We start from the raw sequence: 288,358 nt of genomic DNA on the forward strand, positions 1-288,358 counted from the left end.
TGAACCTGACCCCCACCTACAAGGTGGCCCAGGTACACAACCTTACTCTGCCTTATCTGGCACTTTGTGGCCTTGATAGCTAGGCCTGCCTTTTGCAGGGCCTCTAAAACCTTCTTCAGGTGGATCAGGTGATCCTCCCAGGTGGAGCTGAAGACAGCAATATCATCAAGATAAGCTGCACAAAAGTCATCCGACCCAGAAAGGACTTGGTTCACCAACCTTTGGAAAGTGGCAGGTGCATTCTTCAAGCCAAAGGGCATCACCACAAATTGATAATGACCTCCAGGGGTTGAGAAAGCTGTTTTGGCCTTGGACTCCTCGGCTAACCTGATTTGTCAATAGCCAGCTGTCAAATCAAATGTGCTCAGAAACTTGGCAGAAGCCAATCTATCAATGAGCTCACCTGCTCTTGGAATGGGGTGAGCATCTGTCATAGTGACAGCATTGAGACCTCTATAGTCCACACAGAACCTCATCTCTCTTTTACCATCTTGGGTGTGAGGTTTTGGTACAAGGACTACTGGGCTGGCCCAGGGGCTCTCTGATAGCTCAATTACTCCACGCTCAAGCATTTTCTGCACCTCAGTCTTTATACAGTCCCTGACATGGTCAGGTTGCCTGTAGATCTTACTCTTCACAGGCAGACTGTCACCAGTGTCCACCTCATGGGCGCACCAGTTAGTCTGACTAGGTGTTAATGAAAACATATGTCTATGGGCCTGTAGAACTTGTCTGCAGTCCCATTGCTGCTGGTCAGTGAGGCTGCCTGCCAAGGCTACTCCATCCACTGAACCATCATCAGGGTTTTGGGACAACAGGTCTGGGAGAGGGTCACTCTCTTCCTCCTGTTCCCCATCTGTAGCCATGAGCAAGCTCATGTCTGCCCTGTCCACATATGCTTTCAATCTGTTCACATGGAACACCCTGTGGGGGCTCCTAGGGGTGCCAAGGTCCACCAAGTAGGTGACCTCTCCCTTTTTCTCAATTATGGTGTGGGGTCCAGACCATTTGTCTTGGAGGGCTGCTGGGGCCACTGGCTCCTACACTCACACCTTCTGTCCTGGCTGGTACTCAGTCAGCACAGCCTTTTGGTCATGCCAAGCTTTTTGAAGTTCTTGGCTGGCCTCAAGGTCTTTGGAAGCCTTCTCCATGTATTCAGCCATCCTGGAGCGGAGACCAAGTACATAGTCCACTATGTAAAGTTTAGGCTTTTTGAGAGGTAACTCCCATCCTTCCTTCACAAGACACAGGGGACCCCTTACAGGATGTCCAAACAAAAGCTCAAAAGGGCTGTAGCCAACCCACTTTTGTGGGACCTCTCTGTAAGCAAACAGAAGGCAGGGTAAAAGGATGTACCATCTTCGCCTAAGCTTTTCAGGTAACCCTTTTATCATCCCTTTTAGGGTCTTGTTGAATCTTTCAACAAGCCCATTGCACTGTGGATGGTAGGGTGTAGTGAACTTATAGTTAACACCACAGTCTTTCCACATTGCTTTTAGATATCCAGACATGAAGTTGGTACCTCTGTCTGAAAGTACCTCCTTTGGAAAGCCCACTCTGGAGAAAACTCCAGGTAGGGCCCTTGCCACAACAGGAGCTGTTGTGGTCCTCAGGGGAATAGCTTCTGGATACCTGGTGGTATGATCCACTACCACCAGTATACATCTGTGCCCAGATGCTGTTTGGGGGTCCATTGGGCCAACAATGTCTATCCCCACTCTCTCAAAGGGTACCCCCACCACAGGTAGTGGTATGAGGGGGGCTCTGTGGTGCCACCTGATTTGCCACTGGCTTGGCAGGTAACACAGAAGCGACAAAACTCCTTGGTATCTTCTGATATGTGAGGCCAGTGAAAGTGAGAGACAAGCCTGTCCCAAGTCTTGTTCTGGCCTAAGTGTCCTGCTAGAGGAATATCATGGGCCAAGGGTAGAAGGAAGCCCCTAAATTGCAGAGGTATGACCAACCTCCTGGAAGCACCAGGCTTGGGGTCTCTAGCCTCTGAATAAAGGAGCCCATCATCCCAATACACTTTATTGGTACCTTGAGCATTCCCAGCAGCCTCAGCAGCAGCCTGCTGTCTGAGGGGTTCAAGAGAAGGACAACTTACCTGAGCCTGTCCCAGATCTGCCCTTGAGGGTCCCCCTGTCCCCAGAAACTCAACCTGATCAGGTTCAAGCTCTTCCAGGACAGTCTCCTCTTGGATCACAGAACCATCCTCCTGAGAGGGCTGATCCCCAACCTGGTGCAAGGGGGAAGGCAATGCCTTAACCTTCTTGCTCTTTCTCTTGGGTTGTGTCTGGTCTATAGTTTCAAGATCCAGCACAGGTTCAGGTAAGCACTTTTTGGCCTGTGACCTGGTCACAGCAAGGACATGCGCTGAAATACCTAGCATCTCTGCATGAGTCCTATACTCCACTTCTGACCATACTGAGTCCTCTAGATCATTGCCCAAAATACATACAACTGGGAGGTCTGCACTTACCACAACTCTTTTGAGGCCAGTTGCCCCTCCCCAGGAGAAATTACCTGCCACACTATGGGGAGTAGTGACATTGCTAGCATTGGTCACTAGGTAATTATCACCCAGTACAATTTGTCCAGGGTCCACAACGTTAGGTGTCACCATAGTGACACTGGCACATGTGTCCCTGTAGGCCTGAGCCACTTTACCATTAATCAAAGGCGTCTGCCTGTACTTGCCCAAAGTATTGGGACTCACAGTAGTGGACATAGATATGTCCACATCACAGATCAAGACTGCCTGAGTTGGAATCCTGACTAAGCCAGACTCCATCTCAGTACCCATGGTTAACCCCACTATAGCTTTAGTTTGGGGGCTGCCACTGCTGACTGTACTAGGGGGTGCAGTTGCCTTAGGGGCTGCAGTGACAGGGGCTGTACCTTTCTTAGTGCACTCACTACACCAGTGAGAAACTGACTTACAGTAATTACACCAAGGTTTCTTTGGGCCATCATTCTTCTTCTTTTTCTTTCCAGTTTGGGACCCCCCTCATTAGAAGTATTTTGGGGGCCTGAAGAAGACTTCTGGTCTTTTTGTTTTTGATCTCCACCCTTCTGGTCTGCCTTTTTCTGATCACCTCCATGGTTCTGGGGTTTCTGCTTAACCATAGGTCTGACCCATTTGTCTGCCTTCTTTCCCAATTCTTGGGGAGAGGTCAGATCTGAGTCAATCAGGTGTTGGTGCAACAACTGGTTCTGACAGTTATTAAGGATTTGTTCTCTCATGATCAAATTATACAATCCTGTACAGTCCTTAACTTTACTACCTAGCAACCAACCTTCCAGAGCCTTAGTGGCACAATCAACAAAATCAGTCCAGTCCTGAGTATGAGCTTTTTGGGTATCTCTGAACAACAACCTGTATTGCTCAGAGGTTAGGCCAAACCCATCAATAAGAGCACTCTTCAGGACAGTGTAGTTTTTAGCATCCTCGGGGCTAACTGTGAGGAGTTTGTCTCTTCCTTTCTCTGAGAAGGAGAGCCACAAGATTGCTTCCCACTGATCTTGAGGAACCTGCTGTACCATGCAGGCTCTCTCCAGAGCAGTCACCATTTGTGGATGTCATCCCCATCTTTGTAGGGGGGCACAATCTTACTCAGGTTTCTATGATCATAGGACCTGTCTTTATCCTTAGGGATACTGCTGCCACCAGTGGAATCTAATCCACTTAATCTTTGTTCCCTTGCTAAAGCAAGTTTAGCTTGGGCCAGGGCTGTTTCCTCTTTCTCTATCCGAAGTTGGACAGCTCTCATCCTAGCCTCATGCTCTTTTCTCTGACGGGAAGTCATTCCCCTTTGAGAACCCCGTGAGGCATTAGAGAGGATAGACTCCCTGGAAGGAGATTTGTCCCTTCTATTGCCTGGGTTAAGTCTACTATTAGGCCTGGGAAGGTGAACCCCTTCTCCATTCCCATGTAAATTTAGGTTAGCCTGGCTAAGTCTCCTGACCTGAACCTGGCCATCCCCCTGATCATCTGACTCATCCCCATCTACCTCCTCAACTTCTGGGGTGATGGTTTCATCATCTATGGGGGCTACTTCTCCTGTAGTACCTGAGGGGCCTGCAGAAGCCTTCTCAAGATCAGCTATCTCTAGGATATGTATCAGGATTGGGATGGTAGGGTTATGACCCTTTTTCAAATTCTTTGAGGCACATAAGGCACTCAATTCTCTGAAGCTGAGTTTTTCATAGCTGGAGGGTGCCTTGTGAGGGTCTCTTTCCACAGGTAGACAACTGAGTGGTTCACCTGTGCCAGGCATGACTAGTGAGGTGTGGGTGTGTGCACCTACCGACACTATGTGTTTACCTACTTGAACCTCTCTAGGAGTTGTAGTCAGGGTGTGCTAAGCCCTTTGGTCTACAACTACTAAGTTCAGTAGAACTTAAGTATTTAAAGCATTGTTTATATGTACCTAAGTTACTTGATGTGATCTTTCAAATGATATTGTCAAAGATTACAATTGGTAAAACAACAGCAAGCTCAAATCCCAACCGCTGCACACCAATGTGTGAAGTTGGCCTGGTATATGATGGTCACTATTCTAGTGAGCACCTTGCACCAGTCCAAACGACCCTTATGGTGATTGGTTGTAAGTCAACCTTATAGACCAGCTATCCTAATGGTAGCATGGACAAAAGCAGCCTTAGGCTAAACTCAAGAGGGCATGTGAAGCCAGCTGTTTTACCATATGCAATCCTTTTAATACAAAATGAAAGGACACCACACAAGTTATATATTATAAAATGTATGTATTTATTACTAGAATAATCCCCTGTACTCCTTATGAGGACAGAAGGACAAGCGTTAAACAAAGAACTTCATATAACATACAAAAGTTGCACGAATATGGATAGGCCCGGGTGGCCCCTAAAACCATATACTAAAATAGTGGTATAAGAACCACGTCACGAACAATGGTAAGGCCTAGGGCCTTGAGAATCGCTGGGGCTACACTGGACTAACAGCAGTTAGGACATAGGAGGCCCACAGGATGCGTGTGCAGTGTCTATAGGCACCCGCGTGCACCAATAGAAGTCAATGGTGCGTAAAAATTACAAAGTTACAGTTTTGGAAGTCTTCCAACTGGACTAGAACTTAACCACTTAAAACTAGGACACTAGAAGTGTAAACCACTACAGGAGCACCAGAGTACTCTTGTTACCTCACCCAAAGGAAGCAGGTGCATAGGTGTCAAAGTGCGTCGGGGTTCGTCGTGGAGTTCTATGGAGCCTGGAGGAAAAGATGCTGCAGGCGCCCAGGAGAGAAGAGTTCGGTTGGATCCAAGGGTGGATCGAAGATGTAGACTACCTGAAAGCAGAGGGGACAGAGTCTGGGTCACTAGCCAGTGACCAGGAAGGAACCAGGCGATGTCGGGTTGCGATCATGAAGCTTGCCTCCGCTGCCACGTGGACCAGGAAGGATCGAAGACAACCAGGAAGTGGACACGGACTGTCCCACAAAGGTTCTCGCTGTCGGCGGTGTCAGTTCTGGAATCAGAGTCAACCGCCCTTGGCAAATGCAACCCACGCAGGAATCAAAGATGGCTTCTGGATCAGACCGGCAAGGTCTGATGGGCTGCTCCTTTTCAGGGGAGCAAGGGCCAGTCTGGAGAAACCAGACCAGCAGTGAAAATTTGTAGGTTCATCATCACAGAGGCCACTAGCAAACGGGCAAGTGACCGGACAGACGCGTCAAGCAGGAAAATTCAAAAGGGCCCCACGCAGCACTCGGTGAGTGTGGAGAGGTGATCTTTGGTGCAAAAGCTGCTCGGGGCTGGGGCTCCTCAATCCCCAATGCACAGCTTCAAGGGTGCCTCGGGAGCTGCACAGGAAGCACTTCGCTGGCTATCCAAGATGGCCGGTCCCACGTCTCTCGTCGCCTCCACGGGTCTCAACTTTGCTGGGACTGTGGATCAGGCTGTTGGAAGTCTGGAAGTCTGGTTCTTGTTGGTCTCTGTCGTTCGAGCTCCGGCGGGAGCAATGACGAAAAAAACCTTTGAGCGTTGGTGGTGCCTGCTTGTGCAAGGTGGTCACTCCTTGACCACAAGGGAGATTCTTCAGTCTTCTACGTCGTGTAGGATGTCAAAGGGTCCAGAGTTGTGTTTCAAAGTTTCAGCCAGGATGATCTAAAGTCTATGGGCACAGCTCCTACCTTTATTCCAAATCAAGGGGCTGGATCACCTGCTAGGTCCCTCCTATGGGTGGGACCCAGGAAGGGGGTGGTTCCCTTTGTCCAGTTTCGTGCCAGAGCTGGGGCTGGAGTGCACCTGCACCGGTTTGAATTGGGCTATGCATGGGACACCTTGTGTGCCCCAGGCAGTGTCTAGTTTCGTTCAGCCTTCCCTGCCCCAAACCACTCCTGTCTGGGTGGTGCTAGCACCTCCCTGTGACAGGAAACCTTTTGTCCAGACCTCCCCTGCCAGAGTTTCGGTCAGCAGCAGGAGGCCAGACTTGTGTGTGTGGCAACAGCATCCATTTTGTGATGCTGAGGCTCTGGTTAGTTTTAACCGCGTTTAAGGAAAGCAACATGTCTTCTCCCTTTAGAAGGGTGGAATGCTACCCCCGTCGCCAGGACTGGCGAAGGGGTAGTATTCCAAAGCGTATGACACCTTACACGACATGTTTTGATAAAGCCAAACCAAAGATAACATTCAACCGAGAGGTTCATAATGCACTTATGAGTATATGGTATGGCAATATCCCAGAACAGCTATAAGGACATGGTTCTGAAAGCTGCAGACAGGCTCAGCTCATGCTAGAGCACCATCTCACATAAAACCAAGCACTCCGCCTCCAGGATTGTTAAGGTCTGCCATAAGAGTGACTTATAGGTGCATATGTGTCCAGATATAGGTTTAGACATAGGTATACTATATCTAAGCAAGGGGTGATTACACGACCTTGCCCCAGCTGAGTGATCAGCCAGTTGTGTCAGTTTGGATGGCCAGCCAGGGGTGGCAAAAGATCTGCTGCAGCCCCTGGTAGGCCTTGGATACACCTATGCCCTGGGTACCTATAGTACTCTGTACAGGGGCTCATAAGGTGACCCAATCCCAATTGGTGATGTACCTAAAGTACATGGTTGTGAATTTAGAGAGAGAAAAGCAGGGCTGTGGGTCTGATTAGCAGGCCCACAGCCACATTAAGTCGAAAACCAGTGAAGCAAAAAGCAAAAAGTGGGGAGACCATAGGAAAGCAGACCCTACTCTCCTACAGTATTGGAATTGATATAGCGTTTACTGTGAGACAACAATAGATACTCTGTTATGAATTATTTTTATTTATTTATTTATTTTATTTATTGGTTTTTGTAAAGCGCGTAGTAACTCCGAAGAGCATCCCTGCGCTGATCTGCTTCTCCAGAGGTTTTAGCCACTAGTAGGGTTAGATTTGAGGGCAAAGGAAGGTCTTCAAGGTCTTTCTGAACTGGAGATAGTTACAATTTGTCATGCTGTTTATCACAGTTGTCATGTAGTCTGTAAACAATATATGCAATTAGTAAAATTTGTTATAAATGGATGTTACAAAAGTATCACGTAATTTGATTCATATAGATGCTACGGAATGTCATGTAAACTTCCATGGGCACTGTCAAGCAGTTTCCTGAGAAGGTAAAAGATCTGTCATTCATGCGCTTAGTTCAGTGATATTTCATGCTCTGCCCTAGTGGTTTGCAAGTTCTCCTGCAGTTTGGTCTTTAAAGGGGCATGTATGAGATCTATCATGTAATAAAGATTCAAGAATTCATCAGAGCATTATTGAAGAGCTTCCTTACATTTCAGCAATGACAACATTTCCTTGAAATGACGGGCCAATATTTGATGTCATCCGTCTGGTTCTGCTGTTGCCAGCCCCAGTGATTCCAACTATTCCTCTGTGCCAGACATAACTCATGGAGCGACTCTTTATGGGAGTATGAGCTTCATAATTCTTTGTAACATCTTCCGAGTGGGTTTGATAATATTAGAGGGCTGAAGCATGTGTACTATATAGGTCTCACCAGTACCTGTAGAAATGCTCTTTTGTTCCCATCCTCCTAGAGTGGTATCAAGTAGGTCATGTGTAGCCATTTTTCTGATCTACAGTAGGGAAAGCCAAATCTTCACCATTCTCCTGAACTGCAAGTGATTGTCAATGGCTCTTGCTGGAAGTGAGTTCCAAATTGATGTTGCTTGCATGGAGAAAGACGTACTACCTGTAGGCTGCTTCTTAACCGCATCGCTGCAGCGGCTTTTCCCGCTGTGTGCGGCTATTTTCAAAAAGCTGCGTTACATGACGAGCTCATCAGCATACCAGCGCCGTAGCTGATGACGAGCTGAGCTCGTCATCAGCAGCGAAGCGGCTTTAGGGCGCCATGATTATCTGTGGTGTCATTATGGATCCCAGTTCCACTTCTGAGAGTATCTCTTAAGCTTTTGTTAGAAATTGTGTTATTAAAATAGTGAGTAAATGTATTTCAGTTGATTAAAACCATATATATTAATACTACCAGGTCAATACTTTGGCAGTAATACTTTTATAAAAAATATAGCTTGTGAATCCTATTAAAAAATACATAGCTAAGTTTCATAGTATAAAAGCTGTTCTTAGTAGGCAGAAAATTCATAATTCTTCTTTTGCATTATATGATAAAAAATACCGCTTTTTTCAGTTAAGACTAACTGATCACCGCATTTAATTAAAAAACAATTAGTCCAGCATAAGTTGTAGCACGAAGCGTCCATTGGGTCATGTGTAAACAGTGCATAAAACCATAATTATTAAGGGAGTAAAAGCAATGTAAAACAGATATAAAATTACAGACTTCTGCATACAGGATAGCAAATGAGAAAATCCCTCGAATAAGTTCATTACTGTGCAAGCAGCCTAAACTTGAGGACTTCTATAAGGATTAATTATAAGCCATACGTGATTATTTTTAGTATTTTTTTTTTATTCGTGGCAAAGGAAATGTCTGTTTTTTTAAAACGTTATTATGTTCTTGAACAAGCATATGATGCATGCTGCTTCCATAGACCCTCGACTCCTTCCATTGGCAGACTGGCATTCAAAGCATTAGTCCAGGTGTTATTCTTTTTGGGTTGAGGACTTCAGTGTTCTACTTTCTGCCATTCTTAGTGTGTGCGCACATTTAAAAAAAAGAAAAAGCTGCCTTCTTTTGCAGTTGTTGTTCAATTAGACAAAATTGTAGCGTAATCTGTTTTGGGGATGAATTTTGGGGCAAGTTAAATAGGAAGGAGTAAATTTTACTGTGTTGTTTAAAGAATAATTTTTTTTATCTCAGTGCCATATGCAATAGTGGGAATTGGCTTAGCTTTAATGACTTTTAAAGTCGACATCAGTGACGGATTCTTAGTCGATTACAGTAGTGATTGAAAAATACATTTTAGGGACGTGATGTTTCGTTTTAGAGCATTAAGGGCCATATGTATCATAGTTCCGTTTTGCGATTCCTAAATAGCGATTTTTAAGGAATCGCTATTTAGGAATCGCAAAATGGTATGTATGAAGAAAATCGCTTTTAATTAGCGATTCCTTAATCTTCCTTAATTGTGAATTCGCATTTTGCGAATTCGCAATTAAGGAATAATTTCCAATGCATTCCTATGGGCCAGGAGGCCCATAGGAATGATTTCCAAATAATTCTCAAATTGCGAATTCGCAATTTGCTCATCGCAATTTGAGAATTATTGCAAGGGTGCAGGGGTGTCTCAAGGACACCCTGCTGCACCCCTGTAAATTACATGTGTGTGCATATGGCGCACATACATGCCCTATGGGCATGCATGTGCGTCACATGCCACATTCAAAAATACAAATTAGTGTATTTTGAACAGAAATCGCAATTTGCCACCAACTGGAAGTTGGTGGTAAATTGCGATTCCTTAAGCTGAATTCGCAACAGTAAAATGCTTCATACATAGCATTTAAGGAATCGCAAAATTGCGATTCCTTAAATGCTATGGCAAATTAAGGAATCGCAAGTATTTGCGATCCCTTAAGATGCGATTGTTTGATACATTTCAAATCATGCTAATTAGCCTTTTGCGATTCGCAAAGGCCGAAATTCCCCGAATTTCGGCCTTTGCGAATCGCAAAAGGCTAATTAACAATCAAAAAAGGCTTGATACATATGGCCCTAAGATGTTGCCGATGCTCTCCTTGGTCATCTAACCAGACCCCGAGGTACTGAATTTAATGCTTTTGGCTAGGCATCATTTCTCCAGGTACCCCCCTCCGTGGTTTTTCTTTTTCCTGCCAATGATAACTGTGTTCTTTGAAGTTTACAGTAATTTACTTATACTTTACGGTAGTGTGAGAGTATCTATTAATCTCTGTAGGCCAACTCCAGTTCAATTTAGTTGAGTTATTAGATGAGGAGCGTAAGTACCCACCTCAAGTAATAATCACAATCCTTGTTAAGGTGAATCACTAGAGTCACTATATTAACCTGAGCTCAACCGCCTGGCAGCTATAGCACAGGGCAGACAGGCTCAACTAAGAGCAATGCGTAAGTATTTTTGCAGCTCTAAATCAGTAATAAAGTTGAAATGCAAAACAATAAAAATCCCAAAACGAATTAGAAAAATAGGGTATCATTAAATAAACAAAACAAGTCCTAAATGACAAAATTCTAATAAGGGGAATCGGAAATATGAATTTCTAAAATACAAATAGTGCCACGAAGCACAAAGTGCCAATTCTTCCTTAGTTCAAATCAGTCCAAAATAAGTTCTATCTCCACTGCTTTAACTCAATTGACAAAATAATGTATCCTTGAACCACTCTCCATTCGTTCCGCGTGCAGAACGAATGGAGAGTGGTTCAAGGCAGATACGCGTAAATGAACCTGGATACTGATCGACTACATTCCGAAAACTGATAGTGAGACTTTACTACTTAGTCAGAATTATCAAATTATTACTTGACTGAAGAGATTACCGATGACCCGTGCTACGGGATACATTATTTTGTCAATTGAGTTAAAGCAGTGGAGATAGAACTTATTTTGGACTAATTTTAACTAAGGAAGAATTGGATTTTTACGTGCCCTAAAGAAGTCTATTGTCAAAGACTGACAGGACGAAACACGTGTTGGCTGTTGTTGGAAAAAGGAAGAAAGAATAAAGAAAAGACTTTGAAGACAGAGACTTTATTGAAATTGAACTTTCATTGATATCTTGAGTGCTTGGAGGATTATTAGAATTAGCAGAGAGTGATGCGCCGCAGGCATGTTTACAGCCCCCAGAAAGGAGGCTGGCCTGTTACAGGGGCCCCACCGAGCTGCACCCTGACAGGTAGAAAGGAGGAGCAGCAAACGCTCTGTATGCCTGGCCCCCTGGCAGGATATGACGTCGTTAAGATTCTCGAGCGTTGAGTGGGCACAAATGCGCAAGTATAGTTCAGTGAGGACATGACAACCACATATTAACTGCGACACTTTCCAAGCTGTAATTGGTGTTATAGAGATAACAGGGGAAGATGGAGAAACACGTTTTAAGTGAGCATTTGAAGTGTACGGCTTGGCTTGCGCAGTGGAAGAAGAAAGGGTTGTTTGAGGCAAGCAGTACTTAATTTGTGCCTGCGGATGAGGGTGGTGGTAAATAGGAACTCATTTTTGAGGTCCGGGACTTATTTTTCTTTTTTTCAGATCATTTTCTCACGGTTTTCTACACTACAAGTCCCAGCATGCTTAGCAATGCTGCCTCAAAAACCAGGGCTTGCTGACCGCGACCCTCACGATGGGTGATCAGCTGCCTGTTTATGTGGTGCTTCTTTACAACCACAAGTGTATCTTCTCATCCAAGTTAAGAAACTATGGCCCATGGTTGTCACCAGTCCCTAGACTGCTTCTCCCTCCCCATAAACCCACTCACTCCTGCCTTTACTTAGTACTTAGGTAACACTAGCCGGAGGTTGCAGAGCTATACATAAAATGCACAGAGAGGGGCGAGCATTAGGGGAGCAGGGATGTCTGCCCAGGGGTCCAGGGAATAAGCAAGGAAAATGCTCCCTTTGACTGCAGTTGGGGCAGTAACTAAAGCATTGCCCAGGTTCATTGGGCGCCGGTGCCACTGCACCCGCTGCACCAAATGCTAGCCACGCTCCTGGAGCCGAGGGATATTCAATTCTTTCTTTGGGGATGTCGAGTGCAGCAGGGACGTTAAAGGAGGCGTGTCTGTAACAACACCAGAGGATATACGTTTACTAACATAATCTGCCCATACATTTTTAGGGCACAGCATCATCAAATAAAGTAAGACGCCGCGGCAGCGCCAGGAGCTCTTTAATATCACCGAGTGTGCCCCCGTGAAGGTGCCAGCTGTAAAGGGCTCGGGTTGTGCCAGACCGGAGCCCACTGCGGGGGTCGCACCGCGGTCCACGCACCCCCTGCTAGGACTGTCAGCGGCCAGAAGCCGTCACTCAGATTTAGGTGCCGGGCGCACCTGGGCGGGCAATTCTCAGGTGCTGAAGAGGTGTGAAGGGGCCATCAAAGCGCCTTCTCAGCTAACTGGGTGCAGGGGATAATTGGGCGACCCCAGACCAGCTAAACCGGGTTCCGGTTGGATTGACCCTTCTCCCCCCCCCCCCCCCCCCCCCTCCCCCTTGAGGCGAGAGATAGGGGTGGGCGGGAAGCGGACAACCCCCCCCTTTATCGACTCTTAGAAGAGGCCCCCGACATTCATCCTCGTGTCCGCTTAGCTGTCATTGCCCAAGTGCCCCTCATCCTCTACGAATATAAACCTAGTTTAGGGAAAATGTGTGCTATGAACCATTCATCCTACGTGCTGTGATGTCGAGGCTGGTAGGGAGACAAAATATCGAAATTTAAATATCTATATACAATAATATCGGTGTTTTAATTTCGATGGTATAGAATATCGATGTCCAGAATATCATCAGACAGAATATCGTTTTTATGGTATGTATGTTACTAATATCGAAATTTAATAATATCGAAATTATGTTTAGTGTTTTGTATTTTATTATGTTGTTTATATGTTTGTTAAATATGTTATTAAATGTATGTTTGAAAATTAGTAATTTTGTTTACATTTTGCGTTTTAGTATCAGAGCGGGTTGTGGGTTTATAGGGGAATAGGGTGGGAAGTAATTTAATAATAATTATTTAATTAATAAATATTTTATAATATTTTTAAATAATAATTAATTGGTAATTAATTAATAATAATTATTTAATTAAAATAATTAGAGTTAATGTGCTAATATAATTTATTTTTGTTATTGTTAATTAATAATTAATTGGTAATTAATTTATATTAATTAGTTAATTACATTAATTAGAGTTAATGTGCAAATAAATAGAATTAATTGTTATTGGTAATTAATAATTAATTGGTAATTAATTAATACTAATTAGTTAAGTACAATAATTAGAGTTAATGTGCTAATATATGTAATTTTTTAAAATTGTTAATTAATAATTAATTAGTAATTAAATAATATTAATTATTTAATTAAATTAATTAGTAATTTTTATTCCTACGCTATCCAACGCTTTCCCTACTGTTGCACCCTCTGGAGTATGAATAGTAATTTTTACCCCTACGCTATCCAACCTTTTCCCAACTGTTGCACCCTCTGGAGTAGGAATAGTAATTTTTACCCCTACGCTATCCAACGCTTTCCCTACTGTTGCAACCTCTGGAGCGGGAATAGTAATTTTTACCCCTACGCTATCCAACGCTTTCCCTACTTTTGCACCCACTAGAGTGGGAATAGTCATTTTTACCCCTACGCTATCCAACCTTTTCCCTACTGTTGCACCCTCTGGAGTAGGAATAGTAATTTAAACCCCTACGCTATCCAACGCTTTCCCTACTGTTGCACCTTCTGGTGTGGGAATAGTAATTTTTACCCCTACGCTATCCAATGCTTTCCCTACTGTTGCACCCTCTGGAGTGGGAATAGTAATTTAAACCCCTACGCTATCCAACGCTTTCCCTACTGTTGCACCCTCTGGAGTGGGAATAGTAATTTTTACTCCTACGCTATCCAACCTTTTCCCTACTGTTGCACCCTCTGGAGTAGGAATAGTAATTTTTACTCCTGCGCTATCCAACGCTTTCCCTACTGTTGCACCCTCTGGTGTGGGAATAGTAATTTTTACCCCTACGCTATCCAACGCTTTCCCTACTGTTCCACCCTCTGGAGTGGGAATAGTAATTTTTACCCTTACGCTATCCAACCTTTCCCCTACTGTTGCACCCTCTTGAGTATGAATAGTAATTTTTACCCCTACGCTATCCAACCTTTTCCCTACTGTTGCACCCTCTGGAGTAGGAATAGTAATTTTTACCCCTACGCTATCCAACGCTTTCCCTACTGTTGCACCCTCTGGTGTGGGAATAGTAATTTTTACCCCTCCGCTATCCAACGCTTACCCTACAGTTGCACCCTCTGGAGTGGGAATACTAATTTTTACCCCTACGCTATCCAACGCTTTCCCTACTGTTGCACCCTCTGGAGTGGGAATAGTAATTCTTACCCCTACGCTATCCAACCTTTTCCCTACTGTTGCACCCTCTGGAGTAGGAATAGTAATTTTTACCCCTACGCTATCCAACGCTTTCCCTACTGTTGCACCCTCTGGAGTGGGAATAGTAATGTAAACCCCTACGCTATCCAACGCTTTTACTACTGTTGCAATATGTGTAGCAAGTATATATATTAATTTAGATGTACACTTTTTAATTTATTTTAAATGTATATGTATTAGTTATTAATTTTTAAATAGGTTTTAAAGTTTTAATGTAATAATAGTAAAATGATATGTATTTTTAAATTATTTTTACATTATTATTAATACATTTAATAAAACGATATATTTAATTTCGATATTTTTGTACTACGATATTTATTTTCCGATATTTTTGTACTTACCTTTACGTAGATATAACTCCGATATTTTTGCTGTCGATATTTTTGTGTCGATATTTTGGTATGTAGATATTCTGTCGATAATATGTCAGACATTCGTCGAGGCTGTAGAGGGGCGAAGAGATCCGTGGATCCAGGAGAGCTGATGTGCTGCGAAGAGAAGGGGGGCAGGGTGGAGGGGCGGTCAGAAAGAAACGCTGGGGATGTGAAGTGACGCTGGAATGTGAAGAAAATGTAGGGCTAAGAATAAGTGCTAGGGATGTGGGGTGACGATGGGTCTGTGGAAAAATACTGGGCTGTGGAAATGCTGGGGGCTGTGAAGAGATGCTGGAGGCTGTGAAGAGATGCTGGGGGCTGTGAAGGGATGCTGGGGCTGTGGAGGGATGCTGGGGCTGTTCGGAGCCGTTTCATTGCCTATTTTTTAAACTTTTTAGACGGTGGGTGAACCACCGACAGAACCTTTCTAAAATAAGCTTGACTCACTCAAATATGTCTTGTCAAAAACACTTGGGGGTTGTTTGATGAGATTATAAGAAGGAATGATTGAAGAGACGCAGTGAACAGTAGACTGATGCACAGTGAAAGGGCTTGATCGCAAGGATATACAGGTCTTTGTTGTGATTATTGCTCTTACTCTGATCAAATGAGACGGGCCTCAATATCAAGGCTGACGGGGGACGAGCCGCTTTGTGTGCAATTTATTTTTTTACTGTCACAGGTGCTACGTGCAGAAAAGTGGAACAATTGCTAATACAAGAACAAGATTAAAATAGTTTCTCGTAAAACAAATAATAGTTTAATGACGGACATTTCAGACCTAACGCTTTCACCCTGTTCAGTATAACCGTTCATGTCCAATACATTATTGGAATACATAACTTTACTTTGCAATTGCTGCCAGGCTTTTCTAAAAAGCTCAATAAATTGCGTCACGCATATCCGTTGGCTTTTACATGGTCAGAGAATTTGACATCGGGTGACCTAAGAATCCCATTTTCGGAAAAGTTATTTTCCGGAAACGACTTATAAACTCATCTAAACTAGAATATAAATAGGTGAGACAAGGTTTAACAGTCATATTCGCGTACTTGATATCATTTCCTCCTTTATGTACCTGACAAATGGCTCTGTGTGTGTGGCTGTGTGTGTGGGGGGGGGGGCTCTGTGTGTGTGTGTGGTGGGCTCTGTGCGTGTGTGTGGTGGGCTCTGTGTGTGTGTGTGTGGTGGGCTCTGTGTGTGTGGTGGGATCTGTGTGTATGTGTGTGGTGGGCTTTGTGTGTGTGTGTGGTGGGCTCTGTGTGTGTGTGTGTGGTGGGCTCTCTGTGTGTGTGTGGTGGGATGTGTGTGTGTGTGGGTTGTGGGCTCTGTGTGTGTGTGTGTGTGGTGGGCTCTGTGTGTGTGGTGGGCTCTGTGTGTGTGTGTGTGTGTGTGTGGTGGGCTCTGTGTGTGTGGCTCTCTGTGGGTGTGTGGGTGCAAATACAATAAGTCTTGCATTTGCGAGAGATTAAGCTATTGACATTGTAAATGATAATGCCATTTATTTATCTGTTTTCAAAACCAACACATAAATAAAAATGTTGTCATTTACAATGCCAATAGCTCTAACTTTGGCAAAGCCGAGACCGTTGCATTGTAAATGCTTGTTTATTTTTATTTCCCTACGATCCCCCTTGCAAATCCCCCCCACGTGACTCCTCGCGGCCGCCCCCCCCCCCCCCCCCCCCCCCCCCCCCACCACTGAGCTGTGCTGCCCGCTACTGGGAACAGCCAACCTTGTTACAGAGAAAATAGCTTTAAAGTGCGAGTCACTGAAAGAACATGTTTCACATTAAACCTTTACATGTCCTACTTTTAAATAAAAGGCACCTAGCCTTAGAGTAACAAAGCCTACAATGGGGCAACTTATAAACATTTAAATTAAGGTTTTAGGCCTGTTAAAAGGAGTTCATTTTGACAGGTAGAATTTGTAGTTACTTGTATAACTAGGTTACTGTGGCAAGACTACAGTCATGTTTGCATTGTCACTGCAGTGGATGGTACAATGGGTGCTGCAGTCAAATTGTGACATTTAACTGACATGCCCTCAATTCACCATGGTACCATGTAATAAGATCCTATAGGTAAGTTAAATATGGCAATTAGGAGTATACCCGTTTTACCACTTTGACAGGAGCACACACACTTAACCTCTGGAAAGCAGGGATAAAGTGCACAAAGTTCTATGGCCAGTTAAAAATAGGGTTCAGCAAAACAAAAAAGGCAATACAAAATCTGGGTGGCCCAGCAAAAAGGGCACATTTCCAAGAAACTCTGCCACCCCAGCTAAAAGCTAGGGTAGACTATTCAATATTTTGATAGACTTCCCTGCGTAGGTGTTAGAACATAGGGAATGTGCCTCTTCTGCAGGGGCAGCTGTCTGTTCTATGCCCCTCTGAATCTATCTGTACCTCTTTATCACCATCTTCCTGATCCACTGAACTAGCCCATGAAGAACCCTTCTCCTCATCTGCCAACCCAATATGTGAGGCACCTAACCGTAGGTTGCTGACAGAGGCATCTCAGTATGCAGATGGTACACTCAACACGGTGATGTGCTCAATTCTGCTCCTTAAGTCAGACTTCTGGCCCCAAATCTGGAAATCGTCTCCTCACAAGGAGAACATCGAACAGCCACTGTAAATGTCAGGAGCTAGGCCCTAGGTCATCCCCTGTCAAGTACAGGTTGAAGTCTGGGGTCTTGGGCAGGCCTCAACTCCAGCCCTGGGGGAGTTAAGGAATCCCCCACTCACTCCCAACGTCTCCCTGGCCTATGAGTTTCCTCTGAGTGCAGGGGTCCACACCCTGTGGCGATAAACACCATCCTCCCACACCTTGCCACCTCCGGGGGAGTATAGGATATTGACACGGATCTCTCAGTTCAGGGTCTGTTCCCTGAGACTAAACTAGGGCCTGGCAGTCAAAGACTTTCACTGGGAAGAACCTCTCAAGAGTGACATGCTGTGTCATGTAGGAGTCTGTCTGAAGCATATCTCCTGTCCTTTGTTATTGTGACAGTACAGATAGCCCCTTTTGGTCAGATGTGGCCTCATGAGGGTCAATTTTGAGGCGCTCTTCTCTTAGAGTATGTAACCTCTGACCTACAGGTCCTTCTACTGTGGATTGGCCTTCACCTCCTACCGCTTCCTCTCCATTTCGGCCTCTGTACTCTTTGTCTGGAGATAGTACCCCAGGAATCTGAGAGGATGGGACACCCAGCACCACTGCCCCACCCACCTCCTCTCTCACTAGTAGAAGTTTATTGCCAAGGATGTGGTCAATGGGCATCTGAGGACTGACAATGGCCCTCCTCTGGGCCACTTCTCCCTATCCCATTCCAGGGATGCCAAACGGTGCAAAAAGCTGTGCCAAGGGGCCTGGGTTACCCTACATATCTTTCCTGGCAGATACTACTCTGATAAAAACGGCCTTTAAACCAAGATAATCTGGGTGGCACATTTATCCCTCAGAGCAGCAACAGGGACCCTATTCACTGTTACCTAGTGAAAGTGATGACTCTTACTCATAATACGACACACCACCACCGTCGCAGAAGGTGGTCAGTCAGTGTGTCGTATTATCCGGTCTGAGCTTACAGAACCCAATGGGGTGTGAATATTAAGCAGTGATATTTATATATGGACTCCTGGTATTTCTCTACAACAATATAGGATCAGTACGAGTGTTTCAAGAATTTCAGTGAAAACTGATCCTTTTTACACTTGACATTGCTGTAAAGAAATACATTACCTCTGATGAGGTCCTCTGGGAGGACGAAAAACATTGATCGGGCTGTTTCTTTGATGTATTGAAGAATATTCAAGAGAATTGTTTTTGAGACTTGATACCACGGCTCCCATAATATTTTGATATTGGAGAAGAGTACATTGATATTGACACACACAACACACACACACACCCCTCCCCCCTGGCGTTAACACTAAAGTCAACACTAAGGGGAGCGCTGTCTTTAGTGACTGTAGTGTTTACTAAGTATTGGCGAATTTTGCGGATTTGCGTTCAGCAAATTCGCGTGAAATTGCAAAAAAAATCTGGAAGTTCGCGAACAAATTCGCGGATTTGCAGTTTGCACAAATAGACTGTACTTTCTGTACTTTTACTTGCTAATCAGTAAGTGCTACCTCTTGGGTAAATGTACAGTGCTTTTCCTACACTGCAGCTGTGTAAAGGGCCAGAAGAGTTGTCTCCAGTGACCATGTGTGTGTTACTATGGCATCGCGCCGAAGGGCGCAGGGGTCCCTTGATTGAGATGTCCCTCATAGTGGGTAAATGGCGGGAAGACGGTGCGCACAGCTAGTGTGTGGGCGGGGCCAAACGGGCGGGGCTTCTCTGCGAGTTCACGTGCTTCTTGTGTGTATAAAAGGTCAGAGACCGATCAGAGCAGCAGATGAGTAGAAAGAAGGTCCCGGTCACAGGAACTGCACGGGGATTGCACTCGTGAAAGTCAAGGATGCAGAGGCCTCCATCAGGCATCACAGCTACTTTTCAATGGTAGATACGGGGAGAAATCACACCTGCCCAGCGTCGGGGTCCCTTAAGTGCGCTGTCCATCATAGTGGATCAGGGCGGGAAAATGGTGCACACCACTAGTGTGTGGGAGGGGCCAAATAGTGGGGCTTACATGCAAGTTCACATGCCTCTTGTGTGTATAAAAGGTCAGTGAACGATCAGAGCAGAAGATGAGGAGAAAGAATCTCCTGGTCATGGGAACTGCACGGGGATTGCACTCGTGAAAGTCAAGGATGCAGAGGCCTCCATCAAGCATCACAGCAGATACTGCATCAACGGCAGATACTGGGAGAAAGCACAACTGCCCAGCGCCGGGGTCCCTTGCGTGAGCTGTCCATCATAGTGGGTCAGGGCGGGAAAACAGCGCACACCGGTAGTGTGTGCGGCGGGGCCAAAGACCGGGGCTTCTATGCGAGTTCACATGCCTCTCGCGAGCGGATTTTCGGATTTTTCGGCAATTTCGCGAGATTCACCGATTGCGAAATTGTCGAAAATCCGCAAATTCCGCGAGTGCAATGGATTTTTCGCCCATACAGTCAACACTGATGAGAGTGCAAATTGTACCATGATACAGAGGAGCAAACTTACCTGGGTTATGATCTAGTGTCTGGCCCTTTTCCCTGCCAGACGGATTTTAATGCCCTCCTCTACCATTTATCACACGTTCCTAATGTTCCTTTTTGTAAATTTTGCATTCCAGCCCATTGATTACACATCATCCCGCCTGAGCCAGAGAGTACAACTCAAGCCGGAGAATAATGCCCCAGCTGTAGAGTACGGCCCCAGCCTGAGAGTAAGGCTCGGGTGTGGAGAGTTCGGCCCAATTGCAGAGATTCCAGCCCAGCTGCAAAGTAAAGATACGACTCATAAATGACCTCTTTGAATACCAAAAGACGTAAATGATTTCTGTGATACTGAAAGTCGTAATGTTAGACTTTTGTCTCAGATTACCTTTGTGAATCGGCCCCAAGACGTCCTGTATGTAACACAACACACCAGGACCAGTGAAGGTTGCCTCCTGGCTTGGGCCAGTCACTATTTCAACAGGAGTTATGAACAGAGCCCCTCCCCTTTCCTCAATGCAACTGTATTGTGTATCCTGTGGATGCGGAGCCCAGCCTTTAGCCAGGGCTGGTGTTAGCCAGGCCTTATCCTGAGTACTCCGCCACCCTGGAGTCCAGGGACCGGTCATAGACCTGGTCTTGTATTGATTCCTAAATGTGAGATGTCTTGAAGGGCAGCCTGTCAGTCTGTGCTCTATCACTTCTGAAGTCATGAGTAATGTAAAGGAGGAAGTAAAGGTTGAATGTTCTTGTTGTTTATAGTGCATTTAAGACATTGTTGCATTTGGCATCATCAGCCCCTTCAAAATAAATGTCTACATTTCTTTTGTTTTTGGTATTGTAGACCTCCTATGCCTTTATGGTTTAAATCTCTTTATTGATTTCAAACATTGAAAGGGAGACAGAACCTCCTGCTCCTGAAAGACAGTGCTTTGCAGACATGACTAGTCAGCTAAGGTAACATTACTTGAGTAAATGCCAGGAGCGGGTCTACAGGAGGAGATTCCTAAACAAAGGAAGGCGGGGCATATTATCAAGGGGGTTTATCTCCGCTTTTTTGGCTTTAAAAGCCAGGAAAGCGGAGATAAAATTATCTCCCTATTACCAAGCTGTCGCTAACACCAGTTAGCGACAGCTAGTAGGAGATAGCGACCATCTTGGGCCCCACTTTGCATGTCAGTGATATTTATCACTAATGAGATGCAAAGTGGGCGTGCCAAGATGTTAGAGACTGAAAACAGTCTCTAACATCGCTATCTCCTATTATCAACTTTTGGAGATATTCGCGCTAAGCGGGAATATCTCCAAAAGCTAACACCTGCCCTGAGCAGTTCTTAGCCATGTTATCCAATGGGAGGTGGATAACATGGCTAAGAGCATTTGCTCGATAATGCATGAATATCGCTGACTTTTCAGCGATATTCATGCATTTCGGCCGTTTTTTATCGCATTTGCGATAAACCTTGTTAATAGCAAGGTTTATCTGCGATAAAAATCGCCGATGTGCGGCGATAATTTTTGTCTCTAAACAAGTTAGAGACAAAAATTATCGCTAGTTGTTGGTAATATGCCCCGGAGTTCCCGAAACAAACCCCCCCCCCCCCTCCACCCCCTCCCTCCCTCTGTCCACAAACCAATGAAAGTAATAAGGAAAAGAAATGGGGAAGAGTGCCAGCCCAGTGTCGTTCAGTGTGGTCGCCGTGGGTTGCGCTTCTCAGGGATCTGCGTGTCTGCCAGTCGTAGGAGCCTTAGATATCGGGGACAGGACAATTCCCTGAATTCCACAGTGAGCAAGGTCAAGAATGGGCACCATAGCTCTGGAAATTCGTCCACCTTACCTGCTACAGTCAGGGAAAGTTTCTCCATGCCCAGTACCATCTAGAGCCTCTGAAGCCATCCTGAGTGTAGGGGGTGGGGCCTGTGGGGAGCGCCAGTGTGCGAGTATGTTTTGCGTGGCTGCTCCCAGGGCAATGGCGATGAGGCGGCCTCTCCTGGATTTCAGAGGGTACATCAGTGGGTTGGGCAGCCCCAGGAGTATTTAAGCTGGAAAGCGTGGGAGTTGTGTGTCGAGATGAGAGTCTATGTCATCTAAAATTGTGGCCCAGTATGGTTGGATGCGGTCGCAGCTCCAAAGCAGGTGCTCTAGGGTACCCAACTTCAAAAGTTGGGTTCCCTTGATCTGGCCTCCAGCAAGCGGTCGATTCGCCTCCCGGAGAAACGCGTTTCCAACCTATAAACAGGAGACGTTGTTCCCTCCACCTACTGCCTCCTTCGGGAGCCCTTAGAGAGGAACGGGCACTCTTTACCCTGTCCTTTCTTCCCGTGAAACCACCTCCCGGACCTAAAGATGGCGTCCACTTCCTAAATTGCAGATGCACTGTACTGAATAAACAGGAGAGAATCTCCACAGCACTAATTCTCCGGGAGCCCCAGAGAGGAATGGGCATCCTTCTCCCTCGTGCTTTCCCCTATTCCAACCCAGGAGGTTACCCATAGTGCAACCCTAGTAAGAGTTTCATCAGACCTCATGAATCGGGAAATGAAACACTACCTGATATCCCCCAGCCGCTTCTCGTTCTGGTAACTACCAAAAAATCTTATCAGTCTCTCAGATCCCCTAGCGAGCAGGGTACCGTCGCTCAACGACCCCTTTTATCTTCCTAAGGAAATTTCCTATCGCCTGTGGCCCACATCTTGCCTCTTGCCCTAACTTCCCTCCGCCCTGATGAAGGTGTAGCCCGACTGCGGCCATACACCGAAATGCGCGTCGGCGCTTGTTCCATCTCTGGAACCTACAAAAAAACCTCTTTGTGACTGTATACCATTCTGTCCCTTGTCCATCTTACACTTCTGTGGCAACTGTGTGAAGTGAAGTATGATTGTTTATGAATGTTTGTGTGAGTGTTGGTGAGATTTACCACGAGAATATGGGCCCTGTCTAGAATTTATGCTATTCTATTCAAAAAATCTTTTCATTGTGTATTTATAACCTTAAATTGTCTAATGAAAATGAAAGAAAATAATGAACTGTCATAATGTATAATAAAATGTATTTTGATAAAACTCTCTTTGCAATGTGTCTGTGAAATATCTTCGTGGGTTCAGAGTGATATGTAACTTTTGGACCTATTCTAGGCCATCTGTATTATCCCCCAGGCAGGTCCTCTCTGCTTTGATACTCTAGGGTACCCAACACCCCACACCCCCTCCAACATCGGTCGCTAATGTGAGAGTGGAAGTGATGGCGACGTTCCGGTGTGTAATACCAATAAGTGGCAACTTTAGTCAATGACTCCATAAGCCCCGAGTGGTACGCTGATTGCCGGGCCCTGTAATGTATGCCCCTCCATTCTTTGTGGGACAGGGTCCTACCTAGCTCTTATTCCCATTGAACCCTCCCAGCGTTATACGTGTGGGTGGAACCCTCTAAAAGGTGCTTATACAAATCAGAGATCAGTATTTTATCCAAGGATCGGCTATTCAGCCACTTCTCGTAGGGGGTTAAGAGGCGCTGTGCTCCGGGTTTAATTTGTGGCTGGAGTGCCCAGTGCCTGAGCTGTAAGTATTGCAATCTGGCCTTCTCTGGAATACCATAATCTACTCTAAGTTGTGGGAACGGTATGATACCTTTCAGATCAAATAGGTTTCCCAAGGACCGGCACGGGGAGGGACGCCAATCCGTAAAGGCTCCGGGGTCCAGTCCTGGTGTGAATTCAGGATTATTAAAAAGTGGGGTCAGTGGGGAAGGAAATTACTTCAGCTAATGTGCGGTAGCGGTTCGGGCCCAAACCTCTAAAATTGTACCTGTAATATAGGATGCGTAGAGTTTGGGTGGCCTGTGCTTCTTCCGAAGGAAGGGGATACCCTGCAAGGGCATGCCTGCGACTGCCTGGTCCTGGACCAGCCAGTGTTTTTCGGACTCCAGGCGCTGCCACTCCACTAAGTAGCGGAGCTGCGCCGCGTAAAAATAAAGCTGCAGTTCTGGGATGCCAACCCCTCCCTGCTCCGCGGGGAGAACCGCTACGCTCGCCTGAACCGTGGTTTGCGCCCTTGCCAGATGAAGTGCGACAGCTCCGACTGGGTCTGCTGGATCCAACCTACTGGGGGGCGTAGGGAAAGAGTCTGGAAGAGGTAGAGGACCTGGGGGAGAACGGTCATTTTGACAGCTGCTATCCTACCCAGCCACAAAAAGGGGTAATGTTTCAACCTTCCCAGTTCTCTGCGAATTAAAGTGCGAAGCCTGTCGTAGTTGGCTGCAATGGTAGCTGGTATGGTGGGGCCACTGGATAGGGTGTCCTTCTTGCAAATGGGATAACATCTGTGCAGACAGGGAGATGTTAAGGGCAATAGATTTGTCTGTGTTAATCTTGAACCCTGAAGCCTATGCAAAGGAATGTATTTCCACAAAGAGAGCCTGCATAGACTGAGTTGGATCAGTGATGGTGAGCAAGATGTCGTCCGCGTACAAGCTAATCTTATGGACGTCTCCCCCAAATGTAATCCCTGTGATGAGGGGGTGATTCCTAACCCTCCGTGCAAGTGGCTCCATATAGAGCACAAAAAGAATAGGGGAGAGAGGGCACCTCTGCCGGGTGCCCCTACCTATATGAAAACAAGCGGACGTCTGGCCGTTAACCCGCACCGTGGCTTCGGGTGATCGGTAGCAGTTGAGGATGCGGGTGCACAGGACTTCTCCCAGACCGAACCCATGCAGAACCTGCTCTAAGTAGGGCCAATGGACCCTATCAAAGGCCATTTCAGCCTCTATGGCCAATAGCATACATTCCTCCCGTAGGTGGGACGCCGTTTCTATGTGATGTAAGACTCGCTTGGTGTTATCGCTAGTTTGACGCTGGGAAATAAAGCCCGCTTGGTCCAGCTCCACCAATTGGAGCACATAGGGGTGCTAGCCTTGTAGCGAGGATGCTCGTATATAGCTTGAAGTCAATGTTTAGGAGAGAGATCGGTCAGTACGCACAGCAATTGGTAGTATCCTTCCCGGGTTTTGGGACGACTACAATCAAAGCCTCCAACATTTCCTCCGGGATCGCGCTGGGTTGGGCAAATGTGTTAAATAAGTCACGTAACAGGGGGGCCACTTGGATACAAAAGGTTTTATAGAAGGCCGCGGAATAGCCATACGGGCCAGGTGACTTCCCAAGCGGGAGGTGCGAAATGGCCGCAATGACCTCCTCTAGCCCGATGTCCCTATCCAGGCTGGTAGCCTGGTCAGGGCTCAGAGACGGAAGCTGCGCAGTTTCCAGATAGTCGAGGCTATGCTGTACATTGAGGGAGTCATCCGAGTATAGGTGGCATAAAAGTCCCAAAAGGATTCTGCTATGGCTACATCGTCGGAGGTGAGGTCGCCGTCACCTGACTGGATAGCCTGCACTCCCTGCCTCTGTCTCACTTCCCACAGTTTATGAGCCAAGAGGCGGTCACACCTGTCCCTCTCGTGTAGTAGGAGTGGTGAAGGCAAAGGGCCACGTATTCAGCCTTGTCTTGGTCCAGCGCCGCAAGCTGCTTTAGTTCCATACAGAGTTGGAGCCGGGCCCTGGCAGCGCCAGTGCCTTGGTGCATTTGCTCCAACTCCGCAACTCGTTGGGTCAATTCGGCCCGTTTCTGGCCACGTTCTTTGTTGATAACAGAGTAAATGTCTATAAATTCTCCTCTCAAGACAGCTCTAAGAGCCGTCCACTGCATTGCTAAGGAAGTGTCCGGGGTAGCGTTAAGAGTCAAGTAGTTTGAGATGGCCGTCGTGATGCAGTCAGTGATGGAGGTCTGGTGCAAAAGGAAGTCACAGAGTCGCCAGTGTCTCCATGGTACCTGTGTACAGGGAAGTTGGAAGGAGGCCATGACGGGGGAGTGGTCAGATAAAGATGCAGTGAGGATGTCAGCATTGTAGCTAATGTCAGTAGTGGGGTGGTGCACAAGAAGTAATAAAGCCTGGTATATGTCTTGTGGACTCCCGAATAATAGGTGAACGTCCGGGTCTGTTGTGGAAGTGTCGCCATAAGTCAATGAGGCCCAGGTCTCGGAGTCGAGCTATACCTGACCGTGAGAGGGCCCCTACCTGGCTAGTGCGTTGGCAAGATCGGTCAGTGAGTTTATGAAAGACAAGTTTCAAGTCTCTCCCCAGTAGAAGGTGCCGCTCAGAGTTCGCCATGGCTTCAGTGAGAGCAGTGTGTAAAAACGTGTCCTGGCCGTCATTGGGAGCGTATACCGAGCCAATAATGAGAGACATCCCTGTTACCTGGAATCGGTATGTGAGTAGGCAGCCTCTGATCTCAGCCTCTTTCTGGAGCACCTTCCCCTGGAGTGAGCGGGAAACTAGTATAGCTACCCCAGCCGATTTAGTAGAGTGTGAGGAAAACATCTGTGTGGGGAAGGCCCGGGACTTCATCCTATGCTGGTCCTTGTACAGCAAGTGAGTCAACTGTAGCAGACAGATGTCGACTGTTGAGTGCTCTAAATAGTTAAGGACAGCCCGTCTTTTGATGGGGTTATTCAGGCCCCGAACATTCAGGGTCAAGACCTTACATGGACCGTGTGGCATTTAGGGCACTAGGTGAAGTGTTTCGATATAATCGCCGTGTAGGCTGTGTGTGGAAATAGTAGGGGAAGAGGGCGGCAGTGTCGGTCCCAGAGGTGGTGTGCCCCGTTAAGAGGAGGGAAAATGTGGACAAGGGGATCCCACCCAAGTAGATGAAAAAAGGGAAAGGGAAAAAGGAAACCTAAAAGTCTATAACTAAAAAGTCCTCAGAAACAGGGGTGGTTGTCATTGAGCCAAAAGGAGTGTCCGAGCCCCCCGCTGTTCCCAGCGGGAAACGATGGGGCCGTTAGTGCGATCAACAGATCAGTGGCGTTCATTTGACAGTAGGGTTCTCTCCAGTTAGGGCCATAGTGGCTGCGAACAGGGCATCTTGCTGACTCCTGACAATCTCCGACCTCGGCGGCCGCTGCATGCGTCGCCGCCTGCCCTGTCGCTGCCATCCCGACGGGGAGACCTCAGGCTTCGAGGTAGAGCTGCGGTCGTCGTCATCTTCAGGAGGTTCCGTCAGTCCCAATAGGCGGCAGGCTTCCATGAGAGAGCGGAGCTGGTGGAGTTTCCCATCATGCCAGAAAATAAGGCGAAAGGGGTGGCCCCAAGAGTATGAGACCCCTTGTTGTCGATGATGATCTGTGACTGGTCGGAATTGGCGGCATCTTCTCAGAGTGACCAAGTCTTATTACAACACCGGGGAGTGACCTTGATATGAGATGGGATGGAGAGATCGTGCCTTGGTGAGTATGGCGTCTTCAGTACAATGTCTGAGGTCTGCGCCTCACCGAGGATGAACAGAAAGAGGCCTTGGGTGAACACAGATATATCGTGCGTGTCCTCGGAGAGTTTGACTCCTCTTATACTGATGTTATGCCATCGAGAGCGGTTCTCCAGGTCTTCCATCTGAAGCTGGAGATCGACATTTTGATCCTGGAGCCTGATCATCTCTTGTTGCAACGTGGTTTGATCGGAGACCGTAGCGTCGAGCCTCTCCTCCATGGAAGCCACCCGCTCCCCAACTCCGTCGACGTCTCGTCGTGGCTCCTTAACCTCTGCAGCAAATTCTATTTTGACCGACTGAATATCCTGAGGGTGAGGAACAAGGATTCGAGAAAGGCTTTCATGATAGGCTCGTCTCCTGTGACTGTGGGGCCTCGTCTCGCCTCAGCCTCCGGGGCGGCAGCCGCCATGTTGGGGGTTGGAGAGTGAGCAGCCGAAAATGTCTTTGGGGCCCTTTGTCTTAGTGGTCCTAGCTTTGGACACACTACCAGGCCTCCAGAGGCAGCGATGGCGTAGGGCCGGGAGGTTGGGCATGCGCTCCCGGGAAGTGGGTCACCCCCCCGAGCAGGTTACACTACCCTCAGGGTCTCTGGAGTCTCTGGAGTCTCAGGGCCCCCTTCTTTCAGTCCAGCGCAGTATCCCATGTGGCAAGTCCTGCTCTAGGTGCAGCCCCGCCGGGTAGTGTTGGGTGCAGCAATCTGGTGGCAGTTATAGTCTCCCCGGCAAAAGCCGCTCCTGGTGTCTCTCTCTGCCCTGGTGTCTCTCTCTGCTGCCTTTAAAGGCGCAGCTACTCACCCCCAGATGCAGGGCTGCACAATCATCAGCGGGTCTGGGTCTGGGCTTCAGGGCCGGCATGGCGGCCGGAGGTGCCTCCTTACCCCAACTCTTGACTGCTCCATGCAAGTGTCCTTGTGTGGCGGTGCTCAGGGGTCTCTTCCTGCTCCGGGGCCCCTCAGCGGCCTCCTGTGCGCGTCGGGGGGTAGTGCAGGTGATGCTGTTCTCCCTAGGCCCGATCTGGGCCTCGAGGTTGGCGCAGCCTCCAAGCATGCCGCGGAAATGCCTCAGTTGAGTGGTGCTGGGGGGTCTCCTCCCCCTCTTCGCGGCCCTCCCAGGAAGCGGGCCCGCGGTGCACCAGGCCACAAGTTGGGGCCCACCACGGGCAGCGGCACTGCACGAAGCCGGGCGGCCGCCCGAACCCCACGCGAGTCCCAGAGGCAGGGCATGGGCCGTGACTCGAGCCGGCCGGGTTCCTCACAGCAGGGCCAAAGCGTTGTTGCAGGGCAATCCAGGGGGAGGTCTCACCTCAGTCCCGGATGGAGGGACAGGCCCGCATCACCTCACGGTGCCCCTCTGCCGTCTCAGCTGCAGCGGGGGTCTTCCGGCCACCGGCCACGATTGTCCCGGGTGCCCCACCAGGAGCGCTGTCTCCCTTGGGTTGCTATGGAGGTGATGGTCGGAAACCACGGTGTTGATAGCGGGCCTCGGCGGGATCTGACAAAGACTGCCCCTGTTGTTAGGCCTCTGCCGTGCCAGGAATGTCGCCGCTGGGCTTGCTTTCACTGTCGGGCACAGCGTCACAGGCTCACTGCCACAGCTCTCGTCAGCAGAGCAGGACAGCACGGAGTTCCGCCAACAATGTCAGTAGTGTCGATACCTCCTGGGTGCTATCAGAAGCTTTTTATGGTGGACTGCGGGCAGGAGCTCGGGAGAAGATGTCCTACCTCACCACCATCTTGGCCACGCCCACCCCTTCTATGCCTTTAGACATATTTTTGCTTTTCTTTCTTGTAAACTTTTATCTAATTGCAAATTATACTTTTATTGGAAGGGGGGACCAGTCCCCTCCATGTGGTAAGACTGTCAGCATACCCAGAGGTATTTCCGGGGCATACGGATGTACCATTCCTGCTCGCTTTTGACTCCTATTCCAGCACAACCGCAGCGTTTTTCCTCGAGCGTCAGTTGTCCCACATCAAGGTGTTGTTGCAGGATGATATAGGACAATACGTGTCTCTGTATCCCTGTCCCTCGGTGCAGGTCAGGGCCCCTAAACACTCTAGCTACGTGTTGTGTAAGGATCTGCAGCTGCGCCGCCAAATAATATAATTCGAAGTCCGGCACCGCCATTCCCCCTTCCGGTTTCGGCTGACGCAGCGTGTCCAACGCCACCCTTCTCCTTCCGCTCCCCCATAGGAACCCGATAGTAAGGGTCCGTAGGTCTTTAAAGAACCGAGGCGGGATCCACAATGGCAACGTCCTGAAATAATACAGAAGGCGCGGCAGGGCCACCATCTTGAGTAATGCCACTCTGCCAACCACCGACAGCGGGAGTGTGGCCCAAAATGCCACCGAGCCCCTCAGGGCTCTAATGCAGCGTCCAATGTTGCCCTCCAATAAGTCTTCAGCCCTATGATAAATCCTCACTCCCAGGTAGGTAAAGCAGGAGCCTTCCCAAACCACATCCACAGGCAGCGGCGGCTGGGGTGCATCCGCCCTCAGTGGGAAAACACATGTTTTACGCCAGTTTACTCCGAGGCCCGACAGAGCCCCAAAGGTCAAGCATTGCCACCGCCTTCCTCAACGCACCAGCCGTGTCCTCCAGGAACAACAAGAGATCATCCGCATACAGCGAGATACAATGGTGCTCACCTCGACAGACAACCCCTTTATATGCCGCTCCCGTCCTAGCGTGAATCGCCACGGGTTCGATCGCCAGCGCGAACAACAGAGGGGATAAGGAACACCCCTGTCTTGTACCCCGCTGAACCGGGTACGCAGTTGATATCACTGAACCCAGTCGCACCCTGGCGGTGGCTGAGGAGTACAACACTTTCGTCCAGCGCCGGAACCCGTTTCCCATGCCAAACTTCTCTAGCACTTTCCAAGCTATCAAATGCCTTTTCTATATCAATAGACAGGACTGCCGGCCATTCATCTGGTTCCAGTTCGCTCCCCAAGACACGTACCAAACGGCGGATATTAACCGAAGTGTTCCGGGTGGGGATAAAACCAGCCTGGTCCTCGTGAATCAATGTCGTCATATATGGTAGCAATCTGGTGGCCAGGATACGGCTCAAGATTTTATAATCCACCGTCAACATAGATAACGGCCTGTACGAAGTCACATTCGTGCTGTTTCTCCCCGGCTTCAGCAAGGGTACCACCAAAGCCTCCCGCATAGAGCCGGGTAGGCAGCCTCGGTTTAGTGCTTCATTATAAACTACCAGCAACCGGGGTGCCAGGGTATCAATGTATTCAGCATAAAATTCCACTGGGAAGCCATCCACCCACAAAAGTCTTTTTCCTCGCCATCTTTATAATTGCTCCCCTAACCTCAGCCAGCGTGATCACAAATTTGTTTCATGTATGGTAAGAAACTCATGTAGTCCTGTTAACCTTTTCAGAAGGGAGCAACAGTGTATTTTCTGCCTCGCCATGAACAGCAAAAGTCTGAATGATGAAATCCCTCGGTGCAAGGTGTAATTCTTAGGTCAGTCTCATGCAAAATCAGATACTCCCTTACAATGGATTTATTGACATTCGGTCATACATGGGATCTGATCTACCATTTCACCATTGAGACTATGTAACATATCAAATCAAATCAAGAATATTTATTGAGCGCCCAAATCACCCGAAAGTCTCATGGCGCTGGCGGATGACTCGGAATTGTCAGCATGTACAGGTAAGAAACTAATAGTCGAGCAGCCATGTTTTTAATTCCTGGCGAAAGTGGTTATGGTCAGAGGTGAACCGCATGTATAAAGGCAGTTTGTTCCAGAGGGTTTTTGCGAGAGTTGAAAAAGCCCGACCCCTGTTTTTGACAGTGCGAACTCTGAAAGGAGTGAGAAGGGATTTATACCTGGATCTTATGGGCCTGTTTGGCTGGTACGAGCTGAGTTTTTAAGTCCAGTAGCTGGGACATCTACCATACATGTTTTTATTTGATAGGCATAAGGTCTTAAAGCAGGTTCTCTTCTTCACTGGCAACCAGTGAAGATGTCTTAGGCTGGGCGCTGAGGGTGATCCAGATGGAAGATTTAGCACCAGCCTGGCTGCTGAGTTTTGCATGACCTCAAACCTGAAGCATGGAGAGGAGATCTGCATTTATTGCTGTCAGCAGAGCATTGCCGTAATTCATACGACTGATAATCAATCCCTTACTAATGGTTTTCTGGCTTCTAGCGGGATCCACTTAAACACTTTGCGCTGATTGCACATAATGCCAAAACAGTAGCCAATTATGTGGTTAACCTGTTTTTTTTAATTGATAATTGATTATCAATTTGGATTCCTAGATTCCTCACTGTCTGCTTTGGGGCTAGGCAGGAGCCAAGGTTTTGGGGCCACCAGTCATCAGGTCAGTGCTCATTGGCCTTACCAAAGAGTACTATCTCAGTTTTGCTTCCGTTTAATTGTTGGTTGGTGTTCATCCACCTATTCATATGGGTCATACAATTCTTAAAACGTGATTTTGTGTCCATAGGGTCAGGACCAAGGGTGATCAGAATCTGCATGTCATTGGCATATGACACTACGTCAAAGCCGTACGATCTGATCACCGTAGCCAGTGGGGTCATATAAAGATTAAACAACGCAGGGCTCAGAATTGAGCCCTGTGGCACTCCCATCTTGACAGGCCTAATGCATGAAACCGAATCGCCTATCTGTACCGCAGTAACTCGATCCATTAGATAACTTTTAAGCCATTTAAGGGCCTTCCCCCTGACACCAATTTCCCAGAGCCGTTGTTCAAGAATGCTATGGGATATGGTGTCAAAAGCAGCTGATAGATCTAGCAGGACAATAATAGATGAATGCCCTCAATCCAATGCTAATCTGATGTTGTCTGTAACTTCTACCAGCGCTGTTTCAGTACTATGGGCGACCCTGAAACCTGATTGTGAAGGATCGAGTAATCCATGACTCTCGAGATGGTCTACATATAGAACACCCTGCTATGGAGTCTCATACACCACACAAAGCAGTGCTTATGATAAGCCTTTTGCGACTTGCCATGGGTCTCTTCTTCATTACCACAAATGTTTTTGTTGATACAATGAGGTGGTACCATCCATAAGAAAACATTTAACTGTGTTAGTCTACTGTTTTAGACGCCGCTTTACTAATATAATTGATGACTTTGGGCCATCCCACATTTAACCGCTACCCACTCCAAGATGGCCACCACTGAAGGTTGATACTTCTGCTAAACCAGCACCTGAGGGGCTCACTCCTATGAGTTCCAGCATACCCCTTCTCTTTTCTTTTATCCTCACTAGCCATTGGCCCAATAGCACTCTCCAAGCATGCTAATCTATTGGCAGTGGACCACTTAGTCGGCTGCGTTACTTATTAAATGTGACTGTTAGACTTGGCACCATTGGCGTGGGTCTCCCTCCCATTTTTGCTGTTGCCTCATGTGTTTTTGCTGGTGTTAGCTGCTCAGAGCACTGTGCCAATGCCAACCAGTGCCACAGTGCAAGTGCTCCCTATAAAAAAGTATATATGTTGATTGGTTTCCATGATTGGCTTATTTGGTTTACTGTCAGACCCCAGTAAAGTGCACCAAGAGTGTCAGGGCTTGTGAATCCAAATGCTGCTAGTGGGATTGCAGCACTGGTTGTGCCACCCACAGAAGCAGCCTGGTAAAATGTGTCTAAGGTCTGCCATTGCAGAACCTGCGTGCAGTCTGGTATTGTCATGCTGGCTGGGCAAGTGCACCCACTTGCCAGCCCATAAACCTTCCCTTAACTTCATATTAGTCACCCCTATGGTAGGCCCAAGGGCAGGGTGAATTGTAAGCATAAGGTAGGACAAGAACTGATGTGTGTGGCATGTCCTAATAATGAATTACAGCCATTTTCGTTTTTCACTATTGTAAGGCTACCTGTTCTCATAGGCCAGAATGGGCTGTTGGAATTGTTACATCATAAATTCCTAACAGACTCAGGGAACATGGTAGAAAGTCAAGTTTAGTATGCCTGAACACAGAATAATAAAATACACCTTTTAGTAACATTTATTTTAATATCCTGTGTTTGCAAATACTACTTTTAGAAAGTTAGTAATAGCTTGCCTAACCATTTCAGCCCGCTTCTGCTAGGATGTGTATCTGCTGCCTGGTTTCTGAGAGTGACAGGGCTGGGGAATTCCAGGAGACAGGCTGGGGCTGCCAGGTGGTGAATAGAGAGATTACACCAGGATAGGTGGGAGGAGTGCCCCTGGGCTCTGAATAGGGCTGTGCTCTGCCACCACAATGCTGGCTCCACCACCTGCGGAGCGTCAGATGTCTCTGCCCTGCACCTTGTACAGAGAGAGGGGAGATTGTTAACAGAGTGCTCCTGGACTGTACTTGTCATCCACAATGCTGGCTCCCCCTCCTGGGGAGTGTCTGATGCCCCTGCCCCGCACACTGAAAGAAGAAGCCAGAGTCTGCAAAACAAAGTGCTCAAGGACTGGACTGGATTAGGCAAAGGCCTCCCTGGCCTGAAAGAACAAAGGATTTTGGGTATAAAGATAGGAGACCTGCTCCTAAGAAATCAGATCCTGTTTACGCCAAGAAGAACGTCTGCCCGACGAGAAGGACCTGGAAAAGCTGCATGGAGGAGTACTGTCTCTGACCTGGGAGACTGGCCTGTGGTGGGTGCCTTGCTGCAAGAAGGAGAGGAAAAGACTGAAGTGACTTGTTCTCCTTGTGCTTTTTGAAACAATCTCCAAGGGCTTGGAACTGAGCTTGCCCCCTGAACAGAGTCCGGGGATTATTGAACTCTCTCCTGCCTTCCCTGATGAGCTGCTGAACTTTTGCTCAACCTTCTGTGCCGCTGGAGCAGCGATCCCAAGTGCGCCTCACCCCCGTCTGTTGTGCAGCTTGTGCCTGGCCGCCCGCCACGGGTGACTCCGCTCTGCCCTGAGCCGTGTTCGCCCATCCTGCTTGAGCCACCCGCACCCTGCCTCCTCCTCCCCTTCGAGCAGCACTGCTCACTTTGCCGCCCCCGCCGCTGAAAGCCCAGCCGAAGTACAGTGCGATGCGAAGTACAGCCCGTACGCACGAAGCGTACCGGCCGCCCCGCACCCCGCTCCTTATTGTTGTGACCGCGCCGCACCCAGAAGCCTGCCCGTACGTCTCGTACTGGCCGCCTTGTGCTGCCCGGCCCGCATCCCCCCAGCAGCCCTGAACGGAAGGCACAGCTCGTACGCAACAGCCCAAAGTGAACGCACCGCACTAGATACCGTCCGCCTGGATGAAAGCCGCTCATCGCTCTTCGCCTTGGACCAACGACGCCAACGAGCCGGAGCTCGCACCGTCCCCGGCCAACAACAATGCTTCCCTCACCTTCACTTACGCCGCACTGTGCGCGACAAACTCTTCACCTAAGGTACTGTGATCTATGCGAACCCCATCCCCGTACGCCCCGGACAGAATCGTCCGCTGCGCACGTTTGACTCTCTTGGTTCATTTTTCATTGCCGACGCACCAAACTGAGAGAACGAGTCGCACAGGATTAAAAAAGTACGCTTGTGACCAGAAATCTTCATTTATAACAGTATTGTAGTCATTGTATGTCGTTATGGTGGTCTTGTGCTAAATCCTTTATAAAAGCAACCTATTTTTGATAGAAGACTTGTGTGGTGTCCCTGGTGTGGTGTTGTCACTGATCTACTGTGTATACTTACAACTGCTTAACCTGCATTGCCTCTGAGATAAGACTTGTCGGCTTGCGCCACACTACCTAGAGGGTGAGCAGGGGTTATTTTAGAGGGTGATCCCCTTATCCTGACTAGAGGAGAGGGTCCCTGCTTGTCACAAGTCCTTACCTGTGCCAACCAGAGAGCCCCAAATCTAACAGTGACCTCCCATATTTACAACATGAACACAGATGCCAATATGCCTGGATTCCACCATGAGAGATGGCTAGCACTTATGTGCACCTGTCTTGCTCCCCGTCACTATATATGCATGAGCACCACACGTTTCTCTTACTGTCAACTTCCAGTAAGAAAACCTTCAACTGTCTTAGTTTACTGCGAGATGGCTAGCACTTATGTGCACCTGTCTTGCTCCCCGTCACTATATATGCATGAGCACCACACGTTTCTCTTACTGTCAACTTCCAGTAAGAAAACCTTCAACTGTCTTAGTTTACTGCTTAGATGCCACCTTCTAAAAACTATGGTTGACTTTGGTTAGGCCAGCATTTGAGCATTACACACTCTGAGAAGGCCGCCATTGCAGGATGATACCTCTGTTACACCATTAAAGAAATGGGGTAACCCAAAACGGTACTGGACCTGGGTAACGTATTAGTATAAACAGACAGTGGTCCAAGACCTATTATTTTAAACATGGAAAAATCACAGTTAAATAAATCAGGGGGCGTGTGTTATTTTAACCGCCCGGATCAATTGATGAAGAGAGATAGAGAATAGGCAACAGCGACAGACTCAAAAATGTATGCACAATATTTTAATCTACTGTCAGGGATTTGGAATGGAAACACAAATTACAATATTTCAATCTATTGTCAAAGTAGAATTCACAATGTTATGTACTTTTTACTTTTTTATGCATTGTCCCGTATTCAGAACGTGCAGTAGAACAAGAAAGGGGTGTCAAAAGCAAGTGAGCGTGATAAAGTGAACGGAAAAGAATCACACAGATTTAAGAAAAAATATTCCAGGCAATTCACAAGAAACACCAGCCGGAGAAGGCCGGTACCATATAACCTGGCCACTTCAATTAATAAACATAGATTTCTTAATTTTTACTAGACAACAGATGGCAAAATATGTCTGCACTATATCCGCAAGGGGAATGCAGTTAGTGGTCCAGGTTGGTTGAATGAAATGTCGACGTTTCGACTCGACTAGCGGCCATGCGGTCGTTTTACTCCTGGGCCATGCGAGTCTTCTTCAGGACAGGTGGGGACGGGACAATAGGGATCCCTTTTGGTGACCCTATGAGAATTATAAAAAACCCATTAGGGTTTTGGGCTGTTGCCTAGTAGCTTAAAAACAAGGGCATAATTCCAAAGACGCTTACCCTTCTAGGAGATAATGGTCATGGTTCCCACTCCACATATACTCAGTCCTTAAGTTTCCAGGGCAGTTGTCCAAATGGTCTGGAAAATCAAAGTGGAGCCTATTTATAAAACCATGTACTGACCTAGTTTTCAATATAGGCGGAAGATATTGTTGGATAAATTACCTCTGTGTTCTTGTTAGGATTTTCTATCCGAAGGGTGAACATGTGTCACTACTGCCCAGATGCATCAACCTTTTTAGGAAGTGCAAACGGTGCGATTCGCATAAATCGGCCTTTTGCACTTCCTAAATTGGTTACTGGGATGCATCAAGCATTTTTTGGAAATCGCTTTTTTTTGCGAGTTCCAAAAAATGCGATTGCTTTTAAGGAATCGCAAATTTGCGATTCCTTAAAAGCAATGCATCATCCTCAAAACATTTGCGATTTTACAAATTGCAAATGCAAATTACCACGAAGTTGAACTTCGTGGTAATTTGCAAAAATGTTTAAAAACGCATAAAAATGCATTTTTTAAACGTGTACGTTACAGGCACACATGTCCTTAGGACATGTGTGTATGTAACTCACATGTAAAAGTGCATTTCATGGGTGCAGGGGGGGGTCCTTTGGACCCCCCTCTCCACCCTTGAAAGGCTTTGATGCATTCCGATTTGAAATTGCGAATTCGCAATTTCCATTCATTCCTATGGGCATTTCAGCCCATAGGAATGAATGGGAATATCGGATTCGCAATTTGGAACTCGCAATTTTATTGGAATTCGGTAAAAATTGCGATTTTTACCGAATCTCAATAAAATAGCGAAATTAATGATGCATTGCCATTTGCGAATCCTTAATTGCGATTCCTTATTTTTCGCAATTAAGGAATCGCAAATGACAACGTTGATGCATCTAGGGGTACATGTCTGGATTACCAGTCCCAATCCTAGGTATTGGGTGTTCTCAAAATCAGGCACCTCCTCAAGAGTTAATCAATAAGCCTGCAACATATAGAACCAAGTAGTGAAAGGGGCATCCGAAAATAATGGCAGGTATGCAGACAAACATGAGACCAAAAGATGTCAATTTACCTGAATGACTGTGTCTCAGATAGAAGGGTCGGAGGTATTTTGTTAGCAGAATCAGAGCCTCCGAAGGGGCTGAGTCCCGGAAGGTCGGGTCAATTAATCCTATGTAGTTACGGGCCTCTGAAAAGAGAACTCCGTGTTAGTTTGCGCCTCTACATGTGATCAGAAAACATGACGCATAGGGCACGAGCACCTAGACAGGCTTACCCCAGTTAGGTCCGCGATCGTCTAAGGAGGAAGCGCGTCTCTCAAGGACCTCAACGGCAATGCTCGGCGAGTGAGCCAGAGCGTTGCCTGGCAACCTCGTTAAGTATAGTCCGATTGTCTCGTTGAAGATTGAAATAAAGGGCGGACTCCCCCGTTTCATGTGGAGGCTCTGTGTTTTTTGCTCATAGACCCCGAATTCAATATTGGGAAGCGTGTAAAAGCATTTCACCGTTCTTGCGTGAATTGTGATGACAATTTGGCACATTATTTAGACGTCGTTATAAAAATGGCAAGGGCATGAAAATCGATTTAAAATACGCATATTCCCCGATTGATTCCTTGATTGCCCCATAGGATGTGTTTTTGACCCTCTAACAATACATGATTGACTCTGCTTAAGTAGAGAAGGGCGGCCATCTTAGGTTGGGACAGCAGACGACTAAGCCGAAAGCCCAATAGAGTATACAAAATATTAAAACCTTATTCACATAGGCAGTACTCATGTGGTCTTGCATCATATTTACAACATAGAATGAGCAGACAGGCAATGACTAAGTGTTGCATACAACCGAACAATATGGTACATATTTACAAAGTGAGATAGATAAAACAAAACATGATTACAGTATTTCATTTACAGTCAATTGTTCAGTATGACAGGGGGACCAACATCAGAGAATAGCAACCTGTCTATTGATCTCCTCCAGCTCGTTCAGCCCCTTATGTGCCGTGTTTAGAAGGTAAATCCACCGGCACTCTCTTCTACTCAGAATGCTCTGCAGTTCACCGCCTCGTGGGTTTACATGTACCTTTTCCACAACCCACCACCTGATACTGTCCGGTTGGTGTTGGAATGTCGTGAAATGTTCTACCAGTGGAGCTCCCACTGTTTTACATCGTATCCGACTCACATGTTGGAGAATCCTACACTTGACTCGCTGTATAGTCTGTCCCACATACATAAACCCACAAGGGCACAGAATCGCATAAATTACCCCTGTGGTATTGCAGTTGCTATGTGTCTGCAGTGTGTGTGTCTGATCATTATGCGAGAAGGTCGTGCATTCGATGGTCAAAGGGCAAGCTTTACAATTCCCACATTTTTTGTGTCCCAGTACTGGTGGTAATCCCCAAAGTGTAGTTTGTGATGGGGTTGATGTCAAAGGGAGGAGTGATTTAACTAGGTGGTCCCTGATACTCTTCCCTTTTCTGAAGGCATGTAAGGGTGTTGGAAGACCTCCTACCTCATCTTGCACTAAGTCATTGCCTGTCTGCTCATTCTATGTTGTAAATATGATGCAAGACCACATGAGTACTGCCTATGTGAATAAGGTTTTAATATTTTGTATACTCTATTGGGCTTTCGGCTTAGTCGTCTGCCGTCCCAACCTAAGATGGCCGCCCTTCTCTACTTAAGCAGAGTCAATCATGTATTGTTAGAGGGTCAAAAACACATCCTATGGGGCAATCAAGGAATCAATCGGGGAATATGCGTACTTTAAATCGATTTTCATGCCCTTGCCATTTTTATAACGACGTCTAAATAATGTGCCAAATTGTCATCACAATTAACGCAAGAACGGTGAAATGCTTTTACACGCTTCCCAATATTGAATTCGGGGTCTATGAGCAAAAAACACAGAGCCTCCACATGAAACGGGGGAGTCCGCCCTTTATTTCAATCTTCAACGAGACAATCGGACTATACTTAACGAGGTTGCCAGGCAACGCTCTGGCTCACTCGCCGAGCATTGCCGTCGAGGTCCTTGAGAGACGCGCTTCCTCCTTAGACGATCGCGGACCTAACTGGGGTAAGCCTGTCTAGGTGCTCGTGCCCTATGCATCATGTTTTCTGATCACATGTAGAGGCGCAAACTAACACGGAGTTCTCTTTTCAGAGGCCCGTAACTACATAGGATTAATTGACCCGACCTTCCGGGACTCAGCCCCTTCGGAGGCTCTGATTCTGCTAACAAAATACCTCCGACCCATCTATCCTAAATCAGAGGGTGGGGTTAACTTCCCTGATTTCCCAGCCTATCACAAGGCATTCCAATTGAGACAAGCCTCTTTTTGGCTCCAAGATCCTGATACCCCATGTCCATTATGGGCCAAACTCGAACGCCTTCTTCTATCTCCCTTCTCTTTTTCCGAATACCTTTCCTTCTCTCGCAAACCCGCATCTGTTTCCACTCCGATTCATAAGTTTACCACAAAAATACTCCTCTCTTCCTCTCATCCACCCCCCACCACTATTGCCGATTTCCTATCCTCCCCCATCTGGCATAACACTTCCTTGCTCATCCGAGACAGACCCTTTTTCTGGAAATCTTGGCATACTCGAGGTCTGCAATGGATTTCCCAACTTTTCTCTAACTCCTCTTTTTTACCTTTTCATGAACTTCGCATCCTTTATGACTTACCAGCCTCCTCTGCACGTCAATATCAATCCCTTAAAAACACGGTTTTATTGAAATACGGTCTCCTCACTCAACCCAACCCTTCTTCTCCCCCATCCACCCTCACCTCCTCACTCCACTCCTTCTTACGCACTGCACCAAGAGCTACCGCTATTTATAAATACCTTCACATCAGTGAGACTCCAAGACCTAAATCCAAAGTTGAGGAGTCCTGGGAGCATGATTTGTCTGTCTTTTGGTCAGTTCCCTTCTGGGACAAAATCTGGACCAAACTCCGCAAATCCTCAAGGGCAGCAACACTCACTCAGACTTTATTTTTTATTTATAACAGACTCCTCTTCACACCTTTTGACCTGCACAAACGCTTTCCTAATACTCCTCACACATGCTGGTCTTGCTCATCTCCACAAGCTGATTTACTCCACATGTTATTTTTATGTACTCACGTTCGTAGTTTTTGGTTGCAGGTTTGGGCTCAAATTAATGTGATTTTCAACACTTCTATCCCTTTCTCCCACACACATATTTTTATGGGTAGCCTTTCCCCTTGCTGGAATGATGTTGACTTGAAACCCCAAATTGTTGACCTTTTACTTGCTGCTGCTTTCCAACAATTAACAGTTAACTGGAAGGATTTCTCCAAAATTTCTTTCAAAGCATGGTGGTTTAATGTATGTCATAACCACAGGCTCGATACCACTCATGTTTTCCCGGCATGTCTGGCCGTCAAACGCATGGACTTATGGACTCCAGTTACACTTTATTTGGACTCTTGCAGTAAACGTTTGTATCATCCTCTACCTCCACAACAAGAGGTTCCCAAACCCCCTTAATCGCCCGATACATTCCATTTCTCCTTCAATATATTATTTTCTCAAATTTTCTCAATGTTTTTATGATTGCCATATTTTATGTTCATGTATTTTTCCTATATCTCTTCTTCATTTTTCAATTTGCACCCAGATTTCTTTTTTATTGCTTAAGAATCTTTAACTTTGTATCCCATTGTACTTTGTTTTGACACCTGATTTTCTCTTTTTATTACTACCAAATAAAATTCTTTTGAACTTAAAAAACATTAATTTTAGCTGCAACTTATGGTTGGACCAGAGCCCTAACATTTTCTTTCATATTAATTGCTGTGAAATGCCCTGCTCAGCCCTACTCATCATACAAACAATGCAATGCCCAAATAGGCTAATCTAACCACCATGTACCCTGACTAATACCTGCTTCTAAAACAAAATCAGAGAGAGTGTTTGGTGTTTATAAATGTGGTTTGCAATGTCTCTTATGTATTGACGCCACCTGGGTTCTTTGTTTCAAGCTCATTAGTTTACAAGAATTGGTGATACTGTTTTGTTCAAATAAAACACAATTGAAATAAAAGACGTTGCAGAAATGGGAAGTGTAATAATCTTGAGGACTTTGGATATATTGAAGAAGTATTTTTTCTATGTTTATTGAATTTTTAGCAGAAAAGGGAAGGATTCCCTTGACCCAATTTTTTAAGTACACCAATTACAGATATCAAACATTGAATATTATATCCAATACTTAGTCACAGTTTTTTTTATTAAAACATACATTTTTATGTTCAGAATCCATTATGCAGAATATAAAATCACATGAAAACTGACAAATGATACACATGAAAATAATTCCTTACTCCATGTTAAAAAACACACATAACATATATTTCACCAAAATTGGTAAATGGACAGTTTACAATTATGACCAGCATAAAAGAGACAGACAAATGTAAGATCCAACCCTTGTCAGTTACAACTGCACATTCAATTGGACTCAATGACACAAAGTTACTAAATTGATGAATTCAATATTATGCCTGTTTGTGCCAGTCCTTGAATTGTGCTTTATAAACAGCGTCGACGTGGTTCGATGGCTCCAATCACCATCTTCATCAAGACAACATATTTTCTGTCTCTGTAGTTATAAGAATTGTATTTCCTTTGCCCCTAATTGAAACAAATATTTATAATCAGTGATCTCAGCTATATACATATTCTTTTTCAGAGCAATTTAACAACTTGATCACATACCCCGTGTACCACTTCCATTGAACAGCTTTACAATTCCAGAAAACTTTCTGGGACATCCTAAAACATTGAAACAAAGCAATGGGGGATGATCCTTCACATCTCCCCTCAACTCTTGCATGATTGTTCTTCATCCCCATACCGAAAAAACGGCCCATTATAGGCTTACTTGCTCGCATGTTAATGGGTCCATAGTCCAGATGATTATACATATTCCTATAGCACCCTCACCTCAAAGAATATTGACCCAGATACAGTGAGCCACTTGATAAGTTCACTCTCTTGAGGTGTTTTTATATGGCTCAGTGTCTTCATTTGATTCTAAGACAAACCACCTATGTTGCCCCCTACAGATTCGATTACATAATCTCACCTTGTTTTATTGCAGTTTCTACAGTGTCTTATTGACTTGGATTCTTTGGTTGCACTTGCTCTCCTGTTCGCCAGGTCCTGAAGGCTACTTGAATTCATTTGTAGCTGTACCTCTCCACGGGTCTAAGAAAAATGAGTGGACCCACGTTACTCAATTATCCACCTATTCATACCTCTTAGTAAAACCCTGTTATCATCTCTAATTGACTGCCCTTTACCTTTTGATCCTGTCTGCTTGTGTCCTGCATGAATGAGTTTAGGGTCTGGCTGACAGTGTTGCACAGTAGCTACAGAATGGGCTGTATTTCCTCTTGCGGTTCACTCTTAAAGGAAACCAAAAACATAAAGAGTGTTTCGACCAGCTATTCGGTTATCCTAAAACTGGACTAGTTGACAATAAGCCCCCCCCCCCCCCCTTATTCATGGTATAACAGCATGTGGCGCCTTACCTTTAAAATAGTCCCCCACTTGCTTAATGTTGTGGGGTTCGGACGTAAATATTTTTCAGCTACCCTGTTCCGGGTCCTTTAGTTCACAGCAAAAAGTCAAGAGCGCAGTGCCATTACAAAGTTGCCCAGGGAATTAAGCTTATTAGCCTCTCCCCTCTACACTGAATCAAGATGCAGCTTCCTCCTGTGATCAAGGCTGATTCTGACAACTGAAGAGCTTCATGGCAGAAGCGCTGTAATTAAGTGATTTTTGGCAAACCAATGTTGTGAACAGCCTTTCTGTTATATAAGGAAGAAAGCCAGAATTTGAAAAAAGGTTTCTGTCGATGCCCCATTCGGTTTGGAGTACGGCCAGCTACAACCAAAACTGTGTGCATTTTGATAAATTTTCTTGCTTACTTAAACAGCCGTTAAGTCAAACCTCCTCATCTGTTGGTCTATTGTGTCAATATCATTCACATTCTCTTCTGCCTTCCACAGCATTCCTCATGGGCCAAATCAGCCTTAGGCTAACTTCACTGTGAGTGATGGCATTCTGCTTTTTCACAAGGAGCACATCCACAAACAAAGTATTTTTCTTTAGTTCCAGGGACTACTATGGGAATGTGGGCTTTTTGAGTACCTGCCATCTCCTCCCACAGTAAAGGCTTACAAAAACCGTGAAAAAAACACAAGCGTGGACAAAGCCTAAAAGCTAGCAGCCAACACCCGGCTTAATAGCTTTGTCAATGCTTGTTTGAAATGCCAAAAATGCTTTTTTAAATTGGGTGCTCAATGGCTTGTGCTTTGGGGACTCACCTTCCAAATATGTTATCAGCGGGGGGGATCTTCATTCTGATGAGCCTTGCTAAAAACGGGTAGTTTGCAGGAATCAGGGACTCAAGAAGAGCCAAGACCGAGGTTCCCCTTTCGACATCCCAGCGAGTATATGAAGAAATCAACTGAAAACCCACAACAAAGAATTCAGCAAGTGAATACTCTCTGGCCTTTAAAATATCTGGAAATGCTACCTTGTTTTCTATACAGTACTTACAGTGCTTAATACCACATTTTGGCTGTTTCTGTGTGATGTAAGTAGTATGTCTTACTGATAACCAATTGACTGGAAATAAAACCATCAAGTTCAAAAGGATAAAAGCTGAGTTGAATTCAAGCTCTCCATGGGCATGGTTGCATAGAAATGCCAGCAAAGAACTTGAGAAGAGGGATCTGGTGGAATATGGTGTGGGTGGAATGTGATACTCACAAGCAATCTTATGAAGAGGCTGTGTATTGGAATTCCTTTAGCTGTTTAGATACAAAAGAAAGAAGACATGTCATACTCAATCAATAAAATACTGAGCAACACTTGCCAAAGGAAGACATATGGCTGACACACACACTTACGGTGATGGGTGGTATTTCAATGAGACACTAGAGGTCATGAGGATGCTTTAATGTCCCTGCAGATACTGGCAAAGGCACCCCCACAACTAAGGGTGCTGCTAGGGGTTTAAAGTGCCTCAATGGTCTGTGCTACAATGCCCCACCTCCCTTCCCTAGAGATTGCTGTCAAGAAATGACAGCTGCAGGAGGAGCTACCTAAGCTTTCATGCACTGGTCCTGCTGCAGCTGTCATTGAGTGACAGAAGACTTCAGTGGGACAAGAGAGGATGCAACAGGAGCTGTGGACATGACCTACATTTTGAAGTGACCATGGTAAAGGGGAGTCATTCTGCGACAGCGGATATCCCAGAAGAACGAGGATACCCGAACATGTTCTTGCATATCCATTTTCTAATAATGTTAATCACCTGGGAGGCAGGCAATAATGAGTACATAATTGCCTGTTCTGTTCTGCTCAGGACCTTTTAAAAGAGTGACCAAGAAATATAATATGATACCATCTGCCCAGGTTACTTACACTTTATCGACATATTCATTGGAAAGTTGAGAGCGGAGTGCTAATTGGAGCTCTGGAAATGTTGTCCTCAATTACAGGTTCTCACCACCAGATGCAAATCTTCTTCCTGACCATGGAGTCAGTCAAAATAATTATTTTCACTTACGCTCAGTGAGTAGGCCTCCCTACGTATCAGGTCCATAAGTCAAGTGAGGGCCAATAACTAGTATTTTAATCTGGATCTGAAGTCCGAAATAATGAACCAGAAACTTTGCAGAGACAAATATCATAACTAAAAGTAACTCCATAGAGAAATAAAATCCATCCATGTTGCGGCTGACTAAAGTAAAAGCGTATAAAGAGGTACCATACCCAGAAAGCCCAGAAAGGTTAGAAGAGGAGAAAAGAGGTCTGAGTAGCCTCACAGAGTGTGGAAACCCTAGACAGTTAGCACATTGCATTTAAGGGATGAGGGTAATAACCAGTCGAAGAGCTGAAACCAACAGAAAGTAACTTTATGGCTGGCAAACTACAATTAGGCATATAGAGAACCAGGCAGAGGACCATCAAGGCCTGTTCTATGCCATCACATTACCCAGAATAATGGGTTGATCACTTTGAGAGGATGTACAACTTTGCATATATTGAATAGCCCCTTAATGAGATAGAACCCGGCCTGGGTGATACATCAAGAGCTTTCTCTTTGGAGAAAGTATGCCTGGGCATCGGGAGATTGTCCTGGATTAAGGTGCCTGGATCCCTCCAGATCTTTTCCGGTACAACTAAGACGCCTGGGCCCCAGTTTTGACCAAGGTGTTAAATGCAGCAGCAAGTAAAGGGATGCTGCCTTCTTGGCCAACTGCCATCATTATACCGATTTTCAAGAAGGGGGATAAGGATAACCCCTACTGCTATCACTCCATATTCCTCATTGACTCCACAGTTAAGGGCCTGGGTCAGGTTTTACTGACTAGGCTTTCTGCTGGGGCCGACACAAACAGAATAATCTCTGAGGAGCAGTTTGGTTTAAGTATGGGAAACTCAACCACTGCTCAATGTCTAAACCTCTATTTAATAATGTCCAAATACATGGTAGCTCAACCTGGCGCAGTTTTTTAGGCTTCATGGACCTTACGTCCAACTTTGACCGGGTTAACCCGCAAGAAATTGTGAAATCTACTTAGTTTTTTGGGAGTCAAGCCCACTATCGGAACTTTACTAATGAACCCTCATGCCTACACTACAGCAGCAGTCAGATATTCACATAGAGTGGGCCTCACAGAGTATGTGAACTGCAGTAGGGGCGTCCACCAAGGTTGAATTCTTGCCCTTTTTTTATTTACTATCTATATTAACGGTTTTGAAGCCTCCCTGTCCTCATTACAGCCTAATTGCCCGCCAGTGGGCAGGAAAGCAGTCAGTTCTTTTATGCGCTGACAATGCGGTGCTGAAGGCCCTCACACCAATGGGCCTCCAAGTTTTTATCAATGGGTTTGTTTCTTTTATGGATGGGCTGGACCTGTAGGCCAACTTCACAAAATCGTACATTTTGGAAGTTGGCTCTCTGGCAACTCGATTTAAAACCTTTAAGACAGGTGTTCACTTTTTACGAAGGTCACTTCTTTTCCTTACCTGGGAATTTTATTTGACGCAAAACTCTACTGGAAACAACTGATGGAGGGAAAGTAGTGTGACATGTACAAAGCTATGGGAGCTATTGCCAACTATGTCCACAGATTAGGTTCTTGGTCGGCTGACGTGATTTTAAAGTTATACCAGTCTATATGTGTCTTCAAAGTCTTGCACGGTAACGAGGTTTGGGGGTGTACAGTGGCCAACAAGTTACAGGTCGCTCAAAATAAGTTTTTGAGACAGATTTTGAAGTTCCCACTCATTTACCGTATATGAAAAACTAGCAGTTAATTAATTAGCGGATTTGGTGGCAGTGAAGCCCTTGTTGTATTGGGTGAAGATATGGTCTAGCAGTACTCAAAAAATCATAAAACGTTTACTAGAACTACAGGTCTAGTAACTTTAGTAATCTACTCAACCTAACTGTAATGTACTTGACCTGGGAACTGATCTCAAATTGTGCGATCCTGGGCAAATATTTTGTCTTAAGGAGACACCTTTTCCGTTATCATCACATAAGAGAACACCTTCAAATATGCAAGTTCACTTTTTCTGATGCACAAAAAAACCTTTTATTTACTAGACTAAATGTTTTCTCCATGTACAACAAGAATAAATCCCATATATAGGGGGATCTATTATCTATTACAAGTTATCTATTACAAGGTCCAGTCTTTTAGCAATCTTATGCTGGGCAAGGTCGTATTACAACCATTATATTACAGCGAGTTCATATAGGGACCCAGAGCAACATCCTTTAGCGGATTAACACTGTTTGTGAACAGACCATAGGTTGTGTATACTGTACAGTTCTCTGTAAAAAAAAAACGTAGCGCTATCAATTTCAAGCTTTATTCGACTATTAAAAACAATCACAAAAGCGTACAATAAAACACAATACAAACATTATAATAAAACAATAGCTCAGAAATGAAGAATTTAGGAAGATTTAAAACACCAAACTTTTCCTATGAGAAATGGCTTTAAGTAAAAAAGTAGCAGTAAAAAAACAGGTGTCTGCAGAGTCAAGTGCAAATAATAATTCCATGGCTTGGGTAATAGTATACACTGATAATCTTAAAAACATAGGTCTGAGATAGAGACGGCGAAGATGCATATAGAGTGGACAAATAAGCATAAAGTGCCGAGTACTTTGCCTAGTCTGACCATCGCAAGGACAGGGGGAATGGCTAGGAACTTTCATCTCAGGGAAGGCAACTAAATTATGTACTATACCAAGTCTGAGACGTGTCAGAACAAACTGATGAGACTGCTTGGTTATAAATTTTAAGTACATAGGCATGCCCTTTCCTTCAAATTTAGTGGTGTGATAAAATACATAGGTAGATATGGTAGAACACTTTACCCTGCGCATATCAGACTTAGTTTGGATGAAAACATCTTTAAGTTCCTTTTTCGATACAGTAACGGCACAATAGGGGTCTTTAATGATGTCAAAATTAAATACCTTGTCATAAGTATAAGAGACATAGCTTAGCCAGGGAATCCTAAGGACTTTGTCCAACTTCAAACAATCAGTGATAATCTTCCTAGAAAAAGTAGTCTCTTCTTTAGCCCATATTGACCTCCATACCATGAGGGGTCTTAAACCCATAAGATCAGTCAGATAGTTTAAACAGACTTCGCTATGGCACAGTACAGTAGGAGCCGAGGGAGGTAGGCAAAGCAATCTTCTAAGGAACCCATTCTCGGTATTTTGCAGTGTCCTATGCTGACTGTAGCCCCATATACCGGAACCGTACAGAGCAATAGACGCACATCTATGCCTGTAAATGTCTACCATATCAGGTATACGGCGGCTTCCTAGCTTTGCAGCGAATCGAAAAATACCAGATGAGCTTTTGGCCATTCTACCATTAACATTTGAGATCTCCTGGGACCATGTCCCCTTGTTGTTAAAGGTGACACCGAGGTAGCAGAACCTATCCACTACCTCAATAGTATGATTGTTAAAGTGGAACGGCATAACAGATTTCATCCGTTTACCACAGGCCATAATAAAAGTCTTGGTGTTATTTATTTTCAATTTCCTCGCATTAATAAAATCATAAAAAGTGTTCATAAGTTTCTGTAGCCCATTTGGAGTACGCAAAAGGAGCACCGTATCGTCGGCATAAAGCAGAACTGGTACGGGAAGTCCACCGACTTGAGGGGAATCCGCCTGGACCTTTTTGAGTTCAGATTCGATGGAATTGATAAAGAGGGAAAATAACAGGGGGGCCAGTACACAGCCCTGCCTTATGCCTGACTTAACCCTGATTTTCTTGGTACATTCACCCGACGGACCAAAACGTATCTGGGCCGACAGCTTATTATAGAGACGGGCCAGAAAGTGAATGATTGCCTGGGGGGCGCCCATGGCCAATAAAGTGCACCACAAGAGTTCATGGTCCACAAGGTCAAAGGCGCTCGAAAGATCGGCAAAACAGAGAAATAGGGACCCTTGTTTCGCTCTCGTATATTTCCCTATAAGGAGATCAAGGTTAAGGCACTGCTCCGTAGTCCCTAAGCCTTTGCGAAAACCAAATTGGGATTCAGCCATGATATTATTTTCTTCAACCCACTCCTCGAGCCTTATAAGGAGAACCCTGCTCATAATCTTCAGGGAGGAATCAAGAAGGGAGATAGGGCGATAGTTCTTAGCCTCGCCTCTATCTCCCTTCTTGTAAATAGGTAGAATTAGGGATTCACTCCAAGTAGGAGGGGTGTTCTCCAGGACTGATGCATTAAACACCTGGGTCAGGAGTGGGCACCAGAGACTGGGGTTAGATTTGTACAGATCTACCGGTACCCCATCGGGTCCCGGTGCCTTTCCACCTTTACTCTGGCTTAGGGAGATAACCACCTCTGGTAGGGTAATATCAAAAGGTATCCTAGTCTCAGACATCGGGATAGTAGGACCGTTAGAGTCTCCCCCGGGTGGGTTAAAAATGCCAGAAAAATGGGAGACCCAATTGGCTTCGCTAACCTGCGCTGATAGTTTGGGGAACTCTTCATTGGCAAGGAAAGGACTATTAACCGTAGACCAGAACAGCCTACTGTCCCGTAGTACCGAAGCTTGGTTCAGGGCATCCCAGGCAAGTTCCCTGAGTTCCTGCTTCCTACGTACAAGATTGCTTTTATAGGTAAGCCTAAGTATTTTGACGGCCTCCCTGTCTCTCGGGTGTTTTGTTAAGGCCAGCTTGAGTTCCCGCAGGGATTGAGTACATAGGCTATCAAACCAGCCCACATTTTGGTTCCTAATTCGGGCTTTAGTAATGGTAAGGCACCTTTTTACAGCATCACCGAGTGCCACAAAATTAGTTATAATACACCCGTTAGGGGCCTCAGGATTAAGGCAACTATAAATTTCAGCAAACCCCTCTTTAATAATTCTAGCTTGCAGTTTATCGGAGTTGTCCAATTTCCACTTTATACGGAAACCATTCTGTCTGCATGGGGTAGCATCTTCTAATACCAAATAATCATTCCTAGCACTAGGCCCCCATGCAGAAATAAGCATGGTGATTGCTTGGTGATCACTACCTCCCAGATCAGTAACGACGGGGACTGTACAGTGAGGAGTGAAATGCGTAGAAACCAGTATGTGATCAATGGCAGAGGACGAATTGGGTCCTACATAAGTTGGAACAGGCATACCATCCACATCTAAGGCCGGGGAGTGGATCATAAGATCCAGGTTCAGCACAAGGGAATTAAAGGAGTCACCATGGGGGGAGTGTACAAAATGTGCTCTGTTTTCCCCGTTGTCTCCATCAAAACCACAGATTCTAGAAAAGGAATGTGGGCAAGTACGAAGGTTAAAATCCCCACCTCAGATGATCTCAATTGGCTTACTAACATCACTTCATAAGTTCTTCAAAAAAGGACCCAGCTCCTCTGCCACCGAGGTATCTGAGGCATTAAACAAGTTGTTATAGTGGTTGACCACCACTAGGACATGGCCCTTAGGATGTTCTAGTATTAAAATTTGGGAGTGGTGTCCCACAGGGAGGTAGGAAATCAAACATAGTGGGGCTATAATATTGTTCTACAATTTGCACACAATCAAATCTCCTTAGGCCTTAAAGACGGGTCCCCCAAGAAGCAGTTAATATGGGCCTTTAGTGAGGCACTATACTCCATAACATGAGTTTTCATATATCAAGTAAAGACGAAGTAACAAGGTGCATCATGAGGATAGAAATCCCTCCCGAGCATGCTGTATTAAGCCTGCCATAAAAATCACCAAACCCTCATTCTGCTCATCTGATCCCATCCCTCCCACTTTTATAAACAACAAGAAAATTCTCTATAAGTGTTGGACTTGGCCATTTTTGCAGGGTCATCCCTGACCTTTTTGCCTTCCTCCTCTATTTTTTTCTGACCTGTTGTTGGCTGTTTTTTTGACTCTGGGCACTTTACCACTGCCTATCAGTGCTAAAGTGCATATGCTCTCCCTATTGTAAATTGGTGTATGGATTAGTGATTCCATGATTGGCTGATTTGGTTTACTTGTCAGACCCTAGTACAGTGCACTGAGTGTGCCCAGGGCTTGTAAACCAAATGCTGTACGTGGGCTTGCAGCACTAATTGTGCCACCCACAGATGGAGCCTGTAAAAGTGTGTCTCAGGTCTGCCATTGCAGAGCCTGTGTGCAGTCTGCTACTGCCATGTTGACTGGGCAAGTGCACCCACTTGCCAGTCCCTAAACCTTCCCTTTTCTTCATATCAGACACCCTAATGGTAGGCCCCAGGGCAGGGTGCATTGTAAGTATAAGGTAGGACAAGCCCTGTTGTGTGTGGCATGTCCTAATAGTGAATTACAGCCATTTTCGTTTTTCACTATTGCAAGGATACCTGTTCTCCATGTGCCAGAATGGGCAGTTAGATTAAACATCTTATAATTCTAACTGACTCAGAGAACATGGTAGAAATTCAAGTTTAGTACGCCTGAACTCAGAATGATAAAATACATATTTTAGTGAAGTTGGTTTTAACATTCTGTGTTTGAAAATACCACTTTTAGAAAGTAGGTATTTTATTGTCTAACTACCCAAGCCTGCCTCTACTAGGTTGTGTATTCCTTGTCTGGAGTTTGAGTGACAGGGCTGGGGGATTCCAGGAGACAGGATGAGTCAGCCCAGTGGTGAATATAGAGATCTGCATCTAGATGGGTGGGAGGAGTTGCACTTGGGACCTGAAAAGGGCTGTGCCTGCCTTCTACAATGCCGGCTCCACCTCCTGTGGTGCGCCTGATGTCTCTGCCCTGCACTGTGAAAGGAGAGAAGGAGTCATGTCAACAGAGTGCTCCAGGGCTGTGCCTTTCCTCCACAATGCTGGCTCCACCTCCTGTGGGGCGTCTGATGTTTCTGCCCGCACTGTGAAAGGAGAGAAGTAATCATGTCAACAGAGTGCTCCAGGGCTGTTCCTTTCCTCCACAATGCTGGCTCCACCTCCTTTGGGGCGTCTGATGTTTCTGCCCTGCACTGTGAAAGGAAAGAAGGAGTCATGTAAACAGAGTGCTCCAGAACTGGGTTGGACTAGGCAAAGCCCCCTCTGCCCTCAGAGGACAAAGAATTTTGGGGTATAAATATTGGGACCCTGATCCCAAGAAATTAGATCACTTTTGGACAACAAGAAGAAACCTTTGCTGAGGAGAGGAACCTGATGAAACTGAGGAGAGACTATCCCTAAGCTGAAGTGCTGCTTGGGGTACTGGCCTACAGTGGTTGCCTGACTGCCAAAGAAAGGAGAGAGGAACTTTTTCAAATTTTATTTTCAAAAAAGTTTTTTCCAATTAAACAACTATATTGGTGCATACACAGCTACACATTTCAATGTACAGGCATACCTGCGTAAATGCTGCCACGCCCACAGCGAGGCACAAAGTACTTAACATTACAGACTGTAGGCATATGTAACAGTATCACATTTGTGGTTCCTCAATCACACACACGCACAAAGTCTATGTGCCATCAAAACATACTCAGCACTACAAGCTCGTAAGTTGGTCTAGTGTATAGAGCTATACCGCCACATTGTGAGCTAGGGTCTAATAAAAAAAGTAACCATCACCAAGGAGTTGTGTACTTCAGGCTAGATGAAGTAATCTGCAGTGTATCCTGAAGCATGTTAAGACCAGATCGTGATCAATACCCAATTCCCTTGTACCTCATACCTCTGGAGAGCAGTCGGTGGTCCACCCCTCTATGCCACTATCTCTCAGGCGCTTGAGGCATGTCTGCAGTGTCAGAGTCGCCCCCGTCCACAAGGTAGCATTGTAATGGGGTATAATAGCAAGAGGAGCATAGAGGGATAACGGGTAGTGTTAGGGAAAGCCCTCCACTCAATGAGATTCAATCCAAAAAATCCCTGTACCCAGGACTCAAGTTAGCAATCATCTAGCGGGCATGAGAACCTTCTCCACTGGAATCTTCTAACGTAAGATTCGGGATATACCTTATCTAGATTCTATATTTAGGTATCCATTGTCTCTAATGCCCCACTGTCCCAGGCAAACAACTTGTTTGTGAGCACTAACAATTGTTTGGGGGGTTCACTATATATTCAACTCGGCGCAACCTATGATGTCAGCCCTGAATAAGGCCATACATACATCCACACAAACACAATTGAAACAGAGAAAATGTGTGGCGGAGAGGAAGGCACCTCACGGGCGAACACCCTCGGGGAAAATTTGGTCAGATATTTACCAAATACTCAGCCCCTTTCTCATCATAGGTGGCCATTCCTTATCCAGAATTTGTGAAAAAAGAAGATAAAGAGTAAAAGTTTAAAGAAACAGGTGCAAAGCAAGGAGCTTAGAGCATAGCTCCTATACGTGACAAAAACAGTACAGAGTGAAGGTGAAGTAAAATCAACAGGCAGACCCACTAAACTACTTTATTATTAAATGAGGTATGCGCTGTTGAGTTAAAAAGGCTGGTAGCTTATTGTCGCATACCACAACCTGCAACCGACATGTTTCACTGCCCAATACAATTTACAGCAGATTCATCAGGGTTTAGCACTCTGTTGCAGCACCCACTTCAGACATCTTTGAAACAGGAAGCCTAGATCAGCTATGCTCACTCGTACCAGCTGATCAGGTAATTCTCCGCCTTTGCTGTCGGTTGTAGCATCAACCGTACAGCCTTGGTTAAGGGACCGTAAATCATCCCAGGAACGCTGCCGGGTGGGTGCTCGCGCGAGCACCCACCCGGCAGCGTTCCTGGGATGCTTTACGGTCCCTTAACCAAGGCTGTACGGTTGATGTTTCAAAGAGCTACCAGCCTTTTTAACTCAACAGCGCATACCTCATTTAATAATAAAGTAGTTTAGTGGGTCTGCCTGTTGATTTTACATCACCTTCACTCTGTACTGTTTTTGTCACGTATAGGAGCTATGCTCTAAGCTCCTTGCTTTGCACCTGTTTCTTTAAACTTTTACTCTTTATCTTCTTTTTTCACAAATTCTGGATAAGGAATGGCCACCTATGATGAGAAAGGGGCTGAGTATTTGGTAAATATCTGACCAAATTTTCCCCGAGGGTGTTCGCCCGTGAGGTGCCTTCCTCTCCGCCACACATTTTCTCTGTTTCAATTGTGTTTGTGTGGATGTATGTATGGCCTTATTCAGGGCTGACATCATAGGTTGCGCCGAGTTGAATATATAGTGAACCCCCCAAAACAATTGTTAGTGCTCACAAACAAGTTGTTTGTCTGGGACAGTGGGGCATTAGAGACAATAGATACCTAAATATAGAATCTAGATAAGGTATATCCCGAATCTTACGTTAGAAGATTCCAATGGAGAAGGTTCTCATGCCCGCTAGATGATTGCTAACTTGAGTCCTGGGTACAGGGATATTTTGGATTGAAAAGCATTGTAATGGGGCTCAGATGTCAGCCGGCCTGAAGGAGACCGGAAGTAGCTCAGAATATGTGGCGATCTGTTCCTGGCAATACGTGAGGTCATGTAGCCAATCCTTAAATTTGGGGGCTCTCCCTCTTTCCCACCTACAAGCAACTCTCCTTTTGGCCACTAAGAAGGCTAGTGCAACAAATTTACGATTTGTCGCTGGTATCGGCTCCACATACCCTAAAAGGGCCAGTACCGGAGTGGGCACAACTTCAGTGTGAAGCATCTTTGATACCGCAGCAAACACCTGACCCCAGTATGCCTGCACAGTTTCACAGTCCCATGCCAGGTGTAAGAAGTCAGCCTTTGGAGCATGACATCTGTCACAGCTGTCAGTGTCACGTAAGTTAAACCTATGCATTCGGACCGGGGTGTAACACAGTCTGTGTATGAATTTGTAGTGAATCATCCTGAATCTGCTGCTCGAGGAAACTCGCTCGGTTTGCTGTAAGCGGAATTCCCACTGCCTGTCTGTGAGAACTATGCCCAGCTCCTGGTCCCATTTGGCCCGGGACGCAAGTGGCGGCACCTCCCTCAACGCATGCACAGTCTTATAGATCTTTGATGCTAGTTTTTTGGGTTGGTCATCCTGAAGAATACGATGTAGTGGCTCAAGCACTGGAGGCTAATCAGGAAAGCCAGGTGTGATTGCCTTCATCCCTTGCCGCAGTCGGATGTAAAGAAATGTATCAAGGGGGGACGGGGCGTGCCTGAGCATAGATGGTCCAAAGTACAAAATAGTCCCTCATGGTACAAGTCGCCCCAGGTTACAAAATTCAGGCGCTTAGTTAATTTGTGAAAAACTGCCTCTTGCAGCAAGGGCATGTCTGGATGGTAAGTGAGCGGTAGCGATCGCGAATACAGCATAGCAGCATTCAGCATAGTTCCTAACCGGGCCCATACATTGACAGTGCTCGTCCGATCCCGGCCCTGGACCGGTGCATATATGACCCCCTCTATAGGGACTGGGTGAGCCAGCCAGTGCTCCGCAGCCACTTGGGCCATATAACGAGGCTGGTAGATCCAGTAATAGGCATAGTGTGCCTGAGCAGCATAGTAGCATAGTTCCAAGTCAGGAACACCGAATCCTCCGCGGTTGTATGGCCTAGTGAGAATATTCCACTGTAGCCGGGGTGACTTGCCACCCCACACCAGTCGGGTAAGCTCCGAACGAAGCTGGTGGAAGAAATATCTTCCAGGATAAAATGGAACATTCAGAAAAAGATAGAGCAATTGCGGCAAAATCACCATTTTTATTAAAGACGCTCTTCCTGCCATCGATAGTGGCAGTGCTACCCACCGCGTAATGTTGCCGGTAATACGGGACATGGTCGTGCCGTAATTAATGCGCAGTAGCTCCTCCCTGTCTCTCGCCACACGAATCCCCAAGTATTTGAAATCCTCTTCACACCAAGCAATAGGGTAGTCCAAAGCAAATTGAACTGTGGACGGCGTGAGGGGGAACAGGCACGATTTGCCCCAATTAATCTGGACGCCAGAGAGTTCACCAAATCTAATAAACTCCCTAAGAACCGGGTTGAGGTTATTGCTAGGATGACGTATATATAAGGTGATATCATCTGCGTACATTGATATCAAAATCTCTTGCTGATTGCACTGCAACGCCTTCTCCTTATGATGTTGCTGCAGATTCGCCGCCAAGGGCTCAGTGGCAATCGCGAACAACAGGGGTGACAAGGAGCAGCCCTGTCTCGTAGCCCTCGTGATAGGAAATTCTTGAGATAAACGTCAATTAAAAGTCACCCTGGCCACCGGTGACTCATACAGTAGTCTGATCCATGATATAAAGATGGTCGGGAAACCCATCCGGTCTAGCACTTGGAACACATAATTCCATTCCAGGGAATCAAAGGCTTTGGTAGCGTCTAAAAAAATCGCGCCCATGGGTAAGTCCTCATGGACATTATTCAGGATGGTAAAGAAAGTGCGCAAGTTGTGTGACGTCGCTCTGCCAGGGACGAAGCCTGACTGATCGGGCAGGATCGGATTAGGGAGCAGGAGCATGATACGCGTTGCAATAAGTTTAGCAAGCACCTTCACATCGCAATTTAGGAGCGACAAGGGCCTGTAGGAATCACAGCTACTCGCCGGTTTCCCGGGTTTGAGGAGTGACGTGATAAGTGCGGCCCGCATAGATGGCGGGAGATGTCCCACTTCAAGTGCATCCTCATACACTTCCCGCAATATCGGGGCCATGAAGTCAATATAGGTTTCATAGAACTCTACTGGGATCCCATCTAGCCCTGCAGCCTTGCCAGATCATAAATGCATTATTGCGTCACGCACTTCTTCAATTTCAAACGGGGCACTCAAAAATTTTCACTGTGCATCGCTCAGCCATCCCAGCGATACATCATGCAAATATTCATGCAATTGAAGTCTACCAACTCTCGTGGTGGTGTACAGAGTGGTGTAGTGTGCGACAAATGCATTAAGGATCTGTGTCGTGTCTCTATATAGCATTCCATCCGTCCCTTCAATTTCCAGCACAATATTCGGCTGCCGTGTCATCCTGATTGATGCCACCAGCGCTTTCCCTGGTCTCTCGCTTTCGCCATATCGGCGAGCTGTCCAGTGCCTACCCCGGAATTTGGATTCCCTACTAGCCTCCTCTGAATATTCCGTGAGTTTCTCCCGGATTTGGGATAAGGTCGCATTGTCTGGACAGTCCGCTAAAGACCTGTCAAGCGCTTTAACACCTTGGGTGCTTGAGATATTTTCCTCCTGTGCTGCATTCCCTGATTTCCCATTGTTCATGACGAGCTCAGCTCGTCATGAGCACAGCTCAACCGTGCCTCATGACGAGCTGAGCTCGTCATGAGCTTCGAAGGGGTTAAGTTCAGTTTCAAGGCTGGTCAATTTGGTTATTATACTTTTGAGGACCCCCGACCCTTTCGCTATACATATCCCTCTTAATGTGACCTTGAAGGTGTCCCATATAGTTTCCACGTCCCTAACTGAGTCCTTGTTGAGCTCAAAAAAGTCTAGCGCTTCCACTCTTAGTTCTTCTTGAAACTGGGCGTCGAGCAGCATAGTGGGCTGTAGTCGCCAGGCCATCCTCGGCGGCCCGAGGCCCTCAGCCTGCAAGGTGATCCTGACTGGCGAGTGGTCAGAGTAAGTCCTGGGTAGGTGCTGCGCTCCTATAAGCGCAGGGCAGAGTTGCGGGGAGATAAGTATATAATCTATCCTAGCCCAGGACCGCGCTTGTGCCGTGAAGTGCGTGCCCTCTCGTGTGTCGGGGTGAAGGTGTCGCCATGTGTCAATCAGATTGAATTCTTGGATCAAGGTGTGCAGCTCCGACCTCGCTTTGGTGTAGTGGTAGGGGGCAGGGTGTGACCTGTTGATGGAAGGTTCATGTGCAATATTAAAGTCTCCTCCCCAGATAATGTGATCAGGGTCTGTGCCCGTAACAGTGGCCCAGAAGGTCAGTAAAGAATTGAGGATCGTCAGTGTTGGGTCCGTATGTGTATATTAGCGTGATCGCCGTATGTCCCAGCCTCCCCCAGATTATACTGTATCGCCCCTGAGTGTCTTGCTTGCCACCAACCAGTGTAAATGGTGTTCCCTTCCTCACTAGAATCGCCGTTCCCCTGGCATACGTTGAGTAAGAAGAAAAGGCTGTATGAGCCAACCATCTAGAGGCAAACGTTGGAGCAGTAAGGGGCTTAAAGTGCATTTCTTGTATGAAGGCAATGTGTATTGCGTGTCGATCCAAGTAAGACAAAACCTGACGCCGCTTCCGCGGATCCCCCAGCCACGCACATTCCAAGTGATAATAATACAAAAAATGGAAGGTGCACTCAATGAGAGTCCAAAGGAAAGAAAGTATATTATAAATCTTCTTCTTTATTAGTAGTTTTTTTTCCACATACAGGCACAGCCAACGCGTTTCGTTCCTTTAACCATATGGAACTTCGTCAGGGCGAATTGATATAGTATTGAAATCGGGATCTATACAAACACGACTCGTGGATTGCAAAATAGGGACCTCCAATAGTTCAAAGGCATGTAACCATTTATATAGAGAAGGTGCACTCCACTGGATAACCTGTAGAGCGTCCAGTGATGATTCTTATACTATGCCTCTTAGTCTTCAGGGTTCCGGCGATCTAGGTGGGAAACTGGTTCAAAGTGGGGTGGGTGTCCACATCGCGGAGACGGCGTTGATCCTCCTCTTGGCACAGAGTGGGGTCGGAGACAGATCGAAGGCGGCCTGACCGCACAACTAGTGGGAGAGAGGGGAGGCGGTGGCGTCAGTTGCTTCAGTGACGTTGATGTCTTCACAGCAGAGCTCCGGGGCGGCCTGATTCTTGGGCTGATGGGCTGATGGCCATATGGCGCGAAGGGGCATGGGGACTCAGGCCCGTGGGTATGGTTGTACTTTCTGAGAAGACACCCCGGGCCGTGGCCTTGGGAGAGCCATTGGCGGTTTCCCGCCTGTAGAAAAAGGGTAGGGCTATGACCTTTTTCAAGAACCCGGGACGCCGCCACGAGACGCTTCTGTAATCTTGAGCACCCAACTGCAGGTGCACTGTTGTCATTACTGCGAACACCGAGTTGTATTATGGACCGGTGACCCTTCCGTTTTGTACTGATACCGACACTGGAGCCTGGCACTAGGGGGAATTACAGGAAATCGTCTTGGCAGCTATTAGATTGCCTGTGGACACCCACCCCACTTTGAACCAGTTTCCCACCTAGATCGCCGGAACCCTGAAGACTAAGAGGCATAGTATAAGAATCATCACTGGACGCTCTACAGGTTATCCAGTGGAGTGCACCTTCTCTATATAAATGGTTACATGCCTTTGAACTATTGGAGGTCCCTATTTTGCAATCCACGAGTCGTGTTTGTATAGATCCCGATTTCAATACTATATCAATTCGCCCTGACGAAGTTCCATATGGTTAAAGGAACGAAACGCGTTGGCTGTGCCTGTATGTGGAAAAAAAACTACTAATAAAGAAGAAGATTTATAATATACTTTCTTTCCTTTGGACTCTCATTGAGTGCACCTTCCATTTTTTGTATTTGGATCCCTTGACCTTAACACCGACTGGTAGCAGGTGTAGGAAGAAGTTTTGCACCGACCCAAAATCTTAGAAACTTGGAACTTGTAGTGCTTGACCTGGTCTGCTGCCTTGACCCTTTCTGGTTATTCCAAGTGATAATGTTCAATTTGGTGTCTGTCATTTAAAACGAGTCGTATATCGATAACAATGCTCTCGCGTCTGAGTAAGTCCGAGGAACCACCTGCAGTCATCACAATATGCATCATGTACAAGCAGTGTCACATAGAATATATCCCATCTCAACTTCAATAATACACACTTATTGTAGAAATATCTAGTTCTCAGTAATGTATGCCTAAAATGCACCACATAACCAGCCCCGCCCTCCCCAACCAACCCCAAACAGGCCCATAGTATCTCTTCCAAACTTCTAACTATCAGACTTGTCATATGATTATCAAACAACCCATTCCCCACAATCCCACCCACCTCCCACTGAAGCAACCCCAACTTGCCAGCATCATCAGCCCTCCCGCCTCCCTTCCTCCTCAACAGGTGAAACAGTAGTCCCCAAACAATATAGACCAGTAGTGGGGAATACCCATGGGGGTCAGCACCAGAGAGCCACAACATCACTTCCCTCTCCTCGAGCCTCCGGACCTGTTCCACCCTTAGGCTCCCAACGAGGGAGGGGAGTGGGACCTGGAATACGTTACCACTGGACGTTTAGCAGGCTCTTCTCAATTTGTATCTGGACCCCCGTCTCGATCCCAGTTCAGACCAAGAGGCCATCTACCCTTAGGCTGCACCAATTCCCAATATATCAAAGTAACCAGAAGGAACCCCAGTTATTGTCCATCATCTCTGTCTGAAGATCTGTCTCGCTGCTCTGCCTCTTGGTGACGTCCACCCCGGTGTGTTTTCTTTACTGAACAAAGGTAGTCCTCCACGTGTTGCGGATTCGTAAAGAAATGTTGCTTTCCTTGGTATGTCACGCGTAATCTAGCTGGGTAGAGCAGAGCATAATCAATCTGTTCCGCACTGAGTTTTTTCTTAACTTCAAGAAACTTGCGCCGTTCCTCCTGTACAATTGGCGTGAAGTCCGGGTATATGGAGAATGATACTCCCTTGTAGGACAACTGCTGCTTGGCACGTGCTACTCGGAGAGCGACATCCCGATCTCGGTAGTTCAAAAGGCATGCAATGATGGGCCTTGGGGGTGTCCCCGGCTTTGGTCACTGCCCCAGGGAGCGGTGTGCCCTCTCAACAATAAGATGTGTAGAAAAAGCTTCAGTACCAATGGAGTCCTTGAGCAGATTTTCAATATAGTCCTCCATGCGACCAGTGTCCGTAGATTCTGGAATGCCCCGTCACGCGGATGTTGTTGCGCCGACCGCGGGCTTCCAAATCCTCATTCTTTGCGGCAATAACGCGCAGCAATTTGTCTATTCTCGCCAACTGTGCCGCGTGAGTGGCGGTAGTGTCATCATTGTCAGAGATCCTCCGCTCAGTCTCTTTTAACCTTTCCTCGTGTTGGTCAAATTTTTGCACCAGTGCGTCCATCCTGGATGACATTCGATCCACTTTATCGACTACTGTCGCAAAGCCTTGCCGCATTTCCTGCAGTATTTGTCTCATATCCAGGTCAGAGGATGTCCCGCCATTGCTCGAGCTTGCAGTCGTCTCTACGGTCGGGGCAGTAGGACTCTGTTTGGGCCCTTTCTTCGCAGCCGAGTCGAAGTTGAGTTTGGGTTGACGTGTATCAGGCTTCCCCATGATGACCATGCGTTAATTGCGCTGCCGCGAAGTGGCTATCTCAGAATGCGGCACACGATCTTGCTTCCCGACACCGGAGCAGTCAGGACTCTCACCAGCACAGGTTGATAGTGCCACCGATTTACACCACTCCAAGGTGAAGGGGAGGGGCCTGGTATCAGAGGTCCGAGTGAGACAAGCAGCTCAGGACACAGCTTCTGCCTACCTTCAGATTTCAGGAGCAAGTCAAATCGGCATGTGATGGTGCTATCTCATCCTATCTGCTCATTCAGGGGCATATGCAGCACGTGCAGTGCCCCAACGGACCATCTTAGTCCCTGACAATTCACAGAGCTCTCCAAACGGTAGCAGCCCACAAGCAGCAGCCCTGGCCGAGCGTCGGAACTGTCCCGTGTTTTTTTTGCGGTCTATGTTGCCCCGCGCTGCCTGCCACCCGCGAGACTGGCGATCACAGTGCCCTGTGCAATCCGGAGCGCAGTTCCCCGTCGCTCTTGTAGTTCCCCCCAGCGGTGCGACGTCCCAGGCTTGCTGTTAGTGCAAAGTGCTCAGCCGATCTTGCCCCTACCGCGTTACCTCTCATCCACAGCGCGGCGGTCACAAACACGGACGGTAACCGGCCTGGAGCATGCGGTCAGTTCTGGCGGGTTCCGCCGGTTTTGCACACTGCCGGGCTTACCGCCGCCGTCTACAATCAGCGTGGGACACTAGTGCAGGCGTGCTCCAGAGTCCGCAGGGATTGCCAAGCGATCGCTTTTATTGCGCTGTATTAGCAGCATGCGAGTGTGGGGGAGGCCGCTTAGCCACAGATCAAGTCCTAGCGCTCCCGTCCCAGAACACAGCATGAAGCACTTCGGCTAGATATCTCCGACAATAGAAGGCAGTCAGTTATCGCTTGTATCTTGCCCGGCCCTGTTACGTTGGCGCCGAGCACTCTCACCGTCTGGGCTCACATTCGCTGTTTACTGCCGTGGAGATCTCCGGTCATGTGGCCTGTTCCCCTCGTGGTAGGCCTCGGTATTTCCTGCCGCGCTATGCCGGACCTCGCGATTCACACAGTTCCAGCGCTACCCTTGGGCAAAACTTCAGCTGTGCATTTCTGGGGAACGCGGCGGTCGATCTTCCTCAAAGTTTCACCGAGTGTGGAGAATGCCGTCCACCGCAAAACGGTGTCGTTGTTAGCGTCTTATTGTCCAGTTTACAAGGATAACTGCCGGATCGATATTCCAGGCAGCAGGAGCCTCACCAGATGGAGGCCATACTGCTTGCGCGCCCTCTAGCGCCCCCAAAGGAGAGAGGAACTTTGTGTGTACTTTAATCAACTTGTGTAAGGCTCTCCAAGGGTTTGCAAAAGAGCTTGCCTTCTGCTGAAGTCTCAGGGACAGCTGACTTCACCCACCAGCTCCTCAAGAGTTCTCCTGAAGTGCCTGCAGTTGTGTTGGACTTTTAGGGACTTGCGTGTCGCAAGGAGCTGGTAGCACGGCTCAAGATCGAGAAGCGTGTAGCAGAGCTGCCTCTTCACAACACGAAGTGCCTCACATCGCCAGAGGAGAGGATCGATGTTGCAGCAGATGCCGCCGCCTCACCGGGAAGCGTGTCGCAGGAGTAGAGGATCGACGTTGCATCAGTTGCTGCCGCATCTCCACGAAGCATGTCGCAGGGCCTGTCGCGGCTCATCGCCCGAGAAGAGGATCGACATTGCAGCAGATGCCGCCGCATCACAGGGAAGCGTGTCGCATCAAGTAGAAAGCACCATCTTTATTTCTTTGCACCGGATCTTAGCCGCATTTCCATCGTTGCAACACTTTCGTTGCCCTTTGTGTCGAATCTTAAGGTACAGACTCAAAGTGTCGCATTTTAAGAACTAAAGAGAACTAAGCTAAAACTACCATCTTAATTATAGGATTGTGAATTTTTGTTGGTAGTGGTCTTGTGATAATCCTATATAAAGAATACTTATTTTTGATATAAAACCTGTGTGGTGTCCATCTGTAGTGTTGTCACTTGATTACTGTATGTGTTCACAAATGCTTTACACATTGCCTCTAAGATAAGCCTGTCTGCTCGTGCCAAGCTACCAATAGGGTGAGCAGGGGTTATTTTAGGAGTATACCCCCCTTACCCAGACTAGAGGAAAGGGGCCCTATTTGTCACAAGTACCTACCTGGGCCAACTACAGACCCCCAAATCTAACAATAAGAAAGGACATTTTGAGACACACAGCTACAGGGTTTGTTTACTAATTACCTTGTCTCTTACTTATGCCAGAGAAGCCATATGATCCTCAGTTACATCTCTTCCTTCTTAGAATGAGTCAGGAGTCGAAAAAATCATTTGGGGTAAAAAGCAAAAAATCTCCTGCGAGTTAGGGGCTTAGATACTCTTTCACTTTTTTTAACTTTGTTATTTATTTCCTCAAGAAAGATGTATGTGCCCGTTACCCTGCTCAAGGACACTACATAATAATTGAAACAGTGAGATTATTTTTGTCCATTGAAACATCCCAAATAACGAAGATGGTTGAGAATAGTTGAAGAAGATTCATAAATGTGATCAGCATGGATTTGTTTTTTTATGGTGATTTGTGTAAATGTGGTTTCTTAGATTCTTCATGGCTTTTTAATGGCTGGCATAAGCGTTTACATAAACAAGGGACAAATTAATAGGCCTGAGTGACAAAAAATTCCACAGCGCTCCATGGAGGTCCACAAGCAGCAGAGTGAGATAAGTCACGCTGCTGATTTTTACCGCAAGAAGAAAAACAGCGTGAACAGCACCACAAGCAGCGCAAGAGGAGCAAGCTTCTTTCTGCCAATTGAAAACATGTTTAACTTGAATGGCAGCTTCCTCAATGCAAGTGGCCGGTTTTTCAACGTGAGCAGTAACGATCTGCTGTGACCACCAATGTTGAGGATTCTTGCCAGGAGATAGTCTAGCCTTGGTGAGCCGGGAGAGAGGAAATACTCCACTCCATGCCACTTTGCAGAGTTTTTCGGATCTCCATGCTCTGTGTGGGGCGCAGAGTGGGAAATACTCTGCAAACTCCGGAAGTGCAGCAGAGTTTACTGCCCAGCTAATAAACAGAATTATTTTCTTCATGTTGCTTCTCTTGCACATGTCTGAGCCAAGCAAATTCATGGACAAAGACCAGTGTGTCCCTGTGTTTCAAATTTTTGAATGTGATTTGAGAAACATGTTCAATCCAAATCTTAAATTCTGCATAAAAAACCTTGCTGAGTGTGAGTTTTCAAGAGTGTTGCATTGTGTTGCAATTTGCCCCACACCTACTTAGTTTTAAAACTCTATCTTGAAGGATTATGCCAGTCATGTAGCCAAGAATATATGATAGCTCTCATAAAAGGCAAGAGTATTGATTTTCTTTATTTAATTTATGTTCCAAGGGCACCTTAAAATGCATAACAAACAAAACAATTTACAATGTTTACCTTCAGTTAAGTGTGGGTAAGAACATTAACATTACACATATTTTTTGTGTTGAAAATTTGTATTGCGTTTCATAATATAATACAAAATAATAAGGCATCAATAAGTGGTTAATAAATACAATACTAATAAAAGATATCAATGGAGGTATAACATTTGCTGTTGAATAATACAAATAAATATGGAATACATAAATAGGTATATAATAAATGTTTATTTAAATAAATATGTAAAGAAAGGAAATGGTGAGGGATCCTCCATAAATGTTGTCAGTGATATCAGTCACAGAGGTCAAAATCGAAAGATGGCATTTAGGCTGGAACCTGAAAGTTGAAAGGTACAAGGTCAGATTGGTCAAGTAGGCAATTGCCCATCCTCTAGCAAGCATTGTGGAGGCACCATGAGCTCATAAAGTATCTTTTGCCTTGTTTTAAATGTTGGCTTGCAAAGAATTTGAATAACTTTAAGCAAGGTAAAGGGGAAGTTAGCTGGGAAGAGATGATGCCTCTTTAAACACTACAAGAGGTAAGACAGTTCATAAAAATGTGCTACCATACAATATTGTACTCCAGTAGCGGCCTCATCTCTTCTCCAGTGTAACAACCTCTCCCACGCAGGAGCTACTCCACAGAATTCTAGTACTCTTTGAAGTCACTAAACAGCCAGTAGGTGTTTTGTACTCATACAGATTATTTATAACAATGTGACCGCGACCTGATAAACACCAGTCTTGGACTCTAGGGGGCAGATAATGTTACTTACCCATCGGGCCCCCCTTGCATCTGAACTAGATGTGCAGAATTATTTTGCTCTTCTGTGGCAATCCCAAAGCATCCATATAGGGATGACAGCCAAGCTCTTGGGGGCTCTATTCTCACATGATGCACGTAATGAATTCATATAAACAAAGTCTTTCTCTTTAAAAAGGTTTTGCACCCAATCTTAATCAACATAAAAGTGTTTCTTTAATGATGAGGACTGCTTTGAATGACCCTACCCCAGAAACTCTCCTTCTACAGCACCATTGGGATGTGAGCCTCAGTCTCTCCATGTCGTATGTTGATTAAACTTTTTCCCAAGACCCTTGAAAACCTATGTATTTACTTCTTTTTCTACACACCCAACTGTAATGTAATATAAAACAGTAATCAAATGTCTTCCATCAGAAGTGGTTCTGGAATTCTAAGACTATGAAGGGCCGATTGTATTCTTGAATATCTAGGACAAGAATATTGTGGCACAGTAAATCAGTGGATAAAATATAGAGGGACAAAATATGGAATGGTAAATGCACAGAGGGATATATACATTTGCCATTCTTAACGCCACATAAATGAAGATATGTGTGTATGTTTTTTTTGGTACACAGATGTGGAATTAGGTACAGAAAATCTATACAAATACCTTTTGACATTTTGTCTCTCGATTTTTTGTCAAAGATATTAGTGCCTCACAATATTCATGTTCAGAGACACATTTGGAAGGCCAAATTAAAGAACACAGTGAAAATGATGCAACATAATGTAGTGCATTCTGTGATAACACTATTTTGCTGTTTCATCACACATTAATGCTGTTCTCACAAGACGTTCTGCCTCTCTAGTACCAATATAACACTTGGGTGAAACAATCAGGTGAGTAGTTAACGTTTGCCAGTGCGCAGCACCATGTGTGATTTTTGATCCTTCTAAACCAGCCAAACATTTATTTGTGGAAAACTGCAAAATGTGTATCATAGGATGGATTATTTGGCAAGTAAAGCAAACCCATAATTGGATGGAAGAAGCCCCTGGATACCCTCATGGGTGACAAGCACTGCTTTACAAATCCACCTTACATTTACATTACATTCCAGAGACCCCATTGATTAGTGACGGTTAGTTGTGTGATTCTTTCAATTAGATAGTACTCACACTCTCTCTCACATTGACAGAAAAAAGCATCAAAATCTTACCTCGCCCTCTGTAGATAGTATGAACTCGCACAACCTGAGAGTGCTGTTCATCATTTTGATCATGTTCTCAAGCTGATAGATAGAGAGAATGGAAACAAGAAGGCTATTTAGACTTGTAAAACTGTTGATATATTTCTCTCTAAAATGGCAAAACCGGTTGATCCTAGGTAATACGATAGGATAGTATTTATAAAGCGCACTTATACCAGCTGGTGTCAAGGCGCTAAGTGAACAGGGAGAAGTGACAGCACCAACAACCTGCTAGGAGGCAAATAACCAGGGGCCAGATGTACGACCTGGGCATTTAGTGACTTGCAAATCAAGCTCAATTGCGAGTTGCAATTTGCAAGTCACTAAATGCCATGTACAACAGTGTCAGAGACACTGTTTGCAATTCCCAATGGAGTTGCACAATACATGCCTCATCAGTATTCATGAGGCACTCGCAGTTTGCGACCCCAGTAGGAATGGCTGGCCTTCACAGGCTCAGCAGACCTCCATGTCTGGGACTGCTTTTCAATAAAGCGTTTTTTTTTTTTTAAATGCAGCCCGTTTTCCTTAAAGGAAAACTGGATGTGTTTACAAATTAAGGTTTTTGTTTTCCCCTGCATTTGCAAAGTGGAAGGGGTCCCCTGGGGACACCTTCTCATTTGAGAGTGGATTATCACCCTCTTGAAGAGGGCAGTAAATTGTGAGTGTTTTGTGACTGCAATTGCAGTCGCAAAACATCCTTACAAAGGGTAGCAATTCGCAGTTAGGAAGGGACACCCTCGGAATGCCCCATCCTAATTGTGAGTTGCAAATCCTATTTAGCGAATTGCAAATAAATTGCTACTTGCTAAATAGGGTTTGTACATGGCCCTATTAGTTTTTGCATGCGCAAACGGGTCGCTAACCCGTTTGCGCATGCAAAAATGGGTCATGCATCTGGTCCCAGGTCTTCAAGAGGTTCCTAAAGACCGGAAGGGAGTCTGCCTTGGATATCAGAAGGGGCAAAGATTTCCAGAGTTTTACGGCTGCCACAGAAACGGAGCGGCCGCCCCACTTGCACCTGCGAAATCTGGGAGTGACCAATTTTTTAAGAGAAGATTTTTTTATTCTTTGCTCAAAGCCAATGCCAGCCGTATCCTTTGCCTAGTTTAGAAGTGAGGCAAAATTTGATCCTAGAGTGAAATGGAATTTTTGAGCCCTTAAGTTATTGCTTGTCCACAAGAAGGATCAACCCCTGTGTATTTTGTTCTCATCTCTCGCAGAAGAGGTTAGTCTAGTAGTCAGGACGATTGTTTTAATTAATCCCGGTTACCAGCAGGAGATAGATTCCACCTCTGTCTGTTTACTCTGTGCACTAAAACCATCTTTGAAATTAAGAAATCAGCTCTAGCTTTCTAAGGGTACCAGTGGATGAGAGACGGATTGAGTTGCTACACCATTCACTCCTTGCTAGTTTCGTAAAGAATTCCTTTGTTTGTGGGAATGGAGTGCATTTTCCACAGGCAGTTATTCCTGTGATATCTTGCAGATTTACTTTGATTTGTGAAGATAGAATGGAAGAAACAGAGCCCGAGAGAGGAGGCACATAAACATGATGTTATGGTATTTTAAAGAAGACTCACATGTTTCTCAGCTGCTAAGGTGGGGATGTTGAAGGCATCCCTGTGTTCCGGTGGTGTTACTTCTTCAAGTAGTTTATATGGATACTGAAAATATAATAAAAAAGATCAGCATTACGAAGACCATTGTCAACAAATGTGGACTGTCATGAGTTTGCAGAGATGGAAGTCATGAAACGCTGCACACCTCAAGCAACTAAAAATGGAAAAAGTAACAGCATACTATGCTTGCTACCTATTTTGGCATTTCACATCCATAGCACCTTGTGTTCATCACCTTTTAAAGTAGAAGATATGTGTGAGTGAAATATTTCTATTTGTGAGTAATAGATCAAAGATGCAGAAACAGTGAATAATGGTGAGCTGGCAGTGTACAAGTGTACTGCTACCAGAAGTGCTCACTCTGCTCTTTACTCAAGAAATCTTGTATGACTCCTAAACAATACATTTTCTACCTTATTGATGAATACCATCCTGGCTCCAAAGGGCTCACCTACCATTGACATATCACTCTCCTTCACTACATTGTAAAGAGCATCAGGAAAGAAATTACTGGGGGGAGTGGCCAAGCACCCTAGGATTGTGGCCACATTTTAAGCAAGCTAATGTCAGCTCTGAGAATCGTGCTGAATCCGACCCTTAGGCTACCTTTTTTCGGTTGCAAGCACCTGAACAATGGCCCTTATATTCACCCCTTTGGCCCACCCAAGCCCATCCAGGGAGCCCGGTATGAGAGAGATAATTTTGGTGATCGACAACATGGGTGTGCGTATGACCTGCCGAGAGACGGCCTGCCGGTGGCAAACTCCACCTGGAGCTATGAACCCACTGTGGCAAACCCCCCTTTGCATCGATTCCTGGGATGAGCGAGGGAGAAAAGACAGCTGATTAGCCGGGGTGTGGGACAAAGCTGTTTTCACTTCCAAGCGGTAGCCCGTAATAGCGGAACGGGTACCTTAGAGTGGAGGAGATGGGCTGGGCGCTACAAGTAGCCAGGACTGCAACTGCATCCTGGAAGAGCCGACTATGGGGCAACCTTTTCTCTGATGCAAAAATCCATGAGGCGGCCTCCACGCTTTTCCCTTTCAGCTTACCCAATCCGGGGACAAGAGAAACGCATTAGGCAAACAACGCCCTGCCGTGAGACTGGCATGACGCTAACGGACACAACCTGGAGCTGCAATCCCACAGCAGCGACCCACGTTTACCTCAGCATTCACTCTTGGGGCACAGCGAGTCAGATGAGATAGTCACATGGAGAAGAGAGGTAGGGACCCCCTTTCACCTTTAGGCAGCCACATGGGCTTGTGACAGCCCAGACAAATTGGCGGACAAGGGTAGATAAGACAGACTGAGCAGCATGAGAATCCAGGACTACGATTACAGCCTGGGTGGGTGGAAACCCACACATGACGTCTCGCCCCAAAGGTAGGAGATGGGCACACAGCTTCCCCCTCAGGAGGTGACCCCCCAGGAGCCCAGAGATCCTGGGAGACTACTACAGCAAACACTGGGCTTGGACAGTCAAACAAGTACAGCAATACTCCACCTCACTGTGGTGTCTCAAGAGGATAGAGGGCGTGGCCCCTGTCCTGGACCCTCAAGACATGACATCACAGACAAGCATAGGCAGATGTTCCCTGTATCAGGTGTAGGGGGTGACCCTCCTCTGCCCTTATAGCTGGTGGGCCTGCCAGAGGGCATATAAAACCAACCCCCAGAGAAATTCCTCATGGAATACTTCAGACCCTGGATCCTGGATTGTGAGTTTTCCCCCTACTTTGTTCTGGAAAGGGCACACAGGGTGGTTGCCCTAAGGCCTCCGCCGGGGGGGACCCACTAGAGCCATTGTCATCAGAGTACAGAACTTTGTGAACTGATAATATATCCTGTGGCATGTACGCCAACATCTAGACATCCATTGCACCAACTCCAGGGTTATGCTCTTCCCCGATTACACAACTAAAGTGCAGCTCCTTTGTAAATCTTTCTTAGAGATCAAGTAGAAAGTCAGGGCTGTGGACATTCAATATATGCTGATATAACCTGCCAAATTGAAATTAATGTCTCAGTGGATAACCATTTTCTTTGAGAGCCGGAAGAGGCCTGGGACTGAGCAGTGGAGAGGAAATAACTGCCCATATAAACAAAGGAGCCAATGACATCTCGGGAGACTTTAGGGGGTCAACCATACCACACTAAGAAGAAGTGTAGCAGACTGCTAGGAGGGCAACTCTGGTCACAACTAGAGGACAGACGTAGGGCATCCTTCTCAGACAGGAGAATTTTGGTACCCTTCCTTCCTTTCCTCCATGTATAGCTACAAATGTTGTCTCATTCACTTATGGAGAAGAGACACATTGCCTCCAGATAGACGGGCTTGCGTCGAGCGAAGCTACACAAAACTATGGTGATTACTTTCTGCCAACTTCATCCCTCCTACCCCTTCACACCCCACCGCTGTTACCTTTGCCAGCCGCACCTGAAGTTGGGTAATATAGGGCTGATTTCGGTTGCAACACTATGCCTCACGCAAGACAAATTACACGGCCACAGACCCGAGTCAAACGGGCTCAACGACTCGCCAAGACCTCTGACAACAAAACGATCCACTAAAAGCTGTTGTCTTGCAATGTCAGTGGGTTGCTGGATAAAATAAAATGCACAACAATTCTCAATAGGTCCACAAGCTGACCCTGGTGGTTCTATTGTTGTAAGAGACATATTTGCTTGGGAGTAGGGGTTCCTTTTTGGGACAGCATGGCTTTAACTGCGTATATCATGCAGGGTTTACTAGGTGCTCAACAAGAGTTACCTTTCTCCTGATGGTCATGCATGCTATCTGAGGCACCATGGATAGATATGTGGTGGTTACTCAATTCATGAATGGCATCCTATGGATGGTAGTGTCTGTGTATATTTCACCGAACCTGCAGGCGACCACGATGAAAGATCTGATGACAGTTATCACCACAGTCTCGGAGTTGAACCTTATCGTAGCGGGCCACTTCAATAATGTCATGCACCTACAACTTGATGTAAAAAGAGAGGCTCAACCCTTGTGCCATGGGTGGAGTACCTGATGCTTTGCAATCCATGGAAAGCAAATAACTAGTCAGTATGTATTATTTTCACTGCTGGACTCCGAATTCACAGAAGGGTACCATTGGACCACTCACCGATTTAACTAATTGGGGATGCCTAGATCTAATACGCACTGAAGCCTTCAGGTTGGGTGACTGAAGTATGTTAGATTTTTGGAACACATGAAGGAAAATATATAACTCTACCTCAGAACAAACTCCACAACAGATGTCTCCCCAATCACATTGTGGGAGGGAAGGAAAACGGTTCTTCAGGGGGACACAATAGCAGACCCTGCATGGGCAGCAGTGTCCGATTCTCAAAAACAGCGAGAATATGCGAACATTGCTACACAGGTATGCAACTAACTCTGGCAGACAGGTTTGTCCCATGGACACTGGGCCCGACGGTGAGGTGACCCACGATGCTGAGGCAATTGGCAATGACTGCACACATTACTATGAGAAACTTTACCAATCAAACACGTCGGGCAAGTGGAGCAACAACCCCCCATAGCTGCGGACCTGATCATGCTGCAGGACTTGGATGCACCTCTGTCGAAGGAGGAATTATTGTCAGCCTTGCAGGAGATGCATTCTGGGAAGGTGCCCGGTTCAAGTGTATTACCTATGCAATTCTTAGAAACGTTTGCACCAACACTACTCTCTCACTTCTTTACAATGGTCGAAGCTGCAGGTACAGCCATGATACTTCCCTATGATATCTAGGGGACCTCAGTTGTAGTTCTCCCCAAACCATATTGGCCACCTACAGACTGTGCATTTTACAGCCTGATTCCCCTAAGTAATATTTAAGCCAAAATAGTTGCAAAGGCCGTAGCACCAGGGTACTGAAACAGGTGAGATTCCTAGTGATGCAACTGGACTTACAGAAGGCCTTCAACTCAGTTGAATGACCTTTCCTCCACGCCATCCTTGAAAAGATTAATTTTGGCCCTAAAGTCCTTCAGTCTGTAAAGATGTTATACACAGTGCCATGTGATAGGGTCAGAGTGAACACTATTTACTCACAACAGTTCAAGCTAGGCAGAGGCCACTGGCAGGGCCGCCTGCTGTCTACTCTCCTATTCCCTCTTGTGATTGAAACACTGGCCAAATAGATCGGGGGATGCGCAGGTGTGGGGCTTGAGGTGGGGTGTATAATTAGGGGACTGCATCTCTTTGTATGTGGTATGATGTCCTCCTTTATATTCAGCACCTAAACCAACTGATCCTACAGCTGATGTGCAGTCTAGAAATCTACAAAGAAGAAACAGGCCTGAGGGTGAACTGGGGGAAATCAGTCATAATCCCTGTGGTGGCCATTCCTCCAGAGTTACTTACAGGTGATCTGGAGCATTTAAATATTTGGTGTTTTACCTGTCAGCCTGAGGGTGGTCTTCCCCAATCTTTTTGCCTCCACATTTGGCTGAATCTTTTGTTGGTCCTAAGACTCTGAGCGCTTTACCACTCTGAATCAGTGCTAAAGAGCATGTGCTTCTTCCTTAAACATGTGTGTAATTGGTGTATACTTAATTGACCTGTTTATTTAACTAGTAAGTCCCTTGTAAGGTGGTATATCATATACCCAGGGCCTGGAAATGTAATGCTACTAGTGGACTGCAGCTCTGATCGTGCCACCAACAGAAGAAGCCTTTCAAACCTCTCTCAGGCCTGCAACTGCAGTGCCTGTATTTGCAGTTTAATGCCACTTTGATTTGGCATTTAGAACTACTTACTAAGCTTTAAACTCCCCCTTTATTACTTATAAGTCACCCCTAAGGTAGGCCATATATGGCCCTAAGGGCACAGCGTATGTAAGTAAAACGTAGGACATGTACTTTTCTGTTTTGCGTGTTCTGGTAGTGACAAACAGCATATTTCACTTTTCACTACAATGAGGCTTATTCGTGTTTCGTATGTTTGGAATGGTAGATAAATCCTACTTACTGGTGAAGTTGAATTTAACATTGCTATTTTAGAAATGCCACTATAAGAAAGTATGCAAAAGAAACAATTACTGGACAGAATGCTGGACAATGCAAACATTCACCCCCGGTCACAAGGATCTGGGTTTAATCCATCGTTCTTTTGCTTACCACACCACCCCAGTTTGGACCCAGCCATATGCAAATCAGTCTTGACCCTGTTCCCTATGGGAGCAGTTCAGCCTGAACTGCCAAGCCAGGTTCAAGACTGATTTGCATATAGCTGGGTCTGAACTGAAGTGGCGAAGTGAGCTAAAGAATGATGATGCATTCAACCCAATCTGTGACAGGGGTTGAGTGTCTGAAAAGTGTCAGCGCTCCGCACATCATTTCCATGTGTTTGCTTTGTTCACTATAAGAAAGTAGACATTTATCTGCACATACTGCGTTGTGTGCCTGACAGCCCATCCCCAATAATTGGAGTAAGTGACAGCTACACTTTTTGCATTCCCTCTTGACAGCCACAACCCAGAAAAGATAGGTGTGTCTGAGTAGCCATCAACATGCATTTGCATTCTGAGGGCCTTACCTGGGCAAAGGGCAACAGAGGGTCTAACACTTTACTTGAATAGGCAGTGGCCTGTCCTCACACAAAGGACTGATTATCCCCTATAGATAGCCTGGGGGACAGGACTGGGCTGAAAGAGGAAGCTGTGCACTTCAGAGAGCTGCTTTGAATTCACCAACCAGCATTAAAGGCACTTTTGGCTATAAGTACTGGGTCTCTGACCAACCCGCCCCACTCAAAATCAGGCACTTCTGGATCTTGAACTGAATCTATGTCAGAAGGACTGCTGTTCTGCTTAGATGACTTATCTTTGGCTTGCAGGCTTGGAAGGCCTGCTTTTCTCTGGTGGTTCTCTGCTGTCTGCTTTTTTCTGACTGTGCTGAAGGAGAGCTGGGCTCTGCCTTTCCTCCAAGTGATCTCCAAGGGCTTGTTGGCTGGCGTCCTATTGCTTGAGACTGAGGGACATCAAAGTCTCTATCCCTGCTCCAGTGCCTGAACTCACTGGAAGTGGCCCAGACACTTGCAGCATGGAATTTGATGAATTTTATGTCTGTGTTTAACAGAACTGACGCATCAATCAGTTGCAGGAGTAAAATGGGCACAGCGCATCAGAACTAGCGCTTTGCCCTCTGAGATCGATACATTAGACTGCGTATCGCCTCGGCGGCAGCTTGGTAAGATCGATGCATCCCCTCAACTGTGTCGCAGAATCCGATGCGGCACATCACTCGACACATCTACCACCCGTTTTCAGAACTGACGCATCGCCTTCACTACGTGGAGCAGATCAACACATCTCACTGTTTGCGACCAGGAAAGTACTTTTTTCACTTCGTCCTGCGTGGGTCCTGTAACTGGCCTGCGCTTCCACGCGTTTGGCCTGAACGTTGACCCGATACAGCGCAAACTAAAGTAACCTTTTTAGAGCTGCTTGCTTCTAGGTGCTTTAATGCATTTATTCATTTAAAAATGTTATATATCTCAACTTCTATACCTTGGATTTTTGTCATTTTAGGCTTCTTTTGGTTATAATATAATTGTCTATTTTTTTCTAAACCTGTCTAGAGTCTTGTTGTGGTGTATTCATTGTGTTACTGTGCATGTGTGTGTGTGTTGCACACATACTTTGCACATTGTCTCTTTGGATACCCCTGACTGTTCTGTGCCAAGCTGCGCACAGGTTATCTTTTAGTGTGTATCTTGCTTATCCTGACCAGGATTATGGCTTCTGCTTGGACAGGGTGCGTACCTTTGCCAACCAGAAAGCCAGTTTCAAACACTGGGGCATGTGCATATCAAGAGACCCAGAGGAACGCTGGGGCAGGAATATAACCCCTTTGACATGCAAAATTAAGATACATATGGCAAGATGGAACTCTCTCCCCCTGATCATGATGGGGTCTATAGCCCTCTTCAAAATTGTGGCCTGGTCACAGCTATTGTATGTTTTGCAACACTACCCCCACAAAATCCCTAGCCTTTGGTTTACAACCCTACAGGCCACCTTCAATAGCTACAAGTAGCGAGGATTGTTGCTGTGAATCTACCATAAGAACTGCATACAATCCCATTATGATGGTGGACTAGGGGCAGTAGATATCAGACTGTATTACTTTACTGGGCTCCCCAGCTGGTTGTGGTGATTGATTGGATATTTGGTGCACGGGGACCCACTACGAGACGCACATGGACTTTACCAGGCAAGCCCTAGGGTTTTGGCTGTATGGAGAGTCCCTCCTACCCACTCCCCCGGCCATTCCAGCCATTCCAGTGATTAGCTGGAAAGAGGCATTGCAATGAATATGATAGTGGAGAGTGCCCACAAGGAAGAAGCCATTGTGGAAGGGTACATGGCTATGGAAAACAGTAGGGCTCAAGTGCACTGAAATAAATTGGAGATCTCAAAATTGGGAGACGTCTGGCAGACACACCATATGATGTTCTCTGACCATCTCAAAGCTGAATGCCATTTACACAGAACTTATTCCCGGGTTTGGACAGGTAAGGGGACAAAAACTGATGGTTGGGATCGGTTGTTTTTTGGCTAAACATCACATAGCCGGCCATTGAGGATCCAGGGGGCCCTCCCAATCTCAAAGTGGCTAAGAGGGATTGATTTCTTCTTTTCAGCTGAAGAAGTAGTGAATAGGTCCAGAGGGGGACCACAAAAGTATGATAACATCTGGGGACAGTAAAAATCGCATCACAAAATACCCAGAGCGGCCCACCCATAGGAAGTAGTTGGGGGAAAAGCACACAGTTGACCGGGGCACAGACCCATCTATAGTGCACCGGACTGGTTGCAGTGGACTTGACTGTGGTCTACTTCATGGTATTTTGGAACTAAATGGGATATTAAGAAAGGGGAGAAATCAGGTGGATGGCGAAGCAGTGTCACAGTATTGTGAACTTAAAATTGTTGAAAACTAAGTAAAATTATTTTTTTAAAGAAATAAATTACTATCCAGCTACAGGAAATACAACAAGAAGTATCTCTTGTGCAATAGCTGCTCTTGAATCAGGGTGAAAGGCAGCAATGAATCTCCATCAATCTGTTCACATCACAGTCAAAGCTGCGGACCCTGCAGATGTGCCAGCTGAATTTCTTCACAACTTTTGGTATTATTGACCCAAGTCCTACAAACTAACATGGGATTTTCAGGAGGGAAGAAATCCCTCAATATGGTGAGCTGTATGTCTGCCAGGTTAGTAGAGTACATGCCACCACTGCCCTGTCCAAACAGAGTACACTATTTGATGGTCTGGCCCATCCATCAACACTACAATATTTATGAAGTTCAGATTATAGAAATATCTATGCATACATACATGCAATATCAGTGTAGAGAGTTAGGTTACCTAGCAAGAGGTGGGACTGTTGTTGTGACTGATGTATTCTAAGAGAATCATATTACATGTTTCTAGATTGCCAACTATTGTTTAAGGTAGGCACCTCACTTCGGCCTTTTTAGGCGCTGTTGCATTTCTCTAAACTCTTCATCTAGTATGAGCCTTTCATTGTCTTGCTTTATTAGCCACTGATCATCTACATTATCCCTTTCATACCCCTCAGCCAATGCACAGAGACCTTCACAGTTATTTGCTTGCATAATTTAACAAGCATTTGCAATATATTAGGTCTCAGATTTTCGATATTTAGAGCAATTGACGTACATGACAATGCCTTTTACCTATATGTTTTGGTTTGGAGTGAAGTGGATGTATGTGGTGTAGAGTGGAAATATGTGGGCTGTATTGGACATTGTTAGTTTTGAAATTGTGTTGTGTATTGGTGAAAGGGAATGTTGTGGCATGTGAATAGATAGGGATGAGAGCTGCACAGAATATATAGAAAAGAAGATCGAGAGGAATAGGTAGTTTGTGCAGGAAGTGGTGATTGATATTGAGATAGGGGAGCAAAAAGAAGGGGAGAGCAGACCACAGAGGCATACAGTGGGAGCACATGTGTAAGCAGAAGACACCCAAAGAAGAGGAGGAGAGCGTGGGTTTGAGGGATTAAAATTTTGAAAAGGCACGAGAAAGAAACTGTGCTTCAAGACCTGAAGTGAACCATATGAGAGAGGCGGTAAGAGTGTGTGAGGGAGCGAGAGAGAGGGGTGGGAGAGAATACAAGTGAGAGAGAGAGAGAGAGAGAAAAAGGCATGAGTGGAAGGGGCACCCATGGGGGAGAAGCGAGAGGTGGACCAGTGCGGAGCGTGAGGAGGAACAGGAAGGTATCGTGTGTGAGCAGGCAGTATAGAGAGGAGACAGGGAATGTGAGGGAGGGATGAGAGGGCAGTGGTATTGCAAGATGAGAGCGGGTACTGTGAGTGTGAGGGAGAGATGAGAGGGGCTGTGGGCATGTGGAAGAGAGATGACAGGTTTGGTGGTAGTGCAAGTGTTGGATTGGAATTGTTTGTTGTGGAATTGTGTGGCGCAGTGTGAAGTTGTGTAGTGGAAATATGTGGCATGGTGTGCTGTGGAATTATGCGGATAGAATTTAAGAGTGACAAAGGTTTCAGCAAATGGGAAGCCCATGGGCAGGCTGAAGCCCATGTAGTAGATGCAGTATTTCTTGGTTTGAGACAGCTCATGTGCGCTGTCCAGAGCCAAGACCTAAAAACATGACTTAATCTAACTGTGTAATTTACCATCAGAGAGATACCTGAATAGCGGTGCAAGGCTTTGCCTGTACCAATGCATATATGTTCTCTTCGCATTCTCAGAGTGAGGCATAGAGCAAGATAGAATGACCAAGCAGACACTGTGGTTTATGAGTCAGTGGGAGCAGTATGCCTGACAACAAAAATGGCTGCGTGTGTTTTGGCCACGGTATAGGGGTAGTGGACAAATTTGTAGATGCAGACATAAATGAGCAATATGTCATCCTGCCCTTGGGGTATGCACACAAAGTAGCACACATGTGTACAAAAATGTAATCCTAGGAAAATCACATGTACATGCAAATATGGTGTAATTCTATATCATAAAAGAAACAAATGTAACAGGTTTCTTCAAATTAGATGGGTGTAAAATGACTCCGATGGTTCCCAAAATGTTCATAGTGTAGTACCTTACAATCTGCCACTGTTTTCGATCACATACCAACCTTTTGACCCACAGTTACGTTCTGAGAAAAGTAGGCGATGGTCTAGTTTTATTGAAGAGGTGGCGCACGGATTGAGAAGTTGCTTCAGTGCGGCCCACACTGCAGTGAAAGGCCCCTCCTGCAGAGAGCCCAAGTGGGCAGTGGCAAGGGACAATTAAGCATTTTCATTTTCAAATCCACTGCAGTGTGAGAGGGTGCCTAGCCCCAGGAGTTAGAATCAGAGAGCAATAAATAAGACTAGCCACAAAAACAATTGTGCGCCACCCCCTGCCAGGGCAAGTTATGCACATGAAAAAGACCAATAGGGACCCATCTCAGCACCTGTTTTTTAGTACTGCTGGTGCACCGTCAAGACCCAGCCCACTTAAAGCCCTGGGACTATGTGATATTTATTCATGCCTGGGTTTTTAAAAATAGTTTTTTCAAGACATGTGGCAGTGCTATGAAACTATGGTCACAAAAGTTATAAATGAAAAAGTAAATGATTATTATTATTACGGTATTCACACTGTTAAACATGAACATGTGCGCAGAGTCAGAAAAATGAGACCAGAAAGAAAGTACACGATTAATCTGAATGTTTCTGCAGGGTGAGGACGAAACATGCAGAGAAGACTACAGCCCTCTGCATCATTTACCCCAAGGATCCTCATATGATCTGCAGCCCCTCTTAGTCCTATCTAAGATCTCACTGCAGGCTTGCTTCTAATGAGATCTGATTGAGCACTCCTATTTGATTTTGACAACTTGGAAGCAGTGTTTTAGCCAACACAGCATTGGGTATTGTCAGAAGTATGCTATCCCTACAGAAATCAGCTTTTAAAACGACAGGCTGCGTGCTGTTGCAATTCCAATTTTGTCGTCAAACCGCTTAGATCAATAAAACAGCGGTTATGAAGGGGCACATGATGAACAATTGAAACGCCACAAATGTAAAAAAGAAAAAATCTGAGTCAGTAATTTGTCGGGATAAAAGCACAAGTCAATTATAAAGAAAAAGCATTTTCAAGATCCACAAGATAGAAGCGTCTGCACTCACTGTGTACAAAAGTATTATGCAATGAAAAAATGAGTCCAGACATGAGTATCTAAAATGGCAGCTGTTAAAGACCTCTGACCTCCAGGTCAGGGATACTGATCTCCCCTAGCGCAGCTACGTCTGTTGCCTTTTTCCCCTCTGTGCCTTTCTGTGCCATTTTTCTCTCTGTACCTTTATTGCGCCTCGTTTTGTCTTTTTTCTCTCTGTGCCTTTATTGTGTGCGTTTTCTATTTCTTCTCTTTGTGCCTTGTTTGCTCTTTTTCCCTCCTTGTGCCTTTATTGTGTCTTTTTTCCCTTTCTGTGCCTTATTTTCAAAGCCCGGTTTTCTGCTTCGCTACCTTTCCCACCCTTGCTGCTTCCGCCGCCCCTCCCTCCTACATCGTTCCACTCTCACCTCCCAGCTGCTCTCCCTCCCAACCCCTACTTAATGGTGGCTGCTGTGCACCCGCACAGCAGGCACGCAGCAGGAAAGCTGTTGGGGCGCAATGGCACACCAAAGGCAAGTCTGTCTGTGACTGGGCCGCGACCAGCACCAGGGACCCTGGTCCACTGACCCCTGCTGCTACAACTCAGCAACCCTCCATGTACTCAATCCTCGACCCCAGAAGAAAGAACAATTGCCAGCTGTCAATGGCGAACACCACCCAAGGCCAGATCTCCTGCCGACACTGCTGCTGCACCTTCACCTACCACTAGACCACTACTGCTCCCGCCAACCAACCGGACGCCAGCGCACCCATCCCCCTGAGCTGCATCCTCCTCAACATACGCTCCCTGCACAGTCATGCAGTAGAAATCTGGAACCTCCTCAACACCATCTCGCCCGAAGTCACCTTCCTCACAAAGACCTGGACCAACACCAGCTTTGCACCCGAAATCTCAAACGCCATCCCTAGCGGGTACAAGACCTGGAAGATTGACAGCCCCAACCACTTGGAGGTGGACTCACTGTCGTACACAAAAACTCCCTCCAACTAACTACAGCCAGCACGGCTGACTCCTCATCCCCCATGAAACACCTTCTTTTCCAGATCCAGATCAACACCAGAATGACTCTATGGACACATTTGCCTACAGACTTCCTGGACCACGTGCCACGTTCAGCACTGCCCTCGTGAACTCATCGTGCCCCTCGCATCCACGGATTGTATACTTCTCAGAGACCTGAACCTCCACCTCAACAACCTCAGCGACCCCCAACGCCACCGCCCTCCTGGACAACCTCACCAACATCGGCAGGTCCCACCCTCAAACCCATCTTCACAAAAGGAAACAACATTCGCTTCAGCCACATAACGCAACCCCCTGGACAGACCACCACTGTATCCACTTTTCCTTCTAGAAATCCACCGCACACAAGTCTACTCCATGCCCCCGTGCAGGAACTGGAGCAAGATCACCAAAGAGTACTTCAACTCTGCCCTCAACTGCACTCCTTCTCCCAACACAACCGATGCCAACTTGGCAAGCAATAAACTCCGCAGATGGATCACCGACTGCGCAAACACACTTGTCCCCCTCCAAAACTCAGATGGGCAAAGCACCACGAAAGCACCTGGTTTACCACCGACCTCTGAGAATCCAAGCATACGTGCCAACGACTCAAGAAAGCCTGGAGGAACAGCAAAACCCCTGAAGCATGCACCGCATACAAGACAGCCATGACAGAACACAGAAGAATTTAATTCAGCATAGATCCTCTCCAACTCCAGCAACTCTTCATCATCAATCAGGAGTTTACAAAATTTCCCAGCAAATCCTACGTCCCCCCTCCCAAGGCCTCTGCACCAAACTCAGCTCCTACTTCCATCACAAGATCAGAACTCTCTCCGACAACTTCAACGAGCGGAACCTAGGTACCACTACTACACCTACAATCAGCAATGCCAACCAGCCTACCATCACCGCATGGAGCCCTGTCACCACAGAAGACACAGCTAAAACTATGAGAAGCATACACTCAGGAGCCTCCACTGATCCCTGCCCGACGTACATCTTCCACAGAGCCGCCTCCCCTATAGCACCCTCAAAACAAGCATGGGTCCTGGTGACTGGAAAAGCACAGATGTCAAGACCCTCCTCAAGAAGCCCTCCGCAGAGCTGACAACCTCCAGAACTATAGATCCATCGTTCTCCTCCCCTTCTCAGCCAAAGTCACCGAGAAGATCGTCAACAACCAGCTCACAAACATTATAGAATCCAACTTGATCCTCTACACTTCCCAATTTGTATTACGTAGTAACCTTAGCACTGAGACTGCCCTTATAGCCGCCACGGGAAACATCTGCACCCTCCTCGACCAGGGACACATGACTGCCCTCAACCTAGTAGACCTATCAGCAGCCTTCGACACCGTCTCCCACTGTGCATTAACCACCAGTCTCTGCGATGCCAGAATTCAGGGGACTGGATCTGTTCCTTTCTCACCTCTCTCCTCCCCTTCGCAGCCAAAGTCAAACCGAAGATCGTCAACAACCAGCTCACAAACTTTATAGAATCCAACTCGATCCTCTACACTTCCAATCTGTATTCCGTAGCAACCTCAGCACTGAGACTGCCCTTATAGCCGCCACGGGAAACATCCTCACCCTCCTCGACCAAGGACACGTGGCTGCCCTCATCCCACTAGACCTATCAGCAGCCTTCAACACCATCTCCCACCGTGTACTAACTGCCAGACTCTGCGACGCCGGCATTCAGGGGAAAGGATCTGTTCCTTTCTCACCGGCCAAACTCAAATAATAAGACTACCGCCCTTCCTCTCTGAACCAACAGAGATCAGCTGCGGAGTACCCCAAGGATCCTCTATCAGCCCCACGCTCCTCAACATCTGCATGGCCCTTCTTGCCACCATTGTCAGAAAACACAGACTCAGGATAGTATTCCACGCTTCCGACACCCATCTCATCATCTCATTCACCGATGAACCAGACATCACCAGACACAGCTTAGAGGAAGGAATGGAAGATGTCGCATCCTGGATGAGCAGCAGCTACCTGAAGCTCAACTCAGAGAAAACGGAAGTCCTCATCCTTGGATACACCCCCTCCCCATAGGACAACACCCAGTGGTCCACCGTCCTCAGCAACCCTCTGACACCCATGGACCAAGCTAGCAACGTCAGCATTACACTCAACTCCTCCCTCACCCTACACCGACAGATCAACGCCATATCCTGCGCATCCTCCACAGGACCTTCAAATGGACCCCCTGAATTCAGAAAGACCATCGCCCACACACTTATAACCAGCAGACTGGACTACGGGAATGCCCTCTATGCCGGAATCAACAAATGTCTACTCCTCAAACTCCAGACAATCTAGAACGCTGCAGCCAGACTTGTCCTAGGCATCCCACATCAAGATCACATTACCCAGCACCCACAAGAGCTCCACTGGCTCTCTGTTGAAAAGAGAGTGACCTTCAAGCTCCTCACTCACGCCTACAAATCCCTCCATAACACCGAACCCCAATACCATAAAAAAATAATCTCCTTCTACGCACACAAGAGAAGCCTCCTCGCCACCGACCTTGCCTTGGCCAAAATCCTACGCATCCACAGAACAGGAGGGAGAGCCTTCTACGCACCCAAGAAATCCCACACATCCACTGAGCGGGAGGGAGAGCCTTCTCCTGCAAAACAGCCAAGACGTGGAACAATCTCCCCCTCAGCCTCAGACGAACTTCCACACTGCAAGCATTCAGGAAGAGCCTCAAGACCTGGCACTTCAGATGAGATGAAGCTCCTTTAACACCCCCTCCCTCCAACCCTATCAGTGCCTTGAGACCCTCACAGGTGAGTAGGGCGCTTCACAAACCCCTGATTGATTGATTGATTGATTGATTAAAAGACTTAAGTAAATTGGTTAGTGCTCTTGGGAGGGTTCAACACAGGATGAGGCATGAAGAGTTCATGCAATGAATGAATGGAGTTTTAAAACTGAACAGTGACGATTGTAGCAGGAAATAGGAACCCTAAGGGCAGGTGGAAGCCCATACAGTAGATACAGCAGTGTTGGGTTGAGACAGCGCATGCGTGCCGTCTAGAGCCGAGACCTAAAAAACAACCACTATTGTAAGTTAAGAGCTTTGCCAGAAATTGGATCTTTGAATTGTCTGAAAAAGTAAAATCATCCCTCTAGTGCTGACTTCATGCAGCTTCTGGGTAGTGCTAAACTTCAAACTAAAACCCACACTTTGGATATTAATACATCACACTTAATGACAATTGTAAAATTACCCAGCTAGTTTTTTACATTAAAAGGCTGGTAGCTCATAGGTTTCCTGCCTTAACAAACAATGGGGCATATTAGCAAGAACCTCATTAAAATGATCGCTGTTTTAGCAGCAGGAAACTGCAGCTAAAACAGCGATAGTGGGCTTGATAATATGCATTACAGAATTCCAATAGAAGCCAAGGTTAGATATGCAGGACATCTAACCTGGGCCTTGTTTGGAATTCTATAATGCATATTAGCAAGCCCATTATCGCCATTTTAGCAGCAGTTTCCTGCTCCTAAAACAGCGATAATGATAACGAGGTTCTTGCTAATATGCCCCAATGTTTTTTCATTGCCATGGCACATTTGTTGGAGTGCATCTTCCACTTGTCCAGGTATGTAATGTACTGTGAAAGAAGTGAGGGATGTGTAATGGCTGTTGGTTATAATAAAGTTTAAACACAACTCTTTTTCTGTGCTAGACAGAGGTAAGATAGACCATTCACTCAAAGGCTGAATTATGGAGTCAAATTCCTTTTCAGTAGCACTAGCTCCTGCACATGTCTGCTCAAAAGGTACTTGTCCCCTGCCACGGGTATCTTGGTTAAAATTTTGAAATTAAATATTAAATTAAAAGAAATACATGAAGAAAAGTGAGAAACAGATATTTCAAATTTAAATGCCTTATAAGAAATTGATGTTAGAGGATCTGACTCTTGCTGTAAGGTACACGAACCGCAAATCCTATGCCTAACGATATCGCTATCCTCATCAATTGTCCATTACTCTTATGCAATGTAACCCAAACACAAAAACCCTAACACTAGCAGCATAATTTACACCTACATTACTTAAACCTCTACCTAGTTCAATCCTGCAAAGTATCCTTAACCTTAAGAAAATAATTTACCCATACCCTGTATCAAACCCATACTTCATCTCTAGCCATAAAGGTATCCCTAAGACTAACATTAAACAACAACTGTTCCATATTTTGCACAATATACACAACCTGGAGTCTATCACTACACCTAACTTTAATGTGTCCCATTACTCCTACTGTAACTCTTATTCACACACACACACAATCTGGTATAAACACTACAGTCAACACTAAGGGGAGCACAAATTGTACCATGATACAGAGGAGCAAACTTTTCTGGGTCATGATGCAGTGTCTGGCCATACCCTTTTCCCTGCCAGACTGTTTTAAATGACCTCCTCTACAATTTATCACATGTTCCTAATGTTCCTTTTTGTAAATTTTGCATTCCAGCCCATTTATTACACTTCATCAGGCCTGAGCTGGAAAGAACGACTGAAGATGGAGAGTAATGCCCCAGCTGGAGAGTACGGCCCCAGCCGGAGAGTAAGGCCTGGGTGTGGAGAGTTTGGCACAGGGGCGGAGATTCCGGCCCGACAGCAAATGTATAGATACGACTCATAAATGATCTCTTTGAATACCAAAAGTCGTAAATGACTTCTGTGAATTCCAAAAGTCGTAAAGTTGGACTTTTGTCTCAGATTGCCTTTGATATTCGGCCCCAGGATATCTTGAATGTAGCACAACACACCAGGGCCAGTGAAGGTTGCCTCCTGGCTTAGGCCAGTCACTATTTCAACTGGAGATATAAACAGAGCCCCTCCCCTTTCCTCAATGTAACTGTATTGTGTATCCTGTGGATACAGAGCCCAGCCTTTGGCCAGGCCTGGTGTTTGATCCTGAGTATTCCGCCACCTCTGAGTGCAGGGACCGGTCTTAGACCCGGTCTTGTATTGATTCCTAAATGCCAGTCGCCTTGGAGGGCAACCTTTCCCTCTGTGCTCTATCACTTCTGAAGTCATGAGTAATGCAAAGGAGGAAGTAAAGGTTGAATGTTCTTGTTCTTTATAGTGAATTTAAGACATTGTTGCATTTGGTATCATAAGCCCCTTCAAAAAAAATGTTTACATTTCTTTTGTTTTAGGTATTGTAGACCACCTACGCCTTTAGACATATTTTTGCTTTTCTTTCAAGTAAACTGTTATCTAATTGCAAATTACACTTTTATAACTGTGAATACCCACTGCTGAGGAAAGTTGGAAATATGAGACAAAAAGAGATGCATGGTTCTTACCAGGTCAATAGCAAAAAGATAGCCTTTGTACTCTTCAATCACCCGACGGCTTTCGAATGGATGAGTCTTGGCACATGTTTGAAATCCAATTATTATATCCTGCAAAGAGTGAAAGACAACTCACAGCATTATGGAAACATTAACCAAACACAGGCATTTAGGAATAGAGATTCCATATTAGAAAGAAATGGTAATGATACGGTTCTTGATTGGACCTTCAGTGTTTACAACTGGCAATGGCAAATGGTTCTCCACCAGTAAAGCAAATATATTCCGTTTCCATAAAGCATGATTTAAGGATACCCCCTATACAACTATGCTGGAGTGTCCTTACCATGCTACTGAAGAAACATCTATGGACAATAAGATGAGAGTTCAGTCACTATTTGTGTTCTGTAACTTGGTTCTTTCTGTATTTCACCTAAAGAAACTGCAAGGACTTTTTAGTACACAAGCATATGGGAAGAAGGAGTGCAATTTCTTTAGAAGGAATGCTTATCCTCTCTTCCTCAAGGGTACTGTGCAGGGATTACACCAGATTCTGCTCTGTCCTTCATTCCTTGAGAAATCGCCCCCCTCTAACAACAGGTAGAAACAGACAGCTCAGTTATCTATTTAGGCCTCTCTGAAAGCTTCACAAAGCTTTAGATCTTCATCCCATTTATCTGCTACATTGATTAAGCTTGATTTATATAATTAATTCACTTGTGTCCATCAAGACGGATCACCTAAAGAGGCAAAAATAATCCCAGATGAAATGCAGCAGTAGTAACCTGAACAAAGGCGCTACACTTCTAGTTTCAGCTAGCTTAGTCTTCATCCACTCTGCGGAGGGTTTCCACTCTTATATGATTTGGCTATCCATGGGGTAGATATCACACTTTTGGGTGACAGGATGTGCTGAGTGAGGAAGGTGTCTCCTGTCATCATTAATTTACCATCAAGCTCCTTTAATGAAGTTACAATCCAGAACAATGAAACCCAGATGCTCTTCAGTCCCGTAAGACTCCATATGTTTGTTCTGGTCATATAGGGTCAAATTTTACCTAAGAGGAATAGAAATACACTTGATACTTACTGCATGGTGAGGAGTTGCAATAAACTTAGTAGAATTGAACATCTTTCGAAGGTAACGTAAGATCAGAACAGTATCATCGCATGCGGCGAGGCACTTCCCGAGGCACCGGAAAATAAAACCCTAATATGGGAGTAAATTAAAGACAGTTTGAGTTAAGAATGAAAAGAAACTCCTGCCCACTCTATGAGAGTAATACTTATAGAGGAGTATTCATCTTTGATTCACTCTACACATGTCTTCAACTCACACTATGAAACAGCTCTTAATTAGTTGAGTGAAATGTTTGTTATGTTATGTCATGTTATATCTTATGGACATTGTAGAGATTTGAATATGGCCATGAATATGACTCAAAACAATGAAGAGGGAGGACTGGGACCAGTAAAGGTCCAGTACCTAGGCTCCGAAACTGCTAATCCAAAAAGCAGTGAAAGTACTGTTCCTTTCAGAAAGCAAAGAAGAAAGAAAGGCTGACAAAGAAGGGAGAATCCCTTTGATTATATCTTGGTGCCATCACACATCCATGACGATGTACTGTATCATCATAGGACGTGCTCCTCATAGGGCTGGTGCTGCAGTGCCCCATGAAGGGTCGCTTTAGCAAAGACCTTTTTAGTTTTGCTATCTGATGACAGGTACCAGTGTGATGTCATTTTGAATGTGTGGGATGGAGTGAATGGGTATAGTGAAATGAAGGGGGACTAAAACTGTCTAAGAGATACCACACAGGACTTTAGTGTGATGCTTCCCCCGGCAAGATTAAAATACGTAATTTGGTAGGGGCTACTACAGGGACGTGATGTATCCAAGTAGCCTAAATCTGTAAGTGTGGTCAGGTCAATAGGTTTCGCGCATGATGGCCCAAAAAGGATCCAAAGTGCTTCTTCAGAAACTAAGAAGGGGGATAACCCTACCCCACACCTAAGACGTAATATGCAGTGTAGGTATTGCCCTAGAAGAAAACTTCTCATTCAAAATTTTTTAAATTGATCATCCAACCTAGAAACTAAATGATAAAATAAAGAAGACACACTGTAAACAAATTTGTTTCATGTATGGCAAGTAACTCATGTAGTCCTGTTAAACTTTTCAGAAGGGAGCAATGGTGTATTTTCTGCCTCACCATGAACAGCAAAGGTCTGAATGATGAAATTCCTCGGTGCAAGGTGTAATTCCCAGGTCAGTCTCCTGCTAAATCAGATACTCCCTTACAATGGATTTATTGACATTCGGTCATACAGGGGATCTGATCTACCATTTCACCATTGAGACCATGTAACATACCTGCTTTAGAGTCTCATATACCACAAAAAGCAATGCTTATGATAAGCCTATTGCGACTTGCCATGGGTATCTTCTTCATTACTACAAATGTTTCTGTTGAAACAATGAGGTGGTACCCTCCATAAGAAAACATTTAACTGTGTTAGTCTACTGTTTTAGCCGCTTTACTAATATAATTGATGACTTTGGGCCAAGCCCACATTTAACCGCACCACACACTCCAGGATGGCCACCACTGAAGGATGATACTTCTGCTACACCAGCACATGAGGGTCTCACTCCTATGACTTCCAGCACACCCCTTCTCTTCTCTCTTATCCTCATTAGCCATTTGCCCAACAGTGCTCTCCAAGCATGCAAATCCATTGGCAGTAGACCACTTAGCCACCCGTGTTACTTATTAAATGTGACCGCCCATATTTACATGAACATAGACGCCAATATGCCTAGAATAGTCCATGAGGGATGGCTAGCACTTATGTGCACCTGACTTGCTTCCCGTCGCTATATATGTGTGAGCACTTAGTTGCCCCATACATTTCTCTTACCATCACCTTCCATTAAGAAAACCTTCAACTGTCTTAGTTTACTGCTTAGATGCCACCTTTCAAAAACCATGGTTGACTTTGGGTTGGCCAGTATTTCAGCACTACACACTCTGAGATGGCCGCCAATGAGGGATGATACCTCTGTTACACCAGCACGTGAGGGGCTTGCTCCTATTGGCTCAAGGTTACCCCTCCTCTCCTCATTGGCAATTTGGTCATCCCTTCTTCAAGCAAATGCACACACCACACCTGTAAAAATCACTCCAATTACCTGCACCTTAAAGCAGAGGAGAATAGACTCTTGTGCTCTCCGTGCAGAAACCATGTGAGTATGGTTGCTTCTCTAAAATACTGCCTATCATTTCTCTTTCCACAGTTAGCACTTGAGTGCTACTCTCTGCTTTTGCACTATGGGGCATAATACATTGAATCAAAGTGTAAGACCCTGCACTCACACCTGAGGACAACCAGTCACTCATGAAGTGATGTGTAACACCAACAGAGATTGGTGTTATGTTGTCTGTTCCACGTATGTACACTTGCTTTATCTGTTATATTGTAAGTACAAGTGTGTTTTTCACATTTTTCACATTGTAATGACTGATCAGCACCAATATTACCATGAACATTTGTACCTTTGGAGACAATGTGATGCAGTGAGCTGGAAAAGCTATTCCAGGGAATCATTGGACCATATACACAAAACATTTGCTAACTGTGTGTTTTTTTATATTCTCATTTATTTTCTAGATTGGATGATCAATTTTTAACTTGTTGAACCGGGTATTTTCTTCTGAGAAAATACCTATACTGGATGTCACGTCTTAGGTGTGGGAAAGGGTTATCCACCCGTTTTTTAGGTACTGAAGAAGCATTGTGGATCCTTTTTAGGCCATTAGGCGTGAAACATACCGACCTGCCCACACTTTAGGCTACTTGGGTACATCACCCAACTAAATTATGTTTTTTAATCCTTGCAAGGGACCCATCATATTAAAGTCCAGTTTGGTATCTCTTAGATAGTTTTAGTCTCCTTTCCCTTCACTATATACTTTCACTCCAACCCTCACATTCAAAATGCCCTCACACAGACACTTTTCATCAGACAGAAAAAATAAAAAGATCTCTGCTAAAGCGACTCTTCGTGGGGCCCATGGAGCATTGCAGTGCTGGCCTTACAAGGAGCACGCCCACTATGAAGCATGACATCCTCATTGATGTGTGAGGGCATCAAGAAATAATCCTTAGGGTTCCCCCTTCTTGTCTGCCTTTCTTTCATCCTTGCTTTTCAATAGGAACAGTACCTCCACTGATTTTTGCATGAATATGACCTTACATCCACTGAATGGGGAGTGGCTCTAACATGAAGAATACCTATTGGCTAAAGAAGATCCATTAGGGCAATGAGTATAGTCCTGGTATGTAGTGTCTCCTAACGAGTCAGGTGGAGAGGAATTACCTCATGGTGTTTATCTCTATCTGACTCTAAAAAGGTTGGCTTTTCCAGGGAGTTGGAGAACCATACCTGATTTTCCTGACTGACTAATTCCAGTGCTGTGCACCCATAGTATACAAATGTAGTTTACCAATCACAGTGCGATTGGAATACAAAGTTCTATCCTTCTCTGACTTTGTGTTAAACTGCCTTTCCAAAAGACCCTTGAGAGCACTAACCTCCTCATTCTCATGATGGGCAAAACTGTCAATCTGTGCGGTGAGTTCTTCCATAAAAAATGCATGACATTTTCTGTATGGTGCTTGCTTCAGGATAGTCCCCAGGAACTAAAAAGAAAACAGTGAGAGACTTTAATGCAATAGTATAAACATAAATGCACTATCCACAGCTGATGTTTGCAGTGGCTTTGAGAAGATATGGGTAAACAAACTTCAGCTGACAACAACCTCAGTAATGATGAAATAATATGTGGACAGAAGAACCAGAGAACACATAGAGCAGCACGTAAATAGTGTGGTATGAAATCAGTGGTCAGAAGAAACAGGAGGCCTTTACAGTGGCTGTGATTTACACAGAAACATACGCACCAAAAGCATGCTGCCTGCAAATTATTGTGAAAAGAGTTACAGTGCAGCCATCCAGACAGAAAACACATTTTTGCAGTTATATCATATACTTTGGAGCAGAATGCAAACCTCTTGGGGCTGATTTACAAGCCCCTTGAGCCACTTTTAACATGGGAAAAGTGGGAAAAGTGACGCAAAAGTGGCGGACGAGGTTGTAAATCTGCTCCATATACTCTTAGATCACCAGAGTTAGGGCTGAATTTTGTGTTAATAAGGGTGAAGACTGAACACAAGGAAAAGAAAATTACATCCCAGGAGCACAATAAAAGCAAAGTGAAGTGTGATGGCATGGCAAAGAATACACTGTTACAAAGGAACCAAGTAGGAGTGTGATAACCAAGGGTTGAATAGAGGCAGGTATAACCTGACCATCACAAGGTTAAACTAGAACAGTGACAGAGTGACAATTCAGATGAATATGGGGGGCACTGATCACATGCCAAACTGATTGCAGAATATAAACATTCTGATGATGTGAAAAGCAGTTGGCAGACCAGGAAGAGTGATATTGTGACAATCCAGGGAAAGAAGAATGTTGTGCTAGTGTGACTATCCTGGCGACAAAAAGAGTCAGAGGACCTGATTTCCTGCACAGGGCTACATTTCTAACCCTGTGTAAAAACAGTCAGACTGATTTAATGCAATAATCACTGCAGTGTCTGTAATTTATGTGGGTAAAACATGGAGATAAAATCTGATACATGCAGGACTACCTGCAGTAAGCTTGTAATTCCAAGGTTCTGAAAGTGAATATGGCCAATGAGGTTTTAAATGCTTCTGGTAAATATTGCATTCTAGGAAAATGTTGTATACCGAGTACGGCTTCTCCCTCTCTGTGTCCATTCACAATCAAGGTCATAAAAAGGTTTTATAATCCAGAGAAACAATAGGCATATGGTGAAAATATTGCAACCACATAGTAGAACAGCACGATGATGGGGTGAATGTATTATCTGCATTAATTCACTCTTATGAGTGGATATGGAAGACAATGCGTTAAAAGCCACGTGTGACATTCATTAGCAATTAATCCTTACTGAAACAAGCGCGCATTTCCACTGTTCCAAGTCAAAGTTTCTTTCAGTTGCAGCTGAAATAGCAGTTGGGAAAAAAGAAATATATGTAAGTAAAAGTGAACAGCAGACAACATTTCACATGCCATGGGCTTAGATACCAAGCACTAGCCAATGTAGAGTCACACAATTCAAAGTGTGCAAAATCTGGTTGTTGGCTCAGCCTGCCCTGGGAATTGAATTCAATGTCATCAGTTGTTCGTGTGCCCTTGATGTTACTCTTACATCCTTATATCTGGTTGTAATTTTAGGTCTATATATTTTGGTTTCCTTTCTTATATAACTGAAAGGCCGCCACACCACTTGATCTATTTATTGCAGAGCTTTAGCCTTTAAGCATTTGGCTGTCAGATGCAGCCTTGATCATATAGGGGGAAGGCCATCGTGGTTCAGAGATAAAAAGTGCATTCCTGCTCTAAAATTGCATACATATAGAAAAATACTCCTTTATTATATCCAAGATCAAAATGATTATAACATTTCATAATTCATCTAAGTGAAATTATAATTTGTAATGAAATCTTCCTTAAAAATGCATTAAAACACTTCTGCATGATTTCTGGTATACACAGGCTGAAATATAAGTCTTCTAGTCAAGAAATAAGGATGTCTAATCTAACAGAAATATGTATCAATGTATTTATTAACAACATAATATCGCCAACCCTTTTAAATGTTCCTCACTGTGAAATTCTCACATAGTAGGATTCAATTATGCAATATTTAAAACATTCCTTTTAGCTGCAACATATGGTTGGACCAGAGACCTAACATTTTCTTTCATATTAATTGCTGTGAAATGCCCTGCTCAGCCCTACTCATCATACAAACAATGCAATGCCCAAATAGGCTAATCTAACCACCATGTACCCTGACTAATACCTGCTTCTAATACAAAAGCAGAGAGAGTGTTTGGTGTTTATAAATGTGGTTTGCAAAGTCTCCCATGCATTGACACCACCTGGGTTCTTTGTTTCAAGCTCAGTAGTTTACAAGAATTGGTATTACTGTGTTGTTCAAATGAGACACAATTGAAATAAAAGACGTTGCCGAAATGGGAAGTGTAATAATCATGAGGACTTTAGATAGATTGAAGAAGTATTTTTTCTGTGTTTACGGAATTTTTAGCACATATAGACTGAATCAAGATTCAGCTTCCTCATGTGATCAAGGCTGCGTCTGACAATGGAAGAGCTTCGTGGCAAAAGCGCTGTAATTAAGTGATTTTTGGCAAACCAATGTTGTTAACAGCCTTTCTGTTATCTAAGGAAGAAACACAGAACTTGAAAGAGGTTTCTGTTCATGCCCCATTCGGTTTGGAGTACGGCCAGCTACAAACAAAACTGTGTGCATTTTGATGAATTTTCTTGCTTACTTACACAGGCTTTAAGTCAGACCTCCTCATCTGTTGGTCTGTTGTGTCATATCATTCACATTTTCTTCTGCCCTCCACAGCATTCATCATGGGTCAAATCAGCCTTAAGCTAACTTCACTGTGAGTGATGGCATTCTGCTTTTTCACAAGGAGCACATCCACAAACAAAGTATGTTTCTTTAGTTCCAGGGCCTACTAAGGGAATGTGGGCTTTTTGAATACCTGGCATCTTTTCCCACAGTAAAGGTTTACAAAAACTGTGAAAAAAAACAAGCGTGGACAAAGCCTAAAAACTAGCAGCCAACACCAGGCATAATAGCTTTGTCAATGCTTGTTTGAAATGCCATTAGAGCAAGATGGAATCTGCCTGAGCTCACGCTGCCTGGCCGCTCACGCCGGAAGCGTAATCACTCAACTAGCTGTCCTGCGCCTGTCATCGGGATGCTGATTCATTTTTCACGCCAGCTCCACAGCGCAACAGGAAACTCGAGGCAGCTTTTCTTGGGAGGGGGCTTCTCTGCAGAGGTGACTGGAAGCCCCAAGCCCACACACGGTGCCCGCATCACACAGAGGACTCAAGGGGCTGTCCTGCTTCGAACACGGTCCTTTTTAAAATCTGCCGCGGCAGCAGCATATCTTTACTCCGCATCGCGCACAGCTTTTAACGGAGGGAAAGACAGCGGATTTATGGCCCTTTGGATCTGCTCCGTGGAAGGACCTCCTGAACTTGGTTGGGTCATCATGAGCGCCTGAGGGGCTCGCAGAGGTGCCAAAATGAAAACACCAACTGCCCAGGACGCTATCGGTCGTGCTGCTTCTACTGCCATTGAAGGAGCACCTAAAACAAAACCTGAGGTCAGTGGGGATAAGAAAGCGGGGGGGGGGGGTACCGCAGGGCAAACCAGGCTCCTCCCAGAGACATAAAAATCACTGAGGCTCTGCATCCCCCCCGCAAAAATATTCCTGGGAGGCAAAAAAACCCTGCCAAATACCAACAACAAAACCCCCCTCTTCACCATTAGTAACCCACCAGCCGGAATTGTAACCACTAGTGTTCTACAAGCAGGGAACGTTGTTAAAATTGACTGTCAGCCCACCACTCCGGAAACCAGCTTGGCAGTATTAACTGAGTCCGTGAAAGGCCAAAACGGGACCCCCCAAGCCCTAATACATCCAGGAGATGATACCCCGGTCTCTTTAAACCAGCCTACCCCACAATCTCTAGCCATCGAGAACACACCTGAGGAGAATAGAGAAGAGAACAGCCCTGAAGTACTTGAAGTACTTGAAGTACTTGAAAGACCATTAAATTCCTGCGAATTTGGCGATGTAGGGACCAACAAAGTCATTCAAAGCCTGGTGGTGCCTTCCGGTTCCCAAATACCCTGGACTCCTGAAGCAGGAGCTGAAGACTTTTACTCAGTGTCAGACAGTACCCCAACCTCTTCTATAGAGGATGGCTCCGAGGAAGACAGCGAAAGGGACAGTGAGGTCTCAAACAAAGACACAGGCACAGTCCAGCGTCCCAAAAAACCCATTAACAAGAATAAGCGCCGCAGTCAGCTTAAATGGGACTATTCAGATTCTCAAGTGTCCTACCCCCTGGATGAAGAAGATTCAAGTTCTACTCAGTGGGGAAACACAAAGAACCTGCAAACAGACCCCTCCGAACCTTCTTTAGCAGCCATTCTGGCCTCCATTAAGGACTTTCAGGAAGAAGTGCGGGCAGATAATCGCGTTGCTAAGAATACCGCTAAAAAGTTGCAGGGCGGGCTAAGGCGATTGAATAAGACCTGCTCCGATATCAGCGAACGGGTCGCCATGGTGGAAGCCCGAACGGAACACCTGGAAACAGAGGCCCTAACCACTAAACAACAGGGGGAGTCCAATACAACCTGCATGATCGATTTAATGACAAAGATGGAGGACCAGGAAAATCGCCAGCGTCGAAACAACCTACGCTTACTTGGTATTCCCGAAGGGAAGGAGGGGGAAGATCCAAGACGTTTCATCGTCAAGTTACTTCAAGAATCCTTCCCTGAAGAATCCGGTTGGGACTGGGACCGTGAGGTACAGAGGGCGCACCGTTTCCCCTTTCATCTAAAACGACAACATAATTCAGCTGGAGGACACCCGAGGGTGTTCCTGGTCTATTTCGGAAACTTTCTTCTTAGAGAGATGATCTACGATAAAACCCGTTTCAACTCTAAAAAAGGGGCTAATGGGATAAACTTTTTCGCAAAGCCAGACTTTTGCCATCAGACAGTCGAGCGTAGATGGCGCCTAAGACAATTAATCCTGCCTTTTCAACAACAAGGGGCAGACGTGTTTCTCATGAATCCCGCCAGACTAAAGGTTATACGCAATGGAACAACCAAAATCTTTTTATCTGAAATAAAAGCCGGGGAATACCTAGAAGAATTGAAGTCCAAGAAAAACAACGGATGAATCAAACTATAGCTCTAGCTCTAGATCTAGCTCTATCTTCACCCAACGCTATCCGCCCGACCAGAATCTTGGCAAGGCACCTATTATAAGTCATCACTGACTGTGGTCTATTGACTAATGTCTATTGACTATTGACTATTGATCATGTCTGGTCCTCCTGCCACATATAGTGATGCCTTCACACCTTAAGCCCATAAGCTATAATCTTATCTTTTTCTTTAGTTTCTTTTTCCTATATTTGTCAATCCACACATAGCAACTGTATAAGGATTCCTGACATCTGACCCTCAAGAGGAGACAGCTTTTGTTTTTTTTGTTTTTTTTCTGTCTTTCCGGCGTGGCTAGCGGCTGGGGCTCATGTAGATTACCATCATTCAGGGTTTACCTGATTGCTCAGAAAAGGGGGGGAGGGGGGGGAAGAGGGAGGTACCCGCACTTGCACTTTTATTGGAAGAATGGGAACTATACTTTGTTTAGTTTAATTCACTACTCAATTATTGAAGACACACACAAGCAGACTGTATACTTCATGGCACCGAACGACGAACAACACTCTTTTCTTAAATGGCTAACCTTGATACTCTAAGAATCATTAGCTTAAACATCTGTGGGCTAAATGACCGTTCCAAAAAACAAAGTGTCTCGCAGGGCCTCAGAACCTTGAGGGGAGACATCTATTGTTTGCAGAAAACACATGTCGAAGGCTCACAGAAATACCTGCTTGACTCTCTAGGATTCAAAATCCTGGGGGCTACCTCTCAAGGATCAAAAACCAGGGGGGGGTGGGAATCCTTGCTGAAAAAAGACTTCTTCTGAACACTCCCAGGTCCAAAGCAGACCCTCTCGGCAGGTGGGTCATAACGGAATGTCTTCTTCCTGGTAGTCCCTCTTTTACACTCTGTTCTATTTATGGTAGTAATACGGATGACCCAGGGGTCCTCAACTTAGTGTCAGGGGAATTAGCACATTGGCCTATCCCAATAATTCTCTGTGGCGACCTCAACCTACACTTACCCAGTGATTGGGCTACCGATAGTACCTGGAAGTATAAGGGCAGAAAACCACTCGTCTTTCAGGCCCTGACCAATCTGGTAGAGACGCATGGCCTGAAAGACGCTTGGGCCAGCTTGAAACCCTCCAACCCCTGCTATACTTTCTACTCTGCCCCTCACCACACTCTTGTCAGGCTAGATTATTTCTTCGTTTCATCCTGTCTTATTAACAACAGTACTATTGAGATAGTCCCGCGTTTTATGTCCGATCACAACCCCCTTATTCTCAACATCAAGGGGTTGTCAAAACCTAGAACTCCCACCACTTGGAGCTTTGAGAAAGCCCTACTGCAATATTTAACATATCAGACACATATGCAGGGATGGATACAGGATTTTCTAGAAATAAATATGGGGACAGCACCCCTGACCATAGTTTGGGACACACTTAAAGCAGGCATCAGGGGCGAAACTCTTGGTTTTTCAGTGGGTAAAAACAAAAAGGAGAGACTTGCTACCTCTGATCTTCAGGAGAAGCTTAAGAATGCCGAAACTAAATTAACACAAGCCATTCAAGCAGGGTTAAATACCGAGGCTATCCAAGACGAGGTTGTTTTGATCAGAGCTAAAATTGGAGCAATTTTCTCTGAAAAAATCGCTGCAAAGTGGGCCGCTACACGACAAGAAAATTACGAATGCAGCGACAGTATAGGGCACCACTTGGCGGTCAAGACCCGACTACAGGTGTCGAACAGCGAAATACACACCATTAAACTCCAATCAGGAGAGGAGACCAAAGATTTTAACTTAATACGCAAGGGCTTTCAGGACTTTTACGCTAAACTGTACACTGAGGAGAATAAAGATTCGATTGACATAATTGAGAACGATATCTCCAGTTACTTGAATATAGATTAATCTTGAAACACTTTCTACAAATTCTGCCGACATATTTGAACTTATTCCTACTTGGGAAGAGATACAGAAATCTCTTAAGTCCCTCCCCGATTGTAAAGCTGCAGGTCTGGACGGGATCCCCATGGAATTTTATAAAGTCTTTGCGCCCCTAATTCAGAAAATATTAACTGATCTGATAACATCTATTTTCAGTGGGGCCTCTCCTCCTCCAGATTCCTGGTCTAACGCTAGGATAGCTATTTTTCCCAAAAAAGAAAATCTCCACTCGAGATGAGCTCATACAGGCCAATAACACTCATCAACTGCGACTCTAAGATTTATTCCAAAGTACTGGCAAACCGAATTTCTTCTGTGGTGGAATCCCTGGTATCAGAGTGGCAACATGGGTTTATCCCAAAAAAGGGCACCCCAGAACACGTTAGGCGAGCCATTACTCTATTTGACGCCGCACAGGCAGCAGGAGACCCGATGTCATTAACACTACTTGACGCCGAGAAGGCCTTTGATCGGGTTTCCTGGAGATACTTGTGGGCAGTCATGAAGAGGATGGGCTTTGGGCCGAAGTTCATACAGGCCGTGAAAGCGCTCTACCTTAACCCCTCAGCCTGTGTTTCCATAAACGGTCAACTAACCGAGCAACTGAAGATATCCCGAGGCACCAGACAGGGTTGCCCCTGCTCCCCTCTGCTGTTTGTCCTGTACCTGGACCCTTTTATTAAACAAATTGAAAACAATCACAACATTCCACCGACACGTTTCCAAGGCTTCAATACAAAATTTTTAGCATACGCAGACGACTTGGCCATTACATCACCAGACCCTCTAAAAGCTATAACGGAATTAGAACATGAGGCAGAAAAATTTGGAAAGATCTCTGGCTACACTCTTAATAAAAATAAAACTCAGATAATCACTAACAGCAAAATCTCCTGGACCGATCAGAGGGTGGTAGGCAAAGCCAAATATTTAGGAGTATGCCTTTCTTCTAATCTGGACGAAGTTGTTTCCAATAATCTGCTCCCGCTCGCAGTACAAACCAAGAAAGCACTGAAACAAATAAATAACCTTCACCTCACTTTAGTTGGTAGATGCAACGTCGTAAAAATGACCTATTTTCCCAAACTTTTATATTTTTTCCGGACCATACCTTTAGAATTTAGTAAAGCCAACCTCAGGAAATTCCAACAAATCTACACACAGTTTATTTGGGCATATTCACAACCTAGGAGGGCATTCAGACAACTATGCCTGCCTAAAGACCGAGGCGGCTGGTCCTTCCCCAACATCATTTTGTACTACTGGGCCACGGTCATGCAATATAGTACCGAGCTAACTAAAGAACGTCCTGATGTGTTTCCTACAATGTTGCCCTCTCCCTTTCAACTATTGGTGGGGGAACACCACTGGGGGTGTCTGCTACGAGAAACTACCTTTGGATACTTTAAACGGGTTAGATTTAAGACCCTGCTCAACTCATTTAAAGTATTTCAAAGCATTCGTAGATACCTTGGTATAGGCAGATACAATCACTATTCTCCTATTTTAAATAATAGTAATCTCCCTGACATCTTTGGAAGGGCCTACTTATCTGACTGGTACAGGGCTGGTATTAGAAAATTAGGTGACTTAATTACCAACGAGGGAGTTATCCCCTTTCCTGACCTTATTGATAAATTCAGCCTCAAGAAAGAGGACGCTTTTAAATATATGTCTATCTACGACTTTCTCTCTAGAAAGGTAGGGGGAACCTCAGGTTTTATGGAGGTAGAAGTCCTTAATGTCTTACGGAAACCTCTGACTCCCCGAATTGGCCTCCTATACTGCATCCTAAATAGACAGACTCCTGACGATTTGCAAAGTATTGCAGGCAAATGGTCTACCAAACTTGATTCTCCTAGAAATGTTTTCTTTAACTCACTTACCCTTTCACAAAATATTTTACTGTCTGCTAAATTACAAGCTCAGCACTTTAAAACAATTTTTTTTAATATATCACTCCTAGCAAAATAGCAAAATGGGGGACCGGCCAAGGTACTCTCTGTCCCAGATGCGCTGAATTCGGGGCCAACTCCATACATATATTTGCTTCTTGCACCAAGCTCGCGCCTACTTTAAATCGAATACAGGGGTTTCTAAGAGGAGTCACCTCCCAGCCAATAACTATGAACCATACTACCATCATGCTTGGGACACAAACAGAAGCCCCACATCTGAAAAGGGAGGGCCTAACATTTATAGCAATGGCCGTCTGGAGGATCTGTGTTGCTACAGCCTGGTTAGACCCAGAACCCCCTTCTTTTTCTCAATGGCTTGCCAGATTTATGGCAACATACCACTTGGAAATAGCTGTATATGCAAAAAAAGGACGTAAGGGCCGGAGAAAGGGCACCGAGGTGTGGGAAAATCTAACTAACTGGTTGACTCTGCCCGATTAGCTCGTGTATTTCTGTTCCTTTTTAGGTCTCGCTCGAGACCTATTGTGATTAAGTCGGCTCTCAAGGGACGTAGACAGGGGCACGCGCGGCGATTTCACAGCGTGGACGCGCATGCCCCGCCCCCCGGAGCCGTGCACATCTCCAGAAGCCGATTGCCAGGGTCAGCCATGCCTCTCCAGTCACACACGCACACACACTGCATACACGCACGCGCACACACACACACACTGCATACACACACGCTGACACACAGGTGCCATGCCCCCCACGCCCCACTTACCGCCTCAGCCGCCTCTCCTGACTTCTGCTGCCATCCACTTTGTGAGAGTGGGCTTCTCCAAAAGACGGAAGTCCCGCCCCACGACTGCCGTGAGCGTGCACATCCCGAGACCGGAAGTTCGGGAGAGTGCACGCTCACGGCTTGTTATTAAATACTTTTTTGTAAATGATTTAGTAAACGTAAGGGTGGCCACGAGATCTTCGCATGAAGGTCTGGAATAATTGTGTGTGAATGTCTACATTTCATCTGCGATTTTGAATATCCTACAGTGTAAATAAACATCCTTGTTTTGCATTAGTGCGGAGAAATAATGCTGTTGCTTGTGAGAGAATGATACTCGGGGACGTTTCTTAACCTCCATTCACCCTTGACATTGCCAGTATTCTCCGCGTTCATCACTTCTGTTCGCCTTACCTGACCCAACCCTATTGGTAGAATAAAAGGTAGGCCCTTCCAGGTGCAGGTATTAAGAGTGTTGTTGTAAACAGCTTTTTTTTCATGGACTGCGGCGGGCATATGAGGTGCGGGCTTCAGAGTAAATGGAACAGCTGTGCGTTCGACGTGTCTGCGGTCCTGAATGCAAGCAGCCATTCATGAAGCTGGTGGAAGGGCTCCGTGACCGAGTGCCCTATCGAATGCTCTAGCCCTCCACATCTGCGCAGCACTAGAGTGACATACGCCAAAGCCATGGCATGTGGCAGCCCAGGGAAAGTGCATTCCGGCTGGATTAGCCGTCAGCTGGCTCGTAATTGTGGAACACCTTTTTTATGGGCGGTGATGTCAGCAAAGCAAAGCTGCCGGTCTTGCTGACCTAGGAGGAAGCGACCTGTCGGTGTGCGTGCCCTGCGCCGAGGTCTTTGTTCGCACTTACCCCATGCTCTTTAAGATCCCGTCAGCACCTCGTGTGGTAATTAGTTCAGACATCACTAATGCCGAAAATACAGCACGTTGGTCATGCTTCTTCTAAGACGTGGATTACTCTGCAGTGACGATGAACGTGCGCCGTGCGCCCGACACTCTCAACGGCTGCAATAACCTTCTAGGAGTATGTTTAAACGCATCACACACACACAAATCGAAAAATTACCAGGGAGCGGTACAAGAACATATCCGAGACATCACATAACACATGGTATGGGGTCGTTTTCATAGGAATCGATTATTTTAAGTGTAAGCAATCGAGTTATATTTAAAGGAACGAAAGAATAAGGGAAGCCGATTGTAAATTAGCACTTGTTTTGCTTGTGTGAAGAAATGGTTATTGAGTGGGGGGAGAGAGCTTGCGGCCCTGGGAGGACCTGTGCCAGCTCAGCAGCTGTTGTGTGTATTTCAAGCGGCGAACATTCTGATCTAAGAGCCGTTTGTACCATTTTCTTTTACAAAGAACCCGGAAGTACCTTCTTCAAAGTCTGGATGATAAAGAAAATGGTCTTCTCAGTGTAAACTTTTGCATAACTGTTCTGAGTAAAATAATCAGTTAAAGTATGCTGTGTGATCCTGGCTGGCTCTTAGTGCGACCACATCAACTACCAAACAATATGTGCCAACTGGCGCAGAGGCCCGGGCTTCTGCGCCCCATAAACTATGTGGTATCCTTCTGTTTGCCTCGTAGTTTTACTTTTTCAGCTTGACACATGTACAAAAAGATGTTCAACAAGCATTGGAAATGCAATAGGTCTCGCATTAGAAAAGTTGGAGCTATTGGTCTTGTAAATTACAAATATTTTATTTATTTGTTGGTTTTGAAAATAGAGAAATTGATAGCTTTGTCATTTACAATGCCAATAGTTATAACTTTCGCGAATGTGACACCTATAGCATTTGGAATGCAACATGTTTTGTATTTACGTGACTTAGATGGCAGCTCTGGTCGTTAGGCCACATCTCTAGTGAGCAGTAGAGTGCAGCAGGGGAGAGAAGCACAGCAATGCAATAGGTCTCGCATTAGGAAAGTTTGAGCTATTGGTATTGTAAAGGACACATTTTTAGGTCTCGCAGAGAGACCTATAGCCGTCCATCCACAAAGCTGACTTTTTATGATGAGGATTCTCAACAGTTCACGTGAAATCACGTGACCACAAGCTTCTTCGTGCATTACCTTGCATTTCCCCTCAGGCTTCCCCCTGCCAGCAGCATTTGCCACATCAAAGGCTTCAGCTGCCCCGCCCCCCGTCGTCACTTATTCACAGCCGCGCCTCGCATTTCCCCACAGGCTTCCCCCTGCCAGCAGCATTTGCCACATCAAAGGCTTCAGCTGCCCCACCCCGCCGTCACTTATTCACGGCTGCAGGCCGTGCCTTGTTGTCTGTAGACAGCCGCGCGACTGGTAAGTTTCGATTTCGCTTTTTCGCTACTTCCTTGATCCTGAGCAGTCATTCGTTCTCTCTGCTGCATGCTATCACAACAAGCTGACGGACTCGCTTTATCTGCTTATTTACTAGAATATATATTATTTTAAGAACTCACTCTCTGACTGGTAAACAGTGTCTTTCTACAAGACCGTGCTGTCTCTGCAAAACATGGCTCTTTCTGCTGTACACAGGGCCCAGTCTGGCCTGATGCAGTATTGTTGAACGGCGGAATACACCAAGTTTCTGCATTGCACATCAGATGCTGTCTCGGTTCAACATTATGGGTGTAGAAATTTGATTGGGTTACTCGTCGTTATCTTGTTGAAAGTTTCCGATTTATTTTTTCCGAATGCCGTCTCAAGTTTGTAGATGTAGATAAGCATTGCTATTTGTGTGTGTTTGACATTCCCTCCAGAGGATCTGTGCCACCGCAGGAGGCAAGCCCGTCACTGCACATGGCTTACAGTGTAGTATTTTATAGAGAAAGAAATATTGAAGTAATAGCGACGTTTCAAACAACTTTTCTGTTATTAACATACTTGAGGTGCCACAGCACAAAGCAGCCCATCTGTTTGAGTTCTTAAATGGTCTGCTTTGAAGTATGGGTGAGAGCTCATATCTCTGCCTTAAATATTTTTGTTGCACCTTAACGTGCACGTTAATGCAGATTTTTTTTGTCTTGAAACTTGTAGTAAGTGATGTAATTTGAACTATACTCATACCGCCAGCAGTTTTTTTTTGAAGATTCTTGGCATCTCATGATTTTGATAGAAGCACTCGGGCGTCTTTTACCTTCGTCTGTCAAGTTCTAAATGCACCAGTAAGCAACCTAACCTGTTTATCAAGGTGTTCTTCTCTTGCAACCCATCCTTCAACCTTATAGTATTTGTGAAAAAGCTAACACCTGTTAGTATTTGCCTGGCGTCGACTACCTGGTGCACAGTTGGTTCCTGCAGCAGCAGTGTTAACCTGCTATGTTACCTCTTAGGTAAAGTATGATAAATAATATGTCACCAAGGTGGCTGGACGAGTAAATCCCCTGCTGTTGACATCTGGTGTAATTTGCACATTAGTTTGAATCCCTACATAGGCAAATAGTAATCCCCGCTCTGTAGAGAGTTTAGAAATAACAAAAGTAGTGTGGAACAAAATTCTAGCCTAAAACATCGTCCATTGTAATAGGTACTCCATGTGTGCCACGCTTATCTGCGGGACGCCTCTGAGTAAATAAAAAATCAAAATAAAGATAAAAGTAGGTTGTTTCATTGTGTTTTTGTTCCAATAATGTCATATTGGTGTATTTCTCAAGTAAAGTATGGCTGTTATTTTCCAAAGCAGAACACTGAGCACCTGCTAAGGGAGCCTTTGTGGGCCTAGAAAAACAGTGGGATGAGTTGAATGAGAAGCCGAGCCCAGCCGTGACCCGATTATCTGCTGTTGTCAGCCTCACGGCCCTTCAATTTTGAAATGTTTATGAAGGCGCGTTTAGCAACAGGAAATACCCGCGTGCCACAAGGACACAGACCAAAGCGCCATGAAATGGAGCTGTGCTCCTGCTATCCGCCTTCTATCGCATTGTTGCTGGTAAATGTTGTTTGAACCCTGTTAAGCTCACTGAGCAATTTTCTAAGCCCTTCCCATCTTTCTGGCGAAGGCCTAGCCAGGCATGGGTGTCAGGGGCTGAGAGGTGACCGAGCCGAGGGTCTGGAATGGCTCATGGCGCACGGGAGTGCACATCAAGGCGCTAAGCAAGCTCCCGAGCAGTTGGAACATTATCATACCAAGGTTGTGTTAATATCTTTGAAGTCCAGAACTTCAGGTTGGGGGCTAGGGGGGATGGGTGGGGAACCGTCTTCTCTAGCAGGGCAGAATCTTGCTCCCTATCCCCAAACTCGCCTCGAGCACCCGAACAATGGGACAGTCTCGTTTCCACCATTTGCTTACATCCCAAACACCCAGCTCCTCCATCGCTGCTTCCTCTGAGCCTCTTCCCACTGCAAACAAAACAAGCATTGGCATAGCCCACCAGGTCTCGCTTTTGGGACCTTCTAAGTATTTTCTGATGGAGAGAGAGTCATTTTTTTAGACCCCCCCTCTATTCTTTCTCACCCTCTCTCTCTCTTGCTCCTTCTCCCACTCCCATTCCCTCTTCCCGCCCCTCCTTCCCTCACTCTTTCGCTCTCTTCCTTCTCTCTCTTTCTTTCTCCCCCTCTCTCCTCCCTCCCTCCCCTCTCTATCTCTTTCTCTCCCTCCTTCTTACCTCCCCTCTCTCCACCCTCTCTTGCCTCTTCCTTCTCTCTCTCTTGCTCCCTCTCCCCTTCCCTCTTCCCTCCCTCCATCTCTTGGCCCTTCTTTCTCTCTCTCCGCTTCCCTCCCTCTCCTCTCTCTCCCTCTCCCCTTCCTTCTTTCTCTCACCCTCTTGCCTCCCATCCCTACCTCACTCTCCCTCCCCCTTCCTTCTCTTTCTCTCTCCCTCACCCTTCTCCCTTTCCTTCTCTCTGTCTCTCGTATATTCAGTGCTTTTCAGGTACATTTGCAAAATATACTTTTGCGACCTCTGTCACATGAAACCAGGGTGATTCTTCTCTTGTAGTTGCATACTTGATCTAACATGGTTGTTTTCTGTAGTGAGAAGATAAGAGCGCACGTTCCCCGAATGCCTGAGCTGGGTTCCGGGTATTCCCGGCTGTGATTGGTTGTAAGGTGGAACACAAACAGAGGCAGAAGTTACACAGTGATGTTTCCCATATGCCGTTAAATGAGAAGGGGATGTTGATGAATAAACACGTTAAAAATCTGCCCCACTCCACGCAAATATTCGACAAACACATCGTTTAAATACATAGGGTAAACTTGGGGAGATACTAAAAAAATACACTATTAGGTAGAACTGAGGCGCACGCACCACGCTTCAGTGATCAATGCTTTTCACCTTACTCCTTCTAAGGATAAAGAGGTAAGGAGGACATAAGAAAGGTTACTCAATAGGGGAGAAATTAAGACTGCAATTAACACTTTAGAAGCTAGCGGCATAACGAGAGAGCCTTGTTTTAAGGCATGCGTTGTGCCCTGGACTCTCCCTCCCAACAAATCGACTCCCAGCCTCACTTTCTCTCTCTTCTCTGTCTCCCCTTGCCCTGACACACTCTGCACCCTCACACACTCTGCACCCTCACACACACTGCACCCTCACACACACTCTGCACACTCGCACACACTCTGCACCCTGAAACACACTCTGCACCCTCACACTCTGCACCCTCACACACTCTGCAATGGAACATACACTCCAAATAATACCACTCAGTGCCACATAATTACACGCGGCACAATTACACTCTACTGAATACAACATAACCTCCCCATAATACCACTCAGTGCCACATAATTATATGCAACATAATTACACTGCACTCAATGCTAACAAACAATCCAAATACCACTCCGTGCCAGATAATTACACGCCACAAAATTACACTCTACTGAATACAACATACACTCCCCATATTACCACTCAGTGCCACATAATTACACGCCACATAATTACACTATTCTCAATGCAACGTAAATGCACTCCACATAATACCACTCAGTGCCATATAGTTACACATCTCATACTTACACTCTACTCAATGCAACATAAATACACTTTATCTATCGCCCTCACTCTATCTATCTATCGATCGCCCTCACTCTATCTATCTATCTATCTATCTATCTATCTATCTATCTATCTATCTATCTATCTATCTATCTATCTATCTATCTATCTATCTATCTATCTATCTATCTATCTATCTATCTATCTATCTATCTATCTATCCATATATCTATCAGTCGCCCTCACTCTATCTATCACCGTAACTAGTGTATTGGACTGCCTGATAAGCTACTCACCATATCATTTCCCAGGAATCTTAATTTATTTAATAGGCTGCAGGCAGAACGGGATGTGCATGAATCAATTAATTACTAAAGAACATGGCAGCATTCATCTCTGGTTAAACTTTTGGCGGAGCAGGATATAATCTACTTCGCTGTTGTTACCTCTTTACCACGTTGCCATTCTCTGAGAACTTGTAATCTTTGTGATTTACATAACTATCTGCAGGCAGGACGAACGTACATTAGGCATTTATTAATTATACAAATAAACATTGCAGTCAATCGTATCTGGTAACACTTCTGGCCGAGCGGGTAATACTAACGGCTACTAAAGTAAGAGCAAAGGACTACGCGCCTTAGCCACTGATTACGACCCTGTCCTTCGGCGGCATCTAACGCGGCTTTCACTCGGAAAGTAAAATCAAAGTTTCCTCCAAGCTGTGCTGCCATCAGGAAACCGTGCACACTTGGCAAGGAGCCAGGACTGGGACCAGGTAGGACTGATTCTTTATACTATCACACCCAGCTTGTGCTGTTCTTTTTTAATTGGGGGGGGGCAATGGGCTTGTTTGTGGTTATTTAGACTTAAAAATGTATTCATAATGTCACAGTCGCGTTGTCATGCTGCGTGCATGCGAAGTCCTGCAAGCCGCATCCAGATCTATCTATCTATCTATCTATCTATCTATCTATCTATCTATCTATCTATCTATCTATCTATCTATCTATCTATCTATCTATCTATCTATCTATCTATCTATCTATCTATCTATCTATCTATCTATCGCCCTCACTCTATCTATCTATCTGTCTATCTATCGCCCTCTATCTATCTATCTATCTCTATCAATCTATCTATCTATCTATCTATCTATCTATCTATCTATCTATCTATCTATCTATCTATCTATCTATCTATCTATCTATCTATCTATCGCCCTCTCTCTATCTATCTATCTATCTATCTATCTATCTATCTATCTATCTATCTATCTATCTATCTATCTATCTATCTATCTATCTATCTATCTATCTATCTATCTATCTATCTATCTATCACACTCACTCTATCTATCTATCGCACTCACTCTATCTATCTATCGCACTCACTCTATCTATCTATCGCACTCACTCTATCTATCTATCGCACTCACTCTATCTATCTATCTATCTATCTATCTATCTATCTATCTATCTATCTATCTATCTATCTATCTATCTATCTATCTATCTATCGCCCTCTATCTATCTATCTATCTATCTATCTATCTATCTATCTATCTATCTATCTATCTATCTATCTATCTATCTATCTATCTATCTATCTATCTATCTATCTATCTATCTATCTATCTATCTATCTGTCTATCTATCTATCTATCTATCTATCTATCTATCTATCTATCTATCTATCTGTCTATCTATCTATCTATCTATCTATCTATCTATCTATCTATCTATCTATCTATCTATCTATCTATCTATCTATCGCCCTCACTCTATCTATCTATCTATCTGTCTATCTATCGCCCTCTATCTATCTATCTATCTATCTATCTATCTATCTATCTATCTATCTATCTATCTATCTATCTATCTATCTATCTATCTATCTATCTATCTATCTATCTATCTATCTATCTATCTATCGCCCTCACTCTATCTATCTATCTATCTGTCTATCTATCGCCCTCACTCTATCTATCTATCTATCTATCTATCTATCTATCTATCTATCTATCTATCTATCTATCTATCTATCTATCTATCTATCTATCTATCGCCCTCTCCCTATCTATCTATCTATCTATCTATCTATCTATCTATCTATCTATCTATCTATCTATCTATCTATCTATCTATCTATCTATCTATCTATCTATCTATCTATCTATCTATCTATCTATCTATCTATCTATCCATATATCTATCAGTCGCCCTCACTCTATCTATCACCGTAACTAGTGTATTGGACTGCCTGATAAGCTACTCACCATATCATTTCCCAGGAATCTTAATTTATTTAATAGGCTGCAGGCAGAACGGGATGTGCATGAATCAATTAATTACTAAAGAACATGGCAGCATTCATCTCTGGTTAAACTTTTGGCGGAGCAGGATATAATCTACTTCGCTGTTGTTACCTCTTTACCACGTTGCCATTCTCTGAGAACTTGTAATCTTTGTGATTTACATAACTATCTGCAGGCAGGACGAACGTACATTAGGCATTTATTAATTATACAAATAAACATGGCAGTCAATCGTATCTGTTAACACTTCTGGCCGAGCGGGTAATACTAACGGCTACTAAAGTAAGAGCAAAGGACTACGCGCCTTAGCCACTGATTACGACCCTGTCCTTCGGCGGCATCTAACGCGGCTTTCACTCGGAAAGTAAAATCAAAGTTTCCTCCAAGCTGTGCTGCCATCAGGAAACCGTGCACACTTGGCAAGGAGCCAGGACTGGGACCAGGTAGGACTGATTCTTTATACTATCACACCCAGCTTGTGCTGTTCTTTTTTAATTGGGGGGGGGGGGCAATGGGCTTGTTTGTGGTTATTTAGACTTAAAAATGTATTCATAATGTCACAGTCGCGTTGTCATGCTGCGTGCATGCGAAGTCCTGCAAGCCGCATCCAGATCTATCTATCTATCTATCTATCTATCTATCTATCTATCTATCTATCTATCTATCTATCTATCTATCTATCTATCTATCTATCTATCTATCTATCTATCTATCTATCTATCTATCGCCCTCACTCTATCTATCTATCTGTCTATCTATCGCCCTCTATCTATCTATCTATCTCTATCAATCTATCTATCTATCTATCTATCTATCTATCTATCTATCTATCTATCTATCTATCTATCTATCTATCTATCTATCTATCTATCTATCTAGCTATCTATCTATCTATCTATCTATCTATCTATCGCCCTCTCTCTATCTATCTATCTATCTATCTATCTATCTATCTATCTATCTATCTATCTATCTATCTATCTATCTATCTATCTATCTATCTATCTATCTATCTATCTATCTATCTATCTATCTATCTATCACACTCACTCTATCTATCTATCGCACTCACTCTATCTATCTATCGCACTCACTCTATCTATCTATCGCACTCACTCTATCTATCTATCGCACTCACTCTATCTATCTATCTATCTATCTATCTATCTATCTATCTATCTATCTATCTATCTATCTATCTATCGCCCTCTATCTATCTATCTATCTATCTATCTATCTATCTATCTATCTATCTATCTATCTATCTATCTATCTATCTATCTATCTATCTATCTATCTATCGCCCTCTCTCTATCTATCTATCTATCTATCTATCTATCTATCTATCTATCTATCTATCTATCTATCTATCTATCTATCTATCTATCACACTCACTCTATCTATCTATCGCACTCACTCTATCTATCTATCGCACTCACTCTATCTATCTATCGCACTCACTCTATCTATCTATCGCACTCACTCTATCTATCTATCGCACTCACTCTATCTATCTATCGCACTCACTCTATCTATCTATCTATCTATCTATCTATCTATCTATCTATCTATCTATCTATCTATCTATCTATCTATCTATCTATCTATCTATCTATCTATCGCCCTCTATCTATCTATCTATCTATCTATCTATCTATCTATCTATCTATCTATCTATCTATCTATCTATCTATCTATCTATCTATCTATCTATCGCCCTCTATCTATCTATCTATCTATCTATCTATCTATCTATCTATCTATCTATCTATCTATCTATCTATCTATCTATCTATCTATCTATCTATCTATCTATCTATCTATCTGTCTGTCTATCTATCTATCTATCTATCTATCTATCTATCTATCTATCTATCTATCTATCTATCTATCTATCTATCTATCTATCTATCTATCTATCTATCGCCCTCACTCTATCTATCTATCTATCTGTCTATCTATCGCCCTCTATCTATCTATCTATCTATCTATCTATCTATCTATCTATCTATCTATCTATCTATCTATCTATCTATCTATCTATCTATCTATCTATCTATCTATCTATCTATCTATCTATCTATCTATCTATCTATCTATCGCCCTCACTCTATCTATCTATCTATCTGTCTATCTATCGCCCTCACTCTATCTATCTATCTATCTATCTATCTATCTATCTATCTATCTATCTATCTATCTATCTATCTATCTATCTATCTATCACACTCACTCTATCTATCTATCGCACTCACTCTATCTATCTATCGCATCACCACAGCAACACTCAGCACCACCACAGCATCAATCAGGGGCACCACAACATCACTATACGCTACCAAAGCATCACTGAACGCCACAGCATCACTTGTCGCCACAGCATCACTTGTCGCCACCACATCATTCAGCGCCACCACAGCATCAATCTGTGCAACCATTCAACAACAACTGGTTCAAATATGTTCTCTCAATGTTTCAAGCTTCATTACAAATGTCACAAAAATTAAAAGCCATTGTTATGTGTAATATCAATACATCTAAGTCACGTAAATACAACACATATTGCATTACAAATGCTATAGGTGTCACATTTGCGAAAATTGAAACTATTGGCATTGTAAATGACCATGCTATTAATTTCGCTATTTTGAAAACCAACACATAAATAAAAAAATTGTCATTTACAATACCAATAGCTCAAACCTTCCTAATGCGAGACCTATTGCATTGCAAATGCTTGTTTATACTATTCGGTGCCAGTCCTCCCAGACAGTTTTTTCTGCATCTTTCTATGTCTGCTTCTTTCTATTCCCTCTTTCTTTTTCTTTTCTAGTTTTTTTTTTCTTTTTTTTCTTTCTTCTTCTTTTTCCTCTGGTGTATATTGTGCCCATTATTCCAATTCCCGCTGTAACCTTTTTCTTCTCTGTCATAGGAGGGTGGGGGGAGGGGCGGGGGGGGCCATAGACCCTCAATGTTAATTTGTATGTATACTTACTTTGCAATTTGAAAAAAAAAAAAAAAAATGAAATGCCATTAATGCTTGTTTAAATTGGGTGCTGAATGGCTGGTGCTTTGGGGACTCACCTTCCAAATATGTTATCAGCGGGGGGATCTTCATTCTGATGAGCCTCGCTAAAAACGGGTAGTTTGCAGGAATCAGGCGCTCAAGAAGGGCCAAGACAGCGGTTCCCTTTTCGACATCCCAGCGAGGATGTGATGAAATGACCTGAAAACCCACAACAAAGAATTCAGCAAGTGAATACTCACTGGCCTTTAAAGAATCTGGAAATGCTACCTTGTTTTATGTACAGTACGTAATACCACATTTTGGCTGTTTCTGTCTGATGTAAGTAGCATGTCTTACTGATAACCAATTGACTGGAAATAAAACCATCACGTTCAAAAGGATAAAAGTTGAGTTGAATGCAAGCTCTCCATGGGCAGGTTGCATAGAAATTCCAGCAAAAAACTTGAGGAGAGGGATCTGGTGGAATATGGTGGGGGTGGAATGTGATACTCACAAGCAATCTTATGAAGAGGCTGTGTATTGGAATTCCTTTAGCTGTTTAGATACAAAAGAAAGAAGACATGTCATACTCAGTCCATAAAATACTGAGCAACACTTGCCAAAGGAAGAAATATGGCTGACACACACACTTAAGACACACAGTAGTATCTTCAAAGTAGAGGATGGGTGGTATTTCAATGAGGCACTAGAGGTCACGAGGATGCTTTAATGTCCCTGCAGATACTGACATAGACACCCCCACCACAAAGGGTGCTGCTAGTGGTATACAGTACCGTAATGGTCTGTGCTACAATCCTCCACCTCCCTACCCCAGCGATTGCTGTCAAGGAATGACAGCTGCAGAAAGTGCTACCTAAGCTGTCATGCACTGGTCCTGCTAAGCTGTCATTGAGTGACAGAAGACTACAGTGGGACAAGAGAGGGTGCAACAGGAGCTGTCGACATGCCCTACATCTTGAATGGACAATGGTAAAGGGGAGTCATTCTGCGACAGTGGATATTTTCCAGAAGAAAGAGGACACCAGAACATGTTCTTGCATATCCATGTTCTTATAATGTTAACCACCTGGGGGGCAGTACATAATTGCCTGTTCTGTTCTGCTCAGGACCTTTTACATGAGTAACAAAGAAATAGACTATGATACCATCTGCCCAGGTTACTTGCACTTTATCAACATATTCATTGGAAAGTTGAGTGGGGAGTGCTAATTGGAGCTCTGGAAATGTTGTCCTCAATTACAGGTTCTCACCACCAGATGCAAATCCACTTCCTGACCTTGGAGTCAGTCCAAATAATTATTTTCACTTACCCTCATTGAGTAGGCCTACCTGCCTATCAGGTCCATATGTCAAGTTAGAGCCAATAACTAGCAATTTAGTCTGGATCTGAAGTCCAAAATAATGAACCAGAAACATTGCAGAGACAAATATCATAACTAAAAGTAACTTCATAGAGAAATAAAATACATCCATGTTGTGACTGACTAAAGTAAAAGCATATAAATAGGTATCATACCCAGACAGGTCTGATCACCGTACCAGAGATAGGTAACTCCATGGAGAGCAAGAATACTCCAAGGTTTGAAGAGGAACATTAGAGGCCTGAGTAGCCTCACAGAGTGTGGAAACCTGAGACAGTTAGCACATTACATTTAAGGGGTGAGGGTAATAATCAGATGAAGAGCTGAAAGCAACAGAAAGTAACTTTATGGCTGGCAAACTACAATAAGTATATAGAGAACAAGGCGGCGGACCCTCCCATATCACCGGGCACATTATCTTTAAGCGACCAGGGGAGGTATCTATGCTGGTCACAGATAGAAGCCATGGCTTTTAATTGTACCCTATTTAGAACTTGACTCCAGGAGATACTAACCTGCTTAGACCCCATAGCCTCTGGTTAAGAGACTCCAAGCTCATTTATTAACATCGCCCAGTCAGTCGCTGACTTGTTTATGGTGCCCATATCCGGCACTGCCCCAGAACACCCGAAATGGTTTGATGCTGAGTGTTCATGGGCCCTTGGCCTCCTGAAGGAAGCTCTTAAGCAGTCCTCCACGACATAGTGTATGGGTGGCAAATTGCTGTAATAATTGCAAGGAGGCATTGAAAGAGCGGAGGCGTCTAATACAGAAACATGTATGGGATAAATTAGCCTAATCGACTGAGCTGGGTGAAAGTAAACTCTTTTGGCCGATCATAAATAGGCCCTGTTTTGCGGAGCCATCAAAGCCTGTGCTATGCCATCACATTACCTCAGAATAATGGGTTGATCACTTTGAAAGGGTGTACTTCTTTGGATATGTTGAATAGCCCCTTAATGAGATAGAACCCGGCCCGGGTGACACATCAAGTGCTTTCTCTTTGGAGACAGTATGCCTGGGCATCGAGGGATTGTCCTGGATAAAGGTTCCTGGACGCGATTTGATCCCTCCAGATCTTTTCCGGGAGAACATAGACGTGTGGGCCTCAGTTTTGACCAGGGTGTTAAATGCAGCAGCAAGTAAAGGGATGCCGCCTTCTTAGCCAACTGCCACCATTATACCGCTTTTGAAGAGGGGGGATAAGGATAACCCCTACTGCTATAACCCCATTTTCCTCATTCACTTCAAAATTAAGGGCCTGGGTCGGGTTTTACTGACTAGGCTTTCTGCTTGGGCCTACACAAACAGAATAATCTCTCAGGTGCAGTATGGTATAAGTTCGGGAAACTCAACCACTGCTCAATGTCTTAACCTCTATTTAATAGTGTCCAAATACATGGTAGCTCAACCTGGTGCAGTTTTTTAGTCTTCATGGACCTTACGTCCACCTTTGACCGGGTCAACCACAAGAAATTGTGGAATCTATTTAGTTCCTTGGGAGTCGAGCCCACTATCAGAACTTTACTAATGAACCTTCATGCCCACACTACAGCAGCAGTCAGATATTCACAGGGAGCGGGCCTCTTAGAGTATGTTAACTGCAGTAGGGGGGTCCACCAAGGTTGAATACTTGCCCCTCTTTTATTTATTATCTATATTAATCGTTTATAAGCCTCCCTGTCCTCATTACAGCCTAATTGCCCGCCAGTGGGCAGGAAAGCAGTTAGTTCTTTTATGCGCTGACAATGCGGTGCTGAAGACCCGCACACCAATGGGCCTCCAAGTCTTTATCAATGGGTTTGTTTCTTTTATGCATGGGCTGGACCTGTAGGCCAACTTCAAAAAATCGTACATTTTGGATGTTGGCTCTCTGGCAACTCGATCTAAAACTTTTAAGGCAGGTGTTCACACCTCAACGAAGGTCCCATCTTTCATTACCTGGGAATTTTGTTGGACGCAAAACTCAACTGGAAACAACTGATGGAGGGAAAGTTGTGCGACAGCACAAAGCTTTGGGAGCTATTGCCAACTATGTCCACAGATTGGGTTCTTGGTCCCCTAGTGTGATCTTAAAGGTATAGCAGTCTATATGTGTCTTCAAGGTGTTGTATGGTAGCGAGGTTTGGGGGTGTACAGCGGCCAGCAAGTTAGAGGTCGTTAAAAATACGTTTTTGAGACAAATTTTGAAGGTCCCACAAGGCACCCACTTGTTTACCATACATGAAAAACTAGGAGTTAATTACATTGCGGATTTGGTGGCAGTGAAGCCTTTGATGTGTTGGGTAAAGATATGGTCTAATAGGGCTCGAAAAATCATAAAAATGTTACTAGAACTACAGGTCAAATAACTTTATTAATCTACTCAACCTAACTGTAATGTACTTGACCTGGGAACTGGTCTCAAATTGTGTGATCCTGGGCATATATTTTGTCTTAAGGAGCCGCCTTTTCCGTTATTATCACATAAGAGAGCACCTTCAAATATTCAAGTTCACTTTTTCTGAGGTTCTAAAAAACGTTTTATTTACTAAACAAAATGTTTTCTCCATGTATAACAAGAATTAAGGCCATTAATAGGGTGCACATGATTCCTGGCTTGCCTCTTAGTTCACTAAAATCATTTTCATCTGGGCAGGAGCAGTAATAATTCTCAGTTCATGTTTAAAAACTCACTTTTCACAACTAGTGAAATATATTTTTCAAGCAACATCTAGGGTTGAGGCCGAGTTTAACCCCTTGATTATTTTATACTGTTTGTCACTAGATCATACACTTGAAATCCCCTTGTTACAGTATGTAAAAAAGTCCTTTGTGGACCTTGGCAGGGGGGATATTTTTCTGAAATGTGACGCAGTGTGGCCTCAGGACCTGAAAATAGTCAAGGAGCTTTTTTTAAACACACCGCTGCTCATCGCGAAAATACTGAGCTTATGCAACCAACCGTGAGAGGACCTGTTTTGATAAGTCAGTGCAGGACAGGGAGAACTATCTATTTACCCTCATGAACCCCTTAGATAGATTTTTAGTAACCGTTTAAGATTCAATCTGCTACACCATCTACTGGTGTCCCCGTCTGGTTATTTACCTGCAAACGTGAGAGGGTCCTGTGGCTGCAACAACAGGTCTCCACAGGACACCTTACACTTTGTCTTCTTATGTAAATATTTTCCCCACCCCAGGTGATTGATTCTTAGGCTCCTTTTAAAAGCCATGAAATTTAGACAAGCCTGGGTTGTAGTAATGTATTTGCAGCTTTTGCCTAACAACCATACCCTTTATGTTGCCACGAATTTCCCGAGGGCTGCTTTTAGATCAAGAAGCTCAAGATGCGACTGACGTCAGCTTGGAACATGCAAATTTGCACACTATCTATTTTAATGTAATGAAGTTCTTCTTATAGTTATATTTTATATTTTTTTTAAATCTTTTATGGATGTTACTACTTCCGAATAAAGATATATTATTATATAGAAAGCAGCAACATTAACACAAATACATATATAACTAAAAGGAGAGCAAAAATACGGAATAGACATTATGGTAGTAGAGGTGGGGGCTAGGAGAGAAATTAATCAATTGTCTTGTTACTATTTGATGATTGTAACCTTGAAATTTACACATGCCTATTGTCTTTCTGTTTTGTGTATTAAAACCAGTAAAAATATGATTTTTTTTTAAAAGGAGAGCAAAAACTGTTATTGAAAGAATGACACCCACATACCATAGTAAATTAACCAAAACTCCTGAGCTAATGGACTGGTTCTCCACCTCATGCCAGATCATTACTAAATATGAGGGAATCTGGGGAGAGGAGGAGGAAGCATTAACCACGTCCAATGATAGATCCAACGGTATCAATGAGTAGGATGGTTAAGACTCACCACATTCCTCAAAGTTGATGCTTGCTTTCTTATCTACAACAAGTAGCATCTGGCACAGTGCTGGCACAGATGAAGTATAGTCCTCTTCCAGCATGTAGAGCAAAATATCTTTCCAAAATTCCTGCAAGAAAGAGTGGTGAATGTGTTATTTGTATCATTAGCATTTAACCCCTTCCATGGTGATGACGGCCCCCAGCCGTCATGCGCTATGGTGCTCGTGTGCTGATGACGGTAGGGGGCCGTCATAAACCCACCCATTCGCGATTCTGCCGCACAGGCGCAGAATCGCGGCCGCATGGAAGGGGTGATAAGGCTTTATTCCCACAGATAAACAATCATGGCATTTTATTTAGTTCATGGGGCATTTTGCAAGCTCCCCTCTCTAAGAGATGGGGCTACATTTGATTCATCCACTTTCTGATGGGGTCCAAGGCAGATGCCTAGTATTACACTGATGTAGCACTAACCCAGTTTAATGCTACAATTTGGGATTCTGCATCGAATCAGAATGAACCCATTATGTGCAGAGAATGTGTGAAACATGTTACTTTCCAAACACCCTACAAGTGAGCTGAAGTTTGCAAATTAGCTCATTATCTGTTGGAATCGTCATAGAACTATATTTATGAATGTGCCAGAATACGCAAATCAATGGCTGGAAATAAACAACCCTGTTGATATGAAATAGTGGTGCCTGATGTATCATGGGGCAGGTAGCAAATAGGAGATACAAATTGAGTAGCAATGTTGTGCAATATGACTGATGTACCAATAAGTCTCATTTCAGTCTATTTAGAAGAAGTTGCAAACCCTGCTGCCTCATTCAAATGAATGAGGTAGGATTCAATTGGTGATCTTGTACAAATGCTCCAAACCCTGGGAAGTACTGCATGGGACAGCTGACCACCATTCCTCCATCAGAGGACACAACCTTTACATTGTGTCTCAAGCCACTGTGTGCTTTAACAATGTGATCCAACTCACTAAAGCATCTTTACTAAGCATGGGAGGAAAATCCGTTCCGCTCGCGGATTTTGCGGATTTTCGGTAAATTCGCAATCCGCGAGATTCGCGAATTTCCCGCAAAATCCGCGAACGGAACGGATTGGGTCAAAAGTTCAAGCTGACTTTTGTAACTCTTTTAGAATGGCGCCGGCAAGCTGCCAGAGCCATTCTAAAATAGTTACAAAAGTCAGCTTCAACAGGAAGCTCTAATAGATAAAGTAAAGTAGGTGCTGCTCAAATTCAGTTACACAATCATTATTCACCCCAAACTTGGGGTGATTAATGATTGTGTAACTTAATTTGACCTTCAACTCGAGCACCTGCTTTACTTTATCTTTTAGTGCTTCCTGTTGAAGCTATTTGTAGCTATTTTAGAATGGCGCTGGCAGCTTGCCGGCGCCATTCTAAGTGGGGCTGAGGGCAGAAGGGCACAAAAGTGGGACAGAGGGCAGAAGGGGACACAAAATGAGTGGGGAAGAGGGCAGAAGGGCACAGAAACGAGTGGTACAGAGGGCAGATGGGCATAAAAAACAAGAGGGTGGCAGTGATTAACCAGGCAAAAAAAAAAACGCGAACACGCAAAGTGCCCCACAAACACCCTCGAACACGCAAAGCGCCCCGCGAACACGCAAAAATAAAAAAATCCGCAAATTCGCACAAATTCGCGAGTTTTGCAGATTGCGAATTTGCAAATCCGCAAATTCGCGGATTGCAAATTTGCAAAATTCGCCTATGCTTAGTCTTTATAAAGTATTCCTTTACCACACAGGTAGTTATGATGACTTGCCTAAAGGAAAGCGTTGTTGGACTAATTTTGGACTTTAAGGCCAACACTTTCCCTACTGTTGCACGTACTGGAGTTGGAATAGTACATTTTACTATTCCAAAGTCCAGTGCTTTCCCTAAGACAATTCATTGTAACGACTTCTGTGGTAAAGGAATGCGTTTCAAACATGCAATCGTGGTTCAGAACACGTTGTTAAGGCAGGTGTGATAAATGCCTGCATAGTTCTAACATACAACCCTGCAGCAGAGGGAGCTTTACAAAAATGTGCTTGTTGTGAGACGGAGGATAATGAAGATCACCTGGAATTTTGGAGTCTTTGGATATTCTGGAAATTATATTTTCTACACACCTAGGTAAATGGCCCACCTTGTTTCACATCCTCCGCGCTTACCTCATCAGTATTTCTATGGCGTAATGCAATTGTATTGAGGAGCTGAGAGATTTGGATAAGGATGGTCTCTTCCTCAACATCAGATTCATCTTCCATGTGACTAGCGAACTGTGGAAATGTGGAAAAGCGAGCAAAGTAAAATAAGATGGATTTTCACATCATTTTAATTGCGTTTTCTCTCCCTATGGAGGGACAAGAGATTTGAGAGTTAAAACATCACAACTTTCTAATCAAGGTGGTCAAGCACAAAGAGAACCTATTGACAAATCCAAATGTGAAAGCAAAACCACTAGCCTCAAACATGTAAATAGAAATGTACGAATGCGGTTATGCTCTCATGCTCCGCTCTGTTGAGTATAAAAGTACCCAGTCATTAGGCATGGGAGGGTATAGCATTCATATACTGTCAAAATACCGGTGAACTCACTTATAATATATAAGGTTCTGATAAATGGAACACTACACCTGAGACATTGCGCCTCTGGCACCACAAGGTAGCTCACCACACAGATTTGCCCTTCCCCTATGACTTGATGAGGAAGTATGTGATACCTTATGGGACTTATTACACTCAATAAAGACTAAAGAATACCAGGAACTACGTTTATGGGAGGCAGTTTTTATATGAAATACTGATTTGAAGTATGTTCGTGGTACTTTGCGCTGGATTTGGTGGTTTGCCCTGTTAGGCATTTAAACTGTAAAGTGGGGTATGCAACAGAAAATAACATAGTAGATAATGCACTATCAGTGAAAAGCCTAGCTTATCAGTGCAGTAGCTGAATGCCCATGTGCCTTTCCGAATAACCCCAAAAATTGCCCAGTTAGCCCCGGCAAAGTCTAAGGGGCAGTTGGCTCTCATAGGCTGGATTGTATGGTTGGCCTCTGTACTGCCTGTAAGCACTCCTGTTGAGCTAGTCCCATTCCCAAAGTGTCTGAGCATATTATTTCTTTGCACTCAAGCCAGTCAACATGCGCATCAGGTTAACTAAGATGGGATCTAGGTGTTCAAGCATCATTCTTACAGTGCGATGCAACACAAGGACAGGCATCTGAATTGTCCCCGGCATCAGACCTTGTTAGAATAAAATTGTATTTGCTGTTTTGATTATGCACTTATTCATGTAAACATTTGCATTCTCTGCACCATTTTATCTTTGGCCACCATTTGTGATCATGACCGAAACTGACTCTTGCCTTTCCGAAAAATGGCTTTTCATAGTTTTTTTTTTTTAAGGTTGGGCCTTGCTTAACTGTCTGTCAACATGAGCTTTATCCGACAGATGTCATAAAAGCAATTCACATAAAAACGATTTTCCAAGTTATAAAAAAAAAATACAATATATTGAAAATTTGAATAAAAAGGGAGAATCAAACACATTAAAAGAGCATATACTATATGTTAATAGACAAAATTTATGCTACTAACTGATAGATAATTTTAAAAAGTTTCCAAGCATTAATATAGCATATTATTATTATCGGTAGGAGACTTCATTTACAGAGGTACTAAAGGAGCCTAGATCTAATTGTCCACATCCATCTCAAAAACGTTGCCACTGATACTGCGCACAGGATTGATGGATTAGAACACAATATTCTCATTGCTACACTCAACAAGTGAGTACCCATGTTCCTACAAATGGGTGTCAGCCAGGCTTTGCGGGGAGCAGCGTACGCCGGACAGACAAACAGCACATGCGCGTATAATTCTTCAGTGTCAGTGCAGTTTAGACATTTGTCATCGGCCGCAGTGGACCAGGCAGCTGTAAAGGACTTCAAAGGTAAGCAGCCTGCTCTAAACTGAAAACACAGTTTGAGATCTAGCAGCTTAGTAATTACGTCACAGTAGTCCTCAATACATGGATTTGGTTTAATTTGTTAGAACTTCCCTGTTAGAGAGGTGGCATAGCTCATTCTATTTGCTTCTTGAACCATCGGTTCCCAATACCTTTGCTTAATTAAATGTTTTGGTGGGAACTCAGTAGCACTAGGATCATCCCACAGTGATGGCATACCCATGCTAATTAGTAATGATCTGATGTTGCGTAGCCAGCCAATCTTGTGGAAGTGATCTGCCTCCATTATATCTTTAAGACCGTCTGCAAAGATGGCCAATTCTGGGGTACATATACTGTAACAACAAGAGAGGAAGGGCTTAAGACAACACTCCTATGCCCCTGGACAAATCTGTAAAAACAACTAAGGAGTGCAAAGCACAGTGTTCAAACTCAACTAATATGCTAGAAAACACCATATGTCTTGAAAAAAATGTGATGTGTCAGAATTAACAAAACAATACATACATATGTGTCTCACAGGAGTGGCAATCACCTAACCAGTTGGGTTGTGACTACAACTGGGTGCCTGTATCCCACTTTGTAAAATAGGACAGGGATCTCCCTGTTGTAGAAGGACCCTCACTCACCACTAGCTGGTGACATGCTTCATCACGGGGTCCCCGCTGGGGTGATCTAGTACCTCCCCAGCGTGCTACAACGCCTGTTTACAGCGGAGCAGGATGTGGTGGATGCAGAAGTGCCCAAATCAAAGTGTGGTGATAATAGGTGCAATTTTTAAAAAAAATACTAGGTTGTAGTCTTTATACCTATTTTAATAATGACCAACCTGTATTTATTAAAAACAAGTGAGCGGACGGTTAGGTTCTGTGTTACGAAACCAAAGTCCTTAATGATTAAACAAAAATGATGGTCAACATGTTTCTGCTGTTAGACTGCGATTTGCTCAGCATTTGTCAGGACCTAAAATTAGACCCCCAGTGGTATGCGCGCGCTAAGGCGCACCCTACTGTGAGGCTCAAAGTGTGAAAAAAATATATATAACATATAACTATCACGGGCAGTCTCCGTGATGTGGGTCAGGGCAAAAATGTGCGGCCTGGCCAAAAAACGCCATTGGGGCAGTATTAAATCCCCCTTAGGTGAAGACAGCGCGGGTACTCTTCCGGGTGAGACAGCAGCCCTGAGTGTAGGTTCGAGGTGGGGAGCCGCGAGTAAAGCAACATTTACCGCGCCATCGGACTCATTGTCCTTTTTTCTTTTTTGGCAGAAATTTCACTTGAACCACCCTCTTTTGATGTTCGCTATCCCGTCCTGACCACAAGCAATTCTATCAATGCAAAAAAAAAGGGCAAGTAATCCTATATAAAACAACATAAGAATCTACAAAAGGTAAGGGACCGTCTGGTGGTTTACAATTAAGTACTGCTGGGGGCACAGTACCTTAAGTTGTTTGGGAGCAACAAGTTGATTGAATATTTGAAGGTAGCCCAGCCCGGCCTCCTTCCGGCTAAAACCTGCAGCGATGGAGGCCTCTGGGGCTTAGCAGCAGGTGGGTCAACGCCAATAGTGTAATGCCAGCCGCAGGGCGCTCTAGGGATTGTAGGGCCCTTTCTTCGTTAATGCTTGCCGTCCCGGGTGCAAAGGCAGCTGTCTGACAAACAGAGTCTCATCACAACCTTCCCTTGGTTATGTCCTGTGAAGTGAGAAGTTCCAGGGCCAAAGAGCCTGGCAAAGTGCTGGAGGACCAAGAGAGTGGGCCCAGCCCAGCCCAGCCTCCAGACTCTGACGGGTGTGCCCACACACGTTCCGTGCCGTGGGATACCCAGACCGTTCTTAAGCGCCTCCTGGCGCAATCACGGGCGTCGGCAGCTCCTGGCACTATGGACCCTGGGCTTGGAGTCCCCCAACTGTGAAGGCTGGTGGACTGGTTTCAATGGGTTCAATGGGTTCCCACGCCGCCGGAGCCCCCGAGCATTCTTAAGAAGCTCCTGGCACAATCGCGGGTGTCGGCATCTCCAGGCGCTATGGACCCTGGGGCTTAGAGTCCTCCATCTGTGAAGGCTGGCTGGCTTCAACGGGCTTCCTTTCTTAATTAATGAATGGACTGTTCATATTAGTGAATACCTTTCTTGTTAGATAGAGGCCCTCTCCCACTAGTCTGGTGATGGGGCAGACTAGAACAGCCTTGAACTTTTGAAAATGTGTAATGATAAGTGTGCTGAGATCATGTTCTTTGTACTCCATTGCTTAAGCAGTAGCTGCTTGGAAAATTCCACTGTGGGCGTGTTTAGTCCAGCTATGAAATGTACCTGATGTGTCTTTATGCTTATTGATGTTAGTCCCTCTGCAGCACTCCTAAGTGACTGGGCAGATTGGGCTTTGCTCTAATTGTACTTTAATAAATGATTATTAGTTTGTATTCTGTACTGTCTGACCAACTCTTTAATTGGTAGAAGGCAGAGAGGTGTCGTGAGTGACCTGGGTGACCTGAATCGGGTTATTTCCTTCAACCTCTGGCCTGTGGTAAAAAACAATGGACAGTGTCTGGCTTATCTGTTAGTTGTGCTTATTTTGAATTTAAGAGTAAGACTATGTGTGGACTGGATACACACTAGATTATGGCTTGACCCCAAGAAGATGTATACCATATGTCATCAGTGGTACCTAATCCCCACACATATTATCGGGCATTGACTTGAGCTATGTGTCTTAGTACAACTAGTCCTTAACATGGGTGCATTGGCCAAGCTTGAGGACGTCCTACCTGGTTCACAGTAATCAAGAAGGACATGGTACGTTTGCTGATATGGAGTGATTGGGGAGAGCATAAGCAACTGTGGCCTTCTCTCACAGGGACACTGACAAAGCCAAGTATGCTGCAGCCTTCAGGCACCATGCCACCTCCCATTGCCCATGCTTCCACACCATCACCTGCAGCCCCACAAACACTGGTGAAGGGCACTGATCCAAAATCTCATTCCTGTCCCCTAGTCAGATGACAGGTGTTTTCTCCAGCGACTAGAGATAGGATCAAAGTGTAAGCGTCCATAGGACTTGAGAAGGTCCAAGAAAAGAGAAGAGGCAAAAGACGTGCCCAATACAAAATCACACATTGGATCTGTGGAGGAAGAGGAGGGCAAAGAAGTAGAATGAGAATAACTAAAGGATATTATTGGACCCTTTTCTGATGTGCGTTGGTCACAACATTGAACAATTTTGCACACCACAAGAGCTTGATGAAAGCCATCGAAGGATCAGAAGGGCCACAGTCCTACTCAAACCAGCTGCAATGACTGTTATTTGGGGACACTGACTCCACTTGTGTTTGACATCAAAACTCTGACCCCACAATAGTAAGGGTACACTGTGTTAAACGTTTCGCAATAATTGAAAAACCAAGGATAGGGTATACTTTGGCTGTCCGGTTTTAGTTTTAAACCTATAATAACTGATAAAACCCCACCAAAAGGGGAATAGCCCTCACCAGTGTAAACTTATAAACACTGAAAAACACCTGCGTACCACTAATTAAATGCCATTCAAAGAAAGGAAAAGGAGAGTGAAAGAGTCATTTTTTCATGAGGGGCCTATACAATATAACTTTGTTATATAAGGGGGCAGCAAGAAAGACTGGGCTAACATTATTCTGCTTGAGTTTTGTTGTTGAGGGATGTCACTGAAATAATGTTTTTTCTTCCTTTTGCTTTTTACAGTTTTGTGGTCTTTGGTCTAAAGATGCAGAGTTTAGAAGCATGTTTTAGGTTGTGTTTAATTATTTTATAAACTGTAGAGAATCAGGAAATTTCAAAATCATATTTGATATTTTGGCTGTGTTTGATTCTTTCATTGATAGGCAAAATGGCTGGTTTCATACAAATCTGTCCCAAAATGTGCCTTCACATTTACTCACAGAGAATGGGTAAAAGCCCTTGATAGATCAGCCCCAAGTTTCTAGTGAGTCAGTATTGATAGAAGGTGAATTGACAACACCACAGGCTTTAAACATTCAATGCAATGTATAGTGACAAGTATATGTGAAAAAAGTGCTATCGCCAAGCATCTGGGATAGTGGTGAAAACATGACAGGATGAAACATGGATCGCAGTGTCACTCGGCATGCTGCTGCAAAATGTTTCTTTCTAAATTCAACAAAGATTGGAGTGATTTTGATTGTGCTTGCAGTGATTCAGCTACGTATATGAAAAAGCTGTGTAATGACCATTTAAAATTGATACCTGTAAGAGATCCTTTCCACTTGTTAGATGGTATGCTAAAAGCATCTTTACAATCTTCAGAGTTAATGAAGAATGCTATTGACTTTTTAGTCCATCCTAGTGCACTGTTTTGTTATGTGAGGGGACTAAAACACAAATATTTCCCATTTTGTGCTTTGTGTGGCATCAAAGAAAAAGTCATCGCAACTGTGTCACTTAGCTGATGGTTCTTGGTCCAAGGGGCTGTGAAATGCTATAGTCCCCATGTGGAAACCGTTTACAACATTTTTGCTGAATGAAGATGCCAAAGGCAAGAAATGTGAGGATACTCGTTCGCAAATTACTAGTGATGTGAAAAGAAGTACACTCTACTAAAGTCTTAGATTTTTACAGGAAAACATAACTGCAGTAGTGGACATAAAAAAAAACCTGAAAAGTCTGAAAACACCCTGGTCTGCCAAGTGTTCTGCATAATTGGTGTAAATGTGAAACATCATCTTGAGAGTTGGCTGGGTGACACCTTACATTGACTTTGGCACTGCAACATGTTCCATGTTAGAGTGCTTGCCATATGGTAAACAAAGCAATGTTGAAGAGCAATTCAGGAACGTTTATTTTAAAATGTACGAGAAACGATTAAGGGCTAGCAACGATCCATAGAAATGTCAGTGTAGGTATGGAAAGCTATGTCAGTGGCCAGCTTTAGCAAATTGTGCACTGGCTGTCTTGTCATCGCCCATTTCCAGTGTCAATGTTGAGAGGGCCTTTTCACAGAAAAAAGGGACATGGGAAATAAAATGCGAGCGCACATGACCAAAGACTCATTGAAGAAGTATTGTATGGTGTACTACAATACATTTGATTTGCAAAAATGTATTTGGACCTCATATACACTGTACATACACTGCCTATATACTATGCATTATCAGTGCAGAAAGCAAGCAATAATAAAAGCAAAATGTTCCATACACACCAGAAAAACACTGATTCTGTTGCTTTTCATGGCTCGAAAAAGTATAACCCCCGACACCATTGTTTAGGTCTCGATGAGTCAGCGCGCATGCGCTGTCCGGAGAGACATATAGTAGCGGCTTTGGAAAGTGCTCCCAAAGTGGCCACCAGCTTGCTAGAATGCGCACAAGCACGCGCCCTGCTGCGCGCGCATCCCTTGCGCGTTTTAGTGCGTCATCGCAATCAATTTCACTTTCACACCGATCGTGATCGCGATGACCCACTTTAGATTGCTGTGCTTCATGTTTAGACGTCATTTGCACGTACAATGCTTTTTCGGGCACCACTCACATGCTTAATAAAAAATGTCCTTTTGATGTTTAGCATGCGCACGGGCACTCCCCCACCCCTCCCACTTGTTTAGTTCTTGCCGCGTGCGCGCACCACTGGCGTGCTGCTGAAGCTTGTATTTTTTTCTGTTTCTTTCACTATTATACTTTCAATGTTCATCTATAATGAAACCAAGTCAGATACATGTGGCGTCTCTGTTTCTTCCAGCATGCAGCTGTATGCTCTCTGTTATGTGCCGGGCAGATTCTAAAGCAAATGGTCGAATACAAATGCATGGTTTTGTTTAGTTCCGGTTGTTTCTAGTTTTCTTACTTTCTTTGGCGAGAAGGCCCTGTGGGAGTCCATGCTAAGTCTGAAGCACAAGGAAGCTGTGATGGAGGTTAGGCTCCACCTAGTGGAGGCAGCGAGCAGAGAGAACCTGACTATTAAATCGAGCATTGATATATTTGGATTATTCAACTCTGCATTTGACTGGGTAAACGTGGTCACTCGTCGCTTAACGTATGTTTTGTAAAAGACTGGCAATAGATATTTACTGTAGTTGTGCAGGATGTGTGACTGTAGATTCGTAATGTGTTTGCCTGGCTTGTCAGCCCTGGAAGTAATTAAATATTGCATTCCACAGAGCTTCCAACCAAGCCCAAGCAAATCAGTACAGGGGTACCAGTCCGTCAAAGCGCGTCTTGGCGCCTTTCTAGGATTTTGAAGTGCTTTATAGGTGCAACACCGACTTCTGATCTACAAAAGTTTAACAGATAAACCATATTGTTTTCCGTAACCCCATAGTCTCTTATTTTCCCGTTATTGTTAAAAGTGAACACAAGCATTGTTGAAGCAGTGTAGCTCACAAGCCACTGTTGTTCCTCACTAGTAGTCCATGTTGTTTAGCATACTCGCTGCTCCAGGCAAAGAAGCATTTCGTAGCAGGAAAGCCGTCTATTTTAGTGGCCTTTCCTTGCTTTATTGCGCCACCTAGTGCTAATACCCTGACGTTGCTGCCTCATTTCGCCTTATGCGAGTCATGGTCCTGCTGCATGGAACTTTATGTAATATTGAAACCGCACTATCTGCCCATTTATCATGAACAACTGATGAAAAGTGAGGGCACACATCTTCTTTTACATGGAAGTGCGAGACAGTTGTTTCGGAGCCGGACCGGTGCTGCTACCCTGCTGCAGGACTCCATAAATCATAATAATTCCGACACATTTGCCCAGTCCTATCTCGTCAACAGCCTGTCACTTACCAGTCCTGGTGTAGCCACAGATGGCTCTAGGCTGCTAGCGTTCTGTGAGGAACTCTGCAGCCCACCTTTGCCAATTCGAATGATTCTTTCCACCATTATGCTCCATTCTGCTCAATAAATTAACACATTTACTCCCTTTGGAAACCCTTTTATCAGTAGTTCTTAAACATCCCAATCGGAAAGGATGGTTTAGGAGCTCATTGCGAGTGGCCTGCTGGGGATGTGATAATTATGGCTTCCTTTTACATCTGACACCACGGGGATCGGAAATTAAAAGGTGCCATCCTTTTTGCCTGTTACAAGTGGTGCCCTTTAAAAGAGGGCATAACAGGGATTGGTGCTTTGCACAGCAGAATTCACATTTTCCGCTACTTACCGGGTGTTTTGCTGGGGAAAATTGTGGAGATATGAGATTTTCTAGGAAAGCTGTAATTTTGATCATTGTATAAACCGTTGAGAAGGGATTTTAAAACAAGCATTGGCAATACCAATAGGAGTTTACTTTGGGACCTTATAAGTGTTTAGCCATGCAACACTTGCTGTTGCACCAGGATATTGTGCTGGATAACTAAACACTTATAAGGTCCCACAGGCTAGATCTATTGGCTATGCCAATGCTTGTTTTTTAAAGGTATTGAAATCACTTGAAAATATTGAAAAAACCCACCAGAATGGACCACAAATAGAAACTGAAAACAAGAAAGCCTAGGTATACTGAAAGGATGATTGTCCAAGTGAAGCTACAAGTAAATATACTGGAGTGCACTTGAGTGGCTTGGTTCACGTCATAGGCACCCTGAAAGAACAAGACATAAAGAAAAGGCATATACAGTGTTGACACTGGCAGTCAGCAGCTGAATTTCAGGTTCAAATGTAAGCAGCCAGATGGAGCAAGGGAGGTTGAGGGAGGGTAAAAGACGCACTGGAATGCAAGTGGGGAACATCAGGCTCAAATGGAGAACATGGAATGTTAAAGTGGGCCTATGCGAACTAAATAGAGGTACATAAGGTCTATATTCCACCACCAGGGGCAAATATGCGACACTGCAGATCTGTATTACATGGCAAACAAGCTACATTGGGGCACAAGGGGGCTAAAAGGTCCACTTATTTCTTTTGGGCTGACTACGGTCGCTGTTCCCCTAACACATTCACCGACCCAAATATGTACATCTGCCACTTACCTGTTCTTCAATGATGAGACTGTTTTTCCTAAGCACATATTCCATGAAAGCTCTTCCGTTCATATTATAATAACCTTTGGTTGTTAAATTGGATATTAAACTTAAAGTAGCAAGAATAACCTGTGATTAAGCAGAAAATGGTAAGCATGGTTAGTGAGAAACCCTTTTGATGTATAAATAAAACCAAATCCCACATTCTGGTGAGGGAGCAGCACGGGAGTGTGAGGAAACCATACAATCGCTCCTTCCTTTTTGTTCATAGAGGAAATAGAAATACACTTGTATGTGTGAAAAGCTAGTACCTGGATTTACAGGTACATGCATCAAAGGATTTTGCGATCGCAAACGGTGCGAATCGCAAAAATCGGCCGTTTGCGATTGCAAAATCCTCTTTTGGAATGCATGAAGGTTCAAGGCCCTTGCAATTTAAGAATTCGCAAATATTTGCGAATTTTCAAATTGCGATTGCATTTAAGGAATCGCATTTTGCGATTCCTTAAATGCAATGCAAGAAACATTTAAAAATTGCGATTTCGCAATTAAGGAGAGCAAATTACCATGAGGTTGGACCTCATGGTAATTTGCGAAAAATCTTAAAAATGCAATTTTGTGCATTTTTCTGACTGTCATGTTGTGCACACACATGCCCTTAGGGCATGTGTGTGCACAACATATGTGCATAGATTGATTTCAGGGCTGCAACAGGGTGTCCTTTGGACACCCCTGCACCCTTGAAATCGCAATCTCAATTTGCGATTAGCTAATTGCGATTCGCAAATTGAGATTGTCTTCCCATTCATTCCTATGGGCCTTTTGGCCCATAGGAATCCATGGGAAGGGATTCCTTAATTGCGTTTCGCAAAGTGTGAATAGCAATTAAGGAATTATAAGGAATCGCTAAATAAATTGTGATTTTTTAATGCATTGCCGTTTGCGATTCCTTAATTGCGATTCCTTAATTTTCGCAATTAAGGAATCGCAAACGGCCGCAATGATGCATGTACCTGATAGCCTTTTAAAAAATATTGGAAAAGGGTTATTAAGACACTCTGAGAATAAAACTTGAATCAATTTAATTAACTGTTTTGACAGAATGTCTGACCGAAGCGTGATTGAGGGAATATTCAAACATTCCAGGTGGTGTACGCCTTCTATAGGTGATTGGAACTTGGTAAAAGATTGAAAGATACATTGCAAAAGATGTCTAGGTAGGTTACAACTAGCAAAGAAGCTCTCAGGACCTTGTATTGATTACAAAAATGCAAATGAGAAATCAGTAGGCTGTGGATTCCAATAATGTGGAAATGAAAAAAACCTAGAGTAGTCTGTGGGAAGAAGGATGGCCACTGCCTAACTCAACCTGCAGAATTTAGCAGACCTACACCAACCCAACACGGCCAGCAGATAACAAATGGGTTAAAGTACTCAGAGTCCATTGTCCCACACCTTGCTATTTGGTTGATCCATGTCCCTTTCAAGAAATCATTTTTGGCTCAAGACAGTTAATAGTCACAGTCTCCTCTAGTAGCCGTGCTAAAATTCACATCCCTAACATGGCTCTGTACGCTGCATATTTGCACAGGCTGGACCCAATGGCTTCAACCTCCAAAGAATAGGTCCATGTTTTATTTCTTTGATTCTTATATTCCTGGTAGAGTTCTGCGTCTGATGTTTCTGGTTTAGTCTACCAAGAATCTATGGTTTATATCATGCCCTGAGGTTAAAAAATGGTCAACCCAATAAACCTCTCAAAGAGAATACACTAGAGACCCAGTCATGGAAATACAAGTTTTTTGTTGGTTATCCAAAGAAAATGACTTAGTTGATTTTCCTTCATGCCTATATCCTGTGCTTGCTTACATGCTGAACACGGGGATGCTGATGCTGAAGTTGCCTGCTTTCTCAATTGCACTGACATTGGGCACATTGTGGACATACATGGAGTCTACAGAGTTACATATATTCCAATTTCTACACACAATACATCTTTTATATCACAATCAGACTTTTCAAATGTGCACATTGAATATTATCCTGTATTATTGAACCATGTTTGGTGGGAATTAGCTGAAACATAGCCCAGATATAATTCTTGGAAGAGACATTTGTCTCATCAATAAAATATCTTACACCCTGGTTGTTGAAGATTGGAGAGATATTAATACACGAAGCTTCAAAACCCCCGTCATTATCATCAACACTCTCTTCAGTGAGGGGAATTATAGATAAACTCTATGTGAAATACAGACCAAACATGTGGACAGTGCACAAGAATTGTTTCTTAACACACACTTATTCAACAATTAGGGAACAGGGACTTTCTATGGGATTGGGTCTGAAAATGAGTTGACACAGAGAAGGACAGGAAAACTTGGATATGTCCATTTGAACAGGGAAACAGTAGAACACAAGACACTGAGGAGACACTCATGGATGGAGGTTGCATGACCCAACACCTCCACGGAAGACCAGCCTTAGAAAAAGACAACAGACTGTGGTATACGCACCACTGCAATGAGTCCACGTAAGTAGAGAATAATGGACTATTCAAAACGTGCATAACTTAAATTAGAGTGCGTTGCTAATTATGAAACTGCTTGAGCACAGAATGCTGAACACATAATAACTTGATGGTACCTTGTGATTGTCATCCTCAAGCACGTGACGGACAGCATCCAGATAAGAGGCATCTTCTGAATCTATGAAATGAAGCCATACATCAAATGTTCATAACACATAGATATTGTCTTTGTCTAGTAAGATCAGGAATAATAGATAAGTAGATGAAGCTTCCACTATTACCTATGCCTACCAACCTGAGGGTCCTGTCAAGTGTTGGTGTGTGTGTCTGTGACTGTGAGCCTCATGGGCCTATCAATGTCTTCCTGTTCTACTGTGCATGTCTGTGTCATCATGTACCACTGAGTGGGTCTGTGTCTTCCTGCCCATATTTTATGACCCTTTTTGTTCCTGACCGAAGTCTATGTCAGGATTTCTTTCCACAGTGTCCCTGTCCCACTATTGGCTCACAGTGGGAACAATTTATCAAAAAGACAGATGTGGCAATGTTTGACCACTACTTCATTTCTTCACCACGACTCATGTTAACTATGGGAGGATTTTTTCTTAAATTACAGTGCTCTACCAGGAACTGTTGGCAGTCCATGTAGCTGAGGAATATAAATTTGAGGTGATTTGCTCATAGCTGCACCATGTTGGTTAAGTAAGAGGGTAAGTTGGAATTATAACTTAGGGCTCCACAGTCCATGAAAAGCATTTAAGTCCTTTAACTATCTCCCATGTCTATCGAAATCACATGCTGCCACCCACCCACTGACAGGCTTACCAGTTTCAGCAAGAAGCTTGCAGAGCAGCTTTATTGTTGTGGCACGGGACTCTGCCCCATATGGATCAAGCTCCTTTCAAAATATGTAAGGACCTCACTAGAGCTAGAATGGGCTGCAAGAGTAAAGTGAAGAGAAAAATAGACATACATGAAAAATTACATACAATAAAATCAGGCACGGTGGAACTAAACGCAGGGGAGCAGGTCATCAAGGCCAAATGTAAGGAAATTGTTCAACGCATATCCAGGAGGTACAATATCAATGGTTTACAACATTTAATGATGATCGATGGAGCGCATTGTACTCATGTGACTACTATAGCTGTATATAGTAAATTGGACAACGTGTTCCAATAGAAAGCTAACAAATGCACTGGGAAGGGAGATAATTACTGAAGCAACAGTAGATTTTAAGAAGATTAAGTGATGTGCAGAGCAGTGGACAGCAGAGCAGTGGACAGAAATTAATGTTTCGAGGACCTGATCACTGGTAAAGACCGTCATATACTTGCAGTATCACAAATATATACATATATACATTCATGACCAACTCACCCAGTGACAGGATAATGGCCGTGGACACCTTGACTGACTCTTCCCTTTCATCTGAAACTCCACAGTAGGGTGCGCAGATCTGTCAATAACAAAGCCATATTAAACAATAATGGAAGCTAGGCTATTTGAAAGCCAATCCTATACATCTGGAAATCAAATTCCATTCAGTGGGGAACTGACGGCATAAGAGTTTATCAGGATTTGTGGGCCATGATCCATACAATGCTGCAGCAAAATCAATTATGTGGAAAACAGCATATTCAGGGAGCCCGATATTGGTGGAATTGCAAATTCTCAGTTGCCATTCTAAGATTAACGCCTAAGTTTCCTATGGTTTCTGCATGGTTTGGAGACTGAAGTCTCACGACATTGCAACCGGCAGTCGTACTGAATGCTATTTAACACAGTTGGCACTAGTGACAGCGTCTGCTGTTCAAGAAAATCAAGACAGAGGCTGTTGTTGCACTTCAACTTTGTTTATCTTCAGGGACTGTAAGTGCATTCCCCTTTGCATCTCACAGTGTCTGGCTAGCAAGGTGGGTTGCATGCTTTTCAGAGCGGACCTCTTTTGTGCACTTTTCCTCCCTTTTGCGTCCCCCAGTTTCTGGTCAGCAAAGTAGGGAGCGAGTGTTTCTGTGGGTGCCTGCATTAGGGTCTTTTTCTGTTCTCACCGCCACTCGCTGATTCTGCCGTACCGCTAGCAGTAATTTCTTTTTTTTGTTCTTTGCTGGCATTCAGTTCTCGCAGATTGGTCCCCATCAGAGCTGCATGTCTTTTTTGTTCCTGTTCATTGCAAATTCCGCACACCAGCATTGCTATTTAGAATTTCATGCCATGGCCGTCAAGTTGTGTACTTCCTTTTTTAGGTCTTGTGACGTAAGCAGCGCATGCGCTGCTCTCGTCTTACGAATCTTCTTGGAATTGATGCAATTCCAAAAGCCTCGTCCTACCTCCACCTTCAGCTTAGATTCGTGTGCGGCATTTGGCGTCACAAATTATGCTGATAGCAGTGCAATGATTGCATGCAAGGCATGTAAATCGCTGCTTGTTGCCATCCTGTCTCCTTTTAGCCATGCCCAGCGGGATTGGATCCCTTACCCGCGGCGGGACACAGTAGGTATATTATCAGCTTGCCGCACTTTTTTTGTAAGCTTGTTTATTCTCTGCTGCCATGACGGTAAGCGTATGCCTCTCCTAATTATTTATTTTGTTCATTGCCGCACTTTTTTTTGTAAGCTTGTTTAATGTAGTAGCTATTAAGTGACACATACTTTTGTAGAAGGGAATACTGAAAATTACTTTAAGGGTGATTTGTTCTCAATTATGTTTGGCCATTTAAAAATGAATAAAACACGTTTTCCTCTCCTGTTTTAACAAACTGTTTGAAATAGGGATCCTGACATTTCACATCAAACCTTTAATTACTCATTTCCTGCAGGCTGCTCTCTAGCAAATCCCAGGCATTACACTGCTTCTATCCAAGCAGCATGGCATCCATGCTTGCCTTACTTGATCGGCATTACAAGCTTGAACGTTACCATTCTAGTCTTTTGTGCCCAGTCCATGGCCCATCTTGCCTCCGGGAAAGGAAGCTTACTGGGCCATGGCCGAGGCGGGTAGCGAGGCCTCAGGTGGAGAGAAGGAGGGTGGCAGAGCCCGCAAGGTCTGCAGGGTCGCAGCGGCTGGAGCGACGTGCATCTGGCAGCCTATCTTCTGAGCCTAGACCTGGGGTGATACTTTGGACCCAAGGGTCCCTGTGCGACAGCGCGAGTATGAGTGGGTGTATACCCGGCAAGCACTTTCATGTTTCTTAGGTCTATGACTGAGTAGTTTGTGTAGTTGTGGTGTTTTCATTGCACTACGATACTTTAACCAAGCTGCTAAGTCGCTCTTTCAACCCGTAAATGTTTAAATCTTGAGTGTAGAAATATTTTGTTAAATGCTCTTATTTAAAAAGCCACTTCTGGCTGAACGTGCCACACCTGAACGGGTCATTTAAGGAGTTGTGACACTGGTCTTCGACTCCAGCCACTCTGATGACCGGTTGGTGTCATAATTACGGCTGAGCAGCCGCACGGAAGATGACTATGTTGGTCTGTTAGTAGGGAAGAGCATGATAATGGGAGACAACCATTACAACGCGGTCTTTACACCGCGATTTGTTTACAACGCGGTCATTACAACGCAAGTCGTTACAACGACTTGCGCTGGATGGCGCTATGTAGTAAGGAATAATATGATTTACTATTCCAATACCTTCCCTACTGTTACGTAGCTGGAGTTGGAATAGTAAATCATACTATTCCTAAGTCCATTGCCTCTTGCGCAAGTCGTTGTAACAACTTGCATTGTAATGACCGCGTTGTAAACGTATCGCGGTGTAAAGACCTCGTTGTAAGGTCATACATTCCATGATAACAGCAGGTATGTTTTGACATGAGCACAGCATCTTTGTAAGTCATCTTTGAACATGTGTGAAACCTAAAGCAGCATCTCGTAGGTGATTGGATGAAACCGAAACAGTAATGGATAGAGCGACTCCACTGAACAGTGGCATTTCCTTCTAGAGACAATTGGTAAAACCCTATGATACTCGTGGTTCGAGGGTCCATGCAGAGAACTTGATTCTAGGAGTTTGATATCTTGGGATGTTGACAACTTGGCTTGTGGGTATGCTGCTTGCAGGTTAAAGTCCGAGACGGGGACAAGGATTATGACACACCATATGAGATATAGAGAATGACAAGACAGGTACATGCTTTGAAAGTTGGTATGTCTGGAATGCATGAAGATGCTCTTTAAGCCTGAAGGATATTTCACAAAAGCCTTGGCTGTTCGTCTGAAAAGGCGAGACCTGTGACTTCAGATGTTAGAAGCAAACCCCAGCTCAGATGCGTTCTACCCCGATTGAAGCCTGACACCATGCGGGTATGGTGTGCGAAAAGGTGGGTTATGAAGAATGACAGGGCAGTGTATGAGGGTTATATGTATTGTTATGGGTGGAGGTGAGAGACTAGGGCATGAGGACTTTGACATGGCGTAAGGGAGATGGCTTGATGCATGATGACAATGCTAGTAGCGGAACACCTGCACATTGAGGCTTGGTACCGCGAAGACACAGGGTGACACATGAAAATACTGAACAACTTTAAGTGGGTGGTAAGCATGACACTAGTAGGAAGGGGTTAGGAACATCGCATACGTTGAAGTGAGGCAGAAATGACACTACAATTAAGTGGTGTTTAAACTTTTGGCATCTGTAAACAGACACCGACTGAATCACTACTAGAAGCTGGAGCCCCTGCCTGAGCACAATTGCTGCGATCCAAACATCTAAACAATGCAGGAAAATAAAGAAACAAGTGTACCTCAAACAAAATACACAACATATGCAATTCTTTCACTAACAAATAAAAAACTATGAAAAAGTTGACATTTTAATTGGAAGGTTGGAACTTTTCAAAATGTGTTTTATTCCTCGGATTCAAAACAATATGCTAGACTGTTGCAAATCACTTTCTTTTTTTTCTTACTGCTTGCTTTTTTCGTGTCTATCAGTGCTCCAGTTGAGGGCACCATTTGTCCAACTGGATTCTAGTTGCTGTTCTTGTGCTGCTCCCACGCATCGTGCTAACAGTACCAACTTAATTTTTAGACTCCCAGTTGCAAATTCCTACTAATTTATAGAACTTTAATACATTTTCGATGTTTAGCTAGGTTTGCTTAATTAATTTGCTAATATTTGATTTGATTTTCTATTGTGGGCAGCCTGAAAGGTGTTGCGGAATCCATGTTAAGAACCACTGCACTAGATGGTAGAATCTATAATACCAGGCTGGAGGCATGGCTTTGAAGAGCAATTCCCATGTAACATGAGCCAGGTTGCCACCCCGTCGATAGTTACTCCGCAGACCGAGATCATATAATTAATTCATAGACGTGAAGACCTAGAAAATAGGTCCAGACAGGCAATCTAAGAGGCTGTAATATGGAAAAGGAAAGGGAGAAGAAGGAGAATATGTGGTAGAGTGCTTGAACAGCTCTTTAGACTTCCCTATAGGGATTGAAAGAGCCCATAAATGGGGAGGGAGAGAGTTCTATGACAAAGCTAGACCTCAGGACATTGTGGCAAATATCTCCTTGTGTTTGCCAAGATCTCTGCATACCATCTGAATAAATTAATTCTTGCAGAGAGGAGCCAGCAGAAGACCATTCAAAGAGGAACCTGTAAAGAGATGGTTTTCCAAGACTTGATACACGACTCTCGGAACAAGTAGACTGTTTATGGGATAGCATGGTTTTGTCTAAATATAAATAAATCTGAAAATCTTGCACTGATGCCTGCACAAACAGAAGTGAAGGGATTTAAAAAATAACTTCTATTACACTTAATATTAAGGACATTGCATCACCCCATCACTGTCAAAGATGGTCCCTGATAATCGGTCAGCATTAGTAAAAGATATTAAGCAGGATCTGAGTAAATGTAATATGCTCCCAGTCTCTTGGAAAGTAGCAGCAATAAAAAAAAAAAAGCATTGAAAATGCATAGATCTCGCTTTTGATTAAGTTAAAACCATTTGCTTTGCTAATGCTATTGTATAGCAAAGCGAATGGCTTTAACTTGATAAAAGACGAGACCGATTGCTTTTTCAATGCTTGTTCTTAGGTCTTTCTTCTGTGTAGACCGAGGTCTTGAATGCTCCAAGTTTGGTTTGTAAAGATATTCCAGAAAAATTATGCATTTGGATTGTTTGAACTTATTTGTAGGGTAGTTTCTGTACATATTGACTTTACGAACCCCAGCTGGATAAATAATGAATTTACTTTGATCGATGACATTAATCAGATGCATATGATATATACTATTTATCATTATATATATAAGTATATATTATATAGTAAAGTCTAGATGGACAATTGACCCTCAGAGATAATCATTGTTAGTGATTATATCTTTGTTTGTAAACCATTGTTATTGGGCAAATCTTTTCTTTTTCATGTCTCCATCCTTGGTGTACCTCCCTGTGTCCCTTCCCTTGTCAGGCCACTCTGTTCCTCTGCTACCTATTATCAGAGCCAGAGTTGCTGAGAGGTAGACTTCTGGGTGGTTCCTGCTGATGACCTCTCAACGCTGAAAGATCTGAAAGAGGTATTTGCATTGTCTTCTTTCTTTGCATCCTTGAAGCAAATTGGTTCATGTAGGCTCTTTATGGATGATAATTTAATATTTTATACAAGGGAGTTCCCAAATGTTCCCCTCTAAAAATACTCTTACTATAAATTGGATTAATGCAGGACCCTCTTTGTTAGGAAATGTCAGTTGTCTCCTGCTGAAATACTTTGTATGTCCTCATGTATATACTTACCAGGTGATGCAGAGCCGTAAGCACGGTTGGCACAGTTTCATTCAGTGCTCTGCAACTCTTGGTAACAGCTGCCTTCATACATAACTCAAGAGTCTGCAAGGAGATAAGACAATTGAGATGAGGCCAAAGGGCAAAATTGAGGACATGGTGAGGGTCAGTGATAAATGACAAACGTCAAAGTATAAATTCTGTATGAATGCTAGAGTGAGTTTGTGTGTGAACAAGCTCTCTTAAATTCTAAATACACATGACCACAAGTATTTTTTGAAAGGTGACCATTAATATGTCTAATTGTTTCTTCATTGATGGCTCTGTTTTTTTGACTCACAGTGCCTCACACAGGAGTACCCTTTTATAATTAATGCCTGTCAGCAATCAAGATCTCTAAAGTCCATAGGGATTTCTGTAGTGGTTACCTAATGGAGTCAGATTTTGGATTATAGTCCTTCAAGGAACCACAAGAGGACATATGCAGCATTTAACTGGTCTAACTGTAACAAATGATGGATGGAATGCTGAATGATTCAAACATTCTCCCCTAGTCAAGAGATATGGTTTAAATCCATCATTCTTTTGCCCACTATGCACCAGAGTTTGGACCCAGCCTTATGCAAATCAGTCTTGACACTGTGCCTCATGGGAATAGTCCAGAATGAACTGCCAAGCCAGGTCTTCCTGGACAGGAAACAAGCATCCTGGGACCGGTTTTATTTCACCCTTCATCAGCCAGGCTAGCTTGAATCCAGTGGCACAGTGAGCAAGGGACCCACGTCTGGCGCATACCCCTCCCACTTAGGGCGATAAGTGTAACTGCAACAAATGATGGACGGAATTCTGAATGATTCAAACATTCTCCCCCAGTCAAGAGATCTGGGTTTCCTTTGCATATGTCACCCCAAGTTGGAAGGGTATGCCCAGACGTTGGTCCCATACTCACTACACCACTGGATTCAAGCTAGCTTAGCTGATGAAGTGTGATGCTTGTTTCCGGTCCAGGGATGACCTGGCTTGGCAGTTTGGGCTGGATGGTTCTCACAAGGAACAGGGTCAGGACTGATTTGCATATGGCTGTGTCGCAACCGGGGTGGTGTGGTGAGCAAAAGAATGATAGATTTAACCCAAATCCTTGTGACTGGGGGTGAATGTTTGCATTGTCCAGCATTTCGTCCATCAATTGTTCCTTTACATATGTCGCCCTAAGTGGGTGGGTCCCATGCTCATTACACCACTAGATTCAAGCTAGCCTGGCTGATGCAGGGTGATGCCCTGAAACCAGTCCCAGGATGCTTGTTTCCAGTCCATGGAGGACCTGGCATGGCAGTTTGGGCTGGAAGGTTCCCACAAGGAACTGGGTCAAGACTGATTTGCATATGGATGGGTCCAAACTGGAGTGGTGTGTTAGCAAAAGAATGATGCATTTGACACAGATCGTTGTCACTGGGTGTAAATGTTTACATTGTCCAGCATTCTATCCATCAATTGTTCCTTTTGCATATGTCGTCCTAAGTAGTACGGGTATGCCCAGATGTGGGTCCCGTGTGCACTACACCACTGGATTCAAACCAGCCTGGAGGATGAAGGGTGATGCCCTGAAACCGGTCCCAGGATGCTTGTTTCTGGTCCAGAGAAGACCTGGCTTGGCAGTTCGTGTTGGACTCTTCCCTCAAGGAACAGGCTCAAGACTGATTTGCATATGGCTGGGTCCAAACTGGGGTGGTGTGGTGAGCAAAAGAATGATGGATTTAACTCAGATCTTTGTGACTTGGGGTTAATGTTTGCATTGTCCAGCATTCCGTCCATCAATTGCTCCTTTGCATATGTCACCCCAAGTGGGAAGGGTATGCCCAGACGTGGGTCTGGTGCTCACTACACCACTGGATTCAAGCTAGCCTGGCTGATGAAGGGTGATGTCCTGAAACGGGTCCCAGGATGCTTGTTTCCAGTACAGGGAGGATAGGCTTTGCAGTTCGGGCTGGATGGTTCCCATAAGGAACAGGGTAAAGACTGATTGCTTATGGCTGGGTCCACACTGGGGTGGTGTGGTGAGCAATAGAATGATGTATTTAACCCAGATCCCTGTATCTGGGGTTGAAGGGTTGCATTGCCCGGTAGCCTGCCCATCAATTGTTCCTTTACAAATGTCGCCCTAAGTGGGAAGGGTATGCCCAAACGTGGATGCCGGGCTCACTTCACCACTGGATTCAAGCTAGCCTGGCTGATGAAGGGTGATGCCCTGAAACCGGTCCTAGGATGCTTGCTTCCGATCCAGGGATGACCTGGCTTGGCAGCTCAGGCTGGACTGTTCCCACAAGGAACAGGTCTAAGACTGACTTGCATATGGCTGGGTCCAAACTGTGGTGGTGTGGTGAGCAAAAGAATGATGGATTTAACCAAGGTCCTTGTGACTGTGGGTGAATGTTTGGATTGTCCAGCATTCTGTCCATCAATTGTTTCTTTTGCATTTAACTGGGGCATGCGCATGTAGCTTAGAATCAATTCTTGTCATTGTGGGCCTTGTATTCCTAACTACAGTTGCGGAAGGCCCTTGTTTTGGTTGTCCTAGTTATCTTGGTGATTCTAGTTCTCTCTTGTCTAGATCCTCTTGGCCATTTAAGTTCCTCCCTCCGATCATGGTCTTCTTGTTCCTCATCCTCCTGCTGGTCTTGATGGTACTAACCAGTTTTGTTGCTCTCCCTTTCCTTTTTCAAATCCTTATTCTGCATTTGCTACACCCATCCCTAGTCCTCCTAATGCTTGTTCTCATGATTCTCTTGTTGCTTGTATCCTAGTCCTCCTGGTCATGGTCCACTGATTCTCTTGGTGGACCTGGTAATCCTAGTGCTCCTAGTCTTCTCGGCTGCCCTGGTCCCTCTGCTCCTCCTGGTCATTCTCCTCTTCCTGGTCTTCAACCAGCAGGATTTCCTCTTCATGCTCCTGGTTTACCAGCTCTTCCTTTTCCTAGTTCTCCTAATTTCATGTTGGTTTTCAAGCTATCCTTTTTTCTAGATCTCGTCCTCCTGATCATCTTCTTAATCTTCTTTACCCTGTCCCACCTCGTAGTTTTCCTCAAACTCATACTTCTGGTCTTCATCCACATATTATAGGTCCTCATCTTCTGGGTATTGATAATTGGTCATAAGTGGCCCTCATCCTCCTGAGACCCTTGTCCTGTTGGTAAATATTATCTTTATCATGGTGCTTCTTGCTGTGTCCCTCCTTGTTGTTCTTCTGGTGATCTTGCCCTGGTGTTCTTGGAACTTTTCATCCTTCTGTTCCCAGTCCTGCTGGTCCTCATGATCTTGCTTGTCCTTGTGGTCATGGTCCAGCTAGTCTTGGTCATTCTCTTCCTGGTCCTCTGGATCCTCTAGTGCCATTCCTCCTAGCGGTCCTGAGGTTGACCCTCATGGTGGCCATGGTGGTGACTGCTGTTCTGTACCTCCTGGCCTCCTCTTTCTCCTTGTCTTCCTAATTCTCCTCCACTTTCTGGTCCTGCTCCTCCTGGTTTTCCTCCGTATTCTCCTAGTCCTCTTGGAAGTCCTTTTCCTAGTCCTCCTGGTCTTGGTCCTCTTGGTTTCCCTAGTACTTGGACAAGGAATTGGCTCCCTGTTGGTCAAGTGACCCAAATCCTTCTGGCGGTCCTGGAGTTCATAAACTTCTTAGTGGTCCTGGACCCCCTTCAACTCCTCTAGTCATCCTCATGGCCATCTTCCTTCTCCTCATCCTGTGTGTGGTCTTTGTAGTGGTCTAAGTCCTCCTTGTGGATCTGGCCGTCTTCTTCCTTCTTGTTCTTGTGTCCTAGTCCTCCTGATGGCCCACGTTTTCCACTTGCCCATCATTCTCCTCCTCTTTGGCCTCCTGGTTCTGGTATTCCTCATTCTACTTCTCCTCCTGGTTTTACTGATCCTCCCCTTTGTCTTGGGCATGCTGGTCCTCATGTCCTTGCGGTCTCAGTCATTCTGGCCGACTTGGTCTTTGGTGCCTGATCCTCCAGGTCTTTTTCATGGTCCTACTGATATTGCTTTCTCTTCCTTCTTTTGGACATCCAGTTCCTAATCCTACTGGTGGACCTGGTCATTTGCCTCCTCCTCCATTCAGTTGTACTGGCCCTTTTTCTGGTCCTTTGTGAGATTCTTGTACCCTTGTCCTCCTCGTCTGTGTAACCTCTTCACCCCCTAGTTCTCCCTCTTCATCCCACAGGTCCTCCGGGTATCTGCCTGATCTGCAAGTGTTTCACCAATATATCCTCATCCAAAGTCAACCAGATACAGCCTCCAGTCAGAAGACACACTGAGATTGAGAATGTTTAGATGGACACTATTGAAAGGAAATTAGCCCCTTGTTTGCATTAAGACAGTAAAATACAGTCATAATTTGGATGTTCCTCTAAACCCTGGATCTAGGTGCCACTACACCTGTTTCAGTATTAGCATTAGTGGATAAGGGATTTCTCAATGTCCCTCTTGCAGCCCTGCACATTGTGAACCAAGGGAGTGCAGAAGTGCCTAATAGGGGAAGGGGTTGCTTAGAAGAGACACCAAGGTGACTTAGAGGCAGTAGCTGCAGCACATAAGATGGGTGACTGAAAGCAGTTTTAGGAACACATTTAGGGTCACAGATGTTAATGTGGAGAATTATCACCTGCAGTGAAGGCTCAGAAGACTCATCAGGGGAACAGCCTCAAATGTGCATGGCCAGTAGGGCTTACACCAAAATGTTACAAAAGGGGGTGGTAATAGACGGAGCATCGGAACCAATCAAACACTCACACCCAGTCAAAAGATCTGGGTTTAATCCATCACGGTTCTTTAGCCCACTCTGCCACCCCAGTTCAGACATGGCTATATGCAAATGAGTCTGACCCTGTGCCTCATGGGAACAGTCCAGCCCGAACTGCCAAAATGTTGTCATTTGTATTTGGTTTGTAGCTGGCTTTCAAATTTTTATTCTAAGTGGAGGCTGTCAAAAGAAGGCTCATAAGGGAATCGTAACACCCTGTCCTTTGAACTGTAAGAGCTCAGACCAGGCAGAAACTGACTCACTTAGGACCTCAACATTAATCTTCTAGTCTCAAGGCTCATAAAAGAATATTTCTGTGCAAATGAAAATTGGCAGATTCAAGAAGTAATGATTCCTATAGCGATTCCACCAAGGTCTGTCTCTCTTTCTTTTCCAGCAAATACAATTCGCACCCCAGTAACTGTAGACTATTTAAGTTCACATCGCAACCACAAATAGTATTCAATAATGCAAACACATTATTGATTTCCAACATGGTACATTTCAAGGGCTCCTCTTAAGACTGCTTTGTTTTGCCTGTTTGGTCACCAGGAGTGTAATGCAAAGTCATTGTGATCTTTAGTGAAGGTCATTTATACATTTACTTGGACTGTCTAACTTTTATTTCAAAGGGTGTATGCAGCCCCTCAGACGATACAATGGTACACTGTTTGTTCTAAGAGGACTTCTTCTTCAACCAACTTTATTTCGTTTCAAGAAACCATAAAAGTGCACAGGACAAAAGCAATATAAATACATAAAAGCACAATAGATACAAATCACAGGTCATAGCAGTGTAATATATAAAACAATTACGTTAATAATACATTGATTGTGAAATTTCTAAAACAATACTAAGACGAAAACCGAAGGGACAAAAACCTCAGAAAAAAGTTCTAGGAAGTGGGCTCAAAAGGGGTCGCCTATATTACCTGTGTTATTTATATTATTGTCTAGTATGGGCAGATCAAAAATATTCACTAAAATAGGTGGGATACTAATGAGCCCTGCAATGATTTAAATAATATAATTTTCAAGCAATAAACATAAATGGATGTCATTATACTGATACATTTCATCTAGCTGCTCGTCCTAATATAATGATAGGAGACTTATATTCGATTTTGCGATACAATTATACAAGTACATAAGGGAATCCATCAAGGTAAAAAAAAGTATATGAATAGATTTATACGGCATACAATACAAGTGATATTGTCCCCTATTGTACCACTTTATGAACCTCTCATATGAAACATTGATATTTTATAACGTATTAATTGTGAATTTAGAAGTTGTAAAAGAAAAAAGCTGCCCTGACCCAATCAAAGGAATCAATTAAAAGAAGCGGATTTAAAAATTTGTGACAGAGCTGTTCAAACATAGGACATATCATCACAATGTGCAAAATATCACTTTTAAAAGACAAATTAGAGGAACAAAATGGAGAATCGGTATACTTAAACCATTTTTCCTCTGGATTTAACAACTGATGAAACAGACCTAGCCTAAAAAAGTTAAAAGACAGTACTTATGAACAGGCATCCCATAGAATAAGTATGACTCTATCCCTTGTACTGTCTTAAACATGATACATTTTTTAAATAATGGTTTGGCCAGTTATAGAGCTTCTCTCTCAGCAGCCTGGAACTAACTGTCTGTTGGACTCCTTCCTGCGGTCATGTGCATTCTTGTCAGCAAGCGAGTGAGGCTGCGGTGTTGGAGAGTGGAACGGCCGTTTGGAAGTGGCATTGCGGGATTTGCCTCATTGTAGCCGTAGCCGTACCCGTAACTCCTCTGCCACTCCTCTGAGGGCTGTGTTGGGTGCTCCCTCTGCTGGTGCTGCTCCTTCAAGAACCAGGCGCGGTCTGCCACGGTCGCTCACGGCCTTTTGCAGCCTCTTGCAGCAGCAATTGCAGTTGCAGCTGAAGTAATACAAGCCAGGAGCGCTTGTGCCGGCAAAGAACACGGAGCACCATTGTCATCTGGAGGTGAGGAGAGGAGAGGGGAGAGCTAAGCTGAGGGGAGAGCCGTGGTCAAGTACTTACTTTCACTTAGTTGCGGCCCCCTCTCTACTCCCATTTGACTTCCACTTGACCCTCTTGACTCTGCCCAGCCCCTCTTCAAACCCTGATGGCCATAAGGCCCTATTGCTCTGTCTCGTCCTGCTGCCTCAACTCTTCACCAATTCCTGCCTGGGGGCCCGTGCAGAGGAGTAAACGGTAGTCAGGTGGACTAAGTCCCCCGAAATCCAGAGATGCAGCATCAGCCGCAGTCGAGCGGCCATCAGGCTAATTAGACGGGTCGCGGGACCAGCAACTTGGGAAGCCAAGCACAAGCGCAGCCACCTTTAGTAGGTGGCTGCTAAGGGAGTGACCCGGACTCAGCAGTAGCGGGCTGACCAGGACCGGGTGCAGCTTGCAAGCGAGCTACATTGTCCCCACTTGTTGGCCCCGATTGCCTCCCACTTCTCCTCCTGCATTCAGGAGCAGCATCGCAGAAACAGAAAGGAGAGCAGATTAAAAGCAGAGAATAAAACTAGGGCAAAGCGGTGTGCAAAGAACACCAGAGACGGTGGCTCTGTGGGGTTAGGGAGTTCTTTCTTGTCCTGTCGCTGGGGGTTGAGAGACTCGGGCCCCCGGCTTCTTATTGCACCTAGTCCAAGAGGGGTTCCAGTAGGTGTTTCTCAGTGCATTTAGGGGTGGCTGACCAGCAGTCCTCTGCTCCCAGCATCTATTCCTCCTTGCTGGTGAAACTGTCTGGTACACAAAGATGCAACTAGAGCCAACAAGCAGATCCACCGGAAGTGAAACTGTGAGAAGGTGGCCCGGCATATGCTGTCCACTATTCTAGTGGGCACCTTGCACCAGTCCAAACGACCCTTATTGATGGTAGGTTTAAGGAAAACCTATATAGAAAGCTATCCTAGTGGTAGCTGTGGAGAGCAACCTTCAGGTTAAGTCTTGAAGAAATGTAAAGCAGCTTGTTTTGCCAGTCTATAATCTCATGAATGACCCATTGAAAGGAGAACCACGCTAGGTATATATATAACATATATGTATTTATTCTAAGCACATCCCTCTAGTCTCTTTATGAAGCTAGAGGCGAAAGTACATTTGGTAAACTTATTTAGCACACAGTTAATTAGCACATTATATGATTAGCCCTAGGGGCGTAACAAACCATATACTAAGAAAGTAGTATAAGAAATACAATAGACATAGAGACAAGGCCTAGGGCCTGTAAAACCGCTGGGGCAACCAGGAACCACCCAAGGAAGTGACAGAGATGACCCACGGGGGACACGTGCAGTGTCTAAACACAGCCGAGAATCACCATTGACTTCTATGGAGAAAGTTGAGGTTAGAATTTTAAAGATTAGGGACACTTAGAAGTGGACTTGTAGCAAACCCATTTAGAACTAGGCAGTTCTAGAGTCAATACCCACGGGAGCACCGAAGTACTCGAGTTACCTCACCCGTGGAAGCCAGGTGCATAGGTGTCTTTTCGTGTCGGGTTTCATCGTCCTTTTCTATGGTGAGCTGCGGAAAAGAGCTGCAGCGACCAAGTAGAAAGTGTCCGGACGGATCCAAGGGTGGATCAGAGAGATGAAGAACCTGAAAGCAGAGGGGACAGAGTCTGGGTTACTAGCCAGTGACCAGGAAGGTGATGAGCAGATGCCCACCGATGTCGGGTGATTTCAGGTGCAGAAGGTGAAGCTTGACTCTTCAGCCATGAGGACCAGGAGGCCTCAACAACAATCAGGAGCTGTATTTGAGCTGTGCCATGAGGGATGTCGAGTGCTGTGGTGTCGGTATCTGGATTGCACCCAACAAGCCTTGGCAACAGAAACCCACACAGAAAGCAAATAAATTGGCTTCGGTGCAGACCAGAAAGGTCTGAGGGACTCACACTTTGGAGGGGAGTTAGGACACATCTGGAGCAGTCAGGGAAGCCCAAGAAACAAAAGAGTTACCTTCGTGAGGACCCATCTTTCGACGGCCCAGGGATCGCAAAGGGGCCTCGAGCAGAAATGTTTGAAGCGGGCTCACAGAACACTAATGGAGTGTAGGCCCACAATCTTCAGTGCAAATGGTGCTCGGGGCTTGGACTATAATTAGCCCAATGCACAACTTCGGGAAAGCTTGGTAAGCAAATGTGCACGGTGTCCAGGAGTTCCGGTTCCACGTCACTTGTGAGGGCTGCGGGTCTCAGCTTTGCTGGAATCTCATGTCGGCCTCAGAGAAGTCTGGAAGTCTGTGTCCTGTGTTGCAAATCTGTCGGGATCCGGCGGGAGCCTTGGAAATGCAGACTGGCAAGATGCTTCTTTGGTGCCGGTTTGATCAGGGGAGTCACTCCTTGACCCCAAGGGAGATCCTTCCGTCTTCTAGTCAAAATAGAATGTCAAAGTTCCAGGATATATGCTGTAGAGTTTCGTCCAGGTGGAATCCAAAGTATTAAGGACTGGGTTCCTATACTTATTCTAAGTTTAGTGGTTGGACATACTCTAGGGTCCCAACTACTGGAGGACCCAGGGAGGGGGTGGTTACACCCCTTTCCCCTTCTCCAGTTTTGCACCAGAGCAGTGGCTGAGTGCCCCTGCAACCGGTTTGAACTGGGTTATGCACAGGGACACCAAGTTTGTCCGCAGCACTGTCTGAAAAGCATTCTATAAATGCACCCACCCAGCCCCAATAGACTAAAGCCTGCCTGGGAGGTGGTTATACCTCCCTGTGACAGAAAACCTATTGCCCAGGCCTTCACTGCCGGAGTTTGGTCCAGCAGCAGGAGGTCAGACCCGTGTCTGTGGCTGCAGCATCCATTTTGTGATGCTGGGGTTCTTTTAAACTATTACCGGTTAGGTAAGTGTGTACATGTCTTCTACCTCTAGAAGGGTGGAATTCTACCCCCGCCGCCCGGATTGGTGGGGGGTAGGATTCTAAAGTGTTTGACACCAAACACATGTTTCCATACAGCCATTCCAAAGTTAGCATTTACCGCAAGGTTATAATGCATTTAAGAGTATATGGTCTGGCTGCATCACAGAACAGCATCAGAGAATAGATTTCGAAAGCTGCATAGTGCTTCCGCTCATACTTGGGCGCCCTCTCACACAAAACCAAGCACTCTGCCTTCAGGATTGATAAGGCCTGCCAAGGAGTGACTTATAGGTTTATAGGTGGCAGTGATTAAAGGTAGATATAGTTATGCTATATCTTAGTAAGGGGTGCAAGCACCACTTTACCCAGGCTGAAGTAGCAGACCTGTGGTTTCATTTTGGAAGGCTTCCCAGGGATGGCATAATACATGCTTCAGCCCCTGGTAGGCCTCTGGTGAACATATGCCCTTGGTACCTAAAGTAACATACACTAGGGACTCACAAGGGTACAGCAACACCATCACGCTATCAAGAAATTGCAAGGCTCTGGAACATAAAACTTACGATTTGGAAGGCCGCTCTCGGAGGAGCAACATTCGAGCTATGAATCTGCTGGAGGGGGCGGAAGGGGCCGACCTAATCAAATATATCACTAACTGGATAGCGACATTCACACCCGCCAAAGATTTGACCCCCTACTTCTCCGCTGAAAGAGCGCACAGAGTCCCAACCTGCTGTTCTAGGCCAGGCCTGCCGCCTCGGCCGTTCCTGATGAAACTCCTACATTATCAGGACAGGGACACTATTCTCCATGCAGCTAGGGAACATGAAAGGCTACAAATAGAGGATAAGCAGGTGATGCTTTTCCCGAGCTGTGCACCAACAGAGGGCCACCTTCCAGGCGATTAAGCGCACCTTGTGCCAAAAGAACATACAATATGCCCTTCTGTTCCCTGCCAAGCTCAAAATTATCTATGACAGCACCACGCACTTCTTCACGGACCTGAAAGACGCAGATACCTGAATAGAACAGCACACCTCACGTCCTATGAATACCGCAGACACACAACACGGGCGACCAGAGCTGCAGCGACCAAGTAGAAAGTGTCCGGACGGATCCAAGGGTGGATCAGAGAGATGAAGAACCTGAAAGCAGAGGGGAGAGAGTCTGGGTTACTAGCCAGTGACCAGGAAGGTGATGAGCAGATGCCCACCGATGTCGGGTGATTTCAGGTGCAGAAGGTGAAGCTTGACTCTTCAGCCATGAGGACCAGGAGGCCTCAACAACAATCAGGAGCTGTATTTGAGCTGTGCCATGAGGGATGTCGTGTGCTGTGGTGTCGGTATCTGGATTGCACCCAACAAGCCTTGGCAACAGAAACCCACACAGAAAGCAAATAAATTGGCTTCGGTGCAGACCAGAAAGGTCTGAGGGACTCACACTTTGGAGGGGAGTTAGGACACATCTGGAGCAGTCAGGGAAGCCCAAGAAACAAAAGAGTTACCTTCGTGAGGACCCATCTTTCGACGGCCCAGGGATCGCAAAGGGGCCTCGAGCACAAATGTTTGAAGCGGGCTCACAGAACACTAATGGAGTGTAGGCCCACAATCTTCAGTGCAAATGGTGCTCGGGGCTTGGACTATAATTAGCCCAATGCACAACTTCGGGAAAGCTTGGTAAGTTGATGCACTAGCAAATGTGCACGGTGTCCAGGAGTTCCGGTTCCACGTCACTTGTGAGGGCTGCGGGTCTCAGCTTTGCTGGAATCTCATGTCGGCCTCAGAGAAGTCTGGAAGTCTGTGTCCTGTGTTGCAAATCTGTCGGGATCCGGCGGGAGCCTTGGAAATGCAGACTGGCAAGATACTTCTTTGGTGCCGGTTTGATCAGGGGAGTCACTCCTTGACCCCAAGGGAGATCCTTCCGTCTTCTAGTCAAAATAGAATGTCAAAGTTCCAGGATATATGCTGTAGAGTTTCGTCCAGGTGGAATCCAAAGTATTAAGGACTGGGTTCCTATACTTATTCTAAGTTTAGTGGTTGGACATACTCTAGGGTCCCAACTACTGGAGGACCCAGGGAGGGGGTGGTTACACCCCTTTCCCCTTCTCCAGTTTTGCACCAGAGCAGTGGCTGAGTGCCCCTGCAACCGGTTTGAACTGGGTTATGCACAGGGACACCAAGTTTGTCCGCAGCACTGTCTGAAAAGCATTCTATAAATGCACCCACCCAGCCCCAATAGACTAAAGCCTGCCTGGGAGGTGGTTATACCTCCCTGTGACAGAAAACCTATTGCCCAGGCCTTCACTGCCGGAGTTTGGTCCAGCAGCAGGAGGTCAGACCCGTGTCTGTGGCTGCAGCATCCATTTTGTGATGCTGGGGTTCTTTTAAACTATTACCGGTTAGGTAAGTGTGTACATGTCTTCTACCTCTAGAAGGGTGGAATTCTACCCCCGCCGCCCGGATTGGTGGGGGGTAGGATTCTAAAGTGTTTGACACCAAACACATGTTTCCATACAGCCATTCCAAAGTTAGCATTTACCGCAAGGTTATAATGCACTTAAGAGTATATGGTCTGGCTGCATCACAGAACAGCATCAGAGAATAGATTTCGAAAGCTGCATAGTGTTTCCGCTCATACTTGGGCGCCCTCTCACACAAAACCAAGCACTCTGCCTTCAGGATTGATAAGGCCTGCCAAGGAGTGACTTATAGGTTTATAGGTGGCAGTGATTAAAGGTAGATATAGTTATGCTATATCTTAGTAAGGGGTGCAAGCACCACTTTACCCAGGCTGAAGTAGCAGACCTGTGGTTTCATTTTGGAAGGCTTCCCAGGGATGGCATAATACATGCTTCAGCCCCTGGTAGGCCTCTGGTGAACATATGCCCTTGGTACCTAAAGTAACATACACTAGGGACTCACAAGGGTACAGCAACACCATCACGCTATCAAGGAATTGCAAGGCTCTGGAACATAAAACTTACGATTTGGAAGGCCGCTCTCGGAGGAGCAACATTCGAGCTATGAATCTGCTGGAGGGGGCGGAAGGGGCCGACCTAATCAAATATATCACTAACTGGATAGCGACATTCACACCCGCCAAAGATTTGACCCCCTACTTCTCCGCTGAAAGAGCGCACAGAGTCCCAACCTGCTGTTCTAGGCCAGGCCTGCCGCCTCGGCCGTTCCTGATGAAACTACTACATTATCAGGACAGGGACACTATTCTCCATGCAGCTAGGGAACATGAAAGGCTACAAATAGAGGATAAGCAGGTGATGCTTTTCCCGAGCTGTGCACCAACAGAGGGCCACCTTCCAGGCGATTAAGCGCACCTTGTGCCAAAAGAACATACAATATGCCCTTCTGTTCCCTGCCAAGCTCAAAATTATCTATGACAGCACCACGCACTTCTTCACGGACCTGAAAGACGCAGACACCTGAATAGAACAGCACACCTCACGTCCTATGAATACCGCAGACACACAACACGGGCGACCAGCAGGGCGGTCGGGGTGGCGGCTCCGAAGAGTCACCCTCACGCAGCTCTGTGCACGGTCCAGCTAGACTGGGACCATCTCCCCGGACCTCTCACAAATCATTGCTGAGTGCAGGAAGGCGTTGCAGGCGGTAGCCGCCCTGGACCCCACAGAGAGAGGATCGGACGTGGAGGGAGGCCCTTGAGGCCCTCGCCTGTTCAGCTCTGACGATGAGGGCAGTGACGCATCTGCGTCCCGAGAAGGCTCAATGATGCCTCCAATAGTGACTCCTCAAACAGCTGACACATTGATATACCAGTCTAGTGGGGGCCCAGGACACACAGTGAGAGTTGCATGGCCCGGAACTGAACCGCGCGCAGGCGCAATGCCATCCAGTCACCAGGATGTAGTGCGGCGACCGTCAGGACTTATTACAATGATTATAACACAAAGAGTCACTCCAATCCAGTGAAAACAATCAACACTCACTGTGATGCGAGGGGGCACATTCCTGCAGTCTTTTATGAATATGCGGCCGCACCGGCAGAAGTCAGGGAGAGGAACCGCCACTACCCCACAACAATGAACTAAAGTCTACCTATGATGACCAGTTTGAACGTATTGCCTCGAGCAGTAGGCCCCCCAAGTTGGGACTGTTCCCCAGAGTTGCAGTTTGTCCCCCTTTCTTTCCTAAATTTCTCAGATATCCTTAAGCAGGTGAGATGTGAAGAGACTGGACAATACAGAGTTCTCAGAGACGATGAGCGGTGGGGGGCGGGTGGGGTGGGTAGGGGGAAGGGGACAGTACAGTTAGAGAAGAACGCGGATTGTTCGTGTGACACGACACATAAAACACCAAACACAGACATAAAATTTGTCACACTGAACGTCAGGAGTATGCATACAGCTACGAAACGTTACTCTGTCTACGCCTATGTTAAGAGGCAACAGGCCCAAGTGGCCCTCCTACAGGAGACACATCTGACAGAACAAGAAGTAGGCCGCCTGCACAAAAAATGTCGGGGCATAGTCTTGTGCCACGGTGCACTCCGCCTTCACCAGAGGTAAAGTTATATGGATAAGACCAGGGGTGCCCTTTAACGAACAAACTCGAAACATAGATAGGGAAGGGCGATATGTAATCATGACAGGGCTATTAGAGGGTCAAGCTATACTCATAGGACGCATATACGCCACCAATGTGGAACAAGACCAGTATTGGGACAAACTTACAAACGTGCTAGCTCACCAAACAGCCATCCCATGGCTCCTGGGGGGAGACTACAACTGTGTACTAGATTTACACCTAGATATGTCACATCCCCCACCACTATACTCGCCTGCGCATAAACAAACTGACCGCTTCCGTAGATGGGTAGAGCACTGGGCACTAGTGGATGCCTGGAGGGCGCGGTACCCAGACAACAGGCTGTACTCCTTTCACTCCATCCCTCACAACTTGCGAGTTAGACTTAATAGGTTCCTGTGCTCCACAGACCTCTTACCCAAGATGCAATACGCTGACTATATGGGAAGGATAGTGTCGGACCTTGATGCACACATAGTGACCCTTAGATGGAGACCACCCCACCCCCCAGTCCCAACATGGAAACTGCCCCAAGACTGTCTCACTGATCAGGCCTTTCACCACATCCATGGGGAATATATCCAGGAACATTTTGTACGGAACGCTGGCTCGACCTCTCCAGAGCAAAAGAGTGGGATGCATATAAGGTCAGCGCCAGAGGACAATGTATCCAACAGGTGGTGGGGGTACGGAGAACACTAGAACAGACACTAAACGGAGCTGAGAAAACATTGGCAGACATGTCCCGAGACACGGACCAGGGGAGGGCCACACACGCGCAGCATTCAGCGGCAAAACTCTTACCCGCAGAGGCGCTACGAGACCTATGCAAATACAACTTCGGCGCTTATGCAACCAGGGCACACAGGGAGGGCAATAGAACGGGAGTGTTACTGGCATGGGTAGTCAAACAGGACACGGCGTCACATCCCATCACAGAGCTCACAGACAGAAATGGGCACCTAAAACACTCCAAATCGACATCTTGCACATATTTCAGGACTATTGTACAGAAGTATACCGTGCCCCAACACCGGAGACACCAAGTGAGCTGGCACAATTTTTGGACCCATCGCCTATGCCCACAATCTCCCTCGCAGAAAGGAATGATTTAGACAGCAAAATTACACCCTCCGACATAAAGCATGAAATCGGGCCGTTAGCAAAGAAAAAAGCGCCAGGTATGGACGGATTCCCACTAGAGTACTACAGTACGTTCGCTGCCCAGATAGTGCCCCACCTAGCATCCACATACAACGACGCCCTAACCAGAGGAATATTACCGGAGTCGTTCCGCGAATCGGTGTTGGTGACATTTCCGAAACCCCATAGAGGCCCAACATTCCCGGCCTCTTACAGGCCGATAACACTTCTGAACACATACTGCAAGATCCTGGGAAAGCTGTTGGCCAATCGCTACAGTCAAATTCTCCCAGCTTTGGTACATCCTGACCAATGCGGCTTCGTGCCACGATGTAATACTTCGCATAATTTACGTAGACTATTTCATATACAGGACAGGGTAAACAACAGATTCCCACTTGCGGCGTACCTGATCCTCGATTTAGAAAAGGCATTTAACACTCTGACATGGCCCCATCTGTTTGAAGTCCTTCGGAAAATAAATATTGGCCCCACACTGATGGCATACACAAGCTCCTATACAGAGGCGTCACCTCTAGGGTGAGAGTCGGCAAACTTATCTCAGCCCCATTCCTGGTGGAGTGGGGGACTAGACAGGGGTGCCCCCTCTCCCCCCTCCTTTTTGCACTGGCAGTGGAACCCCTGGCCATACGATTACAATGAGAGGGGGAAGCATGGGGTATCCCGATAGCGGAAACACTACACTGCGTATCGCTATACACAGATGATCTACTGATATACGTTCGGGACGTAACAGGCAGCTTCACCTCAATATGGGCAGCTTTACAGGAATTTGGAGAGACATCCGGTCTCAAAGTCAACTGGGGAAAATCGACGATTGGCGCCACAGAACATAGAGATATTTTTATTTTATTTTATGGAATTTGTAAAGCGCGCAGCTACCCCCGAAGGGGTGTCCCGGCGCTAAAATCCAGGGGTTACTGAGTGGAAAAGGGAAGAGAAAAAAAAAAATGTGATGCAAGGGAATCTAAAGTCCGGAGAAGAGCCAGGTTTTGAGTTTGGCTCGGAAGATGGTTTCAGAGGGGCAGAACCTCAGCTCAAGTGGAAGGGAGTTCCAAAGTCTGGCAGCAATGACACCGAAACCTCTGCCTCCGGTTCTGGAAAGTCTGAAACGGGGCGAGATCAGGAGGCGGAGGTCATTGGACCTCAAGGATCTGGTGGAGCAGGATATCGAAACCCGATTTTTCAGGTAAGTAGGGCCGAAGTTGTTGACGGCTCGATAGGTAAGGGTGAGAACCTTAAACTGGATGCGGCTAGCCACAGGGAGCCAGTGGAGTTGCCTTCGATATGCAGAGACAGATTGACGGTAAGGGATGTTACCGATCAGTCTGGCTGCAGCATTCTGGACAATCTGCAGTCGACCAATCAGGTACTGCGGAGCCCCTGCATAGAGGCTATTAGCATAGTCCAGGTGGGACGTAATGAGGGCCTGGGTGACTGTGCGGCGGGAATCCGTGGGAAGGTACGGGAGGATCTTTTTTATCATCCGTAGTTTCATGAAGCAGGCGGAGGTGACCTTATTGATCTGGGTTTTACATGACAAGGAGTCATCAAATTGGAAGCCCAGATTCCGCGCCGAGCGAACCGGGGTTGGGGCAGGATCGAGAGCTGTCGGCCACCACCAAGAAGAGGGAATAGAGGTTTTCTGATTGAAAAACAGGACCTCCGTTTTATCTGCATTCAATCTCAAGTGGTTCGTAGTCATCCAGCCGCTGATGTTATTCAGGCATTGGCGAAAGTTGAGGAATGCGGAGTCCGAGTGGTCCCGGAAAGAAAACACCAACTGTGTGTCGTCGGCGTAGGATACCACCCTGACTCCGTAGGACTCAACGACGTCAGCCAGGGGGGCCAGATAGACGTTGAAGAATAGGGGGCTAAGGGCGGAGCCCTGTGGCACCCCACATGACAGAGGTTTTTCCTCTGACTTGAAGGGGCGTAGCAGTACTCTTTGGCTTCTGGATGAGAGAAAGGACTCGATCCAGCCGAGGGCAGAGCCACCGATGCCTATCTGCCTGAGGCGGTCCAGATAGGCACACAGACATTGAAGTGGAGCGAATCGACCCAAGATATCTGGGAGTATGCCTATATCACTACTACCCCTGGCACCAATTGGGCGGGAAGCTATAGCTAAAATGATTATGGTTCCCAGAATGCTATATTACTTCACAAATCTTCCAGTGATCCCATCTCGTTCCTTCCATGATGCGAGTGCACATAATGTCGAAAGGGCGACTGCTATACTCCCCACTGCTTCCCTTGGTGGGCCTCCCCCGAAAGGAAGACTACTACACCGCGAGAGCCCTGCAGGTATGGACTGATCACTATGTGACTGAAGTAGAAGCTCTGTTCCACGAAGGGCAACTAAAAACATATGAGCAAATGGTTGAATGGTACGACCTCCTGCAGGGGCAATTCTTAACACATAGGCAACTCTTGGATAGTGGTCGCCAATGCTGGGAACTACGAGATGGGGAACCCCCAACACACCTGGTACTGCACACGATATTATGAATGAGGGCAGGCAGACACCTGGTAACATGGCACTACAAAGCGATCCGGGAATTGACCAATGTCTCCCTGGACGGATTGAGACATTCGTGGGAGGACGATGTGGGTCGAGCCCTCCACAACAAAGAATGGCCCCTGGCCTTGGAATACCCTAAAAAGGTTTACAGGAATGCACGTTTCAAAAACATACAGTTTAATATCCTGCACCGTGCATACCTCACACCAGATAAACTACATCGGTACTATCCGGACACAAAATTCAAATGCCCCCGATGTCAGACACTAGAGGCGAACTTCAGACACATGTTCTGGGACTGCCCATCCATACAATGCTATTGGGACAAAATACATTGCACACTACAAACAATAGTCAACCTGCCACACATTACCACATAGGAGGCGTGTGCCTTAGGAATTTACCGGAAAAAAAAGTCTGATAAGCTGCAGTGGCGATTCGCATCCCTAGCTATCCTCCTAGCAAAAAGAAACATAGCCATGCACTGGAGAGCCCCTACAGGACCCCCAGAAGCAGCTTGGGTGGGAGCGGTGAGCAAATGGGGGGCAGCGGAGAAAGAGACCCTGAGAGAGGAAGAGATGAAAGGCACACGTAAACACCCAATCTCTATGGAGTGGGCGCAACTATTAATACAATTTAAACAAGAGACATCAGTAGAGGAGGCACCGGAGCTGACACAACCCCCGCCCGCAACGCTTTCCAACACCCCAGGTCACAGGTCTCAATGCCAGCCGAGTGAAGCCCCCGGTGAGAGGATAGAATAGGACAGGCAGTCAATACTACTGAGACTATCGTCTGCCCCTATGACAGATCACTCATTCCCCATCCCGGGTCGCACTCTCCCCACACCCCAGGCCAGTACCAGGCTCACATACCACCCGCCACGGCCACCTGTCCTCACCCGCCCCTTGTACTCCCCCTACCCTCTCTTTTGTGAGATGTTTCTTCCCACACTTTCCAGTTAAGTTCCAGGCGGCGATTCGGAAGCTGACCTATTCACAGAGTACTACTGATTGAACACGTAGTAAAGGGTGATCATACACAGGTAGAGGGGAGGAAGTTACACCAGTCCTCACCATTATACAACACAGGGACTGGAATCAATACTGCACAGCATCATGTAACGAGACGATTTATGAACAGATAATTGAGAGATGATGTGTAACCATATTTGGAGGAATGGAACCTGAATGATAATGATGTGCTATAACTGTAGATGATGTGTAATCAATAACTTATGTGATGATTGACCTGTGACCTGTCTGACGTCCCACATGGGAATCTGTAAAGTAAAACCCTAATAAAAAGATTTAAACAAAAGTCATTCAGGGGTGTCACAATGGAACTATACCCCTTTACAAATATCTTGTAGTACCCAGTCAGGCCCAAGAAAGCTCTGACCTGAATCTGGGTAGTTGGAGCAACCCATTCCATGATGGTTTGGATTTTGCTCTGCAATGGTTGAACCTGGCCTCCACCTACAAGGTGGCCCAAGCAAGTACACAACCTGACTCTACCCTATCTGGCACTTAGTAGCCTTGATAGTTAGGCCTGCCTTTTGCAGGGACTCGAAAACATTTCACAGGTGGACCAGGTGATCCTCTCAGGTGGAGCTAAAGACAGCAATATCATCTAGATATCCTGCACTATAGTCTTCCAGGCCTGTTAGGACTTTATTCACCAACCTTTGAAAAGTAGCAGGTGCATTCTTCGGACCTAAGGGCATTACCACAAATTGATAGTGCCCACAGGGGTTGAGAATGCTGTCTTTGGCTTCGCATCATCAGCTGATCTGATCTGCCAGTAGCCTGCTGTGAGATCAAATGTGCTCAGAAATTTGGCTGAGGCCAACATATCTATAAACTCATCTGCTTTTGGGATTGGATGGGTTTCAGTCCTGGTGACTGCATTGAGATCCCTGTAGTCAACACACAACCTCATCTCTCTCTTACCAACCTGGGTGTGAGGTTTAGGTACCAAGTCTACTGACTAGCCCAAGGGCTATGTGCGGGTTCAATAACTCCCAAATTCAACATTTTCTGAACTTCAGTCCTGATGCAGTCCCTGAAATGATCAGGTTGCCTGTAAATCTTATTTTTAACAGGCAGACTGTCCTCAGTGTCCATTTCATGAGTGCACTAGGTGGTCTGACTTGGAGTCAGAGAAAACATATGTCTGAACTGATTGAGAACTTGTCTGCAATCAGTTTGCTGCTGGTCAGTGAGGCTGCCTGCCAAGGTAACACCATCAACTGACCCATCATCAGGGTTCTGGGAGAGCAGGTCTGGGAGAGCGTCACTCTCTTCCTCCTGTGCCTTATCAGTAGCCATGATTCTGACCCATTTGTCTGCCGCCTTTCCCAATTATTGGGGAGAAGTCAGATCAGAGTTTACCAGGTGCTGGTGCAACAGCTGATATTGACAGTTATTAAGGATCTGCTCCCTCATGATCAAGTTATACAATCCTGTATAATCACACACTTTACTGCCCAGTAACCAGTCCTCCAGAGCCTTAGTAGCACAATCAACAAAGTCATCCCAGTCCTGTGTCTGTGTCTTCTGGGTATCTCTGAATTATATTCTATACTGCTCAGTGGTTAAGCCAAACCCATCTATTAGAGCACTCTTCAAGACTTTGTAATCATCAGCATCCTCTTCTCCTACGGCGAGGAGCTTGTCTCCACCTTTGTCTGCAAAGGAGAGCCACACAATTGCTGCCCACTGCTCCTGGGGGACCTTCTGTACTTTGCAGGCCCTTTCCAGTGCAGTTATCCATTTGTGGATGTCATTCCCACTCTGGTAGGGAGGGAGAATCTATTTAAGTGTCTATGTTCATAGGACCTTTCCCTACCACTAGGGAAGTTGCTGCCACCCTGGGACTCTAGTCCCATTTTTTTCTAGCTTTTTCAAGCTCCAGGGACTCCCTTTCTGAGGCTACCTTTTGTCTCCTTATTCTCAGATGCCTCAGCTGTCTCTCTCTTCTCCTGGGAGGTGTCCCTCCTATAGGAAGAGACAGAAGTCCCTACAGATGTGTCAGAATGGTCAGATTCCACTGAAAGTGACCTGGGTCTTCTAGGCACACCCTCAACTCTTCCAGGGGGACAAAGAGAGGGCCACTTTGGTATTCTTCATCTCCAGTTGGAGATGGATTGTCCAGGTCTAGGTCATGTTTACCTGCCTGGTCAGCATCAGAGTCTAGGTCCTGTCGGTTTGTCCCACTGGGCCCTTCTTCCTCTGCTGTCCCCATCCCACTGCCTACCCTTTCAGGCTCTGAGGCCTGTCTAAAGTCATCAAGCAGCAATGCCTCAATGAGGTGTTGGGTGTTGGGATTTTGTCCTGGCTTCAATTTCCTCATAGCACACAGAGCCCTTAACTCTTGAATAGGGAATGTGTCATATTTGGATGTCTAGACTTGACTGACATCTGGCAGAGACCCACTAGGTCCTGTCCTTGAAGTCATGACTAGTGAGGTGTGGTGTATGCACTACCTACTCTAGTTGTTTACCTACTAAACCTCTCTTGAGTTGTAGAAAGGGTGTACTTAAGCCCTTGACACACAACCCTAAATTCAGTAGAACTTACTGTATTTAAACTTGCATTATATGTACCTCTGGTAGCTTTAGTGGTTTTCAAATTATTATGATTTTCTGGTAAAACAATGGCAAGCTGGAATCCCACACGCTGCACATCAATGTGAGAAGTTGGCCTGGCATATGTGGTCCACTATTCTATTGGGCACCTTGCACGAGTCCAAACGACCCTTATTGATGGTAGATTTAAAGACAACCTATATAGAAAGCTATCTTAGTGGTAGCTGTGGGGAGCAGCCTTCAGACTAAGTCATGAAGGAATGTAAAGCAGCTTGTTTTACCAGTCTATAATCTCATGAATGACAAAATGAAAGGAGAACCAGACTAGGCATATGTTTATAAAATATATGCATTTATTCTAAACACATCCCTCTAGTCTCCTTATGAGGCTAGAGGCAAAAGTACATTCAGTAAATTTATTTAGCACAGAGTAAATTAGCACAATATATGATTAGCCCTAGGGGGCATAACAAACCATATACTAAGAAAGTGGTATAAGAACCACGATAGACATAGGGACAAGGCCTCAGGCCTGTAGAACCAGTGGGGAAACCAGGAACCACAAAAGGTATTGACACAGGAGAGAATCACCATTGATTTCTATGGGGAAAGTTGCAATTAGAATTTTAAAGATTAGGGACACTTAGAAGTGGATTTGGAGCAAACCCCTTTAGAACTAGACAGTTCTAGAGTCAATACGCATGGGAGCACCAGAGTACTCGAGTTATCTCACCCAGGGAAGCCGGGTGCATAGGTGTCTTTTCGTGGCGGTTTTCGTCGTCGTTTTCTATGGCGAGCTACGGAAAAGGGCTGCAGGCAACCAAGTAGAGAGTGTCCGAACGGATCCGAGGGTGGATTGGAGATCTGAAGAACCTGAAAGCAGAGGAGACAGAGTCTGGGTCACTAGCCAGGGACCAGAAAGGCGATGAGCAGATGCCCACTGATGTTGGGTGATTTCAGGTACAGAAGGTGAAGCTTGACTCTTCAGCCACGAGGACCAGGAGGCGTCGACAACAGCCAGGAGCTGGATCGGAGCTGTCCCACGAAGGATGTCAAGTACTGCGGCGTCGGTATCCGGATTGGACCCAACAAGCCTTGGCAACAGCATCCCACGCAGAAAGCAAAGATTGGCTTCGGTGCAGAACAGCAAGGTCTGAGGGACTCACTCTTTGGAGGGGAGTCAGGGCACATCTAGAGCAGTCAGAGAAGCCCAAGAAACAAAAGAGATACCTTCGTGGGGAACCACCAGTTGATTGACCAGGGATCGCGAAGGGGCCCCGAGCAGAAATGCTAGAAGCGGCCTCACGGAACACTCGTGGAGTGTAGGCACACAAGCTTTGGTGCGGATGGTGCTCGGGGCTTGGACTATAATTTGCCCAATGGGCAACTTCGGGAAAGCTCGAGAATTCGATGCATTAGCAAATGTGCATGGTGTCCAGGAGTTCCGGTTCCACGTCACTCGTGAGGGCTGCGGGTCTCAGCTTTGTTGGGATCTCGTGTCGGCTTTGGAGAAGTTTGCAAGTCCATGTCTTGTGTCTCAAATCCATCGGGATCCAGCGGGAGCCTTGGAAATGCAGACTGGCAAGATGCTTCTTTGGTGCCTGATTGAACAGGGGAGTCACTCCTTGACCCCAAGGGAGAACCTTCAGTCTTCTATTCGAAATAGAATGTCGAAGTTCCAGGATATATGTTGAAGAATTTCGTCCAGATATAATCTAAAGTCTTAAGGACTGGTTTCCTAATCTCATACTATGTTTAGGGGTTGGACTTACTCTAGGGTCCCACCCATGGGAGGACCAAGGGAGGGGGTGGTAACACCCCTTTCCCTTTGTCTAGTTGCGCACCAGAGCAGGGGGTGAGTGCCCCTGCGACCGGTTTGAACTGGGGTATGCACAGGGACACCAAGTGAGCCCCCAGCACTGTCTGAAAAGCATTCTATGAATGCACCCATCCAGCCCCAATACACTGCAGCCAGTCTGGAAGGTGGTTACACCTCCCTGTGAGAGGAAACCTATTGTCTAGGCCTCCCCTGCCGGAGTTTCATCCAGCAGAAGGAGGTCAGACCCGTGTCTGTGGCTGCAGCATCAGTTTTGTGATGCTGGGGCTTTTTTAAACTATTACCGGTTAGGTAAGTGTGTACATGTCTTCTCCCTCTAGAAGGGTGGAATTCTACCCCCGCCGCCAGGACCGGTGGGGGGGGGGGATAGGATTCCAAAGTGTTTGACACATGTTTCCATGCAGCCATTCCAAAGTTAGCATTTACAGCAAGGATATAATGCACTTAAGAGTTTATGGTCATGCTGCATCACAGACCAGCCTCAGAGAATAGATTCAGAAAGCTGCAGAGCAGTTCAGTTCATGATTGGGCACCCTTTCACACAAAACCGAGCACTCTGCCTTCAGGATTGAGAAGGCCTGCCATAGGAGTGGCTTATAGGTTTATATGTGTCAGTGATTGAAGGTAGATATAGGTAACCTATATCCTAGTAAGGGGTGCAAGCACCACCTTACCCAGGATGCAGTAGCAGACCTGTGGTGCCATTTTGGAAGACTTCCCAGGGGTGGCATGGTACATGCTTCAGCCCCTGGTAGGCCTCTGGGGTACCTATGCCCTAGGTACCTAAGTACCACATACTAGGGACTCACAGGGGTAACCAAGTAACCAATCTGGAGCATACCTAAAGTACATGCAATCAAGTTAGAGAGGAAGCAGCTGGGCTGGGGTCCTGAATAGCAGGGCCCCAGCTAGACTTAAGTTGAAAAACAGTGAAACACCAGCAAAAAGTGCCATAGTAAGCAGATCCTACTCTCCTACAGAAACGAGTAAGCATAACCGGATTAAGACAAATACGAAAACTCAACAGGAGCTCAAGGAAGGTAACAACCTTAAATAAATATGTGATCTGGCAAGGTCAGGGACCAGGCGACAAACCAGGAGCCCACAAAAAAGGAACTAAAGCAAAACAAAACACTAGGGAAGCGTGCACCTAGTCCAAGAGGGGTTCCAGTAGGTGTTTCTCAGTGCATTTAGGGGTGGCTGACCAGCAGTCCTCTGCTCCCAGCATCTATTCCTCCTTGCTGGTGAAACTGTCTGGTACACAAAGATGCAACTAGAGCCAACAAGCAGATCCACCGGAAGTGAAACTGTGAGAAGGTGGCCCGGCATATGCTGTCCACTATTCTAGTGGGCACCTTGCACCAGTCCAAACGACCCTTATTGATGGTAGGTTTAAGGAAAACCTATATAGAAAGCTATCCTAGTGGTAGCTGTGGAGAGCAACCTTCAGGTTAAGTCTTGAAGAAATGTAAAGCAGCTTGTTTTGCCAGTCTATAATCTCATGAATGACCCATTGAAAGGAGAACCACGCTAGGTATATATATAACATATATGTATTTATTCTAAGCACATCCCTCTAGTCTCTTTATGAAGCTAGAGGCGAAAGTACATTTGGTAAACTTATTTAGCACACAGTTAATTAGCACATTATATGATTAGCCCTAGGGGCGTAACAAACCATATACTAAGAAAGTAGTATAAGAAATACAATAGACATAGAGACAAGGCCTAGGGCCTGTAAAACCGCTGGGGCAACCAGGAACCACCCAAGGAAGTGACAGAGATGACCCACGGGGGACACGTGCAGTGTCTAAACACAGCCGAGAATCACCATTGACTTCTATGGAGAAAGTTGAGGTTAGAATTTTAAAGATTAGGGACACTTAGAAGTGGACTTGTAGCAAACCCATTTAGAACTAGGCAGTTCTAGAGTCAATACCCACGGGAGCACCGAAGTACTCGAGTTACCTCACCCGTGGAAGCCAGGTGCATAGGTGTCTTTTCGTGTCGGGTTTCATCGTCCTTTTCTATGGTGAGCTGCGGAAAAGAGCTGCAGCGACCAAGTAGAAAGTGTCCGAATGGATCCAAGGGTGGATCAGAGAGATGAAGAACCTGAAAGCAGAGGGGACAGAGTCTGGGTTACTAGCCAGTGACCAGGAAGGTGATGAGCAGATGCCCACCGATGTCGGGTGATTTCAGGTGCAGAAGGTGAAGCTTGACTCTTCAGCCATGAGGACCAGGAGGCCTCAACAACAATCAGGAGCTGTATTTGAGCTGTGCCATGAGGGATGTCGAGTGCTGTGGTGTCGGTATCTGGATTGCACCCAACAAGCCTTGGCAACAGAAACCCACACAGAAAGCAAATAAATTGGCTTCGGTGCAGACCAGAAAGGTCTGAGGGACTCACACTTTGGAGGGGAGTTAGGACACATCTGGAGCAGTCAGGGTAGCCCAAGAAACAAAAGAGTTACCTTCGTGAGGACCCATCTTTCGACGGCCCAGGGATCGCAAAGGGGCCTCGAGCAGAAATGTTTGAAGCGGGCTCACAGAACACTAATGGAGTGTAGGCCCACAATCTTCAGTGCAAATGGTGCTCGGGGCTTGGACTATAATTAGCCCAATGCACAACTTCGGGAAAGCTTGGTAAGTTGATGCACTAGCAAATGTGCACGGTGTCCAGGAGTTCCGGTTCCACGTCACTTGTGAGGGCTGCGGGTCTCAGCTTTGCTGGAATCTCATGTCGGCCTCAGAGAAGTCTGGAAGTCTGTGTCCTGTGTTGCAAATCTGTCGGGATCCGGCGGGAGCCTTGGAAATGCAGACTGGCAAGATGCTTCTTTGGTGCCGGTTTGATCAGGGGAGTCACTCCTTGACCCCAAGGGAGATCCTTCCGTCTTCTAGTCAAAATAGAATGTCAAAGTTCCAGGATATATGCTGTAGAGTTTCGTCCAGGTGGAATCCAAAGTATTAAGGACTGGGTTCCTATACTTATTCTAAGTTTAGTGGTTGGACATACTCTAGGGTCCCAACTACTGGAGGACCCAGGGAGGGGGTGGTTACACCCCTTTCCCCTTCTCCAGTTTTGCACCAGAGCAGTGGCTGAGTGCCCCTGCAACCGGTTTGAACTGGGTTATGCACAGGGACACCAAGTTTGTCCGCAGCACTGTCTGAAAAGCATTCTATAAATGCACCCACCCAGCCCCAATAGACTAAAGCCTGCCTGGGAGGTGGTTATACCTCCCTGTGACAGAAAACCTATTGCCCAGGCCTTCACTGCCGGAGTTTGGTCCAGCAGCAGGAGGTCAGACCCGTGTCTGTGGCTGCAGCATCCATTTTGTGATGCTGGGGTTCTTTTAAACTATTACCGGTTAGGTAAGTGTGTACATGTCTTCTACCTCTAGAAGGGTGGAATTCTACCCCCGCCGCCAGGATTGGTGGGGGGTAGGATTCTAAAGTGTTTGACACCAAACACATGTTTCCATACAGCCATTCCAAAGTTAGCATTTACCGCAAGGTTATAATGCACTTAAGAGTATATGGTCTGGCTGCATCACAGAACAGCATCAGAGAATAGATTTCGAAAGCTGCATAGTGTTTCCGCTCATACTTGGGCGCCCTCTCACACAAAACCAAGCACTCTGCCTTCAGGATTGATAAGGCCTGCCAAGGAGTGACTTATAGGTTTATAGGTGGCAGTGATTAAAGGTAGATATAGTTATGCTATATCTTAGTAAGGGGTGCAAGCACCACTTTACCCAGGCTGAAGTAGCAGACCTGTGGTTTCATTTTGGAAGGCTTCCCAGGGATGGCATAATACATGCTTCAGCCCCTGGTAGGCCTCTGGTGAACATATGCCCTTGGTACCTAAAGTAACATACACTAGGGACTCACAAGGGTACAGCAACACCATCACGCTATCAAGGAATTGCAAGGCTCTGGAACATAAAACTTACGATTTGGAAGGCCGCTCTCGGAGGAGCAACATTCGAGCTATGAATCTGCTGGAGGGGGCGGAAGGGGCCGACCTAATCAAATATATCACTAACTGGATAGCGACATTCACACCCGCCAAAGATTTGACCCCCTACTTCTCCGCTGAAAGAGCGCACAGAGTCCCAACCTGCTGTTCTAGGCCAGGCCTGCCGCCTCGGCCGTTCCTGATGAAACTACTACATTATCAGGACAGGGACACTATTCTCCATGCAGCTAGGGAACATGAAAGGCTACAAATAGAGGATAAGCAGGTGATGCTTTTCCCGAGCTGTGCACCAACAGAGGGCCACCTTCCAGGCGATTAAGCGCACCTTGTGCCAAAAGAACATACAATATGCCCTTCTGTTCCCTGCCAAGCTCAAAATTATCTATGACAGCACCACGCACTTCTTCACGGACCTGAAAGACGCAGACACCTGAATAGAACAGCACACCTCACGTCCTATGAATACCGCAGACACACAACACGGGCGACCAGCAGGGCGGTCGGGGTGGCGGCTCCGAAGAGTCACCCTCACGCAGCTCAGTGCACGGTCCAGCTAGACTGGGACCATCTCCCCGGACCTCTCACAAATCATTGCTGAGTGCAGGAAGGCGTTGCAGGCGGTAGCCGCCCTGGACCCCACAGAGAGAGGATCGGACGTGGAGGGAGGCCCTTGAGGCCCTCGCCTGTTCAGCTCTGACGATGAGGGCAGTGACGCATCTGCGTCCCGAGAAGGCTCAATGATGCCTCCAATAGTGACTCCTCAAACAGCTGACACATTGATATACCAGTCTAGTGGGGGCCCAGGACACACAGTGAGAGTTGCATGGCCCGGAACTGAACCGCGCGCAGGCGCAATGCCATCCAGTCACCAGGATGTAGTGCGGCGACCGTCAGGACTTATTACAATGATTATAACACAAAGAGTCACTCCAATCCAGTGAAAACAATCAACACTCACTGTGATGCGAGGGGGCACATTCCTGCAGTCTTTTATGAATATGCGGCCGCACCGGCAGAAGTCAGGGAGAGGAACCGCCACTACCCCACAACAATGAACTAAAGTCTACCTATGATGACCAGTTTGAACGTATTGCCTCGAGCAGTAGGCCCCCCAAGTTGGGACTGTTCCCCAGAGTTGCAGTTTGTCCCCCTTTCTTTCCTAAATTTCTCAGATATCCTTAAGCAGGTGAGATGTGAAGAGACTGGACAATACAGAGTTCTCAGAGACGATGAGCGGTGGGGGGCGGGTGGGGTGGGTAGGGGGAAGGGGACAGTACAGTTAGAGAAGAACGCGGATTGTTCGTGTGACACGACACATAAAACACCAAACACAGACATAAAATTTGTCACACTGAACGTCAGGAGTATGCATACAGCTACGAAACGTTACTCTGTCTACGCCTATGTTAAGAGGCAACAGGCCCAAGTGGCCCTCCTACAGGAGACACATCTGACAGAACAAGAAGTAGGCCGCCTGCACAAAAAATGGCGGGGCATAGTCTTGTGCCACGGTGCACTCCGCCTTCACCAGAGGTAAAGTTATATGGATAAGACCAGGGGTGCCCTTTAACGAACAAACTCGAAACATAGATAGGGAAGGGCGATATGTAATCATGACAGGGCTATTAGAGGGTCAAGCTATACTCATAGGACGCATATACGCCACCAATGTGGAACAAGACCAGTATTGGGACAAACTTACAAACGTGCTAGCTCACCAAACAGCCATCCCATGGCTCCTGGGGGGAGACTACAACTGTGTACTAGATTTACACCTAGATATGTCACATCCCCCACCACTATACTCGCCTGCGCATAAACAAACTGACCGCTTCCGTAGATGGGTAGAGCACTGGGCACTAGTGGATGCCTGGAGGGCGCGGTACCCAGACAACAGGCTGTACTCCTTTCACTCCATCCCTCACAACTTGCGAGTTAGACTTAATAGGTTTCTGTGCTCCACAGACCTCTTACCCAAGATGCAATACGCTGACTATATGGGAAGGATAGTGTCGGACCTTGATGCACACATAGTGACCCTTAGATGGAGACCACCCCACCCCCCAGTCCCAACATGGAAACTGCCCCAAGACTGTCTCACTGATCAGGCCTTTCACCACATCCATGGGGAATATATCCAGGAACATTTTGTACGGAACGCTGGCTCGACCTCTCCAGAGCAAAAGAGTGGGATGCATATAAGGTCAGCGCCAGAGGACAATGTATCCAACAGGTGGTGGGGGTACGGAGAACACTAGAACAGACACTAAACGGAGCTGAGAAAACATTGGCAGACATGTCCCGAGACACGGACCAGGGGAGGGCCACACACGCGCAGCTCTCAGCGGCAAAACTCTTACCCGCAGAGGCGCTACGAGACCTATGCAAATACAACTTCGGCGCTTATGCAACCAGGGCACACAGGGAGGGCAATAGAACGGGAGTGTTACTGGCATGGGTAGTCAAACAGGACACGGCGTCACATCCCATCACAGAGCTCACAGACAGAAATGGGCACCTAAAACACTCCAAATCGACATCTTGCACATATTTCAGGACTATTGTACAGAAGTATACCGTGCCCCAACACCGGAGACACCAAGTGAGCTGGCACAATTTTTGGACCCATCGCCTATGCCCACAATCTCCCTCGCAGAAAGGAATGATTTAGACAGCAAAATTACACCCTCCGACATAAAGCATGAAATCGGGCCGTTAGCAAAGAAAAAAGCGCCAGGTATGGACGGATTCCCACTAGAGTACTACAGTACGTTCGCTGCCCAGATAGTGCCCCACCTAGCATCCACATACAACGACGCCCTAACCAGAGGAATATTACCGGAGTCGTTCCGCAAATCGGTGTTGGTGACATTTCCGAAACCCCATAGAGGCCCAACATTCCCGGCCTCTTACAGGCCGATAACACTTCTGAACACATACTGCAAGATCCTGGGAAAGCTGTTGGCCAATCGCTACAGTCAAATTCTCCCAGCTTTGGTACATCCTGACCAATGCGGCTTCGTGCCACGATGTAATACTTCGCATAATTTACGTAGACTATTTCATATACAGGACAGGGTAAACAACAGATTCCCACTTGCGGCGTACCTGATCCTCGATTTAGAAAAGGCATTTAACACTCTGACATGGCCCCATCTGTTTGAAGTCCTTCGGAAAATAAATATTGGCCCCACACTGATGGCATACACAAGCTCCTATACAGAGGCGTCACCTCTAGGGTGAGAGTCGGCAAACTTATCTCAGCCCCATTCCTGGTGGAGTGGGGGACTAGACAGGGGTGCCCCCTCTCCCCCCTCCTTTTTGCACTGGCAGTGGAACCCCTGGCCATACGATTACAATGAGAGGGGGAAGCATGGGGTATCCCGATAGCGGAAACACTACACTGCGTATCGCTATACACAGATGATCTACTGATATACGTTCGGGACGTAACAGGCAGCTTCACCTCAATATGGGCAGCTTTACAGGAATTTGGAGAGACATCCGGTCTCAAAGTCAACTGGGGAAAATCGACGATTGGCGCCACAGAACATAGAGATAGGCACACAGACATTGAAGTGGAGCGAATCGACCCAAGATATCTGGGAGTATGCCTATATCACTACTACCCCTGGCACCAATTGGGCGGGGAGCTATAGCTAAAATGATTATGGTTCCCAGAATGCTATATTACTTCACAAATCTTCCAGTGATCCCATCTCGTTCCTTCCATGATGCGAGTGCACATAATGTCGAAAGGGCGACTGCTATACTCCCCACTGCTTCCCTTGGTGGGCCTCCCCCGAAAGGAAGACTACTACACCGCGAGAGCCCTGCAGGTATGGACTGATCACTATGTGACTGAAGTAGAAGCTCTGTTCCACGAAGGGCAACTAAAAACATATGAGCAAATGGTTGAATGGTACGACCTCCTGCAGGGGCAATTCTTAACACATAGGCAACTCTTGGATAGTGGTCGCCAATGCTGGGAACTACGAGATGGGGAACCCCCAACACACCTGGTACTGCACACGATATTATGAATGAGGGCAGGCAGACACCTGGTAACATGGCACTACAAAGCGATCCGGGAATTGACCAATGTCTCCCTGGACGGATTGAGACATTCGTGGGAGGACGATGTGGGTCGAGCCCTCCACAACAAAGAATGGCCCCTGGCCTTGGAATACCCTAAAAAGGTTTACAGGAATGCACGTTTCAAAAACATACAGTTTAATATCCTGCACCGTGCATACCTCACACCAGATAAACTACATCGGTACTATCCGGACACAAAATTCAAATGCCCCCGATGTCAGACACTAGAGGCGAACTTCAGACACATGTTCTGGGACTGCCCATCCATACAATGCTATTGGGACAAAATACATTGCACACTACAAACAATAGTCAACCTGCCACACATTACCACATAGGAGGCGTGTGCCTTAGGAATTTACCGGAAAAAAAAGTCTGATAAGCTGCAGTGGCGATTCGCATCCCTAGCTATCCTCCTAGCAAAAAGAAACATAGCCATGCACTGGAGAGCCCCTACAGGACCCCCAGAAGCAGCTTGGGTGGGAGCGGTGAGCAAATGGGGGGCAGCGGAGAAAGAGACCCTGAGAGAGGAAGAGATGAAAGGCACACGTAAACACCCAATCTCTACGGAGTGGGCGCAACTATTAATACAATTTAAACAAGAGACATCAGTAGAGGAGGCACCGGAGCTGACACAACCCCCGCCCGCAACGCTTTCCAACACCCCAGGTCACAGGTCTCAATGCCAGCCGAGTGAAGCCCCCGGTGAGAGGATAGAATAGGACAGGCAGTCAATACTACTGAGACTATCGTCTGCCCCTATGACAGATCACTCATTCCCCATCCCGGGTCGCACTCTCCCCACACCCCAGGCCAGTACCAGGCTCACATACCACCCGCCACGGCCACCTGTCCTCACCCGCCCCTTGTACTCCCCCTACCCTCTCTTTTGTGAGACGTTTCTTCCCACACTTTCCAGTTAAGTTCCAGGCGGCGATTCGGAAGCTGACCTATTCACAGAGTACTACTGATTGAACACGTAGTAAAGGGTGATCATACACAGGTAGAGGGGAGGAAGTTACACCAGTCCTCACCATTATACAACACAGGGACTGGAATCAATACTGCACAGCATCATGTAACGAGACGATTTATGAACAGATAATTGAGAGATGATGTGTAACCATATTTGGAGGAATGGAACCTGAATGATAATGATGTGCTATAACTGTAGATGATGTGTAATCAATAACTTATGTGATGATTGACCTGTGACCTGTCTGACGTCCCACATGGGAATCTGTAAAGTAAAACCCTAATAAAAAGATTTAAACAAAAGTCATTCAGGGGTGTCACAATGGAACTATACCCCTTTACAAATCTCTTGTAGTACCCAGTCAGGCCCAAGAAAGCTCTGACCTGAATCTGGGTAGTTGGAGCAACCCATTCCATGATGGTTTGGATTTTGCTCTGCAATGGTTGAACCTGGCCTCCACCTACAAGGTGGCCCAAGCAAGTACACAACCTGACTCTACCCTATCTGGCACTTAGTAGCCTTGATAGTTAGGCCTGCCTTTTGCAGGGACTCGAAAACATTTCACAGGTGGACCAGGTGATCCTCTCAGGTGGAGCTAAAGACAGCAATATCATCTAGATATCCTGCACTATAGTCTTCTAGGCCTGTTAGGACTTTATTCACCAACCTTTGAAAAGTAGCAGGTGCATTCTTCGGACCTAAGGGCATTACCACAAATTGATAGTGCCCACAGGGGTTGAGAATGCTGTCTTTGGCTTCGCATCATCAGCTGATCTGATCTGCCAGTAGCCTGCTGTGAGATCAAATGTGCTCAGAAATTTGGCTGAGGCCAACATATCTATAAACTCATCTGCTTTTGGGATTGGATGGGTTTCAGTCCTGGTGACTGCATTGAGATCCCTGTAGTCAACACACAACCTCATCTCTCTCTTACCAACCTGGGTGTGAGGTTTAGGTACCAAGTCTACTGACTAGCCCAAGGGCTATGTGCGGGTTCAATAACTCCCAAATTCAACATTTTCTGAACTTCAGTCCTGATGCAGTCCCTGAAATGATCAGGTTGCCTGTAAATCTTATTTTTAACAGGCAGACTGTCCTCAGTGTCCATTTCATGAGTGCACTAGGTGGTCTGACTTGGAGTCAGAGAAAACATATGTCTGAACTGATTGAGAACTTGTCTGCAATCAGTTTGCTGCTGGTCAGTGAGGCTGCCTGCCAAGGTAACACCATCAACTGACCCATCATCAGGGTTCTGGGAGAGCAGGTCTGGGAGAGCGTCACTCTCTTCCTCCTGTGCCTTATCAGTAGCCATGATTCTGACCCATTTGTCTGCCGCCTTTCCCAATTATTGGGGAGAAGTCAGATCAGAGTTTACCAGGTGCTGGTGCAACAGCTGATATTGACAGTTATTAAGGATCTGCTCCCTCATGATCAAGTTATACAATCCTGTATAATCACACACTTTACTGCCCAGTAACCAGTCCTCCAGAGCCTTAGTAGCACAATCAACAAAGTCATCCCAGTCCTGTGTCTGTGTCTTCTGGGTATCTCTGAATTATATTCTATACTGCTCAGTGGTTAAGCCAAACCCATCTATTAAAGCACTCTTCAAGACTTTGTAATCATCAGCATCCTCTTCTCCTACGGCGAGGAGCTTGTCTCCACCTTTGTCTGCAAAGGAGAGCCACACAATTGCTGCCCACTGCTCCTGGGGGACCTTCTGTACTTTGCAGGCCCTTTCCAGTGCAGTTATCCATTTGTGGATGTCATTCCCACTCTGGTAGGGAGGGAGAATCTATTTAAGTGTCTATGTTCATAGGACCTTTCCCTACCACTAGGGAAGTTGCTGCCACCCTGGGACTCTAGTCCCATTTTTTTATAGCTTTTTCAAGCTCCAGGGACTCCCTTTCTGAGGCTACCTTTTGTCTCCTTATTCTCAGATGCCTCAGCTGTCTCTCTCTTCTCCTGGGAGGTGTCCCTCCTATAGGAAGAGACAGAAGTCCCTACAGATGTGTCAGAATGGTCAGATTCCACTGAAAGTGACCTGGGTCTTCTAGGCACACCCTCAACTCTTCCAGGGGGACAAAGAGAGGGCCACTTTGGTATTCTTCATCTCCAGTTGGAGATGGATTGTCCAGGTCTAGGTCATGTTTACCTGCCTGGTCAGCATCAGAGTCTAGGTCCTGTCGGTTTGTCCCACTGGGCCCTTCTTCCTCTGCTGTCCCCATCCCACTGCCTACCCTTTCAGGCTCTGAGGCCTGTCTAAAGTCATCAAGCAGCAATGCCTCAATGAGGTGTTGGGTGTTGGGATTTTGTCCTGGCTTCAATTTCCTCATAGCACACAGAGCCCTTAACTCTTGAATAGGGAATGTGTCATATTTGGATGTCTAGACTTGACTGACATCTGGCAGAGACCCACTAGGTCCTGTCCTTGAAGTCATGACTAGTGAGGTGTGGTGTATGCACTACCTACTCTAGTTGTTTACCTACTAAACCTCTCTTGAGTTGTAGAAAGGGTGTACTTAAGCCCTTGACACACAACCCTAAATTCAAAGAACTTACTGTATTTAAACTTGCATTATATGTACCTCTGGTAGCTTTAGTGGTTTTCAAATTATTATGATTTTCTGGTAAAACAATGGCAAGCTGGAATCCCACACGCTGCACATCAATGTGAGAAGTTGGCCTGGCATATGCGGTCCACTATTCTATTGGGCACCTTGCACGAGTCCAAACGACCCTTATTGATGGTATATTTAAAGACAACCTATATAGAAAGCTATCTTAGTGGTAGCTGTGGGGAGCAGCCTTCAGACTAAGTCATGAAGGAATGTAAAGCAGCTTGTTTTACCAGTCTATAATCTCATGAATGACAAAATGAAAGGAGAACCAGACTAGGCATATGTTTATAAAATATATGCATTTATTCTAAACACATCCCTCTAGTCTCCTTATGAGGCTAGAGGCAAAAGTACATTCAGTAAATTTATTTAGCACAGAGTAAATTAGCACAATATATGATTAGCCCTAGGGGGCATAACAAACCATATACTAAGAAAGTGGTATAAGAACCACGATAGACATAGGGACAAGGCCTCAGGCCTGTAGAACCAGTGGGGAAACCAGGAACCACAAAAGGTATTGACACAGGAGAGAATCACCATTGATTTCTATGGGGAAAGTTGCAATTAGAATTTTAAAGATTAGGGACACTTAGAAGTGGATTTGGAGCAAACCCCTTTAGAACTAGACAGTTCTAGAGTCAATACGCATGGGAGCACCAGAGTACTCGAGTTATCTCACCCAGGGAAGCCGGGTGCATAGGTGTCTTTTCGTGGCGGTTTTCGTCGTCGTTTTCTATGGCGAGCTACGGAAAAGGGCTGCAGGCAACCAAGTAGAGAGTGTCCCAACGGATCCGAGGGTGGATTGGAGATCTGAAGAACCTGAAAGCAGAGGAGACAGAGTCTGGGTCACTAGCCAGTGACCAGAAAGGCGATGAGCAGATGCCCACTGATGTTGGGTGATTTCAGGTACAGAAGGTGAAGCTTGACTCTTCAGCCACGAGGACCAGGAGGCGTCGACAACAGCCAGGAGCTGGATCGGAGCTGTCCCACGAAGGATGTCAAGTACTGCGGCGTCGGTATCCGGATTGGACCCAACAAGCCTTGGCAACAGCATCCCACGCAGAAAGCAAAGATTGGCTTCGGTGCAGAACAGCAAGGTCTGAGGGACTCACTCTTTGGAGGGGAGTCAGGGCACATCTAGAGCAGTCAGAGAAGCCCAAGAAACAAAAGAGATACCTTCGTGGGGAACCACCAGTTGATTGACCAGGGATCGCGAAGGGGCCCCGAGCAGAAATGCTAGAAGCGGCCTCACGGAACACTCGTGGAGTGTAGGCACACAAGCTTTGGTGCGGATGGTGCTCGGGGCTTGGACTATAATTTGCCCAATGGGCAACTTCGGGAAAGCTCGAGAATTCGATGCATTAGCAAATGTGCATGGTGTCCAGGAGTTCCGGTTCCACGTCACTCGTGAGGGCTGCGGGTCTCAGCTTTGTTGGGATCTCGTGTCGGCTTTGGAGAAGTTTGCAAGTCCATGTCTTGTGTCTCAAATCCATCGGGATCCAGCGGGAGCCTTGGAAATGCAGACTGGCAAGATGCTTCTTTGGTGCCTGATTGAACAGGGGAGTCACTCCTTGACCCCAAGGGAGAACCTTCAGTCTTCTATTCGAAATAGAATGTCGAAGTTCCAGGATATATGTTGAAGAATTTCGTCCAGATATAATCTAAAGTCTTAAGGACTGGTTTCCTAATCTCATACTATGTTTAGGGGTTGGACTTACTCTAGGGTCCCACCCATGGGAGGACCAAGGGAGGGGGTGGTAACACCCCTTTCCCTTTGTCTAGTTGCGCACCAGAGCAGGGGGTGAGTGCCCCTGCGACCGGTTTGAACTGGGGTATGCACAGGGACACCAAGTGAGCCCCCAGCACTGTCTGAAAAGCATTCTATGAATGCACCCATCCAGCCCCAATACACTGCAGCCAGTCTGGAAGGCGGTTACATCTCCCTGTGAGAGGAAACCTATTGTCTAGGCCTCCCCTGCCGGAGTTTCATCCAGCAGAAGGAGGTCAGACCCGTGTCTGTGGCTGCAGCATCAGTTTTGTGATGCTGGGGCTTTTTTAAACTATTACCGGTTAGGTAAGTGTGTACATGTCTTCTCCCTCTAGAAGGGTGGAATTCTACCCCCGCCGCCAGGACCGGTGGGGGGGGGGGGGGGGGGATAGGATTCCAATGTGTTTGACACATGTTTCCATGCAGCCATTCCAAAGTTAGCATTTACAGCAAGGATATAATGCACTTAAGAGTTTATGGTCATGCTGCATCACAGACCAGCCTCAGAGAATAGATTCAGAAAGCTGCAGAGCAGTTCAGTTCATGATTGGGCACCCTTTCACACAAAACCGAGCACTCTGCCTTCAGGATTGAGAAGGCCTGCCATAGGAGTGGCTTATAGGTTTATATGTGTCAGTGATTGAAGGTAGATATAGGTAACCTATATCCTAGTAAGGGGTGCAAGCACCACCTTACCCAGGATGCAGTAGCAGACCTGTGGTGCCATTTTGGAAGACTTCCCAGGGGTGGCATGGTACATGCTTCAGCCCCTGGTAGGCCTCTGGGGTACCTATGCCCTAGGTACCTAAGTACCACATACTAGGGACTCACAGGGGTAACCAAGTAACCAATCTGGAGCATACCTAAAGTACATGCAATCAAGTTAGAGAGGAAGCAGCTGGGCTGGGGTCCTGAATAGCAGGGCCCCAGCTAGACTTAAGTTGAAAAACAGTGAAACACCAGCAAAAAGTGCCATAGTGAGCAGATCCTACTCTCCTACAGAAACGAGTAAACATAACCGGGTTAAGGCAAATATGAAAACTCAACAGGAACTCAAGGAAGGTAACAACCTTAAATAAATATGTGATCTGGCAAGGTCAGGGACCAGGCGACAAACCAGGAGCCCACAAAAAAGGAACTAAAGCAAAACAAAACACTAGGGAAGCGTGCACCTAGTCCAAGAGGGGTTCCAGTAGGTGTTTCTCAGTGCATTTAGGGGTGGCTGACCAGCAGTCCTCTGCTCCCAGCATCTATTCCTCCTTGCTGGTGAAACTGTCTGGTACACAAAGATGCAACTAGAGCCAACAAGCAGATCCACCGGAAGTGAAACTGTGAGAAGGTGGCCCGGCATATGCTGTCCACTATTCTAGTGGGCACCTTGCACCAGTCCAAACGACCCTTATTGATGGTAGGTTTAAGGAAAACCTATATAGAAAGCTATCCTAGTGGTAGCTGTGGAGAGCAACCTTCAGGTTAAGTCTTGAAGAAATGTAAAGCAGCTTGTTTTGCCAGTCTATAATCTCATGAATGACCCATTGAAAGGAGAACCACGCTAGGTATATATATAACATATATGTATTTATTCTAAGCACATCCCTCTAGTCTCTTTATGAAGCTAGAGGCGAAAGTACATTTGGTAAACTTATTTAGCACACAGTTAATTAGCACATTATATGATTAGCCCTAGGGGCGTAACAAACCATATACTAAGAAAGTAGTATAAGAAATACAATAGACATAGAGACAAGGCCTAGGGCCTGTAAAACCGCTGGGGCAACCAGGAACCACCCAAGGAAGTGACAGAGATGACCCACGGGGGACACGTGCAGTGTCTAAACACAGCCGAGAATCACCATTGACTTCTATGGAGAAAGTTGAGGTTAGAATTTTAAAGATTAGGGACACTTAGAAGTGGACTTGTAGCAAACCCATTTAGAACTAGGCAGTTCTAGAGTCAATACCCACGGGAGCACCGAAGTACTCGAGTTACCTCACCCGTGGAAGCCAGGTGCATAGGTGTCTTTTCGTGTCGGGTTTCATCGTCCTTTTCTATGGTGCGCTGCGGAAAAGAGCTGCAGCGACCAAGTAGAAAGTGTCCGAATGGATCCAAGGGTGGATCAGAGAGATGAAGAACCTGAAAGCAGAGGGGACAGAGTCTGGGTTACTAGCCAGTGACCAGGAAGGTGATGAGCAGATGCCCACCGATGTCGGGTGATTTCAGGTGCAGAAGGTGAAGCTTGACTCTTCAGCCATGAGGACCAGGAGGCCTCAACAACAATCAGGAGCTGTATTTGAGCTGTGCCATGAGGGATGTCGAGTGCTGTGGTGTCGGTATCTGGATTGCACCCAACAAGCCTTGGCAACAGAAACCCACACAGAAAGCAAATAAATTGGCTTCGGTGCAGACCAGAAAGGTCTGAGGGACTCACACTTTGGAGGGGAGTTAGGACACATCTGGAGCAGTCAGGGAAGCCCAAGAAACAAAAGAGTTACCTTCGTGAGGACCCATCTTTCGACGGCCCAGGGATCGCAAAGGGGCCTCGAGCAGAAATGTTTGAAGCGGGCTCACAGAACACTAATGGAGTGTAGGCCCACAATCTTCAGTGCAAATGGTGCTCGGGGCTTGGACTATAATTAGCCCAATGCACAACTTCGGGAAAGCTTGGTAAGTTGATGCACTAGCAAATGTGCACGGTGTCCAGGAGTTCCGGTTCCACGTCACTTGTGAGGGCTGCGGGTCTCAGCTTTGCTGGAATCTCATGTCGGCCTCAGAGAAGTCTGGAAGTCTGTGTCCTGTGTTGCAAATCTGTCGGGATCCGGCGGGAGCCTTGGAAATGCAGACTGGCAAGATGCTTCTTTGGTGCCGGTTTGATCAGGGGAGTCACTCCTTGACCCCAAGGGAGATCCTTCCGTCTTCTAGTCAAAATAGAATGTCAAAGTTCCAGGATATATGCTGTAGAGTTTCGTCCAGGTGGAATCCAAAGTATTAAGGACTGGGTTCCTATACTTATTCTAAGTTTAGTGGTTGGACATACTCTAGGGTCCCAACTACTGGAGGACCCAGGGAGGGGGTGGTTACACCCCTTTCCCCTTCTCCAGTTTTGCACCAGAGCAGTGGCTGAGTGCCCCTGCAACCGGTTTGAACTGGGTTATGCACAGGGACACCAAGTTTGTCCGCAGCACTGTCTGAAAAGCATTCTATAAATGCACCCACCCAGCCCCAATAGACTAAAGCCTGCCTGGGAGGTGGTTATACCTCCCTGTGACAGAAAACCTATTGCCCAGGCCTTCACTGCCGGAGTTTGGTCCAGCAGCAGGAGGTCAGACCCGTGTCTGTGGCTGCAGCATCCATTTTGTGATGCTGGGGTTACCGGTTAGGTAAGTGTGTACATGTCTTCTACCTCTAGAAGGGTGGAATTCTACCCCCGCCGCCCGGATTGGTGGGGGGTAGGATTCTAAAGTGTTTGACACCAAACACATGTTTCCATACAGCCATTCCAAAGTTAGCATTTACCGCAAGGTTATAATGCACTTAAAAGTATATGGTCTGGCTGCATCACAGAACAGCATCAGAGAATAGATTTCGAAAGCTGCATAGTGTTTCCGCTCATACTTGGGCGCCCTCTCACACAAAACCAAGCACTCTGCCTTCAGGATTGATAAGGCCTGCCAAGGAGTGACTTATAGGTTTATAGGTGGCAGTGATTAAAGGTAGATATAGTTATGCTATATCTTAGTAAGGGGTGCAAGCACCACTTTACCCAGGCTGAAGTAGCAGACCTGTGGTTTCATTTTGGAAGGCTTCCCAGGGATGGCATAATACATGCTTCAGCCCCTGGTAGGCCTCTGGTGAACATATGCCCTTGGTACCTAAAGTAACATACACTAGGGACTCACAAGGGTACAGCAACACCATCACGCTATCAAGAAATTGCAAGGCTCTGGAACATAAAACTTACGATTTGGAAGGCCGCTCTCGGAGGAGCAACATTCGAGCTATGAATCTGCTGGAGGGGGCGGAAGGGGCCGACCTAATCAAATATATCACTAACTGGATAGCGACATTCACACCCGCCAAAGATTTGACCCCCTACTTCTCCGCTGAAAGAGCGCACAGAGTCCCAACCTGCTGTTCTAGGCCAGGCCTGCCGCCTCGGCCGTTCCTGATGAAACTACTACATTATCAGGACAGGGACACTATTCTCAATGCAGCTAGGGAACATGAAAGGCTACAAATAGAGGATAAGCAGGTGATGCTTTTCCCGAGCTGTGCACCAACAGAGGGCCACCTTCCAGGCGATTAAGCGCACCTTGTGCCAAAAGAACATACAATATGCCCTTCTGTTCCCTGCCAAGCTCAAAATTATCTATGACAGCACCACGCACTTCTTCACGGACCTGAAAGACGCAGACACCTGAATAGAACAGCACACCTCACGTCCTATGAATACCGCAGACACACAACACGGGCGACCAGCAGGGCGGTCGGGGTGGCGGCTCCGAAGAGTCACCCTCACGCAGCTCTGTGCACGGTCCAGCTAGACTGGGACCATCTCCCCGGACCTCTCACAAATCATTGCTGAGTGCAGGAAGGCGTTGCAGGCGGTAGCCGCCCTGGACCCCACAGAGAGAGGATCGGACGTGGAGGGAGGCCCTTGAGGCCCTCGCCTGTTCAGCTCTGACGATGAGGGCAGTGACGCATCTGCGTCCCGAGAAGGCTCAATGATGCCTCCAATAGTGACTCCTCAAACAGCTGACACATTGATATACCAGTCTAGTGGGGGCCCAGGACACACAGTGAGAGTTGCATGGCCCGGAACTGAACCGCGCGCAGGCGCAATGCCATCCAGTCACCAGGATGTAGTGCGGCGACCGTCAGGACTTATTACAATGATTATAACACAAAGAGTCACTCCAATCCAGTGAAAACAATCAACACTCACTGTGATGCGAGGGGGCACATTCCTGCAGTCTTTTATGAATATGCGGCCGCACCGGCAGAAGTCAGGGAGAGGAACCGCCACTACCCCACAACAATGAACTAAAGTCTACCTATGATGACCAGTTTGAACGTATTGCCTCGAGCAGTAGGCCCCCCAAGTTGGGACTGTTCCCCAGAGTTGCAGTTTGTCCCCCTTTCTTTCCTAAATTTCTCAGATATCCTTAAGCAGGTGAGATGTGAAGAGACTGGACAATACAGAGTTCTCAGAGACGATGAGCGGTGGGGGGCGGGTGGGGTGGGTAGGGGGAAGGGGACAGTACAGTTAGAGAAGAACGCGGATTGTTCGTGTGACACGACACATAAAACACCAAACACAGACATAAAATTTGTCACACTGAACGTCAGGAGTATGCATACAGCTACGAAACGTTACTCTGTCTACGCCTATGTTAAGAGGCAACAGGCCCAAGTGGCCCTCCTACAGGAGACACATCTGACAGAACAAGAAGTAGGCCGCCTGCACAAAAAATAGCGGGGCATAGTCTTGTGCCACGGTGCACTCCGCCTTCACCAGAGGTAAAGTTATATGGATAAGACCAGGGGTGCCCTTTAACGAACAAACTCGAAACATAGATAGGGAAGGGCGATATGTAATCATGACAGGGCTATTAGAGGGTCAAGCTATACTCATAGGATGCATATACGCCACCAATGTGGAACAAGACCAGTATTGGGACAAACTTACAAACGTGCTAGCTCACCAAACCGCCATCCCATGGCTCCTGGGGGGAGACTACAACTGCGTACTAGATTTACACCTAGATATGTCACATCCCCCACCACTATACTCGCCTGCGCATAAACAAACTGACCGCTTCCGTAGATGGGTAGAGCACTGGGCACTAGTGGATGCCTGGAGGGCGCGGTACCCAGACAACAGGCTGTACTCCTTTCACTCCATCCCTCACAACTTGCGAGTTAGACTTAATAGGTTCCTGTGCTCCACAGACCTCTTACCCAAGATGCAATACGCTGACTATATGGGAAGGATAGTGTCGGACCTTGATCCACACATAGTGACCCTTAGATGGAGACCACCCCACCCCCCAGTCCCAACATGGAAACTGCCCCAAGACTGTCTCACTGATCAGGCCTTTCACCACATCCATGGGGAATATATCCAGGAACATTTTGTACGGAACGCTGGCTCGACCTCTCCAGAGCAAAAGAGTGGGATGCATATAAGGTCAGCGCCAGAGGACAATGTATCCAACAGGTGGTGGGGGTACGGAGAACACTAGAACAGACACTAAACGGAGCTGAGAAAACATTGGCAGACATGTCCCGAGACACGGACCAGGGGAGGGCCACACACGCGCATTTCTCAGCGGCAAAACTCTTACCCGCAGAGGCGCTACGAGACCTATGCAAATACAACTTCGGCGCTTATGCAACCAGGGCACACAGGGAGGGCAATAGAACGGGAGTGTTACTGGCATGGGTAGTCAAACAGGACACGGCGTCACATCCCATCACAGAGCTCACAGACAGAAATGGGCACCTAAAACACTCCAAATCGACATCTTGCACATATTTCAGGACTATTGTACAGAAGTATACCGTGCCCCAACACCGGAGACACCAAGTGAGCTGGCACAATTTTTGGACCCATCGCCTATGCCCACAATCTCCCTCGCAGAAAGGAATGATTTAGACAGCAAAATTACACCCTCCGACATAAAGCATGAAATCGGGCCGTTAGCAAAGAAAAAAGCGCCAGGTATGGACGGATTCCCACTAGAGTACTACAGTACGTTCGCTACCCAGATAGTGCCCCACCTAGCATCCACATACAACGACGCCCTAACCAGAGGAATATTACCGGAGTCGTTCCGCGAATCGGTGTTGGTGACATTTCCGAAACCCCATAGAGGCCCAACATTCCCGGCCTCTTACAGGCCGATAACACTTCTGAAAACATACTGCAAGATCCTGGGAAAGCTGTTGGCCAATCGCTACAGTCAAATTCTCCCAGCTTTGGTACATCCTGACCAATGCGGCTTCGTGCCACGATGTAATACTTCGCATAATTTACGTAGACTATTTCATATACAGGACAGGGTAAACAACAGATTCCCACTTGCGGCGTACCTGATCCTCGATTTAGAAAAGGCATTTAACACTCTGACATGGCCCCATCTGTTTGAAGTCCTTCGGAAAATAAATATTGGCCCCACACTGATGGCATGCACAAGCTCCTATACAGAGGCGTCACCTCTAGGGTGAGAGTCGGCAAACTTATCTCAGCCCCATTCCTGGTGGAGTGGGGGACTAGACAGGGGTGCCCCCTCTCCCCCCTCCTTTTTGCACTGGCAGTGGAACCCCTGGCCATACGATTACAATGAGAGGGGGAAGCATGGGGTATCCCGATAGCGGAAACACTACACTGCGTATCGCTATACACAGATGATCTACTGATAAACGTTCGGGACGTAACAGGCAGCTTCACCTCAATATGGGCAGCTTTACAGGAATTTGGAGAGACATCCGGTCTCAAAGTCAACTGGGGAAAATCGACGATTGGCGCCACAGAACATAGAGATAGGCACACAGACATTGAAGTGGAGCGAATCGACCCAAGATATCTGGGAGTATGCCTATATCACTACTACCCCTGGCACCAATTGGGCGGGAAGCTATAGCTAAAATGATTATGGTTCCCAGAATGCTATATTACTTCACAAATCTTCCAGTGATCCCATCTCGTTCCTTCCATGATGCGAGTGCACATAATGTCGAAAGGGCGACTGCTATACTCCCCACTGCTTCCCTTGGTGGGCCTCCCCCGAAAGGAAGACTACTACACCGCGAGAGCCCTGCAGGTATGGACTGATCACTATGTGACTGAAGTAGAAGCTCTGTTCCACGAAGGGCAACTAAAAACATATGAGCAAATGGTTGAATGGTACGACCTCCTGCAGGGGCAATTCTTAACACATAGGCAACTCTTGGATAGTGGTCGCCAATGCTGGGAACTACGAGATGGGGAACCCCCAACACACCTGGTACTGCACACGATATTATGAATTAGGGCAGGCAGACACCTGGTAACATGGCACTACAAAGCGATCCGGGAATTGACCAATGTCTCCCTGGACGGATTGAGACATTCGTGGGAGGACGATGTGGGTCGAGCCCTCCACAACAAAGAATGGTCCCTGGCCTTGGAATACCCTAAAAAGGTTTACAGGAATGCACGTTTCAAAAACATACAGTTTAATATCCTGCACCGTGCATACCTCACACCAGATAAACTACATCGGTACTATCCGGACACAAAATTCAAATGCCCCCGATGTCAGACACTAGAGGCGAACTTCAGACACATGTTCTGGGACTGCCCATCCATACAATGCTATTGGGACAAAATACATTGCACACTACAAACAATAGTCAACCTGCCACACATTACCACATAGGAGGCGTGTGCCTTAGGAATTTACCGGAAAAAAAAGTCTGATAAGCTGCATTGGCGATTCGCATCCCTAGCTATCCTCCTAGCAAAAAGAAACATAGCCATGCACTGGAGAGCCCCTACAGGACCCCCAGAAGCAGCTTGGGTGGGAGCGGTGAGCAAATGGGGGGCAGCGGAGAAAGAGACCCTGAGAGAGGAAGAGATGAAAGGCACACGTAAACACCCAATCTCTATGGAGTGGGCGCAACTATTAATACAATTTAAACAAGAGACATCAGTAGAGGAGGCACCGGAGCTGACACAACCCCCGCCCGCAACGCTTTCCAACACCCCAGGTCACAGGTCTCAATGCCAGCCGAGTGAAGCCCCCGGTGAGAGGATAGAATAGGACAGGCAGTCAATACTACTGAGACTATCGTCTGCCCCTATGACAGATCACTCATTCCCCATCCCGGGTCGCACTCTCCCCACACCCCAGGCCAGTACCAGGCTCACATACCACCCGCCACGGCCACCTGTCCTCACCCGCCCCTTGTACTCCCCCTACCCTCTCTTTTGTGAGACGTTTCTTCCCACACTTTCCAGTTAAGTTCCAGGCGGCGATTCGGAAGCTGACCTATTCACAGAGTACTACTGATTGAACACGTAGTAAAGGGTGATCATACACAGGTAGAGGGGAGGAAGTTACACCAGTCCTCACCATTATACAACACAGGGACTGGAATCAATACTGCACAGCATCATGTAACGAGACGATTTATTAACAGATAATTGAGAGATGATGTGTAACCATATTTGGAGGAATGGAACCTGAATGATAATGATGTGCTATAACTGTAGATGATGTGTAATCAATAACTTATGTGATGATTGACCTGTGACCTGTCTGAATCCCACATGGGAATCTGTAAAGTAAAACCCTAATAAAAAGATTTAAACAAAAGTCATTCAGGGGTGTCACAATGGAACTATACCCCTTTACAAATCTCTTGTAGTACCCAGTCAGGCCCAAGAAAGCTCTGACCTGAGTCTGGGTAGTTGGAGCAACCCATTCCATGATGGTTTGGATTTTGCTCTGCAATGGTTGAACCTGGCCTCCACCTACAAGGTGGCCCAAGCAAGTACACAACCTGACTCTACCCTATCTGGCACTTAGTAGCCTTGATAGTTAGGCCTGCCTTTTGCAGGGACTCGAAAACATTTCACAGGTGGACCAGGTGATCCTCTCAGGTGGAGCTAAAGACAGCAATATCATCTAGATATCCTGCACTATAGTCTTCCAGGCCTGTTAGGACTTTATTCACCAACCTTTGAAAAGTAGCAGGTGCATTCTTCGGACCTAAGGGCATTACCACAAATTGATAGTGCCCACAGGGGTTGAGAATGCTGTCTTTGGCTTCGCATCATCAGCTGATCTGATCTGCCAGTAGCCTGCTGTGAGATCAAATGTGCTCAGAAATTTGGCTGAGGCCAACATATCTATAAACTCATCTGCTTTTGGGATTGGATGGGTTTCAGTCCTGGTGACTGCATTGAGATCCCTGTAGTCAACACACAACCTCATCTCTCTCTTTCCAACCTGGGTGTGAGGTTTAGGTACCAAGTCTACTGACTAGCCCAAGGGCTATGTGCGGGTTCAATAACTCCCAAATTCAACATTTTCTGAACTTCAGTCCTGATGCAGTCCCTGAAATGATCAGGTTGCCTGTAAATCTTATTTTTAACAGGCAGACTGTCCTCAGTGTCCATTTCATGAGTGCACTAGGTGGTCTGACTTGGAGTCAGAGAAAACATATGTCTGAACTGATTGAGAACTTGTCTGCAATCAGTTTGCTGCTGGTCAGTGAGGCTGCCTGCCAAGGTAACACCATCAACTGACCCATCATCAGGGTTCTGGGAGAGCAGGTCTGGGAGAGCGTCACTCTCTTCCTCCTGTGCCTTATCAGTAGCCATGATTCTGACCCATTTGTCTGCCGCCTTTCCCAATTATTGGGGAGAAGTCAGATCAGAGTTTACCAGGTGCTGGTGCAACAGCTGATATTGACAGTTATTAAGGATCTGCTCCCTCATGATCAAGTTATACAATCCTGTATAATCACACACTTTACTGCCCAGTAACCAGTCCTCCAGAGCCTTAGTAGCACAATCAACAAAGTCATCCCAGTCCTGTGTCTGTGTCTTCTGGGTATCTCTGAATTATATTCTATACTGCTCAGTGGTTAAGCCAAACCCATCTATTAGAGCACTCTTCAAGACTTTGTAATCATCAGCATCCTCTTCTCCTACGGCGAGGAGCTTGTCTCCACCTTTGTCTGCAAAGGAGAGCCACACAATTGCTGCCCACTGCTCCTGGGGGACCTTCTGTACTTTGCAGGCCCTTTCCAGTGCAGTTATCCATTTGTGGATGTCATTCCCACTCTGGTAGGGAGGGAGAATCTATTTAAGTGTCTATGTTCATAGGACCTTTCCCTACCACTAGGGAAGTTGCTGCCACCCTGGGACTCTAGTCCCATTTTTTTATAGCTTTTTCAAGCTCCAGGGACTCCCTTTCTGAGGCTACCTTTTGTCTCCTTATTCTCAGATGCCTCAGCTGTCTCTCTCTTCTCCTGGGAGGTGTCCCTCCTATAAGAAGAGACAGAAGTCCCTACAGATGTGTCAGAATGGTCAGATTCCACTGAAAGTGACCTGGGTCTTCTAGGCACACTCTCAACTCTTCCAGGGGGACAAAGAGAGGGCCACTTTGGTATTCTTCATCTCCAGTTGGAGATGGATTGTCCAGGTCTAGGTCATGTTTACCTGCCTGGTCAGCATCAGAGTCTAGGTCCTGTCGGTTTGTCCCACTGGGCCCTTCTTCCTCTGCTGTCCCCGTCCCACTGCCTACCCTTTCAGGCTCTGAGGCCTGTCTAAAGTCATCAAGCAGCAATGCCTCAATGAGGTGTTGGGTGTTGGGATTTTGTCCTGGCTTCAATTTCCTCATAGCACACAGAGCCCTTAACTCTTGAATAGGGAATGTGTCATATTTGGATGTCTAGACTTGACTGACATCTGGCAGAGACCCACTAGGTCCTGTCCTTGAAGTCATGACTAGTGAGGTGTGGTGTATGCACTACCTACTCTAGTTGTTTACCTACTAAACCTCTCTTGAGTTGTAGAAAGGGTGTACTTAAGCCCTTGACACACAACCCTAAGTTCAGTAGAACTTACTGTATTTAAACTTGCATTATATGTACCTCTGGTAGCTTTAGTGGTTTTCAAATTATTATGATTTTCTGGTAAAACAATGGCAAGCTGGAATCCCACACGCTGCACATCAATGTGAGAAGTTGGCCTGGCATATGCGGTCCACTATTCTATTGGGCACCTTGCACGAGTCCAAACGACCCTTATTGATGGTAGATTTAAAGACAACCTATATAGAAGGCTATCTTAGTGGTAGCTGTGGGGAGCAGCCTTCAGACTAAGTCATGAAGGAATGTAAAGCAGCTTGTTTTACCAGTCTATAATCTCATGAATGACAAAATGAAAGGAGAACCAGACTAGGCATATATTTATAAAATATATGCATTTATTCTAAACACATCCCTCTAGTCTCCTTATGAGGCTAGAGGCAAAAGTACATTCAGTAAATTTATTTAGCACAGAGTAAATTAGCACAATATATGATTAGCCCTAGGGGGCATAACAAACCATATACTAAGAAAGTGGTATAAGAACCACAATAGACATAGGGACAAGGCCTCAGGCCTGTAGAACCAGTGGGGAAACCAGGAACCACAAAAGGTATTGACACAGGAGAGAATCACCATTGATTTCTATGGGGAAAGTTGCAATTAGAATTTTAAAGATTAGGGACACTTAGAAGTGGATTTGGAGCAAACCCCTTTAGAACTAGACAGTTCTAGAGTCAATACGCATGGGAGCACCAGAGTACTCGAGTTATCTCACCCAGGGAAGCCGGGTGCATAGGTGTCTTTTCGTGGCGGTTTTCGTCGTCGTTTTCTATGGCGAGCTATGGAAAAGGGCTGCAGGCAACCAAGTAGAGAGTGTCCGAACGGATCCGAGGGTGGATTGGAGATCTGAAGAACCTGAAAGCAGAGGAGACAGAGTCTGGGTCACTAGCCAGTGACCAGAAAGGCGATGAGCAGATGCCCACTGATGTTGGGTGATTTCAGGTACAGAAGGTGAAGCTTGACTCTTCAGCCACGAGGACCAGGAGGCGTCAACAACAGCCAGGAGCTGGATCGGAGCTGTCCCACGAAGGATGTCAAGTACTGCGGCGTCGGTATCCGGATTGGACCCAACAAGCCTTGGCAACAGCATCCCACGCAGAAAGCAAAGATTGGCTTCGGTGCAGAACAGCAAGGTCTGAGGGACTCACTCTTTGGAGGGGAGTCAGGGCACATCTAGAGCAGTCAGAGAAGCCCAAGAAACAAAAGAGATACCTTCGTGGGGAACCACCAGTCGATGGACCAGGGATCGCGAAGGGGCCCCGAGCAGAAATGCTAGAAGCGGCCTCACGGAACACTCGTGGAGTGTAGGCACACAAGCTTTGGTGCGGATGGTGCTCGGGGCTTGGACTATAATTTGCCCAATGGGCAACTTTGGGAAAGCTCGAGAATTCGATGCATTAGCAAATGTGCATGGTGTCCAGGAGTTCCGGTTCCACGTCACTCGTGAGGGCTGCGGGTCTCAGCTTTGTTGGGATCTCGTGTCGGCTTTGGAGAAGTTTGCAAGTCCATGTCTTGTGTCTCAAATCCATCGGGATCCAGCGGGAGCCTTGGAAATGCAGACTGGCAAGATGCTTCTTTGGTGCCTGATTGAACAGGGGAGTCACTCCTTGACCCCAAGGGAGAACCTTCAGTCTTCTATTCGAAATAGAATGTCGAAGTTCCAGGATATATGTTGAAGAATTTCGTCCAGATATAATCTAAAGTCTTAAGGACTGGTTTCCTAATCTCATACTATGTTTAGGGGTTGGACTTACTCTAGGGTCCCACCCATGGGAGGACCAAGGGAGGGGGTGGTAACACCCCTTTCCCTTTGTATAGTTGCGCACCAGAGCAGGGGGTGAGTGCCCCTGCGACCGGTTTGAACTGGGGTATGCACAGGGACACCAAGTGAGCCCCCAGCACTGTCTGAAAAGCATTCTATGAATGCACCCATCCAGCCCCAATACACTGCAGCCAGTCTGGAAGGTGGTTACACCTCCCTGTGAGAGGAAACCTATTGTCTAGGCCTCCCCTGCCGGAGTTTCATCCAGCAGAAGGAGGTCAGACCCGTGTCTGTGGCTGCAGCATCAGTTTTGTGATGCTGGGGCTTTTTTAAACTATTACCGGTTAGGTAAGTGTGTACATGTCTTCTCCCTCTAGAAGGGTGGAATTCTACCCCCGCCGCCAGGACCGGTGGGGGGGGGGGGATAGGATTCCAAAGTGTTTGACACATGTTTCCATGCAGCCATTCCAAAGTTAGCATTTACAGCAAGGATATAATGCACTTAAGAGTTTATGGTCATGCTGCATCACAGACCAGCCTCAGAGAATAGATTCAGAAAGCTGCAGAGCAGTTCAGTTCATGATTGGGCACCCTTTCACACAAAACCGAGCACTCTGCCTTCAGGATTGAGAAGGCCTGCCATAGGAGTGGCTTATAGGTTTATATGTGTCAGTGATTGAAGGTAGATATAGGTAACCTATATCCTAGTAAGGGGTGCAAGCACCACCTTACCCAGGATGCAGTAGCAGACCTGTGGTGCCATTTTGGAAGACTTCCCAGGGGTGGCATGGTACATGCTTCAGCCCCTGGTAGGCCTCTGGGGTACCTATGCCCTAGGTACCTAAGTACCACATACTAGGGACTCACAGGGGTAACCAAGTAACCAATCTGGAGCATACCTAAAGTACATGCAATCAAGTTAGAGAGGAAGCAGCTGGGCTGGGGTCCTGAATAGCAGGGCCCCAGCTAGACTTAAGTTGAAAAACAGTGAAACACCAGCAAAAAGTGCCATAGTAAGCAGATCCTACTCTCCTACAGAAACGAGTAAGCATAACCGGATTAAGACAAATACGAAAACTCAACAGGAGCTCAAGGAAGGTAACAACCTTAAATAAATATGTGATCTGGCAAGGCCAGGAAGGATCAGGTGACAAACCAGAAGCCCACAAAAAAGGAACTAAAGCAAAACAAAACACTAGGGAAGCGTCCAAAACAACCGGCGCTAGTACTACATGAAGGAGTCCATTGATCTCACCAATCGCCACTATGTTTGGAAGATCAACTAAGAGCACTCAGGCAATATGAAACACCTCATATTTCAATTGCTCAAGGACCCAGGTTCAGTAATCTTTGTAGCAACAGGAGATACTCCAGGTTTGGTGACTCCCCTGGCTCGTACAAAGATTTTACAGCGGCTGGTTACCCAAGCAGCCTAGAATCTTTCCAATACTCCAATAGGATCAACAATGTCACTACAAACTGCTAGCTCAGCTCAGGTTTCCTGTGAGATAAGTCTCCAAGCGGACAGTCAGAGCAGGGCACTCCCTGATAGTGGTACTGTCTTGCAACATATATCTACAACAACAGCAATTGTACATATAGATTCTACAGAAAATAACAACATGGGGAGCCATTTGCTGCCACTCAGTCCAATTATAACAAGAGTTAACATCTCAACAACAACAGCTCTTGTACACACAGACAGTAAAGAAAACAATATAAGGGGAACCCATGTGCAGCCACTTAGGCTAATAAAAACTGAAGGAGACAATATCCCAGTAAGTCAAGTCACTAAACAAGAGAAGCAAGGACAAGACATGCCACCTGGGGCACTCTCTAGGACTCAAGACCAAGGTCACATATTTATCTCTCAAACGTCTCATTTGAGTAATGAGGACTAGATCTTTTATGGCTAAACCTACATATCCCAGAAATTGACGAGGGTTTACTTGCACACTAATACGTTCATACAAAACCCGCAAGATGGTTTGCCTGAGGTGTGGCGAAGAGAGGACATGGAAGAACTCCTACATAGCAATAACAATGGGCCAGTTCAACAAACAATGTTGCCTCAAAAATGCGCTATTAAGTCTTGCCCGCCCCCAGACCTCACTGTAATTGCCAGTTTAGGTACAAATTGTCCACTCAGACCTAAGGAAAATGCCAGACAAATTCCCCTAACAGACAGCGGGGCAAGGACCACAACACAGATTCCAATGGAACTCATACCCCAGTTGCTGCAAGCATTGCAAGCATCAACAGAAACTCTGATTATGCAGTCAGACAAGCTTGACATTCAAATAGACCTAATGAACTTTATTGCATCTTACATTGCAGGTATAAAGTCAAAACTGGATAACTTAACTAAACTAATAATGAGAGTACAATCCATTGACTCCACCCAGCCCACTTCATGTGCATGCGGCCCAATACTAGATAAGCTAAGCTTTCTACCAACTTTAATGGAACAGATTATTTGTCTTAACAAACACATGGTTCACTTTAAGCCCCAGCCGGAGAGTATCATTACAGATCATACCGATTCAACTTCAAACAAGCAGCCTCAGTAAGTAAGGCCAGTCTCCGCACTTGGAATTAATAGCACAACCCAGTCTTCTACCGCAGAAACGGGTGAATAAGCAAATGCTGAGCAATTAACAAAACCATTGCTATATCCAGGTCAACCAAACGCACTGTTGCAATCCAGAAGGCAAAGAAAGAGAGTAAGGAAGGCAAGAAATAGAATAAAGGAACATCCTACTGAAAGCTTCACCAAACTATACCCAATCTTTACTACATCATGTCAAACTAAAAACGTAAAAGAAAGTCTATCGTCATCAACACTTGCAAATCCCCGCTAATCCAAACCAACTCAATTAAAGAGACCGCAGGAATGAATACAGAAGGCTCTGGGTCTCTTAAAAACAAAACCACTGATACCACTGTCTCGGTTTATGCTGTAATCCACAGGAGGAAATGGAAATACACAAGTCAGTTGACAGAGTTGGTTTGTGTGCACAAGAACTCAAGAGGTGAACAGACAGAGAAGGATCCAAAAAAAAAGGAAAAAAAGCTCCTTTAAACTCGCATCTATGATCAACCGCACACTCACTGCATCCAGTTCGGAATCTTAAGCCCAGAATAACAGTAGGTACTAAACCTGTCAACTATTCAAACAAGTCTTTAGACATAATAGAATACTCACTCAATTCTGACGTACACTGGGCTCCCAGCAGCAGGAAATAAATAATAGTACAGACCCACCAGAGGTTTCCAGAATCATTGCCGTAAGCCAAGAAACGATAAAGGGAACCCAGCTATCATAAGTACCACTACAATATCATATTGCAAGCCAGATAAACCCTGTATCAAAGGAGAGTACACTTAGGGAAAGCTTAAGGGACATAACTAATCTCATCAGCACAACTCAGCAGATAATATGGACTCCAGAATATAATTCATAGGCAGCCATGATATCTTGAACAGAAGTAATATACTAAGAATCATGGCTGTAATCCCGGACCTAAAACTGATACATACAACCAAAATTCTGGCAGTCCAGTCCCTTACAGCAGACCAAAAAGACTCTAAGAAACAAACATTAACTACATGGCAATCAGCAGAAATTGCTCAGCTAATAATAAACAGCTCCCAACAATTTGCGGACTGCGGTATAAAACTATCTATACAAACAAGACCTTGCTACCCCTCTCCACTGATTGATAATCACTTACATCAAACTAAACAAGATCTCAACAATCTTCTGGTTGCTAAACAAGTTTATTCCATACTGCAGAGCGCTAAGGGAAGCAGCAGTTCACATGCGACATTGGACAGAATAGCCATAGATCGTCACCCAGTAAACAACTGAAGCTTAAATGAATGGCACTGGCTTCCGGGTACACTAGCCCCCCAGTAACAGAGAACGACAAAGAACAAACAAAACTAGAAATCCTTACGAGGGCGAAATTCACAATCTATCCTGGAATATAGCTGGAGCAAATAAGTTTCTTGAAGAAGGTCTTCCACTACAAGAGTGGGTCTTCTGTGACATAATTTTTTGTTGTTGTTGTTTTAAAAAAAAAAACTTTATTGTGCAAAACAACATCATTACAGATATGGGCCTACAACCACAGGGGCCGGCCGCTAGTGTATGCAAATGAATTACTTGACATCACAAAGCAGCGACTGATCCCCAGCGGTCCAGCAGAATTACAGGATACATTTTCGGCAACTTAGGAGATAGGCAGGATATAAATATTTTACATTTTTAGAAAAGAAACAAAGAGAAAAACAAGGAAACAAAACTCAAGGCGAGAAACGTTGTAGACGGTGTCGAGCTTCGATGGGGGAGACCGGCCATACCGGATAGAGAATCAGGAGGACAATAGAGATGACCAGGGGGGGAGGCAGTGGGGAAGTCAGGACAATCAGCAAAAGAAGTACAGTATTCTAGGAACCTCAGGGTCAGGGGGACAGAGAAATGTCCGGAGTGTCTTCAAAGGGGGGCGTACAGATGTTGCCTCGGTAGGTGTTCCATTGGCCCCAAATTTTACTCCACGCCCTAGGCTTACCCCTAGCCAAATATACCGTCTTCTCTCTAAACATGCACCAGTCCATATTCTCCTTCCATACTGACATGGTGGGAGGCCGTTGGGAACCCCAAAGCTGCGCAATATCCCTCTTTGCAATCATGTTCCCAAGTGCCGCCCACCGGGCCTGGGCAACGTCGTAATCATTCGGCTCCCACACATTCAACAAACATCTACGAGCCTCAGGCAGCAGAGCGACCCCAGTGACACACTTCATTACCGCATGCACACGGTGCCAATACGCCGCGACCTCACGGCACTCCCAAAGGATATGAAGGAAGGTAGCACTCATTCCACATCCGCGCTTACACAACCCATCCGAGGAAAAACCCATAGCAACCAAACGTGGACCCGTTACATACACACGGTGAAGAATTTTGAGCTGGACGAGACGGAGACGGGCAGGAATGGCGACCTCTTTCGGGGAGGACAGTGCGGACTGCCAGTCTTCGTCATCCAACTCCAACCCGTCTCCGGTCCAGGCCTCTCTAAGGCGCACAAGGAGATCCGCCCGATTGTTGATTAATTTCCTATAAATCAAGGAAATCCTACTATCGGGCAGATGACCATCAAGTATACGGTCCTCGAGTGGGGAAGATTCAGGGACAGTGGTACCGGCCGTGAAGACCGACAGCAAAGCGTGGTGAACCTGTGCATATCTGAAGAACTTCCTCTCACTCAACTCATACTCACTCTGAAGCGCCGCAAAGGATTTGACTGCACCTTTCACCCAGAGATCACCCACTCTGCTAATGCCAATCGTATCCCAGTTCTCAAAACCTTTAGTTGTCCAGAGGCATCCCAATCTTTCCAAAGCAAACAAAGGGGTCGCTCGTGTCAATCGGTCATTCCATCCCATGGCCACATTGGCATCTTTCCACACACGCACTGCAATCTTAGTGGGTCCCGTTAGGTTCCTCCCCGCCGTCCGAGAGTAGAGCGCTCTGTTGAAGTTGCCACCAGGCAACTGATATTTATCCATCTCGAAAGCCGGATTTGGACCGGGTGCATACATGGCATGGTTGATGGCGGACAACTGGGAGGCCCAGTAATACCTCCTGATGTCCGGGAGTGCAATGCCCCCGTCAAAACAGGGGAGAGTTAGTTTTGCGAGAGCGATGCGTGCGCGACCGTCCCAAACAAGCCTCCTCTGTAAACCCTCCCCCTCCCGAAAGTAGGCCGCCGGAATGATATCATAGGAGTTCTGAAGTGCGTAGAGAAATCGGGGCAGGGACATCATTTTAAAGAGTGCCGCTCGACCAAGTGGCGACAACAGCAATCTACGCCACCTAGCCACGTCCAACTTCAATCGTCGGAGAGGAGGAAGGAGATTATGCTCGTAGCGGACAGCCGGGTCCAACGATACGTAAACCCCCAAGTACTTGAAACCGAGTTGTGAAATTTGAATGGGAAACCTATTCGGCAAGGGGGGGAGGCCGCCGGAGATGACGTACACACACGATTTAGACCAATTAATGATCAAACCGGAGTTTTTACCGAAAGAAGTGAGGACGTCAAAGAGGACATTAAGGGATTTACGAGGGGAGGTGAGGTACAAGAGAATATCGTCGGCGTACAACGAAACCCGGTCTTCAAAATCGGGGGCCCACTGAATGCCCTTAATCGACGGTTCCCATCGGAGCCAGGCTGCATGCGGTTCTGGAGCAAGAGCAAAGAGCAGGGGGGACAGCGGACACCCCTGCCTAGTACCCCTCCCGAGAGCATAGGACTGGGACACCCTACCATTGACAACAACCTGAGCCAGCGGATCCGTATATAAAAGTCTCACCCAACTGATAAATCCCACACCGAAACCGAACTTCACCAGAGTGGCCCAAAGATATGGCCATTCTATCGTATCAAAGGCCATCGTGGCGTCCAAGGAAGCCAAGATGGCCATCTCGGACAGAAACTCCGCCCTAGCGAGAACGCCATGTAAGCGCCGCAAATTGAGAGCTGTGTTCCGGTGCGGAATGAAACCAAATTGATCCGGATGGATCAGGTCACAAATGACAGTGAGGAGACGATTAGCAAGGACCTTGGCGAGAATCTTCGGCTCAGCGTTCAGTAGGGAAATAGGCCTATATGAGGCACAACGATCACGAGGCTTGCCCTCCTTAGGAATCACAACTATAGTAGCCAGACGCTGGTCACAAGGGAGGGAGCCAAGATCACGCGACTCCATAAACATATCACGAAGATAAGGTGCAACTTTATCTGGGCGCAATTTGTACAATTCAATAGGCAAACCATTTGGGCCCATAGCTTTGCCAGAACGGAGGGAACGGATCGCGGTCGCAATCTCGTCAACCGACAACGATGCCTCCATGCACTCTCGATCCTCTTCAGACAGACAGGACAGCGTGATGTCCCTCAGCAATAAACGAGAGTCGTCCTCATCTCTATCGGAAACCGGTGAGTAGACCACATGAAATTAGTCAGCAAAACACTCCACAATCTCGCCAGGGTCAGTCACATTCACACCGTCGGAATTCTGAATCACAGGGACCACACGATTCGCTCTCTCCTTCTTATCAAGCCAGGCAATCAATTTACCCGCCTTATCCCCAACATCATACAGTCTACCTTGCTGTTCCCTGTACATTGTCTTGGCAGCATCCGTAACAAGGGATTTATAGTCAAACTGTTTCAAGCTAAGGGCGTGGAGTCTATCCTGGGTGACACCTAAGTCTAGATCAGCCTCCAACTCCAGTATTTCGGCCTCCAGACTCACGACCTCCACATTCTTAGCTCTCTTGGTCTCGGCTATTAAAGATAGGGCCTGTCCACGAACTACAGTTTTGAAGGACTCCCACAGGGACACTGAGGACAAAACAGACCCCTCATTCTCCAGGAAGTAGTGGTCGAGCGACTTTATGAGGCTGTTACGGGTCTTGGGGTTGCGCAAATGCCAAGGATAGATAGGGGCAATCCGCCCGAGGCGTGCAACCCCGTGTCGAAAATAAGCCACACAGGAGAGTGATCCGAAATGCCCCGGGCCAAATGTTTAACCTCCCCAACGTGGGAGGACTGGACAGCGGGCATGAGGAAGTAGTCAAGCCTGGAGAGACTCCCATGAGCCCCGGAATGAAAGGTGTATTGACATTGTGTCTGATGCATTAACCTCCAGCAATCCACCAGACAAAAGGTGTCCAAGAACCCACCAAGCCATAATTGGGAAGCGGGAAGGGCCCTGGGGGGGTGGCGGTCCAACTCGCCGGATAGCACAGAATTAAAGTCCCCACCCAGTAGGAGAAGACTATCAGGGAGCTCCAGCATCATACGACCAACATCTGAGAAAGTGGAGGTCTGGAGGCCTGGGGGAACATATATCGTGACTGAAGAAAGAGTCTTACCCTCCCACCTACCGGTTAGAGCGGCGTAACACCCTCTATCGTCAAGGATGACCTTATCAATCTCTAGAGGGAGGGAAGACCGAACCAGAATACCAACCCCTCTGGAACCAGTGGTGAACCCGGAGTGTGCAACCAATCGGTAACCCCACCTTTTCGTAGCATGACAAACATTGCCAACCAAATGCGTCTCCTGCAGGAGCACCACATCAGGAGACAAACAACGCAAAAATTGCAGTACAACACCCCGTTTTATACGATCCCCCAAACCGTTGACGTTCCAAGATATCAACCTCAGCCCACTACCCCCCATCCCCACAAGTGTTGCATGAATCTCCCCACAAAGAGCAGGACACCTGAAGCAGAGAAAGAACCAATATGCCGCCTTGAGAAAGGAAAACACAAACACCCCCTCCCACCCCCAACCAAAAGCTGTTACAACTCCCCCCTCCCTGCACCCCTGCAGTAGACTAAAAAGCCACCCCAAAATGCAGTGTGGACTACTATAAGGCAAAATATACAAAAGAAATAGCACCCAACTGAGCAATGTCTGATGTTCGGAGGTCAGGGACCAAAAAGTCACTTCTGCGTAGGCTCACCACCCTCTGCACCGCCAGGGTGCTCCGTCCGATCGCCTCGGCCAGGCAGGGAATCCAACCAGTCACTCACATTGTCCGGTCGATCGAAACAGAAGGTCCATTCCTCATATTCCACTCGAAGCCTGGTAGGGAAAAGCATCGCATACTTCAATACCAGGTCCCGGAGACGTCGCTTAACCCCCTGAAAGCCCATCCTTTGTCTCTGGACAAGTTGAGTGAAGTCCGGGAAAAAATTGACAGAGGAGTTTTCAAATTTCACCGGGCTGTGCACTCTCGATGCCTGCAAGATCGCATCACGGTCTCTGAAATGAAAAAGTTTTGCGATGATAGGCCTCGGAGGAGCGCCCGGCTTGGGCTTACCGCCAGGAACTCGATGTGCACGCTCCACAGTGAAAAACTTGCTCAGTCCAGAAGGGGCAAGATGGGTGAGGATTAGATCTTCCACCAGGAGGTCAACCGAGTGAGTCTCGGGATTTTCTGGAACACCTATGACGCGAATGTTGTTGCGTCTTGCCCTGTTCCCGAAATCCTCCAGCCGATCGGACATCAGGTCAAAAGCCGATTTCAATTTGCCAAGTTCGGTTTGGAGTTCCGACACATCGGCCGTGAGGCTGGAAGTCTTCAAATCCAACGACTTCACTTTCTCGTTAGTCTTGGACAGGTCGGCCCTGATTAGGGCGACATCAATGGAGACCGTGTCAATTTTACGAGCCAGAGCCTCATATTGCTGGCCGATGGTCTCCTTCATGCCGGTGATGGCGCCCATAATGTCCTGCAGGGACAAGTCAATAGGAGCAGAAGGCTCTTCTCTGGCGTCCTCCGGGGTACGTCTGGAGAGCCCAGGGGATCCTTTGACTTGAGTGTACCGGTCCATAACGTTTGTCTCGACCGGTCCCCCACGAAGAGGCGTCTTGGTCTTCCGCTTCTCTGCTTCACCCCTGCCCGCCATGCTGGAAGATGCCTCCCCAGAGGCGCCCGCGAGACCTGGTGAAAATGGCCGCCAGCAGGCCGGGCACCAACGGACCACAAAAACTGGCTCGCACGGCCAAGAGAAAGTCACGACTTGACCCAAAAGGCTATAATGAGGAAGCAGCGCTGACACTAAATGGAGGCTGGATTGGTCCCCAGCCTAGCGAAACGGTCTCCCAATCAGACCATGCCAGGATCCGGAAACAAAACCGAAAGTGGAGGTACGGCCACCAAGGAGGCCCCTCTGCTGATGTTGTTCAACTTCGTCCCAGATCCACAAGACGCCAAGTCCCCGGCACGGCCTCCAGGTGGGCCGCAAAAGTTCAAAGTGCCGTAATTTCGGTTACCCAGGTCCGATTTGAATTCTGGAAAGAGTTATGGACTCAGTCGAGGTTCATCTTCGAGAGTCCGTCCAAGAAATCAGGATATCATCAGGATAAATTGCGAGGAGTGGCGAGGGTCCGGGGAGCCCTGTGCTCACGCGACCATCTTGGATGCGCGCTAAGCTCCTCCTCTCCTTCTGTGACATAATTAACCTTACAGGAGACATGGGCATTGGAAGATCTTCCTATAGTTGGATTTGCTCATTACACAGTGGTGGCAGAAAAATGCAAACAACATGGCTGGACAATGGGGTCCTGGCAGTTTGCATTAGCTCTAAACTTTACCTCTGAATAGCTGAATTCTCCAGGTTAGAGTATTCAACATATTAAACTTACATACCATTGCTTGGGAAAATGAAATCAGTAATATTGATCAACTACTACACGCAGCCAAACCCCCCCCCCCAAAAAGAACAACAACGCACTTTTACTTAAAAGCATCTCAGAATAACATTGGGCTGAACCAGCATGGGATATAGTTCTAACTGGGGATTTTAACTAAACTTGTTCCACACACCTGAAGAAGATGAAATTCTGGGATCTGACAATATTTTTTGGAGTGTACTGCAACAGCTCTCAAATAGGCCAACTCAACAGGACAAAATCAGCCGACAGCTGGTAAAAGCTCTAGAATACCAGGGAATGTGTGTGATTAATGGACGATCGGAAGAAGACACCCCACCCAAATACACATACCACGGCCGGATGTATGACGTTACAACGCATACTTTTACAACGCATACCATTACAACGCGGTATTTACAACGAATACCGTTACAACGCATAGCGCTTAGAGGTGCTGGATAGTGGTAAGTATAATTTTATATTCCAACTCCAGTCCCCGTGGACACTAGGGAAGGTGTTGGATATAAAATTAAACTTATTCCCTATCCTAGAGCGCCCCCCAGGGCAATGCGTTGTAATGGTATGCGTTGTAATGGCTGCGTTGTAGTGGTAGTGCGTTGTAAAAATTGCGTTGTAACCATTGTATACCACCACGGCCCAATGTCACAGCCGACACTTGATTACACGATCATAACGCTACCATTAACGCCACTCCTTGCTCATTATTATATTGAATACACCACACTGAGCGACCATTCAATTCAGCACATTGTTTTGAACTTGAACTTGACACGATTTCAAGCCTCTACATCTCAGTAAGGCAACTTGCACACAATAAAACTAAAATGCCTCACCTTGTCAAGTGGAAACAATCAGCTGCAATTTACAACAACAAAAGTGCAACTCGGTTAGTCTACTCAAGTAACTGTAAGGATTAAACCTCGTCACAAGATACCATTCTTCAACCCACATAAAGGATTAACAAGTGAGGTACAACAATTAAGAAGAGACTTAAATAAAACACTAAGGAAGCTACAAACAAAAAACAGTAATGCCCTGCATGGGAAGCATTATGAGAGCAGAGAAAACATTATTAAAAAAGCTATGGGGGAACAAAAGATCAAAAGCGGATAACTTCTGGGTAAAACTATTACACAACACAAGAAATCATAACTCAAACAAATGTTGGCAAACAGTAAACGAATTGAATCGGCCAAGGTTCACTCTGACATTAAATATGCAGGAACGGGAATGGACAAACAATATAAATTAGAAATTTGGAATACAGCACCATATTTCCCAACAGACACAGACAGTGCAGGTTCACCTAAGTCATCCACAGCAACCAGGTGCTGACGACCAACCCGCCCTTGCATATGCGACAAACCAGATCTTTGGCCAAATACCAGAATCTAATACAAACAACTCCCCTTACACAGCAGATGCAATAAAAAGTATTAAAAAAACAAAGCAAAAGAGATGAAGCAATGGGGCACAATGGTGTCCCGCAAGCCTTTGTTAAACATGACCCAGCTTTCTGGAGTTCTACACTAGAAAACCTTTTTTTTAAGCTGAGCTCCTAAAGAACAAGTTACTTACCTTCGGTAACGCTTTTTCTGGTAGATACTATATCTGCCTGTGGATTCCTCACCTTGTGAATATCCCCCTTGCGTCAGCAACGTTCGGAAATTTTCTTCGTAGCACGCCGTCGTGGGCGACGTCACAGGAGCACGGCATCGCGCGCGACTCCGTCTGACGTCACCGACCCCATATTAGGCCCACGCCGGCGTGATGACGTCAGTTCCGCCCTTTTTTCCGTGCCTTCGAGGCACACGGACGGACCAACGATAGCAAATATGCAAATATACAATGTACACAGTACAAATAGAACCAAATCAAAACAACAGTATTATAATCATATATACAGAAAGACCAGGTATAGCAGAGTAGACAACGGGGAGGCGGGTGGGTCAGTGAGGAATCCACAGGCAGATATAGTATCTACCAGAAAAAGCGTTACCGAAGGTAAGTAACTTGTTCTTCTGATAGATACATCTGCCGTGTGGATTCCTCACCTTGTGAATAGATTCCCACAGCAGTCCCCACTCCCGGAGGAGGGTGTCCACTCTGCTACACCAGGAAGTCTTGGAGGACAGAACGCGCGAAGTGGCCATCCCTCCTCACCTCGGTATCTAAGCAGTAATGCTTCGCGAAAGTGTGGAGGGAGGCCCAAGTTGCGGCCCTGCAAATATCCTCAACAGGCACACCCCTAGACAAAGCAGATGTTGCAGACTTTGCTCTAGTTGAATGAGCTCTAATACCCTCAGGAGGGTCCTTACCCGCAAGGGAGTAGCAGATCTTGATGCACAGGATTATCCACCTGGAAAGAGTGCGCTTGTGCACCGCTCTGCCCTTCTTGCAGCCAGCAAAGCCAACAAACAGCTGGTCGTCCACCCGGAAGTCCTTAGTCCTGTCCAGATAGAAAGACACCGCCCTCTTAGGGTCCAGGCGATGCAGCCTCTCTTCCTCCTTAGACGGGTGAGGGGGAGGATAGAAGGTAGGAAGGGTAATGGACTGCCCAAGATGGAAAGGAGTCACCACCTTAGGCAGAAAAGCAGCCCTGGTCCTAAGAACCATCCTTTCTGCATGAATGGTCAGGAACGGGGGTTTGGAACTTAGAGCTTGAAGCTCACTTACCCTCCTTGCCGAGGTGATTGCAACGAGGAAAATAGTTTTAAAAGAGAGAAGCCTCAATGGACACTTGTGCAAGGGTTCGAAGGGAGAACCCATTAAAAAGGTCAGCACAAGATTCAAATCCCAATGAGGTACAATAAAAGGGGTAGGAGGAAACATATTCATGAGACCCCTCAAAAATCTCAAAACCACCGGAGACTTAAAGAGAGAAGGCTGATCCGGCAAACATAGAAACGCCGATAAGGCCGAAAGATAACCCTTGACCGTGGCCACAGCCAAACCTTGCTGTGCCAGATAAAGGGCAAATTGCAAAATATTAGACAAATGAGCCTTCAAAGGGTCAATATCCCTCTCCCTGCACCAAGAAACAAATTTTGTCCACCTATAGGAGTAAATGGACTTAGTGGAGTCACGCCTGGCAGAGAGAATGACATCCACCACCTCGTGAGGGAGAGAAAAAGAACTCAAGTTGCCCCGTTCAATCTCCAGGCACGAAGGTGTAATGTCTGGAGGTGGGGGTGTAGAACCTGCCCCTCCAACTGAGAGAGGAGGTCTGCCCTGTGAGGGAGACGGAGCGGCGGGTGAGAGGATAGGTGGAGTAGGTCCGAATACCACACCCTTCTTGGCCAATCCGGAGCAACCAATATGACTTGGGCCCGGTTTTGACAAATCTTCCTCAGAACCCGAGGAATCAAAGGTATGGGGGGAAACGCGTAAAGGAGTCGATCTCCCCAACTCAACTGAAACGCGTCCCCCAATGCTCCTTGCATCGGATACTGGAGACTGCAGAATGAAGGGCAGTGAGCATTCTCGCGAGTGGCAAATAGGTCCACCCGAGGAGTCCCCCACATCCGAAAGATGTCGTGAACAACCTCCGGGTGAAGCCTCCACTCGTGGTCGGCAGAGAACTGCCGACTGATACTGTCTGCACGCACGTTCAGAACCCCGGCCAGATGATTTGCCACCAGACAAATCTGATGGTCCTGAACCCAGGACCAGAGACGCAGAGCCTCTCTGCAGAGACACTGCGACCCTACTCCTCCCTGCTTGTTGATGTACCACATCGCAGTCGTGTTGTCCGTTAGGACCTGGACCGAACGACCGCGAAGGGAAGGGAAGAAGGCCTTGAGCGCCAAACGTATCGCCCTCAATTCCAGAAGGTTGATGTGAAACAACCTTTCTTCCGGAGACCAAAGACCCTTGACCTCCAGGTCTCCCAGATGAGCACCCCACCCGAGAGTGGATGCATCCGATATCACTGTGGCCACTGATGAAGGTAGCTGAAAAGGCTTTCCTTGTGACAGATTGCCTTCCACGCCCCACCAAGACAGATCCGCTGCAGCTTCCTTGGAGATCCTCACTGACTCCCTGAGATCTCCGTTGTGCTGATACCACTGCCTGCGGAGGCACCACTGGAGCGCCCTCATGTGCCAGCGTGCATGACTGACCAACAGAATGCAAGAAGCCATCAGACCGAGCAGGCGAAGGACCTTCAGGACTGGAACAACCGCTCCATTGAAGAATAAAGGAATCATTTCCTGAATGTCGCGAATCCTTTGAGGTGGAGGGAATGCACGACATACAGAAGTGTCCAGTACCGCACCTATGAACAGGTTGCGCTGGGAGGGCACCAGGTGAGATTTGGGTACGTTTATCGAAAAACCCAACCTGTGCAACAACTGAGTTGACTCCTGCAGATGATGGAGCACCATCTCCGGCGACTCTGCTTTGATCAGCCAGTCGTCTAGATAAGGGAATACAGGAATCCCTGACCTTCTGAGATGCGCCGCCACCACCGCCATCACCTTGGTGAAACTCGAGGCGCAGTAGTAAGTCCAAACGGGAGGACCGCAAACTGGTAGTGCTGCGATCCCACCGTAAAAAGGAGATACTTCCTGTGCGACTTCAGGATTGGGATGTGAAAATACGCATCCTGCAAGTCGATCGACACCATCCAGTCTTCTTCCATCAGCGCCAGAAGAACCTGAGCAAGGGTGAGCATTTTGAACTTCTCCTGTTTGAGATAGAGGTTCAAAACCCTGAGATCCAGGATCGGCCGAAGTCTGCCATCCTTCTTGGGAATCAAGAAATACCGGGAGTAGCACCCTTGACCCCTCTCCTGCTCTGGAACCACCTCTATCGCACCCTTTCGAAACAGTGCCAGGACTTCCTCCTGCAGGAGAAGCAGGTGGTCCTCCGAGCAATAACCTTGGCAAGGAGGGTAATTGGGAGGGAACTCCTGAAAAGGAAGTGCATACCCATTCTCTACGAGATTGAGAACCCAAAGATCTGATGTAACCGATTCCCAATCTCGTAGAAAGTGAGTAAGCCGACCCCCTACTGGCCCTACATGATCCAGAATGGTGGATCTAGGGCTGCTTTGCTGATGCGGGTGGGGGTTGGGCATTATTGGAGGAAGTGGAGGAAGAGGAGACTTGACGTCCAAGTCCACGACCCCTCTGTCTACCTCTATAGGACTTATATAGAGGGTTCTGCTGCTGCTGCTGTTGTTGGCCCTGCTTGAAGGGACGAAAAGAAGATTTACCAAATCCCTTGAACTTCCTAGCCGTAGACCCTCTCATCTGCAGACCCAACGATCTCGCAGTGGCACGGCTGTCTTTAAACCTTTCCAAGGCCACATCAGCCTTCTTACCAAAAAGGCCAGTTCCTTCAAAGGGTAAGTCCAGCAAAGTAGATTGTACATCCGCTGAGAAATCAGATGACTTTAACCATGCGGCTCTCCTGGTTGCAATGGATGAGCCCATAATTCTGGCAACAGAATCCACAGTGTCCATGCCGCTTTGAATGACCATGCGGGCCGCAGCCTGAGTGTCAGAGATCACTTCATTAAAGTTTTTCTTATCCTCCTCAGGAAGTTTTGAAGACAACTGCTTCACTGAGTCCATCAGCGCGTGCACATATCTACCTAAAAGGCAAGTAGCATTTGATGACTTTAGAGCCATGCTCCCAGAAGAGAAAGTCTTCTTCGCAGCCTGATCCAATTTCTTAGACTCTTTGTCAGCTGGCACTTGAGGGAAAGAGCCTGCAGCCCTATTAGAGCAAGCCGCCTGAACCACAAGACTTTCCGGAGATGGATGAGTAGAAAGAAAGGCAGGGTCATCAGGAGCCACCCTATAGCGCCTTGCAATAACCCTTGAAACTGCAGGAGCAGACAACGGCCTCTTCCAAATTTCCTTAATTGGATCCGACAAGGCATCAGTAAACGGCAGAGTTGGCTCCACAATCGAAGACGGAGAATGCAGGACTTCTGTGAGAATGTTGGGCTTGTACTCCACTGTGGCCAGCAAGGGATTTTATTTGTATGAAGTTGCAGCACTAGTTAGGACCTGATGAAAGGCAATCAAAGTACCTAAATCTGAGTTTAATCAGCGGCTGTTCAATAAAGTTAAAAGTTTCTAACACTGAGAAACAAAAGATGTTACCACACTAACATCATGGGTACAGTAAATGAATAATAAAACATGAAACCAGGATAATTTGTTTGTCTGAAAGGTTATTATTTTGAATTCAAGACAAAGAGTAGTTCTGTACAAAAAATGAACTGTAAAATTAGGCAGGGTACATACAAAGATATACAATGGATATTTAAGGTATTGGTTATTTTTCCTATACTATATCCAAGAAAACAGTCCAGACTGCTAAACAAAGGTGATAACTAGATTTCCACTATTAATCAGGAGAAAATCAAATGTCGATACAAATCAAACTGTGCAGAATTGGACTAGGTAGGTCGACGTTTCGGTCTTATCTTGATCATTTACAAGACCATCATCAGGACGGAGTAGTACTATATACAATGGTTGACCCTCTGCAAGAGAAACAACATAGTATTACGGTGTATTCTGTGACTAATAAATACCTGGTTGATTAACTAAAAACTATTCTTGTTACATCTTTATTCAACAATTATAAACACATTACAAAAATGTAAAACAGTCGGTGTGGCGACTGAAGTAATCTAGACACATTTGAGAATCCTAGGATCCCAGATAGTTAATCAAAATGGTTCCTAAGTGCTAAGGAGCATATATTGGTTTACACTCACTTTTTAGTTCCAAGTCACGACAATTTTAGGCTTTAGTGACGGCATCCGCTAGTTTCTTTTGGAAGCGGGCAGTGTGCACACTCAATTTTGAGTGTCAAGCACTATTGGAAGAGAAAATGATACTTATAGTGTTTTTCCTTTATTTATAGTCTAATACAAATACATTGACATTTAGTTTTTCAAAGGTTTACCTTGTGCATACAGCAGTATTGCAGTGAACAGGTTCTGGTAATTTGTTCAATTCGCGATACTGTTCCAGACGTTCAAAGTTATCTAAATAGGAAGTAATGTATCCATGTTTTAGGGGACAGATTTAATCATTGTTTTCCAAAATGGTTACCAAGTTCCAGGTACTTTCTAAAAAGTATGAGGCGTCTTGCTCAAGATACCATGTATTCGGTATCAGTAGTGCTAAGTCTTATATTTAGACAACATGTTAACTATCTTGCATTTTTACTTAGACAACATGTTAACTATTTTGCATTTTTAGGCATGTAGATAGGCTGAGTAGTAGGAGTTAACGTCCCAGGCATGTATAATTAGTGAAGTGGAAAACGCAACTTGAAGTGCATCTTTTATGAGGTATTTTAGCATTAAATGGCTAAGGCACGTTTTTTAAGGGGTTAACCAACTTGCACAGCAGTATTATACCAGAGTTGTTGGTTGGACGCCTAACGTATATGCAAACCAAAATGCTTGTTTAACATAAGTTAAGACCACAAAGGGTCTGTATTTAGCACGCATTTCAAAAATTCAGAACACGCAGGGGCTTGCAAAAAGTGCTCGTTTTACAAAGGTTAAGACCACCAAGGGTCTGCATTTGGCACGTATTACATGTATTAGAGCGCAGGTCTAGGATTCTCAAATGTGTCTAGATTACTTCAGTCGCCACACCGACTGTTTTACATTTTTGTAATGTGTTTATAATTGTTGAATAAAGATGTAACAAGAATAGTTTTTAGTTAATCAACCAGGTATTTATTAGTCACAGAATACACCGTAATACTATGTTGTTTCTCTTGCAGAGGGTCAACCATTGTATATAGTACTACTCCGTCCTGATGATGGTCTTGTAAATGATCAAGATAAGACCGAAACGTCGACCTACCTAGTCCAATTCTGCACAGTTTGATTTGTATCGACATTTGATTTTCTCCTGATTAATAGTGGAAATCTAGTTATCACCTTTGTTTAGCAGTCTGGACTGTTTTCTTGGATATAGTATAGGAAAAATAACCAATACCTTAAATATCCATTGTATATCTTTGTATGTACCCTGCCTAATTTTACAGTTCATTTTTTGTACAGAACTACTCTTTGTCTTGAATTCAAAATAATAACCTTTCAGACAAACAAATTATCCTGGTTTCATGTTTTATTATTCATTTACTGTACCCATGATGTTAGTGTGGTAACATCTTTTGTTTCTCAGTGTTAGAAACTTTTAACTTTATTGAACAGCCGCTGATTAAACTCAGATTTAGGTACTTTGATTGCCTTTCATCAGGTCCTAACTAGTGCTGCAACTTCATACAAATAAAATCCCTTGCTGGCCATCTCATATTATACTAAACTCTGCCCGAGCCCGCAAGGGTATATTGGGTTACTCACCTTTCTAAACACTGTACTCCACTGTGGGCAGCTTTAAGCTAAGAAGGTCAGCAGCCTTCCTAATAACCACGTGATAAGGAGCCACGTCCCTTGACGGCGCATCAGAAGTCGAAGGCAGACCCCACTCGGGAGAGAGTTCCAGACCACTAGCATCCCGAAGCTCATCGAAGTCATCATCATGATCAGGAAGCTCGCCTTCTTCCACATCTGAACTCTCATCATCCTTTTGCTCGAGAAGACGCTGAGCCCTTCGCCTCGACCACTCCATTCGAATCGAAGTCGACGGATCCGGTAACGACTCCGACGGAGCCGGTTCCGACGTCGATCGAGGAACCGGAGCAGGAGGACGAGAGTCATGAACAGGTGTGGTACCTCGATCTCGACTGCGAGGTCGATCCGGAGTCGGCGAAGCCGCATGCGGAGTCGAAGACCTCGGTGGAGCCGTACCGAGCCAAGGTGAAAGAGGCGCCGGCATGAAAGGCATAAATGGAGCAGGGGCATATGACTGAGGAATACCCAGACTGTACGATAACGGACCCATGGGGCCACCAGGCGCTCCAGCGGGGTACATTGCCCTAGAATAAACTCCAAACATCGCATTGAGAAAATGCGAGGGATCCTGCCCAGGACCAGGAAAGGAAGGGTACGGACCTACCGGATGTTGCAATGGAGGCCGACCCGACACATCCTCACCCTGTCCTTCTGGATTCACAGGAGTCTCCGCCGAAACCGGTTCTTGAGTCACCTCCTTCTCTTCATGCTCCGAGGAAACCGGCTCCGGGTCCGGCTCCGGCGCCGGAGAACCAACTCTTGACAAAGCAGGTGAAGGAGAGACAAAGTCCTTACGATGTTTGTGAGACCTTTTCTTCGAGTCAGAGGAATCCTTCCCCGAATGATGTCTCGAACTGTGCTTCCTCCTCTTATGCTTTCTCCTCGAAGAGCTCGAAGCATGTCCGGAAGCCGACTTAGATCTAGACCTAGATCTTTCTCTGGACTTTGACTTCGCTTTAGACCTCGAGTTCTCTCCAGACCTCGAACCCGCTCTGGACCTCGACGCCGATCCCGACCTCGACCGAGACCTTTGCTTCGACTTCGATCTCCGTGACGTAGATCTCGAAAGTCGCCCAGAGTCTTTTTTCACCTTCGCCAAAAGCAACTTTGCTTCACGCTCCCGAAGCGCCTTTGGATTCATCTTAAAACAGGAATCGCAGTTCTTGACGTCGTGACTCGAACCAAGACACCACAAACAATCCTTATGTGGGTCGGTGATAGACATCATGCGGGCACAAGACCAACATGGCTTAAAGCCTGTTTTCCTTGACGACATCTCCGGAGAAGAACAAGGTCGTAAGAGAGAAACAGTGACAATTATCAACCAGAAAGATACTAGGTATCGCTGAAGATCCCGAAAACCGTTAGCGTCGGAGACGCGGAAAAAAGGGAACTGACGTCATCACGCCGGCGTGGGCCTAATATGGGGTCGGTGACGTCAGACGGAGTCGCGCGCGATGCCGTGCTCCTGTGACGTCGCCCACGACGGCGTGCTACGAAGAAAATTTCCGAACGTTGCTGACGCAAGGGGGATATTCACAAGGTGAGGAATCCACACGGCAGATGTATCTATCAGAACCAAATTCCAGAGAGCTGGCAAGAATCTATTTCTACACCAATCTACAAAGAAGGAGAAAGAAAAAACCCATCCAACTATAGGCTAATAGTACTGTTGGATGTCGAATCAAATTAACTTGCCTCCCTGATCCTGGGTTATCTGGTTAATTGGTCTAACAAACTCAATCTGATTCCTGCAAATCAACCGGGCTTTAGAGAAGGGATAGGAACTATATCTAACATTTTATCCATCTCCCTAATTGCAGAGAAATGCAAGACAAAACAAACAGAATCTGCATCTCGTTTTTATTGATCTAAAAGCTGCATTTGATAGCGTGGACCACAATCTTCTGTGGACTAAACTGCGAGCATGGAACATTCCAGAAAGAATTCTAAATGGACTAAATGTTATTTTATACTGATACATGGGTAAGAGTATAACTCGGCGACAGTTCAAGAGTCTCAATAAAAATATATATGAAGAAAGGCCTGAAGCAGGGATATGTGCTGGCCCCACATCTATTTAATCTTTTCATATCTGATCTGTCAGTAAACCTTAATGCAATTAACTCTCATTCCCAATATCTTGGCACCTTAGCCCTATCACACCTTGCTCACTCTGATGATATTGTGTTAATCAGCTTAACCAAGATAGGCCTAACCAGAATATTAACTGAACTTGCACAATCTCTAACAGCAAACAAGTTAGAACCCAACACAACAAAAACAAAAACCATGCTTATTAGTCATTGGGCAGCCTGCCCGTATAACATCTGTCTGGAAGAAAAATCCTTAGAAAATGTATCTAGCTACAAATATCTAGGATTTTACATTGGCAATAAACTGACTCATTGCGAACAGAAGAATTATATGGCTCAACGGGAAAGTGCACTAACTTTTGCTTATAATTCACTGCCAAAAAAACTGGAGGGCCAATCATTCAGACCACTGATTTCAGTAATGGCAGCCAAAACACTCCCAACTTTAATGTATGCCAGTGCCGCCCTTTACGGAAAAGACTCAAATTTTCTGAATAACTTAATAACTATTATTTTTAAAAAGGTCTTCCAACTCCCTTAAACCGCTTCGCCAGCTCAAATGCGCCTACAATTTGGCCTAATTAATGAAACACTGGGCCGACTTTACTCATCAATAAAAGTTTGGTATCGGATAGAACAATATGTGGAGAACGCTAGCCTTAATGAGGCATTGTGGCAAGAACTCGAGAATGGGAATAAATCACCATACACTGTTTTTTTGCACAACGCACTTAAATCCTAAGGCACTTTGGACCTTTGGAATAAAAATCTTTCCTTTTTAACAATTGAGTTAGCACCAAACAAAGCCGCAAAACTCCATTCTCTATGATTGAACAAAAGTACTTTTAGTCAAAGATCTCATCCCCTGACAGTACTCAACAACTATAAAGTCCTCAAACCAGTGGCCTATTTAGACCTAACTTTTTCAGTCCACAAAAAAAGGCTGATGGCACTATGGTTTGGAAATTATCCCTCACTATCATGCGCTCCCAGGTGGAAAAACATTGGCTTAAAAATGTGTTGCTTGTGTGGTAATCACCAGGAAGATCTTACACACCTGATATGTACCTGTCAGAAACTTCATCCAGCATGTGTCACTTTACTAAAGGAAGCCTTCTGGATTGGAGGAATATGATCCTGCAGGGCCGCTGTTATTAAAGGGCTTGATCCATCTGACCCTCAGATGAACTGAAAACTGGTTAAGTTTCTTCATATACATGATCAGGCTCTGATGTCTAAGCCACCATGTGAGGGTTCATCCACTGAAGAAACAATGCCTACAGCAACCGGTCCACCGGATTGACCTGCAAAGGCCTAATACTGATATAATAGACCTAGGGCCCCAACATTTAATTTATAAATGACTCCTATCATAAATGAAACTAATCCTTTTGTCACCCATTATTTGATGGTTTTCCATGTCAGTCCCAAACAAATCAATAGTCTTACATAATTTAGATACCATTTTAGAGAGTTTCAGGGAACACTCATAATTGAGGATTTTTGTTTTATGACTGTGTGATATTATAATGTGACATATTGGGTTGATGAAATAATTTCAATGTATGTTTTTAATCAAAGTTGATACATGTAGAAAACATTGGTATGGTTTTAATTAACTAAACAATAAAGAGATTACATGCATCTCGCTCAGCAGCCATTCTTACATTAAAAGCTTCCTTTAACCAGGTCGTGTCTTGTTTGGTAATGTTGGATGGATTAGAAAATAACCCTGGTCTTTCTAAGTTCATAAAATTATCTCTAATGTAAACCAGCCATGGTATATTGCATATATTGCCTAATTTCATGCAATTAAGTATGATTAATCTGTTCAGGCTTAGAACTTCTTTTAACCAAACGCTACACCAGAGCTGTTAGAGCTGAGACCTAATATAATTCATAATGGAACTGATACTTAATTCCTCATGTATAATTTCAGTGGAGATATATTGTCCCAATGCCAAAAGTCCTTTGAGATTGTTATTCTCTGCTATCATTAGTTTTTTTATATTCGATTACCCCATATTTCACTGCCATAGGTTGCAATTGGTATGCATTTGCCTTTGTATATATCCAGCATAATTTTCAGAGGTTTGTGGCACAAACAGGAGGAGATTTCATTAACACCTGCACAGGCTCTCATAAAGAAACATACGTTCTTTTTAACTAATGGTTGCAGGCTAATATGATACTTAAATACAGAAAGTTATCCACCTTACTTAAATATGGCCATGGGGCAAAAAGTGGCACTTTTTATGTACTTTAGTGTCAGGTTCATAACATGTGATTTAATAAAATTGGTCGCAGATCCAAGCTATTCATAAAATCAACAACAAGGGTTATATGCTGCTGTAATGATCTTGCTGTATGCGCAATTAAAACAGCATAATTTCAAGAGCTCACCGAGGCTTCAGTAAGCCTCCCAACTGCTCAGGACCTATCTCAGGGCTCTAGTGTCTGAAGATTTGCTGTTTTGTTGTGATTAACGCACCAATATGGAGCGTCCGTATGCTTGATTTCACTTCCATAACCACATTTTACTTACTCAGTAGCACAACAACAGGTAGAGAAAAATACTGCAATTCTGATTTTTATTTACATTTCAACACCACTGTTTGGTTCATATTTATTTTTTATTTATCCCAATTTCATATGTAACAAATACAAAATGTAAGTTTTGCTTCTCAGGCTGCCTTCACGTATTGTGTACAAATCAAAATGTATTTAGTTCAGTATTTAGACTGAATGCTGAAAAACTATATTCCCCCTAATCCCTTAATCTCGCCAAACAATACACCACCTCAATTCTTAAGAAACTACCATGCTTGACTGTGTCAAATAGTGGGGTACTAGAGTCTGAATTGTATAGTATTTCTATTTCTCTCGGGTACCTAAGGGGCAAGCTTGGAATCATGCATTTTTCCTACATCTCAAAATCACTGATATCCGCAACATTGGTACTGTCAAGTGTGGAATACCAATGTGATGGCCTAATGGTCACATGATGGAGGCCTGAACCATCTCGGACTGTGGTGTAACTGACTCACCAATAGAACCCTTTAGTTCTGTATTCAGCCCTCATTTCTCAATAATGTATTGTTTCATTGCAGCTAATCACTCACTATGGGACACAGTGTTCATTATGAGTGGATCACTTGGGATTTGTTGAAGTGACAAGCATGGACAGCAAATAGAGGTCAGACTCACCGTGAGCAAACGAAATGCCATATCAGCAGGCAGTTGGGGCTGGATCCTTTTAACCTCATTGACTAACCATGGAAGCTCCTTATCTAGTTGCTCCTCTGGCAGGACGGAGGCCAAATGTCCCAAAGTGGTGATGACCTGTCCCCAGACCTGTTAAGATAAATCACAGCAGGTTTTCAGTTCCACACACTAGACATTAACTACTAAGAAAACATGAGCCACAGGTGGAAGGTGGGGGTTCCCTGGAGAGGCAGCTGCACTAGACATCTGTTACCTAGGAGGTGATTCTGCCATGCAAAGGCAGTGGTTTGTTTTTACTGGCAGCATAATCTACAAGAAAAAACTGAAATGTTATCCAAGAATTTGTTTCCACAAATATTTCAAATAAATTATAGTCCCAAGTTGTTATATTTATCATAATTAATGAATGTAATATCAGAGTAATTGCCTCCTATTTCTTTGTAAAAATTGCATATATCCTTTTGTTCGTCACCATACCTTCCTATGCTGCACCCCTCACAACCCTCTCTTGTTTTACTTGGATGAGGGTCCCTACCCACCCTCTCTGTTTTCTCCCCCTCATCCATTCTTTAAATGTATGAATTTCCCCTGCCACCCCACCACATCTCTCAGCTGTTTTTAACAATTTCTACTCCCCTACTTAAGTCATCTCTTCCCCGAAGCTCCTCTTTACAACTCCTGCCATTAACCCTCACTACCACTTTTCAGCTGTGCCATCATTTTATCCCAATGTCCTCTCTGACTCCTCTTCATGTACAGGCTGTGGTAGACATAAAAAAAGAGACTACTGTAACACTGATTTGATTAAATTGCCATAGAATCTCTCTATGTCACTTTCGTTTTTCAAAAATGCTTACTGGACTTAAAAGTGTTGCTTAATACTTTAGTATTATAACATGGTTTAGCTTTGATTTTGTTTGATATAGATGACCTGATGTTCTTTTGATACTTGGTCTGGTACAATAAAGGTTTTTACACATTTTAGTCATCTACAATACTGGAGATCACAAATGTGGGTCAAGAGAATGAATTTCCTTTTTTTGTACATATGCAAAGTAGAGGGAGGGGCAGTCAATGTGCATGCATCAGTCATCTCACAAAACGTAACAGCTCTCAACCTTCATCCACTGCGCTCTGTTCTTTTACCACTTTCCCAACTTACCTCCTGGAGATTGGGGATGGTTTCTAGAAGAAATGCCTTACAGGTTGAGTAGGCTTCAAAGAAAAGTGTGACTACAGGAGTGTCTACACTGGCAGCAAATTGGCCTGATAACATCTCAATGACTTGCAGAAAAACAGAAAATCACAGTTAAAACTCAAAGGCTTAATTTCCCACCTTGCCTGGTAGTGCATAGGACATACTGAGCAAAAACAGTGCAATGTGTCTGCTAATATTAAACGATTATTCACAGGTAATAGTCTCAATACACATAGCTTTTTTTCTGACTCTCATGGGTCATGTAATGGTTTCCATTTCGCTTCTGCATCCTATTGCACTTTTGTAGCATTCTAGACAATACATGGTAATAATTCTACATTAATGCAACTCATTGTTTTGAACTCAAAGAAAATGAAAGGCCGAATTTGTGTCACCAGGTTGCTTTCCACTTAAAATTTGTAACAAAGCAATTCCATTTTGCACAGTTTTGTTGTTTTTGAAATAAGAGTGGATAAATCAGATTTGCACAAGTTCATAGTGTATGAAGATATTGGCCCTCTGGGCAAAATAATAAAAAGTGCATGTAAAAATATAAAAGATGGTGCATCAAAACATTCCTTATTAGTAGTAATTTTGTGAATCATTTTATGTGGTTAACAAAGAAGTGCTGTTTCGGATATCACCAGTGTAAAAATGTGGTATAATGGTTATGCACTATTTTACTGCTCAGGCAGGAAGAAACTGGACTGATTTAATATCACACATCTGAAAACACACTAATTCCCTCAATTTCCTATTTTAAACTTAGCAAACAGTGTGAAATCACATTTCTCCTTTTTCTGTCCTATTATTGCACATGTTTAGTTGGGTGCAGATCTTGCTTCCTGCATTCTTTATGTTCAAGTGGGAAAAAAGGTTAACATATGTGTACTCCCTGATTTGCACCAGTCCAAAACTTTACTTAATATGGTGTCGAGTTTGCCATTGTGCGAGCAGTAGGTTGCAACTAGATGTCTGTGCCATTGAAATGAACAATGACCTCTTGAAATTTATGTACAATTTCTACAGGTTTTAATGCTCCTCTTTCCATGGATGTGATTTCACAACATAAGGCCTGTTTTTTTTTAGTGTTATATAGAGCATACTAGACCCGAAGATATCAGGTATCAGTGCGCTGTACATGAGCACCCGTTTCATTACACAAGGACATATTCATTTTGTTAGGCACGGGGAGATTAAGTGATTTGCCCACAATCACAGGATGTTCAACTTCGTTGCCGAGACTTAAACCCTGTTCCCCAGCTTCAAGATCATCTGATCTAGCCATAAGGCTACATCCTCTACAGAAGGGTATCCCATCAAAAGCATGATGGGATAGCTCCTTCCGTCTTATTACACATACAATATGTTATAAAGAACTTATAATAGATCAGATGATGGAACAGACATCACGTTTGTGATGGAGCAACATGTCCCTCAAAACTCTAAATCAGACCCTTAGATTTTTGGTACGGAAATTATTAGGGTGTCTCTCAGAGGTGTAAACTTCAGACAAGAGATGTGTTCCAGTCATGACATAGCAAACTTGACACAGCAGCTCAGCATGCCAGTTCAATTGGCAGATGTACTAGAAAGTAGGGGAGTTACACTTTATGCAGACCAATGTTGCAGTTGAATTCTGATTTGGGCAACAAATGAGAGTTCAATTCAGATAAAAAAAGGATGAATATGGACTAGTATTTGCTGCAACAAACAGAAAGTGCATCTCTTTGCATGCAGGGTGTTCTCAGGTAATGTTACAAAAGAGAACTTAATAAAGGTGTACTCTCCCCACACTCCCCAAGCATCAAACAGAGCCCCACCGTTACACCATTGCAAGTACACACCAAGGCTAAACCAAAATTTCTGGTTGACTGTGGAAGCAGTCTTCATTACAGGACAGAACGTTCTGAGAATCAGACCTAGGCATGGTTCCATTTCTGGTTCTAAAAGAGAAAATAGAGAAAACATCATTAATCAAAAGAAAGATGAATACAAACTTGAAATGAAGAGTGTGCTGTAAAGCTTATGTTTTTTTATGATACATATTGTAAAATAACTTGATGTATTGCTTTCTAAATTTTCTACTCAGCAGAACATAAAACTTCAAACCCCCCAGGTATATGGGAACCAGATTTCACCAGCTTTGATACAGAGAAATGAGTACCTTTCTTTTCTGACAAAATGACTGCAACTCTTCCTTAACATGACTCACACAAGTAAGACTTTACTACAATTTTTGCATCTTGGTGTAGTTGACACTTTTCTGCATGTACAGCAAAGTTTATACTAACAGTTCTGGAGAAAGCAAGTAGGGAGTCTAGCCAAGGGAGCCTCTGTTGCCTAAGCCAAGCCAAAACAATGTTCCCACAATGCATCTTTTCACAACGCACGTTACGCAATCAACCTTTATCAGTAGGCAGAAAAGAAAGTTGCACATTGTTTTTTCCCTGGATTCACTTGCACCTTTTTATGACGGTGATTAAGGAGTTTAGAATTATAGCAGAGTTGCTGCATTTTCTTGTACAAATAAAGGCTTAATAGTTAAGTAGCTGGTTGGTGTAGAGCAGTTTTACTTTTTTTTTTTTTGTGAAAACCTTTATTTGGAAAATTGAGGAGATACATGCGCAAGCCCACAACCATCATGGCCGGCCGCAAAGACAGTCATTAAAAACAGGAGAATCGTAGGCAATAGGCCAATATACAAACAGGATATTTCAAAGTACACTATAAGGACTGCGGGGTGCGCGATATAGAATATGAGGTTTTCGTTTTTAAGTTTAGAAGAAGAGAGGGGGCTGCAACAACAAGGACTGCACACCTTCCATAAAGGACAAAGAAGAAACAGGGGGGACGTACCCCAGTTACAATCGGAGATAGGCTAAAACTACAGCAACTATACAATCAAAGCAGCCACAGCGACAAGACTAGACAATAGCAACGGTACCGAAAGCAACTTTACCAAGTCCGATCCCCGAGAGCCCACCCCCAGAAACAGGAAACAAAGACGTATTCAAATGCCGGAAATAGGAAAAAAAAAAAAAAGGTGCGAGACCCAGTGACAGCCAGCCCCACTAGAGAGGAAGACCCTCCCAAAGCCGGAAAAGAGCGATAGGGACCATAGAACAAAACAAACTAAAACAACAAACCCCCCCCCCGCACCCGCCACCCTGCACCCCTGTAATGGCTACGGCCTGACCCACTAACAGCGTGCCTGTCGCCCCGGAACTGCCCCACAGTAGGGAAAATAAAGAGAATGGAGGAGGAGAGAAGCGGACCCGCTCCCGGGCACCCGGTGCCCCTCGCCGGCATTTAAAACATATCGGTGCAAGGGGTCATCTTTGAGCAGGGTATACACAGTCGGGAAGACTACGAGCGGAGCGTAGGCAGTAACAGCCGGAAACAGGATTGATCACAAAACAGTACAGTTCGCTCCACAAAGCATTCATACCCACTGTAATAACAACGTCGTAAAAGCGATACCCCTTGCAACCAAAGTCACAAGCAAAAAATGAAAGCCAACCTATAGCAGTCCCTCGGCCCCTCCCATACATGATATTATATTAGCACAGAATATGAACTAGAGCAGCAAGACCAGATCAAAGGAACATGTTGCAAGGGACAGAGTCAACTCGGCGCAGCATCAAAGAAGACAACGTATCGCGCAGCCCTCACAGTCCCAGCACAAAGGACGATGACCCAGAGGGGAGACATTTATCCTTGTCCAGTCTTGCTTAAAGTATCAGAACCAGCGACAGTACCAATCTCTAGCAAGTGCGACGGACGAGACCTGGCAGGAAGACAGACCTTCCACACTCCATGCAACGAAGCAACACAGGAGAACCACAATCCAATGTCCAAATACAGCAGGAACAGCACCAGGATGTCAAGCAACAGGTCGTTGGAAAAGGATATAGCGGCCAGGTCCAGGCTAGCATTTCCAGATCGTCCAGTGCATCCAATAGTACACGTATGGAAAGTCCCAGGGCACCGTGTTTCCGACCCTTCAGCTGCAGTAGTAGGCGCCATCTTGAAGCATCCGGGCGCCGAAGACGGAGTCTCACTATGCACGAACGGGTCAGCCGATCTCATTCGCTCCACCGCGAGGATCATGTTGTCCAACTTGCCCCCCAGTAATAGGGCGCCCTGCACCAAGGTGTCATGAAGGGCAGCTAGGGAGGCCAGCAAAGCGTCAAGGTGCAAACCAGTTCCGTGTCCCCCGTGTATCCTGGTCCCCTTCTCCATAGTAGCACGGGTCAGATCAGGTCCGGTGTGGGGCCGCGGCACAGGCAGCAAGGCAGTGAGCAGTGTAGCTCCCCCGGCAGGGCCACCAAGATCAATCAAAAGGCACCGCTGGAGTCCGTGCGGCTGAAGGGCGGCTCGCATGAAATTCGGGAGCCTCCCGCCAGAAGCGGGACGGTTAGGATAATATCTCTCGGCGGAGAGCAAGTGAAATTAGTGTTGCACTATCAGTTTACACGGGGGCAAAGGGAGAGTCTCGGTCTTCACACACAGGAACAGACCGCCAACATAAGCCTGCCAGGAAAATCGCCGCCACACGCCACCTCAGAGTCGACCGGTCCCTCCAGGCCATCAGCGGGCGTTGTTGTTTACTCGGGGACCAGCCTCACAAGATGGCCGAGTCCCCGGTCTCAGGGCTGCTGCGGGCCGCGAGCGTCGCCGACCATATCTCGCCTCCACAAGCAGGCACGAACCTCGGGATTGCGCCCTCGATGATCGGGCGCTTTCATGTCCCCGTACACTCCGTCTTGCCGCGGTAGTTTCCGCGGGATGCGGTCCCGGGAGGAGATGGTGATCGGAGCCGAGGGACTAGGCGGCCATTGCGGTCGCCGGCTTGGCTCCTCTACCCAGTTTTACTTTTTAACTGTTTTTTAGCAAGCGACATAATGAAACAACACCTGTAAGGAACATCTTATGCTGGTATGTGATGCTGAAATGTGTATCTGCAATGTGAAATGACTACAAACGTCAACAAATCTAAATCAATATTTATCATTTTAACATAATAACCAAAATAGCATTCTGTCCTTCAATAGTGGCTGTCAGTGGACCTGTATTTAGGTTAAGATATAACCATACACTTCTAAGGCCTCTTGCTGGAGTTGCATATTTTGAAGCTTCCTGATGGCATGCTTGTTTCTTTCATGAGCACTGTCTAAAAAGGAATCATTTCAGAGTTTATGTGTATACCCATTATGACACTGGGTATAAAAGCATAGTAGTGATGTTTTATTTCCTTCATTTCAGTTGTCACATTCCTCACAAATGAAGTGTTTTAAATATGCAGGTTAAAATGACAAATGCATGGGCCTCTATTCTCAATGCCGCCATTGTTTGAAATATTTGTAGGAGAGAACTTAAAATTACCGTGTATGGCTTTTTTCTGCTTTCAATTTGTATTGTATATGCAATGCTAGTCATTGACCCATTTTCAATCACCAGTATAAAATGTATAAATCCACAATACTGTCATTGGTTTATTAAAAATGTGAAAAACCTTTCTCAAGCAATGTATTAAGGGACCTAAATGAACAAGCCAACATCTGTTGGAACATGTTTCAAAGCCCAATCTCTGTGTATTTGAGTGTGGTGGTGGCATGAGCCATATTAAGATAACACTATTTGCAGCCAGACCTAAAAGTAATGTAGATTCCAGTAGATCCAACAAAGAGAACAAGGTCAAAGCTAAGTTTCAATCAACCCAGTCATCTAGGTCATCAGAAAAAGTCTGCCTTGCAGGGAACCCATTTGGTTTATCGAAGAAACCTCACCCACCAAACTAGTTGGTGGCATGCTTCATCATACGGTTCCCACCCAGGGGGAGAGGGCCTCCTAGGTGTGCTTTGACGCCTCATTACAGCGGAGCTGTATTTTTTGTTGTGTTTCTTTTTGGTGAGGAGTAAATACCGTGAGAGAGAAAAATTAAGGTTAAAACTACCTCCGGGGTACCAAATTAATTATTATGTGGTCCCTGGGGTAGGGTTCTAAGCAAGTTATTTGGATGTGATTTAGAGAGTGTGATCTCGCACGTCACTTAAAGGGTGCGAAATGGTCTACATGTTTCAGCCAATGCGTTTCCAATTAATTGTCTTTCTTCAGGACCTGTGGTTCAGAGTAAAATAGCCCTGAACCTACATGAACTAAGCATACATGCTAAGGTGTGCATAGTTGTGTAAGGTACATTACTTACGGTTACGGTTAACCGTCAGAATTGATCATTTCTGCAAGAGAAAAGGAGGCACAACATAATTACAAACAATTAAAAGGTCCCCTGTGGTAGGGACCTGTTATCCATGCATGTGTCCCGGGCAGTTTCTTATCCTCTACTGATAGGTGTGCCTGTGAGTGTAGTGGTTGCATCGTCTGGCATGCACCTCTGAATGCAGGAGGGCTCTACTAGGCCTAATGCCTAGTAAATAGGGGCTATCAGATGGTAATTCAGATTTTGAGAAAATCCGAATCACACCTTGTGTGCCAACGGATTATAAATTAGCCTGTTATTACCATTTATTACCATTTAAAAGTAAAACAACAAAATGCCCCAGCACGTCAATTAATAAGGCAGGGTGAGTCAAGGAAGGTGCATAAGGATATTATAACAGACTGAAAGAATAAAATCCAAGTGTCAGCAAATGTTTTTTAAGTACAACCTACTTAATGCACTAAACTTTTTCACAACATAGTTCCCGGTGGGAGGCGGTGCTTATTGTCACACTCTGTACATGGTAGTAAGGGTAAAAAGAAACAGGGGGAAAAAATGGTTTTAACACAGGTTGTACCTGTCATGTGACATCTCAAGTGAGTGGTATTCTGCTTTAGTTTCTCACTGCATCAAGGTCAGCCGCCTGCATACTTACCTACTCATTCGGCTCTTCCGGGATCTCGGTGAAGCAGGGTTCCTGGGAGGTTTAAAAGACTACATCATCCTTCCTACGGTAATGAGCGGTGCACATTGGTGCAGGGATGAGGCTTTCTGATCAGTTGGGGTGAGCCCCTCTGGTGAATTAACCTTTACCTGTCAAGGACAGTGGAAAATCACAAGCCATCTAAAAGCAATTTTGTCATCCTTTGGGCCATAGAACCAAAGCGGTTCAGGGTAAGTTATGCACCCTAAACACCTATGCACACCTTAGCGTGTATGCATAGTTCACGTAGGTTCAGGGCTATATTTACTCTGAACCACAGATCCTGAAGAAAGCAAATCAATTGCAAAATTCATTGGCTGAAACATGTAGACAATTGAACACCCTTTAAGAGACGTGTGAGATCACAATCTATCACTCACGTCCAAAGAACTTGCGTTTAACACTACCCCTTGGACCACATAATAAATAATTTGGTACCCCGGAGGTAGTTTTAACCTTAATTTTTCTCTCTCACGGTATTCACTCCTCACCAAAAAGAAACACACAAAAAAAAATATCCGCTGTAATCAGGCATTGAAGCACACCTAGGAGATACTCGGCCCCTGGGTGGGAACCCTATGATGGAACATGCCACCAACTAGGTTGGTGGGTAAGGGTTCTTCCATAAACCAAATGGTTTCCCTGCATCAGAGACTTTTTCTGGTGACCCTGATGACTGGTATAATTGAAGCTTAGCTTTGAGTTTGTTCTCTTTGTTAGTTGAATTCAAGGTTAGTGGAGACGAACGAGCGCCTATGTTCCCTCCTCACTCTTCTTCTTTTGTTAAATGATTCCAGTAGATTGCCACAGATCACAGTGTTACACAACTAAATAGCATTATTTCAAATTACCGTATAGAATTGTCATTTACTGGATGGCCCAAAACACAATCTCCTCTGGAACAGAAGGCACTGTAAATAGATTTACAATCCTAGAAGATATTGAATGTGGTATCCACTTGGTAAGAGCAATTTGACACATTAATGCCATCCTTTCAAGTTCAGCAGCATTCTCCTAAATATGCAGAAAAAGGAAATATTGGTCATTTGAATGATTTATGACAAACAAGAAGAGACAAAGAAACCCAAAACAAAAATTAAGTACAACGTATCAGGCATTGAGCAGTTATTGTGACACAGGAGAGGCTTACACCCATCATTAGGGGCCTGATTATGAGTTCAGTGGCTGGGATACTCAGTCACAAACATGATGGATATCCCATTCACCTAATTAGTTCCATGGGATATAATGAAGTTGTAATATTGCAGACAGGCTATCCCTCAAGTTTGCGGCACACTAACCCTTCCCGCCAAACTCGGACTCAGGCCCTACGACTCAATCAACAATAAGACAGAACCGGAACAGATAAGAGAAATATATTCACTCCTTGAAATACACCAAGTAGAACCATGAGTTGCCAAAACAGATTGAAAATAAGGATGTAGCCTAAGATTTCTTGAGGACTAGCAGCAAGAAAGTGTATAGGATAAAGATGGGTCATATATAGAATTATAAATATAGTTGTGCACCCATTAACAATATCAGAAATGCCTGTCTCTATTTCACATCCAAGATAGTTTTATTTTTATAAATGTATGTCTTTCTGCACTGCAGAGAATACTAAAAGCGATTGATACCATTTAGAGTGTGCACCAAATGTATTTCTAGGGACTGGCTGGGAGGTGTGAACTATTTCCATAGCCACTTTCTGTACTTGAAATGGGCATTACAATCAAAAGTAATTAATGGTAATTAATTGCATTTGGCTATTCTCTAGACTTGGATTAACTTAGTGTTTTCTACCTAAAAAATAGCTGTACTTTAATGTGTGATTTTGAGAAATATTTAACTTCTTTTCGAACACAATACATGACATAGAGACTGCAATATCTTTTTTTATTAGAACAAATAGTAAACAGGCTTTAAAAACACTGAATAATTATTTTTACAAACATTTGTCTTATTTTAGGACTAACACTCTAAAAATGATGGACTGTTTTAGGTAGCAATAACGGGAAATACATGATAAAGCATCATGCCAATAAATCAAAATTACTATAAAATTAACATACATAAACTGCATCTTAATGACAATGTGGTGTATTACAAAATAGGTCTACAATTGCTTTGTCTCTTTGTATATTTTGCTAAAAAGTTGACCTCTCCAGTGAAGTTCTGAACTCTCAGAGGCCAAAGAGAGTGCAACAGTTGAGGATGTGTAGCACTTCCATGCTATTGTTTTGTACTGCTAGCATATCGGACGGCATGTTGAAGTGGATACATTACTTAACTTCATCTTTCTCTATGGGGATGACTGGGTCCCTAAGACTCCACATGGCTCCTCCCAAAGTGTGCCTGCGTAGGTGTGCTAGCTTTGCACCGCTTCCCATAGACATCTTCTGGGATCCAGTTTGCCTTTGTCAGTGCTTAGTAATTTGACAGGAAAACCTGGACAAAAGTGATCCCTCATGGGGGCGTGGCCAAGGTAGCCAACATGGCGGACGCAGCTTAGAAGAGCTCCGTCCTGCCGTTCCACTATCCGTGAAATTATCCTGCTTCTCCCTCGCCCAAAAGTGTCCCGATGAGGTGTCCTGAAGCGGAAGGTGGACGGCGGGCCCCGAGTGAAATTTGGCTGGATCTGAGGTGAGACATGCTGGATGCAAAGATTGGGGCTGTGGGGGCAGACGTCTCTCTATTACGCCAAGACCTGCGGAATGCCATGGCCCGTATCACAGAAGCTGAGACCAGAATATCGGGGGTGGATGATGATGTGGCGATCTTGAAGAAGAAGGTGGCCCGCATGGAAGGGATTCAGAAGGGCCTGGCGCTCCGGGCGGAAGACGCAGAAGGGCGGGCTCAGCGAAACAACTTGAGGTTTGTTGGTTTTCCGTAAGGCTACGAAAAGGGCAACATGGAGGCCTTCCTGACCCAATGGCTGGAGGGATGGCTCCCGCCGGAATCCCTCTCACGCTGCTTCGTAATTGAACGGGCACATAGAGCGCTTATCCAGAAGCCGCCTGTTGACGCTCGCCCCCGGCCGGTGATAGCCAAGCTGCTCAATTACCATGACCGGGACACTATCCTGCGACAAGCGCAAGCAGAGGAGGCCCTTATGTGCGACAACCAGAGAATCCTGATATTCCCGGACTATACCAAGCAGCAACAACGGCAATCCTTTACAGCGGCCAAGGCACGCCTGAGAGACCTTAAGATCCCATATGCCTTGCTTTACCCAGCCCGCCTGCGGGTGGTATTCCAGTCCCGTACACAGTTTTTTAACACTCCGGAGGAGGTCTTCACCTGGACCGATGAGACTGTCCAAATCAGGGTGCACACTCCGCCAGTTCGAGACTCTGACTCATCCTCAACGGCGGCGCCGCCACGGACCCTCAGACGCTCGCGGAGTAGGAGCAACAGGAGATCCCGACCTCAGAGACGCTCTCCCTCCAAGGAGGTGGTGACTGGGGAGACCGATGCTCCTGACACTCAGAAGCCGGATCCGTGAGGGTACTGATTAAAGCTTTGGCACACAGAGGCGTGGGAGGCTTGAGAGGCCAAGCGATTTCCAGCTGAAGATGGACCAAAACTTCGGGAATCACCGTCAGAGATGTTTTGATGACTATGGTTTTGCTGACATCGGATGAGTGTATGGGTGGGGTGGCGCAGAATGGAGGGTGGACGCATTCCCCGAGTTCAGAGGAGTTCATTTCTTAGGGGGGTAGGTTGGGGATTGGGTCGGTAGTTCATGGGGATCCATTGGGATAGATGGTCTCCGGCCTCCCGTTGGGGGTTGGTGATAACCTATGTCACAACAGGTACTTCAACGTTGCTGGGGTATGGAGGGGAGGTTGGGGGGTTGAGGGGGAGTTGGGGGGGAGGGTACGGGGCTTGGAGTTTGGGGGAGGGAGGGAGGTGGGGGCGGGACGGGGGTTGGTGGGGATGGGGGGAGGGTTGCTCTGCACAATGTCGTCTCAATTGTTATTCTTGGTGTGTACATGCCCACTATGCCAGTTGCTGAGCCCTGTGATGTGCTTGCGATTAGATGGCGGTTGAGGGTCTCGGACTGAGGACACCTAGGGCCTCCATGAGAGTGTTGAGCTGGAATGTGCGGAGGATGCTAGATAAGATTAAGAGAGGCGCAGTTCTGAGGTTGGGGAAAAGGGAGAGAGCAGACATTCTCTTGCTACAGGAGACGCATCTGTTGGGCAACAAAACGCTTAGCCTGAAGAGATACGGCTATGACCAGGTTTACCATGCTGGGTTTGTGAGGGGGTCTCGAGGCGTGGCCATTTTGGTCCATCGTAGATTGTCCTATGTCCACTCGGCACAGTGGATTGATCCTCAGAGCCGGTATGTGTTTATTAAGGGGATGATTGGTGCAGAATCGCTAGTGGTTGGGAGTGTGTACGCCCGCCCCCTTTACAGTGGTCATTAGTTGAGAAGTTGTATACAGTGTGGGCGGAGATTCCTGAGGGACTGGCCGTGATAGGGGGCGATTGGAATGATGTTATGCAATGCCGACTGGACCGTTGTAGACCCGGGGGTGGGCAAGTTGCAGACACACCCACCAAACTGGGAAATATGGTGCAGGGAATGGGATGGGTAGACACGTGTCGTTATCTACATACACATAGTCGGGAGTATACATATGTTTCAGCAGTACATAAATCATTTTCTAGACTTGACTACATTTTTGTCCCAAACGCAGCAATAGGGAGGGTTGACTCGGCGTCTATCTTACTGCGGGGGCTATCCGATCACTCTCCAGTCACGGTGGATATTACTTTAGATAGGGGGAGACATCCGTTTCGGTGGCGCCTCTCAGCTTGGAACCTGCAACAGGAAGATTATCAGAATCATATGGGGGAGGCCATAGCTGATTACTGGGAGGATAATATAGGCTCAGTGACAGATGTGGGGACGCTATGGGAAGCCCTAAAGCCCACGCTCCGCCGAGTGGACATCGACTGGTGCACGGCGGCTCGTCAGAAACGAAAGGAGGAGTTGGTGAAGGCCGCAGCGGCGGTGGAATTGCTGGAGACTCAGTGCGGAGTTGCTCGGGTCAGTAGGGAGGTGGGACAATTACTCCTGGCACAGCAGTCTTATGCGTCCCTGCTGCTCGACGAGGCTCGGCAAGTATGGCTGGCGACACAGAGCAGAATTTATCAATGGGGCGACAGATCGAGTACAATGTTACATAGACTCTGCCAAAACACGTTTCAGGCGCAGGTGTTGCCGGGCCTCAGGGATGACGCTGGGGCCTCGATCTCGACCCCAAAGGAACTGGTGGACAGCTTCGCCCAATATTACGCAGCCCAATATGCTCCGCGGGAGCATCTCTCTGCGCCGGACATTGATGGCTTTATTGCGGACTTCCAACCACGCGCATTCCCAGAGGACGTGCGAGAACGCCTCGAGATTCCGCTGTCGGCCGAGGAACTGGGCACAGCACTGGGGGAGCTTAACACTGGTAAGGCCCCCGGGCCCAATGGGTTTTCCGATCGAGTTCTTCAAGAAATACCATCTCCAATTAGGGTCCCACTATAAGAAAGCCTTGGAGGCGGTGAGAGAGCACGGACTCCTGCCGACGGACTGGAGACACGTTGAAATTGTTGTGTTCTGCAAACCCGGACGACCCCCAGACAGGCACGAATCATAACGACCGATCTCCTTTCTAAACATTGAGGCCAAGATACTGGCCAAGGCACTTGTGTACCGGCTCCTCCCCTATATCACGGAGCTGATCCACCCGGACCAGGCCGGGTTTATGCCCCGTAGGGCGACGAGACATAACATCAGACGTGCACATGTAGCAGTGGATGCGATTGGCAGTACTGGGGTCCAGGCGGCGCTGTTGCTAGCTGACATTGACAGAGCCTTTGATTCCCTGAGTTGGGTCTACCTCTTTGCACTCCTCCCACGTCTTAACTTTGGGCCGCACTTTATGTCATGCCTGAAGCTGTTGTATACAGATTTGACGGCCTCAGTGAGGGTGGCAGGTGCCACGTCTGTGGCCTTCTCCATAGGGCGAGGCACCCGACAGGGCTGCCCCCTCTTGCCGTACCTGTTTGCTCTTGCTATGGAGCCGCTGGCTACGTGGGTCCGGATAGACGCACAATTACGGGGCTTTGAATGGGATGCAGTACCGTCGGACAGAATCGCATTGTATGCAGATGACGTCCTGTTTTTCCTTACGGATGTGAATAGGTTGGGGCCTACAGTCTTGGAGATCATGAGAATATTCGGGGAGGTGTCGGGATTGCACCTGAACCCGCGTAAATCCACTCTTTGGGTGCTAGGTGATCGCATAGGGATTGGATCATGGGCATCGACACTGCAGGTAGCAACTGGAGGTCTCAAGTATTTGGGGGTGTTTTTGACGATGTCGCCCGCTATTTCTTGGGAACGCAACATAGTGCCGGTCCGGGACCAGGTTCAGACTGAGATGAAATCTTGGTCTCGTATGCCCCTCAACCTCTATGGCAGGTCGGCTATCTTCTAGATGGTTGCCCTTCCACGCCTACTGTGCCAGCTACAGAACCACCCATATTTGATCTCGCCGCAATGGTTTCGGCAGGTAAATTCGGCTCTGGGTCAGTTCCTGTGGGCAGGGGGGGGGGGCGGTGCGAGTGGCCTTGCGCACCTGCTTTTTGTCCACGTACTGCGGAGGGCTGACAACATCGGATATTCTGTCATCGGATATCAGGCGTCCCACCTCCTAATCCTGAATGAATGGTGGTATGGAGACAGGGGGGACCCAGCATATGCCCTTGAGAGACACCTAATGGAACCTGATACGCTACATACTATCTTAAACTTGGCACGGTTGAGGAAGGGGCTGCCCAGGGTTACCCAGGTGGTCTTTCAGATTTGGCGACAGGCGCTACGTCGCATGGGGTGGTGGGGTAGGCTTACGGAGGAGACCCCGCTCTGGCAAAATGGGCGGCTACCGGTGCTGGCATCACTGCAGGGTTTCCGAGGCTGGGATTCTATAGGAATCTCCACACTAGGGCACATCCTGAAGGGCACGTCACTTAAATCCTTTCAAGAGCTCAGTGAAGAATTTTGCATGCCCCGAACACAGTTCTTTAGGTACTTGCAATTCCGCCATGCCCTTACACCCACCTTGGAGGGACTGGACTCCTTGCCTGAGTTTAGTCCGATAGAAGCGAAGGTGTTCATGGGAGACCTAGAGAAGAAGAAAATATCCTGCATCTACCAAACACTGGTCACACATTGCTCCTCCTCTCTACAGACTCTGCGGGACTCCTGGGAAAGGGATGTGGGGGAGCTAGAGGAAGAAGATTGGCGAGAAGCCCTCGAGGCCCCTAGAGGAGCGGCTATTGCCATGTGCCTGCGCTTTATCCAGTTCAAGTACCTACATAGGGCTTACTACACCAAGGAGAGATTGTGGCGGGCTGGTCTGATTGAATCCCCTGAATGCTTGAGATGTGGTCATGAGGTGGGCACTTTTCCTACATACGGTGTGGAGCTGTGGTGGTTTGGCTGGATTTTTGACAGGGGTGTGGGACTGCTTATCTGAAGTGCTGGGCTGGGACCTCCCTCGTACCCCCAAACTAGGGCTTCTTCACATCCTCGAAGGAGTAGGTGGTAATATATATAAGAGACATTTACTCTTGCTGGGTCTTACAGTTGCAAAGAGGGATGTGGCTCAGGCTTGGAAAGACCCCCGGGCTCCCAAGATGGTAGTATGGAAAAAGGGCCTTGATTTTTGTATGGGGTTGGAGGGGCCAGTTTTTGAAGCCAGGGGCTGCCCTAGGAAACATTACAAAATAATGAAACGATGGGCGGACTACAGGGGTCTATGGCTGGAACCGGCAGCACTGTCAAGAGACGCAGAGGGGCGGATGTGATGGTGACATGGGGGCGATATAATACACACTGTTTTATGTATGCAACCCTTTCAACAGGAACAAAGCGACATTGTGCCGGGGGGAGAGGGGGCCCGGGTTGGGGGGGTGTGGGCCAAAGGGGTGGGGTTGGTGGGCAGGGGGCTAGGGGTTATGTCTTAAGATGTTATATGGATCGCTGCTTATGCTAAGGTATGCTTGTTGCAGCTCCTCCGGGGTACGGAGTGCTGCGTCTTTTGTGCAATCTGTCAATAAAAAGAGTTGTTAAAAAAAAAGTGGTCCCTCATTTGTATGGGGCCAAACCTAACACATGGTTTAATGCATCTTGACACACTGAGGGGGTGAAATGGGTGTAAGTACAAACCTTGTTACAAAAGGACCTGCACAGGCCTTGGCAGCATCTGCTGCAAAACAGAAGGGCCAACGGGGTGCAAAAAAAGGAGCTAGCACCACCTATTTCCTGTACACTTTGCTGATCTAGTCCATGAGGTGAAAATGACTGGTCAGGTCTAAACTGGGGTGGCATGGTGAGCAAAAGTTTGATGGATTTAACCCAGAGCCCTTGACTGGGGTGATTGTTTTGATTTTTTTCTGCATTCCGTCCATCAATAATTGTGTGTCTTGTGAAAATTAATACGGTTCCATCTCTCTCTCCCTTTCTTTCTCTCTCTTTTCACTGTTTCTGTGTGCACGTCAGGCACTAAACAAGCAAGTAATTCTACAAAACACGAATCAAAATCTACAAGAGAGCTTTGCTTTTGAATTTATAAGTCTGTTACATACAGATTGAATCTATTTTGTGTTCTCAGCCCTTGCCTACATGTGGATTCTGGAGCTCGCATATGATACTTGCTTGTCAACAGGCTTGTGAATAGACAGGTGCCCACCTGATAACACAGCTATTAATAAAACTGTGCCTGTTTCTATGATTTAGTCAAAATCTGACAGTACTAGATGATGCAGACTATCCTTTTCTGAAAAATATATTTTTTTCTACTTTATTTCCACCTTCTTTCCTTGTCTTTCTTTTTTCTTGCTTTCCTGTCTCTCTTTCCATTTCCATTATCAATGTATTTTATTCTGTCTTTCTTGCTTTCTCTTGCTCTCTCTCATTCTCTATCTTTCTCACTTTCTTCCTATTTGTTTGCACTATTTCTTTCTTTAACACTTGTTGTGCAATCTTTTTCAGTTCTACCTCTTTTATCTTCTAAGCTTAATTTTTATTCTTGCTATTTTCCCTTTTTTCTCATTTCCATCTCTATTTGGTCCTTGTCCTCCATTTTCCCATTCATTGTCTCTTTCCTACTTTTTTTCCCTCTTTAAATCGTTTTATTTTTTCTCTTTTTCTTGGCATATTTCTGTTTTCCAACTAATTCTTTCTTCTCCACCTTTCTTTCTCTCCCTGTTTCTCTCAGCGATTCTTTCCTTTGTTCTTTCATTCTTTCTTTTTCTCCCATTTCTGTGTTTCTTTTTTCCATTTTTATTTTTATTTCTTTCACCTTTACTTGATTTCTCTCCTCTTCTCTTCTCCTCTCCTTCTTTTCTTTTGTCCTATCTCTGTCGTTCTCATTGTCATTCTTTCTCTGTTTTTTTCTCTTGTTGTTTCCTTCTATCCCTCCTTTTGTTCAATCTGTTTTCTCTGCCTTAACTTTTCCTCCTCTGTTATTCTTTTTCTGTCTTTCTCCTTTTGGTGTATTTACCTGTTTTTCTTTTTTCTTTCTTTTTCTCCTTTCTTCATCCACTAGTGACCTGATCTCCTTCATTCTTTTTTCTTCTACTTTCGTTCTCTTATTTTTTCCTTTCTTTCCTTTCTATTGTTTTCTCGTTGTCTTTTTCTTTCTCTTACCTTCTTTTGCTACTCTTTCTCTGTTGTGCTCCTTATTCTTTCTCCTTCTACCTCTTCCTTTGTCATGCCTTCTTTATTCTTACCCTCTTTTCATTCATACCTTCACAGTTTGATTCTTCGTTTTTCATTTCTTCTTAATTTCTTTCTTTCTTCATTTCCTGTATTGTGCTCTTTTCTCTAGTTATGTAGATGTTTACCTTTATTTTGCTGTCTTTCTGAATATCGCTTCCTCTTTCCTATTTAATTTGTTTTCTTTGTTTCTTGCCTTTCCCCCCTAATTATTTCATTATTTCCTTTTATTTTCTTTCTCTTCTCACTTCCTCTCTTTTTCTCTCACATCATTGTCTGTCTCTCTTTCTCTCACTCTCTCTATTTCACTCTCTTTTGGTCTTTCAAGGGCAAAGGGACACAGCTGATCCTCAAGGATCCCAAATGTAAACCTTTGCAATGCATCTCCTGTTCTATTAATACTTTATGTTCCCTGTATCTGGAATGAGGTACTCTAGGGGAAGTATTTAAGTTATTTGGTATCTATGTACATGCATAAACTCCCTATATTAGATAGTAGCTCAGGAAATGTTGAAGACACCTGTTTTAAAGAGTGCTGATGGCAGTGTAGGCTGCATGTGGTGGTGATGGATACCTGATGTAGTTTATGTTGCAAGTGTGTAGAACAGCAAACATTAGGATGTAGGTTTCATGTATGATGTAGGTAGTGAAGGTGTGGTGTGTAAGTGCAGTGTAGGTGCAGGTTAGACTTTAGCTGGAAATGTCAGATGTCCCTAAAAATGTATCAGAGTGGCCTGTTTAGAATAGTTTGTATTGAAACCTGATGTTCAGTGCATTCATTTTAGAGGCAGACCATTTGAGGCACACTATTACTTCCTTCCTCAAGACACACCTCATTATCAATATAATAATTCATCGCTATCAACTCTAAATTACCACTACACCAGAATAAAGGACCTAGAAGGATCACAGAAAATAACATGCAAATACAAGGTAACAAAATGATTAACTGTTGTCTTGTGAGTGCTTTCTGCAGAGAGATTCTCTACTAAAACTCTTAAATGGGAATAATAGAATATTGCACCCACAATAGTATCAGCAATGGCAGTAAAAAAGGCAGCACTTTGTATTTTACTCCTCCTTAAAGGCTTCTTAATGGAAATAAATGAGAAACCGGTGTGTAAATGACAAAACTGTTTGGAAAATGCCATATTTTATAGTTAATGACTTTTCTGATTTTATTATCCATGTAATGGTTTTGAATAACCATGCACTTTACAAATAAAACTTACATACTTAAACTTACTCAGTTGAAAAGGTCATTGTTAAAAATATTTTGTGTGCTCACAGTGGTACGTTAAGTGTTTGCATTTTAATTGAAATAGAAATACTATGACTGCATGTTACACTATGTGAAACCAAATATACCTTTTTACTGCAACTACTGCTGGACTAGCACCTAATATATCGTATAGGTCCACCTGACATAATCTGATGATGCAGAAGCATCTGGTGTCAATCCATAGTTATTCTGCTGTGCCTTCAATGCACATGCCCATGCACAAGATCAAAATATGTCTATACAAACTGGATTTTCATATGGTGTACCTACCTGTCTGAGAGCTACTGATTTACCCGCTATCGCCCCTTATATTATTTAATCTATCATCCTATGCCACATTCTATTGAAGGTGTGGTACCAGACTATCTTTGTCAGTATATTGTCTGAAATAATAAAAAATGTTAACAAACATTGTACATAAAAGTTTTTGCCACATTTAGGACATGATGGTGATGTCAAATGATATTCTATATATATCATATTCTGATATATAGTCCTATTGATTATTACATTCCCACCCTCTGTAAAACTAAGTCTGTGCTGTCTTTCGAAGAGCTGCCATATTTCTTGCAGCTTAATGAGATCTCCAATCTAACATTCTGTGGTACATCCTACAAAATCCCTCCTATTCCCTTTGGGTAAAAAATTTGACTTTTTCATGTCACGAAGAGCTTGCTATTTTGTATGCCTCATTGTATCTCCCATGTACTACTTTTGCTGGGCTCTCAACTCACATCTATTGCAGCGACAAGTTAATCTTCCTGTGCTAATTATTTCAGATACTCTAAGAGAGCCATCTGTATAACCCTGTTAACCATCCAATCGCACCTTTGCTGGTTTCCATACTGGCTGCAAACCATGACGGAACTATCTAGGATACCAAAGGTCTGACTGAATGATCAGCAGTAATTCGGCTTTGCTGTGCCAGGAAAGATGCAGTGCTTTGCAGCCCCTGCCCTGAAAGTCCTGAGGTTTTCCATGACTGTGTGAATGAGCACCATCTGTCAGTGAGACCCTGTTGCTTACCGAGCCTGTCAGGATGCGATCCAGAGTGTCAGCTGTCACAAACATGTTCCTCTTTGTCACCTCCCTTTGAGTGATGGTAGTATACATACAACGTACAATGGCTAGTTCCTGCAGGGGAGTTAACTGGGAGAAAAAGCACATTTCATACATGTGAACAACAGGATGATCAGGTACTTATTCACAAAGTGCAACATACTACAAAATGTTTCCCCAAAACCTATATCTGAAGACCTCTCTTATCTTTTTTTTTTGACAACACCTTTATTGACATTTGCGTATGACACAGCTGTACGCCTACAAACAATTGGTGGCCGGCAGCTTTTCAGTTTCAATAATAAACAAATCACAGAGCAACCAAGCCCTCAGCTACTTCGTACACAGCAAGCCGCCTACAACAACTTTGGGCCGGCCGCGTCATATCTATCAGTATGTGAACCCCACAGAAAGCATTTAGCAGATCGTTCGTGCATAGCCCATCCCCCAAAAGCGCGGGAATGACCCATGCCCCCGTGGCTCCTGCACAGTGTGTGTGTTCCGTACTTAATAGTAGGAGCAGGCACAACATTATTGGTGTAATTTTGTGTCACATTGTCATAGTCTGAGTTAGCAGCGTACATGACTCAACCACCCCAGTCCTAGCTGTTGGTATTGCAAGTTGCTAGCTAAGTAATTAATAAAAAACAGTAATAAACAATAACTGAAACACAAAGAGTAAGAGCAAAAACAGTTCATTCGTTCAGTGCAGCACACTAACCATTAGTTCATACCCTTAACACCACTCCGCGATTTGTATCATTGGATTCAACACTCCAATGACCCCTTGTCACAAGTTACCTAGCCCTTTTCCCTCACTCCACCTGAACCTGTGAGCCGCTCTCAGAATGGCCTTCACTGCAGGCTAGCAGGTATTCTCGCAAGGGGGCCCAAATGTCTCTGGGTTTGGACTTGGTAGGCAATTCTTCCGCGTAAGTTTCTAGTTGGTCCCTACAGTACACCATGTCCTTCAGCCATGCCTCTACTTTAGGGCGTCGTTTGCTGTCCCAGGTGAACAAAGTACGCCTCTTCGCCAAAAGCAGAGCCACCTGTATCAGTCTGCTCACAATACCCTTTAGTTGTGGGGCGTGCCACAACAGACACATTTCCGGGGTGTTTGGCAGCTCAACTCCTGTCATTTTTACTATACAAGCGATTACGTCTTCCCAGTAGGCATGTACATATCCACACTCCCAAGCCAGATGCAGAAAACCCGCAGGGCCCAGTCCGCATCATTTACATGCCCCCTCCTCGCGTAACCCTATTCTCCAAAGTCTGTGAGGTGTGTGGTATGTCTGATGTAGAAACTTTAAGTGTATTATCCTTAAATTGCTATTAGGGGTCACGGGCCCAGTAGTCGAGCATATTCGCTCCCAGTCCACTTCCGTCAATGGAGTGTCTAACACCTTATTCCATCTCATCAGACTAGTGTCCTCAGTATGTGGCATGTCAGATTATGTCGCTTTGTACAGTTTAGTAACCATTTTCTTTTTTGTGGGAGCCGTGATTACCATCTGTAGCGGCAGGGAGATTTCAGGCTCTGCCGGAAAAGTGGTGTAGTGGGCCTGTACCGCCCGTCTCAACCTGTAGCAGGTGAAATTGAACAGCAGCGTCGGGTTCGTTATATACGATAATTCCTCCCCAGATATGTACATTCCCTCCGCATATAGATCACCCATGTGCACTATTCCGACTTCGCCAAAAGCCGTAATGGACCCCTTATCTTGCGCCACAGATAGCGCAGCGTGTCTCTCAATCGGCAACATAGGGGCATAGAGAGGAAGTTTTTGAGTCCTACGCCCTATCGCCTACCACGCCGCTGTGGTAACGTTGATCGTGTTTATCTCCGTTCTTGGTGTGTGCCTAGCAAAGTGTGTAAAATGCCGGTCAGAGGTACCGGGTCAGCATCCCCTTATTCCACCGCTACATGTGGCATGAATGCGTGGTGTTTGAAGCAGTAGTAAGCGTATTGGGCCTGGCAGCATAGGTAATACAAGTACATATCAGGCGCCTTAAACCCCCCTTTGTCGAATGGAAGTGTGAGCGTGTCCCAGCTAATTCTTGGTTGTTTCGCGCCCCAAACCAGCCTCAGCAATTGCATTTGAACAGTTTTAAAAAAATGCATTGTCATTTTCCGCAATGACCACCGTTGGATCTCTGTGTATCCACACTCCCAAATACTTCACTGGCTCAGCAGACCACACCAGTGGGTATTCCACAGGTGGAGCCCTGGTGGACACCGTCAGCGGAATGATCACTGATTTCTTCCAATTTATGTGGAGCCCAGAGTACAAACTAAACTTCACATATTCGCGCAGAAGAGGAGACAGCTGTGCAGCTGGGTCTCGGACATATAGAACCATGTCATCCGCATAAAGCAAGATCACTACTGGTCTTTTGCCAAAGTTCAGTGCCGCAGTTTTGTGAAGCTGTTGGATTTTACACACTAGCGGTTCAAGCACAATGGAAAACAGCAACGGGGATAACGGGCACCCTTGACGTGTGCCCCGTTCAATTCGCAATGAGTCAGACGTGTCCCCCCCGATACGCACTCTCGCAGTGGGTTCAGTGTATAATAGTTTAATCCAACTAACAAATATGGGAGGGAAGCCCATCCTGTATAGTATGTGTATCATGTAACTCCACTCTATGGAATCGAATGCCTTCGCGGCGTCAAGTAACACCGCAACGGCCTGTAGGTCTGGATGTAGGACATGTAACATGGAAAATATGGTGCGCAGATTCATAGCCGTGGAGTGATCAGGGATGAACCCGGACTGGTCAGGTAACACTAGCAGAGGCATCAACGGCTGCAGTCTCGTAGGCAGAATTTTCGCCAAGATTTTAGCGTCTATGTTAATAAGGGACAGGGGATGGTATCTTGTCCTTCTTCAGCAGTGTAATAATCATTGCCTGTCGTAGAGATGGCGGTAGTTTGCCAGTCTCGTAAGCCTCTGCGTACATTTCCAGTATGTGAGGTGCAAGGACCTTCACAAATGCCTTGTAGAACTCAGCTGTGAGCCCGCCCGGTCCTGGCGCCTTCCCATTTGGAAGTGAAAATGATGGCTGTCTCCACGTCCTCTACATCTATTGGCAAGCGAAGGTATTTCCAGTGAGCGTCTGACAGCCAGGCACAGGCAATGTCGTCTAGATATTTATTCAGCTCCCGACCATCTGTGTCCCCCTCAGAAGTGTATAATTTTCCTTAGAGGGTGCAAAATTGTTCCATAATTTCCCCGGTTGTATGATGTGTCTCTCCAGCACTGTCAACTATACAATCTATTTGAGGTTGCATAGCTCTGCATGTCAGCCTAGCCGCCAGCGACCTGCTAGGTCTTACGCCTTCCCCATATCATCTAGCTAAATGCCTTTTGGAGATATATTTAACCTCCGTGTCTGCCAATTTGTTGTATTCATCAACTAATTTGTGTATATGTGCCAGTGTCTCCTTATCATATGTCGTGTCGTATTGGGTTTCAAGCTCCCTCAGTCTGCCCTCCACATTACGCAGTCTATTCCGTACATCTTTTAATATTCCCGCCGTCGTACCAATACAGGTACCCCTAATCGTGGCCTTGAAGGCCTCCCATAGTGTGTCCTGGCTGTCCACTGACCACGTATTTTCTTCAAAATATCGTTCAATAGCAACCCTGATTGTATCCGCGTATGTGGGGTCTAGAAGTGTCTCTGCACGGAATCTCCATGTGAATGGTGGCCTCCGATTCTGTGGAATTGTAACTGTCAGTATTACTGGGTTGTGATCCGACAGTGTTCTCAGCAATATCAGCACCTCATTCACCCAGGCGTTTACTCCCTCACTTATCAACCAATAATCCACTCTAGACCAGCCATTTGTCGCCAGCGTGACGTGTGTGCCTGTTAGTGTCTGTACATTTCTGTGTCGCCATGCGTCTACTAGTCCGAATTCCAACATAGCATTGGTGATGCATGTCGCTACCTTGACCATCCTAGTGGGTAAAACTTGTCCATCTTAGGGTCCAACTGAGTGTTTAAATCTCCTCCCCAAAGTATCGCTGTGTCAGGCCATGTTCGTAGGGTTCGATACAAGTTTTCATAAGCCGCATTGCCATCTACTACCGGCCCATAAAAATTTACAATTGTTAAACTTCACCTGTCCCAGTTTTCCCAGAACCATCGCCCATCTTCCCTCCTCATCCTTGGCTGAATCTAGTACCTTAAAGTCCACCCCTTTCTTTATGAGTATCAAAACCCCCCTCGCATATGATGAATATGAGGAGGCAAATCTGTGTGTCGCCCATTTCCTAGCTACATTATCTTCAGATTTCCTAGTAAGGTGGGTTTCCTGTAGTAATACTATTATGACATTGTGCCTATCCAAGTATGCCAGTACCTGTCTTATCTTCTGTGGTGTGTTAAGGCCACGTACATTCCAAGTCATTGCCCTAATGGGTGTACCCATCATGGCGGTATCTGTGGCAGAACAATACTTCTAGCATGGGAGCCCAATTGTGTCTGCACATATACAACATTTTGCCAGAGCGAATCATGTCGGAACTCAGACACCCCCGGTCCAACAGGACAACAGAACACCCCCCACCTCCCACCACCCACTTCAGCATACCCCAATCGCTAAAGACATTTTCCCCTTGCAACCCCCTATCCAGTAACATTTCAGGCATCCAATCATCAAGTTGGGGAATACCCATTGGGAGTCATGGCAGCTACCACCACTCCCGATTACCTATTGGGAGGGGAGCCATTGAGTCTTTCTCAGTGTCCAAAATCCCCCCTTCGCCACCGGCGGCGTCCACCACTACAGCTGTGTGTCCACCCTCATATGTGCCGCAGGGGGGTAATACTCTCCATCGGTTCAGAGCCTCACTGCGAACACCCTGAACCTCACCCAACCAGAGCATCCCCCTTACTTGTCATTCATCAATGTCCGATGTCGGGGAGGCAGCAGAGTTCTTTTGCTGGCGCAGAATCGATTTCGTATGATCCATAGCTTGCTTAGGTGTCGCACATATTTTACCTTTCTCAAAAATTCCGATGCAAAGGGTAGAGCATTGCATATGGTATTTTTTCTTTCTGTAAGATTTTTTTAACATTTTGAAACTACTTGCGCGCCGCCTGCACAGCAGGAGTAAAATCTGGGTAAAACGACAGTGTATTTCCCTGATGGTTAATAGTTCCTCTCTGCCGAGAGATGCGCAGTACTGTGTCCCTGTCTCGAAAATTTAGCAGTCTAGCTATTATTGGTCTAGGTGGCGTACCTGGTGGGGGCCGCGCCGCCAGCGATCTGTGCGCCCTTTCGACAGCAAATAAAGGGGAAAGCTCATCCCTTCCGCAGACGTCCAGAAGCAGAGTCTCAATGTAGTCCTCCATTTTCCCCACATTTGTCGATTCCGGTAGGCCTAGTAGTCGGATTTTATTTCTTCGGGATCTCGCTTCGCTGTCCTCGCTCCTTGCCTGTATTAATTCCAGCAGCTTGGCGAATTCCCCTGTTTTAGCCGCAATTTGCTGTAGTTCATCCTCCGCATCAGATATACGTTGTTCCGCCTCATTCAGCCGTGCCGTGTGTTTATCAAGTTTGGACGAGAATTGGTCCATTCTGCCAATAAGAACTTCAATTTTACCATCTATGGTTTTCTAGACTATTTTGAATGGCAGAGAGAGTCCGCTCCAGGGCAGTTGGGGACGCAGCATCTGTGTCATGTTCAGTGTCGGGCGCCGATGTCCGTCCCGGTCGTCCTCCTTTGCGCAGCTCAAATGTGAGTTTAGGCTGGGTTTTGCCAGGCTTCCCCATGACCGTACTGTGTCTATTAAGGCGTTTACCAAGAGAAATGGGCCTATCTCCAATATGGCGCTATCGATCCCTAGCAGTCACAGTCCTCCTCCGGCCTAAGAGAGGTATCAGGGACTTCCGCATGCACCTCACCCCGCAGGCAGCCAGATTCCACGTAGGGCTCGCCTAACTGTCTGCAGCAGGGCACCCCAGCAATCTACAGCCACCGCAACCACCAGTGTCTCTGCATCCTATTTGTTCCTCTGGCTGAGCGTTATAGTATCGTGGTCAATCCGCAGGGCGTACCACATACACCCCCCAGATAGCGCCTGTCCTCTCACCGACTTGGCCCTTCGTCAGTGGCCTGTGCAGGGTAGTAAATTCGTGGCAATAAATGTATGTCACTTACTGCGCGTTGTTGGAGGTTCCAAGAAACAGGCCTCAGCAGTTACAGCACCCTCAGTGTCGGCAGCGCTGCGCTCTACACATCACTCGTGGCTTCCTTACTCAAGTGTCCATGTTCAACCCGCTCTGTCCCTGCTGCCACATATGCCCCACACAATTCGGCTGTGCACTCTTCTTTCCGCCCAGTGTACGCTCATGCAAGTGGTGAAAAAACAAACGATCTCTGCCGGATAAGTAGCGCCACGTAGTGTGCTAATACAGACTTGGTGAGGCGCCGTCCTTACCCCCGTCGGTCCGGCAGCGTTAAGCGTAGTATCCGGCCGCGGCCCGTTCCCGCCTTCCAAGCCGGGGCCTCGCGTAGTATAAAGCCCAGAAGCTCCGTCTGGTCCAGGCAGATGTCAACGCCGCTATCTCGGCTGCGCAGGCTTGGCACAGTTTTGCTTTTGCCAGCGACGGGTTCGATGTCGGGAGCAGGAGATGTCAGGAGCACCCGTGGGGTATCCTCTAGGCAGCTCTACATCGCCCGGTCTCTGTTTCTCCAGTCAGCCTCTCAGCCCACGAGGCTGCCGCCATTTTGATCCCGGTCCGGGCTCTCCCGATTCCGGCCAGCCAATGTGCCTCAAAGTGATCCCAAGTGCCCCAAGCTGCGCTCCGATGGTCGCAGGGTCCCGGCAATCCTCTCCGTTGGCCGCCACTCGGCTCTCGAGAGTATGTAGGACAGGATATTAGCTAATTTTGCTCAATGGCTGGCGGAGCAGCACTACAGTGCGGCCATGTTCGCCGAGCTCCAAGCCACGCCCCCCTCTCTTATCTTTTTTACAAGGAGATATCTGCCCCACATGTACACCTACCGTTTTGTTCTACCTGTGGGAAGAACAGGGGTGCCTGGCTGGAAAATGGGGAACTCTTATTACAAAATGATAGAGGTTTAGGAAAAGGTAAGAAGGGGAAAAGGAAGAATTATTGATGTGTTTAGGGAGAGACAAACATCCACCGCCACACTTTTAAGCTTGTTGCTATTAACAAACTTTACAAATGTTATTACTTCAGCCATACAGGCCATGAAGGAGTTACAACTGTTTTTCGGGCCATATCTGGAGTAAGTGCAGAGTCACACAAGGCAAACCACTGAAATTGCAACACCATTCCATTGCAAATAATGGAGATATAAATTAATGTTAAAATACATGAACTTATTTTGACTTTTAAAACCTACGTATATAAACATATAATTGTGTGTGTGTGTGTATATATATATTACCTACTGGTGGTCGCCAGTAGGTAGTTATAGTTAGTACCTATTTTCCATAGGAAATCCACAACATTCTATTTGTGGGCTCCATATCTATGTGTGGGCTCCATATCTATTGTGTGGGCTCCATATCTATTATTACTTTTTAATGCAATTCTTCATGGCCTCCCAGCACCGTCCACGTGGGCTGGTGCAGAGATCATTCCGATCTATAAAAAAGGTCCCCCATTGAACCTGCAAATTATAGGCCAATTAGCCTCAATGATGGTACCAAAAAATCTTTGCAAGGGTGTTATTAGGCTGTTATTAGAAAGACTACAGGATTGGATGGAAGACTATGATGTTCTAACTCCGTTGCAAGCAGGCTTTAGAGCTAAAACCTCAACTGTAGATCAGCTGTTTAGGTTTCAGTTGATCTATTGGAAGCATGTGGTTCTGGAAGGTGGGAGCCTGTATCTTACCTTCATGGATTTGAAATCAGCGTTTGATATGGCGGACCGCAACCAGCTGTGGAGCATCCTGCTGGACATAGGAGTTCCACCATATCTTTGTTTCCAACTTAAACGCTCCACGAGGGCACATACGCTAGAGTAAGATAAGACAAGAATGGCCAACTAACAGCCCCCTTCCCTGTCGGGAAGGGGTGAGGCAGGGATGCGTGCTTGCACCAACCCTCTTTTCCCTCTTCCTAAACGGTTTAATTGAAGATCTACTTGCTGCCAATGATTTGGATTCCCCTAAAATTTTCATTCCGCAAATTTCCCGCACTAATGTTTTCGGGTGACACCCTGCTCCTCTCGAAATCACTGTTGGGGATGCAGCGAGTGTTAAAGGAATTTAGCCAGTTTTACAAAAAGAGGAACCTTGTAGTAAATATCCATAAAACAAAATATATGGTCTTCAATGTCAATTCCACTAACTGCCCACACCCAATGATGGATGACAGGTCGCTCGATCAGGTCCATATCTTTGATTATTTGGGCCTTTCTCTAAATGATAAAATGGGTTGGGGTCCCCAAATCAACAAGGCCAATCTGAAGCTAAGACAAGGGCACAATGTGCTTTTAAAATACCCCTCACACACAAAGATTCCCTTAGTGTCATGCTTCATCATGGGGGTCTTCCCGTCCCTCTACGGGGCGGGGCGGGCTGCGACCTACGAGCTACGTGGGAGCACTAATTGTTGTGACGATAGACTATGTGTGGTGCAGTGTAGGTGATAGGTGATATCAGTCAAGTGTAGGGACCTGTATATGTGAATGCTACCTGGTCAAGAAAAAAGCTCTACCAACAAAAACCCCTTTTTAATGTTCCCAGCCAGAGAAGTTAATACATTATTTTTTCTACTAGCCAGGGAATTTTTAATTTTGCATTCACATATACAGGTCCCTACACTTCACTGATATCACCTACCCTGCACCACACATAGTCTACCATCACAACAATTAGTACTCCCTCGTAGGTCGCAGCACGCCCCACTCATAGTGCCCTCGTCTTGCCATCTCAAGAGAGAGCCCTGTTCCACGCTCAATAGATAGACAATCATCACAAAAACTAAAATTATTCACCAATGCACATTGATTGAATCCTGTTGTTTATATAGATCAGTAAGGAAGGTGATTCTATCATCACCTCTACACTTCCTCTACTGTTGTTTTGCAATCTGAAGCTAACACAGGCTATTGGGGGAATCCTAAAAGTCCAGAAGAGTTGTGCCTTAAAGGTCATAAGCCCACCGCTAGAAATATACAGAGTACAAGCCCGGTCGGCTTCTTTATATGGGGCAGAATTGTGGAGGCACAGTCCATCTAATGCCCTGACCCTCACTGAAAATAGGTTCATTAGACAAATCCTGGCTTTGCCAACAAACACACCCCTAGTACCGCTAAGGATGGATTTGGGTATCCTCCCAATGGTGGATTTAATCTCGTCCCGACCGTTGCTTTATTGGCGACGGCTGTGGAGTACACCAGAGTTGAGACACTATAGGGAGGAACTAAAAGCGGTAATGTCATCACTGGGGGCTGTAGATAGTATACCTTGGTTGTCCTTTGTTAGGGATTCTTTTTGAGCTATGGGCATGGAGGAATTATAGATCACTACCGAAGAATCTTGTCTAGCCATCCCTAAAAAAACTTTAGCTAAAGTAGTGAAAGAGTTTAAATTGACTAACCTAATACAGGCAGTCAAAACCTTGAGTTTAACACATGTGTTCTTGGATTTTAAGTCACATTATCAATTTCAGCAGGTGCTAGATTTAATACAGCCCCCATTAGCAAGGAAGTTGTTTCTGCAATTTAGATATGGAACGCTCCTGCTCTATGCAATAACTAATAAGTGGGCGGGCTCAACCCATGGCCTCTGTCCTGGATGCCTAGTGGAGGAGGAAACAGTAATTCATGTATTGTTCTTATGCTCGGTATACAAACAGGCCAGGTCTAAATGGGTTATACAATTGTGCAGAAACCTGGGCTTTAGGAACCACTGTGAATTCTTTAGGATCCTAAAATCTGACACTGACCCAGTTTATGTTGCTTTAATTTCGAAATTCCTCCTTGCTATGTGGTCTAAACGAAGGTATTTGTTAAAGACTGGCACTTAGTTTTGCTTTTTTATTACCTGTGATTCTCCACTTTGTTATAATTAACCTTGCAGCAAGTCATCGGGAGTTAACTCTATGTGAGAGATAGAGTTAGCTCCTCCTGGCTGGTCCACTAACAATAGACGTTTTAAAAGATATTGGACGTGTTTAATAATGTTCTTATATGCTTTTATTGCAAATTATATTGTTAATGCAAGTTTTAATCTTACGATTTTCCCACCAATGATTATTTTGCTCCCCCCAAAATATTGTGGCTTGTACATCCCTACACATGTATATACCAGTGTTCCCAACGACATCGCACTTTCTCCTTCTGTTATGGATTTTATTTTATTGTGTTGTAATTCTAAATGTGCTTTTATGGCTGTAATAGCTGCAATAAAGTTTTTGATGATGATGAATAACTTTGGCGCTGGTTGATGAATCTTCGCGAAATTTTCAAACTTTGTCGGGCGCTCCGGTCCGGTTCTATCCTGGAGGTGTTGGGGTGATTCGTGAAGGGGTGGCTGAGAAAAAAGGGGGTACCCAAAACGTGTTTTCCCCATGCAATTTTCCATAGGTACTATTCATCGCGGCTACAGCCCAAACGGCTGAACGGAATTACACCAAATTAAAATACAAACTGATTCATAGTCATTTTCAGGAACAAAAAAAACCAGAAGCAAGGATTCTACAAATGTTCAGGATGCAAAGTCTGTTGCATTGCTAAAACAACCAAGGAGATACAGATGGCAAACAAAAAGACCTGGAAAATTGAACAACTAATTAACTGTAAAACACAATTTGTTGTTTATGCCTTAGAGTGCCCGTGCTCCCAAAAATATATCGGAAGCACCAAAAAAGAACTCAAACTTCGCATTTTGGAGCATGTTCGTGCGACAATTAACTCTGATCGCAGTAATGCCATGGCTAGACATATGGAGAAGGAACACAAAGGGGATTGGAAATCTCTAATCTTCTACGGAATTGAAAGTGTTGGACCGAATCAAAGAGGTGGAGATCGTGAACTAGTGATGAGGCAAAAAGAGTCCAAACATATTATGAATTTTCGTACCTTGAGCCCGTTTGGGCATAATCAGGATGAAGAACTACATTGCCACCTGTAAAGTTGTATTCACACGCTTATCAGATAATGACTGATGCCTGCCCTGTTTTAATTTACACATTTATCTCTCACACAATTTTTCTTCATTTTTTTCAGAAAGACAAACATTCACTGGATGGTGTCATCAGTGATGTCATGAGTGATGTCACTGACCATGTCATGAGTGATGTAATATGTGACATCATCAGCAGTGCATTGCAGGCGCGCAAGTTATAGTGAGTCCAACTAACTATAACGTGGGAATTTCAATGGTTTTATGTCAGAAAAATTTCCAGCTAACTATAACTGGTGTCAAACCTATGGTTTTTTCAGTGAATTTAATAGGTTTTTTAAGTGCTAATTCCTAACTATAACTGGTGTGAAACCTATGGTTTTTTCAGTGAATTTCATAGGTTTTTTAAATGCTAATTCCTTTCTATATTGAGTTTCTAACCTATGTTTTTTTTTACAATTTGCTGTTTTGTGTAAGTATTCATTTTTGAGTTTTTTTTATATCATTTTTTCCTTTTGCGCTCTGGGTGCGCGCTCCGGTAAGCTCTCCGGTAAGCTCTCCGGTAAGCTTTCCGGTAAGCTCACCGGTAAGCTCACCGGAAAGCGCACCCAGAGCGCTACCTTCGTTCGTGAAAAAAAATATGAATGAAAAGTTAATAATAATGCAAAACATTTCGTACCATACAAATAAAATCAGTTTTTTTAATAAGGAAAATTATTATGCATTTCCGTAAAAGTATGATGACGTCACTTCGGCGCGCAACGTAAGCGACCTCGGAAGCGCCTACGTTCGCGCCGCGTATACGCCCCTGGAAGCGCCTACGTTCGCGCCACATATGCGCCCCGGAAGCGCCTACGTTCGCGCCGCGTGTGCGCACCCTGGAAGCGCTCCGGAGCGCGTAGCCTAAGCATGTCGGGTCATGTGACCTTAAAATAACACTTTTCATTGGTTGCTAACAGTTTTTTTTACAAAGAATGAAATCCCCACCCATTTCCTTCACTTCTTCTTTCACTTTTGTGACTGCAAGACCTGCCTTTTTGATCCTGGATATTTCTTGGTTTTACAATGGCTGCCAGACAATCCAGCAGTGAGGATGAACCAGAATTCATCAATGAAGAGCCTCCTCAACGAAAAGTTAAGGAACATTTCATTTGGAAATTTTTTAAAATCCCACCTGGCCAAAAAAAGGTGAATGCTCCAAAAGTGGAGTGCAGGATCTGCAAAGAAGAGCTGTCACGGGGTAACCCCTTAAAAAAGTACTCATTTGGGAACTTCACAATGATCCGGCATGTGGAGAGGAAGCACCCCCAGAATTTTGCCCGGGAAAGTGTCAGGGCTCTGGCACAAGAGGTTCCCAGTGATGGGGCCTCTACATCCACTGGAGGAGCAACTTCTTCTGGGAGGGGGCAATCGCAGGAGCAGTGCCAAACATTCAATCTGCATTTAACCATGGTGTCCTCAGATGCAGATACTGCAATCAACTCCTCACCTATGGGGAGCAAAGTGTCCAGCTCATGGTTCGAGCATTGGAGAACCATCGCTGCCCTTCCCACCCCTCATTTTTTTTGTTTTTTTGCTCCTGTTGAGCAGTTTCCATTCCCTGTTTTTCTTCCTGTTTAGAAAAAAGAAGAAAACAAAAAGTTCTTTTCAGAACTACCTCCAATTCTCATCAAAGAGCTATATTCTTAAAAAAATGAAAAAAGAGTAAGTGAAATAGAGTGCATTGATAATGGAAAGGAGAATGAGTAAGAAAGAACAGAAAGGTATGAGAGGAGAAAGGAAGTGAAGTAGGAGGACTGTAAGAAGGTGAGTGTTAGGAAAGAAAGTGAGGAGCAGAAGAGTGAATATGCGGAATGTTGATATTCAAAGAAAATGTTGAAAAGGAACACGGGTGTGGAAGGATAAAAAAAGATGCATTGCTGGAGTTGAATATTTACAACAAGGGGTGGTGAGGGACAGAGTCTCTGAATTAAGCAGAAAGCTCTCACCCAGTCAAGAGATCAGGGCTAGATCCAACACCGTTTTTTAGCTCACTGCACCATCCCAGTTTCAGAACCTGGCTGTATGCAAATTAGTCTGTTCCTGTCCCAGTGCATGATGGGAACAGGGCAAACCAAACTACAAAAGCCAATTCTTACACTGGGAAGGAAACAAGCTCCCGGGGACCGGTTTCTGGCATTACAGCCGTCTTCGGCCCGGTTTGCTTGAATCCTGATGGTGCAATGAGCAAGGGTCTCACATCTGAGAATACCCTTCCACGCTTAGGGTGGACAAAAATATTTACAACAAGGGGTGGTGAGGGACAGAGTCTCTGAATTAAGCAGAAAGCTCTCACCCAGTCAAGAGATCAGGGCTAGATCCAACACCGTTTTTTAGCTCACTGCACCATCCCAGTTTCAGAACCTGGCTGTATGCAAATTAGTCTGTTCCTGTCCCAGTGCATGATGGGAACAGGGCAAACCAAACTACAAAAGCCAATTCTTACACTGGGAAGGAAACAAGCTCCCGGGGACCGGTTTCTGGCATTACAGCCGTCTTCGGCCCGGTTTGCTTGAATCCTGATGGTGCAATGAGCAAGGGTCTCACATCTGAGAATACCCTTCCACGCTTAGGGTGGACAAAAATATTTACAACAAGGGGTGGTGAGGGACAGAGTCTCTGAATTAAGCAGAAAGCTCTCACCCAGTCAAGAGATCAGGGCTAGATCCAACACCGTTTTTTAGCTCACTGCACCATCCCAGTTTCAGAACCTGGCTGTATGCAAATTAGTCTGTTCCTGTCCCAGTGCATGATGGGAACAGGGCAAACCAAACTACAAAAGCCAATTCTTACACTGGGAAGGAAACAAGCTCCCGGGGACCGGTTTCTGGCATTACAGCCGTCTTCGGCCCGGTTTGCTTGAATCCTGATGGTGCAATGAGCAAGGGTCTCACATCTGAGAATACCCTTCCACGCTTAGGGTGGACAAAAATATTTACAACAAGGGGTGGTGAGGGACAGAGTCTCTGAATTAAGCAGAAAGCTCTCACCCAGTCAAGAGATCAGGGCTAGATCCAACACCGTTTTTTAGCTCACTGCACCATCCCAGTTTCAGAACCTGGCTGTATGCAAATTAGTCTGTTCCTGTCCCAGTGCATGATGGGAACAGGGCAAACCAAACTACAAAAGCCAATTCTTACACTGGGAAGGAAACAAGCTCCCGGGGACCGGTTTCTGGCATTACAGCCGTCTTCGGCCCGGTTTGCTTGAATCCTGATGGTGCAATGAGCAAGGGTCTCACATCTGAGAATACCCTTCCACGCTTAGGGTGGACAAAAATATTTACAACAAGGGGTGGTGAGGGACAGAGTCTCTGAATTAAGCAGAAAGCTCTCACCCAGTCAAGAGATCAGGGCTAGATCCAACACCGTTTTTTAGCTCACTGCACCATCCCAGTTTCAGAACCTGGCTGTATGCAAATTAGTCTGTTCCTGTCCCAGTGCATGATGGGAACAGGGCAAACCAAACTACAAAAGCCAATTCTTACACTGGGAAGGAAACAAGCTCCCGGGGACCGGTTTCTGGCATTACAGCCGTCTTCGGCCCGGTTTGCTTGAATCCTGATGGTGCAATGAGCAAGGGTCTCACATCTGAGAATACCCTTCCACGCTTAGGGTGGACAAAAATATTTACAACAAGGGGTGGTGAGGGACAGAGTCTCTGAATTAAGCAGAAAGCTCTCACCCAGTCAAGAGATCAGGGCTAGATCCAACACCGTTTTTTAGCTCACTGCACCATCCCAGTTTCAGAACCTGGCTGTATGCAAATTAGTCTGTTCCTGTCCCAGTGCATGATGGGAACAGGGCAAACCAAACTACAAAAGCCAATTCTTACACTGGGAAGGAAACAAGCTCCCGGGGACCGGTTTCTGGCATTACAGCCGTCTTCGGCCCGGTTTGCTTGAATCCTGATGGTGCAATGAGCAAGGGTCTCACATCTGAGAATACCCTTCCACGCTTAGGGTGGACAAAAATATTTACAACAAGGGGTGGTGAGGGACAGAGTCTCTGAATTAAGCAGAAAGCTCTCACCCAGTCAAGAGATCAGGGCTAGATCCAACACCGTTTTTTAGCTCACTGCACCATCCCAGTTTCAGAACCTGGCTGTATGCAAATTAGTCTGTTCCTGTCCCAGTGCATGATGGGAACAGGGCAAACCAAACTACAAAAGCCAATTCTTACACTGGGAAGGAAACAAGCTCCCGGGGACCGGTTTCTGGCATTACAGCCGTCTTCGGCCCGGTTTGCTTGAATCCTGATGGTGCAATGAGCAAGGGTCTCACATCTGAGAATACCCTTCCACGCTTAGGGTGGACAAAAATATTTACAACAAGGGGTGGTGAGGGACAGAGTCTCTGAATTAAGCAGAAAGCTCTCACCCAGTCAAGAGATCAGGGCTAGATCCAACACCGTTTTTTAGCTCACTGCACCATCCCAGTTTCAGAACCTGGCTGTATGCAAATTAGTCTGTTCCTGTCCCAGTGCATGATGGGAACAGGGCAAACCAAACTACAAAAGCCAATTCTTACACTGGGAAGGAAACAAGCTCCCGGGGACCGGTTTCTGGCATTACAGCCGTCTTCGGCCCGGTTTGCTTGAATCCTGATGGTGCAATGAGCAAGGGTCTCACATCTGAGAATACCCTTCCACGCTTAGGGTGGACAAAAATATTTACAACAAGGGGTGGTGAGGGACAGAGTCTCTGAATTAAGCAGAAAGCTCTCACCCAGTCAAGAGATCAGGGCTAGATCCAACACCGTTTTTTAGCTCACTGCACCATCCCAGTTTCAGAACCTGGCTGTATGCAAATTAGTCTGTTCCTGTCCCAGTGCATGATGGGAACAGGGCAAACCAAACTACAAAAGCCAATTCTTACACTGGGAAGGAAACAAGCTCCCGGGGACCGGTTTCTGGCATTACAGCCGTCTTCGGCCCGGTTTGCTTGAATCCTGATGGTGCAATGAGCAAGGGTCTCACATCTGAGAATACCCTTCCACGCTTAGGGTGGACAAAAATATTTACAACAAGGGGTGGTGAGGGACAGAGTCTCTGAATTAAGCAGAAAGCTCTCACCCAGTCAAGAGATCAGGGCTAGATCCAACACCGTTTTTTAGCTCACTGCACCATCCCAGTTTCAGAACCTGGCTGTATGCAAATTAGTCTGTTCCTGTCCCAGTGCATGATGGGAACAGGGCAAACCAAACTACAAAAGCCAATTCTTACACTGGGAAGGAAACAAGCTCCCGGGGACCGGTTTCTGGCATTACAGCCGTCTTCGGCCCGGTTTGCTTGAATCCTGATGGTGCAATGAGCAAGGGTCTCACATCTGAGAATACCCTTCCACGCTTAGGGTGGACAAAAATATTTACAACAAGGGGTGGTGAGGGACAGAGTCTCTGAATTAAGCAGAAAGCTCTCACCCAGTCAAGAGATCAGGGCTAGATCCAACACCGTTTTTTAGCTCACTGCACCATCCCAGTTTCAGAACCTGGCTGTATGCAAATTAGTCTGTTCCTGTCCCAGTGCATGATGGGAACAGGGCAAACCAAACTACAAAAGCCAATTCTTACACTGGGAAGGAAACAAGCTCCCGGGGACCGGTTTCTGGCATTACAGCCGTCTTCGGCCCGGTTTGCTTGAATCCTGATGGTGCAATGAGCAAGGGTCTCACATCTGAGAATACCCTTCCACGCTTAGGGTGGACAAAAATATTTACAACAAGGGGTGGTGAGGGACAGAGTCTCTGAATTAAGCAGAAAGCTCTCACCCAGTCAAGAGATCAGGGCTAGATCCAACACCGTTTTTTAGCTCACTGCACCATCCCAGTTTCAGAACCTGGCTGTATGCAAATTAGTCTGTTCCTGTCCCAGTGCATGATGGGAACAGGGCAAACCAAACTACAAAAGCCAATTCTTACACTGGGAAGGAAACAAGCTCCCGGGGACCGGTTTCTGGCATTACAGCCGTCTTCGGCCCGGTTTGCTTGAATCCTGATGGTGCAATGAGCAAGGGTCTCACATCTGAGAATACCCTTCCACGCTTAGGGTGGACAAAAATATTTACAACAAGGGGTGGTGAGGGACAGAGTCTCTGAATTAAGCAGAAAGCTCTCACCCAGTCAAGAGATCAGGGCTAGATCCAACACCGTTTTTTAGCTCACTGCACCATCCCAGTTTCAGAACCTGGCTGTATGCAAATTAGTCTGTTCCTGTCCCAGTGCATGATGGGAACAGGGCAAACCAAACTACAAAAGCCAATTCTTACACTGGGAAGGAAACAAGCTCCCGGGGACCGGTTTCTGGCATTACAGCCGTCTTCGGCCCGGTTTGCTTGAATCCTGATGGTGCAATGAGCAAGGGTCTCACATCTGAGAATACCCTTCCACGCTTAGGGTGGACAAAAATATTTACAACAAGGGGTGGTGAGGGACAGAGTCTCTGAATTAAGCAGAAAGCTCTCACCCAGTCAAGAGATCAGGGCTAGATCCAACACCGTTTTTTAGCTCACTGCACCATCCCAGTTTCAGAACCTGGCTGTATGCAAATTAGTCTGTTCCTGTCCCAGTGCATGATGGGAACAGGGCAAACCAAACTACAAAAGCCAATTCTTACACTGGGAAGGAAACAAGCTCCCGGGGACCGGTTTCTGGCATTACAGCCGTCTTCGGCCCGGTTTGCTTGAATCCTGATGGTGCAATGAGCAAGGGTCTCACATCTGAGAATACCCTTCCACGCTTAGGGTGGACAAAAATATTTACAACAAGGGGTGGTGAGGGACAGAGTCTCTGAATTAAGCAGAAAGCTCTCACCCAGTCAAGAGATCAGGGCTAGATCCAACACCGTTTTTTAGCTCACTGCACCATCCCAGTTTCAGAACCTGGCTGTATGCAAATTAGTCTGTTCCTGTCCCAGTGCATGATGGGAACAGGGCAAACCAAACTACAAAAGCCAATTCTTACACTGGGAAGGAAACAAGCTCCCGGGGACCGGTTTCTGGCATTACAGCCGTCTTCGGCCCGGTTTGCTTGAATCCTGATGGTGCAATGAGCAAGGGTCTCACATCTGAGAATACCCTTCCACGCTTAGGGTGGACAAAAATATTTACAACAAGGGGTGGTGAGGGACAGAGTCTCTGAATTAAGCAGAAAGCTCTCACCCAGTCAAGAGATCAGGGCTAGATCCAACACCGTTTTTTAGCTCACTGCACCATCCCAGTTTCAGAACCTGGCTGTATGCAAATTAGTCTGTTCCTGTCCCAGTGCATGATGGGAACAGGGCAAACCAAACTACAAAAGCCAATTCTTACACTGGGAAGGAAACAAGCTCCCGGGGACCGGTTTCTGGCATTACAGCCGTCTTCGGCCCGGTTTGCTTGAATCCTGATGGTGCAATGAGCAAGGGTCTCACATCTGAGAATACCCTTCCACGCTTAGGGTGGACAAAAATATTTACAACAAGGGGTGGTGAGGGACAGAGTCTCTGAATTAAGCAGAAAGCTCTCACCCAGTCAAGAGATCAGGGCTAGATCCAACACCGTTTTTTAGCTCACTGCACCATCCCAGTTTCAGAACCTGGCTGTATGCAAATTAGTCTGTTCCTGTCCCAGTGCATGATGGGAACAGGGCAAACCAAACTACAAAAGCCAATTCTTACACTGGGAAGGAAGCAAGCTCCCGGGGACCGGTTTCTGGCATTACAGCCGTCTTCGGCCCGGTTTGCTTGAATCCTGATGGTGCAATGAGCAAGGGTCTCACATCTGAGAATACCCTTCCACGCTTAGGGTGGACAAAAATATTTACAACAAGGGGTGGTGAGGGACAGAGTCTCTGAATTAAGCAGAAAGCTCTCACCCAGTCAAGAGATCAGGGCTAGATCCAACACCGTTTTTTAGCTCACTGCACCATCCCAGTTTCAGAACCTGGCTGTATGCAAATTAGTCTGTTCCTGTCCCAGTGCATGATGGGAACAGGGCAAACCAAACTACAAAAGCCAATTCTTACACTGGGAAGGAAACAAGCTCCCGGGGACCGGTTTCTGGCATTACAGCCGTCTTCGGCCCGGTTTGCTTGAATCCTGATGGTGCAATGAGCAAGGGTCTCACATCTGAGAATACCCTTCCACGCTTAGGGTGGACAAAAATATTTACAACAAGGGGTGGTGAGGGACAGAGTCTCTGAATTAAGCAGAAAGCTCTCACCCAGTCAAGAGATCAGGGCTAGATCCAACACCGTTTTTTAGCTCACTGCACCATCCCAGTTTCAGAACCTGGCTGTATGCAAATTAGTCTGTTCCTGTCCCAGTGCATGATGGGAACAGGGCAAACCAAACTACAAAAGCCAATTCTTACACTGGGAAGGAAACAAGCTCCCGGGGACCGGTTTCTGGCATTACAGCCGTCTTCGGCCCGGTTTGCTTGAATCCTGATGGTGCAATGAGCAAGGGTCTCACATCTGAGAATACCCTTCCACGCTTAGGGTGGACAAAAATATTTACAACAAGGGGTGGTGAGGGACAGAGTCTCTGAATTAAGCAGAAAGCTCTCACCCAGTCAAGAGATCAGGGCTAGATCCAACACCGTTTTTTAGCTCACTGCACCATCCCAGTTTCAGAACCTGGCTGTATGCAAATTAGTCTGTTCCTGTCCCAGTGCATAATGGGAACAGGGCAAACCAAACTACAAAAGCCAATTCTTACACTGGGAAGGAAACAAGCTCCCGGGGACCGGTTTCTGGCATTACAGCCGTCTTCGGCCCGGTTTGCTTGAATCCTGATGGTGCAATGAGCAAGGGTCTCACATCTGAGAATACCCTTCCACGCTTAGGGTGGACAAAAATATTTACAACAAGGGGTGGTGAGGGACAGAGTCTCTGAATTAAGCAGAAAGCTCTCACCCAGTCAAGAGATCAGGGCTAGATCCAACACCGTTTTTTAGCTCACTGCACCATCCCAGTTTCAGAACCTGGCTGTATGCAAATTAGTCTGTTCCTGTCCCAGTGCATGATGGGAACAGGGCAAACCAAACTACAAAAGCCAATTCTTACACTGGGAAGGAAACAAGCTCCCGGGGACCGGTTTCTGGCATTACAGCCGTCTTCGGCCCGGTTTGCTTGAATCCTGATGGTGCAATGAGCAAGGGTCTCACATCTGAGAATACCCTTCCACGCTTAGGGTGGACAAAAATATTTACAACAAGGGGTGGTGAGGGACAGAGTCTCTGAATTAAGCAGAAAGCTCTCACCCAGTCAAGAGATCAGGGCTAGATCCAACACCGTTTTTTAGCTCACTGCACCATCCCAGTTTCAGAACCTGGCTGTATGCAAATTAGTCTGTTCCTGTCCCAGTGCATGATGGGAACAGGGCAAACCAAACTACAAAAGCCAATTCTTACACTGGGAAGGAAACAAGCTCCCGGGGACCGGTTTCTGGCATTACAGCCGTCTTCGGCCCGGTTTGCTTGAATCCTGATGGTGCAATGAGCAAGGGTCTCACATCTGAGAATACCCTTCCACGCTTAGGGTGGACAAAAATATTTACAGGTCCAGGTTCTGAGCTGGGATGGGGCAGTGAGATAAATAACGGTGATGGATCAAGCCCTGATCTTTGGACTGGGTAAGAGTGGTCTGCTCAATTCAGACACTCTGTTCATCACCACCCCCTTTTGTAAATCGATTTTGGCCACTATAGGTGTGGCAGGGTATACTCAGACATGAGTCCCTTTCTCACTGCTCCATCAGGATTCAAGCAAGCCGGGCCGAAGAGGCTGAAATGCCAGAAACCGGTCCCCGGTAGCTTGTCTCCTTTCTGGTAAAGAATTGGCTTGGTAGTTTAGTCTGCCCTGTTCCCATGATGCACTGGGCCAGGGACAGACTGATTTGCATATAGCCAGGTTCTGAGCTGGGATGGGGCAGTGAGATAAATAACGGTGATGGATCAAGCCCTGATCTTTGGACTGGGTAAGAGTGGTCTGCTCAATTCAGACACTCTGTTCATCACCACCCCCTTTTGTAAATCGATTTTGGCCACTATAGGTGTGGCAGGGTATACTCAGACATGAGTCCCTTTCTCACTGCTCCATCAGGATTCAAGCAAGCCGGGCCGAAGAGGCTGAAATGCCAGAAACCGGTCCCCGGTAGCTTGTCTCCTTTCTGGTAAAGAATTGGCTTGGTAGTTTAGTCTGCCCTGTTCCCATGATGCACTGGGCCAGGGACAGACTGATTTGCATATAGCCAGGTTCTGAGCTGGGATGGGGCAGTGAGATAAATAACGGTGATGGATCAAGCCCTGATCTTTGGACTGGGTAAGAGTGGTCTGCTCAATTCAGACACTCTGTTCATCACCACCCCCTTTTGTAAATCGATTTTGGCCACTATAGGTGTGGCAGGGTATACTCAGACATGAGTCCCTTTCTCACTGCTCCATCAGGATTCAAGCAAGCCGGCCGAAGAGGCTGAAATGCCAGAAACCGGTCCCCGGTAGCTTGTCTCCTTTCTGGTAAAGAATTGGCTTGGTAGTTTAGTCTGCCCTGTTCCCATGATGCACTGGGCCAGGGACAGACTGATTTGCATATAGCCAGGTTCTGAGCTGGGATGGGGCAGTGAGATAAATAACGGTGATGGATCAAGCCCTGATCTTTGGACTGGGTAAGAGTGGTCTGCTCAATTCAGACACTCTGTTCATCACCACCCCCTTTTGTAAATCGATTTTGGCCACTATAGGTGTGGCAGGGTATACTCAGACATGAGTCCCTTTCTCACTGCTCCATCAGGATTCAAGCAAGCCGGGCCGAAGAGGCTGAAATGCCAGAAACCGGTCCCCGGTAGCTTGTCTCCTTTCTGGTAAAGAATTGGCTTGGTAGTTTAGTCTGCCCTGTTCCCATGATGCACTGGGCCAGGGACAGACTGATTTGCATATAGCCAGGTTCTGAGCTGGGATGGGGCAGTGAGATAAATAACGGTGATGGATCAAGCCCTGATCTTTGGACTGGGTAAGAGTGGTCTGCTCAATTCAGACACTCTGTTCATCACCACCCCCTTTTGTAAATCGATTTTGGCCACTATAGGTGTGGCAGGGTATACTCAGACATGAGTCCCTTTCTCACTGCTCCATCAGGATTCAAGCAAGCCGGGCCGAAGAGGCTGAAATGCCAGAAACCGGTCCCCGGTAGCTTGTCTCCTTTCTGGTAAAGAATTGGCTTGGTAGTTTAGTCTGCCCTGTTCCCATGATGCACTGGGCCAGGGACAGACTGATTTGCATATAGCCAGGTTCTGAGCTGGGATGGGGCAGTGAGATAAATAACGGTGATGGATCAAGCCCTGATCTTTGGACTGGGTAAGAGTGGTCTGCTCAATTCAGACACTCTGTTCATCACCACCCCCTTTTGTAAATCGATTTTGGCCACTATAGGTGTGGCAGGGTATACTCAGACATGAGTCCCTTTCTCACTGCTCCATCAGGATTCAAGCAAGCCGGGCCGAAGAGGCTGAAATGCCAGAAACCGGTCCCCGGTAGCTTGTCTCCTTTCTGGTAAAGAATTGGCTTGGTAGTTTAGTCTGCCCTGTTCCCATGATGCACTGGGCCAGGGACAGACTGATTTGCATATAGCCAGGTTCTGAGCTGGGATGGGGCAGTGAGAGAAATAACGGTGATGGATCAAGCCCTGATCTTTGGACTGGGTAAGAGTGGTCTGCTCAATTCAGACACTCTGTTCATCACCACCCCCTTTTGTAAATCGATTTTGGCCACTATAGGTGTGGCAGGGTATACTCAGACATGAGTCCCTTTCTCACTGCTCCATCAGGATTCAAGCAAGCCGGGCCGAAGAGGCTGAAATGCCAGAAACCGGTCCCCGGTAGATTGTCTCCTTTCTGGTAAAGAATTGGCTTGGTAGGGGGGCGTGGTTTGGCGCCGACTGGGATGGCCGTGTGAGCGTGTAGCTCCGCGCCGAGTCCCGTAATTTATCCTGTGAATACAGCCTGCGGGACCTCTGGACGCATAAAATTCGCCTTGTAAGGTGAATACAGATCGGGGCTGAGAGTCTGGCTGCTGGCGGTGCCCCGGGGGCCGAGCGGAGACGGCGATCCGTGACACGGAGGTGCCTGGCCGGGTACAAAGGCAAGATGGCGATGTGAGGAGCCGGAGTGGACCGAGGACTGTGGGCGCTTGTGGCTGGTGACCTGGTGGCTGCCGTGTGGAGCTTGGGTGCAGAGCAGCGCTTGAGGACACTTTCGGGTCCGAGTGAGGGGCCGGAGCGTTGTCCCTCCCGACTTGCGGTTCGTGTGCTCCTCGCGCCCTCCCCCCTCCCCCTCCCGCTTGCTGTCCTGAAAGCTGGCGCAGGACGGACTGACCTGGGACTGCGGCGCCTGTGGCGGGCGGAGGGCGCATTTATTGAGCGCTGGCCTGAGACGCCTGGAGGGGCCCGCGCTGGCAGGCGGACCCGACCACCTGAGGACAAGCTGTTGCAGGCGGGCAGCGGACACTGGAGCCGCGGTTGCAGGTTGCAAGCTGTTGCAGGTCACGCAGCTGGGGACCCGGGCGCTCGGGAGGTGTTGCATTGCCTGTGAGCTCCTGAGAACGGGAGGCGCCCTGCATTTGGCCCGGGACCACAGGGGCTTATTCTATTAGCGGGATTCGCCCGCCTGTATTGCTAGGATTACGGAGGTGGGACTCATCTGGAGCGGGGTCTATGGATGCTTTGTTGACCTGCTGCAGAGTCCTGGTCAGGTGGCCGGCGTGAGTGGCCCCGGGGGGCTCCCGCCTCCTTGCCTGGAGGAACGTTGCTGCCCGGGAGGCTGGATTTGGGTGGTGACCCAGGGCCTTAATGGTGGCACCGGACTATATATTGCTGGTAGGGGCTGGAGCCTGAAGGTGCGTTCTGGGGTCACGGCTGGCATAGGGCGGACGCCGGAACTGACTTTGCCGAGGTGTGCGGTACCCTGTGGTGTGTCACCGCTATCTTCCCCGGGAAGGCGCAACTGGTGGTGTGACAGGAAGGGGTGCTGTGGTTGGAGGGGCCGCAACTGGTGGACTGGAGGGGGCATCCTCCGAGCGCAAGATGGCCGCTGCAGGCGGGGTTCTGGGCACGCCGCCGGACCAAGATGACGCGTCCACTTCGACTCCACATGGAGGTGCCCAGGCCCTACAGGGTGATACTACGCCGGAACAGAGGCTGAACTCGCGTCTCGACGCTATCCTGGCCGCGATCACCACGACGAAGGAAACGCTGCACGATGATATTGCGCAGGTTGCCACGGGGCTAGGTCTCCTGAGGGCTGACCACACCAAGCTCTCGGATAAGGTGAAGGAACATGAACAATTACTCCTGGACTTGAAACCTGCTGTGGTGACGGCGGAACATAAACTAACGGATATTCTTGGTCGTTTGGCGATTCTGGAACGACGGGCGGAGGATGCGGAAAGTCGTAACAGAAGGAACAACGTGAGGGTGGTGGGCCTTCCGGAAAAGGTCGAGAAGGACGACGCAGTGGAGTACATGGAGGACTGGTTTAAGACGGTGGTAGCGCCGGAGGGGCTTTCTCCTTTCTTCTCCCTGGAGAGGGCACACAGGGTCCCGGCTAGGCCACCTCTGGAGGGCCGTCCACCCCGACCGATGGTGGTGAAACTGCTGCACTACAAAGACCGCGACCTTTTGATACAAAGAGCGCGATCCCAGGGTCCCTTCCAAGTGGATAATAGCAAGGTCACCATCTTTCCGGACTATACGCAGGAAGTGCAGAGACACAGGGCATCCTTTCTGTCAGTTAAGAAAGAGCTGAGGGAAGAGGGGATTCAGTATTCCTTGCTCTTCCCTGCCAAATTACGGATTATCCTCGATGGCAGGACACACTTCTTCCAAACTCCGGACGAGGCCTGGTCGTGGCTAGAACTATACCGTGCTGGAATGGACCGCACGAATAAGAGCGGAAGGGAAAGACCAAAACCGATCAGGATCAGGAAGTCGCAGCGCATTCGTTCACGGAATAAACTCCAGCGGGCCATGCGAGATGCCCAGATGGCGGAGGACAGAAAGGGGGCTGTGGCTGCAACGGCAAGCATTACGGGTTCACAGCAGGAAAGAACGTCGGAGGGGTCGGCCTCGGAGGAGGAGGGTGAGAAATCTGGAGGCGATGAATCGGAAACGGGGAGTGCCAGGGGTCCGGTGGTTACCCCACAGACTTCAGATGGAATGTTTAACGAGTGATGTTTCGGTGACTCTGGTAACCCTGGGGTGCCTGCTGGGACTGACTCTCCAGACTTTTGGTTTGCGGGCAGGTATGGGGCTGAGCAAACAGCATGGGACTGGGGCGCGGGGTGGGAGCTCTGTCTGCCCTGGTTCGGTGCCTTATCACCCTCTTTTGGCCATTAAGGCCTTCTGTGGTGGCGACCACAGATTAGTGTGAGTGTGTGGTTTTGATGGTTTGGAACGGGACTGAAGCTGGGTTATTAGGTCCTGTCCTGGGGAGTGGGGTTTGGGGTGTTTTGTGGGGGGTTTGGGAAGGGGGGCGCAACTGCTGCAATGCGGGATACAACTGTTTAATGGTGATACTGTGCAGAACTGTCTATTATGGGGTCGTTACCTAATGTGAAATGTATTACGTGGAATGTCCGAGGACTTCAGACAATGGTGAAACGTCATAAGGTGCATGCATACTTGGTGAGGCGGGGAGTGCAGATAGCAATGCTTCAAGAGACTCACTTAACTAAGAAAGAATGTGGGGCCTTGCAAAGGAGGTGGCGGGGTCAAGTGTTTGGCACAACCTATTCAGCATTTGCCAGAGGGGCCCTAATATGGGTGAGAGCGGGAACTCCGTTCCAGGTCACGACACAGCGGGTGGACCCCGAGGGTAGGTATGTGGCGGTGGAGGGACGACTTTACGGTAGAGAGGTGGTCCTGTGCAGTGTGTATGCCCCCAATTCTGATCAGGCCCGTTTTTTTGATGGCCTAACGAGTTCGCTGGCTCACTTTTTAGCTGGCCCGGTCTTATTAGGGGGCGACTTTAACTCGATCACTGATGTGGTACTGGATAGGTCACATCCGCCGTTGGTCGACTCCCCAGTACGCAGGCTGGCGGCTCATAGGAAGGATTGGCAGGAGAAGTGGGGATTGCTTGATGTGTGGAGGGAGCAGCATCCGGAGATTAGGGACTACTCCTACTTCTCTACAGTGCACGAACTGCATGTTAGATTGGATGCAGTGCTGTGTAGTGGCACTTTGGCGACGCTGGTGTCCAATACTGAGTACCTGGCTAGGACCATATCGGATCATAACCCCCTATTGGTGACAGTGCAGTGGCAGCGGGCTAGGTCGGCGGTCCCATCTTGGAGGCTGAGGCCTGAGACACTGGAGGATCTGGTGTTCAGTGACATGGTTCAGCAGGGCATTGACCGCTACTTTGTGGAGAATGAGGGCTCTGCCGCGTCACGATCGGTGGAGTGGGATGCGATGAAAGTGGTCGTGAGAGGTGTGTGCATGGGTAGATTCTCGAATGCGCGGACGGCGGTCTTGAATGATTTGGCGAAAGCGGAAGGGGAGTTGCGTGGCCTGGAACAACAGAGGCCTGACCAGCCAGATCTACAGGAGAGATTGGCGGAGGCAAAGGAGGTGGTGGCGACGGAGACTGAACGGCTGCGGTGCTATGACTATAAGTTGTACAATCTTAAGGTGCATGAGGAACGTGATAAAGTGGGTGCACTCCTTGCCAAACTTGCAGATCCAGAGCCTAGGGGGTGCCCGGTCATGAGTATAAGAACAGAGGGAGGGGAGGTGGTCTACTCACAATCAGCTGTGCTGGCGCGCTTTCAGTCGTACTACACGGGTTTGTATGAATGCCACCTGGAGGTGGAGAGGGACGAGATAGGCGACCACTTGGCCTTGCTCCCACTGCCAGTGCTGGACAGTGAGGATGCCAAGGAACTGGGAGGTCCGATAACATTGGCTGAGGTGCGAGTGGCTATTAAACAGATGGCTCGGAATAAAACCCCAGGGGTGGATGGCCTGCCGATAGAATTCTATGCCAAATTTGTTGATTCCCTAGCGCCAAAATTAGTGGTGGTGTATGCGGAGGCCAAGCAACGAGGTTGCCTGCCTGAGTCAATGAGGGAGGCGCTAGTGGTGCCACTGCTGAAGCCAGGCAAAGATGCGTTGAGTGTGACGTCTTACAGGCCGTTATCGATGTTGACGGTGGATTACAAGATTCTGAGCCGTATCCTGGCCACCAGGTTACTGCCGCACATGACAACACTGGTGCATAGGGACCAGGCGGGGTTTATTCCGACTAGGAATACCTCCATGAATATACGAAGGCTGGTCCGAATTTTGGACAGTGCTGGGTCTTCGGCTCTTGATTCCGTGGTGTTGGCGGTTGATATCGAAAAAGCTTTTGATAGCCTGGAATGGAGGTATTTAGACGAGGTACTGCTGAAGTTTGGAGTTGGGGAGGGATTCCGGAGTTGGACGAGGGTACTTTACACGTCGGCTAGGGCGAGGGTGCGCCTGGGCCCGTTGATTTCTTCGGCCTATCCTGTTTGCAGAGGGACGAGACAGGGCTGCTCATTGTCGCCCCTGCTGTTCGCATTGGCGATGGAACCGCTGGCGGCGCAGGCGCGGACAGGTGCCATGTATGGAGGGGTCGTGCAAGGGCCGGAGTCGCATTATATATCGTTATACGCTGACGATTTGCTTCTGTATTTGGCGGACGCTGAGCGATCTTTGGAGGGGGCTGTGGATATGCTGGATGGATTCGGTCGGTTGTCAGGCCTTAGGGTGAATTGGACTAAGACCTGTATATTCCCACTGCGGGCGGGCACACCCTGCCCCCTATTAGCAAGGGAGGTGGTATGGGAGCCCTTGGGCTTCACCTACCTCGGGGTGCGCATTTTCCACGAGGCGGCTGACCTGCTGGAGGGGAATGTAGGGCGTTGCATACGTGCACTAAGGGGCAGCATGACTTTCTGGGCCTCGCTCCCCCTGTCGGTACTGGGCCGAGTAGCGCTGCTAAAGATGGTGGCGCTCCCGAGGCTGCTTTATTATTTTCGAACATTGCCGGTATGGATTCCGCAGCGGGTCTTTAAGGAACTGAGGACGCTGGTGACTGGCTTCCTTTGGGGCCAGGGCCGGCGGAGGGTGGCGCTGGAAACTCTGATCAGGCCTAAGTCTGAGGGGGGAATGGCAGTCCCCGATTTTGAACTGTATTACTTGGCGGCACAACTGCAGATCCTAACACAGAATGTTGCTCGAGAATTCAGGGGTCCTGAGATTGACCGTGGTGCTGGTATTCCAAGGTGCGTCCTTTCTTATATAGTCATGCAACAGAAACTAGATTTGAGGGAGCTTACGGTGGAGGAAAGGACGCTTAGGTTATGCTGGCAAAGGAGCTTGAAACGGGCGAGGAAAGTCCGGCCGTATGCACCGGAGATGCCGCTGGGGATGTTAACAGCGCTACCGCATGGGGGTGACTGGTCTAGGCTTCTGGAATGGGAGGAGTTGGGGCTACAGATGGTGGGGGACCTGTACATTGATGGAGCATTGGTTCCCTATCAGGTGCTACAGGAGCAGTTTGGTTTGCCGGACGGCACCTTTCTATTGCACGCGGCAGTGGTGGCGGCGCTGCAAAAGCATTGGGGGGTGGGGCTCGCTGAGCCGGAGGTGACCTTGGCGTGTCAGTATGTGGTGATGGCCGCGGGCACTGTTAAGGCGGTGACGTGTCTCCACATGAGAATGTTGACCGAGGGGATGACACCGATGCTGGCATTGAAATCGCGATGGGAGGATAGCATAGGCAAGCCCATTCCGGACACGGTCTGGAGTCAGATCCTGAGGCGGACGTGGAAGGGCACGAGGAACGCACGATTTCAGCAGGTGCATTTCTTTATATTACATAGGGCGTACCTGACTCCGGAGAGGTTAAGGCGGTACTTCCAAGTGCTTGACGCAGTGTGCCCGAGGTGCTTGGCTCCCGAGGTTGACTTGGATCACCTGTTATGGGGGTGTCCGAAATTGGGGACGTATTGGCCGGAAGTGGGGATACTCTTGAATGCGGTGACAGATAGGGAAGTGGACTTTGATATGGCGGCGTGTCTCCTGCTTTGGTTCCCGCATACTAAAAAAACGAGAATCACGAGTAAATTCATTGATTTGGGACTTATGTTGGCGCAGAGGGAGATAACCTGGCATTGGAAGTCTAGGGAGGGCCCTTCAGTGAGGAGGTGGATGAACGAGCTATTGAAATGGGCGGGCTGTGAAAGCATTATTAGAATGCGGCAGGCTACTAGACTTGGCAAGGAGAGCTGTTTGGACATGGCGAGAGCCTGGGAGTTGGTGGTGCAAGCGTTGCGTGATTACATGGTGGGAGAGGATGAGGAGGAATGATAGTCCAAGCGGATTCCATGCACTCTTAGCGATTGCGAACGGCTCCTGGTATGTGGCGAGCCCCTGAGATGGTACGGATTTGGACGGCCCGCATTAGCAGCAGCAGCAGTAGTAGTAGTTGGGGGGGCGGGGAGGGGAGGGAATGGGGGTCTTGAGGGGGGTTGCTCGACATAGCGGCCTGGATTAATCTCGGTAGATAGTGTGTGGGTCAGCCCAGGTACCGGGGGGCTCCTGAGATGGTGGGTAGGCGTTCTGGCAGTCATACTGGGGAGACCTGGGAAGGGGAATGTGGTACGGGGTGGTCTGAGCTATGTTGGACGAGGAATGGGCTGATGACGGTGTTTCCTGGAGCATTTTGAGTTCATTTGTTGATGCATGGGGGGGGGGGGGGAGTTTTAGGGGGGTAAAAGCAGATACTAAAAAGTGATGCTGGTCGGATCCAGGGGACGGGGTACACAGAAACATCTTCCTGGGAAGGATAGCCCTGGAGCGCCGCCCAACCTCCGGGTTGTGGGCTAAATGGCTGTGTATGGTATCTCTGTCATCTTTAAGGCTGTGATGCTGTAAGTGTAATGATTGGCCTATGATGTGGTCTTGTTTCTAATTCTGCAATAAAAACACATTTAAAAAAAAAAAAAAAAAGAATTGGCTTGGTAGTTTAGTCTGCCCTGTTCCCATGATGCACTGGGCCAGGGACAGACTGATTTGCATATAGCCAGGTTCTGAGCTGGGATGGGGCAGTGAGATAAATAACGGTGATGGATCAAGCCCTGATCTTTGGACTGGGTAAGAGTGGTCTGCTCAATTCAGACACTCTGTTCATCACCACCCCCTTTTGTAAATCGATTTTGGCCACTATAGGTGTGGCAGGGTATACTCAGACATGAGTCCCTTTCTCACTGCTCCATCAGGATTCAAGCAAGCCGGGCCGAAGAGGCTGAAATGCCAGAAACCGGTCCCCGGTAGCTTGTCTCCTTTCTGGTAAAGAATTGGCTTGGTAGTTTAGTCTCCCCTGTTCCCATGATGCACTGGGCCAGGGACAGACTGATTTGCATATAGCCAGGTTCTGAGCTGGGATGGGGCAGTGAGATAAATAACGGTGATGGATCAAGCCCTGATCTTTGGACTGGGTAAGAGTGGTCTGCTCAATTCAGACACTCTGTTCATCACCACCCCCTTTTGTAAATCGTTGCTGGAGTTGAAGGCAGAAGGCCTCATTTATGAAGCCATGCGTCACTTTAACGCCACCAAAGCATCACTTTTTGTGACGCAACAGTCCAATAAAAAATGCACCTTATTTATTCATATTTACAAAGTGGCGTTTCTAGGTAAATATGTCACTTTGTAAACCCCTGTGCCACATTATTCCTACGTCAGGTGTAATGTGTGCAAAAGGGACGTATTGGTGCAAGAAAGGGTCGGAGAGGTGATACAGTGAATAAACTGGAAGCCTCATTTCTGAAAAGTGACGCATCGCTACGTGAAAACAGCGATGCGTCACTTTTCTGTGCACACTCCTTATGACATTCCAGATGTGTCATATTTAATGTATGACGAATCAGCTCGCAAGGAGTTACAGATACGTCAGTATTTCTGACGTACCTGTAAACACAAATTTGACGCATTACTGGAGTGCGTCACAAAAGTGACGCAACTCCAGTAATGCGTCCTTTCACATGGGGAAAGCAACATGTGAAAGGTCTTGCGTCAGTCTTACACCTGCTGTGAGGCAGACGCAAGATTTTGAAGCAACAGCATCCTAAAAGTGACGCAGTGAAATCTCATAGATTTCACTGCGTCGCTATTACGAAGCTTTTTGCGGGGGAACACCCCCTCTGCATACATTATAACTGACGCAGGTATAATGTGGCGCAGGGTTTAAAAAAGTGACCGATCTACCTAGAGGCGTCACTTTTTAAATATAGCATAACGATGCGCATTTTTTTACACCGCTGGTGCGTCACAAAAAGTGACGCACAGGCGGCGCAAAACTGGCGGCGCAAGGCCTTCATAAATATGGTCCTGGATTTTCCCCGTGCTTCGCTCCCCGGTGCGCTTTCCGGTGCGCTTTCTGAAAAGTGACGCATCGCTACATGAAAACAGCGATGCGTCACTTTTCTGTGCGCACTCCTTATGACATTCCAGATGTGTCATATTTAATGTATGACGAATCAACTCGCAAGGAGTTACAGATACGTCAGTATTTCTGACGTACCTGTAAACACAAAATTGACGCATTACTGGAGCGCGTCACAAAAGTGACGCAACTCCAGTAATGCGTCCTTTCACATGGGGAAAGCAACATGTGAAAGGTCTTGCGTCAGTCTTACACCTGCTGTGAGGCAGGCGCAAGATTTTGACGCAACAGCATCCTAAAAGTGATGCAGTGAAATCTCATAGATTTCACTGCTTCGCTATTACGAAGCTTTTTGCGGGGGAACGCCCCCTCTGCATACATTATACCTGACGCAGGTATAATGTGGCGCAGGGTTTAAAAAAGTGACCATCTACCTAGAAGCGTCACTTTTTAAATATAGCGTAACGATGCGCATTTTTTTACACCGCTGGTGCGTCACAAAAAGTGACGCACAGGCGGCGCAAAACTGGCGGCGCAAGGCCTTCGTAAATATGATCCTGGATTTTCCCCGTGCTTCGTTCCCCGGTGCGCTTCCCGGTGCGCTTTCTGGAAAGTGACGCATCGCTACGTGAAAACAGCGATGCGTCCCTTTTCTGTGCGCACTCCTTATGACATTCCAGATGTGTCATATTTAATGTATGACGAATCAACTCGCAAGGAGTTACAGATACGTCAGTATTTCTGACGTACCTGTAAACACAAAATTGACGCATTACTGGAGTGCGTCACAAAAGTGACGCAACTCCAGTAATGCGTCCTTTCACATGGGGAAAGCAACATGTGAAAGGTCTTGCGTCAGTCTTACACCTGCTGTGAGGCAGGCGCAAGATTTTGACGCAACAGCATCCTAAAAGTGACGCAGTAAAATCTCATAGATTTCACTGCGTCGCTATTACGAAGCTTTTTGCGGGGGAACGCCCCCTCTGCATACATTATACCTGACACAGGTATAATGTGGAGCAGGGTTTAAAAAAGTGACCCATCTACCTAGATGCGTCACTTTTTAAATATAGCGTAACGATGCGCATTTTTTTACACCGCTGGTGCGTCACAAAAAGTGACGCCCAGGCGGCGCAAAACTGGCGGCGCAAGGCCTTCATAAATATGGTCCTGGATTTTCCCCGTGCTTCGCTTCCCGGTGCGCTTTCTGGTGCGCGTACCGGGCGCTCCCCCCGCGCAAATGGAATTTTTTTTTTTTTTTTAATGCCCCGCGGGACCCTATTTTAGCCCCCACATTAAACCTAGGGGATCAGGAGGGGGTCTACCCTGCCCCTTATGGTCAGTTCCCCCCTTTGTTTTTGCCTCCTCTTGTGTCTCGATTTTACCGAGATACAAGATGGCGGCCGCTCCAGACTGTTTAGAATGTTTACAGACACCCAAGAGCCAATCAGCTTTCTGCGAGCAAGTCGCGTGGCGCGCCCGGTGCGCTCCCCGGTGCGCGTACCGGGGCGCGCCTATAGATATATATATTTTTTTGAACCTAAATTACTCAAAATCCACTGCAGCACATATCTTGAGACATAGCAAAGGCACATCGGGCTACTAGTCCCTATAATTTTGCCAAGTTTGGTGTAAATCCATTCAGCCGTTCGAGCTAAAAGTGAAATCGACAGCCCTATGGAAATTAACATGGGGAAAACGCGTTTTGGGACCCCCCTTTTATCTCGGACCCCGCTTGACGAATCCCCCCCAAACTTTCAGGGAAGGACCGGGGCACCGCAAGGCCATTTTGAGGAAATTTTCAAGCAGATTTGTCAACCGAAGCCAAAGTTATTCCAAATAGAATTTTGAGATTTAACATTGAAAAAAATCCTAACTATAACTACCTACTGGCGACCGCCAGTAGGTAATATATATATATATATATATATATATATATATATATATATATATATATATATATATATATATATATATATATATATATATATATATATATATATACAAAAAACACAAGTTGCCCTGCTGTAAGATCTCGCCATTGTGTGGGACATAAAAAACTCACACCATACTGCCTACGTGGCATTTTGGCATTGTGAACGGTGCTGCAGCCAGCAGCACTCTCCACAATGATCAGGGCCCTGAATGTGCCTGCCATAGTGGTGGGCACATCCTATTTCACTCAGTGGGACCGCCCCCTTACTGGCGGGTGGTCCCAGCACCGCAACTATCCGCCATCGTAATTAGCCCCTTAATTTTGATCTCCCTCAATTTTAATATATATGTAGTGTGTGGAGTCGCTTAGGGGAATGGTGCTGTGGCAAAAGCAGTAAAGTTACTGCAAAGTCTAAGAGAAAATGTACACATGTGTGTAAATTTACTTTTGTGAATAGGTCCCTCATTGTTTTTGCATTGGTAATCATTAACCTTTTCCTGGTGCCATATTTCTTTATTTTTTTCAACTGTCCATACCCAGAGTAGGAACAAGCTATGAATGCTTGCTCTTTCAGAAATGTCTCCTTTATATGACAACATAACATTGTTAGGTCTAAAATAGCTAAAGATGAGACATTTCTATTCACATATTAGTTTTAATCATGATCAGAGGGTTTCACAAAGGCCTCGCAAGGCAAGCTTCAGGATACATTCCTGGATTGACCACAGAGTGTTGGAATGATCTTCTTTTCGATTGTGTTATGTATATTTGTTTTATAGGAAGATCTTGAATACCTGGCATGATCCAGTCTTAATGGTTCTAGGTTGCACACCTAAGAACTGAAGTATTTTTACAGTAAACTATCAGCGTATCTGTTCTTTCTTCACTCCAATGACTTTGCCATGACATGTAACAGTAAGGGAATAGTGTCCACCATTGTCTCCCACAATCTCTAAACTAACAGAGTTGAAATGCTGAAGCAAAGGTTACAATTCCGTATTCCCCAATGATTCCTCCAAGAAGTGCAATATCAATATGCATACTTAATGGATGCTTTAGATGAAAATATGTCATCCCAGGTACTTGCAACACAACACAGCATGGTAATACACTACAATATATCATTGCACCATGCTGCAACACTACACCATAACACACACAAAGCTGCACTACTGTAAAGCAGGTCACTGCAAAACTGTTCAAGACTACAATACACTGCAAACATATGATATAACACTGCATTATCGCACTATAACTACTTATTTATACTGTACACTGCAGCACTGCTCTGCACTACAACCCAATACTACCTAACATATTAGAGCAATACTTCATACTACACAGTCCTTTACAGTACAATAAAGCACACGTCACAATACAACACTACAATATACCACAATGTTAGACAACCACATATGTAGCTAAACCTCACTGCCTCTCATTGCCTTGAACGCCATGTAAAGTAATGGAGACTGACAGATACCTTTTCTCGATGTTCCAGGATTTTACAGCAAGATAAAATGGTCTCATCTGGTTCGACAGAAGCAGACGTATCCAAAAAACTCATAAGGGTTTCTATGTCCAAGCGCCGGATCGATTCCGTCAGTCGAACTGTAATGACAACCCCAAGAAATAGACACATGTACGAATATTGTCCAGACAGATGTTGTTTAACATTCTTTAGTCATTTAGAAAAGAGTATTATAAGACCTTCTTAACTCGCAGCACAATCTGCATGAATTTTTCAAGAAAGGACAGATGTCCATGATGCATTTGTTCTTGCGCAAATTATGTTGTATGTTATTTTCTTATGGATTGATTACATATGGAATTCAAGTGTTATGCTCTTGATATATGTGCTTATGAACTACTGGTAAAAATAACTTCGGCAAAGCCAATAGATCTTAACCCCTAAATAGGTTTCCCAACTTTCCAAAAGAAAAATTTCACCATTTGTTGTTGGTTTAAGAGCCTGTAAAGGCCCAAAATAGGACTTTAAACAAAATCGTATGTATTTATTTGTAAAATGGCTCTTCGGTCTTAGTTTACCTGAATTTTTTGTCATGGATGATTTACTCATGTCTAGAACACAGATAAGGGCTTAAAATTCCTGCATTAGGTGATTTTGCTTATTTTTATTTCAACTGAGACATTAAAATGATGGTGGCTCTGCTAGGGAGCAAGTTAGGTGGCAACCCTAAACCTGAACCATATTGGATTTTCCAATTATTTTTAGATGACTTCTGTGGATGCACATGCATTCCTGGTTGTCAGCTTTGAAAGGATATTTTATGCTTTAACCCCTCGCTGCTAGGCCTCCCCCCCTATGCTGAGCCTTTGGCTAATTGGGGTAGTTCGCGTTTAGGCCCCTGTAACGTTTTGACCACATACGGTATGCATGCTAAATCTGCTACCTTTTTTTCAACATCATGGGAATTCAAAAGGTGCCCCGGGTTTTTGGATTCCCTTTTAGGGGACCCAGAAATTAGCCAAAATAGCGCAAAATTTTGTTTTTGGGGGGAAAAATGGGCTACAGGTGAAATCGTCTGATTTTTTCCCTGCAAATGGTATAAAAAAGCGGTTGTGATGCTGAAATCACCATCTTCCCAGCTTTCAGGGACAAGCAGACTTTTGTCAGAAAACCAAAAGTTTTACACAGTTTTGGCATTTTTCTGGGACATAGCCTATTTTTGGTATTTTTGTGCTTTCAACCTCTTTCCAGTAAATGGTAGAAATGGGTATGAAAGTAATAATGGATCCTGTAAAGCTATACATTTTAGATAAGTGGACAAAATTCTGAATTCAGCAAGGTGCCATTTGTGTAGTCCTTTAAGGTTTCTTTGTAGAGACTAACCATTGAATATAGGAAAGATTGAAAATTAGTGGGAAAAAAACAGCCATTTGTGTCAACGTTTTAACCTGTAACTTCTTCTAATTATGACAGCTGTTTGAAAACAATATACTGTCACATCCAATGGACCTTTCAGGTTGTGGGGATACATAGGACTTGTAGGTTCACCAAGAAGCCGACAAACCCAGATCCAATAACTGAGCAGGGTCTTGCAATGTTTTTTTATTATGTACCTGGTATTTGGCAATTAATTTGGGAAAATACATACATGGAAAAATCGGTATGAAAGACACCTATGTATTTCTGAAATTGGAACAAAATATAGAGGGGCAGATTTACAAGCCCCGTACGCCACATTTGTGCCGCTGTTGCGTCACTTTTGTGACGCAGCAGCGGCGCAAAGCCAGCGCCATGCTGATGGGTATATACAACATGACGCATCTAGGGTGATGCGTCACATTGTAAAGCCTTGCACCACATGAGGGCCTTCTCGCATGGGGGGGGCGTTCGGACGCAGGAACGCCTCAGTAACATTTACGGCCATGCTGTGTCAAAACCCTGCGCCTGCTTGAAGCAGGCGTAAGGATTGACGCAGCATGTTAGGCATAGGGGCACCCCGAGCCTCGCTGGAGCTGAGTCGCTCTTGCGACGCGACTCCAGCAATGCGCTGCCTTTCCGCCGGGGGATGCAACACGCATCTTACTACCATCTGGGGCGCCACGGTGCGCCGCATTTTGCGGCGCATCAGTGGTGGTGCACGGGTGGTTTGGCTTGTTGCAACTGTTCTGGTGCATCCCTACTGATTAGCAGAGATGTGCCAGAAGTTGTAAATCTGTCCCAGAGTTTAGAAACAGTAGATATTTGCGCATTTCCGAAATTGTTAGTACCCATACTAGCATGAGAATTATGGGCCATTTTTCAAAATGACTTCTTTTTTCACATTGTCTTTCATTTGGAAGGCAGAAATGCATCAAAAATCTATAGGTAATAACAGTTGCTCTACAATTCTGTGTTACTGTAAGTCTTCCGATAAAAATGGTACCTCACTTGTGTATGTAGGCCTAGTGCCCGTGACAAGAAATGGCTCAAAATGCAACATGGACACTTTCTTTTAACAGTGAAAACTGACCCTTTTTTGTAAATTGTGCCATCGCTGTAGATTTTGAACCCTAGCTCTGCTGGCACATAGGGAACCTAGCAAACCTACAAAATTTTTTAAATTAGACACTAAGGGGAATCCAGGACTTGACTGGCTCTCACCAGGTTCTGTTACCCAGACCCCCTTGCAAACCTAAATATTTGTAAACAACCCCAAATTTTCCTCACATTTCTGTGGTGAAAATTCAGGAATGTGCGTAAATCCACAAAATTCCCCCCACTTCTTAAGAGAAAAATGTGTAGGTACGCCTAGTGCCCGTGACAGGAAATGGCCCAAAACGCAACATGGACACACCACATTTTTACAGTGAAAACTGACCCTTTTTTTGAAAAATGCCTAGCTGTAGATTTTGAATCTTAGCTCTGCCGGTACCTAGGGAAACTGAGCAAATCCATACATTTTTTAAAGCAAGACGCCTAGGGGAATCCAGGATGGGGTGACTTAACTGGCTCTCACCAGGTTCTATTACCCAGAATCCCTTGCTAACCTAAAAATTTGTAAAAATAGCACATTTTCCTCACATTTCTGTGATGGAAAATTCTGGAATCTGTGTGGATCCATGATATCCCCTCTACCCAGCATTCCCCAAAGTCTTCCAAGAAAAAAGGTACCTCACTTGTGTGGGTAGGCCTAGTGGCCACAACAGGAAATGGCCCAAAACACGACGCGGACACACTACCTTTTTTGCAAAGTGCCTAGCTGTAAGATTTTGAACCCAGCTCTGACGGCATCTAGGGAAACCTAGAACACCTATACATTTTTTATAACTAGACACACAGGGAAATCTAGGATGGGGTGACTTGCTCTTACCAGGTTCTGTCACCCAGAATCCCTTGCAAACCTAAAAATGTGTAAAAAAACACATGTTCCTCTTATTTCTGTGGCGGAAAATTCTGGAATCTGCGTGGATCCACAAAAGTCTGCTCACTCCATCTTCTCCAAAGCCTTCCGAGAAAAATGGTACCTCACTTGTGTGGTGGGCCTAGAGCCCGGACACACTTCATTTTCATAGTGAAAACTGACCCTTTTTTTGCAGCGTGCCTAGTTGTAGGTTTTGAACCCTAACTCTGCCTGCTACTCAGGACACCTAGCAAACCTATACATTTTTGAAAATTAGACACCCAAGGGAATCCAGGATGAGGAGACTTGACTGGCTCTCACCAGGTTCTGTTACCCAAAATCCCTTGCAAACCTCGAAATGTGTATAAAAAAACCACATTTCCCTCACATTTCTGTGGTGAAAATGTTCTCAAATCTGTGTGGATCCAAAAAATTCCACCCACCCAGCATTTCCCAAAGTCTTCTGAGAAAAATGGTACCTCATTTGTGTGGGAAGGCATAGTGCCCGAAACCAGAAATGGCCCAAAACGCAACGTGGACACACCACATTTTACAGTGGAAACAAACTATTTTGCAAAGTGCCTAGCTATAGATTTTGAACCCTAGCTCTGCCGGCACCCAGGGAAACCTAGCAAACCAATAAATGTTTGAAAACTAGGCACCCAGGGTTATCCAGGATGGGGTGACTTTTCTTGTTTTCACTAGGTTCTGTTACCCAGAATCCCTTGCAAACCTCAAAATGTGTCCAAAAAAACACATTTCTTTCACAATTCTGTGGTGGAAAGTTCTGAAATCTGAATGGATCCACAAACTTCCACCCGACCGTGTTTCCTAAAGTCTTCCGAGAAAAATGGTACATCACATTTGTGGGTAGGCCTAGTGCCCGTGACAGGAAACGGCCCAAAATGCAACGTGGACACACCACATTTTCACAGTGAAAACCGACCCATTTTTTCAAAGTGCCTGGCTGTAAATTCAGAACCCTAACTCTGCCTGCACCTAGGGAATTCTAGCAATCCCATACATTTTTAAAAACTAGACACCCAGTGAAATCTATGATGAGGTGACTTGACTGGCTCTCACCAGGTTCTGTTACCCCGAATCCCTTGCAAACCTCAAAATGTGTAAAAATAAACTAATTTTCCTCACATTTCTGTGGTGAAAAGTTCTTAAATCTGTGTGGATCCACAAAATTCCACCCACTCTGCATTCCCAAATTCTTCAGAGAAAAATGGTACCTCACGTGTGTGGTTAGGCATAGTGCCCACAACAGGAAACGGCCCACACAACGTGGATACACCACATTTTACAGTGGAAACAAACTATTTTACAAAGTGCCTAACAGTAGATTTTGAACTTTAGCTCAGCCGGCACCTAGAGAAACCTAGCAAGCCAATACATTTTTAAAAACTAGGCACCCCGGGGAATCCAGGATGGGGTGACTTGTCTGGCTCTCACTAGGTTATATTACCCAGAATCCCTTGCAAACCACAACATTTGTCAAAAAAACTAATTTCCCTTACAATACCATGGTTGAAAGTTTTGAAATCTGTGTGGATCCACAATATTCCACCCACCCTTTGTTCCCCAAGGTTTTCTGAGAATAATGGTACCTCGTTTGTGTGGGTAGGCCTTGTTCCCACAACAGGAAACGGCCCAAAATGCAACGTAGACACAACACATTATTACAGTGAAAACAGACCCTTTTTTTGCAGAGTGCCTAGCTGTAGAGTTTGAACCCTAGCTTTGCCTGCACCTAGCGAATCCTCGCAAACCTATACATTTTAGACACCAAGGGGATTCCAGGATAGGGTCACTTGGTTGGCTCTCACCAGGTTCTGTTACACAGAATTCCATGCAAACCTCAAAATAAAAAAAATGAAAAAAATCACAATTGCCTCACATTTCTGTGGTGGAAAGTTCTGGAATCTGTGTGGATCCACAAAATTCCACCCAGCACGCATTCCCCAAAGTCTTCTAAGAAAAATGGTACCTCACTTGTGGGTCAAGTACCCGCAACAGGCAAGGTCTCAAAACCTGTTGAGGCGACTTCAAAATTAACCACCTAGTTTGGCAAGGGGGGTCCCATGAGTTTTTGGCCCTGGGCTCGATGGCCATCTAGGGAAAATACCAATCCCACACAATTCTGAAAACTAGAGACCCTGAGGAGTCCAGCAAGATGTTTCTTGCGTGCGTCCCCCAGGAGTTCTCTACCGAGAATCCCCTACAAACCTCAAATTTAGATGAAATAATTCACTTTTTTCTCAAATTTCTGTATGGGAAAGTTCTGGAATCTGCATGGATCCACAAATTTCCTTCTATACAGCATTCCCCCAGGTCTCTCGATAAAAATGGTACCCTTACTCACATGGGTGGGTCAAGTACCCACGACAGGAAATGGCCCAAAACCTATTGAGGCAACATCAAAATTACCTATCACAAAACAACCTGGTTTTGTTTGGTGGGTCCCATGAGTTTTTTGCCCCGGGCTCGGTGGCCACCTAGGGAAACCTAACAAACTCACACATTTCTGAAAACTAGACACCCGGGGGAGTCCTCCAAGGTATGGCTTGCATCTGTTCCCCAACATTTCCCTTCACAGAATTCCCTGCAAACCTCAAATGTTGTTTCAAATATCTATATTTCCTCACATTTCTGTGTGGGAAAGTTGTAGGATCACAGAGTTGACACAAAGTTCCTATAACCCAGCATTCCCACAGGTCTCTGATAAGAATGGCACCTTACTTTTGTGGGTAGGCATAGTGGCTGCAACAGGAAACGGCCCAAATCGTACTGTGGAAACTTCAAAGTTACCTATAACAAAAAAACTACCAGGTTTTGGAGGGGGGCACCTGGGATTTTTGCCCCGGGCTTGCAGCTATCAAGGGAAACCTACCAAACCCACACATTTCTGAAAACTAGACACCTTAGGGAGTCTAATTAGCTATGGCTTGCATGGATCCCCCAAAGTTTCCCTACCCAGAAATCCCTACAAACCTCAAATTTAGCTGAAAAAAAACCATTTTCTACATATTTTTGTGTGGAAAGATAGTGGCCTACCCCACAGCGTTTTCATTAGTGTCTCAAGTAAAATGATACCTCACTTGTGTGGGTGTCCAAAGCAGAACTGGCTAAAAAAAAAAAATTTTTTTTAAATTGCTCTTAGAATTCTAGGTGCTATACCCTTTTTCCCATGTCTTGGGCTCTTCCCAGTCAGAGGCCCTTGCCCCACCCAAACAAGTGAGGTATCATTTTACTCGGGAGACTGAGGGGAACGCTGTGGGCTAGGACATATGCGCCAGAACAGTGATTCCACCCCAAAATACGTGGAAAATGTGTTTTTCTTCAGCTAAATTTCAGGTTTGCAGGGAATTCTAGGTAGGAAAAGGTTGGGGGACCCATGCAAGCCATACCTCGCTGGACTTCCTAGGGTTTCTAGTTTTCAGAAATGTGTGGGTTAGGTAGTTTTCCAAGATGGGCGCTGAACCCAGGGCCAAAAACCAAGATGACCCACCCTTGCAAAACCAGGTTTTTTTGTGATAGGTCATTTTGATGTCTCCTCAATACGCTTTGGGCCCTTGCCTGTCGCGGTTACTTGCCCCACCTATGCGAGTGAGATATAATTTCTATCGGGAGACCTGGGGGAGTGCTGGGTGGTAGGAAATTTGTAGATCCATGTAGATTCCAGAACTTTCCCACACAGAAATCTTTTTAAAAAGTGCTTTTTTCAGCTAAATTTGAAGTTTGCAGGGCATTGTGGGTAGGAAATCGTTAGGGGACCCACGCAAGCCATAACTTGCTGGACTCCTCCGGGTGTCTAGTTTTCAGAAATAAGTGGGTTTGGTAGTTTTCCAAGATGGCCATTGAGCCCAGGGCCAAAAACCAGGTGACTCCTCTTGCAAAACCAGGTTCTTTTGTGAAAGGTCATTTTGATGTTGCCTTAATACGTTTTGGGCCCTTGCCTGTCGCGGGTACTTGACCCACCCTAGCAAGTCAACTACCATTTTTATTGGGAGACCTGGAGGGAACGCTGGGTGGTAGGAAATTTGTGGATCCACATAGATTCCAGAACTTACCCGCACAGAGTTTTGAGAATAAAAAGGATTTTTTCATCACAATTTGAGGATTGCACGGGATTCTGGGTAGGAAAATGTTGGGAGACCCACGCAGGCCATACCTCCCTGGACTCCCCTGGATTTCTAGTTTTCAGAAATGTGGGGTTCGGTAGGTTTCTCTAGATGGCTGTCAACTCGGGACCAAAAACTCAGCTGCCCCTATGTATCCGAAAATGACCTTGTTTTGCAAGGGGGTGTCACATGAGTTTTTGGTCTCAGGCTTGGCGGCCATCTAGGGAAAATTACCAAACCCACACATTCCTAAAAATTAGACACTTGGGGGAGTCCATTGAGGTATGGCTTGCATGGATCCCCCAACGTTTTCCTACGTAGAATGGCTCTCACCAGGTTCTGTTACACAGAATCCCTTGCAAACCTCAAAATGTGTCAAAAAACACATTTTCTTCACATTTTCTTCACATTTATGTGGTGGAAAGCTCTTAAATCTGTGTGAGAGCCAGACACGTTACCCCATCCTGGATTCCCCTGGGTGTCCAGTTTTTTAAAATGTATAGGTTTACTACGTTTCCCTAGGTGCCGGCAGAGCTAGGGTTCAAAATCTACAGCTAGGCACTTTGCAAAATAGTGTCAGTTTGCACTGCAAAATGTTGAGCATCCACGTTGCGTTTTGGGCTGATTCCTGTTGTGAGCACTAGGCCTACCCACACAAGTGAGGTACCATTTTTCTCAAAATACTTTAAGGAACGCAGGGTGGGTGGAATTTTGTGGATCCAAACAGATTCCAGAACTTTCCACCACAGAAATGTGAAGAAAATGTGTTTCTTTTCACAAAGTTTGAGGTTTGCAAAGGATTCTGGGTAACATAAACTGGTGAGAGCCAGACAGGTCATCCTATTCTGGATTCCCCTTGGTGTCTAGTTTTCAAAAATTTACAGGTTTGATAGTTTCCCCTATTTTAAGGTCAAGGCAACATAGTTCGGACAATGGAACTGCCAGTTGGCTTCCCCAGGCTGGGCTACAGGTGCATAGCACAATGTTAGTGCAGAGATATAACGATCTGATGTCCTCACTGTATTTGTGTGTTTTGCTCTGCAGGGGGACAGATATTAATTGCGCCACCAGACGACGCATGATCTTTTGACACGGTGTTGAATGCTTGTGATGGTTGCAGGTATGCAGTAAATATCAGCCATCAGGTAAACAGCAGATACAGTTTTATTCTGTGTGTCTTGTACATGTTTTATGTGGTTGTCATCACTTTTGTAGATACATGAAGTCCTGTGTTTGGACTAACATTTCATTTCCGCTGAGTGTGTTTTTCAATATCACTACAGGTCCTGTGAACTAACAAAATTAAAGATTGAAAACAGAACCCCGTTTTTGCCCTGACAAAGTTGCTGAAGTTTATAACAATAAAACATGTCGGCATTGAGTAACTGTATATGGTATAGTAAGAACCATTTTTAATTTGGAGTTCTTGTGGCATCAGAATAAAGTTATTAAGCTAGCAAGTCTCTCCACATTTTAGCAGTGATGGCCAATTGCTCTTGGCTATCACAGGGGTTCTCTGTGTACACACATTATATCACATTTCATTTAGACAAGTGGACGTATAGGTTTCTATTTGTGCACCAGACCAGTAGTAGCTGGGGAATCACTATTTGTGTTCTTTCCTTTCGTTCTTTACTCACTACAAAGAGAGAGTGTCCGATGATGAGAAGTGGGTAAACTGGCAATTGCTTGCCAGGAACCCCCTCGGATGTTGCTACCGTGAGGTACTCTCTCTTTGCTCACTTTATATTTTTTCACAATTTGAGAGTGGGACTGGACCTGGGTGTAACTTTTTATGAAAGCAAGAAGACACCATGACCCTTTAGATTAGTGTTAAGGGACGCATCTAGGGCAGTAGTATAAATGGCTGTTTTACTCTGCCACTGGTTCAACGAGAATAGGTGTGAGATGGGGGAGGCCCTTGTTGTTGAAATTCGATTGAGTGGGGGGCGGCCTCTTCCATTATTCCCCCTTGATTGATAGTTTCCCCTATGTGCCAGCTGCGCTAGGGCCCAAAATCCAAGGTAGGCACATTGCTAAAAAAAAAGTCTAGTGGGCTTTCTGCTGCCCTGGGGGGAATCGGGGTGGGGGAATTTGCCCTGATATGTCCCCAGGGGAAGCAGAAAGACTCAGGCTAATTGTGGAGGGGTGGGGTCATTGGTATGCACATTCTGGGCAGCCTCCACCCATGCATAAAAAAGCCAGAGTAGTTGCTGGTGCCTAGTGGGCTTTCTACCCAGCCGGGGGCAGATAAGGGGCCACTGGCCACTGTGAGGACACTATGCATGAATGGAGCAGTACTGCATAGAGTGCGCACTGTGTTCATACACTGAGTGTGTAGTGGGCCTGCAAAGGTACATTACATGGTGGACCCTGGTTTCCAATTTGGGAAGCCTCGGCCTACCTAATGAAGACATTACAATTATAGGAATCCCCCAGACAGCGTTGCTTAATGCTGCGTTCCTGTGAGCAGGAGGGGACACATTGGAGAAGGGAGAGAGAACCCCCCCAGTCACTGTGAACTGGCGAATGGGGGATAACGCCAACCACATTAGACGATAGAGGGTGCTACAGGGATTTACCAGTTAAAAACTGGAGTCCTAAACCTTAAGAGAATTATTATTGCTTGTGAATGCTGAAATACATTTTTGAATGCGTAGAGTTAAAAAGAAAAAAATACTTTTTAATATAAAAACAAAACATTGATTTAATGACAATATTATTTATGAGTCGTGCTCTGTATCTACACTTCCCCTATGATGGAGCCTTTGACTCATTATCTACAGCTATCACAGAGGGTCAAGTGCAGAAGGGGTACTAGGCTCAGTTTCTCAGGGTCCATAGTAGGTCGGAATATAGGAGATCAGGAGTAAATTACCTCAACCACTACGATTTAGCCCATGAGCCCCTGCATACCCTGTGGCACTCTGAAAGAAGTCCAGACACTGTTACTCTTAATTTCTATAATCAAACTCCTCAAATATTATCTCATGTTAAAGTCCCCGGCATACAAGACACCAGACCCCATGACCTGTCTAACCTATCCAATAAGGCCTTGATTGAAGTTATTTGTATTGCACACCATTAGTATTTGTCACCGACATTTGGCAGCATGCATTCACAGGCCACACTACCCGTGATCATTTTAAGTGTCGTCTTACGGATTTGGCAAAACATGATTCAAGGGCCCCTGTTCAGTCCAAATTCGAATGTTATTTCCCATTTCCTGTAAATTCAAGCCTTCATGATTCCAAACAGCACTAAATTATATATTAACGGGGTCACATAATTAGTTGAAATATGTCTTGACCAGGGTGACAAAAGTCCTTAAAATGACACAGGGGTAAAAAGAGTCAGTTGTAGCAGTAAGCGAAGAGTGTAGATAAAGCAATAGAATAGTCAGATATCAACTGGAGAGAAAGTTCACTTTCCAATAGAGTCTCTTGGAAAGAAGGGGACCATGGGCAATTGCCCACTATGCCCATCTTGTCTGATCATCCTGTGGTCACAAAAACCCATCACCCACATGTCATAACGCTCTATTAGATTGTCAGCGCTGCATTTGGTTATCATTTGAGCATTATGTCGGGGTGGTGCCAGGATTAAGTACCTCCTACCACAATGACTGAAGGCCCAATACGCCCAGAACTGAAATACCGAATGATGAATGATGCCACCACATCCACTATACATTCTAATACTGAGTGACTGCTGCCTCCATATCTGCATCAACTTTAATATTAAGTGATTGATTACCCTGCAATTCATGTACTATAAAATTACATAATAGCTACAAGGACAGCTTGTTCTGTGCTGAAAATGTACTTGTTCCATAACTACACTCATTTGTTTCACTAAAACTATAAATAATGTCAGAAGGCACAAAAAAGGAGAACACCCAGAGTACATGTATGTCTAGTACCATGAGATAATGAGGGGTTTTGTTTTTGACCACTTACCTCCCTCAGGCTCTGCACATGGTTTGCAGCAGCAGATTACTGCCCTCAGACGGGGACGCATTTGCAACTAAACGAAAAGCAGAAATAATCATTAATACACTCTCTCTAAAACCAGATTTAATCATTGAGTCATTTTGTTATACAGTGTTACACCCTGTGCCACTCAACCACCTTCTTGTTGAAATGTAGTAGCTAACTACTGAAGGGAACACCTACATACTCAACTGTAATGGTCTCCATGCCACTGGTCTCACCACATTCTATGAGCTTTCTTGGTGTGCTGCCCTATATCTCACGCCTGCCTTGAAGGGGAAATAAATTGTTTAGTCCAGTGTAACTCTTTCACTTCACATTGAAGGCCTGTAGTGGGGTGAGCACTAAACATGATGTTTGTGCAATTTTGGGAAAAGATCAATCTCCTGCACTTTTTTTGTAGAGACTAATTCGATTGTGAACAAATCAGAAAACATCCCAATATCACACACTCTTTTCATCAAGGGTGACACTTTAAAGTAAGCACTATAATTTACTCACTACTTATTCTCCCTAACTTTTATTCTCCCATTGTGAGTGGGGAAGAAACCCTATATCCAGCTCCAATCATGTCTCAGTCACCAAACTAAAACAAAGTTCAAAGCTCACTACAAAAACTGTCCCCTTTCCCTGTGTTTATAATAATACTAAGTGCCTCATTATGATGTCGGTCAGAAAGCACTGCGACCAACTCGGTGTCGGAAACATTTCCGACCAAATCAGATTTTGGGAGTTTGACTGACTGATTACAATGTTTCCGAACTTTTGCTCAGATGGACTCCCATTGACTTCAATGGGAGTCTGTGTTTCGACTGACAACACAGGCTCCCATTGGAAAATGGGGTGGATGTGAAAAATCATGCACCCTGGGAAGCTGCTATTGTCTCGGGCCTTAACCTCTAAACTTTCACCCTAATTAGTAGTAAACATTTGTATTTCTGAAACTCAATCCCTGGTAACGACAATGAAGCAAAATACCTCATTTAAATTTACAGGCAGGTAATAAGAACTCACATTTATGGACATCTTGACCAGAGTAAAATTCAAATGTCAGCTGTGGTTGATGGTGCACACCCAACTGGATGGTAGGCAAACAGCTAGGAGTTAAAAAAAAAAGTTAATGTGTGAAGTCAAGTACTTCAGTTGTCACAATAGTTTTAGAGTAAAGAATTCCATGAGTTGTGAGAGTCTGAGATCAATGACAGAGCCTGCGACATTAGGAAACAGTAAACAATAAGAGTCATATTTACCCAAAAATGCTGGAGCGTGGTGTTATGCCAAATTTGGCAATGTCATGCTTCGACATTTTTCAAAGTCAGGGATGCGCCATATTTACAAAAATACAGTGCAGCCCAGAATTTCCTGTAGCTCTGGTCTAACAAAAGTGCTTGCGCTGCAGAGGTGATTGTGCACATGCAGGAGGGACAACTTCCTGCACATAAACAATCAATAATGGTGACTTGCTGAGTAGATAGAGAAATATGTGGAGAAAAATTAATAATTTCTCCTCGTATCACCAGTCTAAGACCAGATATTACCTGGCCTTAGTTTTTGGTGCTGCCCCAGCCTTGTAAATCTGGGTCAGCCTCATAAAGCAATGAGTGTTGCGGTGGAACGCCCACAGCAACACTCATTGTAGGCCCCCTTGCCACAATGTACTGTGGAGGCAAAGGGCATATTTACAAGATGACGTTAAGCCACGTTAAGTGGTTTAGCACCACCTTGTAAATATGTGAAATGCTGCAACGCCACCAGAGCGTCAAAAAAAGTGTCACTCCAGTGGCGCTAAGGGCTTGTATAAAGAGCCCTTATATGTTTTTAAAACACTGGTGATTCCAGACAGGTCTGTGAACATACAAATTTATTTTTTAACATGAATAATTTCTGATGAAAAGGAATTATTAGAGAAAGAAAATCACTTTTATAACCAGAGTCAGGTGAGGAGAAGGGAGAGTAGAGAGGAAAATAAAACTTGATTCATGTCTAGGCTGTTGTTTTCATGACACCCCAAATACCCCAATATTTCAATATCAATTCTCCAAAAACAATGGGAAAACATTTATACTGTTATGTTCTGTGCTAAAGACTTGCATCTCATTCCCAAAACACATACCAGAATTTGCCTCTATCGGAATCTATGGGAATGCACATTTTCACCAAGTAACACCCACTTTCTATAGGTGACTACCAAAATATTGCCTAGATTTGGGATGAAACAGGTTGACACTGTGGAACCTTTACACCTTTTTTTTTATTTATTCATAGTGCTTTATGTTACATGGAATCAGCTCAATTGCGCTAATGAAAACAATGCCCTAAAGCAGCACCTGCCTTGTGACACAACTATTCTATGTGCTTTTGACATCTCATTGATGTCTATATTAAAGATGAAGATAAATTCAAAGATGTACATCTATTAGTGCTGTACTGCAGCATCATTGTTAAAACATGTTGTTGGTTGCATTTCATGCTGTAAGTTAAAAGTATAAGTATCAAAGGCCATAGAGGGTAAGCACAGTTTCAGATGGCACGTAGACCATTCAAAAAGCATTTTAAATCACCTAATCAACTAATTTATAAGTGACCGGAGTAGTTATGCAGATAAATCAAAATGAGGAAGGGGAAGGTCTACTGGAGGGGTTATAGTGGGCATAAGGGGCATAGGGGAGCAATGCACTCCTCCGGTCAGCAGAATGTGTGGGTGGAATTGGTATTGTGTGAGTAGAGGACAGCCTTTGCCCCTGTGTATGTGTGTGTGTGTGTATACATATATATATTGTTAGATCTGGCAGCCTTGTGGTGGTCTTCCCCCAACTTTTTTCCTTCTTCATCCACTTTTACTGACCTTGTTTTTGCTGGTATTAGGACTCTGTGCACCTTACCACTGCTAATCAGTGTCGATGTGCTTGTTTTCTCTCCCATAAACATGGTAACATTGGTTTGTTCCCAACTTGAATATTTAATTTACTTATAAGTCCCTAGAAACATGTTTGTTCCTGTACCCAGGACCTGTTTATTAAAGACTATAAGTGGGTCTCCAGCGCTGGTTGTGCCACCCACTGAAGTAGCCTTTTAACCATGTCTCAGTTCTTCAATTGCAGGGCCTGTGTGTGCTGTTCACACTGCCACGTCGACTTGGCAAATAAAACCTTTCATTAGGAACAAATCTTCAATTTTTATACATATAAATCAACCCTATGGTAGGCCTGGACAATACAGAGGGCAGGGTGGAATTTATTTAAAAGGCAGGACATGTAGTTTTAAGTTTTGCATATCTTTTTAGTGAAAACCCGTTAAATCCTTTTTTTACTACAGCAGGGCCTATGTCTCCGATAGGAACATTGAGATTATCTAATTACATTTTATAAGTGCAATTTCTAATTGTAAAGAGGTAGACATTTTATGTTTGGTGTCTCTGGAATCACAATTTAAAATACAAACTTATGGTGAAGTCAGGTTTTAAGTTGCAATTCCGAAAATGCAACTTTTAGAAAGATAGCTTTTTCTTACTTTAGCCATTTGCTACTTGCTGTTTGTTGGAAATGGGGGTTGCCCAAGTCTCAAAGGGGGTAGCATGGCATCAAGCGGGCAGGCCAAACTTGGAGGACATGTGAAGCATTCACGCAGTACCCTCAGTCAACACACCAGGCACACCACAAAAGAGGCAGGACACCAGTTCGAGTTGGAAAAAGATATGTAGTTTAGTAGTGTTTCCAACCTGCAAGGCAAAAGAATGCAAAACAGTAGTGTCACAACATGACGCCAATTGGCGCCAGAGCCAAGTACTTCAGAGGGGGATTATTTACATGGGATAAAAAGGGTTGAGTCCATAGTCCATGCTGAAAGGAAAAAAAGGATGGTTAATTAAACACTAGACCTGGGGCCAATCTGGCGGGGCCAACTCAGGCTCTCATCCTCGGGGGTAGGCTGTAATTGCAAAATCCAACTTTATGCATAAACACACTTCCTGTGTTATAACGCCAAACCCCACCCCTGTAAGGGAAAAACAGAGCATCACAGCACATTTAATAATAGACAGGAGCACCTGTAATAAATCAGCCTGTCTGGCCCATCAATCTGGTACATAAACAAGGGCCTGGAATAACACATCATACATAACCCCTTGTAAGGGAAGCCCTCATGGCAGCCCAGCATCTAATAGCATGCGGGTATAACCATAGGTCCCTTAGGCCGCCTTCGCAAGATCTACAGGGCAGGTCACCACAGCACCTTAACACAGACAGTAGCACCTGTAATAAAACACAGCAAGGTTTGCCCTTGAACCTGGAATGTAATCAGGGGCCTGGAACAACCCATCAGGCCAGCCTAGGGGCAGGACACCTGTACTAAAAGGCACATCCAAGTTTACCCCACCCTCAACCTGCGGGCACAAAACATCAGGTAAGTGGGCACCTTGCATTTAACAACATTTTAGGTATTCACCCACGTCTTCCAAGATAACCTGGGAACCCCATGCAGGACACCACCAATCATGGGTAGGGATAATCAGCCCCCCCCCTATAACCCGGCTACTGTGTAGGATTCAACACTTCATCAGGGAATCCTACCCATCCCATCACAGGGAAAAACAAAGGCTCCTTGGTCAGCAATAGCATTTCTTTCCGCAAGGGCAAACACCCGATTGGGTAAAGCAGTCAGTACATTAGGCCGCCATGAGCATTAATAACCCTCCTCCTAATACGGGGCCTCAGTCATGGGGCCTAACGGGGCCCAACCACAGTCTCCCCCGTAGGTGGGGTGGTCGTGGGACTTCCGCCCGCCCCCTCGGGGTATTACCTTCTTCTTCGGCTTCTCGAGGGGCCCTTGCGCAGATGCTTGCAGTCGATAGGCCTCACGCGGCCTTCGGTCTGATCCCGGACTCCCCGGGGCTTGCACCAGCTGGTGGGGGCTCTCACTCCTCTCGGAACCCTCCCAGAAGACGACAGGCTGTTCCCGGGCCTTCTGCAGCCTCATCGGCCCGGGAACCAATCAGGACGCGGTGGTGAAGGGGCTCGGCCCCTGCGGCCAATCGCGGGGCAGCTCCTGAGGGATGCGGCCGGGAGGACCAATCACGGGCCTGCACGGCCGAGCTCAAGCTCCAGGGCCTAGCGCGGCCCACACGGACTCCGGCGGCCCTCTCCTCACACCGGGGGCCGCCGCAACGCTACTCCCAGCGGGGATCTTCCTCGGGGCCCTCCGTCAAGGGCGGAGGCGGGGTAGGCTCCCGCCCTCCGTTCTCGCTCCTCACGGCGGCAATGCTTCTCGTGTGGCGGCGGACTGGCACCGACAGTGTGCCCCGGCCCCGCCTCTTCCACCAGCTCACTCCAGGCTGCCCGGACGGCAGCCAATCCCTGCGCGGCGTGGCTGGGGACGCGGCAATGACGTCACCGGCGCCCCAGCCACGTGATGCTGGACGCGCTGACTTCAGGGCCTATCGCGGCCCTCACTTCCTCATCGGCGGCCCCCTCCTGGCACCGGGGGTCGCCGTGACGACGACAAATACAGCGGGGGTCCCTCAAAGCTGGCACCGGGCCGCGGCGGTGATCTGCGGCCGAGATAAGGGGTAGGCTCCCTTTTAATTAATTATTTACCTCACGGGCCATGCGCAACTGCACGGGACAGCAATAAGGGGTAGGCTCCTCACAGTATGGTTCTCCTCAGGAGAATAGCGCTATTCACAGCGCACTGCTCCTTGCGCACACACAGCAGTTCTGGGGCAGATTGGCGCTTCCAGATTATAGCGCTTCCTAGGGGGAACACAGCAGGCCCTCAGAACGCGTTTTTCTTCCCACAGCACTACTTCTCCTCACAATCTTCTCAGCACTATGGCGCTATTCACAACGCACTGCTTGTTCAACAGTTCAGGGGCAGGTTGACTGAGGCAGATTAGTGAGGCACAGTTCCTCGGGGGCACCAACCTCCCCAAACAGCGTCTGACAGGCGCTCCTCACGGAGGGGGGCGAATAGTTCCACAGCCAGCCCCAGGGGCACACTCCTCACCTCCTGGGGGGTTCAAGCCCACAACATTCCTCCTCATGTGGGCACCTCTTTCCTTCAGCGCTGGCGTAGTTTAAGGTCCCACAGCGTCAGTGTCCTGGGTAGGGCCCTCCCTTGTCAGGGGCCCATGGGGACAGCAGCGGGGGGGGGGGTTTATAGGGGTGCAGGGCCCAGCTCACAGGCCCATGTGGCGGTCGCACCTCACAGCAGGTCCCCCTCCCTTCCTTGTCCCAGCGCTGACTGACCCTCTGGTGACACTTCACCCTCTTTATACCCTCCTCCCAGGCAGTGCCAGGACCTTCTAGAATGTTGGCACATCTAGCCTAAACTGGTTCTAGGGGAGGGGGTGAGCACCCTGGGTGCTAGGCTTTCCCTCCAAAAGCTAGGGGTTGCTGGGTAATGTTATCTAGACCGCTGACCTATGTCAGTCCAGTGGCAAAACCCATGGCCATGGCATCCATTTTAAAAGCAATACATTTCAGTCAGGTGCGTTTTCAAAATGGGGGATATTTACAAGTGCACCATTTACAACATGTAATTTTACATTTTCACAAAGTGTCTCACATTATGTCAGGTAATTACATTTTTCAAAAGGGGTCTCACACCACTCATGGCCTATACAGGTTTAATCCCATGGGGGAGACAATCCAGGTAAGGGGGTCAAAAGCGAAAAATTTTGGGGGAAAAAGGCCAAGTCCAACACGACTCCCCCCCAGCCAAAAGCCAGGGTAGACACATCAATGCCTTGATGGGCTTCCCTGCTTGGGGCGGAAAAAGGTGGACGCAGGCCTGCAACTACAGGAGCACCTGCAGTCTCTCCTCCACTCTGGAACCCAATGGTTCTCTTTCGCAACCCTCCCTTCACCAACAGAACCACCCCACTGGTGTTCCCTAGTGGGATGTCTCTCTTTCCTAGAGTGGGAGGCACTAGCCTCAGGCTTAGAATTCTCTTGGACCACTCTCTTCTCTCCAAATTTCCACTGGTCCACCCACCTGGGGTCTACACCCTCAGAATGACCAGCCCTTAGGGGCGAGGCTCCCCTCCCCCTACTTCTCCTCCTAGGGTTCCTCCATCTCCTACGCCTGGGGACACCCTCACACAACTCTCTCCCCAACCTGGAGTCGAAACTCACAGGCTGAACCGGTGACAGGGGCGAGTCCTCCCTCTCCCTGCACCCCCTCCCAGAATTCTGCACCCTCCTACCCGGAGAAGTACCCCTGGGAGTCACTTCCGGGGGGACTCTGGTTTCAGATGTCCCACCCACCAGGGCAGGCAACTCCTGTCCCTGGCCACCCAACCCGGGATCTATGCCCTGTGGCTGAGCCGGTGACAGAGAAGAGACCTTCCTCCCTCTGCACCCCCTCCCAGAGTTCCGCACCCTCCCACTGGAAGTGGTACCCCTGGGAGTCAATTTGGTAGGGACCTGCTTTACAGGAACCCCACCCTCCAGGCCAGGCAACTCCTGAACCCGGAACCCCAGTCCAAGATCTAGACCCTGTGACTGGTCAGACCCCCGAACCCCTGGAGCTCTGATTAATGATGCTCCGGGTTCTCCTGACATAAGGGGATCCCTCCCTCTGGATGACACATCGGGGCAGCCTAGCCTCCCAAGCTGGGGTTCTCTTAAAGAACACTCCAGGCCTGGTGGCCGCAGCTGGGGTACCTTGGGACACCTCCCCGTCTCACTCCCTTCGGGATCATTCCCCTCAGCCTTCCCAGACACTCTGGCACTTACCCAGAGGTCTGCCTCCCGTGCAAGTTCCCTGGGGTCTGAGAACCCGCACTGCAACAGATGGTGACGCAGTATTGGGAAACAACTCCTCAGCATGTGCTCCCGGATAACGGCATGGCACAGCCCTTCCCAATACTCCACTGCTCTCCTCACCACCCAATCCTCCAGTACAGTCCAACACTCCTCCTCAAACTCTCCCCAGGACTGATGGGACAGCTTTCCCCTGCCCCTCAACACTAACCCGTCCTCCTCCTCCGGGGAATCAGGCACAGTCTCCTGGGCTTCGGGAGTGGGACACCTTGCACTGGACCTACACTCGCTGCCACCACTGGATCCCACCCACCTCGGTGAATCCAGACTCCTGAAACCACTCTCAGGGGTCAACCTACCCACCTGAGCTGATCTCTCTCTGGCGAAGGCCCTCTCGGCCTCCGCCATCCTCTCCAGTGCTAGGACTCTTTCAGTCTCTAGTCGCTGCTCTTCTACCCTCAGCTGCGCTAAGCCCTCGGCATGCCTGAGCTTTGCCAGCGCCAGCTGATACTCCCTCTCTTCCCTCCTATCTACCCATTCTTCTGGGGACAGGGAAAGGGATGGGGCAGTGCCCCCGGGACTGGACCCAGTGCGAGACTCCCTATCTTCGGTGTCCTCCACAGCTACTGGCGTCTCCGCCCTCTCAAACTCTTCCTCCTCCTCGGAATAACTACCTCCCAGGGTTCTGGATGGGGAGCCCTCTTTCTGGTCTCTAACCCACTGACCCTTCAACACCTCGGGGGGGTAGTCAGACAAGTCCCCATCAATCTCTAAGGGCTCTCCCCTCTTGAGGGCCTCATAGAGAAACAGGTTCCTCCTAATGTTCCCTACTGGGGGTATCCCTCTCTCCAGGAGGAAGTCTATCACCTCCTGTTCGGTGTACTCCATCAATTCCACTTCCTGGTAAATCAACCCCATTGTGGCGAGATACACCCGGGACACACCCTCCCAGTGGAACAAGGGGACAATTCAGAACACTCTTCAGGAGGAAGCAATCAAAAAACACAATAATCCCCACAACAAGGCTCGGATTACCTCCAAGCTCTATTTGCGGTGTAACCCGTGGCCGCTGTGGTACTGCGCAAGCACAAGTCCTATCCCACCGCTCTGCCACCAAATGTTGGAAATGGGGGTTGCCCAAGTCTCAAAGGGGGTAGCATGGCATCAAGCGGGCAGGCCAAACTTGGAGGACATGTGAAGCATTCACGCAGTACCCTCAGTCAACACACCAGGCACACCACAAAAGAGGCAGGACACCAGTTCGAGTTGGAAAAAGATATGTAGTTTAGTAGTGTTTCCAACCTGCAAGGCAAAAGAATGCAAAACAGTAGTGTCACAACATGACGCCAATTGGCGCCAGAGCCAAGTACTTCAGAGGGGGATTATTTACATGGGATAAAAAGGGTTGAGTCCATAGTCCATGCTGAAAGGAAAAAAAGGATGGTTAATTAAACACTAGACCTGGGGCCAATCTGGCGGGGCCAACTCAGGCTCTCATCCTCGGGGGTAGGCTGTAATTGCAAAATCCAACTTTATGCATAAACACACCTCCTGTGTTATAACGCCAAACCCCACCCCTGTAAGGGAAAAACAGAGCATCAC

The 288,358-nt window shown here is 46.1% G+C and overlaps 1 pseudogene; it reads right to left on the reverse strand.

The window, feature by feature from the left end:
- Window positions 1-64,962: 64,962 nt before the first annotated feature.
- Window positions 64,963-217,466, reverse strand: LOC147672884 (maestro heat-like repeat-containing protein family member 1; annotated as a pseudogene).
- Between the last annotated feature and the right edge of the window lie 70,892 nt (window positions 217,467-288,358).

This window comes from Lissotriton vulgaris, unplaced genomic scaffold (genome assembly GCF_964263255.1).
Source record: "Lissotriton vulgaris unplaced genomic scaffold, aLisVul1.2 SCAFFOLD_876, whole genome shotgun sequence".
Classification (NCBI taxonomy): Eukaryota; Metazoa; Chordata; class Amphibia; order Caudata; family Salamandridae; genus Lissotriton; species Lissotriton vulgaris.